Genomic DNA, 288,358 nt, shown 5'->3' on the forward strand with positions numbered 1-288,358 from the left:
TATCTAAAATTTAGGCAAGCAGTCTTTAAAAAAGTCATCTGTATTTCCTTTAGAATCTTAGATACCTGTCTTAAAAGAAATTCACTTGGTGAGTAGCTGAGAAAAATGCACAACTATTAGATAGTTAAATTAAATCAGTCCCATTCCTTTGGAAAACAAACAAACAAACAAAAAAAAATCAGAGAAGTATCTAGTAGCTCCAGATGTACTGGGTTGTTCTTGGATTACAGCTTTGAACTCAAGGTTTCAGTTCTGTCCAAGACCTGCTTTGTTTGCTTAGTACCACTGTCACTAAAAGATAGACAAGCATCTAGAAGTGCTTACAGAATTAGATGTTTGAAGGCTCCTCACCCCTTTTGAACAAAACCTAGTTGTTAGTACAGCAAGTCAGAAATCCAGGTTTCACCTAAGAGTTTTCAAAGCTCCAGCTCTGAAAGTCATGATGAAAGACTTGAGCTGCTTCATGGATCTGTTGCTCTGTACAGAAGGAAATGAGATTCCAAGAGCAAGATGGAAGCCAAGACAGAAATTAATATTGTCGATGGCTGCAACACACCATCTTCAAGTATGGGACTCAGGTCTCTAATTATTTTTAATTTGTGTTTGGTGACTGAATAACACAAATATGTAAGCAATTTAAAGAATAGGAACCAGGGCACTCTTATCTTGGTTGAGAGTTCTATGGATAGAGTTTGCATGCTTTTGATTACTTTCTCAAATCTTAAGATCCTTCCATTATACATTTGACAGCAATGTGACAGGAAGGAAGCAGAACTCATCAGCCTAATGAGAGTAATTTACAAATTAGTGATGAAAATTTCTGTTCTCTTTGAATTATTTTTTTTTATTCTCACAGCCTGCAGACTAATAGTCTTTATCCTCTTATACAACTCCAAGTATTCATTGGTTTAGAGGCAATTGATTATGATAATTGTATTAAACATTATTTGGGGGGTGTTAGGTATACTAAGAACACAGTGAAGAAACCAAAGGAAAAATTTACTGCTGGCTAACTTACAAAACTTTAAGAGTCTTAGTAGCTATGGGTTCTGAGATGCTTATCTTTTCTCAAATGGCAGCAATTTGGACATGACCTGTGACAGAAAATTAAGCAGCATAGACAAGTTTATAGGTGAAAATTATATTCCTATGTACCATAGATTAGTAGATTATAGGCTAATTTTTGTTCTTTGATTGCATCCTTACGTTTAAGTGTGTTAAGCCTGAATAAAATCTAGTGCAGGTATTTAGGTTCTTCTTCTTCACATGGTATGCCACCTGGATCTTCATATTAAGCTGAATTATCTGCCTTTTAAATTTGTGTACAGAATTCATGTGGGACATTAGTTTTTCTGTGTAAATCAACAATATACTTCAAAATATTGAAGAGTAAAATTAACTATGTAATTGCCATGCATTTAATTGACTCTTTAAAATGTCATTCATGATCCTCTGTTCCAATGTTCCAGTAAAATAAGAATATATTAGTTGTATATACAGTAACTGGTGAAATAGTCTACCTATGCTCCTCCTGATAACCTTTGTAAGACAATAGTTGACATTTGAAATTTTTTGTTTACACTGGAAATTTAAAGGTGGGAAATATCTGTAGATATGTTAGCTAGCCTAATACCAAAAAGAAAAAAAAATCATTTTTAATGAATAATATGGAAAATGGATGGACTGGAAACTGTGGGAACTGTTTAATGAAGAACCATGGATTAATTTAATTAATTTTTTTCTGTCATAATACTTGAAGAAAAATCTAGACTCCTTAAAATTTATTTACATGTTTTTTTCAAGAAATTATATTATTTTTTGAAAGCAGAACACAAAAAAGCCCACAAACATAAAGAGTAAATAATTGTTCATGGGAAAGGAAACAATAAGTTGCTATCTATAAAAACAACTAGCTTTGTGTGGTTTGATATACATAAAAAAGCCTAAAACAAGAAACATTTTTATAGCCATCTAGTCTATGGAATAAATGCATTTGTAAAATTGAGCAATCTGAATTTTTTTTCATTAAACTTCAGGGCTTAAATGGGACTTTCAGCAGTCTGGTTTTGTCATCATGCAATTTACCTGTTTTAGAAATCTTCAGTTCTAATCAACATTACGAAACTCAAAAAAGATAAAATATTAAAAGCATTAAGATGTCTTTTTGTGAAAATACAGTGTTTCTACCTAAGGGTTGCTTTTTTTTAATTTTAGGATGCAATAGGTGTATTCATTTTAGACAGCAATTGAAACTGTAAATTTAATAGTGGTATACCTTCTCAGGGTTTGGAAAATTTGTTGTCTTTCTTCTCAAGATAGTTTTCGTAGTACTTTACTGTACTGTTTTCTGTGCAACTGCTATTTCAGAGAAACATATATGTCATCATGCTGAAGAAAGAACTATTTATTTTGTCCTGTTCTTTTTTGATGGTGGCTTTGTAGACAGACTTGAAAATCAGTCACAACCAAACTTTCATCCAAGTGTTTGATCAATGCCCCATCTACTGTTTTTATAGTTTCTCTTTGGTTTTCTGCTACTGTGTCTGAGTAGGTATATACACCTGTAGTATTACCAAATGTTAACCCACCAATTCATCAAGATAATATTCCCAATATAGCATTGCACTTGAAATTTAAGGTGCAAGTATTAGATTCTTTCAGTAACCAAACTTGTTTTGCCAATAAACTAGAAAAAAAATCTGTTTCTTAGTATTTAAAATTATTTATATGTTCTCAATAAATCTCTAAAACTGGGAAATTTAACTGCAGTTTTTATTCTGGGAACTTCAGGAGTCAAGTTGGATTTTCCAGTTAACCGTGTTTTGACATCAACAAATTTCTCTGCTCTTTTCAAATTTAATACAATCTGTACAATCTCTAAGTACTGAAGCACTGCTCTTTTTATGTGTTCATAGCACAGAGAACTATCAGGAGGAACATTATCATTTTTCAGATGGCATTTGTTATTACAGTAAACAATAAAGTCCTAAACTATTCTGATTTGTGAAGCTCTTCTGTCTTTCAGCTTGCTCTAAACTTGACAATAATGGAAGCTTTTGTCTTCACTGTGCCGCATGAAGAATTCACATAACAATGATGTGACTTCCTACTGTTGGATTAACTAAATTAATTTTAAGAACTTCTATCCTCTTCTGACATATCCAGCATTTATACAAATCCCTTCATAGGAAACTGTCATTAATAGCCTACTCAGTATGAGTCACTGATATGAGTCTATATAGAAACTTACGTTATATAGACTTACATTGCATATTACCTCCAAATTGCCTGAGATTGACACTTTGGAAAAATAATCATCACAATAGACATCATATAAGAAGTAAACAAACCTATTTAATAAAATAATTTATAATGTGAAGAATATTTTTTGTAGAATTTGTCTACTTGCTTTCTAAAAGCAAATGGGAAAAGAAAAGGAAAAATGGATAAATTTTCTTTAAAACTATTCTCTGGAGTAGTTTCATATCCATCTCTATAGAAGTTCTACTTCTTGTTTTATCCTTTAATATTTTTCTATGAATAACTGTACTTTTAGGTCCCCCCTAAATTTTTAACCAAGGAACAACTTTCACTGGTATTTTGATATTTATTTCATGACTTTGAAAGGTTTTCTCAGTCTTTTCTGGAACTGTACCTTCCTTCTGAACTCTTACACTACAACTTAATCAATAAAGGTAATATAAGTGTCTCTTTTTATTATTTTCTTTCTTTGAAAACTACACCTCAGCAATCTCACCTTTTCAATGCCCAACTCAAGAAGTATCAATAATGGACACCACTAAGCAATGTCATTTTCTTTGGTAATAAGGTTGGTCAAACATGAGGGATCTTTAGTGAGTCCATGCTAACTGCTCCTGATAACCTGCTTCTCATTCATGTGGATAAAGATGTCCTTCAGAATTAATATATTCTATATAAATAGATGAGACAGTTCATGTAATATTTTTATCATTCTTCTATTTTGGAGGTGGAGAGTCTTGATAAAACATGATTTTAGACAAGAGTTAAGATCCTGTTTAGGAGAACAAAACACTTGATTTTAACTTTCAGCATGTACCTCTGCTGTTTTAGTGGGACTTAAATATTTGCCTAAGCACAATAAGAATTGTCAACTAGTTTTTTAAATTTAGTTTAAAGATGGCACCTAGAAAATCAAGATGAAAGCAGTAAAATTAACATTCAGAGCCCCACCTACAGCATTATATGTTAAATGTAGAATATATTTTATTTTTACATTGAGCTCAGAGTAAGCAGAAAAAATAGCCATAGCTTTTCTGGTCTAGTAAGCTAAAATATGAACCTAGTCACTTGTTAAATGAAACTTGATCATCTATTTGAAATTACACACATTTGTGTTTATAACAAGTAAAAAGATGTCTAAAGGAAAAGTCCAATTAAACTATGTCATCTATCTGAAAGACTAGTTTTCTCCAATTCTTTCTAGAAATAATTGATAGGAATTGTATCAAAAAATATTGTCCACATGTACTTGGAAGTTTAATTGTGTGGAAGATGAAAATGAAATTGACAGTAAATACCAATAGCGTCTTGAAATTTTTATTCTTTCTTTTTTTTTTTTCATAAGGGATTTGCAGTTAAAGAATTGAAAACAAACAATATTCACAATACAATTTCTTTTTTTATTTGATTACTTTTTGCTGAAAAATAGAAGGAGGAACTTTCACTTCCTCCTCTGAAACAAAATTCCCTGACAGATAACAAACCATTCAGTGTCTATTCACCACTAATATAAACATCATTTATTCAAGCTTCTTTTCTGAGAAATCCATAGAATCTACTACCTAGCCAAAAGTACCTGATAGTGTTGTTTAAAAGTGTCTTGTATTAAGAAACCAAACAAACAGTAGTGATAAAATACTTGGAACCTTAATGTCATGTTTTGACAAAAATGACTGCAAACCCACATATGCTTCACATATGTTGCATGATGTATACTTAAATAGGAATACAGGCAGACATGAAGCTTTATGCTGTGCCAATGGTGCTCATTATCACAGTTATACCTCTGGAATATATGACAGTTTTTGTTCACTGTATTAATGGATAAGGTTATAAATCACAGCTTACAATCACACCTATATGCTCTGTGTCTGCATGAATCTTTGGCCTGGAAGGCCATGGTGTAAGTACTAAAAATAAAATGACCTAAAATAACAGTAGATGGAAGACATATTTGCTAGAGTTTAATCTACTCTCTCAATTTTGTGCTATTTAAAATCTAGTTAATGAAAGGAATTTATTGTAAACTCACTAAAGCTGCTAAATCATATGAAATAGATAAAACAGTGACAGACAACAAACAGCAAGTAAAATGAAAAAGGACTGCCCATCAACTGCTGATGTACAGTATTAAAAATTAAGATATTATATTGTCACCCATAGAAGGAGTTTGAAATTTTTGAACCCAGAAATTCTATTACTAGCTTGGAATTGGCTGAAATGCTCTCACTCAAAGAGTTGCTCAATGGTTCAATGTCCAAGTGGAGAATCAGTGATGAGTGACATTTCTCAGGGGTCAGTATTGGGACTGACACTAATAAATATCTTTGTTGGTGACTTTGACAGTGGGATTGAGTGCATGCTCAGCAAGTTTGCAAGACAACACAAAGCTGTGTGGTGCAGTCAACATACTGGAGGGAAGGGATGACATCCAGAGGGACATTGGCAGGCTTGAAAGGTTGGCCTGTGCATATCTCAGGAAGTTAAACTAGGCAAGCAGAATTACAGACTGTGCAGAGAAAAGACTGAGAGCAGCCCTTAGCAGAAGGACTTGGGGGTGTTGGTGAATGAGAAGCTCAACATGAGCTGGCAATGTGCACTTGCAGGCTGGAACTTGGGGTAAGAGAAACTTATCCAGCAGGTCGAGGTAGGTAATTCTGCCCCTATACTCCACTCTCATGGGATACCCAACATAAGAAGGATATGAACCTCTTGGAACACGTCCAGAGGAGGCCACAAACAAGATCAGAGAGCTGGTACACCTCTTCTATGAAGACAGGCTAAGAGAGTTGGGGCTGTCCAGTGTGGAGAAGTTTCAGGGAGACCTTATAGCAGTCTTCCAGTACCTGAAGAAGACTGACAAGAAAGATGGAGAGGGACTTTACAATGATGTGTAGATGCAGGACAAGGGGTAATGGCTTCAAACTGAAAGAGGGTAGATTTAGACTAGATATTGGGAAGAAATTCTTCGCTGGAATGTGTTCAAGGTCAGGTTGGATGGGACCCTGAGCAAGCTGGTCCAGTGGAAGGTATCCCTGTCCATGACAGGGGTTTGGAACTAGATGACCTTTAAGATCCCCTCCAACTCAGATTATACTAGGATAAATCCCTGTTTGTGCCTGTTTCAGCAATTAACCCATTTGAAGAAGAATGTCTTCATTTTACCTTGCAATCGAGGCAGAAGGTGGGAGGTTTTATAATATCAGCATATTTGTAACACTGATAAATATTAACATGGCAATATTAGATAAGCACTGTGTAAAACTGAAAAAGGAGAATACATTAAAACCAAAACAAATTATATTAGACTGCTAATTCTTCAAATCAACATTGAGTCCTGGGCTAGTATTCTTATATAAGTCAGTTTTTACACTATTGTTAAATTTTTGAGGTGACTTCTATTAAATTTGAAAACTGTGGAGGAGGAAAATTAAGACTATGAAAGGAAATGGCAGCAGAATACTTCTCAAGTAAGATTACACCGTCCCTTGGTAAGAATCAGAATATTGTGTTCCAATCTCTTAATAGTAATTTTTTTTCTATTTATTGCACCACTTGAGATATCACGGAGAAGTTTAACAGAGTATATATCAGGGGTACAAAGGATGAACCAGGCTTTGAAAAAACTTTGTATCTTAGAGGAAGGCAAATTTTAAGGTACTTAAAAAATTATTACTTTAAAAAATATATTATTTTTAATAATTTTTGAAATGTTGAGATAATAAATGGTACCAACTGTAACTGATATTTAAAAATTCTAAGATGGTGGAAAAGTAGATGTAATTCAAGTCTTAGAGGAATAAATTTCAAAACAGGATGTCTTTATCTATGTGGAAGTATGAGTAGTTCAAATAAGGGATTAAATTATTAATTATTCCTACTTCATAGAAAGTAGTCTTGCCATGATGCAGATCTGCATTCCCAGCTCCAATGGACTTAGTATTATGCTTTGTTTCTTTTCCTGTATCACAGAATCAGAGAATCACAAAATGGGTCAGGTTGGAAGGGACCACAGTGAGTCAAGCTCTCCAACCTCCCTGCTCAAGCAGCATCATCCTAGAGCACATGGCACAGGATTGTGCCCAGATGGTTCTTGACCAGTAAGGGAGACTCCATGACCTCAACCAGTTCTCAATCCATCCCACTGTCCATTCATCTGAGCCACAATTCTTGACTTGGCCTGTGAGGATTTCATGAAAGAATCTCTCTCTCTTTTTTTTTTAATGATTAAATGTTTTAATGTTTGAATTAAATTTACAGCATATATGTAAGGTGATTTGACAGAGCAAAATAAATAGTGTAAAGTTAAAGTTATCATGATATTATTTTATGTTCTCCTGGGGCAAAGAAGAAATATTGAATAAGGAATGTCTCCTATGCAAAGAAGTTCTTTTGAAATTAAACAAAGCAACATTTTAAATACTTTTCTTATTCAGTGTCTCAATGTATATAAAAATCTTTCACAATAAAGCCACCTATCTTCTATTCTTTCATACAGTCCCTGCCTTTTGCCACTGTGCTTTGAGAGCAGGAGATGTACCTGCAATTACCATCTCATAGCCTCACGGGTTTTTGTGGCAATTTTTTTTCAGAATAAAGAAAATTAAATTCTAAAATTACATTTTCATCCAGACTTATTCCATTTTCATCCATTTAGCTTGTTCATATGAAATTCAAGGAATTCTAGAGTGGATGGGACAGACTGCAGTGCTAATGAACACTTCTAAATTTGCCAGCCAAGATTTTGTGACTAGAAAATTCCTCAACTCATGGATAGTCGAAATCCATTTTTAAGGGCTTTCAGCTTCGTGAGATTTATAAACACAAACACAAAAATTGAGACAATGTAAATAAACTTCACAATTAACTGGAAACATACTATAGGCTTTGCAGAGGTAAAGTACAAAGACAACCTGCTCTATCTGCAAATTCATGAAACTCTTAGAGAAGGCTTCAGATTTCAGAACTGAAGGTTCAAAACAAAATCCAGAATGTTTAAATAAGCAAATTGCATTAATAGGATTGTTGTGTTAAACGAGTTGCTTTTATCAGGAGAAAAAAAGAAATAGAACTGGGGAGCTGATTTAAATTTGTAATGATAATTCAACAAGATTAATATGTTCTTTTTTGTTTAAAAAGAAAGCACTGAGAAGCATAATTGATTAAAGTGGTTTTGATTCAGATACTGTAATATGACTAGATGCTAGAATATTTTTTTAAAGTACTATTGTCTAGAACACTTGTGTGCCAGTGTAAAATTTTTCTCACTTGATCTTTCCCATCACAGGCCCAAGAACATTTCTCAGTTTTATAGTTACAGAGATTTCCTGGTTAATGGTTCCAATAGAAGAGAGATGAGTCTAGAAGAGTTCCCCAGTGCATCTAAGGAAAATGAAGATCATAACTGTTTTGGGATGAGTGATCATATGAAAACCCTGAGGCTGTTCCGATTAGAACATTTGAAAATAGAGTAATTATTCAAGATGACTAGTTGATATTGCGTTCTTTTTCTTATTTTTCACATACAATTTTTTGTTTTTCTGTGCTTGGTTTCACTTCAAGAGTGGTATCTCAACTGAGCCATGTGTATGGGGGCAAAGGATTCAAAATCACATTATGGTCATTGGCAATGTAGTCAATAAAGTAATTGGAGAAACTCAGATCACGTGTAGTGGGCACCTTGATTGTATCCCTTCAACCTTAATATTTTCATTGTAAGGAGAATCTGCTTTGGCTAGAGTCTTTTCAATTACCATGTCTGGAAAAAGCCATTAACAGTCTAAATATCTTATATATACTCCTGAAATACACCTTTCAGTGTAGTTTTGTCAAAATCAACTCTCTGAGCTCCAAGACCATGATAGCTTGCAAAATAAATTGCAGTTTGTAGATACAGTTGGGACATTTGTTGCTCTTTATGCAACAATGTTAATGTAATTAACTTGTGGTGCCCATCATTGCAACTGTGGCACAGTTTTAATTTACCGCAATTAGATATGTTGACCAAAACATATAATCTAAACATAACTTTTTAAAGATATTTGAGACACTCTACTTTTCCTTTTACATCTCTAGTTGCTGCAAAATAGCGTGGTTTCTCTAAAAAGGTTTTATGCCATATTTACCTATTCCAGAACTCTAGTGCCAGTGTGTCCCATTACAACCTAATTAATATACATATTATCAAGGGAATAAAAGTCCCCTTGTTTTAATCTGGTTTCTGAAAAAATTAGCATCTATTATCTGAGTCAGAAGTGATTATTTTTATTAGGAACTTGAAAACAATATACAAAAATATTCTGTATCTCTTGATTTAATTTTTCCTAATGAGAATGAGACATCACATTGATCTATCACAGGTCAATCCATTAGCTACAAGGCCTATATAGCTTTATCTACCAAGTGGCATTATGTAAAGAATGTAATTTTTGTTATGTAAATTTTTGTTATGTAAAAAAAATAGCTTGAAGTTGTATATAGAGTTTTGCGGGGAAAAAAAATGCAATGGTAACATAACAAAGAATTACAGTCTTCTTACAAGGACATCTTATCACACAGTTTTCCACTAAAACCACTTCAAAATACGCCTCATTATGTAGCTCACTAATGGCATTTCAGACCCTCAAAAATGTCAGGAACTTCAACATTGAGTTCAGACGAGTTTTGAACTCAAGAGAAAGAGGTTCTTCACAGCTTGAGATCATTAATTTGCAAGGTATTTGTCAATTGCATGGTAAGCAGATGGAATGTACTTGTCAGGGCGCAACTTAAATGTGAAACAAATTAAAAACAGAGAAAATTTAAAATTATGTCACCAAGCTGGGAGGACATCCAAATACTTCTAGCCATGAGAATTAAATAGATCTGAAGCTGATATGACAAAAAAAAAAAAAAAATAGTCAATGCACAGAATGAAATCACTTTTTCTTTTTTAAATGTAGCTTCTATCTTTTTGTGAGCTTTTCCATAGAAAATTCTAGCTGATAACTTAGTTCAGGACAGGAAAAGGCCTTCAGTTATGAAAAATAACTTCAAGGTATAATCCTTTAAGAAACAATACATAGTCTAACTTTTTTTCTTACTATGATGCCTTTTTAGGCTTAATATTTTAAATCTGAATCAACAGTGCAGTTTACGGTACGCTCTCTGGACAAAGGATAAACTAGCTTTATAAAATTGATTTAAACATATGTGACTCTGAAACTACTATGAAAGCGGTTCTCCAGTCTTTTTCTGAATTGTTCTGATTTAAAATACAAGCTAGTATCATGATCCAATACTCCTATGTAAAATGAATTATAATAAAATAATTAGCATTAATCCTTTTAGTCTTCAAGCATTTTTCATCAGCATTCCATAACCCTCAGGACTGATATGTAGAAGCAGAAGTATTTATGGTAGTCACCCTTTTTTTGACATCTTCTGTTTGTAAGTTGTTGTCTCAGATAATAGTAGGAGAGGGTACCATGAAATATTGGAATACATACTATTAATGGTACATGTAAGAATTTCTCTTTTCTATTTTTTGGTGCTATCTGTAAGATTATTTATATTCTGTATATTCCTGTGTATGTAAGTACATGTATATGTGACATTGTGTCTATCTCCATGTGTTTAGGTAGGTAATTCATACAGTCCTGAGGGTCGATTAGGCTTCAGTTCTTCTGTTATTTGTCCTGCAATGTATCTTCTTTTTTTAAAAAATGAAATATATGTATATATTAGACCCAACTTCCAGGTATTTTAATCTCCTAAATTGAAATTTTTAGTCATGTGATTTAAAGAAAAAAAATCCTAATGGTAAAATAAGATTGGTCCATTCTTCTTGGTTAAATTTTGTTTTATTTTTCAAATCTGTATTACTATTCATAAATCTAAACATCTGGCTGAACTGCAACATGATGGCAATTTTTCATTTCATTATGTCATTAAGATATTACACCTGAATTTAGTCACTCATCACAAGTATAAAATGTAATTTTTATTAAAGCCAAAATCATCTTTGGGATTTAATCTTTCTTGATTGGTTGGAACTTTTACAAAGTTTATATCAGTGATGAAATTAGATCTAATTTATCCAGTTTGATGTATCTCCCCAGTCACATTTGCAAAGATGGAAATATGTTAAATGAGTTACATAGATGAAGAAAAAAGATGTCCCTTAAGAAATTCCCCTTGATGTATATAATTAAGTGTCTTGTTAGAGACAACTCTAGTGATTTACTTCTGCTAAAACAATATTTTCTCCTCATTTATTATAATTAAGGAGATTGTCATGAGGTCACTTATTTGGCTGTTCATCATTCTTTGAAGTTTTTTCTATGAACCAAACACAAAGTGGCACAATTATTCCTGTCAAAGCCAAGGCTTTCTACTTCAATATTGAATGTATTGAAATTATTCTTTTCTATTTCCATTATTTCATCAGAAAAATCACTGAGATAGTCATGTCAAGTGCTGACTAATTTAGATAGTGAACTGCAGAGGGGGGAATATCATGTGTAGCACAGAAAGCCTCAGTAACAAAAACAGGAGAAACTGTTGCACAAAACACCTCTTCCCAGGACAACCCCTTTTCTCTGGGCTACTCTCACACCTCCATCATCCTCAGCCCTCAGTCCCAGGTCCACAAAAGGGGATGGTTTTTCAGGGAGTGATTGTGGGAGGGGGACAGAGCTGAAGCTGGAGCAGGGTAGGCAGCAGTCGCTGGTCCCAGGGCAGGGGTTAAACCAGGGACACCCAGCCCCGGCCACGGTGAGGCTGAGCCACCTTTCTGAGGGGTCAGAGCCAAGACCAGAGCATCCCACTGATAAAGACAGAAGTAATTTTTACTGGACTACAAGTGATGTGTTGTTGACAACCCTGAAGACCTCAGGATACAAATTATGCGCACTTGAAGGCAGAAACTTAAACTTAGGGTTATTGTATTAGACAGACTGATTTCCTATAAAATATTTGCTTAACTTGCAATTGAAACAAACTGAAGTGCTAGCGAAAGGAAGACAAAAGGAAAGATCAATTTAGCAAACCCCTACATTTTATTGCCTGAAATTTTTAAAATATTGGGAATCCTTAATCTAGTTCCATTGTTACTAATTGAGATTGTTTTCCTGTATATATGTAATTTTCAAATGGAATAATTAATCTGAGAAAAATTGAAATATAAATAATGAACAAACGTGGAAAAACACATTGCTGAAACTGTATAATGTTTACTTTGTATGGCTAGGTCTATGTATATGTAAAGGTCTTTTTTATCCAGCATTAACTTCCTTGTTTTTGTTAAGGTGCAAAATTGGCAAAAGAAATATCAGATGTCTCCATCATGAATAAAATTTTGTCCTGTCATTGAAATTAAGGTGGCATTGGTATATGATAGCAGAAGAGCAGACTAAATTTTTTTAATATTAAATATTTGGTAATTAGGTTTTGAAACAAAAAAATCTAGTCCATTATCTACCTCCTGTTTGAGGAAGCAAAATCATCAGCAGTTTCCAATAATCCTTCTTGCTAATGTAATCAGATTTGTAAAATATTTTTTGGATAGTGGCATAACCAAATAGGTTTCACAACTGTTCAGGGATTATTTGTTAGCAGATTTTCATGATGAATCAGACCAAAGATTCATCATGCTCATCTATTGACTCTCAGAGTGTGAAAAGCTACAAATATGTAGAACAGTATTAGAAATGGGCCAGCCTTACTTCTGGGAGTTTAATTCAACCTTCAATTATCTGTAGATCAGGGAGTTTCTGAGCCAGAGGTAGTATCTGTGTGTTCACGGTCACAAAACTGATGTCTTTTCTATGAACTTCCCTGCCATCCCTGGACCCCATATAAACCACAACATTCTGTAACATTGAATTCTACAACTTATCTAGATTACTATGAGAGGATTCCTCTGCCTTTGTTTTTTGGTTCTTCAGTCTCCATAGGGTTAGGTAAGGTAGCCAATCCCTCCACTCTAGAGACTAGCTTTATTTGATGTCCCTGTTACTGATTAACATTAAAAAGTATTAAATCTGAGTTGCTCTCTGATTTGTACTAATACTAGTTAGTACCACTGATCAATCAGAGTTTGAACAACTCATTTCACTGCAGAATGGGAAATCTGAAATCGAGGGGAAATGGAGGACAAATGAACTTTTAGTTAAAGGAAATTTACGCTTGTAAACATTTATTCACTGAAAAAACCATTCCAACAGTATTGATTTGATTCTGTGAATTTTGTGTCATGAACCCAGTCTGTGCTCTGGTTGATAGAGGACTTGGAAAGATAATTTTTGTCCTGAGGTGACTGTATGATACTGTACTCCCCATCATCTGCCCTATGCCAGACATGAATCCTGTGCCTTCCTGTGTCTTTAAGCTGTTTCTCAGAAGAGGGGGGAGAGAAGCCAGGTGAACGTTTTCAGAGTGGTTTGTATGTCAAGGACATACAACCTGCATTCTCTCACTGCTGCGGCAGAGCGGAGAAAAGAACTTTTCTTGCTTTTCCCAGCTCTTGGTTCCTTTTCTCAGGAGAGAGATTGAAAGTTAAAATTCTTTGCTTTTTTCACTGGCCTGCTAGCTGAGGCAAAAACTCTTCCGGAACTGTTCAGAACACCAGAACATCAGAACATCACCGGGAGACCCTACACTGTGGCCCGGAGGGGCCACACCGAACCCCAGCTCTGGAGAGAGAGAGCAGAACCACTCCTACAAAGGACTCGAGTGTTTATCAGGTTCTTTCCACAGCGAGAGGTTTTATTATTTAGCATTATTTTTTTTCCGTGCCTGCGTGCACTCTGCTTGTTAAAAATAACTTCTTTTTCTGTTTCCTCTGAGGAATTTCTTCCCGAACCTGTGGGGGAGGGGGGATGAAACCTGCCTTCTTTGGAGGAGATGTTCCTTCCAGAGCGTTTCCCTTGTCTCAAACCTGGACAATTCTTAAAAAAGAACACCCAATTTCTAAAATATCCAGTATCCATTGTTTTAGGAGATGAGGTGAAGAAGTTATGAAATAATTATTTAGTAAAGTGTCTAATGTTACTAATTTCTTATGATCTTCTAGTGTAAACATATCAACTAATGCATTATTCTTTTTCCTTCTTGAGTCAAGAAGGAAATCCAGAAATTCTTTATAAAATAATTTGTGGAGTGGAGATGAGCCAAAAGACTATTTTTACTTCAAAGCTGTAAACTCATAATTTATCTGTGGTGGGTGTTTCCTGGTTCATAGGGAAAAAATGTTTCAAAATTTTGTGATGATTTCTGTTAAAATGCTGTATTTGGAGTTTTATTTCTAACTAAAGAGATAAAATTGGTGTTTCTTTCTGCTTCCAGTACGTCTTTTCTAAGAGACATTAGATGTTCAAGGAGATCTGAACTGTCACAAAATCAGTGTTAAAGGCTATAGATAGAGAGACAGCAGTTTGTATAGTGCTTCAAAGTAAGAAAAAAGCTATTTTGAAGTCAGTCCATTCTAGACTACTGGCTGCAATTTAGCAGTTCTTTCTAGACAGCTCTGCTGATCTGAGACCTGACCTAATACCCATAAAGGTTACTTGTAGTTTGTCAATGTAGACATTAGATGAATTCTGTTAGGATCTTTTGCTGTGGAAGAATGCCTTCAGATTTAAACTGGGCATCTCTGATAAATTGCTAAGCAAATACTGGTCACATTATATAGTAGGTGAAAAGAGAAAGATATGATCAAAGACAGCTATAAAAAAGGCTGGGTAGAAAGATAACTATAGAAAATCATGAAGGTATGCTGTAGGGCATAGGTGAATTGAGTCTATTGATTTTTATATGTTGCACTATAACTTCTGTTCACAGCTAGATGGTGTTTCCCAGTACAGAGTGAACTATTTGCTGTCACACAGTAGAGTGTAACTTCTTAGTCATTAACGTCTGTTGTATTTTGTTGAGTGAATTGGACACTAGAACCAAGATCATCATTGTTTAAGATGCACCAAAATGCTCTATGAACTTTCTTAATTAAAGGCCATTCTACCATCATCAGTAAACTGTATTGACTGAGGCTCAGAACGCAAACAGGTTTTAGAACCTGCTCTGTGAATTCACACTTTAGCAATTTAACAGAGCTTTGCTGAGGCCACTATAGTTTTAATTTAAGCTACAAGATCAAGGTGTGAAAAAGAATATAGAAAAAATTAATTATTTCCTCTTATTTAGTTGAATATTTTGATTTTGTCCACTTTTTAAAATAATTGAGATGATATAATAAACCTTACTAGTCAATTTCTGCTTTGGATTAGTCTCCAGGGTGTTTTATTTCTGCCTCAGGAAAAATTTTTTACATCCTCAAGTAACTCATTTATATATAATTAAAAGAATGTGTTGCTTTTTTTCTTCTGTTTCCTTGGTTTGGTTTGGTTTGGTTTGGTTTGGTTTGGTTTGGTTTGGTTTGGTTTTCTCCATCATATATCACATCATCTTTTGTTTCAACATTTGCTGTGGTTACATATCTTGAATGGTGCAATAGAAAAACATTACTGTCTCCTCCTTTTCCTGATGTTTGAGTAACTAAAACCATACATACTTTCCAAAGGTTTCCGAAAGCTGCCTTTTCAAAAAAGGTTCATTAGTTAATAATTTAATATACTGTTGTTATTTTTATGGTATTATATATCTTCCATGACTGATGAAATTTTTGACGTGCTAGTAAGAAACGATAAACTTCAGCAATTAGAGGTGAATCATCAGGAGATGTTGATTCTCTAGAGTACCAAAATCTATAACAGTGTGTCACCAACAATTCAGAGTAAGTGATGTCTAATGCCATACAAAATAGTCATTATTACCACCCACTGTTGCCTCTAATGTACCACAGAGGTATTTATAAAATTGTTCTCTTAATCTTATGTCATTTATATTGAAAAATACAATGACTACCACATTCAAATACATGCCTATAGTAATTAAGAAAAGACAAGAGAATAGTACCCGTGGGGGATTTACTGAAATACAAAAAAGGCTTACTTTTGTTAAAACAGGAAAAGACTAAGTGTAAGATTGTTATTTCCCAAGGAACCAGAAAGAAAAATATACTCTGCAATAGATGGAATTTCTGCTATCAATATGTGTAATTTTTTTATATGTAGAATTACATAGATACAAAATAAATCTTCAATATTATTTATTTATATAAATATTACAAGTAAATGCATAGAGATACTTTTAAATATGTATATATACATTCAGAAAACATGGTTGCTAGTGACATGGTCTGTGTCAAAAGAGATTGCTTGAGAGGCTTATGGACCAGCTATTTGTACTGCACACTAACAGATGTTGATATATTATGAAGGCTCCTGAGTATTGTGAACACACTGAAATGATAAGTTTCTGGGTAAAAGAATATGCATTTGTTTAGAAGCTTTCCGATATTTTCTTTTAAAATAAAGTTTGCCCTCTTCAGTTATATCAAAAGAAAAAAGTCCATAATGAGGACAGAGAAAGATGTTTGGACACAGAAGAGTTTTCAAAAGTAACATTTAAGCGTCTCTCTCCATTAATATTTTCACTGTCATCCCACTGCTCGTCATTTAGTTTTTTTAAGATCTCTCTCTAAAGGTGCTAAAACCTCAGGCAGGGTAATATTTTTTAAAGAATCAGGTACCAAATAGTTACTGCAGTGCCTCACCTTAGTATCAAAGCTCTTTGCCACATTTAACAACCATAATTCTGTATATTAATTTCACTTTATGCTTTAGCCCAATATCTACAGGCATGAGAACTTCCTTATCAGTCTATTCATAACTGAACACCAATATTTATTTGGAACTAAAAATACTTCAAAATATCATGAAACTGATTTTAAATTGTGAAAATTTAAAATACTTATATCCTTTTACATGAAATGTTCTAACTTGCATGTCTGCCCTTGCAGGGGTGATGTTTATGCCATATGTAAGTCCCCTGCCTGGCATTGCCTTGCCTTGCCTTCCCCTCCTTTACCTTCCTTGCCCTGCCCACCCCTGCCCTGCCCTCCAAAAGATAATTTCCTAATTAAATAAAATATCATTATGAGTCTGTTTATGTGAGAAATTTCTCACCTTAATTTTGGCATTTTCTAAATTTAATTGCTGGCTTCTTGACATTAATATTATTTTCCTGTATTCATTCATATGTTGATTATATGGGTTTATGGGTAATGCAGCTTTAATTGTTATGAATGAAGAGTTTCCAGAGCATTAAAGCCAAACAGAAGAGTACAATAATCCATTTCATATATTAGCAATAAATAAATATTAATTTTAAACTAATTTTTCAATTTAATCAAGAAGGTTTCCTTGAAAGGTCCATACAGAAGTATTTATTGCATAACATTTTAAATTCACAGCTTTTAAATGGAAAATAAATATCATTCAAATGGTTTTGTTCATATTCACGCCTATTCCCATTTCTTCATTTATATCAACACTACGAGCTTTCTCGTTTTTCATGACTTCAGTTTCTTCATGGTACAATGAATAGATGTTCCATGAAAATTGTGTTAAAATAACACAGCGATTTCCATGAATATTCATAGAGCTAATTTTTATTCTTGCTTCTTGATTGTGAGAAAACATGGGAAAGTTTGTACATGCAGAAAATAATGTAAAAAGAGGGTTTGAAGTAGGAGTTTGTGTATTTTAGCTGTAGTTCTCAGCATGTAAATTTCTATTCAGGATGAGATATTCACAAAAATAGTGCCAGTTACTTTGAAGAGGGGCAGAGTAGGGGAAGAACAAAAAGCCCATAAAAAAAATTCCTGATACATCATTCAAGTAAGATGAAAGAAGCACAGGAATATTATAACTCTATAGCAATTAGAAACTAGTATAGTAATAACATTCTTTGAAGGCTTAGGTCTTCCTTCCATGTTACATGTGCTACAGTGGCCTTCAGAAATTGGTGATGTCAGCTAAGAGGCTACAGAAAAAAACACAGAAACATGAAAAGAGAGTCATTCAAGCACTAAAATAATATCTGAAGTGAGCTCTGATCTGCATGAGGAAAAGGGATCTGCTCAGCCTTACAAACAATCTTTTAACCCCTTTCCCATTTAGAAAATTTCTATGTACAGGACAGGTCCAATTTTCATTCCCATTTGCTGGGTCACCCAGGCTGTGTCCTAGCTGCCATTCAGAATGGGACCTGGCTGCATGCTAAAATCTCACAAGTATTAACTTCTTTTGGAAGGCAAACGGAATATTCTTGCGGGGTGCTTCCATAGAATCCCTTTAGTAAATGATGGGAGGAAAAACACAGAGAGACTGTACACATTGTATAGCATACTTACCCTGCCCCTGCAGACTGTCATTTTGTGCAGGACAGAGGTAATGAAGATATTAAAGCTCCTTTGTTCCTCTGTGCAGCAAAATACCAGATACTTGTAACAGCCACTGCAAAGAAAGAATGAATAGCTTTGGCTACATTACCCATTTATAATTGTATGCATGCAAATATGTTGGTGTGTTTATGTACATACAGCTAATCTGCTTCCTGTACGGACTTTTACTGGCCATGGGTTAAAATATTTTCAATAAAACCATCTGAAAAAAAAAGGAAGTGTTCATAAGGAATTGATGAAGAAATTGAATGAAGGAAACCACTTGCCTTTAAAATATCTATGTAGATTGTAATTTCAGTGTGAAAAACCCCTCTGTGCCTCAAGATATATTAGTGATCAGTAGGCTTTGATACATACATTTTTAAGTGCTTCTGTATAATTTTGGCTGTTGCCAGACTAGTGTTCCTAGCCATTTTATCTCTATAGCAATTAAGAGCTTTTCTTAACTAGGTCATCTAATAGAAAATGGAATGATCTTTTAAGACAGATTTTTTGTTACTGTGCTGGGACAGGTATTTGCTTATGATTCTGCAGAATGACATCACACAGTCAGCATCATCCACTAGCCAATTCCTTAGCTCTATCATAATTTAATACCAGCATAATTTTCTGGCTTCTTGCACCTTGTGTATCACTGACATCACACAAATGGACTGCAAAATGTTAATGGGTCAGAATTCTTGTGCAGTTGTCTCATGTATTGAATAATGTTGTGTTTGCATCCGAGATCATCACTGTAGGCTTCCTTTAGAGCCAATGAAAGAAACAAGTTTTTTGAAAAAGAAATCATTTTAGATTGGAATTAAGCTTCTGTATTTTTTCAGATTATTTTATCATAAAACTATACTTCCACTGACTGTGCAGAGATGTATAGACTGTGTTAAGGTGACTAGACAATATATGGACACCAATATTGGATAATTTCTACGGTTAGGTGAGGTGCAACCTATCTAGATTCTCTTTATAGTCAATGAAAAGGCATGACACTTCAACTGAATGATTCATCTTTTCTCAAAGTAGGTAACCACAATGAGTGAATAGATGAATCACTGAATCACACTCTGTTTTTCTACATGGTTTTATCTCTCTGAATTCTAAAAATATTTCCTAGGTGGAAATTATTGAATTGATTTCCCATGCGGCTAAGTAATGATTAGAGTTAATTTGAGAAAAGAGTATACAAGCCCCTGTATACAAGCAGTTCTTTCTCAACTTCTCTGCTTCAATTGCATTTAATTATTTTTAATATATTTTGATTTATATGTAAAAAATATTTACCTATATAATATATTTGGGTTTTCTTCATGCACGCAGTCATAATTTTTCAAGAAGATATTAGTAAATATTTCTTAATTATGTATTAACTAATTATCTGTTACTCAATACTACACTTCAACTAGAAAAATCAGCAGTAACATTGATCAGAATTTGCACAAATGAAGCACAAATATATTTTATTATTAATAAAAATGTGTAGATATTAATATTTAACTCCAAGGGTCAGACAGGACCTTAACCTGCATTCTACTAAGGTTCATAACAACCACTTTTATTATTTATTTGTAATGTTAAATATAATTTTTGTCAAAAATAGTCAATATCAGATTTGTTAATCTTTAGCCTATCATTGCTGCATTCAAATTACTTTGTAGTCCTTCAGTCTACCTAGCCACCAGCTGAAGCGGGAGAACACATGAATATTATCTCAATCTCTACAGTTACAATCTTTGTTCATTCCTCGAGATGAATACAGCTAATCAGACATTTCCTAGAAACCACGTTTGCTATGACAGCTTGTTGTTTCTACTCAGGACTATCTGTGAAAAGTGACAAGTTAATCATAAAAAAAATAAAAGTATTTTAAAAGTTCTTTTCTCAATCCTCTTTCACCTGAAGATGAATCTCTTTGCTGATACCGAAATTCAAAAAGGCAGAAAAAACCCTCTTACCTGTAAAGAAATTCCAGTCTCACATTGAAGACTAGAACATAGACAGACTCAAAATATTAGGAAAGATAATTTTCAACAGAATCACACCACGAAGCACGGTTGAGTACAGAAAATATAACGTAGGGGCAGACAAGCTAAGACTACCTATAAATTAAATCTCTTCCTTCTTCCCCATTGCCAACCAGGGACATGCAAGGAACACCAAGAGGTTCTCTCTTTTTTCCTTCCTACTAAAACAAAGGAATAGTACCAGACACTTGTAGGAATAAGACCTGGAATAACAAGACCTGTTTCACCCCACTTCTTCAAACTTGAGACCTGATTCCCTGGCAGTATAATCAAAGGATGGTAAAGGAAAGAATTTAATCTCTTTCAAATAAAGTTATCAATGTTGCTGACAGCAAAGTTTCATTGCAATGATATTTATAAATGTTAAGTTTAAGGGATGTTTAATTATTTTCTTGTTTGATTTTTTCTTTTTCTTTTTTTTTCTGGTGAACTACATGGAAAAAACCCCCAAACACATCATTGCAAAAATGTATTCAGCTATCCTGAATAATTTCAGGGGGGAAAAAAGTGGGTTTTATTTACATGGTAATTTTTCTCTTGCTTTTAATGGCCTCCAGACTAACAAGGGAAAAATGATAGGAAGCTCTTATCTTTATTGATCCAGAATTTTGTGACTTCTTCGTAGGAAGCAAAGCCACAGCTTTTCAGGAGGGTCGCAAATGAAGGTATTGATCCCAAGGATATTTAGAGTAAACCAAGTGGTGAAATTTATGCCTTATCTTGTTTTAAGTCTTATATGTGTTTCTATAGTAGTGTTTATCATCTGCATGGCCATATGGTTTGGTCCTGAATTTTTAAATATATTTTACAGGATGGAATGCAAACAAAGCTATTCCTTAAACATCTGCTTGTACCGATTAAAAACAGGCACCATATTCTTGTAATGAAATTGTATGTTCTTTACTATATTCTCATAAATTTATTTCCATAACATCTAAAATTGTATGTAGTAGTTTTAGCATCAAAGGTATCCCAATGTAATGGACAGTCTCTTTGTCGTTATAGCCACAGAAATTTACATGTACCATCCTCTATAAACGATCACATGGAGCAACACAGTTCGCATAGTAAGTATTTCTATCCTGGTACAACAGATCCCAGAAGTTTCTATTATAATCTGATAAGCAGGATGAACATGAAAAAAATATAAATCTTTTCCTTGTTTTATGAACATTTCATTAGGATTCTATCCAAGATGATGTTTTGTGAAATGTTTAAACTCTACTAAAACACCAATATGTTTTTGACATTAGTTATTTTTAAGAATTCATTCAAATATTTCTGACTGTCTTTTCCCCTAATAGCTGCTCCTCCTCTGAGGAATAAGTCTTGTTTCATTTGAGACAGAAAACTTGCTTAGGCATGCTTTTCTTGTTCCTAACTGCAAAGAGAGGGGGGGCCTTAAACCATATTCCAAAGAATGTTGACTTACTTTTTTTCAAAGTTGTAACAATCCTGTAGAGAGTAAAAGATGGACAATTTTTTTATTGAGATCATGACAGCCAGAATTTCACCAAGAACTATAACCTTTAATCTTGGGATGTAGCACTGACAAAACCCCATGTTTTTTGTTGAAATTCTTCTGTCTAGATCCCTAATGTCAGTTGAGAATTGCATTGAGTTTGGTATTTAGAGAAAGCTGTGAGCAATAACTTGCTAAAAATTTATTAGCTCATGATGAGTATAACAGAAGTGACACAGCTACTACCTCTCAATTCAGTGTTTAATGAAAAGTTAAGCAGGAAAAATTACAAAGAAAAAGATGCCGTCCTTCATTTTCTGCAGCAGAAAGCAATGTGTATGAGTGATAATGAATGACATAAATAAACTGAACATACTTGAAAACTCTGAGATTACAACCTATTGATCTACATAATTTAATGAAAAAGTCACAAACAAAAGCTGGTTATGTGTTTTATATGAAAAATACCATAGAACATAGTTCTAGTCAAGACAATAATATGCAATTATCTCTTTTTTATTCATATTATGGAGAGAAATACAGCAGTATTGCTTAAATGATGGTGAAAACAATTTTTTTTCAATGCCACACCCAATATCTTATTTAATTTTTCGTAAGTTATTTTTCTACTTTCTTCAAATTTTTTGAACACAGTTTCTTTTCTCTTAATGACGTGGTGTCCTGACATGGTAGCACCTGCATAGCCATATAGAAATTATAGGTTCATCAAACATAATTTGTTTACAAAAGCAAGCTTGAATAGTCTAGAAGGGTCAGATAATGCAGCTATGTCCAAAGAAAAGGCACTTGAGGCTGAAATGATAAGTAATGCTGCTTCAGAGTTGCAATGAAAGTGATAAATCTGGTATAATTTGGAGCTCTTTCTGAAACCCGAATAGAAGACAGCCTAATTCAAAGTTTATCTTACAATCTTTTTCACCCCCATTTAATGCTTATTAAGGATCCTTAAGGATAAAATTAAATTGATTCCGCACTAAAATTCTATGATCCTTTACAAAATGAATGTAATGATACCATATTGTTCAGATTTTGGGCACCATTAAACAGGTAACATAATTAATGTACAAGTTACATATTTTCTAGTCTCTATTTTTAGCTGCAGGAAATGCTACTAAAACTGTATTTTGAAGAAGTGAAATATGATCCTGCAGTGTAACTACAGAAAGTTGGTGGTCATTGTCCAAATTTCCAATATCCAAATTACTGAGTCCTTTTACCACAGATATGACATAAAGCAGAGCTTACATTGTTTTGCTTAGAAGTCTAAGAATGCTGCCCGACTGACATGCCAAGAATTCATATATGTAACTACATGATAAAATCATTGTTATCACATTAAATCATGGTTTAGCATAACTAGAAAACTTTAGCCATGGTTCATGCAGCAACTGTTTGCAATTTTCTCAGCTGTATAAATGTTCATTATGAGAGCAAAGGTACCTTACTTATGGGTAGTAATACACAGATACATAGATGATGAGGTAGAACAAACTAAGTGCTTAATGCACCAGAGGTATTTTGACAGAAGAGTTACCATAGCAAAGACAATAGAACACTGAATTACAAATTAATTTGAGAGAGAGAGAAAACAACAACAAAATCCACCCATCATTAACATAAACACAGAATTCAAGAATCTGATCCAATAATTAAGCTTGAAGAAATGGACAGTGCAAAAATAAAATCATGACATAGTTCAATTAGCAAAGTGATCTCCTATGGAAACTTCAGGAAAAATGAGATTATTCTAAGGACCTATTTCTACTTTGAAATTAATGGCAAAAGTCCAGCTGAAATCACTGTGAGCACAAAAAAGCCCTAAAGAATGAAAGAAAGAGTCTGGCAATATTTCAGGACTCCATTAGTTTTAATGATTCATGCAGTGCCAAGTTTTTGGATATGTGAGACTGAAAAATAAACAGTTTCTCTTCGTAGGTATTACTATTACAGGTACAGACATTTAGGAGACATTGAAACACATTCATATGCATAGAGTAAATATTGTGATTATGCAACTTTTCCTGTTTGTAAAATAGGCTAATTAGGGTAGAAATCCACTAAAGTGGAAAAAAAATCTAAGCATAACACCAAACCAAAGTTTTGAATAAACATTCTTCTAGAATTTATTGAGAGAATGTCATATTTTTGTTTGCTTTCAGACCTGTGTCACACAGTAATTTACAAAGATATAACCTAAAGAAAAGACATTTTCCTTTCATAAATCTACAGTATCATGAGCAGGAATCTCTTCAGAAGGTTGCCAAAATTTCTTCTGACATGATGTGTGTAAAAAGAAATCTGATTGTAGAATTATGATGACTGATGTTGAGACATTGATGGGAAAGACTCCAAGCTCATTGAACTAGTGATTTCAATTGAGTGAGTTTTCCACTTTTTTTATATATTAGATAACTGTTGTATATGTATTTATATAATCATTATGTATATTGGTTAATTACTTTGTCCAAAATTAATATCCATCTGTAGGAGATAAAATATTTATCAGACAGGTAATTCATTCAATAAGTATGGCTTTTTTCTCAAGAAGATATTAATTAAACCTCCCTACAAAATATTATGATCTACTAAAGAAAGAAAGGCGAACAATATGGTCAGGGTTATTATTATTAGCCTGTTGAAATATTAATGAAAAACCACTTCTGAAAAGTTTGTCTCTAAAAATAGTATCAAAGCTTTTACTGACTTAAGTTAAATCTCTGTTGCAGAAATAATTCATATCTGCCATAAATTATATTTTCATTCTGTTATGATAACTCACATAGCCTAAAAGAAAAAATTGTGGTCCTGGAACTAGATGAATGAGCTTCCTGCTTTCTCAAAATAAAGGCTGAGTATATGACAGGATACTATTGGTTAACAGGTAGTATTGGCTAACAGCTAATATTGAGCTAGATAAATCTCTGCTCTGATTTTATGTAGAAATTCTGAGGGAGGTAATCCGTTTTTATGGATTGTATTGCTCACTAAGGAAATATTTGGTATTATTAGTTCAACTCCTTTTGAACTTTTTTTTTTTTAATATTGCAGTTGATTGATTGATTTGTCTTATCCCTTATTGCTCCATCCTGATTATAAGTTGTGCTGAAACGTAGTTTAGAGTTGGAAAGTCAGCCAAACTGGCATTTTCCTCATAATGAATTTCAATGATATCTGCCATTCATTTTAGCTAATCAATAATAATGTCATTTTAAGAGTATTACTGACTTTACATATAAATGAATATAGGGTATTTCAAACGTTAAAGAATTGCCTTTTTTTTCGATTACATTTTTTGTTAGTTTTGTGGGTTTGGATTTTTTTTTTTTTGGCTGTTTTTTTGTTGTTTTTTTTAAGGATATTTAGGACAGTTCTAGACTCTGAGTGAAATAAGTTATGACCCCAATAACATGAGAGGGTCTCAAAAGGCTGTTTTTCATTCATACATAGTAATACTACTTTAGTATTTCACACACTGATTTTGGGTGACATTTTAGCCAGTGAAACTGATATTCTGCCAAACTAAATGTTTGGCTTGATAGGTGGAAATACCTTAGCTTTGCAAATTCTGGATAAGTTAAACTGAAACCAATGACATCATGTTACACTGTAAGACAGTTCAAGCACCACATCACAATTCAGTTTTCCATGCACCAGGAAGCCAGTGCACTAGCTATAGTAAATCAATCAGCCACCTCAAGACAAGCCATTTCTTGTCATAAGTCCAAGAGTACCCAAGGATGGAGTTAAGAAGAATTCTCAAATTCCTGCTTATAATTAACTTTAGGTTCAAAACTGAAGTTGTTAGGTACTTAAAATTCTTGTTATGCTTATGGCAAGAATTGCCTTCTCTCTTAACTCCATAGTCAGAGCTGCTGTGAGACAAAATCTCAAGGAAAAGCCTTGGGCTGTATTCAAGAAGTTATATAGCTACACAGGCAAGAAATGCCTTTGCATCGAGAAGAATTTACTGTAACATCAAAGGAAAATTTTCTCAGGGCAAATTGACTAGAGGTTATGTTTTCTATTCAAACCTTTTTCTTTGAGAAAAATGGTGTTTTCTTGGGATTGGCTTTCCATGGTCTCAATCTCCACAAAATGAAGTTGGATTTCTGAGCAGATGGGAAAAGATTGTCAAGATCTGCAGTGATAGAAAGCATGACCATGAAACTTTCCAGTAACATAAATTATGTTATAGTTTATTGCATTTGGAAAGAGCTCCATAGCATTGGCATATATTATGACAACAGAAAGCACTTTAAAAAACTAAACTAAGCTAAATGAAAATAAAACAATAACATAAAATAAAGAAACTATAACTTATTTTGATGGGGAAAAAAATACTATTCCCCTGTGGAAGAACATTCATGAAGATATTTAACCACTAAAGTTGGGGCAGTACCTGTGATAACTTTTTCTAAAAAAATATATCTGCTGTTTCTTCCTTCTGTGGAGAACTACTGGTTATGTTTAGTAACTGCCCTGGGTAGCATTTCAGTTCCATTCAGATATATACCTGAAAATAGAATGGTGAGCTTAAAATAAGGTGTAAAATTAAATCCCTGACATAAAAATAATGAAAATTGCTAAAAAAAACCTTAATCTAGTAAATATCTTGTGATTTGAAGTTGTATTTCACTCTTTTAATACATCTTCATAGCTTGAGAAAAATTGTTTTTTCTGGAAAACTGCTACATGTATTGATTATACTACTTAATTTTTAACCAGCAGTACATTTTATTTCTGCTCCAACAGTCACAGTAGTGGACAGCCAGGCAAAGGCAAAAAGCTTCAGGGTTCATGACGTCAGAGAAGTCTTGCTCTGCCTGTGAAATTGGTAATACATTGTTTTCAAACATAAAAGCATGAAAAGGAGAGTTTTAGGTATTAACTAAATGGAAGGGCCTAGATATAATGTTCTATATGGAATGCAGATTATATATTAGGATATCAAAATTGGATAAATTAATTTTTTAAATACACTTTTCCCATTTCTATATCCTCTTCACCAATTATCTGAAAAACAGCTTGTAACCAGCAAGAAGTTTGGCTTTTCTTATACCCATTGTATATTTTTTTATAATACTATGTAAAGGTCAGGACAGAATAATTTTATACCAATGTTCCCTTTTCAGGAAGTACTGCTCTGTGATCTGTATTTTAGAGGTAAGCCTAGGCTGATACAATTGGCCTGATTTTTTTTTTTCCTCAAATATAGTTATGGGGTGTTTCAGTTGTAACCATGTGTGGAGATACATAGATTTATATATTCAACAAGAATTTCATCTGCTGTCACATTCTGTGAATCTCTACCTGCTATTTATTGCTTAAGTGTTTTGCAAGCATGAAAATAAGAGAAAATGAAGCTTTATATGCCTTTTCACTGCGTGTATACAGTGAAAATTCTGAATTTTTCTTCTAGAGATTTTTAAAACTGGGGGAAAAGTAAAAGAGAAAAAAGGAACAGGAAGGACTTTATACTAAATTTTCTGGGTTTGCTTTCTTTTATTTTTTAGCAGCAATGAATGTTCAGACCTGTTGCATTAATTATAATAGTTTTCTTAGAAGTTTAGCTATGTCTATATTAAAATTACCTTCAGTTGGCTCATTTATAAGAAAAATATGTATTTTATGAGTAATTTATTAAAAATGCCCCAGCTCATGAATGTTGAATATAGTCTTTTCTGTTCTGGAACTCTCCTCTCACGCTCAGCCAGCAAAGCTGACTATATCAATGAATAGGGTTGTCAACTACCAAATGGGGGGTTGGTTTTTTTTCCTCAGGACACTAAAGCCTGTTTATGTCTTTGGCTTTGGTAGCTATAGAGTCTGCAGCATTATGTATGTGGGGCATGAGTAGAATGTTAATGATTTTAAGTATTTCAGACTAAATTACATCACAAAATTACAGCGCAAGTTTCTGATAAACAGTGGTTGCACTTCCTGGTTTTAATACACATCTATTAAAGCAAAATGTGAAAGACAAAGGCATAGTCTTGCTGGTTTTAATCATATACAAACATGCACAGTAAATAAGTGACTTTGATTTCTTTGATTTGTTGCACAAAATGCAAATATATGCATAGATGGAAAGGTTAAACTGAGGGAGAGGTGAAATAAAACAAAGGAAAAAAGAAAGTAACAAGCTGCTTTTCAACCTGCAATCCCCACCCCCACGAATTTACATGCAGTTTTAATTTATTGCAGGTATTTTTCTATAAAATTTGAATGCTTCCCCAAAGAATTATAATATGCTGATGAGTTTCTAGTGATACAAATTCTGCAATACTTAATATCACGATATAATTTCAAGCAGATCTGTTTAAGGCTTCTGTTATGGATGGCAGCTTTCAATTACACTGATTGGTAGAGCACCTTGGTGAGTAGGTGACATTGTAGGTGAATTCACACTTACTCTTACTTATCCTTTCCTGTACACGTATGTCTCTTTCTGGATTTAATGATGGCCTGCTCCTTAACATTTAAAAACTCAATATTGTGTTTTTCTTTCACTGGCGCAATGAGTGTTTGACCATGCTGAAAATCTTATTATAAATGATGACAGGAGTGATGACTAAGATCCATAGAGAACTCACAACAAGGCTACATTCTTTCAGCCTTATCAATGTTAATGTTCAGAGCATAAATTAGAGGAAATAAATAAACATCTGTCAAGGGAGAGATCTATATACATTGTAAGACATTTTAACACAAGTTTTTATACAATATGTAAAACATTTCACTGTGAAAAAAATATAATAAATGTTGTTTTTTTCATCAAATTTCAACAAAGGTGCGTACAAATTGCAAAGCAAAGATAATTTATTTCTAATGACATTTAAAAAGCTATAAAGCACTTTAAACAAACCCAAGCCTGATTACCTTGTGATCTGCAGCTATTTTAGGTAGTTGATAGAAATTTATGACATATTGCCATGGCAACAATGGGCTATCTCAATACGGTATTTCTTGTGAAGAGAATAAATCCTTGTGATGCATTATAATGCTTATAATTCTTGCTCAAACTTCTACGTGTTGTGTACAAATTAAAAGCTGTCTTTTTCTTCTTTTTTACCCCCTACTTCTTATTTGTTATAATAAGTTTATTTTTTTTCTTGATACTTTAAAGGATTCTACCTGTGATAAGTTTCAATCATGCTCAATTAGTCCACTAGATGGAGCATCTAGCATTTCCAGGAAAAAGGGAAAAAAAGGTATTTAGAAAGCTAATTTTCACAAACGTGTTAAAGCCGCTGAAAGTTTAGGAGTAGAAGGAAGGAAATCATAATCTTTTTAAAATACTGTTTGCAAGGCAGTCTTTTGATTCAGCCTCATTTACCAAAATAACTCCATTTGAAGAATGATTTAAATTTAAAAAAATGAAAATAAAATAAATTTTAAAAATCCACAAACAAAAACAAAAATGGGAGGAGGGGGGCAGAAGAGGAGAAATGCTTTCAAGATTCTCTAGTAAGATTTCAGTGCTTTCCTTCATTCTTTGAGATTTCATATGTTTCAATTTATATAAGCAGCCTGCAGAAATCTCTGGAGGACAGCTTATGTTAATGCTGAAAAAGAGTAATTTCTGTGGAAAAGAAAAAGAAACTATAATTAAGCCTGTGTAGACTAGTGTGAGTGAGGAAAGGGGGGAAAAAATGAAAGATACACTTCAATGAAAGGGAAACAGCAGTGGATATTGTACTGCCATAGGAAGGCTGTGAAAATCAGGCAGGAGCTCCAAAGCGTTCTTTCACTTCAGTGAGCACTGAGAAAGTAAAGCTAAGCAGCTGTGAGTTCAGAGGTAGTAGGTCAGCAATGATCTGCTCAATCCACAGACTTGGGCAAACCAATGATGTGCATCATTTGGGAGGTTGAAATATATAGGACGTTGAGTAAGAGTTCCCTTACTGCCCCTACCTTCTTTCCCTTACCCCTGGACAAAAGGCATTTATTTTCAGCAGCTAAATAAGAATGGATTTCTTAAAAGCTGGCTTTTGGCCAGGTTAATTTATGCATACGCAAACTTATGCTTCACCAGTTTACTAAAACCCATCATTTAAGGCTGTTCAAACATGCAGCTGTTTAAATGAGGTTGGAAGCAATTTTACCACACGATGCTGATGTCAGTTAAAAGCTGAGTATTAGCAAAATGGGAAGGCATCAATGGAGTGTGTCTCCTACTGCGATCTGTGTTCTCTGTCTAATGGATCAGGGGGACAGATATGCCTACCTCATTGTCCTGTAAAGTTAAATTCAGATCTATTACCTATTACAGACATGTATGTATACGAGGGCAAGCATTTTAAGTAGAATGAGAATTGTTTTGGTTCTGGCAAACATCCAGGGTGAGTCTGAATGGAGACTTTCAAGAAAAACAGGATGCAAAACTGCCAAGTGTGAAAATGGCTACAAACGATAGTTTATGTGGGGGAAAAAAAAATCAAAAAATAAAAAGCACTCAGAAATCTAGACATACAAATCAGGCAATGTGGGTAAAGAATGCATTTCCCAGCGTGTGATCCCATGAAAACAAAATGTCATGTTGTATAAAAGCTGTGGGTAAGATCTACATCAGTTCTGGACACTAATTATCAGCTTCATGTACTGATGAAAATGTAAATTTCTTTGAGATTAAAAAAAGTGCTCAGAAATAATTGTAAACTGCTCTGAATTATGCAGATAAACGGTTATTCTAGGCAAAAGCTTGTTGATCTGCAAATGGGCCTGCTTCGCTCTGAACCATATAAGAAAATCTTCTTTTTCTGTATTGGTTTTATCTATATTTTTTGATTTTGATTTTTATTCCGCAGGTTTTAAGTACGAGCTGACAGATACAAAGGTACAGTATTTTTTTCTTTACAAAATACAAAGAAAATCTCCATGAAGGATCTGTATTTAACTGTCATTTTGGGCAAACAGCAGACTAAAAGAGAACTGAAAATATATTAAAAGATATTGAAAAAAAGCTGTTTATCGCATGCTTGAAAAAATTGCGATACAGGTTTGAAATTTGTATCATACTATTAAATTTGATAGTCTAATAAAATTATGTGGGTTATCACTGCTGTATCTGACGTGGATAAGGATTTTAATTTTTGAAGTTTCAGCTGCTATCTTTTAAGATCTTAGACATAAGATGCAAAAAGATGGAAAGCTAGAGGATTTGCAAGAGCATGTAGTGACAGGACAAGGGAAAATGGCTTCAAACTGAAAGAGAGTAGGATTAGATTAGATATTAAAAAGAAATTATTTACTGTGAGAGCAATGAGGCAGTGGAACAGTTTGCCCAGACAAGTTGTGAATGCCCGATCTCTGGAAGTGTTCAAGACCAGTTTGGATGGGGCTTTGAGCAACCTGGTCTTCTGAAAGGTGTCCCTGTCCTTGACAGGGGGGTGGAACGAGATGATCCTTAGGTCCCTTCCAATCCAAATCATTCTATGATTCTATTTTTTATCAACAGTCCTGCTGAAGCAGCATTTTTCAATTCTTGCTTTACACTGCAGCACTCCTATCTATGCGATTGTCTGAGACGTAGTTTTCTTGAAATCATTCTGTTCTCCAGCTTTCTTTGAGGAGTAAAAAAAAACCAAAAAAACTTTTGATTGTCTTTGGTTTATATTTTGTTGCTTCTCCCCCCCCCCCCCCCCCCGCCAGAAGTTTATGTTGTTCAAATTGTGTTCAGTTTTAATAAAATTTAGTGGGGATATTTGCATTACCTTCAGCTGCAACAGGGATGACACCCCCTGAATCTAACATGCTGCTGTACTAATTCAATGACAGATTAGTTTAAAAGAATGGTTAATTGAGAATAAAATTAGTCACTTTTTAGAAATACTGAAACTGAATTAACTGAGAAGAATGTAACAATTTCTGGACTTTTTAAACATGGATTGTTAACTTCCTTGGCCATAATTGCTTCTTTGGAGATAATATGCTCTCATGTAAATACATATTTAGAGGCATTTCAGAAATGAGATTATGGGCCTAGTAGACCATGGCTGCGCCAAAGGATTTACAGCACGTACCGCAATAAAGCTGACAAAAGTCATGTATAAAGTATGTACTAGTTTGAAAACAAACCAGTGGGAGGCACCAAGTCAGAATAACAATTTAATGGAAATTAAAGAAAAAGGGAAAAAACAACGGTAAAAGAAAACACTGTCAAACTGACAGAGTCAAGGTACAACCTGACACCCTGTTAGGCAGGGTGGTGGTAGCAGTCTGGTAGAAAGGTGGCTGCAGTCCTCTGAAGTAGTGATCCTGTAGTAAAACAGTCTGCTCTTCCTCAGGAAGTCCAATGGTGGCTGTGTAGCTCCTGTCCTCTGGAAATCCAGTGGGAAGCCCGGTGTCTCTGGTGTTCAGCCTCAGCTTATATCCACGATGGGATGCTTGGTTCCTCCCTCTGGGTGGAGCATCTCACAATGGGGTAATGAGTCATGAGGCCAAGTGTTGATTAGGCTCATTAACAGAAGATAGTCCGGAGGGAGTTATCTCTGAGTCATGTGGCAGAACAATGATGGGCAATTAACAGAAAGATAGTCTGGGGGGAGGAGGCAAGGAAACACTGCCCCACCTGATTTCAGCGGCTGATGGGGATGGTAATAGAATACACTGCAACCCATGACAAAGTATTATAAGCCACTCTGAATGTCTTAGCTGCTTAACTTCTTCAATACAACAATAGACAGAGAAAACACTGTGACTTTGAGAAAAATCATGTTTATATTAATCATCAAAACAGTTTGTAAGCTTTAAACTCTGTCATTGCCCCATATTCATAGGGACAGTAGCTAATTCTGAAAGCTACTTCACATCAGAAAACCTACACTGAGTGCAAATAATACAGTAGAAGCAATCTCAACAGCCTTCTCATCTCTTAGATAGGTACTCTACAAGGCTGTATTTGGAAATGTAGAAGTAAACCAAGACCAAGAGGCAGAGACAATAGGACAAGTTTGACTGCAGAGAAGAGGACTGAGCTCCCAGTTAAGATGTTGTACTGGGATTCTAGGTCAACAATAAATCCAAATATTTTCTGTGTCTCAGAACCATCTCAGAACCATATTATCGTCCAAATGTCATAGCATAACATAACACTGGTGATTTCACATTTGATTTTAAGTTATTTTTCAATGGAAATTATAGTTAAGACGTAAAATAGTATACTATCTTGATCCAGACACAGTTTACCAAATTAGAACATGGGAGTTGACTCAACTGCTTAATGGTCTTTTTTATTCATGAACATTTGTTTGCTTTAAATGTGTTTCATATGAGCATTTAGGTTTCCTTTTTTGATGACTACGATAAGTAGTTAAATCACAAAGCAAAACTATTTTTGAGAGGAAATAAAGGTAATTTAGGAGATCATCCATTCAGTGAGCACATGAAGCAGTATTATGTGACTTGTACAAAATTCACAAACTGACCTAATGAATTCTAATAATGATAGCAAAGAAATTTTAGTTTAAAAAAAAGGATAGATAAATAAAACAAAGATTCATGGTCTGACTTTGGCTGGAAATCCACATGTAAAAAATGTATGTAAGGGATGATCTATAGTTTGTTTTAGCCATTGTTTTAAACAAATTGCTTATCTAATCCTAATCATAATTATAAATATGTTTAAATTCATCATGTTTACAAAAAAATTATGACTATAATGTGGTGGATAAACATCTTTTTGAGAACTACCTGATGGAACCGGTGGTTCAGGCTTGCTGAAAGTTTGCTGCATGTTGTATGCTGCATACTTGGATGATGTCCTATACTGAAAATTGCATAGGGTTGCATAATATTCTGAAAAGTACAAGGCAGACTGGCAGATGTAGGGGGTGATCATTCACTAAAATTTTTTGGGCAGTCTGTCTGACCTTTTTTAACTATCAGTGATTCCTATGAAGATGGCATTAGACAAAACCAAGGGGTTTTTTTAATTGTAAAAAAAAAGGTATTATATAGGCTAGCCAGAAATTTTTGTGGTTTTTACTAGCAACTGAGTTCTTATAAAATCTAGAAAGAAATTAATTTAGATTTTTCTAGTAACAGGAAAACTCAACACTCCGATTCTCAAATTGTTTCATTTGAGTCAGCAAACAAATTAAAGAAGGCACGTTCTCTAAATTCCTCTTACAGGCTGTCCAATACATATGTAAATACAATTAATTAAAACTTCTGATGTATATGTGGGTTGAGTGCAAGATGAGGATTAGGGGAGCAAAGTCCCTCCCTGTATAAGAGAACATCAGGTTCATGACCACTTGAGGAAGTTGAGCATACATAAGTCTGTGGGACTCCATGAAATGCAGCCCAAAGTCCTGAAGGAATTGCCTGATGTAGTTGTCAAGCCACTCTCCACAATATTTGAAAAGTCATGACAATCAGGTAAATCCCGGGTAATACTCCTGAATGAGTAATCAGCCCTGGAGCTGCTTTAGCACAGCTACATCCATGGGATAAAGAGGTTTGGGCTGGAGAAGTGATAGGATCCTCCTCCATGGAAGATTTTTCATTTCAGCAAGTCAACTACCTATGTAATATTTTAGGACGACACTTTTTCTACATTCTCTGAGAATTATTTCTCTACATAGTCCCTTTAAAACTCAGATAAATTAACTTTCCAGGACTGAAGTGTGTCCTACATTTTTATCTTCATGAATTCTTAGACTTAAAATATTTTTATATTGCTGCCAGCTTATCCTTTAATATCTGACTTTGAATATTTTAACTATTTAAATCCTTCTCTTTACAAGTTTTTGAAAAACACCTTCAAAAATTACTTTCAGGGGCAATATATATTCAGCTATCCTGCAGTGGGGTAAGGAAGTAGACTACAAGATCTTTTGAGAACTCAGCTCTATTTCATAATTAGGTGACTTTCTTCAAAAATTGGGTCATTTTCTAGCAGTGTTTGAATTATTAAAAAAAATATTCAAAAAGTTGTAGTAATTTAAACTGAGTTTCCATTGCATGAAATGTTTAAATTTTCCAAGGAGTTTTTATTGCTAGTCTTGAAATATGACATCTTGAAATTTCTCCCCAAATGACATTTTTATGTCATTATATATTTAGTTACAAAAGTAATTTTAGAAGTGGCACTTAATTACAAAACTAGTTTGAAGCAATATTTTAACGTGTTTTTTTTCTTTGAAACTTTGAATTTAAGCACATTTTTCCTTGAATTCTCCAATTAAAAAATCACGATGTTTCTCAAAATCATCTATTTCCTATGGTAAAACATGAATTTCAACAAAAAATTCCAACAATTTTGCCTCCCCTGTTCTGCCAGGAAATCTGGTTATTGAAAGAAAGATAATGGACATCCTGATTAAGGACTGTTCAGCTCTTTCTAATTTTTCATATAATATTCTATCCTTTAGACCTAGAAATGCAAGACCACAGAATAGCATATAGTAAGACCCTAGGATCCATCATGTATACATGCCATATATGTATAAATTAATTAATGGAGGAAATGGCTCATTTGAGCTAAAAAAGGGCTTGATAATAATGCATTTTATATCTGGACAAAACTTCCACTTACTTAGAGGAAAACTAAGCTTCACCTTGAAAACTGCAAAGCACGTTTTAAATAGTGCTAGAGAAAGAAAACTAAAAAGAAAACCAAAAAGAACAAATCCAAACAAAACCAACTCACAATCAAAAAATAGAGCCACTCAAACCAAAGCCCAAGGACACGATGAGAAAACCAGGAGGAAAAAAAGAAGAGGTCATTTTGTGAGTGCTCAGCTAATGAATCCTGGTTTCCATGGATTTGATCCTTATGCCCGTGCCTAAGAGGAGTCCAAGTCTAAAGCTTTCCCTTTATCTGAAGTGTTCATGATTTCTTTCCTGTGTGGATTATATGACATTGAATAAAGGTTGTGTTTATACTGCAGCTTTTCTCTCAAGAACAGCTCAGCTGGGAGTATATCCTTTATTTGGCTGTCATCTTTCACAAAAAGTACAGAAACTTAATAACCTTTTGAAGACCAGGAGTTTGCCAAATTTAAAGGAGAATGTGATTGAAATTGTCTAGTTGTGCAGCAGCTGTTTGAGGTGCAAACAGTCAGACAACTAACTCGGCAAACACACACCAGACTGTGATTATGTAGCACCCATACAAAAACATGTTATAAAGAACCAAGTGGAAGGGCTGGTGAGATAAGGAAAGAGTGGGCTTTGACAAGCTGCAGCTAAGAATAGCTTGAATAGCTTCTTCAGTATTTGAAACAGCAAGTCCAGGGGACCAATTCTAACCAGTTTTTAAGGCTCAAATCTATGAGCTCAAGTACACATTATGTAAGTCCTACCTTCACATAAAACTACTGTCAAGGACAAGAGGAAATACTACTTTACCTTTGCAATATAAAACAGAATTTATCTACTTCTGTCAAGACAGTATTTCTTATATCCGAAGAGTGAATGGCAGCAGTGTGAGAGAATTTCTATTAAGTAATCTTTACTAAGCAATCGTTGACTAGCATGACATCTCGTGCTGCGAGTGCTTCCATCAGTAGAATAAGTGACTAAGATTATTATGAAACAAGAATAAATATCTTTATTTTTGCCCAGGCTTACTTCAGCTATTTGCAAATAAAGCTTTGATTTTATTTAGGTCTATGAAGGTTTTTTACTCTTTTGGTGGGCTAGAACCAGAAAAATTTTCACAGTTAGTTGAAAAGCCAAGCAACTACTCAAGTGGTGCATTGAAAATGTTCAGTTAACAATATTGTCACACTACTACTTCCTTCATTCATAACACCTACTGAAACAAGAGGCATTGAGATGCTAAGTTAGGTGAATAATCACCTGAATGCAAGCTGTCTATGAAGCAACTGAACTGAGGTGTTTCAGAATATTCCTGTAGCTGGCAATTTGCTATTAGTTTTGCTGTGTTGTTCAATCAAATAGTGAAAATTTCATGAAAATTCAGTTATTATTTTCTTGGGAGTAAAAAGATATTTTACAAGTATCGGATTTAAAAAAAAAGTTCACCAACAATCAGTTCAATTTAAGTTTGCAGTCTCGCTTTAGTTTGCACCATAACACAATATTTCATTTTGTGGCATTGAGAATGAACCAGTCTGCCTCTTCTATTTATCTGTTAAGCATCTGTGAAGCTATGAAAAATCATGTAAATTGTTTGCCCTGCTTCTGTTGTGTAATAAGGCAGGCACTTCCAGAAGGCAAATTATCCCTAAGGCTCTTATTAAAGAGGGGCTTCCCCCTGGGCATGAACATGTCTCTGCATTGATACTGAATAAGCCTGGATGACTAGCTTAGTCCACATGATTTTAAGGCAGCTAAAACCGTGTGGCTGAATCTCATCTCTAGAGTCTATACTTGGCATGTACATAAAGGAAAAGATGGATTTGAGGAGAAAATGTCTAGAGCCTGCAAACTCTACATATAATTAGATTAATGAGAACTCTCCAGAGACTCCATCAAAGGAGGAAATTATTTGTCTAATCCAAATCTCACAGAGAGAAAATGTAAGATTTTCAATGCCTTCATTAGAATTTATATTATGCCACAGCTTACAATGTTGTTGTTTTTTTTTTTTTTCTCATTTATATGAAAATATTTACACCAAAATGTAAAGTAAATAAATGAAAAAGGCATTACAGGTAGGATTTATCTTACCTAAATTTAGACATCAAGCAATTAGTTATCTTAGGCAAAAATAATAATGCTGGGCACTTTTTGCAGCTTAGTGAAAATAAATAGACACCTGCAAAGGACGATCCATCTCACTAAGTTTAGACAGTCATCTTGAGCCAAGAAGAATCTCTCCTGGATGTATCTATCTTTCTCCACTGAATGAAATGGAGCAGGCAGTGATTAGCTCAGAGTTCAACAATTTGCTGTTAAGAATCCAACCCAGGCAAATTGAACCCAGAATAAACTGGATAATTTTCTAAATTTATTCCTTAGCAGTTTCATCACTGGTCATTCAGTAAAATACCTATACCTAGAGCAAACTTTGTACACAAAAGGATCCTATTTCATAAGCTTCAGAAGGAAAGCAAAGAATAGTCTATAAAAGGGGAATACAGGATTTCTTTCCCTCAACTTGCTCTCAACTCTCAAGGATGGAGATTTTTCATAGGTAGGACAGTTTCCCACAGAGCAGAGTCCTTTCCTTGACATCTGCATAGCACAGATGGCATCACCTGTATTCTACTGAACAGACTTGTAGTCTGTATTTAATGAAGAGCTTTAATAAGTCAAAAAAAGCTAACATACAAACAGAAACTTGCAAAAATTCAAATTACTTATGTGAATCCAACATTTAGGATTTCACAACTGTATTTTGTTAACACAAATAATATTCATCATAATTTACAAAATTCAGATTTATAAGGCTGCACGAGTCCATCCCTATGCTCCAAAGATTTATTATATATATCAGCTATTCCAGATGCTCACTAAGTTGTAAAAGCCACCAGCGAGAAGATAAAAACTTTTTTTGCTATGTAGAATATAACCTTTTCAATTTTTTGGAATAAGGTTTTACTCATTTTATTTGAATATGTATGTTTTAGTTATTGAAAATCAGGCCATTTTTTCTTGTTCTACACCTTAACAAGTGTTTGTCATCAATTAATAGCTGCTGCTGCTGATCATCAGTTCACTGAGTAAATACCCTTACAAGGTGGAGTAGCAGGTTATCAGAGGAAATGAGCAATCAAATCCCTGCAAGAGGGATGAAAAACTATTCCACTCCAAAATATGAATACAATGGCACTCAATGCCTCCTGATGTGTAATTTCTTTGTCACTAACCTGATGCTTACTATAACTAAGCAGAGGTATGTCTAAGTTGGATTTGAACATATTTGTCTTCATAGAGAGTCGAGGTTTTAGTATTTTTTCTCATTTCTGGTGTTGCTTCTTGATGATAAGGCTGTCAAACTGCTTTTTCATTGGTTTTTTGTTCCTCCATCCCTCAGTCTCTCTTTTTAAGGTTTTAGGTGCCATGAAGAGCTAATTTCTTCAGTCAATGTCTTTACCCCATTCATTGCAGAGAGCTGGTTTTATTCCTCCCTTTTATTTTAATTCAGTTTTCATTTCTCATACTGTAATTTTCAACATTTTTTCTACTTAATGTTGATATTAAAATGCCACCATATTTGGACGTACAGTTCACTGTGCACTTCAATACTGTATGAGTAACAATGATTTCAGCTGATTAGGCCAAATTCTTTTAGCATCTCCAATGAGCTGCAATTTTTTTAGTAATTTTTATTAGGATAGGCATAAAAAAAAGTCTCTGCTTTTTTTATAAAAATCTTTTGAACTAGGAGATAACTGCATTCCTTCTAAGTCTTATCTTCAACTTTTCCTATGAATTTGATAAGCAAGGTGATAGATTTTGATGCTTTCTTCTCTGTGTATTGTAATTTGCCTCAAAGTATCTCTATCTTCCTCTTATTTTCACTAGTCAGCACAGGGAATCTTTTCTCCTAAGCAGTTGCTTATTTCTTTCTTCCTGATATGTTAAGATACAAGAAGAAAACAGGTCTCATAGCCAATAAGGCTACATAGCTGGACATCTCTTTAGGAGCCTCATCATCATTACTTTTTCACTATTGTCTAGAAAATAATTCAAATTTTTAATGATGGTTTGCCACTGGATTTCATTTGTTCTCATGTTCCTTTATCAAAACTGCATTGTCAGCATCCCACGTCACAGGCTTTTCCACAACAAACCTAGGTTTCTGAGCAGTTCTATATTTCTTAAGAAAGAGAAGGTACACTTAGTATCTTTACTTCCATACAAGCCTTCTATGTTGTGCTTTAATTTATAGATATACTATTTAATTTCAATTATGTCACTTTAAAACAATGCAAAATCTTTGAATCATGGAATAATTCAGGTTTGAACTAACTCAGGACATTTTGAATTCATCCTCCTGCTCAAAGCTGTCAGTTATGGCTCAGGCCAGGTTGCTCAGGGCTTTAACCTCTTCAGTCTTCAACAACATGAACAGAGACTGCACAACCTTTCTGGGTAACTGGCACCACTGCTGGATTGTCTACACGGTGGAAGAGTTGTTCCCTACATCCAGTCTGAAACTCTTTTTTTTTTTTTTTTTTCAGTTTATGCTCGTTTACTTCTCTTACTGCTCCAAATACTGGCAAACTCAACTCCACCTCAGAGCTACTGTTTAAACAGATCATTTCCACAAGAAGGAAATTGAATAAGTGGATCTATCACAAAACCACCTTTACATCCTCCAAGAAAATACAAACAAAGGCTGCTAACATCCAGGACAGTGTAGGAATAGTGTCACATATTATGACTATGCTTCAGAAAATGAAACATATGTGAAGGAGTGTATAGTATCTTTCCCAGTGTAGTTATCTAGCTATCTACATCTATCAGTAAAAAGGTCTAAATCTGTTAAAGAAAGGTGGGTTTTCAGGAATTATTAGACTTCAATGGAACACACAGAACATGAAGTAAACATTTATGGTGTTCTCTGTACTTTCCAGATTTGGAGTATGTTCTATAATAGAATCGTGTCACAGAAATCTATTCAAGATTGTACCACCACTTTCTGCGTGAGAGAGAAAATACCTATCTAGCAAAGGTATTTTAAAGTTTAATATATTCCAGTTTTGAACAACATCCTCAGATTCTACAATAACCAAAATCTTAAGGGTACTTTAAGGACAGAATATATAATGCAAGTGTCATTATATTAATATGTTTTGTAGGCTAGAGAATTTGATCTTTTTGAGGCTTTTTTAAAAGGCTCAAAGAGAAAATACATCTTCAAGATGTGTTTGAATAAGGACAGACAAGTAAATTTATCACATGTGCCAAAGAGACATGTGGAATGAAAAAGAAAAAAGGGAAGTCTATTGGGTGATACAGATGAATGCCCACTTACAACTGGCATCACAAAACAACATGACAGGTGAAATGAGTTTTTGAACAACTGAGCAGTATTTTTCTCACTGTTATTAATGCTTTTTCTTCTTTTTAGACAAAATTTTAGGTGTTGTTGAAAAATATCCATCAAATAAAGTATTGTTTGTTTTTGTTTGGGTTGAGTTTGTTTTGTTTTTTAGCTGCTGAATATCTCCATTAGTCACTCACTTTTAAAGTTTATTAGTGTGGTCTTGGGGCCTTGGCTTTCCTTAACTTCTTTTACTTCAGCCCTGGGTTTACCATTTAGCATCTTCTTATGACAAAATACATAATAGCTAAGTACTGATAACTGTAATTCTTCAGTCGGTTCAGTCTCAGACACTTTCATCACAATTTCATCCGAGAAGATTCCTCTCTCAAACTCTGAAACTGGTCTGCAATGTGAACTGGTACATGGTAAATGGGAATGATGGAGAGATCCACTTCAAAAGCAGGTTTTTCATAGCATTTTAATTTTAATTTTAAATCCTGCTCCAACTGAGGGAAGGGGGAAGAAAAATTACATTTCTGCATGGCACCATTTTTGCTACGTGAGTGTTCCCCTCAGCAGATACTGGTGGATTTTCCTTCTCTAAAGAGTTCAGGAATTCCTGAAACTGGGGATAAATCCTTAAGTTGCTTATCTCAGCAACAAATTTGTCCTGTATCTTCACAAAATAAAAAATTTCTCTAGGTATGAGGAAACCTTTAACTTAGGAAATAAGTAATATCATTCTTCTTTACTTATCTTGAGTCCATCTATGACTGTCCTTTATGAAAGTTGGGTACACATTTGGAGTTAATCTCCCATCAGTCCTCACAGCCTGTGTTTTGCTTCGCAAAGCTGCTCTTGTTGAGTGTGTAAACTGGTTTCTTTTTTGAATTACGCTAGACTGAAAAATGCCTTGAACATCCTCTAATTCCTCTAAATCCTCTAAAAATCCTCTGTTCCAATTGTTTATGGTCATTCAGTCCACAGGAGCACACTACAGCTAAACTTAAGTAAAAATGTTCAAAAATATAGTGTGGATGTGTTGTTCTAGGAAATAACTATTTCACTCTATGATATTGTGTCACACTGTTTGTTAATATAGACAGAATTATATCTGATTAAAGTATGATACTGTCTAATTTCAATGGTCGAAACTCACAAATGGTGATATGATTACTATTAGTGTTAAATTAAACCAATCATTTGATTTAAGTAGGGAAAGCTAGAGGTTTTTATGACATCCTTTTGTACTATATCTAAATATGTTCCATGTGGAATAAACTTCAAACAGTGAATTCTCTACTGATTTCAAGGAATTCCCAGACATATCAGGTTATAGAAATACCTGTTTGGGGTTTGTTCCTCTATATATACTTTATAGATATGTACCTCTCTACATTTAGATAGATGCACCTAATTATAAATAAATGCCCACTCAATGAAGATTTTTTTTCCCATTGCCGGCAGATGGAAGCTGGGCCAGCAGAACCAGTTGATTGGCTGGTTTTTTGATTGGTTGGTTGGTTGGATTTTTTATTTCTACTTGTATTTCTTGGTGTTTTTTCCTGAAATAAACTTTAGTAACCTAGATTGTTTTTCACTCTGTTCCACGACTGACAAACTGAGGAAAGAATGTGAGAATTGTATTATTCTTTAGTCCTGGTCTGAGAAATATTTTTCAGTTTCATAAAAGAGAAGAGAAAGCATGTAGTTTCAAAATATTTTATTACTTTTCTGATGTAGAATCAAAATGACACTTTTGGAAAATGTATTTTTGAGAAGGTTATGATAGATACTCTCTCAGCCTACCCAAAGCCCAGACAATAACCCACTGGCTAGAACATTTAACTTGGGTGTGGGAGTAACCAGTCTGCTTGTTTATGACAGATTAGGCTCCCACAGACTCCATCCCACACAGCAGGCAAGCTTCTTGCTCATCAAATTATAGCATCAGCCTCTTTTAAAATGTCAAATTCTTCTTTGGCATATCTTCCTTTCTCTACAAACAGCTAAATGGAAGACAAATTCTGCAGTATGGAGATTATGGCTGATTACCATATTCCAATACCTGTTCTATCTGATTCAAGGCAGAAATTAGATTTTAGCCTTTGTATGTCGCTTGAGTATTTTGTGACTTTTTACCCCTGAAAATGCCTTAGCCTGAAACAATGAATTGAAACATTTCAATGTAACCGTCTTACTTTATTTTTCTTACCTCTTCCTAAAAGTTGATTACTATAAGGCCCTTTGATGGGCCACTGTGATATGTATCTGACTCATCTCATTGCCTGCCAAAATGGAGTCCATGGCCATTATTCCTGCATTATTTTGTAATGTTACAGCAATGGTTAGGTAATGCATGTGAATATGCCAGTGCCATTCCCTCCAGAAAATAAAGTAGATCTGAGCTAATAAGGAAGACTGGAAGGTTTATGAAAATGGGTAAGTGATTATTCTAAACTTCATTAACTGATATGTATACCACAATGTTTTATGTCCTGGAATGTATATTAATGCATGGAAATGTGATTAAAACATATATTTTTAGTAAATTTCACTGTGTATTCTGGCAAAGGGGCATTCTATTACAAAATATGGATAAATAGGAAAGTGCATAGGAAAGAGACATTATAAGAGACACTGAACAAAAGGTCTTCAAAGGCAAAAAATCTATATTTGAAAAGATAATATTGTGAATCAATAAAAATGTATTTCTACAAAATATTGTGTTAACACTAATCAGAACACAGAACAGAAAATCAAGGAAATATTTTACAAAGGCATAAATAAACACTGTTAAATAAGCCAATAGGTAGTACATAACAGGAGAATTAAATGCATTGAGGATATAGAGAACATATGGAATGAAGACAAATTGCTCAGTCCTATAATTGTCATTTCCAGTTTCAGCACACTGATAATTGGCAAGAGAAAATTAAAAATTAACATGGAGTTATGATTAAGGAAAATAAAACTAATATTAAAGAATGCTGAAACTATATGCAATTCTTTCCAAAATACCAGTGTATATCTTTTTTATTGCTTGAAATGGCCTTGAGAGAGCTAGATGACGTGTGCTTGAAATATTGTTATGCAATGAAAAACACAGTGATAAATTGCGACCAGTCGGAGTTCAAAAAAGCAAAAGAGAAGCCATTTCTGAACTTAGTTAAATGGCAAGGGAAATAAAAAGATGAAAGAAATAACTGGTATGTTGCTTAGACTTTTGTCTCCTGACAAACACTAAGACCCATTTTCAGCCTGTTTTAGCATTGGTTTTATGTAAGTCTGAAAAACAGCAAACCAGTTGTGCTTCCCTTCTTACAGGAAATTTCTGTCTGCAGAACTCAACATGGCCCAAAGGGCTAAAGCTGCAAAGCAATGATCCCCATCATGTGAGTTGTCTTGGCCAATGTAAAAGGCTTTTTTCAGGAAAAAAATAGGGTGCTGAACATATTAAGAAAATGCAGTCGAAGATGTCTGTGATAACAATTTATATTTATTTTTTAAGTATGTCTTCATCATGCAATTTAGTTGCCTGCTATAATGGGGACTGCAAATATGTCAATTATTTTCTCTTAAAAAAACCCAAACAATAAACCCCATCAGTGTGAGGCCTCAGTTCTTCAAAACACGAGGACTTGCAGTAATTTCTTTAATATTCAATTCATGTAGGGAATAACTGCCTGTCTCTCTGTTTCAAAATCTTTTATTTACCCTGTTTTTTCCACTGACATGTTTTTAAAACAGAAAATGCCTCTTTATGAACAAAGTGTGCATGGGAAATTTTCAGAGATGAAAAATCATCATATCATTACCATCACTTTTATGCCCAGCTAGGAAAAATACACTGACATCTTCTTGGCTGCCCTCCTGGATGGTCTTGTCACTTTCATTCTTTGCTTGCAGAGAAAAAAACAAAATGAACATAAGCCTACAAGGCAGGGAGCCATACAACCATAACCCACTTTGAGCAAAGGAAACTGGAGGGAAGCCCTGTGCTGGCACTCAGGCCTCTGTCTTGGCACAAAGGCAGGAAGCCGGAGTGCTGGACCTGCCGCTCACTGCCTTGGGGATCCTGCTCAGTTGCATTCTCTCTCTGTCAGAATAAAAAGGCTCTCACTGGAGAATTCTGGCATAGACATTGTCAAACCAGTACTTCATTTCATTTTGCCCAGGCATAAAACTCTGAAAATCCCAGTTTCGATGGGAGTCTATTTTTTTGACTTTTCTTTTCTTTTGTTTGTTTCCTTGTTTTCCCCCTTCTCTGTTTGATTTTAATCTTCAGTCTGGATTAGGATTACAGGACTTTGTCTTTTTCTTTTTTTTATTCTCTTCCTAATATATTGGAGTCCTTAAAACATCCAGAGTTTTTCTATTTGTTTAATTTTATTTTGTTTCAGAAATTTCTTATTTGTGTGGGTGTATGCATAATATTAAAATATTTGTATGTGTATAATATAAATAAAATACGTGTATATATATATTTATAGAACTTGTGCATTGATGAAGGTTATTATATCCTTATACAATATCATGAAGTACTGCATAGATCTTATGGTGCAATGCTTAGTTTGGCACAGTTAGTATAACTTTTACTACTGTTTTAACTGAGGGCAAGATTGAAGGATTCTATACTAGATCTGAAGAAATAATGCTTTAGTTTGATAAATAGAAATAAAATTTAGAGAGACGAGGTTTGTTTATATTGAACAGAAACAGAATACACCACACATTACTTGACACAATTCAAACTACAAGAGTATGATGAGAAAATTTCCTCCTGAAAAAACATGGCAACTCCAAATACTCTGGGTCTTGTTCCACAGTTTCGGGAGGTTTAAATTGGACATCAGGAAGAATTTCTTCGTGGAAAGGGTTGTTAAGTATTAAAATGGGCTGCCCAGGGTGGTAGAGCCATAATCCCAGGCAGCATTCAAGAAACATCTTGACATGGCACTTAGTTCCATGGTCTAGCTGACAAGATGGTGGTTGGTCAAAGGTTGGACTCAATGATCTGAGAGGTCTTCTCCCACTTAAATGACTCTGTGACTAAGGATTAATTTCAATATTGGTATTAATAACTGCAACACTAAAAGCAAAGAAGCAGAAGACACATTTCAAAATGCAAGATGAAATGTTTAAGCCTTGCTAACATGAAACATTTATTTAGAATATGGGAAAATGGAAGAGTTTCAGATAAAAGTTTTTGCAGAGTGGAGCATAATTTCCTCTAAACTCCCAGTGATAAAATTCAGATTGACTGGAGAGGAAAGTTAGAGTCAAACTGTGTCATTGTGATGGCATGTTCATATTTAGCTGTTTACTGTACTAAATATTTATGCTCTATAGAGAAAAAGGATAGCTGTCATGATTATTTTTAGTTCCATTTTTAGTATTGTTGATTTGGGCTTTTCATGTGGGCAGTTCATTTTGATTAGGAGTAATTTTATTCACATACATTATATGAGTAATTTCAGCTTATTTTTATCTTGATAAGCTAGAAGTGCTTCCGTATTTTACATGGAGTGTTAACATCTGAGGATACTGTCCCTTTCTATAGCTCAGCAGTGGTTAAGAAATACCGATCATCATAAAAGTAATAAAAATATATTTGTTCTTACAAAATTCTGTCACATTGGAAATGATGAAACTATTATTTCTACATTTAAGAAAAAGCTGATTTTTGTGCAATTAGTCTTCAATATTTAAACTATTCAGAGAAGGTCCAGATTTGATAAGTTGTAAAGTATCATCAATAAAGTTTTACAGTATAAGAAATAGCCCTTTCATGCATTAAAGTGATGGGGAAAAAATATTTTTCTGCTTACCTTTGTTATATTGTTCATTGTTTAGTGTATTGAGAGATTAATGTGGAAGTAGGGAAACTAAGTGGGCACTACATGTTGAATACAGTCTCAGCTCTTTGTTTCCAAATTACCTCTTATATGAAATTTGTAGATGGAAGTCCGTGCTTCTTGAGATTATAACATAATTTGACAGGATCACTATGGAAAATTGTATATTACTTGAAAATAGCTAAGTGCTTGCTTGACATAAGTAGCTAGAAATGTTAGGCAGCAAGTTGAACTTTATTTGAACTATATGGCTATGTTTAAGTCAAAGAAGGATCATAGTGAAACCTGGAGTAACAATCTAGTAATAGCTAGAATAGACTAAGATGTAGCTTAAATATTCCTTAAAAAAATAATAGCTAGAGTGAGCAGCTCATAGGCTATGGTGAATAAATTGTAACAACCCTATTATAACGTACTACAGAACTGATGGAAAACCCCACTGAAAGCAACCTAAGAGAAGGTGACCATGTGATGACCCCTTGGTAATGAAAGAACAAACCAATGAAGAGTGAGAAGACCCCAGATCATAATATTGCTATTGGTCCAGACTGTTGCATGAGGGATGGAGAGTTTAGATTGTAAGAGTATAATTGCTGAGGGATTTCTTTGTTCTGGGTCCCTCTTTTGAGGCACCTAGCTTGAGCTACCGTGTAACATAATTGATCTGTGCCAATAAATCTGCCTGGTGGAGGTGAGAACCTACTGTCAAAAATCTCTATAACAGTCATAATGGTGCATATGAGCAACTACAGACATGCTGGGTACACTATGACAAGCTTTCTTACCATCTTATCATATTCCACTTACATTTGCAGTGAGGCCCAAGAAGGTATAGTGTCATTGCGAAGAGTACATGTGATTTACCATCTGTAGGCATCCTCTAAGAGTAACACTAGTATTTGAAATTTACAGCATTTTTCTAGCAATCTGGTTAGACCATGCTAAAGTGTCAAGTAATTACAAAAAAATAATTTTATTTATTTATGGTAGGTGACTCAGATCCTACATTTCAGCACTGGCTCTAGGCATTTAAGCCATCAGCGTAGAGTGGGCTTCAAGCTACTTTCCAGCCTGCCCTGGATTCTCAGAAGTCCTTGGGACTGATGTTACCTTTGCCGAGTTGAATGTGAAACACAATGCAAAATCTTACATTTTAATATACATTATACTTTTACCATTATCGCAATAACACACTAAAACAAGAAAAGTTAAAGCAAAATTTTGCAATAAAGTTGTCTTTATTCATGCATGCCATAGATACAGAGGCTGTAATAACCAGAAAGAAATAGGTAAATCTGAGCAATTGAGACTTTTTCAAACAGGACAATAAGTCATTGAAGTATTTAGTCTTTTTGGCTTTATTATTATTACAAAAACTTCAGACTTTGACAGGTGGATCCATTGTGCAAGACCATAGGGAACCAGTTTTTAGGAATTTTGTTCAAAAAAATCTTTTTTTTTTTTCTCTAGTAAGTTGAGGTACTACAAATTCCTGAGTACTACAAATGCCTGAGGGGTGGGCACCATGTCATCATCCCCATATAAAGACATTAAGAAAGTGTGTTACTGACATGGCAATGTGTGATAGGTCACTTAGTGAAAAATACCAGATCTTGATACTGGATCTTGAAGAAGTGTATAAAACCAGCTCATTTCTTTGAATAAGCATCTCGGATTCCCTGCCAGTCTGAGTCCATGCCTTAGTCATTACATCATTCTACTTTGTTCTGATTGCCTCTGATCCAGTCACTGGGAACCACTGAAAGCCTGGAATTGTTTTTTGCCCTCCTTCCAAGTATTTGTATACATTGATGAGATCCTTTCTGGGCCTTCTTATTTCCAGGATGAATAGTCTGAGCTGTCTCAGCCTTCATAGGAGAGGTGCTCCAGAATGTTAATAATCTTCGTGGTCCTTCACTAGACTGTCACCTGTGTCTTTCGTTTACTGAGGATTCAGGTACACAACATTTCAGGTTTGGCCTAATCAGTGCTAAGTAAAAGGGAAGGATCACCTCCCTTGGTGTGTTGACAATGCTCTTCCTAATGCAGTCAAGGATACAATTATGTGCCTTTCACCAAACAGCACATTGGTGGCTCATGTTCAACTTTGTGCCCACCAGCATCCCAAGATCCTTCCAGCCTTTTCAGCTGTGAGTCTCCAGCATATACTGGTACCTGGGGTTGTTCCCCAGGTGCAGGACTTTGCGATTCTCCTTTTTTGAACTTCATGATGTTCCCGTAAGCCCAATTCTCCAGTCTGTATTTCTGGTGTATATATTTTATTATACATTGGCACAAAACCCAACCAACCACCCAAAATTTGATCCTATCTTCTTGTTTCAGGTTATTCAAAGAATTAGTGTATGTGGTTCCTTTCTCATGCACTACATAGAAAGAATGAAGTGAAAGCATGTTTAAAACATATTTTTGAATCTTCAAAATATAAATTTCCAAGCTAGCATTTGTTATTGTTTCAAGATAGTCACAGTGAATATCTTAACAGTGATATATTTAATCACAGAGATTTTAAGAAAACTACATAGCTACAGTATAGGGGTCTTAAAATGGATTGTACATAAAAGTGCCTCTATTGCAGCTTCTGTGAGCCTTATTGCCACAGCAGAATTGAATTTTCAATATATTATACTGAGGTGTGGGAAAGCTACCTCAATGATAAGTAAACAAACAAACAAACACACATGACAAAATAAAATATTGTACCATTGAATGCAGTCTGGTTCTTTGTTGGAGAGACAGATATTAAATTATTTATAATAATACTGAATAGGATTGTAATAAATACAAGATAGTATAATTCATGCCAGTGATGAAGTCATAATCATATGCAGCCTCTTCCCAGCACCATGCAATTAAATTATTATTGAGGATGCTATTGCATAGTCCAGGTCTTGTGCAAGAATTGTGCTTAAAGGTGAGCAAAAGAGAAAAAGAGATGCTGTGTAAAATTTAATTTTCAAAGACTTTAGATCAAACATTCTTTACCACTTTACAGGGTAAATAGAAATTCTAAGAATACATATCATGAACAAATCTGGACCAGGTATCTTTAAAAAATCTTTAGAACTTTAATATCAATTACATATCGTATGTTTGAGCGGTGTCAGTCAAGAAGATTTTTTTCTTTAATACAGTTGATGTAATTCTAAACTTTTCAAACTTAAGTAAAATATTTGGGCTTTTCTTAAAAACATGGTGTCTGATAGCAATTTACTTCAACCACTAAAGAACAATTACCTGTCAAAGAACACACTTCCTCTAATGAAGATTTGTTATTTTTTAATATGCTCATTCTTCTGTGAGCCACTTTTATCGCTGAAATAATTTATTCAATTCTAAAAGATCCATTAATGTTCACAAACACACAGTTAAAAGACTGTTACCTTGAAAGCAGTGACATAGTTTGCAATTTTTTAGGTCTTCCTTCTGAAAACAGGTACCTTTTGCCCTTAAAATTCTGTATAGGTTTTCAGTAAATATCCACCCACTATTTATTATGATGAAAACACTCAGAATACAAAATACTAGACACAGAATTTCAGTGACGTACATAACCTACCATCCAACAAGCTGAAAACTTGTTGAGCTTGAAACCTTTTGAACTCACTCCAATCTTTATGCATTAGGAGTTGAACCCACTCTTTAATCAGAATTTATGTGAATGAGAAGTAAACAGTCAAACACAAAACTCTGAACCTTAATACTTGGCAGAACTGAATTGCAATTTATTTTTTTAAAGTTATATATGTCGACAAATTGAAGACAAAGTCAAAAAAAAAAAGGAAAATTATAAAGAACTCATAGGCTATGGAATAAGAGTACTGTGAAGAATAGTAATAACTCATTTGATTGTGTCAAAGTCTAGAAGTTGGAATTTGGAATAATTTCTAAAGGTATGGTAGAAACAGAATAGGGGCAAGGCAGGTACTGTGTCAAGCTGAACTTGGGAGCATGGAAAACGAGGCTTGCAGTGAACAAAAGCATTTAGTTGAGGCATGGTTTGGAGATTGATAAACAGCATGAAAAGTATACATATCCATGAGTGTGATCAACCATCCCTGGTCTGCAGTCATTCAACCCAGCTGCAGCCATAGATTTTTGGTCTGCATAAGGCTCATGCACTATTCACATCAGAAAATGACTAAGACAGATACCTCAAAATCTAGTACTAACTTCTTGTACCCAGCTTTCCATTGAAATAGGAAATGATAAATATGAGGGGGAAAAGGTTTTGAGAACTGAATTATGTTAATAGAAAGCTGACTTAAGTAAATACATTACGGCATAAAGTCAATCCCAATGAAATAACCCTTGGCTTCTTAAAGTGTTTGATCCTTTTTCTCTTCCATGAAGCTGAGGGCCTTTCCTTCTCTCAGATACTATGATAAATACCTTTGAAGTTTTGAAATTTCTCCATATTTTCAATTTATTTTGTTTTTTTTTTTCTCCTGGATTTCTCTTTAGCAGAAGAAAATAAATACTATGTTTCATAAGCTGTGTACAAAATGATTGCATTTACTTGGTCTTCCAGCTAGATGCTTTAAATGCTTAATCATTTTACTACATCTGTAAAGATAAATTACATGTTTAGAAATCAGGCTGCAGATGTGTTTATGTGAATGTCACATCATTCATTTTCTTTTGAAGACTATAAGTCACTGAGGCAAAGTGAAGCTGAAAACTTCTGCAGTGCACTATGAGAACTTACAGAAAACATAACAATGTCTTGTCTAGTGTAGTTAAAAAATCAATCGATAATGAAAAACTCAGCATTCCGTTTTCTGCACACAGCATATGATTCAACACAATATTATTCTAAAATTTAAGCAAATTTTGTCAGAAAATGATACAAAAATAACATTCTCTGAACAGGTAAGGAGAGTAAATGTATTCTCTTAATAAACGGAAAATTCATTATCTTTTTTTATCCTTAAACATATATTTTAAATTTTTTGTTAATTAACTGTTTTTAATACAGAGGTTGTATTTTTCTAAATTTCAGCTCCACAGGATGGTTAAGCACATTTCCATATACACATTTCCAGAAACCACACTTACAGATCTAAAATTAAGATAAACATTAGGGAAGAAAACAGTTTCAACTTCCAATCAGTTTGTTACTGGCTTACAAAGTAGTTAGTCTGTGGTCACCAGTTCCTTTTTAGTTCACAAAAAATGCAAAATACTAAATACTCAGTTTAACTGACTTTCCTTTAGAAATTAGAAATATGACTAGTTCATTTCATAGAAGGATGAAATTAGGAAAAATAAAGCCATGGGGAGCTCCAAGAGTAAAGAGTGTCGAATATAAACCTGCCTGAAAAATACCAACATTATTTTTAGGAAATAAAATCCTAAAATTGAGAGAAAGAGTCAGAGATTAATAAAAAAATTTCCTTCCTTGTGATGAATCCTGATTTAAAAACAAATCAGGAAATTGGTCTATTCTGCTATGAAATTTACACAAGAATCATTGAAGACTTTTGTGTGTCATTCCTAAGAGAATGACAGTCTGTGGCTAGGTAGAGTGTTTATTTCCATTGGATCTTTTTCCCTCAATTTTTCTGTAAATCCTAAAAAATTTTAAACTTTTTTAGGTTGACTTATCATTGGCCATGAAGATTTAGATAAAGCAGCCTTGTTGGAAAGACTATGTAACAGAATAGATACATATTTAGAGAGTTGTGATCTTCAGTTCAAATTGTCTAAATAATTGTTTTTCCTGCACAGCAATTTTGCTTCTTGAGTGGTGACACTCTTGTTTTCATATAACTTTTACAGAACAGCTGTTATAAATGCACACTGCCAAAATGCACAGACATACACTTGGATGTCAAATCAAGTCGGCCACCATGAAGGTTAGGAAACAACAACAAATAAACAGCAAGCATATATATTTTCTTATCATAACTTTATAACTTGAAAATTTTTACAGCCCTGTTCTTCACAGCATAACATAAAAATCTGCAATGACTGCACATATCATTACAGGATTTTCATGCTTTGAATTCAAGAGCTTTAAAATATATAAAGATGTTTCTGTATATCTTCAAAATGCCCCACAATAGCATTTTGTAAGTAATTTTTTTTCCAAGAAAATTCAATTAAAGTGCACAGAATAACAGGGAAGTGCAATGAGAAATATCGTTCATATTATAAAATACTGAAAGCAATTTGAAAGACCTGAATTCCAGAAAGGTTTTGGTTTTTTACTCTGGAAACATATCAATGTGAAAAATTACATTGCTGTCTTATGTTTCCATTCCTTGAGCTATGCTCTTTTTGTCTATGACAGCAGGATAAAATTGATAAAAAATAAGTTTTCACCAGTTTTGATTTTATTTTGAATTTTGGAATATAAGAGATATATTTTTACCTTCCCAATGTGTATTTTATTTTTATGGAAGCATCTGAGATATATGCTTAAAGTAATCAAACCTGCTTATGTACAGGTATTAAAAGTGCATTGAATTCTTCCGGCTAGTGAACTGATGTCAAACTTACATAAATGTCTCATTCCACAGGCCTGTGAGTGGGAAGTTAACTTTCAGCAATGTGTCTGAGATCAAGCTTGATAAGTAAAGCCATCAGTTGTTTACAAACAATTTCAGATATGGAATATTCATTGCTTGATTTGTCTTATTTCCTTCTTTTTATGTACTCTATATTTTTAATCCGTCACTACTGAGTATGAACAATTTTATCATGAAGATAGGACAGTACAACATCTAACACTTGAGGTCTTTACAGTAATATTAATTATAATACACAACATTTTAATTAAAAAAAAATTCTGAAGAAAAGGAAAAACATGCTATATACTCATGATGTATAAGACCTATAATTACATCGTTTGAGGAAAGAGGACATGGATTATTTTAAAAGTTAGATGTACTTTTGTCCTGGTTTAAGTATATTGTTCTATACTGAATAAATACTGCTACATGTTTTATTCAAAGGGCTCCCTTTTATGTATTCTTATCAAATATAGGATTAAGATAACATATCATTACTGGGGTTTGTTTCTTTGGTTTGGGTTTGACAGGATTTTTTCATCCTGAAACCCTACAGGACTTTGGGATTCACAGTATGCTTTCAATGTCATGAATGAAGGCCAAAGGCTACAGTTAGGACCTTAGTATTTAGTAGGATATAATAAGACGGCTACAACTGCTACTGCCTCTATTACTACTACCACCACCAGTTCTAACAGAGCTAATACAACACTACCATATTGCATAGCACAGAAAATGTGATTTCTGTCTTAACAAAGGAAATCCTTTTGGCTGCCCAAGGGAAGGATGGGACTGTGGTTAAAATAGTATGAAAATAAGGCCACATGGACTCCAGACCAAAAAAAGAAGGAATCATGAGCACAGGCAGGCCACTCCTCCTTTGGGGTGATGCCCAGGGTGGCTCTACCCACCCTGGCATCACCAGCCTCCTGGGATGAACCTAACTGGAGACAGCTCAAGCCTCAAGGACCATGGCAGGCAGAGGTCTTTGTTGAGGAAAGGGATAGGCACCAGCACCAGCATGTAGGTGTATTTCTACAAAAATGTGAACTGTAAATGTTTTGAAGCTGTTCTGTTTTAATGTGTAATTCGGACTATTCAACTATTAAAATATTAATTGGGCTAGCCATAATTCCTTAGCTCCCTGAGTTTGGCACATTCATTTTTTGAAGATAATAAGCTTTTGAGTCTTACAATGATATTCCCGGAGCTGCAGGTAAAGCAGGGAAGCAGAAATCACTGACACCAGCAAAATGTTAAAGCAAGCTGAAACCAGCTCAGGCCATGGCACATCCTGAGAACCTGCATGATCAGTGCAGAGCTTTCTGCCTTTTACCAGAACAACAAAAATCAGAACTGCTGAACTAAAGAAAAAACAAAATGATAGTCCCTGACCCAAAGAATTTATTGTCTAAGAAAAGAAGAAATGACAGACAAACAGGTAGATGGGAGACAAGCAGGGAAAGGGTCAAACTGTCCCATTCAGCCGGGTAGCAAGTGGTCTCAGCGCAGCATCTGTCTATCTGTTTTCTACTCAGTTTTTGGTTTTGCGTGGTTTGTCTTGTTCTCTGTATAGAGTGGGATATGGGCCACACAAGCACACATTTTGAAATGAGATTTGACAAAGAACATAGAACAAGTCCTGGTTTAGTCCCAGGTGCTGTAGGGGACAAATCAACAGCATGCTTCCTTGAAAATTTAACGGGTGAATGGGGGAGACTGGCATCACTAAAGGACTGGGGGCACAAAGTGACATCTTAAAGGTCAATGTGTTTAAATAGTAAATGTTTATGAGGGAAGATAAGTGTTGAAGGACCTTGAGAGAGGAGAGAAGCTATTTGTTGAATGTGACAGAAAACAGTGGGTCAGGAATGAAATGAGGAAGGTGACATTATCAGAACAGGTGTTATGTTTACAACAGAAGTCTGATTAAATTAAAAGTCTGAAAAATTAAACAGGCTTAACTTGCATTTTTCAAGGGATGGAATAAAGGACATAAGAAAATCTGATCCTTCATTGTTGGGGTCTCCTCCCCCGCCGTGTAGCCCTGGGAGAGGGGCCCTGAGGGCACAGACACGGGGTTTCCCTGCCCCTGCTCAGCCTCGTTCCCATTGGTTGGTTTGTGTTCCCTGTGCGGGCAGAAGGACCCTTGGTCCCGTGACTGGGACAGTTCCTGGGCAGAGCCCCGGCCATGCGGCTGGAGAAATAAACATCTCTGAAACAGCTATCAAGAATCTGTCTGTCTATATATATTTCCTTTCCACGGGACTCCTGGTTTGATATATGCGTGTTGCAGTATCCCCACTGCAACAAATGGTGGAGATTTGAGGGCAGAACGATCCCCGATCCCTAAGCGACTGATTTGTGTGAGTAAACCCTGGAAACTTTGGATTCCTCCTCTTGGTTTTGCTTTGCTATTCCATATCTAAACTATGGAGGAACTGTGGGAAGACTCTTGGCTCTCAGAGCCGCATATGGACATTTATCTTAAACTTAAAATGATTCTTGAACAACAATTTGTATATTTTAGCTTGATTCAAGCTCAAAAAGAACTGAAACACTTCCTGGCATGGTTGTTTAAGAACTTTTTCTATGTTTCTTGGGATTTAATTCTTACCAAGGGCTTTTGGAAAACCGTTTGGACACAGTTAATACTGGAGTCAAAATATATGCCGATGGAAGAATATTTTCGTGAATATTATTTAGTTACCGAGACTGTTGAGCAATGTCAGCTGTGTCTTGGCGAAGGGAAGCCTGGCGCAGGGACCGTGCGGCCCAGGCCACGTGCACCGAGCGCTCTGCGAGCAGCAGCGAGGCAGTTCCCGCGCGCGGGCGGAGCCACGCGAGCCGCAGTGTCGGCGGCGGAGCGAGGCGCGGCGGGAGCGGCGGGACCCGGCGGGACCCGCACGGCCGCGCGCAGCGCGTGGTGGAGCGGCACGCAGGCAGTGGCTGGCGGCGGTGGCGGTGGAACGGAGCCGCGCCCAGCCGAGACGCGTGCTGGAGCAGGGCGCGGGGGAGTCGTCGCTCGGGGGCCCGGCCGAGACGTGGGTGCAGCGCCCGGCATCGGCAGCGAAGCTGCGACCAGAGGAGGCGACGCACGGAGAACTGAGCGGCGCGGCCCGGCCCGGCCCGCGCAGCCCCGAACGCGACCCCGGGAAGAGCGCGCAGGCACCAGCAGCCCCGACAATTCCAACACGGGAGCGACCGAAAGAGACAGCAAAGACGCAGCGAGACAGAAAACAGCAGCCACTCGGAAAAAGGAAAAGATCATAGCAACTAAGACCTTAGGGATAGTAAAATGGTATAATGTTAAGCAAAATTATGGTTTTATAACAAGGTGTGACAACCAGCAAGACATATTCGTGCATAGAACTGCTATTAAAAAGAATAACCCTGAAAAATGCATCCCAAGCTTGGGAGATGGAGAGGTGGTGGAATTCAAAATTGTGCTAGGGAGAAAAGGGTTACAAGCATCGCAGGTCACTGGGCCTGATGGTGTTCCTGTAAAAGGCAGTATATATGCAAAAAATCTTAGTCATGTTAGACAATATCTCCATTGTAAGCCCCCCCTACAGTCTCCCTTTCCTAATCCCACCTTTCCCTTTTACCCTATGTCCTATTACCCCCAGTGTATTCCTAATCCGTTTTTTCATCCATGGTTTCCCTCACAAAACCATGCTTTTGCCAATTGTTTCCCCAAAAATCCCTTTCCAATGCCGAGTGGGGGATGAAAAGGGGGAGGGAAGAAGTTAAACCCTCTCCTGCCTCAGTTTCCCCACAAAGCATGCTCAGAGAGTCCTGTCTCCCTTCTGTCAGCCCTAAGATGTTCCACAGAATCTGATTGGACATTTAAAGACTCAGGAGGGTGGCTTGTTTTGTCTTGAAACTGTTCTTGTTATGTTTATCCAGTTGTTTTCATTCTCCTTTTATTAAAATAAAACGGGTGAGGTGTTGGGGTCCCTCCCCTGCCGTGTAGCCCTGGGAGAGGGGCCCTGAGGGCACAGACACGGGGTTTCCCTGCCCCTGCTCAGCCTCGTTCCCATTGGTTGGTTTGTGTTCCCTGCGCGGGCAGAAGGCCCCTTGGGCCCGTGACTGGGACAGTTCCTGGGCAGAGCCCCGGCCATGCGGCTGGAGAAATAAACATCTCTGAAACAGCTATCAAGAATCTGTCTGTCCATAGATATTTCCTTTCCACGGGACTCCTGGTTTGATATATGCGTGTTGCAGTATCCCCACTGCAACACTTCATGATGCCCACTTATGTTAGTTTTATCAAAAATCATGTACTGAAGAGACTGCTTTTCTATCTACTCTCATGGAGAAACAAATACCAGCTATATTTACATTATATATATATACATTTAGACAACCTGGATAGGAAAATTGACACAGAGGTTCAAATGGAATAATTAGAGTCTGGATGACAGTACTTACACTTCCCCAGAATGAGGAGAATAGAAGCGAAACATGCTTTACAAAAAGCATGGCATCTCTTGTTTAAGGAGGGAGTACAATTGTGGTTTTTGTTAAAGTTAAGTCACCGTGTCACGAGCTGCAAATTCCCTTTCCTTAGTTCTTCCTCCATTGTGTTGAACCGATGTATTCTGTAGATCAAACTCTGTACCTCAAATCAAAAGATTAAAAATGCACATTAAATTTAAAATGTACATACCTATGAAATGTTTCTTTAGCATGCTATCACTTGGTATTATAGACTATACATATAACATCTCATTTTTCCATGCGGATGACAGAAATATTTTTCTTACCTTTAACATCAAAGAAAAGAAATACGGCCTTTTTATACTAACAAGCAAAAAGTTGAAAGAAATGTCTGGTTAAGACATTTTAGCTATTTGAATATACAGAATAGAGACTATATAGAAGAATTATATATTTTAGAATTAAAATATTATTTGTACTTGTTTACTATATTATTCCACTCCAAGTCATTGCCTGAAAATTACTCTTAATGATATCAAGAATAGTTAGTATTTTTGTCTGTAATTTCCCCTTTGCCTGGTACATTATTATTTCTCACCAGTACCTAATATTTTCAGTTTTGCATGCAATATAAAAAGAATACTAAGATGGAAGGCTGGCTGTATTATTCATTGCAAACTACTTTCCTAACCAGTGATTCTGATCCTATTAATACAGTTGTTATAAACAAATTTTGCCAAATTGCTTTTTTTAAAGTGATGCCAGCTGGTAGATAGTTTGAGAATTATACTTTTTGTTATTTTTCTTAATAAACGTAAAACAAAGAACACTAAACCAGTGAACTGAAATCAGATTTTTTTCACTTGTATCACTGTAATGAAGATTAGACTATGTCCTCATTAGTCCAGTTTACCAAATACTTTCACCTGTTGAACTGTCCTTTGGACCGTTTATTAAAAATCCTGTTCCAATTAAAAAAAACAGAAAAAAATCCGGACTAGTTTTACTACCCACAGCCCCATTTTTATTGAATTGTTTTATTGGACAGAATGCTCTTTTCTACCATTATTTCGCTGTATAGCAGGACTACTGCCATCATGTAAATATTTAAAGATGAAATTTGGGGATTTTCTCCCTAATGAAGTGTTACAATTCAATTACAAGGTATGCAGACACATTGGCTACACAGCAATGGCTACATTGCCAGATACAATATTTTTATACAAATGTTTCATTTATTTCTCATCAAATTAATTGATTTATAGTTTTGGGGGGGTTATTTTTGTTTTTAAATCACCAGGTAATTATTATAACTGCCTGGGAAGACAAATTACTGAACTATTTATTTTCATATCTATATCATCTATATATCTATTTATATAGTCCTATGTTTGAAAGAAAAATAATTTTTTCTGATCCCTGTAATTAGTAAATTCCCTTATGCATCAGATGTCATTATCTGCAAGTGAAAACATTCTTCAGTATAGAAAATATAGCTTTACACCAAATAAATGCTTATGTTTTCAAAAGCAGCCCTTAAATTTGTATATCACACATCACAGATCCTTCAGTATGATTTGAAAAGTTAAAATAAATTCTCACTGAATATTAAATATGGGCATTGCTCCAGGAATCTTACTGTCTCCTACATTTGTTCCCACGTAAAGGGCCGTATGTCAACAGCTCAATCTGATTGCGGAATCCTTCCTCTTCCTTGAAGTTTTGAGTTCTGGTATCCTTACAGCATAGCTATCTATCTTCAAGTTGAAAGGAAAAATGTAACTGGAGTTTGTAAGATGGTGTCCACCTTTGGAGAATAAAGATTGTGCAAGAGTATTATGGTTTGACCTTCAATGGGTGCCAGGTGCCCATCAAGCCACTCTAGCAATCCCCCATCATCAGGACAGGGAGAAATAATACAATGAAAATCCAACGGATCAAGTTAAGAACAGGGAGATCACTTGCCAACTATTATCACAAGCAAAATAAACTTAGACAAATTTATCTAATTTATTGTAAAAATTAATGCCCCAAGCCCGTCAGAGTTAAAGAGGCATTTAGACAAAATATCATGCTTTAGCATTTGGTCAGCCATGAGTTGGTCATGCAGTTGGACAAGATGATTATTCTATTATTATATATTATTATATTAATATAATATAAATTATATTCTATATATATTATGTACATATAGAATATATATAACATATATATTCTATATATACATATATATACATTACATAATATATATATAGAATGTATATATAAATAATATATATTATATATATATTCCATATATATAATAGAAATTATTCTATTCTCCTCTACTCTAATCTATTCTATTCTTTCTATTCTGTAGAGTCTATTCTGTAGAGTCCTTCATGAAGGACTGCCCCAGTGTGGGTCTTTCATGGGATCAAAGGTCCTGCCAAGACCATGTTCCAATGTGACTTCCTTACAACCTGCAGTCTTTGAAAAGAGCTTTAAAAAAAAGACAGGGCAAGTGTAATTATTTGAAGTTGGAACATTGCAGTTAAGTGGAAGAGTTTACCTACTTCTTAACAATAGAAGGATACTAGAGAAAGTGGTGCAGATGGTCACTCTCATTGTATGCTACTGTATTAGTTACCTTTTATTTTAAGCAAATTTAGTTAGGTACCTCAAAATCATTATACTACGTACTTTCTGATGACCGGTAAGAATATGCTGTACCCTTTCCTCCAGTGTGTAAAGTGGGGGCTTTCTATTTGTTACCTGGCCAGTCATTTTCACAAAAAAAGACAAAACCCAAAAACAAACTGACAAAACCCCACCAAAAAACCAAAACAAAACCAACACCACAACAACAACAACAACAAAAACCAAAACAACAGCATCCCTCCTCTCCCCCATAACTTCTCCAAAAACTCAGAGAATGAGAGAATGAAATATCTATAAACGTTCTTCTTTCACATTTAGTTGTAAACGATCATTTGATTTAAAAGTTATTTGGAAGATCATAGAGATGTATTGATAGGTTGGACCACTGGGACTCAACAATTAACAAGGCAGCTTGTGATTTGCAGTTTTGGACTGTTCCAGTACCAAAAAGACGTTGACATACTGTAGAAACTTCAGCAGAAGTCATCAAGACAGTTGGAGGCTGGAGCACTTGCCCTGTGAGGAGAGGCTCATGGAGCAGGTCTTGTTCAGACTGGAAAAGACACAGCTTTGGGAGGGAACTGTAAACTCATCCGACAGCGCAAGATAGTGCCAAACTCCCTCAGAGGCATGTAGCAACTAGATAAAAAGCAAGAGTCACATATTGCACTGGAAATTTATAGTATTTAATTGGATTTTTCTCACTCTGACAGTAACCAGGCACTGGGAGAGCTTTCTGTAGAGGTTCTGGAATTCCATTCTCCTACACTGAACTGGAAAAGACCTTAAACATCTTGTCTGGGTTGGCACTGCTTCCATGGAAGGACTGAACTGCACAGCTTCTAAAGGTCCCTCCTTTCTAAGTTACTTGGTTTTTAATATAATCCTTTTGCCATTGCTTAAAAAGAGCAGTTAAATGTAGGGGGTTTTTAAAATTTTATTGATTTAGTTTTGCTATCTCCAGCTCTGCATTATTTGACACCTACAGAAGCACTTTCAAGTATCACTGTTGACACCACAGTTATGAAGGTAGTTGTAACTGCTTTTGTAACTGTTATGGCATTTGTGGATTTATAGAACATCTAGAAAAGTACATTATCTCTGTTTCTATGTAGGAAGATATGTGAGCTAAAATATAATGCTATTTCTTTGAAAACCAAATCTAATTTATCAGGGAAAAAAGCACAAGTTTTTCAGCAACTTTTTTCATTCTGAAGGGCTTTTCTCCACCACTTAGTTCAGCAGACATGCAATACAAAATGTGCAGGGGAAGAAGATTAAATCAGAGAGAAACTTGATCTATATTCCCAGAGGAATTTTAATATCCCTAACCTTTTAAGAGCTCCTCACCCAGAGACAGTATTCTTTCTTAAGTGATACTTGTTACAAAGTGAATTTAATGATTCAAATTTTCACTTGCATTTTCACATTGGAATTTTGAAAATTAATTTATGACTATTTTGTAAAAAAAATCCCCAAATCACTATTATTGATATCATATGTTATATTTGTGCTCTCTATTGAGAGAAAAATCAAACATGCAAAAATTATGGATAACTTTGTTTTCTCCTAAAGAAAATGCTTTAGCACTTATTTTCTTCCTTTTTTTCCACTGTTGAAGAAGTTTATTATCAGTCTTCAGTGCATTTCAGTGTACATACAGTGAAAATTTTAGTGATTAAACAAGTAATTATAGTTTTTCTAATAAAATATAAATATTTTAAAGATGAGTTAGCTGAAGATTTAGCAGCTTTAATTCAAAGTCTAAAAGAATAGTATAGCAGTTGCACCTGAAATAATGGCTTGACCAAATAGAACATCCTGTTCCTTTACATCTTTCATTTTTTCAGTGTTCCAGGATTTTTCAGGATTCTTGTTTAATGTTCTATATAATAAACATTTTGATTTAAGATTGTCAGTGGTGTGATTCTTAGAATGGTCCTCCGCAGGGCCAGGAGTTGGAGTTCTAGAATCCTTGTGGATCCCATCCAATTTGAGATATTCTATGATTGTATGAATACTCTCAGTCTTGCTTTGTTGCAAACAAGAAGAAATAGATCTGTTCCCACTGGTCAGATGTGAATATGTACTTCAGGATAAAATTGATTAAAAATTGTATTATTTCATTCTGCTGTTCTCTGCAAAGTGTTAGCTCAAATGTAAATATCTAAAGAATAAGCCCATATGTGATCAGATGACCAAATACTATGTCTGAATGAAATTTTAAATTTCAAGGAATTGAGGTAGGAGATCTTCCTTAATGGATCAGAAATTAAAAGCTTATAAACCTTATTATGCAAAATGGACTCCACCTCTGAGCCTTTACTTTGCAAATGCCTTTGTGAAGGTATGAGTTTCATAAGTTCCTTATGTGCTACCAGTGAAAATAAATAAAATAAAATAAAATAAAATAAAATAAAATAAAATAAGGTGAAAAAATTAAAAATCTTGGAAAAATTTGTCATAGCTGAAAGAAAGAATTCAAATAATCTTTTGCACCAATTGTGCCTGTGCCCACTTATTAGCTTTACCTAGTCTTGTTTTTATGGATAGACTAAGTTCTACTGTATCTTTCTCTCCTTTTTGTCTATGGTTAGATAAACAATTTAATTATGTCTTTTTCAGGTCTTCCGTCATTGTTTTTCATCTAAGTTTTTCTTTTTACCTTAGAATTTGGAGAAGAAATGCCTATCTATCTTACAGTAAACTCTAAAACTATATATATCTAGGTTTAGCTCTTTTTCTCTTCAGCATTTGATGTCAGCTTTACCCACGGCCAGGGAGCAAAATCTCTGAGTTGATGGCAATCTTGTTCACCTTAAACCCACACATCACTGTTAATTGAAAAAAAAACGAAAAAAAAAAGAAGAAACAGGAATCTGAGTCTGACTATACAGTAAATAAATTAATGTGAGTGGAGTTGTTACACAGCTGATTAATTCTTTCTTTGCATGCTTTTAGGAGTTTCTAAGTTCTTAAGTATTCTCAGATCCGATATTGACTTTTCCGGCACAATTTTCTAAATAATCATTGTTTCATTTTTATTTAACTCTCAGAACATGTTTCTATCATTTTCTTCCTTACATTCCTCTTCTGTTTGCTTATTCAGAAACATGCTCCCAGTTTTGATGTTTGGGTGTCAAGGTCCCCTCTTAACTGAGTCACTCCTTTTAAATTCATGGCATGTCACCTCTTGTATGCTATCTGTTGGTGTTTTGGTGAGATGTCTAAAGAAAGAGTTTATGCACTAAAGCAGACAATATTGGGAAAGAGTCTAATTTCTTAAATAAGAGGGAGACATCATCCATCAAGAGTAAAGTCTTACTGAACTGGGAGACTAATTGAAAATTTCTGTTAGGAAATGTGATGTGTCCTTTCCAGCAGAGATACAATTAATGCGTGAATTCTTTACTTGCTCCTAAAAAAAAATTTTAGTGCAGCACCAGTCTGTCTTTAATTTGTTTCTCAGCAATTTCCTTTCATTCAGAGAAATAGATTAAATATTTTCTATGTCACCTCTGGGTTTTGACCTGCATACATTTTAAGGGAAGCTCTTAAAATTTGGACTAGTACATCTACTGAGGTTGCTATTGGAATAGTGCCCAGGACAACTCATGACTGGCAATTCTGGGTGCTATAATAGCAGTAAGTTTTCCTTCTGTAAAATACCTTCTACCTGATACTCTCTTTGTTACATATTACTGCATTATTTAAGGCCATTGAATCCTATTTCATTAAATCCTTTAGTAGACTCTGGATTTGCTGATATGGTCAAACGAAATCTTCTGTTGAACAGTCCTCACAAATACAAATATATTTTGTTTATTGGTCTTGGGATGTTGTCCTCACAGTGTTTTTTTCTTTTGTTCTTTTTTTTTTTTTTTTTTTTTTTGTTGTTGTTGTTGTTGTTGTTGTTTTTTTTCCTCAGAGTTTTTAGAATCGAAAGGAAGAGGAGATGGGAGGTTTCTTCTGTTTCACCTTATGGTGTGACAACAGGTGAAGTCCCTTAGTGAAGGTCTTCGTGTGTAACCAGCTGTTAAGCAGTTTTAGATTGAACAAATCCCAATATTCTCTCCGACAATCTAACAGCAGCTAATAATAAATTACTCTTTCTACAGTTTGCATCACTTCATAAAAATGGCCTAGAGATTCTTCATTGTAGCCTATCCTATCAAAGGCTGAGCCTCTCTTACACAGCGTTTGTGCTAAGAGAAACTTGCCATAACTTGTAATAAGACAGTACAAATGTCAAATACCGGTCTAGGCATGATTCTGGAGAAAGTATGTGAATTTCAGCTACATCAAATGCTGCACAGAGATTCCTCTGGTTTTCATGAACTCATTCATCTATAAATACATACACCTGTTTGTTTTCAACTTATCTTCTGTTAATACTCAAGGACAATACAGGAGGTAAGTGTATAATGTGAGATAGGAAGCTTTGCTCTCCTCTTGTAGATTTTGTCTGGCATTCATACTTAGGCTTATTGAAAGAAAACCAAATTCCCTGTTCAGAATCTTAGAGCTGAGTAAGTAAGAATATTTTTCTGTCAGTACTTCTGACTCTAGCTTGCAAAGTAATCATGGAACTGTCTTTACTATCTGTGGTTTGAAATTACTTCATTTGAAATGCTAATATGCTTCAGTTTACTACTGCAGATGCAATTTCAATATAAGAAGCAATGGGGAGAGACAAAGTGTAGAAAATACTGTAGGTAACTTTGACTCTGATATGTTGAGATCTTCTAATCCATTATCCAATCTCTTTTCCATCACAGTTCAATACAATCTGGCAATAAAGGTCCAAAATATCTTTCTTTTACTGCTAGTTTTTTGTGGTATTTGGGGTTTTTATTTATTTGGAAACACTCTTTTCACCCTGAAATTTATGGAACTATTAGTGATGGTTATGTTCGTGATTAAAATTTTGATATCCATACAGACAATCCCTTGAGGAATGTCATAAACATATTTTTTCTTAAAAAAATATATCTAGATTAGATACAGGCTCAGTGTATTTCAGATTCTTTTCCACTCATCTCCTTTTTATTTAACATTATTAATTTTTTCAACATGGTGAGAACTAGACATATCTTTTAAGTAATTTGATTATTTTATGCTTGAAACAGTCTTATTCTTTACTAGTACTTTTAAACTCCTTCTTGAACTAGCATAGAGAGGTTAAATCCTTGCTTCATTAATATTTAAAGCAGACTAAATGGAAAGAAATGCTTATGAAGTCCAGACATCTTTGTCACTGATATAATAGTACAGAGAGACAATTTTCTTCATAAGAACAGGAAGATAGTTCTGTCTGTTCCGTGTTGGATCATTTATCTCTGTTACACTGATGAATACATTTTAGTGACAATGCTTTGCCTGAATAATGAAAAGCTGTATAAGATAGCCTGATGGTCAAGATGGAATACTTAAATTTTCTCCAATTACAGGAAAGCTTATTTTTAAGATTCACTGTTCAGGTAATTCATCTCATTTTTCTTTCTGTTTCTTTCTTTTTCTCTGTACATTCTGTCTCTTTCACCATGATTCTAGAGAATCCATTATCATAACATCTATAGACATGGGTTTACTATTTTGCTAAATGAGCTCTCCTCACCCTCATCAACTAGTATTTTTACCAATGTTGTCAGAAATCCTTGAAAAACTGGTATTTTGCTATAACTTTGGTATACATTATTTTGTCAGTGCTACCAAGTTTATCAGTACACTACAGAATAGAATTTGATGACTTTTTCTTTTCTTGAAGTTAACACTTCAGCAGAAGTGCTAACCATTTGATTTAATGGGATGATAAATAGATTTATATAGTCAATGAGTGTTTAATTCTAGAAGACACAATTGGGTTATCTAATTTGACTTGCTGATTAACATAAACTGTGGAATTTGATACTTTAAGGCCTGTGTTAGACGCATGATTTATGTATAACTGAAGCATTTCCAAAGAAGGACATCTATTCATAAATTAAAGGTGTCAAGATATCGGCCATAACTTGAGTTAATTCTAAATTAGCAACTCAATTAAAAACTTCCTTCTAAGTGAACTTGTCTGGATTTTACTTTGTTATGTTTTTCTCTCATGGACTTCAGACTTACAGTACTCAGATTTGTCCCACCATGAACATATTGAGTACTATGCTATTTTTCCATATACCAAATTATTTGAATTTAAAATTGAAGACATACAATTAAGCAGACCAGATAATGATACTAGGATAAAAAGTCACAAATTATCCCACCTCTCTATTTCCATTAATTTTCTGCTTGTGGGAAGTTATTTTCATATCTAAAAAAAAAAAGTTAGTTTTTAAATCCATTGTGTGCGTACTGGTACAAATGGTTTACTTTATAAGCCTTGTAGCATTTTTCTGTGTAGATTTACACAGTCTTAGCCTGCTCAGTAATGAGAGTAGAAGACTGACTTTCTTGATGTGGTAGTTCTCCTCACTTGAACTAAATTTTCCAAAATTTTAATTAAAATAATTCATCAATCTAAAGAAAAATCTGTTAATGTATATGAAGGGGACATCCATAACTGAAGAGTTGCAAATGAAAGCTGTTTGGAGACAGAGTAAGAAGATGGAAGGAAGGGTGATTTACAGATGTTTATATTCTTCCTGCAGTGTTGAAACAATAGTGCTGCTATTGGGATTGAAATGTCCAAACTGAAAGATTTCACAGATCTTAGAACAAATTGCAGTTAGCAGGAACTGCCTAACTAAATTAAATCATCCATGGAAAATCAGTGACAAAGTCTTTTCTGGAAACAAATAAAAAATACATTCATTCAACCCAAGCACCTTAAACTGAATGTACTTTGTATTGGATTATCACCATGTTTTCAGTTGTAAATTGAAGTATTTCTTCAAAATAAAATAAAACTTCTTCTGAATTTATTTTAACAAACACATAGAGACTATAAGCCTCTGTTTATTTCAACTTGTTGATGTTTTGTTGTCCCTGTATTAAAATATGTATTTAGTTCATATAGAATGTGAGTTATTAAGAGAATGACATCCTGAAAAAAGATGGACAGAATAATCTTCTATTAAAACCTGGATTTAGGAAACAAGAGCTAAACTATGGCTCTCGCTCTAGGCTACTGCAGAGTACTCATGGGGTCAACAGGATGATTCAGATCCTCAGAGAGGCATGTGCTCTGGAAAACATGACCCTAACAGTAATTTTGTGTTGAATAATTTTGTTTTCATGTAACTGGCGTTCTCTCTCACTGCTGACACTTTCTGAGGAAGGAATTTGAACATACGATTGACTGTATGCAACCTGCAGAGCAACCTTTAGCATAATTAACCAAGTAGTGACAGCTTGTGCTTGATAGGCTTTTTAGGGTATACCAGCCTCTAGGAAACTGAGCATCAGAGGCATTTTAGATAACATATCAACAAAATTCCATGTTTTCCCTGTTTAGGAAGATAAATGTGTTCCTGATACGTGTTGAATATCATTGCACAAAGATGAAATTTTCCCTTGTAGAATGGTTGCATAAATTGCTTTGAATAGTAATTTTTTCTTAAGCAGTTAATAAAAGATTCAGACACATACCTAGAAAGCTGTCATTAAAGCTTCAATGAAATTACAGATAGTTGTTCAAAATTCTCTTCTAGCTTCCTCTTTCTTTCTCATCGCTGGATATAAGCCACTTATAGCCTGAGACTTTAAAACCTGGTATTTCTCTTCTCCTTTAGCCTAATTTATTTAGACAAACCAGCTCTCCAGGAATTGTTTTTCTAACATAGATTATTTAAAAGTCTATTTCATTGGATAATATAAAGTAATCTCTACCCTTTTTCTACCAAGTAAAATAGTCCTAAATTTGAAACTCATTAAGACCTCGTATCTTTAGCTTCCTGCTGCTGTGTGTTATAATCACCGGCTTCATCTATCTCATCCTTGGAAACCATCCCCTAACTGTCTTTCAAGACATCAGCATAAACCCTCAGACTGGCTTGTATCCATTTGTGTAAGTTACCTCTTTGCAACCTCCCCCCATGAATTTTAAGTTATCTCCTTTCTTCCACCATTCCTTTTTTGGGCTGTAATCACAATCTCTAGTACAACCTTAAGTCTTTTTTTCAGCTCTAAAATCTACATAGAAGGAAACCATGGTTTTATCTAGCCCAGGCATATCCTACACATTTTTTATTTGCATAATTTGAATTACTCTTATACATGAAATAAGTGTTATTACTATCATTCAGAAGTTGTTTTTAGCAGCATTTGGACTGAAAATACTTTCAGACTGTCATCTTAGAGCTGAAAAAAGTATATTCTCAATATATTAAGGACACAATAGAAGATTGAATAGAGTTTGATTTGCAGTGATAAATTGCTTTCCTGTTTTTCTTACAGAAAATTGCTGGTGGTTTAAGCAATTTAGGGGAAAGTAAGATACGTGATGGCATAATGGTGGTTGTATACTTTTAGCTTTCAAAAGTAGTTCAAAATTTTACTCACATGTTAAAATACATACAAACCCAGTGATGTCTAAAACAAATCTTAGGAAAGTATCTAGAGCATAACTCAGGAAAGGCCAAATTGGAGGTATAAAAGCAAAACTTGGAAGTTTTATCTTGTGAACAAGTGAGCACCTTGTTCTGCTGCAAATCAATGTATATTGATTTTGATAAGGTTTGAGCATGGCATAGCTCATACATAGCACTGTACCCTCATTCCTGAGTTGGTCATGCTTTCATGCTCATTTGTATAAAGTCTACTATACTGTTTACCACTAGCTTAATTTTCTTGTTCATGTACCCTACAGCAAATAATCTTCTCATTCTGTTCCTCAGAGAGACTGATTTGAGTACAGGATATTACAGGTTTAATCCTCAAAATGCATATGTTTTCACCAGAAAGATATGGAGTGGGGTTCTTTTCTTGCTGTTGTTTTGGGGTCTTTTTCCTGGGTGCTTTTTTTTTATTGCTTTCCCATTGAACCATCTTTTGTCACCTCTGGCATCACTGACAGGCATTTTGCTTGTCAGTCTCAACAAATTAAATACACTGTCTCTGTCTGCCAATGTGCATTTACAAAAGGTCAGTATGGAAAGTGATATCAGCTCCTTAGATGTCCCTTCTAGGATTGTAATAATAAAAACAACTATCAACTTATTGATATCTTCTGCTCAATAATCATATTTTAAAATAATTTTATTATATGCCTCATCAAGATGCTGCTTCATTTCTTACTGCATAATTTTGACAGAACTGCTTGGAAAATCAATGCCTCAGAGCTGTGTTTGGATTTACTGCTGAATCCAATTACAGTGTATTATCATAAAAAGCATCAAAGTGAAATTTATTGATGGTGCTTGTTTAGTGAACGTGCAACTGCTAACTCTAAATATAAATATTTTAATGGCGTGATTCCTCACCATAACAAAAGAGCAAAGAGAAATAAACTCTGTATTCTGGCACAACAAACAACTTCCTTTCAGATATAAACAAAGACTTTAGAAGCACTGCCATTATACATACGTCTACTCTTACCTGACTACAATTACAGACAGAAGTACAAGCCTTAAAAAGGTTACATTCTTTTTTCTTTTCTTTTTTCTGTTATTGGTGTTACCTAAATCATAGACATCAATTATATGCTATTATTTATACCACTGTAAAATTACTAGTTGATATTTATGGGTTCAAGAACACTTGAAGTAATGTAATTTGCCTGTCCAACATCCCACATGAGACTGATATTTCTGCCTTAGCCATCAACCTAATTGCTACTCCAAATTAAAAAATGGCATTAAAGAATCAGTCATTTTGTACATTAAGAAATTTGGCTAGTGAATACCTTTTAATCTACTTCTGAGGTGCCTCAGCAGTTTGTTCTAGGCTATCTTTGATTCTGCGGATCTTTGCAAAATGACAAATAATCATCTCATCATAAGGTTACACAAAAAGAAATCTTGTAGAGTTTCCATGTCATCTTTAGAGGGAATGAAGAATCTTGCACACATGGGCATTAGAACAACCTGAGACTTTAGAAAATAAGAGCAAACAGGAAAAGGAAAACAAAATTAAAAGAAAATCAAATACAAAATTTAAAGTGCAGGAAATATTTCACCTCTTTTAGCACCTATATGAGGTATTTCTTTGTAGGAGTCTTATTAGTGTTTTTTCTTTTTTTTTTTTAATTTCTCATAGGAAGAAGTCCAGTATGTTATAGCATCCTTTCAAAGGAAAATTTAAAAGATACGAGTTTACTTTTAAAAACACCACAAACAATTTATTCTGATTTTTTATTGTTCATACTTCTTTCTAAAAAAAATTGATTTGATATATTATCAAATTAAAAGAGTTTAAAAAATTCTTTGATGGCTAGATTGTTTCTTTACTCAAATTTCTTTTCATTTCAAAGTTAAGTTTCTACATTTTATTTTCACTTGTTAAGACATTTTTGACTTTGCTGTTCCGTTTCTCAGCTGCTGTATTTATTACTTAGGGTCACTTTTCAAGATTCCTTGCACTTTTAGTTTCTTGAGATGGGAAATAAATTTCTACTCCAAAATCTTTTTAAATTGGCTGAAAATTTTTAAATTATATATATGCATCCATATACATCAATAAATGGAACAGTCAGAATATATCATCTAAAGCAAAAACCAGTAACTCAGGATATGATTACATGCTCTTAAAAATAGGCATGAAATTGGATTAAATTGTTTCTAGCCCTGAAATTAATTTTTTTTCCTTAAAAATCACTTTTTTCACTACCAAAATTGAGAGTTCCTCAGAGTATTGAGGTAGAGCAACCATGCCATTCAATGCTTAGGGTCATAAATCTCCTGCTGAACAGTGCAGTCCATATATAAGAATATTTTTCTGGTTTAAAGTTTCCAGTTTAAAGGTCCAAATTAGCATAAAAGTAGTAATTTTCCAAGGTTAATACATTTTACAATGTTTTTTGAATAATTTATACTAGCAATGTTTACCTATTTGTTAATTACCAAGAATTTCTGAATTCAAACATAGCTTGCCCACTGTGTGCATATGGCTGTTAAAATATGAAACTAAACCTTCCCTTATGTGCAAGAGCTTTAACTTGCTACATGTTGTTTCTCCTAGGGAAATGTATCAATTAAGGAAAAAAAGCCAAATATTGAAAATCAGGAATGAAATAGCACTTCTAAATTAATATATAACTGCTGATGGTACATTGTTACTTCTTTAGCAAAATCAGCATTCAGAGAATTTGTACATGTGACTAAAATGGCAGTGACTTGAAAAACTTCTAAATGTCTCAAACACAAATAACTGAACTCCTCAATATACTTTCTACTTTCTGTAGGAGTCTACATCCTCATCCATAACAAATAACCAAAACTTTTTGTTCAGTCATCTGTTGAGATTTAGCAAATTAAAACAATGCTCACCAAGCAGTATTTATTCCTTAAAACTGCACTACAGCACAATTGCACAGCACAAACGTTATTACTTCCTTTGCAGTGTCACACCGCAATAACCAGTCAATGCACATATCACAGAACAATAACCTTTATCCTCTCCTTAGTTCCCCAAAGTGTAATCATAAATCTCAGTCCTGATGTCAATAAACACTAATTCTTAGCAGTACTTAATGGTAGATCAGACCTGATAATTCACACAAATTCTAATAAAAAGAACCAAAGTGAAAGAGGTCCAAAGTTACACAAGTGTGGCAGCTTAAATTTTGAATAATGGACACTGAAAACACTCACCACCTTTTCAAAAGTCTCTGCTTTTATTTTCATACCAATGAAAGCAGAGGAAGCTACTTTAATTTTAAAGAACTAAGGTCCATGGCCTTTCTCTCTCTCTTTTTTCTCTCCAAAGTTCATCTATTTATAGATGGTTCTAGTGATTAGAAAAAATAATATGTGTACAGTGCAAGCTGTGATGAGTATCATTAAAGTATTCCCATGTGGAAAGAAAGACAAAAAGTGCAGCAGAAGGTTCCAAGGGCAAAATTTTATAAGAATTAATCATTGAAAGGAGAAAAGAGATCTCACATAGGAAGGGCTGGATAACAATTAAAAATGTGGTAATAAATTAAATGTTATAAATGTAGGAAGATGCATTTAGGGAATAATAATAAAAATTAAACTGTCAGCTTGGAGTGTTGTGTTCTTACACAGGTGGTTTTTGGACAATTTCAATACTCAGTAAAATAAATGAGATGAGTCTTAGGGGCATAATATTTAACCTAACTAATGCTTAAGAAAAATTTCAACAAGGTAGGAGTTATTTCTATAGACCTTGTCACTTCAAAGGTCAGCACATCTCTGCAAACACACCAAACTATTTTACTAGAAATTTTGTGAAGATGCCGTATTTCTGTACTAAGGAACTTTATCATTTTCTAAAAGATTAGAAAGACCTCAGCATAGTAACCAATGAGTAAGTTCTAATAACTGTAAGGCCCAATCATAACATGTCTGTGGAAAAGGAAAATGTGGGCCAGTGTTCTACCACTGGAAGCATTACTACAGAGAAAATTATAAAGTCATGTCAATAAGTTCAGTGAGATCTCATCTTCCAGAAGAATTGCAATTCTCCATCCGCAGAGGCTGAGTTGGAAGACATAACAATGGTAGATTTGTTATCATTTCAGTTAAATACTTTTCTCATAATGTTTACAAACTGAACATATAATAGGAAAATTTCCAATTCATGCTTATTTTGAAATTGATGGAAAACCAGAAACTAGTTTAATAATATATTTTCTATACCAGTCTATTTATATAAGAATTGCCTAGACTGGTCTAATTAAATCTAATGTATTGATAACATAAAAAATAGGGGTTTATTCCTTCATCACAAAACCCCAATGTATACTTCATAATATACTGCACTTTATACAGTCCACTAGACTGTAGTATATATACTATGTAGCGTACTCTAAACATAAAGCAAATCTATTGTAAAGGTGCACTTTCTTTTTCCATGATGTGTGCCAGAACTAAAGTCTGTGAACTGGGAGGCATGGTGGTATGACGGCCAAACTGCCTCTGCACAACCCACTTCAAGAATGGCAAGAACGTGCCCATAATGATCTTTGTGTCTGCTCTGACGTGAAGGAAAATGTTTATTAGTCAAACTGCATGTGATAGTATAGGGAAAAGGCAAAAAAAGATACTCATATTTTGCCCAATATCAGTGAAAGGACAGTGTCAGAAAGCTACTCGTTCAGATACGTCTCATCAAGAAAAACACAGAAATGCTTGCAAAAATATTTGCTGTCTTGATTTACTGCACAGATCCTGAGGTTTGTGTGTAGCTATAGAAGACCTCTTTGAAAATATACTCTTAAACATATGTACTAGTTTGAAAACAAACCAGTGGGAGGCACCAAGTCAGAATAACAATTTAATGGGGAAGTTAAAGAAAAGAAACTAAAAGAGAACACTGGTTCAAACTGACAGAGTCAAGATACAACCTGAGTCCCTGTTAGGCAGGGTGGTGGTAGCAGTCTGGTAGAATGGTGGCTGCAGTCCTCTGAAGCAGTGATCCTGTAGAAAAAAAGGGTCTGCTCTTCCTCAGAAGGTCCAGTGGTGGCTGTATAGCTCCTGTCCTCTGGAAATCCAGTGGAAAGGGTTGTCTCTGGTGTTCAGTCTCAGATTATATCCAGGATGGGATGCTTGGTTCCTCCCTCTGGGTGGAGCATCTCACAATGGGGTAATGAGTCATGAGGCCAAGTGTTGATTAGGCTCATTAACAGAAGATAATCCAGAGGGAGTTATCTCTGAGTCATGTGGCAGAACAATGATGGGCAATTAACAGGAAGATAGTCTGGGGGGAGGAGGCAAGGAAACACTGCCCCACCTGATTTCAATGGCTGAGGGGGATGGTAATAGAATACACTGCAACCCAGGACAACATATTCATTTCTATACACAGATTTTTCTGAATTGTAAAGTGTCTGTTCTTAAATGGGAACAAGAAGATATTGCTAGAAACTTGTAGTACAATCTTTTGCCACACTACTTGTTAGAATGTGACTCTTAAAACCTTTTGACTCTATCTATCCTGTCACTAACGATAGTTAAGTTCTGTATTTTTTAAAATGCAGAGACAATATAAAACAAAATATAATTTTAACTGTTATGTGTTCTAAGCAACCTCTTTATTACTTTGCATGATGCAAAGATTGAAATACAAACCATTTACTGCATTCTGTAGGCACAGTAAGGCATAGGAGACCAGAGAGGGTACAGAAACAGGAATGTCCCATATAAGGATAGGTACACCCCTTGGGTTCCGTCCATCTTTACCTCATAGAATAAAGGTGAAGAAGCATTATGAGAAACCTGTGCTCCAGGAATTTATGTCTTTAGCATTTTAGCCAAAGAACACCACCGGATGTTGACTGGAATTTTTCACTATACACCAGTCAATGGGTAGCAATTCAGGTACCCAAAAACTATGGTGACTGATTTCACAAGAGACTAAATGACAATTTTGATAAAGTCAGGGTTGCTTTAGTAATTTCCAGAACACATGATGATGTGAGCTTTAGAACCCATTTTGTCTAACTTAAAATGATCAAGGCAGACATCCCCCAAAGGCTTGTACATTAGTGCTGTTCAGGACATTGTGGTAACAAAGTCTCAGGGAGTAAATACTGAGCTTGAAACACAGATGAATCAGTTAGTGTTACCTCAGTAACAAATACATTTCCCACTCATCTTGGCTGAAGCAATTTCAGAACTGAACATGCCAATCAGAAACTCCACAGAGTAGAAATGAGCAGATGTCATATCATTCTGGCTCAAACCACCTTTTTTCGAGACAGGATAAGATGGCATATCTGAGAACTGCCTGTCAACAAAGACACCAGTTTCAAAAATGTTTTTGGATGACTTAATATTTGCTTCATTCAGTAGCTTATTAAAACTATGTCTGGCAGGGATTTTTTGCAAATCAAACACCACAGGAGTGTTTCAATGAACAATTTTTCCATCTCTGGAAGTGTTTAAGGATGAGTTGGATGCGGCTTTCAGCAACCTGCTCTAGTGGGAGATGTACCATGGCAGGGGTTTGGATCTCAGTGATCTGTAAGGTTTCTTCCAACCCAAACTTATGTGGTTCTATGATTCTATGTTTTCTAAACTTGAGTTCGGTTAAAAAAAAGTAATGGGAAAATCTACATATTCTCTGAAAGAGTCTTTTTTCTTTAATTTGATTAATCTATGAATTGAACCACTTTAATTTAGCTTGAACCATACAGGAGAACTGATGCATTGACAACAAAAAAGTTAAAAGATATTCTGAAAACAATGGCTAAGGAAGAATACTCCAATGGTACACCAAAAAAAGGACCTAAAGGGTTAACTGTTTAAGACATCATTCTCAGTTCTAAAAGCCTGGTTTACTGTAATTTAATCCCACAACACTTTGTGCATAATGCTGTATTTCTATTATTTATTTATTGATGTGGTTTTTTATTCATTAAGAAACTTAATAGATATTAAGCTTGATTGTTTCTTTTAAAGGTAAAGCTGTACATTTAAAGGAGTCCTTACTTGTTAAAAATGTATTTAAGTCTCACTTGAACATACCTTCTAACACACCTGGTTAGCAATACATTAAAATAAATAAACTGACAGTTTTATAAAGTATGCCAATAAAATATTAATTTATTTATCTAGGAATCTTACTCCAACTTTTTGCTTGTGCAGACCCAAGAGTTTTTTGGTTGCTCTTCCAATTTGTTCCTGGTTCTTTTGACATGCATATTATTAGGAAGTCTAGGTGTGTATAAATAAATAAAGGGATTTATGCGGCAATATTTATGACAGAACAAAAAACTTCCTCAGTACCTAAGCCATCAGTTAAATTCTTTTTAGATTCTGTTATCTTGATATCTGCTTGAGAAGCTTTAGAACAGAAATACATCAAATTGCTCAGGATATGCGTAGCTAGGTTAAAGACCAAAGTTCTGAGCTAACAAAGTGTCATCATTAGTTTTCAAGCCAAGGTCTGTTTATGTCTAGGCTGGTCTGTGTTTAAACAGAGGAATTACAAGCATGTTGCAAACTATTGCCGTTATTTTCAGTACTGTAAAAAGAGCTGCCAAATATTTCAGTACACTCTTGCACAGTAATTGGTATTCAACTGTCATTCTTTGCCTAATGGGGCTGAATAAAGTCTTGATGTCATTCAAATGACAGCTTTGATGGAGACAGCTATATGGGCAAAGAGTAATGTGGAATGAAACTGAAAAGAAAGGAAGCTGATGAAAGTAACAAAATTTTCAACTAACCTTTGTTTATAAAACTTTAATTTTCAATTCCATCTCAAGGCCATAGGAAGCTAATTTTCAGAATTAGCTACCTACCATTATTTTTAAGCTCCACAGATGCCATGGTTTTACACAACTTGAGTAGTCTTTCAACAGTTTTTTGAAATGATATATATTGTTATAGTTTAGGAATGATATTTCCCAGTTTAATGTTCCCACTGGAACACTCCAAACCATGTTCTGCTTGCTCACTCCTCACTCCTCCTCCCCCCCACAGAGGGCTGGGGAGGAGAAGTGGAGGCACAAAAAGTAAAGATCATGGATTGAAATAACAACAATTTACTGAAAATAGCAATGAGATGAGAAAATGAACAGTAATAGCAGAAATACTAATAATAAAGTGTACAAGAAACAAACACTTCACACGCGTGTGCTCACCCCCAACAATACCCCACTGCATGGTCACGCTACTCCACCTGAAAGAGATCCCTGACCCTGGCCTTGCAAAACTGTGTGAGTTGGTATAGAACAGCCTCTGGGTCTTAGCCATGCCCCATCCTGGCTACTGCAAAAATAGCCCTCTCCTGGCCAGAACACGTATGAATACTGGAAAGAACTAGCTAGCAGATATCCAAGGGTAAGTGGGAAGAAGAGGAATGGGAAGTACTACTTATGAGTGGGACGGAAAAGCAAAACAAATCACTGAACCAGCAGCTTAGGTTAGTATATTCCAGTTGTAAAATAAAGAGCTTTGTACAAGTTTGCCAAGTCTGGCATGTTCCTCACTCTCAAGAAGCAGAAAGTTTTGAAATCCATCATTGTGACTGTGACTCAAGTCCTAGATTCTGAGCAGGGCTTACAGCTCTAATGGGATGAGACTGACTATGGGAACTGCTTCCTTGAATATGTTTACATCGCACCTTCCTATTTCTTTGATTAAATGAATGAAAAAGCCTGAAAGGAGAGTATACACACTGCAAGCTAACTATGAAGCATGTAGAAATGACTGAAGAGGAACAACAAGTATGCATGTTAAACCTTTTATCAAGTGAAATATATTTTCTACTTAAATGTCAATTTTTCATATTACTTTTTGTTCTTTACAACCATGGCAGGTAGATCAAAAGACGATAATGCTGTGATAAAATCCATATTTATTTATTTATTAATTTACATTACACTAAGTCAAACACTTGTAAAATAGCTTAGATGTCTTGGATGCTTTACCTTCATATGTTCATTGTCGTAAAGCCACTATGTTGAAACACATTGGTGAATAGAGAAGTATTTGGAAACCAAAAGGATACACGTGGACAGATCATCATGAATATGAAACTTTGTGCCCATCATGGTTTAACCCCAGCCATCAACTAAGCACCATACAACCACTTGCTGATTCCCTCACTAAAGTGATGGGGGAGAGAATCAGAAGGGCAAAAAGTGAGAAAACTCATGGGTTGAGACAAAGACAGTTTAATAGGGAAAGAAAAAGCCACATTTACAAGCAAAACAAGGACTTAATTCATTGTCTCCAGTCGACAGACAGGTGTTCAGTCATCACCAGCAAAGCAGGGCTCTACCACACATAACAGTCTTGGAAAGAAAAACATCACTCTATGCATACCTCCTTCCTTCTTCTTTCCCCAGCTTTATATACTGAACATGATACCATATAATGTGGAATTAGGGGTGAATAATATGCTGGTTTTGGCTGGAGTAGAGTTAATTTTCTTCCCAGTAGCTGCTATGGGCTGTGTTTTGGATTTGTGCTGAAAACAGGATTGACAATATAGAGATGTTTTTGTTATTGCTGAGCAGAGCTTACATGGAGCCAAGGCCTTTTCTGCTTCTCCTACAGCCATGCTGGCAAGGAGTCTGGGAGTGCACAAGGAGTTGGGAGGGAACACAGCCACAACAGCTGACCCCAAGTGGCTAAAGGGATATCCCAAAACACATGGTGTCATGCGTACTGTGTAAAACTGGAGGAAGCAGGAAAGGGAAGACATTTGGAATGAGGGCTTTGTCTTCCAAAAAACTGTTATGTGTGATGAAACCCTGTTTTCCTGAACACCTGTCTGCCCATGGGAAGCAGTGAATGAATTCCTTGCTTTGTTTTTTTTGCGTGCACAGCTTTTGCTTTACCTATTAAAATGTCTTTATCTCAACCCACCAGTTTTCTCATTTTTACTCTTCCAATTCTCTCCCCATCCTGCTGATGGGGGAATGAGTGAGCAGTTCCATGGTGCTTATTTACCAGCTGAGATTAAATCATGACAGTGCCTAAATAAAAAGCTAGGATTTGTTCTATTTTTATTTTGTATTACTATTTTATCCTTTATGTATACTGCCTGCATAGATGTCCTCTGAGAATATATAAAGGCATGCACAACCACACAGTAACAGATGCCCTATGTATTAAATCACCACTGCCTAATTTGACAAGAAGTTACAAGCCAAAATAACAAAATCTGCAAGCAGAATGAAGAACATTAAGTGATATATTAGTCCAAATTTGTGTGTCCAGTAACTCAAATCGTTTTGGCCACATTGACAGTGAGATTCAAAACTAGCAATATACAGAGAAGGTGGAGGGGGAGCAGAGACGAACACGAGGGCTTCACCAGAGCCTGCCCATCCATATTTTTGTTCTTTTTTGGTTTAATTGCTTCCTTAAATTTTACCTGGCTCCCCACAACATTGCTCTTACTGATAAAGAATTAATGAAAGAAGCGTAATCCCTGACTGAGGACACGTTAATACAATACAATTTTCCTAGGGCTGCAGTCCAATTAATTATATTCTAATATAATCCTAATCTTGCAATCATTTACTGTGATAGTCATGTAAAATCAAGTTCTCTACAAGATCAGGGCCATAAATTTTAAAACCACATTAATACACTTAAAAGATAGGAAATCTGTTTTATTTTATTCTGTGCTTTGTGCAATGAAACAAAACCATTTCCTAGAGAGAAAGATTGTTTTTATGTGAGTATCATCAAATTGATAATTTGTCTTTTCCTATAGTCTCACCAACCTTGCCTTTCTGAATTACGTTTTTTGGACAATTTTTACTGTGAACAAAAACATTTTACAAGTATGGGTGGGGCAACCCTGGATGTACATACAAACTGGGGAATGAGATGCTGGAAAGCAGTGCCTCAGAAAGGAACCAGGGGATCCTGGTTTAAGGAAGGTTGAACATGTGTCAGGAGTGCCCTGGCAGCCAGGAGAGCCAACCCTGTCCTGGGGGGCATCAGGGACAGCATCGCCAGCCAGGCAATTGTCCTGCTCTGCTCTGCACTGGGGTGGCCTCACCTCAAGTCCTAAGGACAGTTTTGGGTGCCAGAATATAAGAAAGATATTAAACTATTAGAGATCATCCAAACAAGGGCAAAATGATGGTAATGGGCCTTGAGGGGAAGCCATATGAGGAGCATTTGAGGTTGCTTGGTCTGTTCAACCTGAAAAAGAAGGGAGATATTGCAGTCTACAACTTCCTTGTGAGGGGAAGAGGAGGGGCAGACACTGATCTCTTCTTTCTGGTGACCAGTGACAGGACCCGAGGGAATGGCCTGAAGCTGTGTCAGGGGAGGTTTAAGTTGGATATCAGGAAAAGTTTCTTCACCCAGAGGGTGGTTGGACACTGGAACAGGCTCCCCAGGGAGCTGGAAACAGCACCAAGTCTGACAGGGTTCATGAAGCATTTGGACAATGCTCTCAGGCACATGGTGTGACTCTTGGGGGTGGACTTGTGCAGGGCAGGGAGTTGGACTTGAGTATCCTTGTGGGTTCCTTCCAACTCAGAATATCCTGTGACATACCATTTTAAAGACCAAAACAATTGCTTATAGACTAATACACAAAATAGATAATGAGGATCAACAGGTTAAGCATTATTCACTGCTCATGGTAGGACACCTAATAGGTCTCTGCTGTTCACTCCCTCACCAAGAAGATGAATACGGGATGACCACTGTTACTTATAGAACTGTACTGCTCCTTTTACTTTGCCAAGTTGCTATTTTTCACTTCCTTGTTTTTTCCCTTGGAGTTTTTACCCTTTCATATCAGTGTTTTCCCTCCTGAATCCTTGATCTACTAACTACGCAGTCTCAACAGTCTTCTCTCTGTCTGAAATTTTACCTTTCTTACCTTGAATGGCTTACGGCTTATGCACTACTTTGTGATGGCTCCTTCCTACTGCTTAGCAGTTTTCTCAGAAATCTAAGCCAAGGTTGCACAGCTGTTCTCTATCAAAACCAGGCTTTGTATCACAGCCAACTGAACCCCTGGGAGGAGGGTTATATACAGGTTACACCTATACTGGTTTATTTGACTGGGTCAGGGACCATCACAAGGTACTGGAAGACAAAAAACTGTGTCATTAAATTGCTGCCACCTTTAGCAGTTTAGTCAGGGACAACTAGTGTCTGGACTTGCTTTGAGGGGTAGCATTGCACAGTAACTCTTAACACCACATAGCTTTGACATGGCTTTCCAGTAGTGGGGTGTGAGAGAGTTTAATAATGCAAGCTCCAACACCAAAGAGAAAATACAAGCATGTATAATTTATTTGCCACAAGTGTAACCAGGTGGCCAGGAAGGCCAATGGCATCCTGGCCTGCATCAGGAATAATGTGGCCAGCAGGACCAGAGAAGTCATTCTTCCCCTTTACTCAGCAGTGGTGAGGCTGACACTTGAATGCTGTGTCCAGTTCTGGGCCCTTCAATTTAGGAAGGACATTGAGATGCTCGAATGCATCCAGAGGAGGGCAACAAGGCTGGTGAAGCGTCTGTAACACAAGTCCTATCAAGAGCGGCTGAGGGAGAGGGAGTTGTTTAGCCTGAAAAAAGGAGACTCAGGGGAGACCTTATCCCTCTCTACAATTGCCTGAATGGAGGCTGTAGCCAGGTGGGGGTCAGCCTCTTCTCCCAGGTAGCCAGCAACAGGACAAGTGGATACAGTCTTAAGCTGCACCAGGGGAAGTTTAGACTAGACATTAGAAAAAAATTCTTTACAGGAAGAATAGTTGGGCATTGGAATGGGGTGCCCAGGGAAGTGGTGGAGTCACTGCCCCAGAGAAGTTTAAAACAAGACTGGATGTGGCACTCAATGGCATGGTTTAGTTGATAAGGTGGTGTTAGGTCATAGGTTGGACTTGATGATCTCCAAGGTCTTCCAACCTAGCTGATTCTGTGATTTTGTGATTCTGTGATTCTTTGATTCTGTGATTAATGCAGATTTAGCCTATCATATCACCAATCTGGCATCAGCAACAATGTGAAAGAGGAGAGGGGCATACAAACTAAAATCAGAATTAATATATTATCCAGTATGTCAGGTAGAGTAAATATATTTCTATTATAGTGAGACACTTTCAGGAGATTTGGGGAATGAGAATACTTGTCCAAAATAACCAATCTCACTACAAATCAATAGCAAAATCCACAAAGCTGTGAGAAAAAAGTCAGTTTGCCAAATGAGGACAAGATTATTTTAAATCATGTATGATTTTTTCCCCTAAACAAATATGCATGAACATGAATGCATGCATGCATGAAACTATGTTTCAGTGAAGGTTGCTAACACATTCCTCCCAAAATAACTCCAAAGAATTAACATAATGAATGTGTAAATTGAAGCAGAAACATGTTACGTTTTTGCTGCCCTACAAGCTGAAAGCAGCTTGGCTGATTTGCTTTGAACTTTCAAAATATTCTCCTTTTGTAGTTTCAAAAGAGGCGAAAGAATTTTCAGGACAGATAGTATAGCTTTAAAAAATAACAGAGGTGCTGAAAAGTAGGCCAACAAGTGGAATATGGTTGAATCTTTAACTAGTCCCATTCTTTCAAGTTCTGCAGATTCATTCAATAGTCTGCAGAAACATGCAAACTTTAAGTTTCTATGTAGGTTTGCTTAGCATTGACACAAAGCAAAATTGAAATATTCCTTTTGATTTGCAATGTATTTTACACAGCTCCTCTCCAGCCACCAGAATATTCTGCACTGTTAACATTGAAAGAGTTGGGGGAAAAAAGGAAAAGGAAAAGTCAAAGAGAAAAAAAAAACAACTTGGTTTGTAACTATTCCATGTTTACTCAAAGGGAAACCAGGTAATGTATATCGCAGTGCAGTTTACAGAGAAGGGAACAGAAGTAAATTAAAGCCAAAGAGAGAAACTCCATATGCCACAGATTGTTGAACACCTGTTTTTCCCTAACACCCTGGAATCTAATAGGAGGGCAATGTTAGACTTGTGGTAGGGGAGCTCATGATGTTAAAACCACAAACTGTATCTCATAAAAATTTTGTTTGTAAGGCTAGAACTGGCACATCCTGTTATGAGACAAAAGAGCAGAAATGTTGAAGTTTCACAGCTCTATAATGCCTGGTTGCTTATTATTTTTATTAGTCTTATTGAAGTTATTGGTCTTATTGTTGTTATTGCTGTTTTACGGATTTTCTTTTTTTGGTTCCAGGCAGTTTTTCCACTGGTTTCTTTATTGTGCTTTTGTACATAGCAATCAATGATCTTGTTTCCTTATCTAGCCCTACAGGAGACCTATGTTCTCTCACTCCATCTGCCATCAGCCTCTCAGGTAATAAATGAGAGAGATGATAAGCACTCTGCTTGCCTCCCTCAGGTGCTCTGACTCACCCTCCTGGAAGTGCTTTTTGCTTGAGGGATCCTGGCTGCTAGTACTTTCCTCCTATTTTCTCCCTCCTGCACCAATGAATAGCCAAAAGCAGACCATGGGACCATAACTGCTAGCCATCTGTTTTCTCTGCAAACTAGAAAAAGCATCAAAAAATTTGAAATAATTCAGTCTCATTGTGAATTGATTAATTAAAAGTGCTATACTCAATGAGCAAAGAAAGAGAAGCAGGAGAGAATTAGAGAACAAGAGATAGCTATTATTTACCACTGAAGTTTTCCAGCCATAAAGGAATCAGAAAGCAGAAATAAAAATTAAGGATTTCAAGTCAATTCTCTCTGAGTTTTACAAAGGCATGCTCTCTGATCACAGATATTTTAACATTATTTTGCACGCATATATGCATGCATCTTTTAAAAGGTACAAAAAGCACTTATGAGAGGTACTAGCAGAGGATTTTATTTTTTTGTCATGGACACATCACAGAGAGTTTTGCAATGTCATGAACAATACAAAGAGAATTAGAAAGTGAGTATTTTTCTCACAAGGTGTCAATGAAATACACATTGATGGCTGACCTTCATGGGGGCAATGCATGCTTTTTGCCTAATACCTCAGCCTCATCTGAGCCATTCATTCAGCTCTATAAGTAGATAAAATTGACTAAAGAACCTACTCTGCATTTAAAGCCAATTTCAAAATATTAAAATTATCTGTCTGTGAAAAAATTGAAAAAATGGACCAAACAGTATAATTTCTAGGCCAACTTTAAAACTATGGTAGTATTTTGGATCAGAATTATTAACAGAGAATTTAAATGGAAATTTCAAGCATATTTTCTTAAAAAATGCAGTGGCTGTAGATATGTTTTCTAATTTAAAAAATTTTCTCAAGGCAGAAAGCTGAACAAACGTGTGTGACTGTTGAAACACAGACTTAGGAGGAAAACTATCTTAATCTTCAATACCATGCTGTAGACACTTTTCTTTTATGCAAAGAGAACAAAATCAAATGCTCCAAAGAAGAATGAAGGACTTTTTTGTTTTCAACAGAAGTAATTTTTATTCTAACTTTTAGGACACTCCCACAAGTACATGTGAGCAGGTATTTACAAGGGTTTCAACTGATTTGTCAGTGTCTTGGAGGGAAATAAAAGTACTTCAGAGAACAACCTTAGTCTTTCACCACCCCTGCCCCCACATAGCTAACTTCTTGCTTGCCAGTAACCCAGAAAGTAGCTGGAAGCTGCAGTAGGAAAGAGTAGAAGGGGGTGAAACTTTTTGAATAGGAATTGTGATGTTGGTGCTTGCCAGCTGATGAAAGAAGTCTTTCTTTAGTAAAAAAAAAAAAAAAATAAAAAAAAAAAAAATATATATAATTTAAAACTCATTTCTTCTTTATAATATTTTAAAGGAAGACAATTCCTTGAATCATTTATTGCTAGCTCTACTGTTAGCAATGTCTGCTTGCTCTTGTTCAGTTTATACAAAGTCAAAAGCTAGTCTGAGAAAATGATGGAGCATTTTGACAAATGTTATCAATAATGCAGAATATACAATTATTGACGGGGATTAATAAAAAAAGGGCTTTGAATTATTTACAGAAACCTAGGCAATCAAATTATTTATCAATACAGCATTTCTAAATCTGTAATTTTTTTCACTTTTTTCATGCTGTGCTAAGAAAAAAAAAGAGCTTGTTAGATGCCAAGAAAAAAAAAGAGCTTGTTCAGTTGCTCATAGATTTTGAACCCTTTCAGTTATGTCTGCAACAGAAAAAAAAGTAAAATTTATCGGTAATTCATTCTTTTTTGATCATCATCTTTCTTTTCTGGCATTAACTCCAAAACACAGAAATAGTGTTAAAATAAACTTGAAAAAAACAAATTGAAAAAATTGTAAGAACTGTAAATGTTTCAGTATTATAGGATAAGATTTCAAGTAAGAATTACAAAAAAACCCCAAATTTCATCAAAAGTGTCAAAAAGGAAGAAATCTCACGCAATCAGATAATGAGATGTGTTAGAAAGTAAAATAGATAGTGACTTCAAATGATGGAAATTATATCAGTGACATTAGTGGACTAAATGTCTTGGTCAAAACATTTTCAATGAAAAAATGAAGTTTCTGAGTAAAATTGTTTAAATATGATGTCAAATTATTATGGTTATCATCAGGAAAACCCGTCATTGAAAATTTGCTTCAGTTTTAGTTAAGCAAAACAAATATTTTTGTTAGTACTTCCCCCTTTCCAATCTTTTGCCATGTTGAGCAAATTGCATGTTTGGGCTTAAAAGTAAATTTGGTGTTTATTTCAGCAAAGAATCTGGATTCTTTCTTTTTTTTTTTTTTTCCTTCCAACCTAAAATTGTTATTCCTTATTTACTGTAAATAAATATTATCCTACTGTCTCCAGATGCCCACATAAGAAAAGCTGCTGCTCAGAATGATAAAATCACAAACAGGTATCTGGAAAATTTTCAAAGATCCTTTGGTTCTCAGCACATCTCAGGCCAAAGAAAGCTCATAAGTATGATATGGTTGTGTCTTTCAAAAGAATCTGCCCAGGTCTTTGGGAGGCAGGACTAAGGGAGAGTGACTAACAGCTACTAATAGAACATTACAGCAGGCTATTGTTGGATGAGCATTAACCTCCAAAGTTCTTGTTATTTCATTGGGAAAAAAAGGTGTTGATTTGTACCTTTGGCTGTCAGAGCAGCAACAGCCCAGTAATAACTTATTAGTCAGAGTGTGAGTCCCTCTTTGAGGTAATTCTGATGACATGAGGAAAAAAGGCCAGAATACTGTGTCTTTCATCAGCAGGAAAAAAGCTGAAATACCTTTTCCAATTTCTGTTTTCATTGATTATACGAAGTTTAAACCAAGTATGTTCAAAAATGCCTTATACTCTGGAAGAAAACAACGCTGGTTTTGTTCATGGGTCAGCACATGATTGTGTGATAATACTTGAAATAAGAAGGAATTTATCTCCCATTCTTTCGAGGAAATATTGAAATAAAGTCGTCTGGTTTTGTTAAAAATTACAAGAGGGACATAGAAAACATTCTACAGTAGAATGACCAGTTAAGCTGAACATGTTTGCTTGTTTTAATATAGTGGTCTGAAAATAAGCATGGCTGCTGTGTAACTAAATTGATTTTGTAATATTCCACACTTCAAAAGTTTAATTTCTCTTTATTCTCTTCTGCATTTTACAAATTGCAAGTAATGCTTTTGGGGCACTATAAATAGTTCCTCCAACATTTGAAGCTTATCAGTTTTGAATCATTTTTACTACCCAATGAATTTACCCATGTGCATAGATGTATATACACACATACAACACCTTTCAACATAGTGTTATAATAATGGAGGAGACAATAAACTGAAAAGAAAAAAAAATTGCACAATTAGTATAATGATCTAAAATATTTGTGCAGCAACCAATACAATTGGTACAAAGACAAAACCTTGAAAAAACTGCATGTTGCAAAGAATGTATCTGTGTGTTGAAATGAGAGAGTTTACCACTAATTTATCAAGTATTTAATTTAGTCATAGATTGGTCAAATAAAAAAGACTAAGATCATAAGAAATTATTAGGACATCCAGTCTGACCAATGTATCACAAGTCATTATGTTTTCCTTTTTTAATTTTATATCAAGACCAGCAATTTTTCTGAAATGTATTTTTTAATGAGTAGCTTGCTTGCATCTGAACTAATCAAGATATTATAAATATCTTCTTATTTTCATAATTTAATTTTTCTCATTTGTGCAGTTTAAGCCTTCAACCATCTTGTTTCCTTCATTCTAGTAGAACATTATCCTTTTATTCTTTATTGTTTTCTCTGTTTATGAAATGTTACATCAAAAGTCAGTGTCTTGATAAAAAAATGTAGACCTATATGAGTAAAAAATATCAGAGCATGAATCTGACCACAAGCATCCAGAAAAAGAGGTGTCTGGGAGATTTTAGCTTTACCCATTCTGTTGCTATTAACATAGTCTCTGGAAGGCTTTCAACTGAGCACAACTAATATTCTCTGATACAATGCCTGAGTAGAGTCTGAGGATTTAAGGCATCAACAGGGGGAACAATTCTAGTGCTCAGTCTGTATGGAGCTACCCTATTTCTGAGGAGACAGTGTAATTGTATGATTCATGCCTTGCCGAGTGATATGGATTATAAATAACCTCCTTGAAATGCACTTCTGTGGGTGTGAAATCAGTTTTTAAAAATGGGAAGGAAATATTATAATTGCGTTTAAAACATCTAGGAAAGTGAATTGGAAATGTTTTTTTCAAAATAAAAGAAACACATTTTTCACCTTAGTTGCACTCAGCATATAATGAGATATTGTGTGGTTAATTTCTCCTCCATATGAAATATGATTTATAAGGATATGTGCAAACTATAGCACTTAAGTCTTGCTGACAGCCCAGCAGGACACCGCTGTTTAGAAACCAAGAAACAATATTAATAGTAAAGAATTCCGGAGAGAGAATGCTTTTGAATGAAGTCATGTTTAATGAGTGTATGACAAAAAGGGGCTCCAGATGTAGCACACAGAAGAATTACACAGAAATTCAAGGAAGCAAGTGTCAAAAAAAAAAAAAAAAAAAAGGCATGACTACATGAAAATAAATTCTGGCAAAGAATGAAAGGGAGTATTTTTAGCCGCATAAATGCTAGCTCCAAACACAGGGCTAAATCTAAAAAGATTCCTACATCCACTCAATCTTGTTTTAAGCATTAGGATTAACTGTAGAAAATGAAAAAGTGTGGTAATAGAACTTAATGAAAATTCAGGAGCTCTCATCTCTCAGGGAATCTTCCCTAACCACACAGTGATGCTACACAAAAACACTTGGAAAAGCTGAGGCAGTGAAAACGGACATAAAATTAAATTTACTGAGTTTCAAAGACTGAAGGTTATGGCACAGCTCAGTGGGGGTTTGTTTCCTGTATATGGTTGATAACAGAAGCCAGTTCAATTCTGCTTCAGCTACCTACTGTTTGTTAGCTGGAAGAAGTCCCTGAATTGTTGCCCCCCAAAAATTTCCATTTCAGAAGGAGAGTCCTCAGTTTTTAAGTTATTAGAGGTAAGTCTCTGATGGGGGATAGGAGGATGGAAAGACACTGTTCCTCTGTCATAAAAACAGAAACAATCTCCTTTATTTCTTTCTCAAACTATGCAGGATATTGGGGATAAATATGTATGTAAACACTACAGAGAAAGTTCTCATCTCTCAGGGAGTCTTCCCTAGCCATACAATGATGCTACACAAAAACACATGGGAAACCTGAGGCAGTGAAACGGACATAAAACTCTCAAGCTATGCAGGATATTTGGGATAAATATGTATGTGAACACTCTAGAGAAAGTTCTCAGAGAATGAATCCTGTAAAGCCAGCCACCTATGTGCTTGTTTTGATACAAACAAGTTTCTAGGAACAGGGAAGCTCATCAGAATCATAAAATCACAGAAAAGTATGGGTTGGAAGACACCTTTGGTGAGGTTTCAACCTCTGACAGGGATATCTTCCACTTAGACCACTATGATCAAAGTCCCATCCAACCTGACCTTGAACACTTCCAGGGATGGGGCATGCACAACTTCTCTGGGCAACCTGTTACAGTGCCTCACCATCCCCATCGTAACAATTTCTTATATCTAATCTAAACCTATTCTCTTTCTGTTTAAAACCGTTGCCCCTTGTCCTATCACTGCAGGCTTTAGTTAAACCTCTGTCTTTCCTACAAGCCCTCTTTAAGTATTGATATGCCACAGAAAGGTCTTCAATGAATGCTCCCTAAAAGTGGATTACACCCCCGAGTGCTTAACTTTTACTACTACCATGCAAAGTAGTTTGTTTCACCATCTTGATACGGCTTTTTCCTTGATAATGGCATTTTTTTTTTTTTTAATCTCGAGCTCATGTTAATCCAAGAAACATTTGAAGAATAAAATGAGGAAAAAAATGTGGCCACTGAAGGAAAAATGGTGTCTTTGGTACTGACTATAATATTTTCACATACAACTCTACACTTCTAAAATATAAACATAATGGAAAATTTCAGATGTCCTAAAAGGGCATATTTTTATGCTTTAATTTCAAGTCAAATGTTTTGCAAAGTCTGATGAGTATTTCACCTCTTTAATGTCAAGCCAGGGATGGGAGATAAAGTAAATTTAAAGGGTGCAGGCTTGCTAGGCTGAATGACCTTATCCTGTCCAAAAATCTTAAATTTCCGTATAAAATTGATCTTTTGTTTATAGAATTTCAGCAAAAAACACACTGGAAGACCTCCCAAAATTTCAGCATAGGTGGCATTTCCATGAAAACAGCTGGCAGGTTTGGCAGTTAAATGACATCTGATGTAAACAGAAAAAAATGTAGATCCCTACTACAAAAATTATTATTCTTCAGTTTGAGTCTGTGAGACCTGTCCAGCTGTAAGTTTCCTCTTATTGAACTTGTTGACAGGATTGACAGCAAAAGAAATATAGGTGTAGAAACTTTGAACAAAAAATAAAACAGAAAATAAAATTTAATTCACATCAAAACCATAAACATATGTATGTACAAACATATATGTATGTTTATATGTATGCATACACTTACATATGTGTTAAAGAAAATATCTTTCAGATATGTCTTTGGTAATGTACCTCATCATTAGCTATTGGAATGTGGCAGATTTCCATTAAGATCTAAATATTTTTTGCTCAATATTCCACTAAATTCTAAAAATATATCAACTCCTACTGTTTATTATCTATCCAGATTGTATGTAGCTAACTCACTTGAAATAAACATGCATATATATAAATCTATATAAATAAAATCCAACCCAAAATGTAACCCCCCCCCCCCCATAACTCTTAGATGTTTAGGATTTTTAAAATGCATATTTTTTAAATGATTGATCCACCTTGCATGTTGTTTTTTAACAAAGAAATCTCTAAAATAATAAGGACATATGCTGTTAACGACTTTGGACACTCAGTTCTTTATAAATTGTTCTTATAAATGTTTAGAAAGAAAAAATATCACAGATTGCCGAACACTTTTTACCATATTGTTTTCTTTTACAGATTTCTTTGGTTAAAAATTAGGTCAATAGTCAATCTGCTAACAATTTTACAGCATGTTTTGAAATATCAAAGATCCTTTGGATTAATTTCTTCTATTAAATTTTTTTAAATATTTACAAAATGTTTTCTATTTTCCCTAAGAAAAGCAGCAGTCAGTTTTGAGGCTTGATATGTTTAAGATACATAGAAGCAATGTGACTTTGAACTTTATTACGGTGATTGGGAAGAGCAGAATATGAACTATGACACTCAGTCTGGCATTTCTATTTCCAGCCCTGTGAATTGCAATGATCTGAAAGTTATTATTGGGTCATATTTTGGCCAAACTCTTCCAGGACCATATTTTAAAGTATCTTCATAAATGTTTTAGATTATCAAGAGAGCTAGGAGATGGAATTTTTGATATTGTGAAAAAATAGGTGTAATACATGGAGTTTGATGACAATGTTACATTTCAGATTATATATCTGCACAAGTTTTCTATATCCCTATAGCTATAAATGATCTCTCTGTAAAAGTAGAAACTTAATTCAATTTGCAAATATAATAATTCATTTATTATCCTATAATTTCAGACCTAACCTAGTGTCATTTACAGGAATACATTTTTATTTCATTGCCCCCTGAAAAGTTGAATTAATATTGTCCTTAGCTGATATTCTTATGAAAATGATACAATTTCTTTTTAGCAAAATCTGCCCTTCAAAAGAAAAATTGAGTCCTAAAAAACTGTAAAAACTTCAGCTTCCTGAGTTTTATATAATAGCATTTTGTCCTCTGACTTGTACTTTTTATAGTAACTAATTAACAGGCAGATATCCTCTAAAAACTAAAGTTTCAAAATGCAATTTTCTATTACTGGTGGATAACAAACGAAAATGAAGCATGGTCACACTCCAAAACCTAGAGACAAATAAGCAGCACATACTTTATTTTGAGAGAATGACCTCGCTTAAAGACCTTATTTGTTCCCTTTCATGCATTGTTTTTTTCTTATGTGAGATCATAGACACCATTTCATGTAATGGAATATCAGCATTATTCTTCCTTGTAGTCAATGTTTCTTCCTTTCCACACTTCTTAAATACTTTGTGTATTTGTACACCCATCTCCTTCTTTCTGCGTCTTCCATGTGGGATGTCAGTAATGAAGTGTGTAAGTAGGAATAGACAAAAAAGTAAAGTTCAGAAGATTTCTTGGGTATGAGTTTCAAATGGTCAGTAATGCCAGTCCTTAGAAAGCCAGACTCCAGCCTTTTCTACTGAGACCTGTGTTACAGGTAACTTGTCTGACTGTTGTCTGTGATGCCGTGAAGATTTTTTGCCTTTTCTTTTATATCCCTGTTATACCTTTTTACAACTTCTGTATTCTTAGTGCTCTTTGCCTACATTCTTGGACTCATTTGTTCAGCTAGGAGACTAAACATTTTAGAAGCTTCGTGGGTAGGGGTTAGTGGGCACCAGACCCCAAGGTCCTCTCCAGAACACGTTCTGTAAACTAAAATAGAACCATCCAGGAGAAGGCTCCTTGGAGAGGAGGGGGCTCACTCGAGCCTCTCAGTGGGGAATTTTTGATAGATATGCTAATTAGTAAGACCTATAATGTTTTACCAGATCTTTTGTGGGGTGTGCATTGTGGTGTGCATTGAGGTGCATTCAACCTGGACATAGTGAACCTAAGGATCCTTAAAATAAATACCAAGGAGGTAAAATCCCTTTTTCCCTTTTAACCGTGTTTGACTCTTGATTTTAAGACCAGGAAAAGGCATCATCTGGACATGGCACGTGGTAGCAAACAGAAAACAAATGTTGAAAACTCGATGGAAGATATTACAACTATTGAAAGGTCACATATATTCTCTCCCACATAGTTCTTACCCACAAAATTCGTAAATATATATCAACGAAAATTGGTGTTCCTCAGGGATTTGTGTAACAATGGAACCACTGTTATTTAATAACTTCATTAATGACATATATGAAGTGATCAAGTGCACCCTCAGCAAATTTGCAATGACTCCAAGCTGAGTGGTGCATTTGGCACAACCAAAGGATGGGACACTATCCAGAGGGACTTGGACAAGCTCCAGAAGTGGGCACATGGGAATCTCATAAGGTTTAACACCACCAAGTGCAAGGTGCTGCACCTGGATCAGAGAAACCCTGGTATCAATAAAGGCTCGGGGATGAGCAGATCCAAAGCAGCCCTGCCAAGAAGAACTTGCGGGTGCTGGTGGATGAGAGGCTGAACATGACCTGGCAATGTGCCCTTGCACCCCAGAAAGCCAAGCTTATCCTGGGCTGCATCCAAAGCAGCGGGGCCAGCAGGACAAGGGAGGGGATTCTGCCTCTCTACTCTGCCTTTGTGAGACCCCACCTTCACTGCTGCATCCAGTTCTAGGGTCCCAGCACATAGATCTGTATTATCAAATCCAGAGAAGGGCCAGCAAGATGGTTGAAGGTATGGAGCGCCTCTCCTATGATGAAAGGCTGATTGGAAAAAAGAAGACTTTGGGGTGACAAAATTGCAGCATTTCAGTACTATAAGACAACCTACAAAATAGATGGAGAGGGACTTTTTACAAGAGCATGTAGTGACAGGACACAGGACAGGGGGAATGGCTACAAACTGAAAGAGAGTAGGTTTAGATTAGATACTAAGAAAAAATTCTTTACTGTGAGGGTAGTGAGGAATTGGAACAGGTTGCCCAGAGAAGTTGTGGATGTCCCATCCTTGGAAGTATTCAAGACTGGATTGGATGGAGCTCTGAGAAAGCTGATCTAGTGGGAGGTGTCTCTGCCCATGGTGGGGGGTTGGAACTAGATGGTCTTTAAGATCCCCTTCAACCCAGGCAATTCTATGATTCAATTATTCTATTATTAGTTCCTATGGAGAATTTTTTAAAAGAAAAATCCTTCTTTCTAGTCAATATTACTCAAAATAAAGATGATACGTTACTTTTAGCATAATGAAGTGATTCTTTTGAAGAATGCCAAGAGGTTTTTAATAATAACACTAATGGAGGAAGTTGATTTGATTTCGTTCTTATTAAATCAGACTACTAGTCTCAGACTGAAATCTTTTAAGTACAATTTTCTAAAGCTATACGAAATTCTCTGTATACATTAGCAGAACTGCAAATAGAATATATTTCCATTCATCTGTTTTTGCAACTAATCCACCCTGTCCCAGTAGTCCTTTCTGAAAAAAGATTAAGAACAGCTGTATGATGGTGAGGTTACACAGAATTAAGGTAAGGAAAAATGGAAAGACCCAAAAAAACAGTAAGGAGAACCTTGGCTCTGACCCTATTCCTTCAGTGACAGAGAAAAATCCTGTAGGATTCCTGTGGGACCCTGTAACAATCCAGAATGGTTTCTTCTTTTATTCAGGTGGCCATCTATGAGCAGAGTACTTACTATGCCTGGAAAGCATATTTTACATGGCCTGAAAATCAGTGTCTGGTCACATTTTCCCATTGATACAGGCTCCTTTGTTAATTATACTTTTTGATTTTCTCCCTGTGGAAGTGAAATAAACTTAAATATTTCTTTTGTATCAAACATAGAAAACTGAACTATGGAACTGAAATCAAAGTAAGAAGAAACTACTCACTGGGTATAAAATATTTCATTTTTAAGAAAGTATCTGTTAGACTACTTGGCCAAGACTAAATTAAGAAATGCATTTCTTAATCATGTTCACTAAGCCCTATAAACAATGATAGAGAATGCTTAGCCAGGAACTAGTGGGATATATATTACATTTAATAGGCTAAAAATTTTCCACTTAAAAATTATAGAATCCTTGACATTAAGGAAAGCTTTGCAGCAGGTCATATATATCAGTGTTCTGTGGGTCTTTGTAAAGCTACTTCAGAGAAAATAATAAGGACCCCTTTTATACAGGTCTAAATTCCTTGGAGGTAAGAAAACCAACATCTGAAGATAGAAGGATTCGTTCTGGTCTCCATCCTGCCTATTCTTCTTGGAGTGATATGTTAAGTAATGCTTCACTTCCCCCAAACACTCTGTTGCTATGTTATTGAATTATAATAGCTAAAAACTTATTTTTCAAGCCTGAGTGCAAAATAAATCTTAACAATTTTCGTATTTTATGGAAAGAAAAGTCAAAATGAATGAGTAGTGGATATGTGATTGTAGAAGGAAAAAAATCACCTTTACATAGACTAGGTTAGTTGAGACTGTAAAGAATGAGAGATGAGCTAGTAAAATGGGGATATGGATGTTTGAGAATGCACACAACATTGTAGTTTTGTTTTCATTTTTCTATTAGAAACAAAGATATTATGAAACACTATTTATGTGATTTGGAATTTATTGAGCAATTTAGTTGAGATTTTAACTATATTTTCCTTCATTCAAATTTATTCCTAAATTTTAATCATTAATTTACATAGCAGGGCTTGAATTTCATTGAAACATAGCCAATGCCAAAATTGCTTTCATTGTTTTGTGTTGAGTCTTTCCTCTCTCACTGAATGCTACAGTGTTTATGGAATTTTTGCCTCATATTCCTACATAGAGACATTTTTTTCTGTTTCTGGGTTTTATAACTTTATTTTCTTGATATTAATATTTTACTGTGCATTCGGTTTTGCTGTTCAGCGTTTTTTTTTCTGAGTAGCTCTGTCTTCCTAAATATTTTTATGAAGAACTGTTCAACAATTTCAAACTACTTGTAGAAGAATTTTTTTATGTGTGTGAATGTTTTCTGAGGGGGCTAGTTTTTTCAAGCTTAACATTAAAATAAGGTTTTATATTAAAAGTAACTTCTCTGTAAACTCTCATAACACAAGATGATTTTTTTTCCCCTCAGATTTTATTTTTCTTTGAAATTATGCTGCTTTAATTTTTTTTTCTCTCAGATTCTCTAATGGTCTGCCTTTTGTAGCCACTCATTAGACCTACTTTTATCTGATTTGTACTGCAATATATCACTGTATTACTAGACTCCAAGAATTTCTGTAATGAATCTTTCTCGAGTTCAATACCTGAACATGTAACATGGAAACATAGTGACAGAGGATGAAGAAAAGGCTGAAGTACTTACTGTGTTCTTTGCCTCAGTCTTTAACAATAAGGGCAGTTGTTCTCCAGGTGTTGATCCCACTGAGTTAGAAGAGAGGGACATGGAGCAGAATAAAACCCCCATAATCCAAGGGAAAATGGTCAGTGACAGGCAGTTTGCCAAAGACACCAAGTTGGGTGGGAATGTTGATCTTCTGGAGGGCAGGAAGGCTCTGCAGAGGGGTCTGGACAGGCTGGATTGATAGGCCAAGGCCAACAACATGAGGTTCAACAAGACCAAGGTCCTGCACTTGGGTTGCAACAATGTCCTGGAGCACTACAGGCTGGGAACAGAGAGGCTGGAAAGCTGCCTGGTGGAAAAGGACCTGGGGGTACTGGTCAACAGCCGCTGAACATGAACCAGTGTGTGCCAGTGTTGTCAAGAAGGCCAGTGGCTCCTGGCCTGTATCAACAACAGTGTGGCCAGCAGGACTGGGGAAGTTTTAGTCCTTCCGTACTTGGCACTGGTGAGGCTGCGCCTCAAATCCTGTGTTCACTTCTGGGCCCCTCAATACTTGAAAGTCATTGAGGTGCTGGAGTGTGTTCAGAGAAAGGCAACAAAGCTGGTGAAGGGTCTAGAGGGTAAGTTCTATGAGGAATGGCTGAGGAATCTGGAGTTATTTAGCCTGGAGAAGAGGCATCTCAGAGAAAACCTTATCACTATCTCTCTACAGATAACCTGAAAGGAGGTTGCAGCAAGCTGGGGGTCAGTCTCATCTCCCAAGTAACAAGCAACAGGACAAGAGGTAATGGCTTCAATGGCTTTGTACCAGAGCTTTGGATATTAGGAAAAATTTCATCACTGAAAGGGCTGTCAAACACTGGAACAGGCTGCCCAGGGAAGTGGTTGAGTCACCTCCCTAAAGGTATTTAAAAGACATGTAGACATGGCCTTTAGAGTTGTGGTTTATTGGTGGACTTGATGTTGCTGGGTTAATGGTTGAACTTAATGATCTTAAAGATCTTTTCTGACCTAAATGATTCTATAATTTTGAACATTTGTTAGTACGATAGCTATGAATATTATTAGCCTGGAGTAAGTAATGAGAAAATGATAAAATCTTCTAGCTTAATGTTATGTGCTATGAAAAGTAACTAGAAAGAGAAGGAGAAGTATATTTACTTCTGTGTAAAGATTAAAAGAACTAAGTTTAAGAGGTAGATGATGACAAAGTAGGTTATGACATTCTACAAATATTTGAAGGCTGTTATGATGTATAGAGACTGACTATTTAGTGGAATAGTGAAATAACCAATAAAAAAGAAAAGAACCTTTGTATTTAATATCAGGGAACACTTGGCAGTAGGGAGTTCGTGATGTCTTATGGACACCTTTACAGGTAGATTTTGAACAGAGTTAGAAAATATCCAGTAGGTAAAAATCCGAATGGCTAATTTATAAATATTTTCTGTCTCTCTTTTGTAATCCCCTTTAATTTTTATTTGATTAATAAGGTAAAGTCTGGAACATCCTTCTAAAGTCAATGGTTGGGATCATATATGCCAATACTTGAAAGTACTTGGGTACATGTTAGAAGGTTCTGGTATTATGTCTGATGCTAATGCAGCTGTGTTAATTGAATCCTCATCATCCTTTCCTGCTTTTCTCTGTGCATCCCAAAAGAATTCTGTAAGCTGTCAGCCAGATATGTGTAGGGATATGAAAGATAACCAAGAGCTGAAGCGGTTCAAATTCCAAAGGAATGCTCATGCGAATCAGTAATTGTTTAGTTCTCATCTGGGTAGTAAAACATTGTATTTAGAAAGACCAACATAACATGTGTGACACAGACAAATCTGGGTCTTTGGCACATCTGGAGTGAAAAGCGCCACTAAGTAATTGTCTGTGATGTACTAATCCCTTATTTATTTTATTCCTATTGTTTATTGACATATCTCATCTCTCCTGGATACAATGACAAAAGGGTCCATTGCAGCAATAAGAAGAGCCTTATACAGAGAAAAAGTATTTTCTCAAATACAAATTGCAGCTTAGGGAAGAAATGGAAAATTGAAAGGGAGTTAGGAGATCTTCTCCAATATCAGAAAACTGTTGGAACCCTGGGTTTAGAAAATTTAGGTTTATGGGATATATGTAACAATATGGAGGATTTTGGGTGTGGATTTGTTCTTTTCTCCTTCCTTCTTCACAAATGTGGGTGTTCTGGTATTGGGTCAAAAAACCCTCAGTGTGGATCAGGAATAGTTAGTTATTGGATTATAAGTAAAAACAAATTAGTTGACATTCCATAATTGGGTAATTTGGACCTTAAAAGGCCTTGGAAGTTAGAACTCATGGCCATTTTCACCTTGTTAACTTAGAGGCACCCTGTGTGCAGCTGTATCATAGATAAGATATAATAAACATCTAAGTCTGAAGACAAACTCTGGGTCTCCTGTATTTTAATTCGAACTCTGAGTAAAAGAGCTCTCGAAACAGAGGCAAAGCAGAAAAGAAACGATAAAAGAGAAAATTAATAACTGGTAATCCTGTGTGAGGACTCAGAGTTTGGAAAGGGAGAAAATTAATAGAAAACTATGATATACAAGAACCAGAACTTTTGCCTTAACTGGAGAAAACATAGGTTTGTTTCATTGCGTTAATTTCTAATTCAGTTTTCTGCTTCCTCAATATAAAAAAATAAAAGCTAACCAGATCCTGAAGAATGCTATAACAACGTATTCTAACAAATTCCTTCTCTACTCTATAGCTTCTAAAACTCTGATTTCTTCTATTTAAATCTAGTCTATGCTATCTTGTTGATTTAAATTTTTGTGTTCACAGGAGTTTTGGGGTTTTTTTGTTTTGTTTAAAAAAAAGTTATAACATTTTTAAAATTCAGCATTCTTTGAGCACAAAGTTGTACTGGGTGAACTTCAGAGATCCCTTCCAATATTTTATATGATGCATTTTGTGAAAAAAGCTGTCAGGAGGCTAGAGATGGTTGTTTTCACATCAAAACTCAAGGAGGTGTTTTGGGGGCCCAGACACTGTCAGAGCTCAGAGATAAGGCCAGGATAATGGGTTCTGAAGGTAGAGAAGAACCAGACAGATATGGTGTGTGTAGAAAACAGTGGTTTATCAACATGGAGAGTGTTATTCTGAGGTGTCTTTAAATAGTAGGTGATGAACATCAGGGTCATTATATATATACAAGGTTGAGGACTGGCCCTCCAACTTTTCCAGAGTGATAGAAAAGGTTAGTTATGATCCTTTTTGTGTGAGAGCTCAGACAGAAGCTTTGGCACATCTTGAAACAGTGGCCAGTACTTATCAGCTCTGTATGCAAATTCAGACAGTTGTTAGAAAACTGCATCCATTGTGGGAAGCCTGCTAAGATGAAATTGGAAATGATCCATGCACCACTTGGTAGGGTCTTTGTGTGTAGTTTCAATTCTAGGACACAAGTGTTATCACCATTTTTTCTGTTTTTGGGTCAAATGTTTATGAATGTCCAAATTTATTTATTGTTCTTATATGAGTTTAAAGCAGGCAGTTTTGTTTTGGTTTGGTTTGTTGATTTGTTGTGGGTTTCTTTTTCTTTTTTTTAAATTAAATATGCTAGGAGAATAAGAGCATTCTATCTCAGAGATTTGAATTTCTAGTGACTTGGACTTCCACGTTCAGATTTCTTGATTTCTTTTAAGAGTTAAAAATTAGATCCAAACAAAAGGACACTATGGCACATCCCATTTTACCAGTTTGTTTTGTTCCTAATGCATGTGGAAACAATACTTTTATTACTAAAAAATCACAACACAAATTGTTCTTATTACCTGCAACAAACTCTCAAACTTCTCTGTCGCACGATGAATACAGAATCATGCAGAAACACATTAGCACAAGAATTCAGGATGGTGTTAGGTTAGCTAGCCTTATTCTTTAACTTTAGGTGTGGATATTTAGCCAAACACAAAATCATATCCATTTAATTCTGTTGTGTCTTGTTCTGTGTGAACCAGTGTTGCTACAGTTCATTTATATTCCTTGTGATGTATGGCATGTTATGGAAATAGCTGTAGGAGTTAAGAATACTAAATACCCTGTTTTGTAGGGTAAAATTCCTGCAGTGTTGAAGGTCTGACTGACATGTAATAGTGACTAGATGCTGTTTCTACTACATTAATCAATTACCAATTAAAGAATAAATCTCTCACTGCCTCTGATCAGGAATTCACCCTGGACCTGATATATAATGCTAACTAAAGGTCTTCCACAGAAGTTACTCCTTGACAAAGTTTCTTCCCCTCACCCCAAACCATCTACCCCCTTATTACAACAGAATTTTCTGAAGGAAAATCGTTACAGTACATTTCATAGGACTAGAAAGTAAAAAAGAAAGTTTCTGGTAAAATCTTCTCTGAAGAATTCATTCCTGTATGTTGTTGAAAACTGTTAAGGAAACCATGTAAAAAGAATTTAGGGTTCAGGGAGAAAAGCAGGACAGTAGTAATGAGAATATTTTCCAGCTGCCATGCAGAAAGAGATACTGAACTATATAAAGATGAAGAAGTTAGCAAACATTTCTCACTATTGATGTTTTTATTGCTCATTTAAGCTTGCTTACAAAATCCTACGAACTTTCAGTTTTTCCATGCTTTTTCTATGTTCTCAATCCCTGTGTGCTTCTTAAAAAACTTTAAAATATATGCAAATTTTATTAGATATATTATGAAGAAAAAGCATTGAATACTTCTGATGCAATCTTTTGTGAGAGCACACAGTCATCCCTGGATGTTCCTTTCAATCAAAACAGAAGGCAAGCAAAACATTTTTGTGTCCTGATTCTTTCTTTTCATGTCTTTCAAGAATTCACAAATCTGTCTCATTAGCTTGTGCCTTGGTTTCCAACTATGATCTTAAAACAGTTTTTAAAGGAAGGTAAACTTTACACTTAACAGTTTTGAAGCAACATATTCTGTGTAAACACAACTTACATACAGTTTTTTACTAAGAATAATAATAAGGGCTAAGTCGGCTTTCCATTAAATTATGTGGGGATAATATGAGTGAAGTTAACAAGAATTAGATCAGGTTGCCTACTACTCACTGCAGGCAACCCTCTGACAGTTTAGTGGAAGATATTTCATGAACTTCAAGACCTTGTGGTTCCAAGGACTGCATTACCTTTCCCCTTTTAGTTACAATATTTTTTATTCACCATATTCTTAGATCTGATACAAATAATGGAGTCTGAATATTTGGAACTACCCAATTAGCTCTGATATATAACTGATGAATCTTGCTTCTTGTTCTTAAGTTCTACATTATTTTATTTTCATATAATTAATTCATTTCACCTATGCATCCATCTTGAGCTAAATTTCTCATATCTGTTCTGAACACAGACTTCAGTGACAATTCTGTAACCTTTATGATATCCAATCCCATTAATTTCTAACCTTAGTTTGTCTTATTTAAGTCTTTTCCTTCATAATATAATGAACTCACATATAAACTCTACATAGAGTTACAAAGACAATTTATTTGCTGAGTCTAGTGTCATTAACTATATTAACATATTTTATTCTGGGAAGCAGTCAGCACATACTTACAGAGTTCCTGATGTCATATGAAGAGCTTTTAATGACAATTCCAAACAAGACCCTTCATAGAAGTGTATGCCGACATTTGGCTTGTATCCCAGCAAACTAAAAGTCAGAGTACTGAGGGGTGAAATACAGAGCTGGATATATCAACTACTTTTATATTTGTGTTCCCATTGTGAGTGGCTGTTTGTTTTATCTTAACACAAAGATAGTATTCTTTGAAAGGAGATAGGTCATTTGCTTGCCAGTAAAAAAATCTATTTTATTTTCTTAGGCTAAACCTACTTAACAGTTATTGTTGCCAAATATAAAGAGAAGACAAATATAAAGTACTCTATTTTTTTAACAACTATTAATATTTGAGGAAAATAGCAACACTCAAATGTGTCAATAACAGTTTCTTGCCAGAGTTACCCAAGAACCATTGAAATGCCTAACTTAAATGGGCTGTTTTGGGGTACAAATCATGTACAATACACTTCAGCCTAACTTTGGAAGTTAAAACATTTCTCCACTTAGTCAATGTAATTTTGGTAGAAATAGTTTCCTAGATAACCCTGTCTGGGCTTGGTTTTTCATATTTTCTGGTGACAATGAATTTTCTGGTGACAATGAATTCTCTATTCTATAATCAATTTCATTAAATGTATATGCATATATATATATACATATATATGCACACACACATACATGCTAGAGTAGAGGGATTTATTATGCATTATTGTTTCTTGGGAATTACATCAAGTTTGCAAATAGAAAATATGATAAAGAAAGCATGTTTCTTCTAAAGGCTGGGATAATCACATGGGAGGAGATTCTGCCACCTGTTTCCAGATCTGCCTAGATATTTTATAATACATAGTCATGGGAGACGAATCAGAGAGCAGGACTGATTTAAACTTGTTTTCTGGATATTACAAACTTGGATGATTAAATTAAACACTAAGTATTTTCTAGGGGTAGTGGCGAAAAGGACCTTCATTAAAATTTAATCTGAAGATAATTGTGTGTATTGGGTTTGTGTAGAAATTTTTTAGTAGCAGCAGGAAGCTACAGGGAGGGGTGGCTTTTGTGAGAAGCTGGTAGAAACTTCCCCTACATCTGATAGAGCCAATGCCAGCTGGCTTCAAGATTGATTTGACACTGGCCAAGGCTGAGTCCATCAGGGACAGTGGTGGTGCCTCTGGGACAATACCGTTAGGAAGAGGGAAAAAAACCCACAATAATTAGGCTACTGTAGTTGAAAAGAGGAGTGAGGATACATGAGCGCAACAGGAGAGAAAAAAAAAAGGTTGCTATTTAATGTCTGTTGGTTGAAGTAATGGTGGCAGCCTTGATCAGGGGAGGGGGTGGGGGAAGCCCATGAAACACAAAGTTCAATGGGTTAATATATGTTCCGGTTCTTGTGGGAACACCCACATACTTCCCCTGAGGATGAGAGTTTTACACAGTGTTATGCAACACTGTGGATCACACACAATTCTTTGGTGGAAGGCCCCAGAAATTTGTCTGGTTTATGACACCTTCTAGGACATGACCATTGTCATGACGGAGTAGTTGAACCAGTTATGGCCCATCACAAGGGATGAACACCTTCAGGTTGACATGTGAATGTCCTGTTACTTTCCCTGGGGAAGGGGGGAGTTTTGCACCTGAGCCAATTGCGTAAGGGAGGACATTGTCATAGTAAAAAACATTACTCCGCCCCTGCAGGATCTGCTTCTTATCAGCCTTCTCATCCATCTGACTCAAAACCCAGCTTGTTACTAAACAAAATTTAGTTTATTGTGGTCATCCTCTGGTGGTGGGTGTGCAGCCCTTCTGCACCTGGGCTGTTCTTATGCAGATAAAAGGTCATACACCTATCATACACCATCATACACCTAAAAACTCTCCTCCCCTGCTTTGGTTGGAGGGTGCAAACCTGGCCTCAGCAAAGCACCTGCTGCTTTTGCAAATGGCGGATTGTTTGAGACATTAACCTTTCATATTTCAGTCTCTCACACGTGGTGAGGCAGCTGAGCCCCTGCAGCTCATGGAGGTCCATGCTGGAGCAGAGATCCACCTGCAGCCCACGGATGACCCCATACCAGAGCAGACAGATGCCTGAAGGAGGCTGTGACTCTGTGAGAAAGCTGCACTGGAACAGGCTCTTGGCAGGACCTGTGGACCTGAGGAGAGCAGAGCCCACACTGAAGCAGGTTTGCTGGAAGGACCTGTGACCCCACAGGGGGCCCATGCTGGAGCAATCTCTTCCTGAAGGACTGAACCCTGTGGAAAGCACCCATGCTGGAGCAGTTTGTGAAGAACTGCAGCCCATGGGAAAAACCCACATTGGAGAAGTTCATGGAGGATTATCTCCCGTGAAAGAGACCCTACAGGGGGGCAGGGGAAGAGTGTGAGGAGCCCTCCCTCTAAGGAGGAGGGAGTGGCAGAGATGACATATGAAGAACAGATGCCAACCCCTGTCCCTCTGCACTGCTGGGTGGGTAGTAGGTAGAGAAAACTTGTGAGTGAATTTAAGGCCAAGAACTAGGCAGGAGTGGGGGGAAGGTGTTTTAATTCTTAATTTTATTTTGCATTATTCTACTCTAGTTTGATAATAAATTCAATCAATATTTTTCCCATTTTTCCTGTGACAGTACCTGGTGAGTGATCTCTCCCTGCTGTTATCCAAAAGGGAAATATTACCTGTTATGTGCACTTGATTAAGAATTGTAGTCCTAAGATTGATGCAACCACTTCTTTCAGTTGGCCACTTAATGATTGGCAAGGGTGGTCTATATAAGTTGGCAATTTAAAAAATCTTTGCTAGGTCAAGGATGTACATTTAATGCTATTTTACTAGGACGAAGAATGAGATTTCATGTCTGTGCATTTTATTGTTACAAAACCTGAGCTGGGCCTATGTTGAAGGGGTATTTTGGTATTCAAACTTAGAGGAATACTGTGCTCATTTCTTCAATTTTTGATTTTTTTTTTTTTTTTTTTAATGCCAGTTGCCTAACTAAATAATTAAATGAAGACAACTGAAGACATTATGGTCTCAAGAGAAAGGAATTTCATAAGAAGATGTGCCGTCTTCCTTATTTCCTCTCTTCTGGATGGCAAGAAAACTACCAAACCCAGTGTTAAACTGAATTTTCATAAAGGTGAGGATCCCCTTTCTATGATCTCTAAGCAATGAATCATATGTCTACTGCTTTACTTCTATTTTTGGTTAGGTGGTGAATCATAAAATTTTATTCTGCTACCTTTCATAACTGTGTTGAAGCTGTTCCTTCCTTCCCGGACTTTCAGTCAAGATGGTGCGTGTTCTACTAATACCAATAATCATTTAATTTAATTCTACTGAGTTACTGCTCCTTCCTTAGATTTCAGACAAGCTGTTTGTCATGGTTTGACACTGGCCAAATGTCAGGCACCCACGAAAGCCATTCACTCACCCTCCCCTGTTACAGCTGGGCAGAGGAGAGAAAGGGTTAATGAGCTGAGATAAGGACACCATGAGAAAACACTTAAAGGGCAAAACAGGCTTAACTTAGAAGTACGAAGTGAATTTATTGCTAATAAATGCAGAGGAGGATAATGAGGAGGAAAATAAGCTCTTAAAAACAGCTTTTCTTCCCCCAACCGCTCCCTCCTTCCCACTGACAGCGCAGGGAGACAGGGCACGGGGGTTTTGGTCAGTTCATCACCCAAGGTTTTCTTCCCCTGAGCAAGAAGAGAAGCTGTTTGCCTGCGAGACCATGGGGTCCCTCCCACAGGAGACAGTTCTCTGTAAACTTCTCCAGCCTCACTCCAATCTCATGAGCAGCAGTCCTCCCAAAACTGCTGTGCCGTGGCTCTCTCTTTCCACAGGGTGCAGTCCTCCAAGGACAGGCTGCTCCAGCCTGGAAGCAGGGGCCCCCTCTCTCTACCAGGTCTCCTACTGGAACACAGCCTCCTCCAGGCATCCACCCACTCTGGCATGGGCACCTCTACCATGGGCTGTGGATGGATCTCTGCATCCCCCATGGACCCATGGGCTGCAGGAGCACAGCTGCTTCACCACCGTCTGCACCACAGCCTGCAGAGGCATCTCGGCTCCGGTGCCTGGAACACCTCCTCCCCATCCTTCTTCACTGACTGTCTCCATGTTGCTTCCCTCATGTGTTCTCACATCTTCCTCTTCTCTAGATGGAATTAAACAGCGCCATGATTTTTGTTTTGATTTCCTCTTAAATATGTTATCACAGAGGGGTTACCATGGTCTCTAATTGGCCCAGAGGCATGTTCATCTTCAGAGCCATCATGGGTTTGCTCGGCTGGACATGGTGGAAGCTTCTAGAAGCTTCTCACAGAAGCCACTTCTGTGGCCCCTCCATTACCAAAAACCAGGCCATGCAAAACCAACACAATGTTCTAGATTCCTTTTCCTTGTATTAGAAGCAGAATTTTAGTTTATTAAGAATTTTCAAAACATCATTGTCTCTTTTCACACTTGGAACATTGAGAATAACATTTTTTCATTAATTCTGAGATTAATTCTGTTACAAATTCATGCAGCTCTATTTTGTAGATTATGTAGACATTTTAAAACATTTTTACAGATATTATAAACATTTTAGAAATGCTAACATTTTGAATATGAATATACTGTTTAATGTTTTGCAAGTAGCAGAACCAGAGATCAAAAAACAGGCTTGTGAGTACAACTGAAGCGTAAGAATCTCAAAATTATTATTCTTCAGTGGGATTCCTGTGTTGGAATATTGATCTATGAGATGTAAAAGTGATTATTACAAAATTAGTCCATGCTCTTGCAACTATTCTCTGAATGTTGCGCTCAGCAAAACTGATGCTGATTGTGTGCACAATGTCAGGCAACAAGCTCTCCATGAGCCAGCAGTGCCCTTGTGGCCAAGAAGGACAATGGGATCCTGAGCTGCATTAGAAAGAGCATTGCCAGCAGGTTGAGGGAGGCGATCCTGCCCCTCTACTCAGCACTGGTAAGGCCACATCTGGAGTGCTGTGTCCAGTTCTGGGCTCCTCAGTACAAAGCAACACAGAGCTCCTGGAACGGGTCCACTGGAGGGCAACAAAGATGATTAAGGAATTGGAGCATCTCTCTTACAAGGATAGGCTAAGGTAGCTGGGCCTGTTCTGCCTTGAGAAGAGGCAACTGAGAGGGGACCTCGTCAATTTGTATGAGTATCTATTGGGAGGGTGTCAGAAGGCCCTTCTTGATGGTGCTAAGCAGTAGGACAAGAGGCAATGGGCAGAAACTGATGCACAGGAAGTTCCACCTGAAGATGAAGAAGAACATATTTACTGTGTAAAGATGAGCACTGGAACAGATTTCCCAGAGACGTTGTGGAGTCTCCCTCACTGGAGATACTCAAGAACCATCTGTACACAGTCCTGTTCCGTGTGCTTTAGTATGATCCTGTTTGAGAAGCAAGGTTGGACCAGATTACCCACTGTTGTCCCTTCCAACTTTACTCGTTATGTAATTCTGAAACCTGAACATCTAGCTCTACATCAAGCAATCAGAATTAATCTTTATTCCTTCAAACTGTCAGGAATATGTCTATATTCATTCCTCACCGCAAAGGTTTTCATGGCTCAATAGGTTAGGCTTTACTTTCTTTTTAGCTAGAAACATTGGGTGATGACTTGATTTGACATAGGGCTATCCCTTAAACCAGAAATAAAAAGCCATGTGACTGAACTGTAATAAATCAAGAAAAAAAAAGTATGTTTCTTCTTGTTTTTCTACCAAGCAGATAGGTTTAAGGCAAATCTCAGGGGTGTTATTGAAGAAGTTAATCAAATAGATTTAAAGATTTGGATTTTAAACAGCTTCATCAAGTTCTGTTTCTTTAGTATTTTTATATATGTCTGCTTTTAAAGATATCCTACTGTACAGCAACACAAACCTTAATACATATGCAAGTGTGTTGAAGTGTGTGTAGGTGTATGAATATGCACAATATCCGTTGATTTCACAGTAAGTGCCAACTGCAAATGCCTTACGGCTTTTTGTACTAGATTTTGCCTTTCCATTTTTATTTAATTTTTTAGAAATATGGTTTCCTTCTCTTGCCTTTTCCTCCAGGCTATTGTTTACCCCAATGGAAAAATTCCTTATAACCAGGATTTGTATCTTAAACATAAATACTGACAACTTGCCTATAGCTATATTGCCTATAGAAGCAATTACAGAATGACTGGATTGCACATGAGCAGACCAGAATCAACTTTTTACTGCAAATGTCTTCTAAATAGAAATACATTACCATTAGAAAATGTTGGTTTTGGCTGCAAAGTTAAAGGCAGAGCATCAACAAATCTAAAATGCTTTCAGCCTTGAGGGAAGAAAATATTCCATTTCATGAAATAAGTGTGGAAGTATAAAAAAGCAGCTCATAAAAATCACTGACTAACCATGTCTCTTTTCCCATATCTAGCAACCTCCCCCACTCTCCCCTTCCCTCCAAACAGAAACAATTATTTCCATCTATTTTTTCTACTTTGAGAAAGCATTTTCTTAACCCATTGTATTTTTTTCCTCAAAAACTGTTTGGTACTGTGCTAGTTTTCATAAAATTGCTTAAAACAAAATCTTGTTTCTACTGTACCTTTTTACACTCCTTTTGTGCCAAAGCTTTCCCTTATGCCTTTGTAAGAAAAAAACCCAGTAAGATGACTTACTTTCATCATACTACAAGCGTAGCAATGATTAATATTATAGAGAAAATGCTTCAAAGGACAAGTCTTTTCTTGAAGATACTGCAAAGTCAGATCTCTCATCATTCCAAGGATTCCCACCTCTGCCCCACTGACTTAGAAGATGCTATTTGGGCTGGTGAAAAGTTATAACTAAGGAAATAAAATTTTTAAAATTATTAGATTTTATTACATATGTACATCTAGTAATACTTCTGTTTAAGATAGATAAATTATCCTTGTATTTATAGATGCATGTATTATTTTTAATCTCTATTTTATTTTAAATTAACTTTATATGACTACCAAAATAGACAACCTTGCTTATACACAACCTGAATAATTTAAATTCACTACTGTGCAGAAATTGTTTTTATATGTATAAAATTGTTGTAGGAGTGGACCTTTGAACTAGATTGAACTGGCAAACATGCTTTTTCTATTTAAGTAATTTCTATTTAAGTAATTTCTCTATTAAGTAGCTTGATTTCTCCTACTAACACCTGTATATGTTCAAATATGTGCATCTGTTTCTGGTTAGATGAAAAAGTAGAGAGAAAAAGAGAATTTATAAATTACTTTGGGGAGGAAACTGCAACAGAAAAACATCAGATTCAACCATCTGTTTGATCGATACCTGAGTGGCAAGGAAATTAATTTATTAATAATAAAGCCAGCAAGTGCTTGGTAGTTGAGATTTTATTTTTCGCCATTACTTTAGATAAATTCCCTAAATCAAGTAGATCAAGCATAAAGCTATAATTAAAATATTTTTGATAATAACAACCCATGTAGATTAGATTAGATCTTGTCAGTCAGCTCTAAACAGAAGTCGCATGCCTGCATTATAAAGAACCTTCCTGTGAGTCCAAGAATTCAGCTTTCCAAAACAAAATGAGAAACAAAACCCTTTTAAAGAAAGATGAAATCCTAAAGGATTTCCTGCTTTTTTAATAATTTCTGACTTCTTAAACATTTATACCCTTCAGTTCAGATCTGTGTCTCTAATTTATAATTAATATGTATAACAGATCTAAAAAAACATCCCAAAACAAATGAAGCACCTTGGGCTTTTTTTTTTTTTTCTGTATTTCACTGAGTCCGTTTTCAATGACTCAGAGAGAGAAGTCAGTGTTCTTTAAGTTTCCCTCTGTTAATGCCACTTTTGACTTTAAATTAATTATTTAAATATAGAGAGCTTAATTTATGGTTACTTTGGATACTACTCAAAGCTCCCTGAAAAGATTGTTTGCACAATATTTAAAATCTTCATTAATTCCCAATGAATTAAAAACTTTGTTTCATTACAGAAAGTATAAGATCAAGACAGAGATCAAATTGTCACTTTAAACAATCCTGGATTTGACCAAGCTTGTTGGTGATATCAACTAAAAGTTAAAGAAAAGTGAATTTCCCAATCTAAATAATATGGACTTCAAACTTTAAAACAACAGCATATGCAACAATCTGCTACCACAGATAGAACTTAAAATCCTATCCCTTTCATAGTTAATTGACATTCTTATACAGCATTCAATGCAGCAGAATGCCATCTTTCTGCTGGCTTCTTGATATCCTCTCAAATAATAAAACCACAAGTGATTGGTATCAATACTCTGAGCATCACAGCATTTCAGCATTTGGCATCAGCGAAAAAATTTTTTCCCTGTGTTAAATATATTATTAGTATAATACTTCCTAGAGCAACCCTGCCTGGAAATGAGCGTGGGACTGAAAGAAAAGCAACCACTGATGTATCAAAAAAACTGTCCACTAATAAATATGACACCTGGAGGTGTGTTTTAATTACTTTTATTTGACTAATTAGAATTAATGGTTCAAAGCAGTTACCTCATTACATTTTACTCAGAAATTTTGAGAGGCCCACAACACAGAGCTGGTTCCCTGAATACATCCCACTGACACCCCAAAATGCTGCTGTCTTAAAAATTTCCTTTTCCCTCTACTGCAGCATTTATAAACACATGGGGTTTCTAGAAATTATGTTTAACTGCCCTCAACAGTGTGTTGGAAGGTAGGATGCTGTCATACTCAGATGATAGATAAGGGCTTGTATCTCTTTGGACATTAGAGAAAATTAATCTTTGGCCTGAACTATCTTCAATTTAGCTAAATTAGTCTTTTCCTGACTTAGTTACAACTACTGAGGTATTTCTTAAAGGGGACATCATATCTACCTTGTGTTTGATGGGAAAGTTTAAATACAAACAAGACCATGGACTGTCTAATGTTGTAAAAACTGAAGTCTTCCAAGCATATAAGGATACAAAGTTTTGGAAAAAGTAAATGACATCTATTTATCTCAGGAGCTTTCAGGAATAGGTGGCAACTTTGCTGTGGCTGTGAGGAGCTACAGTTTGACTTTAGTTATCAAAGTTGAGTCATTCTTTTGTGGTTAAAGCTGTGGTTGCAATGGTTTGTTAACTGACCAATATTTAAATAAAATACCAGAAATATCAGCTTTATAAGAACTATACTTATTTTAATATCTGATTTGTAGCCTTTCATAGATCTGCTATCCAAAACAAAGACTTTATGCAGCTTACAACATTTTTTTAAAGTCCATTGGAACATGTAGTCATGCCGAAATCAAGATGTATTTCCCCATGTTTTGTCTTCAAAAAAAAAAGATTATATCAAGTTTCTCACAATAAAAAGAATGTCACGTATTTTCCAGGAAAACAGAAGAGTGTCTCAAGCCTAAGATAATTTTTTTTTTTTTTAACATACAGTACTTTACAAATGACCAGTCAGTTATTTTTCAGTCACTACCCAAAAAAACCAAATTATCATATCTTACTTGCCATTGTACCTTGAGGAAAGGCAAGATTTGATTTCAGATCTCAGAGATGCTACTGGAAAAGAAAATACCAATAATCCATCCTCAGCCTTAAGTGTTAATTTTGAGAGAGTAATTTTTACCACTCTCTCAATAATGAGTGGGTTTGGCCTAGAGGCACCTTAAACTGATCATAATTTAACATGAACTTTGGATTTGGGCACATTATCATCTATGATTTCTTTACTAAAATTTGCTGTAGACAGGATATAAAGGAAAAAAGAAAGATTTAATGTCGTTGAATAAAAAGCAGGCTGCATTAGTCTTTGACATTGTATTCCAAAGTCTTACTCAGTGCTCAGAATGTGGAACTTGCAACAAACAGTGAGTTCCACAACTCTGATATAAACTAGTAGCATTCATAAATTTATATATGATCATCTATGTACTAAACAGATTTATGGTTTTTCCCAAGTAGTACAAACATAAATTTTCATATAGACTTGATGCATATATACAAGACTTTTTCTTTAGTGATAAACTGCATGGGCAAATTAAAAAAGGCTTACATTTTCAGTTTATTTGTTGTTACTTAATCATTTACGTATGCTCCTGTGTGAGTAAATTCTATTTCATTACCTGTGTCAGATAAATGTTGACTACATTTCTTTTAAATAAAAAAGTGTTGTGAATCTCAGATAATAATAATAGAATAATGATAATATTTAGAAATTAGCTTTAAACTACAGTTTTTGATAACAGCATTTAAGTAAATAAGCATATATTTGGTAACAAAAAGAATAATTTTAAAGGGAGATGTTCACCCAGAGAACCCAAACAGATAAATGATTTTTCATGTTTATAAGCTGAAAGCAGAATTCGAGTTTGCTGTGAAATAATCTATCAGTACTTGTATTAAATTGCAAAATTCCCATCTCTGAAAATTATTGTAGATCTATTTTCTGGGGAAAAAAAAAGGCATTAGAGGAAAATAAATTGCACTGAATAAAATATTAAAGCCCGAATTAATCCCTAGTTCAGGTTCACTGCCTGTGGAAGGAGTGTGCAGTGTTACTGACTGCATCAGAGCAACTCTTATCTCAGTAACAAAATGGATTGCAAACATTTTCCATTTCAGTGTTTTAATGCAAATTATTGACCAGTCTTGCTTCTCTTGTGGCCTAAAATGCTCATACAGGAAACTTCTTTTTTGCTACCCATGCTGATTTTTTCTGAAACTGCTGAAATTTTTCTACATAAAAGTTGACCAAAAATTTTCTGACAGACCAGAAGCTTCTTATTCTCATCCTGAACAACAGGAAGACAGAAGGCAAGTTTGGTTTTTGAAAGGGCTGAATGATTTTTGATCGATGCCCCAGTGATTCTCAATGGATTTTGGCTCTTAAGTCTTTAGAGGATGTGAGTATTGTGCAGAGATGTTAGCTTGCATTGACCTCAATTGAACCAACTCTGGGACTGGAAGGAGCATAGCTCTGTTAAGCTTAACTCATGAATGAAGCAGAGAAAAAGGTTTGCTGATGTGAGTGAAGCATGATGATGACATACCCTGTGGCTCATGTGTCTGAGAGAGCAGAGTGACTGCAAACAGTTAACATCGCTCCTGCAGCATTACTAGGTGAGTTTAGTTTATCTTGTGCAAGCTCCATAAACATTTTAAAGAGCCAGTCAGGGAGAACTTGACACCTTTGTGAATACTCAGATCCTATCTATATGTGGTTACATTTAATTCATAAAAAGTACTCTAAGGAGACCTCGAAGGCAAGGAAGAATATCATGCTATCAAGAAAACTACTTTCTGGATGAAGATTTTAGACTGACCATTGATTTACCTTCAGATTTAGCAGGCAGTGGCAGGGTGAGCAGGTCACCGGGTAAGGGGTAGTGGTAGCCTCTTTATTATTCATGTATTTCCCAGTTATAAATAATTTCACAGATCCTCATGTCAAATATTCCTTTGGCCCTGGCAAGTATCTCCTTAGAGGACTAAAAATGGCAACAGTGGCTCCCTTGTCGTCACGAGAAGATACCAAGCTAGAAGAACTCTAACCTCACATACATTCCAAATGTTCTACACATTGCTCATCAGATTATCAATATTTATGCATTTACTGAGTTTTATTTTCTGAAAATATATTGGCAAACTTGAACATATTTGAATATGACACAGCAAAAATGGTTCAGTGCAGATTTACATGTGTGATACATGAGATCATACAGAATGTACAGCTTTAGTGAATATTTCTAAATATATATAATTTTGAGCAACATTTCTTTCTCTTCTTCATATTATTGTTGGATATTTTATAAAGAAATTTTTGGGTTTGCTCTTTCATTTCAACAGTAGAATATGGAATTTTGAAAAAAAGAGAAGTCTTCCTTAATTAAATCTTTCTGTATTTTTAATTTACAATAAATTAAATTAATGTTCCACAACTTGAGTCTGTTTTGTCCATGATGGTAATTGGTAAGTCCTGACCTCATGGTCAAACGCAGGGGCCTGGTTGCAACCTATGGGTCTGGAGCTGAGCAGTGGCTGATCACCATCTTCAGAGTACTCCATTGTTAAAAAAAACACACATGCAGTTTTTATTTCTACACAATGTTTAAGATGTTAGGAAGAATTTCTTCACTGAAAGGGTTTTCAAACATTGAAAGAGACTGCCCAGGGAAGTGTTTGAGTCATCCTGCCTGGATGTACCTAAAAGATGTGCAGCCATGACATTTAATGACATGGTTTATTGGTGGACTTGGCAATGCAGGGCTAATGGTTGGGCTCAATGACCTTAAGAGGTTTTTTCCAACCTAAATGATTCTATGACTCCATGATTTAAGAATTTTTAAAAAACTAGTCCATCCTAAGTTCTAAAGCAAGACAAGGAAAGCATGCATATTTGCCTTTTTTGGTTTTTTAAAAGAAAGAATTTTGTACATTTTTTTCTGAGACAAAGCATCTCAAATTGTAGATGAAAAAAATAGCCCAAAAAATAGTTCTGAAAGATAAACAAATTAATGACATTAGAAGACACCGTAAACAACAATCTAAAATTCAGAGCTACAGCTCTTTAATGTGCTACATACTATTTGAGAAATTATGTAATATTAATTTAATTAATTTGCTATGCTGCTTGTACAAAAAGCTGCCAGCTATTTTATAAAACTTGTAAGAGTATAGCTCACTCCTGTGATTTTTCTAATTGAATACCATCATACTGCAATTGTACATGAGTAATTATATGCATCACTAATCCCCATCTTGCTCTCAGTAAGTCTGTTCATATGAATAATGTTTACACATTTTCCTTCTAAATAGGAAACCAGACAATAAAAAAAATGCAGTGAAATAAATTTTTAATAATTAAAAAAACAAAATAAAAGCCTCTATAAAGAGCAGAAAACCCCCAACCAAAACCCTACTCCAGGATTTGAGTCCATATTTTTAAATTGTTATTTTTCCATTCTTGAATATTTTACCTTTCATCTTTCCTACATGTATTTATTAGCTACCTTTTATGAAGCCTTGAAACTGAAAATGCTTTGAAATATGAATAAAGATTTTGAGAAATAGATTATCAACAAGAATAAAACATGAATTTTTATATGAAGAATTGGCAGTGTTACTGTGGTTTGTGGTTTTATTTACAGAAAAATTTTTATGAAGGTCTACTTGGAATAAATTTAAAAATCACCTGATAAAAGAAATAATTGTAAAATTCTTTAAGAATAATCCCACCTATGGTGTACTAACAAGCACTTTATTTTTCCCCTAAATTATAATTTTAACAAAATTAAAATAGTAGGCATTTTTCTGTTCAGGAGTTATATATTAGAGCTGTGTGATAGGTCATGTCTCTGTTAAAAGATTTAATAACTGCATTTGACATAACACAAATTTTAAGATGTTCAGTCTCAAGGATAAATGAAAATATTGTTTTTCAATACTAAAAATTACAATAAACTATTTCACATTATGTAACTAAAGGAAGATTTGAAGGAAAGATAATCCCACTCTTAAAAAAACAAACAAACAAAAAAACCCCTAACATAAGACTCACAAATTATGGAAAAAAAACCAGTTATTTTTTACATAAATCACCAAACTTGTATTTTTAACAACAAGAAACCCTGGAAAAATTGGTTCTTGATTTTTCATTTTATTTTGCATATTATTATTTTTAAGATTGTTGCAAAGATTCACTTTTTTCACCTCAAGTACGTAGTTAGAAAGAACATTAATATATTTTGCAACATGTACATTTCAGTAAAATCCATGTTGGTGTCTTTTTATCAGCTTGTCCTTTGGTCAAAATCAGTTGATGTGATCAGACTGTAATTATAATCAACTCATACTCCATAGTGTAACTTTGTAATCCTTCCCCATAACTGCAATATTTGAGCAGCATTGAAGTGATTAAAATGAAGATATGAAACAAAGACATTAATGAAATTACGCTATTATACAATTTGACAAAATTTTTTCTTTCAGTAATATACAAAAAATGCTGTCTCAAAAGGTCCTTGAGTTACTATCTCAAAATCTACTGGAGATGTTCAGTCTTGACATACTTTTCTCAGACTTATTTAACATGAGGGGAAAGAACATAATTTTTCTCTTCCTTATACCTTTCAGTCTTTCAGATTTCAGTTTCACAAAGCCGCTAAAGTGCTGTGGTCTTTTCACTGAGCAAAAGTGAAGTATGTCAGTTTTCCCAAAAACTTCTAAGTGGCTTGATTTTGTCATATTAGGTAGCCCAAAGTTATATCAAAACACAAAGAAATGTGTACAGATCAGTATTACTTAATGTGTACCCTAGAAAAAGCTTTAGTTGACAAAACAAAACCACAGAATTATAAGAATTTTCTTGCATTTGGTGTTGCCCTACTATGCCCTACTGTGCAGGTTGCAAGCCAACTTAATGACTGTACTGGCAATAACTGAAGAAATTTCTTTCCTTCTTAAATGTTTTAACTTTTCAAACCATTTCCACTCATATCCTTGCAATAATTATTTATCGTGTGCCGTGTCTGTAATTTTTTTATAATAAGTGTTGCCCTCAGAGATTTAAAGGAAGAAGTTTGAGTTTTTCATGACAGTGGCAGTTCAGTGTTTGGCTTGCATTACTGGGCCTTACATACTTGGCAATGTAAGTTCTTGGTTTGTGCCAGATAACATTAATTAGTGGGACAAATCATAGAACAGAACAGAATACACAAATCTTACCCATATTGATTAATGCCACATAGAGAATGCTTCACAGATATACACAACGTATATTGAAGGGCAAAATAAATTCTTTTACTAGAGGGACTGATATTTTGTGGAAAAACTCTTGAGCCCAGAATTTTTCCTCAGGTTTGAAAGCACTATTTTCCTAAAAAGGCATGCATCCATCTCATTGGAAAATATTGATTCATGTATAAAATTCCCACTGAAACAATATAGCTAAACAACATTAAACTTGAAAATGTTGGAAAATTTCAGAATTAAAGTGACGGTCACTTCATTCCAACCACATTTTTTTCTCATCTTTTGATAGCCATGCATTGATTAAGAAAGGGAGACAAAAAGTCCTATGTGTTGCAGATGTATTGTATTTGCAGGCAATGAATGCTAGTTATAACTACCCTTTTGAAACAGGAGGAGCTTAGGCTTCAGTTGCTTTGTGTCTCCTTATATCCTTAATTTAAACTTATTCCTTTTTTAATTGCCATATTATTGAGAAATATTCTTCAGTAATGAGGGGTGGATCTCAGATCTATTTTTGAGGACACAGAGAGCACTAAGCCACAGGAGGATATGTGGATTATAAAGCATCAGACCTTGTAATTAAATATTTATATTTCCAAAAGAAATAAACATGAACTGAAATTTCAGTCATTCTTTGTTCTGTCACTTAGCAACTTGTGAATGTTTAACTGGACCAGAATCAGACTTACTGGCTCATTTTTGACCTTTATTACTTTTAGCAGTTCCTTTTTCCTATTTTCCCATCATACAAAGATATTAAGGATGTTTTGGTCATAGCTTTCACTTCCTTGCTTCAAAGGTCAGTAGAAAGATTAATGAAAATGCAGCCAAGACAGCTCTGTTCTGGTACCAGTGCCACTGAAAAAAAAATCACTATTCAGATTACACAGCCCTTGACTGAGGTTTAGTTTCAGAAGACAGGATCTGTGAAACCTGTAGTTACCAATTCTTTAGTCTTATATCTAAATACTTTTTCAAAAGATTAAGAAAAAATAAACAGATTAACAACAAAAAAATCGTACTCTAGCAGTTTCTCAGCAGGGAAATCTGATTTAGTGTGCATTTCAGCGTCAACTGCTTTTACTTCGACAAAGGTAGGAGTAAGGATAAGCAGGTCCTTTCAATGGAAGCTGTCAGTCTTGATGTGGTGGTATAAGCTTTGCTTATTTAACAGATAAACAGTTGGGTCAGAAGTTTTGTTAGTGGGAACTTGAATTCATAGTCATGTTCTTCAAACAAATATTTCAGACAAACAGCTTATTCTATATTTTATAATAAAAAAAAAAAAGTGAAACTATTACATCTTTTGTTGAAGACCCCAGAGCTGGATGCAGCACTCCAGGGGGGTCTCACAAGATTGGAGTAGAGGAGCAGAATCACCTCCCTCGGTGAGGAGCGGTTGAGAGAATTGGGACTGTTCAGCCTGGAAAAGAGAAAACTTTGGGGTGACCTAATTGCAGTCTTCCACTACCTGAAGGGAACTTATAGGAAAGATGGGGTAAGAATATTTTCAAGAGCACATAATAATAGGACATTTTTTCTTTTATTTGCATCTCTCATTCACAGATACTAACTATCAGAAAGAGAAGTTGAAATTCTTTGTACAAATATGTGTATAACCTTTCACAGTTCTTTAACATTTGTAATTATGAGATTAATGTTCACCATCCACAGACTTTTGCAACTGAATAATGTAGTCACTAATATATTTTGCCTTTCAGAAGTACAAAAACTAGGACTACTATCAAGGTGTGAAAATTTCTCAAATAAACTTTAAAAAATGATAGAAAAACCCAATGCCTACTGTTTTCTAATAGAAGAACTATAGGGGGGACTTCTATGGCATTATCGGATTCTGCATGTGGCCCTTCAGTGTTAAAAGGAAGGTAATGATATCTTTAACTGCCTGTCAGTTTGTCACTATTCATCAGTAAGGTAAGATGAAATAAGCTTTCTGTTATGTCTTTATGTTATTGCTAAAATGAAAATACAAAAGCAAAATTATTTTGCCAAGGGATGTTCTATTTGCAAAAAGTGCAAAATGCTTGGGTATTCTGGAAGTATTCAGTATTGAAGCCAACTGCATTCCATTAGTGACATCATAAGTGTATCTTTCCTAATGCCCAGGTGAAATTTCCTGAGATTCTTATGCAAAAGATCTTGAAACTAGCTAAATAGAGCTGCTCCAACATCTTTCTTTGATGCTGACTGCACAGTCTATTTACTCATTCTGTGCTTATCTTTCATTTGCAGTCTAATTGAAAGAAATTGGATTATGTGGCTCTTTCTTTTCAGAAGGTGGTTGCTCTGAGCACATGCTTCAAGACACTGACATTTTCCTGTATTTTGCTTACTATGGGAATCATCTCCTAAGTTAAAATACCTCATTATAATTATGCTCTGAGACAAAGTTTGTCAGAAGAGGCAGCAGCTGACAAGTTGGTAGAATTGAAAATAAGTTTTCAGAAACAGCCTTTGTTTAGGTCTTGAACAGAAACAGCACTCTCACAATCTAGCAACATGTCGAGAAGAACTTTTCTGGGTTTAGCTTGATCCTGCTCCTCAATTACAAAATTTGAGTAAAAAGCTAAGTAGCAGCTGCAGACCAGGGACCATTTTAGAATGGGAAAAATTACAACGTTATTAGTTTCTGTATGACAGGACAGATTATCTGTCCTGAGGAAGAAACGAGATATGTGGAAAGTCTAAAATTATGAAACAAGCATTTCTAATTACTTGATTTTCTTTTTCTTGTTTAAAATTCAACTCAGCTATGAATTCCAGCTACCAGGACATTAAGAAGGTGTTTCACTGAACTTCAATTAAGATCAGTACTGAGAAGTCAAACCTCTGATTTGTAGTGAAAGGTATTGTCCCATTGATAACTAGGCATTGATATCCTTTACTACCTTTTTTTTTATTCCCAGTTCATTTAGATATGTAGTAGTTATATACTTCAATCTTCAACAAAATTATTCAATATACTATGTTCCATTTTCTTTCTTCATGCATATTGATTCTGAAAATGATTTTAGTAAGGCCAGAGATTGTTTGAGTGTTAGGAGAAAGCCTTGTTCCAAGACAGGATCTCCTTTCATGAATATTATCTCTGATATCAATGTGAAGAAATAAATTTCAGCATGCAGAATGCAACAACTTAAGTCTAGAAAAATCATCATTTTGTTTTGCACTTCTGTCAGTTTATAGGGGGAATATAATTTATTTTCAGACCTTACAATAGAGAGAGACCTCCTATGAACAAAACTACTTTTTAGACTTGTGAAAGAAACTCAAAAATATTTCTAATATATAGATAGAGTCTTAGATACATGTACCTTTCATTTGAGGATAATGCCAAACAAAATAGCACTTTTAAGGGTGTTTTATTAGTAGGTGAAGCCAAGTTCCTGGTCCTTGATAGCAATGTAGTAATTTTGCTACTTACAAAATGGATCCAATAGCAACTTTACATAAATAAGTAGAACAGTCCTTGCCAATTAGCTGTGACACCTTTTGAGAAAAACACTTTAACAATTTTGCAATTGTAATGTTCATGTTAAGCCACATCTCATGACATTATTTGCTAATCTTACTTGTGTTTTTCAAGTTTTAAAAGATTTAAATAAATTAACACAATTCCTTTGGCCTCTTGAAATAAACGTTACTTCAGATAAAAATTAAGCCAAAAACATTGATTGCCATAACACCCTACTTCTTCAAGCAAATTGGAGGGGTTTAGTTTTGGTTTTGAAGAATATGTAAAAATTTAAATCAAAATATATACAAAAATAGTAAGTCAAGGAATTTAATTAAAATAAAAACCAGAGGAAGACTACAGCTGTATGTTGTAGGTTTTTTTAATTAAAGATATAATATAATTAAAGGAGTTTTTGTTCATGAAAACTGGGGGGCATACTTTTCCAGTATATCACAATGCTCATGAAGGCAATAATTTCATTAAAAAAAAAAAATCCAGTTTCAGTTTCCAGTTCAGATTTCTAGAAACCACTTCTCTTCTGAAAGATGTCTAAGTGTCAGTACATACACAATCACTTTTTAATTTTTTTCCTCTCACTGTTTGCAAACATCCAAACATGATCAGAAAGAAAAGAAACACTTAATCTTTTGTAATAAATTCTACAAACAATTTCAATTTAAGTATTTACATTAATGAATTTATTTAATGATTTAGAGAAGAGCATTTTCATTTATGTATAGTGACATTAGTGCAGTTTCGTTTAATCAATTTTGCTTTCCCCATTGACTGATTGTATTTCAGCAAGATAAAATGAACGCCTGTGTTCCTGAAAAGAGTAAATAAAGAAATTACACTGATGTTTTAGTTTAGATCAAGACTATAATTTTCAAGTGAGTCTCCTAATTATTCTCACTCGTCACACACACACATTCATATCACAGAGTGGCTTCAGAGTGTCAGCTGTTTCCATTCTGGATGAAAATGAGGCCAAACACAGAAAAGAAACACTTCTAGTACTCCGTAACTGCTAAAATTGCTTCAGTCCAGGGCTCCAGTCCAGCACTAGTAGGAGCAATGCCTCATATAGTGTGGACACTGCATCTTCAGTATTTCAGACCAGTGCTGGTCTTCAGATGCAAACAAGAAATACTGAAGATGCAGTGTCCTTACTGGTGTAAGTAAGATGCACTCCTTACTGGTGTACATACTCTAAATACTTCAGGTAGGAAGCTGTCTTGGGGTGACTTGATGTTGTATTCCCTATCACTGCACTATGCCCAGGAACTAGTATATATACCTTTCTATGCTTTTAAACCGAGTCTGAGAGGAGAGAGAAGAAAAAAACCCCTGAAGGACACAGACAGAGATAACACACTCTCATTCTCTGCATTTTTTTTGGCTTCTGCGTTCGGCGGCTGGGAAAGCGGGAGCAGAGAAAGCACTCTGCTTGCTTGTTCAGCCATTTTTCGTTTTTTTTTTTCCTCCAGAGAGTTGAACTTTGATTTTCCTGTAATTTCGGATTTTTTCCCTTTTTCTGCTGGACTGCTTCACTATCAGAACACATCGGGAGGAATTTCCACCGAGCACAGAGGGCCTGACCCTGGGCCAAGCCCCAGCTCCAAGGAGGAGGGAGACCAGAGGGAGACCAAAGGGATGACTCTAACATTTTCCCAGGTTTTTCTCCACAGCAAGCGATTTTATTATTTAGCATTATCATCCTTTTCCCATGTGTCTGTTAAATAAATAGTTTTTATCTCTTTCACTTTCCTTTGAGGAAAAAGTTTCTTTTTTCCTGAACCTTGTGGGGGAGGGGTGGTTGTAACCTGCCTTCTCTCAGAGGATATATTTCTAAATTTGGCCAAACCGGCACAGAAGCTGACAGGGAAAAAACAGAATGTCCACTCAAAGTGTTATTAGTTCAAATGGAAATAAATTTAAAGTCCTTTCCATACTTTCTATTAAGACTTAACATTTCAATGCAAGCAAAATAAAAGGAATATTTCTGGGGGCTTTTAAAAGGATGTGGTACTCCTATATTCTGTCATCTGACCTTGAATGTATTTGGAATCATACTTTTCAAAGACATGTTTGCTTATTCTGTCCTGCAGCAGAAGCAGGCTTTACTTTTAGTCTGCCTTTTTATCAAGAAATTCAAGTTCCTATGACTCTTTCATGGCAGAATCATGTGGTTCAACAACACCGGAAAATTACTTAATTTTTCTTAGGTGTTACTATTTTTTTTTCTTCATAGGTTACTAATTTACCTAGTACCTTTCATGGATTGCATTCTGTTTGAAATACAAAACAATAAACAGAGTTCAAGATCAGTTTGAACTGTAAAAAAACCCCAAGCAATATCGTCCAAAAGTACATCATGTAGGGCGAAGAGAAGCAAAGAAAAACTATATGTATTCTATTCATATCTAGGCTTAAATTGTTCAAATTTTTGTAAGTTCCAGGCATCCTAGTTATTGATATTTCCCTAGGTAAAGAAAAGAGAAACAGATTATACTTCAGTAATATATTTTCCCTGTTGGTTTGCTTGAGATTCATATCCATCTCTTGTTATCAGCCTGAGCAGTATTTTTTCCTTCTGAAGAAGCCTGTAGTGGTTTTAGCATTACTCTCTTGTAGGCTTGCTCAGAAGTGGGACTTCCAAATAAAGAGATTCTCTTATTTTATAAATCTCTTCATCTGTAAGTATTATTATTGGTCTCTTTGTTTGTCTTCTATTTAATTAAATCACATCCTTTTACTTAATAATCAGGTAACTTGTAGTTGATGTGTGTATTGAAACAGAATGCCTCCTCCCCCCTGTTCTCATACAGTGTCTTTCCTTACACTGGGGCTGAATAGCAATTTCAATAATTGGAAAAGTGTTCTACTGTTAGATAACAGGAGGGACACATGAGAAAGTCCTTAAACTGCTACTGTGAAGGATATAAAGCACATATAAATATTCTAACCTGCACAGGAATAACAGAAATCAGCAGGTAAAGGATAGCCAGGGGAACAGGTTGCAGACTAAGCAGTAATATATCCCTGTTTGTGGCCCTTGGGAAATGTTCTAGCAACAGAGTGGCAATATAGATACAACTAAGGTCTATTGTTTTATTATTGGTCTCTGTTTTGTTCAGCTTCATATACTCTTCCCCTTCCAGAGCAGCAGCACTTAGTGTTCTAGTTCAGTAACACATTTCAGCAGTTGCCCACATATAAATATTTGAGTTACCTCCTGGAGACACCTTGCTTAAGAAATGTGGTGAATTAGGACCTGAATGATTGCACATGCAAATTGTAATTGGTATCAACAGCACTGATAGGAATCTGTCTAGGTAGCCATCTGGTTCGTCTATGCCTGAGAACTCCTTCTGACTATTATACACATTTTATAAATGCAGACAAGGATAGGATAACAAAATTTTAAGTAAGAACATTAATTCCAGAATTATTGTGTCCTAAATTTGTATTCTGAAAAATACCTAAATCAGTACAACTCTTAATATAAAGGTAAGTTACAAATACTTCCTGGGCTTCAACAAGTGACAGTACATTAAAATAAGCTATAACATGTATCAGATGAAATGTTATTGCCACAAAGCAAAGGGTCTAAACTCAAAGGCTTTTGAAAGGGTTTCAAAGACTTAGTTGAATCAGAAAAGATTTGTAGAGGAACATGTGAACTGGCAGAGAAAATGCTTGCAATTAAGCAATTTTGGAAGAAAGCACCTGAAAAACTAATCTCAACTCCTATAAATTACGTATTTTGTGTTATTACCTTGCTGAGATGAAGAATGTCTGGACGGTACATTGAGGTTGGAGGTATGAAACAATTTACAAACACATGCTGCCTTCAAATTATAGCACTCTTCAAAGTAATTATTTGCACCTTGTCTCTGTCAGTACTGATTACGCTAAATACGTTATTAAAAGACTGTATTTTCTGGGAAGGAGAAGAACATGGCTCAGTGGATAAGACTTTCATCTCTAGAAACAGACGTTCATTGAGAGAACATTTGGAAATTAATATTAACTTTTTGGACTTGATTTCAAATATTACTATAGTGTAAAATCCCTACACAGTTTAAATGATTGGCTAGCAGGTTTTTGCAATGACTATGAGGTTATGATGTAATAAGAAGTACAGAAATAGATGGCACACAGATTAACTATATATCTCCAAGAGATTAAGAAATGGAAACAGCATTCACAGAACTAGTGACCTGTAAAGTCCATTTTTAAGCATGCCATTTTATTTTCTGTGCAATTATTTGTCCCTAATTTAACATCTGACATGAACACTCAGCCCTTTTCCCTATTAACTGACTAAATTTAACCTAAGTTATTTCACAGAATTCCGTAAAGTTAAAATTTAACCTCTAGGAAATTAGAAACTATTTATTCAAAATGTCCATCAGGAGAGTAGTAATTAGGCATATTTTAGATTTCAAAAAGAAGAATAACATTCTCCAATTGTCTTCATCTAACCACTTATTTTCAACATGAAAAAAAGCCAGTTTTGAAGACCATTATTTTGGTCATAGGGATCAATAGTCTACTGAGCTTGTAAACAACCTGAATGAATGAAAATTTGGGACCAATCTTTTGCATTACATGTAGGAAGTACCTCATATTACATATAGTTAGTATACCACAAAAAAAAAAGGATGAACATATTGTTTCCTATAAATAATATTCTTCCAATATTCAGAAAAGTAATCTGCACCCTTAGAAATATGCTATTTTTAAAAAGGGGCATTGATGTGAATTCAGGCCTCACTCCTCTAGAAAAGTGCTCATTTTTTATTAATTTTAGTGATACTAAAAGTACAAACATTGATACTGCTAAGTAGGCACTTATACTCTGTGGTGCATTAGGTTATCTGAATGCTAGGTACGTAGTCTGTCCCTGTGCATAAACCCAAGTCCGTGTTGATACCTGAATGGAACCCACCCACCTGTGTCCCTCTAAAGAAGGTTCTTGGTTTGTCCTGGGTTGCAGTGTATTCTATTACCATCTTCATGAGCTGTTGAAACCAGCAGTGGGGCAGTGTTTCCTGGCCTCCTCCCCTCGGACTATCTCTCTGTTAATGGCCCATCAATGCCATGCCTCATGACTCAGAGATAACTCCCTCCGGACTATCTTCTGCTTGATGGGCCCATAAATGCCTGGCCTCATGACTCATCATCCCATTGTGAGATGCTCAACCCAGAGGGAGAACCAAGCATTCCATCCTGGATATAATCTGAGATTCCGAACAACACAGGCCCCCTTTCCACTGGATTTCCAGAGGACAGGAGCTACATAGCCACCACTGGACCTTCTGAGGAAGAGCAGACCCCTTCTACAGGATCACTGCTTCAACAGAACCACATCCACCACTTCAGGAGGACTGCAGCCACCATTTTATTGGACTGCTACAGCCACCCTGACTAACAGGGTGTCAGGTTGTATCCTGACTCTGTCAGTTTGAACCAGTGTTTTCTGCCTTTATTTTCTTTTTTGATATCCCTATTAAATTGTTATTCTGACTTGGTGCCTCCCACTGGTTTGTTTTCAAACTAGTACATGGTTATACCAGAAAACTTCAAGTTTTAGTTTTAGACTGGCAAGAAGATCCACCTTAAAATGTAGACACTAACATAAAATTCAGAGATTCTTGAAATTCCTATGTGTGCATCTTTGTTGGGGTTCGTCACCCTGCCATGTAGCCCTGGGCAGGAGGCACGGGGTTTCCCTAGCCCCTGGTCAGCCTCGTTCCCCATTGGTTGTTTTGTGTTCCCCTGCACGGGCAAGGACCCTCGGGTCCCATGACTGCAAGAGTTCCTCGGCAGATCTTCAGCAATTTGGCTGGAGAAATAAACATCTCTGAAGCATCTATCAAGAATCAGTCCATATATATTTATTTTCCATGGGACTCCTTGTTTGATACATCGTGTTACAGAATCCCCACTGTAACACATCTTAACTCATGTGAAAGATATATTTAATATTATATGGAACATGATCTTTTGTCTTCAAAGGTCTGCACTTTGGGAGAGGCAGAGGTTATAAATATGCTTCAACCACTGCTTTTTCTGGGCTTCCCATTCAATTAAACGACGTTAGTTCCAAGATATTTTTCTAACTACTTCAGAGAGAATAATTCCTTGAAGTTGTTCCGTAAGACTGTACAACTGCAGCTCAGGAATACCCTAGGAACAAAGTTGATTGGACAAACTCCAAGGAACAGCAGAAACAGACCATCATTTGAGAGTGAAATCTTTACCAGAAACAGACTGTTCGATACTTCTAAAAACAAAATGCCGCACAATGTGATAGAGCTCATCTGTTTGCTGATTTTAAAATGTATACTTCTATATTAATTAGAAGCTGAAATCCAAATTATTTATTCAACTTCTTGGTAATTTATTATTTGAATCAGCAATTATTTTAAGCGACATTTTACACAGAATTTTCACTTTTATTCTGTTCTTCTGTGCTAATTAAAGAAAAGGATAAAACAATTGCTGACCAGTTATTAAAAGCAAACATGAAGATGAAGACAAAAGGATGCATCATCCTTTTGGAAGATGGACTAATTATATTTTGCTATGGTTTTCTCAATTCACATTATTTCTTGTTAGCCGTCAGGAGTACAAAAGTATTGGCAAGTTCGAACTTAATGATAAATACATATTTACAGCTGAACACTTGTTAAATGAAACACCATTTCTTAGAAATTTCTAAACACATATTTAATATTTATTATTCATCAATATTTGGTAAGTAATTCAATTTTCTTAATAAATATGATTCATATTACACAACAGGAACCAACACGCATGTGATAGAATAAAACAAACCTGTCTTGAAGTTGTTGCCTAATGGTAATTAACAAGCAATTTATTAAACTCTTCTTTCATGTGCGTTTTCTTCTGATGAAGAAAATGGATTGCAGTGAACAGCATGGGAAATTACCTGATTCTGAGTTGATTAACAATTTAATCACAGATATATATTGGCTGGTGTCATTTAAGACAGGTAATGGTCAAAGTGACCTCCCTCTAACCCTTATGTCTTCTTGATTATAAATACCAAATCTCTCCCAACACTTGGGCATCTGACTATGACAGAAACAAATACTGTAGGTGCATGTACTTGATCAAAACTGAAATCTCACCTAGAGACATGTCAATTGCTTCAAATTGATTAAAGCTGATATGTGGCACCTCCTCAAGAGATCTTTACGCTACCTTATTTTTTCTTGACTAAAACTGGAGAGTGAAACAAAATTTTTCAGTTTAGTTGCATATTCACATCTATTCTCCTAGAATAACATTTTGTAGCATTTCCAAATGTTGCCAAAATATAATAAAATTTTCATTCTGCACACATAAAGCCCAATCTTCCTAATGTTTCTTTATAAAAGCTTCCGGTTTTCAACACTTTCTGTGAAGAATGCACATTTTCTTCCCTATTTTGATTACTAGTATTAAGAGACTAATTCTTCACAGTTATTTCTTCATTGCTATTGTCAGAATCTTCAAAAGTCTCTGTATCAATCAACTGCAGCTGAAAAAACCCCCATTATTATTTTAAAGCCCCACTGACACGACTAGCCTACCTACGTGACTTACCACCAGGAATGACTATCATAGTGTTTATCTCATAAAAACTAAGTGCTTAAGCATCTCACTTTGGTAGAATGTAGGATTGATTTCATCCACACTAGGTGTAATTCAAAATCTCTTTGATAAGTTGTTGCACATGTGATAAGAAATCTAAAAGGCAATAAACACACAATATTACATATTAATTAAGAAGATATGTATTAATGTCTATGTTAGCTGTATTTAGCTGTGATGAGTTTTCTGGTATGATAGAAGTCAAGAGACAATGTGTGACAAAAATATAAGATGAAAATATCATGCAGTATAAAAAGTCTCTTTACGTTGACATACTTGAATCTGATGGTAGCCAGTGACCCTAAAGGAAGATTATATGCACACCACAAGTGCATAGTAGTGTTCTTTTTTGGTTTTTTTCTTATTTGCTCTTTCCATTTTTAGAAATTTGGGGGTTAGGGATTTTTTTTTGGACTCACAAGGTGTAATTTTAATGTTTAACACCTTTCAGTAAACTTGTACTTCCTAAAATTGTCTGGTAACTTTTTGAATTCAAGATTGCTTTGGGCAACCATGTTCTGCAACAGTGTTTTATATTATTGAGTTATACAGAGTATTCCATTTGATTTATTTAAATTTGTTAACAATTTTTAAAAGTAGTTCTATCTTTTCATTTAAATTTGTTTGACTTTTTGCCTGCTCTTTTTATCACTGAGCTAGTAATTTCAGTTACATCTCCTTAGAAATTCTAAGATCTCTTTCTGGAAAAGTAAGAGATAATTTCAAGGGCATCATTTTGTACAGATTTTTTAGGGTTGCTTGCTTACATGTGAATCATTTTACAGCTATTTGTACTGAATTTTATCTGCCAGCTTACTGCCCATCATGAGACACTCCTGTACCCTTTCACAACCTTTTTTTTCACTGTTCTGTAATACCTTGCATACATGTTAAAATCTGTCACCTCATTAATTTTGCCATTTTCTAAACAACTTACGAATATGTTGAATGTCAGCTCTGTTAGCAGATCCTATATTTTCTAAATTTCTTATAATGCACTTGCAGGCTTTATGGCAGGCAAGAAGGGTGTTTGTTAAGCAGTTCATTTAGAACACCAATTTATCTGCAGCAAGAACAAAACAAATAATTCCTCATTCCAGGAAATTCATGTATCATGAGTTGAGTTAAAATGGCGCCAGTACATACCTTGCTTACATAATGAAAGTGCAGTTCAGTGTCTAAATTATCTATTTTGAAAGCTCCAAAAATAATCCCATAAAGGTATCAAATACCTTAACTTAAAAAGTATACTATGGTAAATATGTATCAATAAATTACAAAAAGGATTGCTTAATGTCAAATTGTAGAATGCTTTTATAGTCAGTGGAATATGATAAGTTGCTATTTTTATTTGCCATCTATCCTCTCCTAGACATAGATCTTAAAATAAAGTGAACCTCCTCCTGGATTGGCTAGTTCTGATTAGTTATATTGAGAATACATATTCTTCAACTTGGAAAAGTATGTAGCTTGCAGATGGTTGAAGGTAGAATTCTGTTATTTTTATTTCAGTTAAAATTAATGCTAAAGTCTTCTTACTCAATGAATTGCCTACCAATGTTACAAAGAACATATACCTACAAATCAGAGTATAAGAACTCTTTTGGTCTACAAGGCATAAAAATCTTATGGGCACAATACAAGCAGAGTAAGGTTTTGTACAAACCCAAATGGATGGAACTAGTCTAGATGAATGGATGCACATGGATGGAGCAGAATGGAGCAGAACAATTCTCACATAAATGTGTTTTAATATTTCTCATGGTGACTTTGTACCATTAACTTCCACTAATAGGCAGTTTAGAGAATCAGTTGCAACTCCCTTGGATGTGAAACATATGGGAAATATAGAAAAGGAAAATTACTTTCAAAATTTATAGTACAAGGAACATGAAATAGAAAGATTAACTGTAGAAAAGGTGATTGTACCTAAACAATATTTGCACTGTCTTTGTTTTGCATGTCTGTAGAATAATGATGTGACATTTGCACAGAATAGAAAGTAAAAAAGTTTTAATATTTACAACTGTCTTGCTTTTCCTCTTATGCTAATATCTGTGACAGATAAAGCCTTAGATCTATAAACACTACAATTTTGATATTTGATATTCATGTACAAAATCAAATCTTTGATATCCTGACCACATGACTTTAACAGTCATGACTACAGATAGAATTTTTAAAAATAAACTACACTGACAATTGTGTTTGGTGTTGTTAATTATTAATTATTTAACTAATCCTGATTATGGTCTGTGGATATTGTGAAAAATTGGCACTTGTGATGTCTTTTCTGCAAACAAGAAGAGTTAATGTGCCTCCTTTCTTGGAAAGGATCCAGAATGGAATAGTTAATTAAGCAACCCTCTTGCCATATAACTTTGAGGAAAATTAGTGGAAATATTAATCTGAAGTGCATGACTTCTGGATGTATATTTTCTTCTGTTTGTCTTCTATATGGAATGAGGATTATTTTTACTGCATGTATGTCCATAGAAGACAGGCATGGCATCAGGTTATGTGAGTAAAGATTTGTCTCCACACATCCTAAAAAGAGCCCACTGGCAAACAGGAGCACCCCGATACTCCAGCCAGAAACGTGAGTCCCCTCTCTGAGCTGCCAGAGCTGTCCCAGGGGCCTCTCAGGCCCAGGGGCAGAGAATACCCTGCACCAGAAGTTAGCAAGGGATGTTCCCTGTGGCATCTCACAAAGTAAGGGAAGACACTGTCCTCTGGTGTAGAATATCATGGGAAGGGTATTCTGGAAATGGAGATAGGGATAGATACTGTCTATTCTGCATGCACATTTTTGTGGGCAGGTCTAGAAACTAGACTGCTACTTGGGACTGTGGGGCATAGGGTCCCTTGTGTCTGGGTAAGAGCAGCTGGAGAGAAACTGGAATGCATGCATACTGTGGGGGTAGATGCCAGTGGGTATCAAGGTGGCCTATCTGGCAAGTAAGAGTCTTGGAAGCCAGGTATCAAAGTCAGACTGAAATTCTTGGCTACTGGAATGACTAGCACTAGCTAACCAGCTAACTAGCAGTCAACTGGATTTGCATGTGTCCATCTGGGCATTAGTCAGTTGGAGCCCAGAGAATGTAGAAGTTATTTACTGAACAGACTAAATGTATAAGACCAGCTGCAGGACAGACCCATATTATACATATATGTACACCTATTTTCCATTAATGGACATTCATCCCAAGCAGCCAAAAAAATGAACAAGGTCAGGCCATTACAGCTGTTTGCATTTGTCTAAATACTGTGTGCTCTGTGTTGATCTGTGTGGCCAGACACGTGTCTAAGTATTGTGAGTACATGTGCATATGTGTCTTCTAGGGCTGCATGCTCAGCTTCATTACTCATTAATAACACCATCTCAGGACATGGGGCAGCTGAAGGCTTGTGTGTATTGAGCTACTGCACTCTTCAACTGCTAGCAGTAAACATGACAGAAAAAAAAAATTGATAAATTTTATTAACTGTATGCACTATTTAAATTTTAAATAAATGCATATGAAATAGTAATAGATTCTGACTACAGTTTCTGTTCCAATACTCTGCTCTGTACAGTCTGTTGCTTTGGCTGTGCATCAGTGAGTGTTACATATTGTCCTTCCCCCTATCTGGCCGTGGCCTTCTGCAGGGTAATTTGTGTTATTGCAGAAGTAAATTATGCAACTTGAAGCACACCATTAACACTGTACAAGGTTTTCCAGATGTCCAGATATCAAATGGTTACTGTATAGTCTGTGGACATTACAAGCCAAATGTTATTAATTGGCTGTAAAGAAGACAGAGATGAAGAGACTGTGACCAGGTTCTCTGAAAATATTTGTTCTTCCTTGTGAGAATATAAGTCCATCCTGTCTATCACAGATGTAAATGCACTTAAAACTGACTAAATTTATAGTTTCCTCAAGCAAAGGTCTGATTAATTCATGTTTCTAACACAGATGGAAGATGTACACTTATTAGATGGAACTGAGATGCTTGCCTGGTAACAGCAAGAGTCTGTATTTGGCATATAGCAATGGTTTTTTCTGTTTCAGCTACTTATATTCATGTATTACAGAAGGTAAAAATAATGCTTGTGAGCATAAGATGAAGCTGGAACTTGCAGAGAACAAGGAAGAGAAACCAAATACCAGTCTCCCTCAAAGTGCAAAATGGAAAACATCAGGTTAGCAACAGAGAAACAGTAGCCAAAGAGCAGATATGTGAATAGATGTGGTAACAAATGTCAGTAAGAGATGGCAGGTGTATCGTTATTTGTCTTTTAGACAATAAAAAAATGCAAATATTGCCCAGATGGTATGATTAGAAATTATGAGAATGAAAAATCCTCATATTAAACGCTAGCATTAGGAACTAAAAAAACAGGAGGGGGCTTTGACTTCCAAAATAGTTATACATAAAACACTGTGCTGTCTAACAAGGTGATTCAACCCACCTGAGATCCGAGCCGTTCTTTAGAGATGTCTATCAATGTGCATTAACAATGCAAGCATTGTAACATGATTATGTTCTGATCTGGAAGCCTCATTTTGATGCCATATTTCGATGAGATGCACCCTGAACTCTTCACTCAATTCTTCTCTAGAGGGAGCTGATGACAAAGCCCTTACTGCCTTTTCTGGTGACAGAGCTATTACTGTTTACATCCTAGGATCTTCAGATATATCCTACTCATTTTCTGCAGTCTGCACTTGTAGTGCTGTAATTAAGATGTCATCTTTGAAATATATGAAACCTCACCTATTCTGTGGAACACAGCATACACACCCTGTCTTGTCCTTTACTACTTTACGCTTTCTGTTGAAAATGCTAAATGGAATAAGGTGTTTTGGATTATTTGGTTATTTTTCACATGCTAATTGCAGAGAACACAGTAAAATTAAGTGTTGTATAAAGCCCCCTGTCTTTTGGACAATAAATCATTAAATGTGACATATCACAGTAACATGGAAAAATCAAGGTTAAAAAAAAAAAGAAACAAATAAAAAGTAACTTATTTTTTAAATAAATCAGTGAGGGAAAAAGTTATATTTTTACATTCTTTTAAGTATCGGGCCCACTGAATGCATTGCTCATATGAAACAGAACTATTTATGAATATTGCCTGGGAACAGATTTTCAAAGTGTCACATGCCAATTAACACAGTACATGTGAACAGAAGCATAATGAATTTGAGAAGATAATATTCCCACATGCAGAAAATGTCAACAAGAACATAATTGGCAGCTATAGCATATGGTATATTGAGCTCAAAAACTTGTTTATACCATCTTGAATCTCCCACTAATAAAATTTCTCTTTATTAACAAAATATAAAGGAATATATCTGAAGTGGCATTCAGAAGTGTCACTTCCTTTTTGAGATTCAGGCATGAAAATTGATTGATGTGCTTTCTAATGTCAAGATTGTTGTTATATAATCCAGTGGGGTTTGTACAGCATTTATGGTACAGAATTTAACATATTCACCGAGGTTGTGTAAAACTGCTTGCTAGCTAAAAGAATGTTGACCAAGCCATTTTTGTGTGTCTGTGCACGTGAGTGCATATTTCCGAACTTTTATTATCTGAAATCAGAAAAGTCAGTATTTTCAAAAACAAATATGCAGGTCTGATTTCATAACTCTTGTGGACTCTGCTCTAGTCATAGTTTGTTCACACTAAATGTAAATGACCAAAAGAACATTTCTTCAGTGTTCTAGGCAGGATGTTTACACTAGCAAAGCAGGTTCTTGAGTCAAACTTATTTTCTTTTATTTATATCTGACTGGCAAGATTATAGATCTTGTGCAAATAAAGTATCAGTGTTACAGTGGATGATCTCTCTTTTGCCTTCCTGATGCTTTCTAAATGTTTCATGCAAGGAGAAGGTCAGCATAATAAGAGTGACTTAAAACCCCCAAATATATGCATGAAGAAAATAAGTAGTCATTAGATGGACATGAGATCTGAACTATAAATCAGACTGGTAATAATTTCTTCTGCATTTCTGACTCTTCCATAAATTCTTAGGATATATAAGCTTAAATTCAAGTAGCTTCATTAACTATAATAATTTTCAGATTTTACATAGCTGAAATGAAAAAAAAAAAAGCTTTAAAAAAATCCTGTAATGTTTCCCTCAAAATTTCCCTGAAAGTTTCATCAAACCCTTCTCTTTCATTTCCTGTTGTATATCTTCCAACATACCTATTAATAGTATTAGTGACATGTAACTATTGGTTGTTATTAAAACCTTGCAAACATCACTGTAAACCACTTGGTTTCTTTCTATAGTTTCCTCCTCTTTATAGTATTAGACAAGTTGCATTTGCATATAATCCAAGAATTGCTTTCCATTGAAGTGAATCCAGGCTAGGCTCAGATGCCCCTTATAAGGATTTAAACACCACTGAAACAGAGGTATCCTGCCTCTTAAATTTGTTATGAAGAGGCTGACAGTGCTAGAAGATAATGTAGATTTATTTGTCTACCTCTAATGCTTAACTATGGTGCCTTTTTCTGAGTTGGAAAGGGATGTCCAAAAAGCAATCAGATCTTAGACGTTCTTGAATTTTCCTCTAGAAATGTTTTGAACATTGATAAAAACAGTAATTTACCAGTGAAATTAAATACTGATTATATTTGGGAGGTCTTAAGCTTTTTTAAACTTCTTAGCTACATGATCCTAGATATTAGAGAACCTCTTTTTTTTTTTTTTTTTATTGTGAACACAAAGGAAATAAAAAAAATACAAACTTTCTTTTAGGTCTAAAACCACTTTTAAAAGTACTGTAAACAAATTTGATGGCAATCACAATGATTTTGCAAGGATGGTTATAAAGGAAATACAGTAGAATCATACATCCAGCTGAAATAGGAGAACTGTAGAAAATTTGAATTTTCCCTTTTAAATTCATGATGAGGATGACACTGAGGTAAAGAGTATCTGAATTTTTTAAATGCAACAACACTTACACCTACCAGTTTTAAGGTCATCTGATATTTCTCATGATTTCCTAACCATGTTTCATTGAGAATATTTAAGACCTGTTTAAGAAAAGAGTATACTGAATTACTGTCATTTTTTCCAATAGCTTTTCCCATTGTTTTTAGCAGTCTTGCATCCATATAGTAGCTTCAACACAGTCTAGTTTATAAAGACTATCTAGAAAATATTTGAAAATATGTTAAACCTGAAATTACTGTTTTCAATAATGGCTTTGGTCTCATATGAGCCAAGTTCTTTGGCAGCACTCATCTGATGCTTAGCTGCACCAGGATGCACAAATGCCTACTTTTCTCTTTATATTCCCCACTAGAATGGGGACAACGTATATAGTATATAGTTGTAAAGTTTGCATTACAGGTTGGGTGTTCTTTAGGTAAAGGAAGGACAGTGACATCCTTTGAACCAATAAATGGATGCTTAAAGAATTCAGGCTACAGATAATTAAAATCTGTATTTTTCCTGAACAAAATACTTGACAGCCTTAGTGAGTTTTGGTGAGATTATTCTCTGGTGAGACTTCACATTTAAAAGATCAAAGATAACTGGGCCAGGAAAAAGATCACATAGAGAGTGAAACTCCACAAAGAATATGGCAGGCACTACTGTGGTATTTAATTGTTTCATTCTCTGTTTTCAATGGCATAGGAAATAAAATCCCTAAATTCCTATCCCAGAGGGATGTCTCAGGTAAGGTTTTTTGTTTTCTTTCCTTCAATATATCACAATATATCACAGCAGATCATCTTCATGTTTATCACACATGAAAAGAATAAAAACCTCACTTTTTAATCAAGCAATTATTACTCAACTTTGAATGCATTGGTAGCAATAAAGTAATTCTGACTTTACACATAAACAATGAGTTTTGGATGATAAAATCATGTGATAAAACAAATTATTAACATATGTTAGAGTTGCTCTTCAAGGGTTTTCATATTTTCAGCTTCCTATGGTTCTTTCAAAGTGGTGTCATTTTTCTTTTTTCTTTTTTTTTTTCCTACCAAATAAATACTTTTTACTGATTTAAAAAGTAGAAATTTCTCCTAGCTTTTTTAATTTTTACTTAGTTTTTGTTTTTTTTTTTTTAATTTTGTTTGGTTGGTTTGGTGTCTGTTGGGTTTTTTTCCAAACTTGCAAGCACTAGCAGAATGATTTCTGTAGTTGTTCTGGAGATTTAACTAAGTCACTTTTTTACTATTCTTGCTTGATCTTGTTGTCCTTGAAGTGCTTATGTGATGGCTGGGTTCAAGTCTTGGTTTCTATTTAGTGTCCTCCCTTAATAATCATTTGTAATGCATTTTGTATGAACAGACCCTCCCAGAATTTCTGAGTGGCAATGCTCCCTTTCATTCTTCTGAGGGCTTTGGCATTCTGCAGGAAGGTGGACTCTCCCTGTTGTGCTTAGCAGTATGCAATAGACCAGATTATACTGTACGCTGAGTATTAATAAATGTTCTTAGAGTTGCATAAATGATAAAACCAGAATCTATCATATATACTGCTTGTATAGTCATATCCATTACACAGCCATATGTCTACAAACAGGTAAGTACCTTTTCCAAATAGGAAGATATGTAAGATAATGAGAAGAACTACTTGAAAATAAAGCTTCAGACCAGGCTGTCATTTAGTACTCTGTCAGAGGAGATATGGGTTTAAATCTCCCTAAAGAAAACTGGATATGAACCCAGAAATTTCATATCAGGTCAATTTTTTAAACAGTGACCAAATAGGAGAGGGGTTTTGACAGGAAGTCTTGACCTTTTCCAAAAGATCTGCCTATCCAATTTTGCAATAAGTACAAAAATTTTAAAAGACAATTATAATTCCATAAAGATTATGATCTCTTGACATGAGGGAGGTCCTTCCTTGCATCTGAAGAGGAAAGCATCTTAGCCTTGGAAAATGGTAGGTGCAAAAATAATCTGTGACTCAGCATATGCAAAGGATTAGCATAAAGAGCTTTCTGCCTATCCTTGTGAAGACTTTTCTGGAATTCTTAATTATCCCCAGGTTGCTAATTTAGGGTTAATCTGGTACAGTTTTACTTTAGCCTTACAAGTCTATAATGAAATACTAAAGCTATTTTTGACTGTTCAAATCAGGACAAACAATATAGAACTACTCAACATGTTCTAGTTATTTTTAAAGCTTATGGTTCTTGTTAATAACTGGCAAACATATCCTCAAAAATACTTATTGTAACTTTAAAAAAATCACTCCATTTAATTTCAAGAAGGATCTCAAGGACAATTTAGTCTTGATTCTACTTTAAGATGTTACCTTTACATGGATTAACACTATATGCTTACTGTACTGTTTGTCAAGTTGATTTTTCATGAAAAAGCTTCACATTGTCTAATTTATCATTTACTATTTGATAGGATTTTTTTTTCCATGGTGAGTCTTCGGTTGCCTGTGAGATCTTTCTTCTTAGGGAGGTAGTTTTCTTATACAAATGCCATGTAATTTTCTAGAGAATTGTCCATGTTGTCAAGACAGTTGTTTGCACTGCAAATATTTTGCTTCTGGCTATATTATTGCTTCATTTTGTTTGTAAAATTTAAACAAAACACAAAAGCAAAATACATGGTGTCAAAATAAACACAAAAGAAAAAGATGGGTTTGGGGGATGTTAATAGGTTTTTTTTCTCTCTTAGATGTTTATCTCTGTGTTTTAGAATACAATTGAACTTCATATTAAAATAAAAAATAAAATATCACTGGAACTAGAGAGTAACTCTCATTGCTGACATCTTTTGCCTTGGTCTCATCATGTACTGGCAAGATCCAGACCCTTAGCCTCTACTGGAGACTGAAAGTATATATACCAAGCCTCAAAGTTTGAACCAGAATTTGCTTATCATTCTTAGTTTCTATGATGTGGTAGAATTAACAAGCACCTATTAACGTAATACCAGGTTCTGATAATATAAGTCCAACATTAAATATACTTGAGTACTATACTATATACTTGAGTCCCTGTTTAGTTCCGATTTAAAACAAAGAATGAGAAAGAATTATGCAAGAAAAATCTCTGCTTCAGAAAAATGTCTCATTTGCAGAAAAAAAAAAGAAAGAAGAAAGTGACATTAATAATTTTAACTCTAGTTATATAAATGTGTTATAATGAAATGGTCAATGAATTTCAAATTTTAATGTTTCTGAGTGGATAGTATTTCACTTTTGAGAAGTGAAAGTAATTTCAATGCATTTTCATCAATATGTTCTCAACATGGTTTTACTGGCAAAAAGAATTATCTAACTGATCAGTTGCACTAAATATCTGAATGCTTTTAGTGAATGTTTGAGCACGTGTCCTTTTTTTCATCAAGTAAATTGTAAATTTCCTTCCTACTTAAGGATTAAAGTAAGAAGTAAAATTACCCCCTTTTAAATTACATTTGCCAATGTCCCTTTTTAGTCTAGTGACCAGTAATACTCAGAGACTTTTTTTAGCCCCTCTCCTCTTTTTTTCTTGTGCTTAGATGTTTAACAAATACATAAAGTGACATCTCTGGGTCCATTAAAGATAATCAAAACTTCTCATTTTGCAAGACATTGTTACAATTCACTATTAAGAAAGTAGAGTAAAAGTTGCAGCACAGATCCATTACACTATCACAGCAATTACTTTCTGCTGTTACAGATAATATCTAGACCAGTGTACAAGAAGAGGGAAAAAAACGTAATGCATGTTACAAAGGACCATCCATCACTTGATGGGCATAGTCATGATGAGATAGAAGGTGCAATTTAACCAGTGTCAATGGAGCAGTTCTTTATATCCCCTAAGGAATACTCATTGTACATATCCCTTTCAAATATTTATGTCTTCCTACTGTCCATTACTCTGAGGAAAAATTAATTTGGCCTAGCCATGTAAAGCATTGCTGTCTGCAATCTCTTGATGAAAAATAATCTAGACAATATGCAAAAATATGAAGCTAGTCTAAATCTGAGCAATACCACAAAAGCCCTGTCAAAAGTTATTTTTGTGTACTATGGGCTAGATAAATTCATCATTAGGAGTATAAATAAGGTCAAGGATGATCTTATTTTAATACTAGGCCAAGATGTTGAATAATTTTTTTCTCAAGAAAAAAAGCCCAAACAAAAATCAAACCATTTGGACTCAGTTTGTTGATATGCCTTGTACACATGTGTAATCTATCTAAGTCTTAGTGAGACTTTAAAGGATCATTTGTTCTGATAGCAATTGGCTTAAATGATATTATCTGGCTACAGAATTTGCAAACATATGGGCATGGGCATTTGAAAAAATGTTCCCATCAGTAACATTGAAACCCTCAAGAAAACTACATTAAAGAAAAACAATGAGCAATTAGTAGATTAATGTAATTCTTGTCACAGTGCTGTTGTTTTATAAGAGACTTAGGAAGAGCAAAGTCTAAAACTGTCCGAAGAAGAAATAGGAACCCCAGGCATGGTATGAAGATCACAAGAAAAGTCAAAAGACTTAGCAAATGCATATAAAATGGGCCAATGTCCCATTCCCAAAATAAAGTTATTGATGAAAGTTTCTCTAACTGACAAAAAGAGCAGCCCACTGTGAATAACTTCCCCATGAGTATTTAATAGTCATACAACCAGAATCTTCACACAACCTGGATAAATCATAGTTACTTCAAGAACTAGTGGAAAATAAAGTTGTGAGATATTAGCAGTTAAAATGGGGCTCAGGGGGAAAAGTAAAATCAAGAAAATAATTCTCATCATTGCACTGAGACCAGTACAGCCAATACATCTTCCCAATGACCAGAAGTAGTGACTTTATAGGAAAGTAAAGACTTATACTTGTGATATGTCTCCATGACTTTAAAAAATATTAGCTTTATAAAATGAAGTTCAAGTATCTTTCTGATTCAGGTGGCCCCAGGAACATGCTCTTTTAAAAGTCAATATTATGGATATTAATCACATATGACTGATCACCCAGATGCACTTTTTCTTTTCATATTTTTCTTTGCACTTTCAAAAAGTGCTTGTTATGTATTTCATTGAAATGATTTTTAAAAAAATATATATATATATTAAAGTTTGGTTTTCTATACTTCTATCAAATTAAACGTAGAAAAGTATGTATTCTTGATAAATAAGCAAATATAGATATTTGAAAGAAATATTAACCTTGTATTGTTCTTTTGCACACTCTATATACAGTAATTAAAACATAGGCAAGAACTTTGTAGAAAAAAAGTGTTGATCAGTCATTATCATTAACAGTTATTGACAGAATAGTATTTGTTAGCAATAACAACAAGCACAGAATAACCAGAGATTATCTTTACACTGATTTTTAAGTGTAAATTTTTCGTTTTGTAAAATAGAGAGGACATCTAGATATGATCTCTTGGACTGGATATGAAATTTTACTGTATTTTAATAATGCAGATAAATGGAAGTTGGAAATATATGATAAGCGAAATATGATATTGTATATCTGTCTCATTCTTATATACTTCACATATATTTATTTATGAATGTGTTCAGAAATAGAATACCAGGCTAAAGGGACCTTTAGTCTTATTGACACTACTTTTATATGCCCATATTAAGTCCATAATATGTATTACTGCATAATAAAAACATGGTAGAAATAATTTAGGCTCAAATTTGTCACCTTTGAATTACTGTCACACATATTTCTATGAATTTCTATATAAAGGAAAATTTTTGATCATCTTAAAAAGAAAAGGAGAATGTATTGCTTCCCTACTGTTTTTTGATAGATTCATGCTATCAGCTTTGTTTTCATTCTATTATTTTCATGGGTGCATGTGTATGGGCACCTATTTGTATATATGTCTACCTTAAAGAAACCAAACCAACCCACTCCTATGTCTTAATTTAAAGCATCGAAAAATTTCTGACATCTTTGTAAGATAGTAATTTATTTTTTTATATGAACTTTATGAATACATGTATTGCTCTAAAAAATTATCAAAACTTATAAAACAAAAATTACTTATTTCATCACTTTGGTCACTTAGTATGTGTTAAAATATGTACTACTGTGCAATATTTTCATCTAAAAAGCATCTTCACCAGCCGAATAAAAATAAATAAAACTGTGAAATAAGCATAAACATAAACATATATATGCTAAAAATTAAGATACACACTCTTTAATATTTGTAGTGACTTGTCAGTATAAAACTAAAAAGTGTGTATCATAAGGGTGTTGGGGAAAAAAATATGATGTGATCTTCTAAAGTGTTCAATAACGTTGCTGCCTGCCCCTGAGGTGCAGCCTGGCCCCCACGACTGCCCAGACATGTCTGGACTTGTTTAAACCATGTGCTCTGATCCCTCTTTGTTCCAAGTGCGGGTAAAACTGAAAGTACCTCGGACTCCACCGGAACAGTCCGATTGGCTGATTATCCCGGGTCCACCCCCAGCTCTCCCCTTTCCCTTCCCCCGAATAAAAGATGAGCCGAGCCGGCTCTGCCCTCTCTTGCCTTGGCTCTCCTTCTGTTAACAACTGCTGCGGTCTCTTTCTCGGGATGAGAGGAATAAAACAAACAGGATTGAAGCACAAGCTCGAGCTGTATTTCTACCTCTTTGCTTCTGCTACTGACATTGGCTTTACAGCTATCACTTGCTGCGTTTTGGAGCCACTGAGTCGCTGGATTGCCCGTGCGGTCTCTCTAGGCAGCTCGGGGCTTTCTAAGGCGGATAACGGTGAGCTAAGCGACTGAGCAAGCTGTGAGCATTCGTCACAATAACATGGAGTGGGGTCATTTACAAAATTTGTATTTATCTGCACTTTTTGCCTTCTATAATTTAGTTTTTGTGAAAAAAGAAATTCACCCAAAATATTTAATTCACTCCTGAAAAATTCTGAGCACTGTCATAATAAAATTAAGACAGTTTTGATGACAACGAGGATGAGAAATCATTCCATACATAAACCCCAATTGATTAACATACATATTGTGTATTTCACCAAGTCAAATAACATTTTAAATCTTTTACCTTTTCTACTGTTTTTGAACACTTGCTCTGATGTTAAATTTTGAAGAGTTGCCACCAGTATTGTAAAAGATTAACATGGCTGGAATGTTTGACATATAAAAATGTCAGCACTTATTAGTGATAAACATCATCTTCTCTCCTCTCTTGATGGATTATATGTTCTTTCATTAATGTAAAGAAAGGATGAAAGGGACAAGTTATGTTCTGGAGTTTTCTGTTAAAATGTTGCTGGCATTTGACAGGACTTTTTTATACTTTTCTAAAAGAAAAGGTGTCATTGGTAATTGATTCTGTTGGGAAACTTATGATAAAAATCACATATACTCCCACAGCTTAGAGGACTGTCAAATTGTAACTCCATCAGTTTTCTTTTAGACATGCCAGACAGAAGTGTTAACAAGAAAATGCTAAATAACTTAAAACTTTGAAACTGGTATTTAGGGAAAGGAAGATTGTAAATGTAAGGACTGATTATACCAATAAGCCTGAAATGGACATGTTGTATTTTCAAGATCTTAAGAACTCACAACAATCAAGAAACTTAATATCATGGACCTAAAGTGGAATCACAACTCTGTTTTGGATGAAACAGTTATATTTGTGACTGTATAAAACTTGCAGCCTTATTATTATCTTATTTCTTACTCTTTCTGTCCCATATTATTCTTGTTTGTCCTGGGAAGACATTACAAGTGCAATTTTGGTGAAAGAGACCTAGCTTAACTATATTCCAGATGAAACATCTCAGCCAACTTCATAAAGTTAAAGCTTGTACAATCTGAATTGCAAAATTAAGCATAACTAAAAATATCTAATTCTTTATGCAGTTTTGGCAGCTGTTCCACACTCTGGTACAAAGTAGGTCATCTACAATTTTTTTAGTGTAATGGATATTCTCTTGTACAATAGCATCATTTACCTCTCCATTTACTATAATTGAGGACAGTTTAATTTGAATTAAATTTAGTTTTATGGCTGAAGCACCATGATAACAGAAAAGTCAAGGTGAACACGGTCTTCTTTTTTGTTTACTTGATTACAGTGCATTCCTATGCACTTCTTACTAGAGAAGTACTATCTACAGCACCTACCAAAGGCAATATTAATAAAGTGGAAGCCATTGGAATTATTTCCTACTGAAGATCAGAGACCTAAAGGAATATTTTATCACAATGAGGTATTTCTCTGACAGAGTGTCACTGCTGCTCAAATGGCTAAAGGAGACAATTATAAAGAACAAATAAAAATCACAGGTCCATATATTAGCAGATAGAATAAAGAAGGGAGACTGTTACTTATGCAAATCAATCTGCACTAAGCATAGAACCAATATCTATATCATTAAATACCCGTATTAATCAGAAAAATGTTATTCTGATTGACAATTTTCTGCCTGTGAGGTGACTTCTTTCTTTTTTCCCCTCCCTCATTGCTATCAGACCACATGCCATATCTACATTTTTCCCTCTCTTTGCTTTTAAGGAAACTTAAGACGAAATCGGCCACTGCAGACTCCCTGTGAGGAAGCTTCAAGTTCCCTGATTCAGGATGAGATGACACATCAGAGTACCAAGCAAAGGACTGGAAGCCAAGTTTTGTGACTCTGCCATGGGAAGCAGTAGGATGGCTGAGAATTCCATCTGGTTTTAACGGTCTTTACTTGTTCAAAAAGCTTTATGTCTCTATCCCTTCTGGCTGATTTATCTTGTTTTAAAATTGTCCTTCTTTAAGTTTCTCCAGGCCTTGATTTTCCAGTATCATTTCATCAATATGCTTTGCAGTTCTACCTTTTTATGTCCTCATTTTCAGTATTTTTGTTTCTCAGCATTTATTGGTGCTTGATCCTTCACTGATGTTGCTACAAGCTCTGTTTTTTCCTTGCACCATATTTCCAGTTTCATTTTTTCTGTGTGATATAACCTTTCACTACCTTTTCTGATGTTTCCACATATAAGGTCTTTGTTTCATCTCTTCTTTTCTTTTGCAAACTGCCATTAGAGCAGGTACCATGAAGCAGTTACCTTGAGTGTTTCTGATGCAACCTAGTGAAAACTAAACACTGTGTATAGTGAGAATTTGTTCAGGGATTGTTTTTTCTGTATTATTACCAGCAGAGTCCAGCTTCTTCTTTCTTCTCTTTCTACATTTAAAATAAAGTTCTGAAGTGCTAGCTTTTAAAACTTATTTTCCGAAGTGTCTTCACTGGGAGAAAGTCCCCTAGCATCTTGAAGAAGTGATTTGTCAGATACCCTTTAGCAAAACAATTTTACTGCAGATATATGCTCACTGGAGGTCTCCTCATGGTACAGTGGAGGGACTGATGAGCTGTGAGATCCTCAATACAAGACCATAGCTGAAGGTCACACTGCCAGGAGAATTACTGTTTGTGTAAGGAAACTGAAATATTTTGTGAACTAAAGAACTAGTTCACAACAGACATTTTTTCACATTCACTTTATTTACCTCACACACTTTATTTAATTCACACACTAGAGGGACAAATTTGGCTATACACACCAATAAATTTGTCCATGGAAACCAAACCTGTTTAAGGTTTTCCTTTGGTTTTAGGGGGTTTTAATGCAATCTTTGTGACAGACAGATATGAGGATTAAGCTTCTAAAATAAGACAACTTGTTACATGTAACATGGTAGGGAGTACAAAGCACAATAAAATATATTAACTGGGAAGAAAAAATATTAAACTTTTTAGTTCCTCTTAGCCATGCCTGGCTTCAGTCCTCTAAGTTCTCCACATACAGAAAATTCTGTTGTGTTGAAACATCAAAAGTTATAATCACAAAGGCTATTTGTCATTGCTCCTTCTCTTGCCTATAAAATCAAGAATTGCGACAAATAAGCACTTCTTTGTCAGATCACTGCAGGGTGACTATAATGTGTACAACATTTAATTTACTTATTTTTAGTGAGTTGATTTCTTTTTTTATGACTTCATGCGTGCAGATTCTCTCCTGAGTGATCATGGTCAGCATAATACAAGAACCAGCTCCAGCAAGGCCTATTCTAGATTTTATGAAAGAGCTTTAAAATCTAACAGAATTAGATAGGGATACTTCTTTTCTTTAAATGAAAGCACTACTTTGCAGGTGCTCAGCAGTAGGCACTGTCAGCCCAGGAATGCTAGAACTAAATAGTCTTTCATTGTTGAAAACAGATTTCCACAAAAAAGGAAGATGATGGAGAGCATATCAGCTCTTCGTCAGAAAGGTCAATGCAAATAAGTTCCTTTAGAACTCCTTTACCATTGTCTCTTTAGTATGGGACTCCAGGATGCCAAGAGATCTTCACTTTACTCTTTTCAATTTGCTAATCAGGATGCAGCCTGGACACTTGAATGTTTCATCCAGTAGAAGGGCTAATAGCAAGATGTAACCCATTAGCAGCATTTTAAGCTGAAATATTAAAAAAAACCCCAAAAAACAACAAAAACAAAAAAAAAAAACCCCACCAAAACAAAATCTCAGAAAACTGTTCTATCTTATTTGCGCTCATTAAAGCATGCTCCTTCATAATATGTGTCTCTGTCTCTACTGAGACACAGGTTATAGACCCAGGAGCTAATGAGATCATAATGAGACTATAAAATTGCAGCATAAGGAAAGTACAGATCTAAAGCAAGGATTGTTACAACTTGGAAATCATAGTAACTATACAGAGACCTTCAGACTTCTGTTGTAAAGAGATGGTAAATATGCTAAATACCAGTGTTACCTTAAAATATGTATTTTTGAATGTTTGTAAAATTCTCTACTATTAATATTAATCCTTGTATGCACTCTAAGCTTTTATTTGTCTTCACATCTTTCTACTTTCTCCTGCTTGTCACACTTTAATGTCATTTCCTCTCTCTCTGTTATTCCTCTGGCCTCTTTTTGTCTCTTTTTTTCTTTTGGCTTTTCTTTTTCTCTCCCTGGAGAGACTCCCAGATGACATTAGAAATGTAGGTTGGACTTCTGATGTAATTCTTAGAGAAAGAAAAAGAGATTACAACCTTAGTGTTCAAGGCTATATAGGAAATCCTCTTACATGTCTCTGTAGCAATGCTTTTTTATGAGCCTGAGATGACTGAATATGTATTTGCAGATAGGGAAAAAAATGAAAACTTTAGAAATGTATACGTTTAGAGTGTCCGAAAAATTAGACAGAGTTGCTTGTCTCACTACAGAGTGTTGTAACTGCTGGACTCTGCCTAGCAGGCTGCTGCTCCCTGAGAGCTCAGTGAGGGTTTCCTAGGGCCGTGTGATCAGTCGCATCCCGGAGTCCATTTCAGACAGCCCCTCGATCTGGCTCCGGCAGCCAGCAGCGTTACAATGCAGTGGTGGTAAAGAAGGTAGAGAAGGGTCTCTCATGAGGGTTTGAGATGCCTTTAATCACATCTTGTCCCCACACTATTCAGAGGTAGAGAGACCATGTGGTCTGGGTGTGGGGTGGTTTTGTCAGGGGCCATGGGGCGGTCCCTGGGTGGGGTTGGGGTACAGGAGCAAAAAGGGAGAAACTGAGGGCGTGGCCAAGGCCAGGGCAGGGAACAGGGGGAACGTGTGAAATAGGAAAAGCAGTGGATTAACAAATCCCCACAATAGAGTTGTGCTAGCCATCCAGTGAGAAAAAAATTCAGAAGTGTCACTAAAATAAATTAATACACGGAGTTTGGGATTTCAGATGCATTTTTTTCATCAGCTCTTCCTTGTTTAGGCAATGCTGTGTGCTATGAATCCCATAATGAGATCCTTCAAACCCTGCAGTTACTATAGGGAACATAGGTGCTTGACTCAGTTTCATGATTCTGCTGCACAGCCTGAAGCAATGAAATTTAGAGCAGTCAGGTTCCTTGTCTATTGGACATACTTCGGAATAGACACAGGTATTCTTCAGCATCTGAGTTGTATAAGTTGTTTTGTCAGGTCAGGTTCAAATCTTATTTTTAAATGATACAATATATATTTTTAGTACAGTATATCTGTACTATGCTGTGTACATAGAAACAGCAGTCCCATATATGTTAACATGATTCTTCCAAAGATCTCCGATGTAGGCTGTTATTCTTTTCTAATGGTTGTAATTAGGCATCATTCATATGGTTGTTGCATGGTTATAAAGTTTCAAAACCTATTGAAAATCATCCTCTGAACTACACAGTGCAAAACATTTTTTTCCATTCCCTTTTTAAATTGACTAACCCATCTGTATAACAACAGGATCTTTGTTTCTAACAGTTCACCTGCTAGACATAAGATGTTATTTTGTTGTAGAAAGCAATCAGGTAAGTCTGGCATGATTTGCCTTTGGTAAATTCATGTTGGCTTTTTTCAAGCACATTCTACATTTGATTCGCAGGGTGTTTAAAATGGGAAAGCTTTACATCTCAGGCATGCATGTGACTAGGAAGAGGTTTGGGGTTTTTTTAATGTTGTTTGATTCAAACACTTACAGTTTTGCCTAAAATTTATTGTATTCACTTCCATGCTATTTCAAACTATGTCTTTTATACCTAATTCTCTTGTCTATTCAGTCAGGTCAAGGCAGCAGGTAGCTCTCCTTGTAATCAAGTACTGTCCTTGTAAATCCATAAACTGCATTTCCCATTTCCCTCTCAGTAGTGAATTTTGATGCACAGGCACAGTTATAGTTTGTTCCAGTACACTGTCTGCTCTGAGCAATCAAGCTACAGAACATTTTACCTACACCTATCAACCTCTGTAATGTGCACCACAAAACACATATAGCAATGACAAAGTCAACAGGCTTTTATAAAAACCTGTTCCTAATTACCACAGGCATTTTTATTATTTATTTCTTTTATTGGAGATCCTTATAATCCTAAGTGTATATGCAAAATCCCATGTGATAGGACAAGGATTTTTTTCATTTGTTCTCTCAATGATACAGTTGGGAGTATGGTCACACAAAAATTGTCTGTAGAAGCTATGAAGCTGTTCTTTTTTCAGGAGGCCTTCACAAGAGTCACTTGTAAATCATTCCTTAGTAAGTTAAACAAAAATAAAAATGGAGAGGAATACACAAGAATCTGCTTTTTTTTTTTTTTACCTCACTGAATTTTTTGTAATAAATAATATTGTTTCTGAAGTGAATGTTATAGAAAGTTACAGACAATGTATTTTAAAATGCTCTGTAGTAGACAATATTTTTATGTAATGAAACAGGATAAAATTATTTAACTGTCTGGGAAAGAAAAAAGACAAAGTATCATCAATCTTTTGTCATTGATGCTTTTGTCTAATACAAATAATGTTTGTGGTGCAAGAGCTTGCTTCATCATAGTTTGAGTAGATGACTACACTGGCATATTGATTGACAAATTAGTCACCAAGGCTCACTTATTTCCTTGTTCTGTTCTGGTATTAGGGGAAGAGTTCCAAATGCCAATCAAAAATTTCTCTTAAGCACTACAGAAGATGTTGGTAGTTATTATAAACAAGATTTTTGTATGAAGTATTAGAGAGTTCCTCATTGTATTCACAAACTGCTGAAACTTATTGAGATACTTGTACTGATAAGCTGTAGGGTCTCATTTCTGGTGACCAGATTTCTTTCATATGAAACAAATATTTGATCAAACCAGCAGGAAACAACATGAGTATTGCATGGGTATTGCTTTGTGCACTTATGTAAGTAGTTTCCAAGAGAAAGATGAACAGAAAATGAGTTATGGCTGTACATGCAGTACCTGGATTTCTTCAGCTTTCTTAATTTATGGTTTAAACAATATAGGTTGAGGAAATTTGACGTAGCAAATCCAAAAAATTACCTGGAGCAGGGAGGAAGAACTAACTATATTTCTTTCTATACATAAGGAAATTAGAGATATTTTAACTTTTTCCCTTAATATAAATTTAAAACAACGTCTTTGTAACTGGGGAACTGGGAGTAGAGAACAGGAAAGGAAGAAGTGGGCTTATTAAAAGTGAATATGAACAAGTTTGAAAACCAGTGCACTAGAAATTAACTCAATTTTTCCATTGGAAAGAAAAGAATATCTATCTACATTTAGCTGGGCAAATAATCTTTAAAGCGTTGATTTGTTCAATTTGTCAATCAATTTTTAAATTCATATTTTAACACTAATAAGCTGAACACTTGTTTTAGTACATAACAGAAGCCATTTTAATAAAGTAGTAATCAAGTAAAATTTCTTTTCTTTTTTTTAATTGCAAAACTATTTTCAGGAAATGGACATTCAAAGTTTGACATTATTTTGCTTGATAGTACAGTGATTGAAGAACCAACTTCCATTGGGCCAGTCAATGCAGGATGAAAACCTGAGGAAACTTTCTGTGATTTTATGGGTTCTGGTTCACTTGTATATGGAACACTTCTCTAGTACCATATAATACCTTGATGTAAACTCAGACTCTCAAACTCAAAGATTTAAGATTTTTATAGAGGAGGAAAGTAATTCATGAATCTTTTAAATCAGTCTTTCACATGAATGTTGTTGAAAGTATTATGTGTAGACTTTCACAACTCTTTGGATATCATATGATTATGAAGATGAAGAGTTAAATGCATTTGTATTCAAGGTTTCAGATTTGAAAAAAAACCAACTCAGCTGACATTAGTTATTGTTGAAGCAGAGAAAGAGAAATTTTTTTTTAGAGACAGCTATAGGTTTTAAAAACTTGCATTAGCACTTAACCTCTAGTGGTAAATTGATAACTAATTATCATATAGGCTTCAATGCAGCTTAATGAAATTATGCTCCTTTCTGTGACCTTTCTCATCTACATGCATACATTAAAAAAAATTTTCTTAAGTTATTTTTTCTAAGCAAATCAACTTTAGCAGGTTTTCTGAAAAATAAATGCTGTCTTTTTCATCCTGATTTGAAGTACTTTGAAATGTCTGTTCATTTATGTAATATTGCTGTAACTAAGCAATCAGTTATGCTACTCCTGTTACACCTCTTGTGCAAAGCAAATGGGAGTAATCATTTTTTTTCATTGATATGAAATGTTTCTTAAACTAACAAACACCTTCTCTTCAAATGTCTTTTTCCCAAAGAAGCCTTGACTTGTCTTCACAAAAGCATTGCTAGGTATTTTGGGTTTTTACTTGCCTGTCAATCCCAACAATATTGACAAATACAAGACATTATCTGATGCCCAATTCTTATAAAGGAAAAAAGAATAGGATTTAGTGTTTTCATAAAACAATTACTTTACAGCAGTTTCAACTTTAAGGTAAGCAATCAATGCAATTTAAAGAAACTTCCCTGCTAACAGGGTTATAAACCAGTCCAAAAAGTGCTATAAAACATACTGAAAGCTGTTTTAATTGAATACTTCAAGTTCTGACTTTAGAGGGCCTGTGAGACCAAGTGTTCCTGGTGGCCACCTGGCTGGAAAATCCCATTTTATGTAGGGATTGTTTTGACAGCAGCCAAGCATGAAGATGAAAAAGTAGCAGCTGCTGATTTAGTTTCTCTTGGCATCTTCCAGGAGTGGATCTAAGGCTCCCTGAGCATGTTCAGTAAGTTATGACACCTTAAATAACTATAAGTTGTGAAGTCCAGAAGGAGGTTATGACCAGACTGCAGGACTTATTATTTTAATGACTCTAATAAAATGTTTTCGAGGAACATGTAAATCCCAGCCAGCTTTATAGTGAAAAGACAAGCTTTTGCAACACTTGAACTTTAGAGGAGAAAGGGATTTAGTTCAATTTAGTTTGTTGAAATTCAATGTATAATGTTCCAGAGTAGCAAGTGAAAAATACACTATTTTCTTTTACAATGTGGAAACCTTTGGGTGATTTGAAAATGTTGTACTCTGCTTTCTGCAACTCACTCAAAAGTTCTGGGAGTGAATGTGTGAAGCAATGTTTCAATGGAGAATAAAAATAATAATTTTGAATTGTTGCATAGAACACAGAGCTGAACATTATGAAGGAGACCAGCTCTGCTTGTTCTTCTTCCAGGGGTTTCTGTATCATCTGCTAATTTTTATCAGAATATCTTTTTGATACAAGCTATAAAGTGATGTCATAGAACTTTTATTATTTGGTGTTTTACTTTTATTGTGATACATGTTATATGAAAGTTATGCATTGACAATATTTTTACATGTTAGGTTTCTAAACACTGAAAAATTTCACAATGTTATAATCTTGGAACAGTCTGTAAAAGTGGGTGACATCAAGGTGTGGGCTCAAGCTAATACTGGAAATGTTGTTCGGCTAAGAACACAAAAAGGTCTAGCACAACCTAAAAAAATTTCTTCATTTTGTCAGCAATTTCATGTTGTGGCGATCTATGTGGTGCCGGTGTCCAAGTGTTCAGATTCATCCAGACCAAGTCATCCATGCTTAGAAATGTAATTTTTATTGTCAATATAAATATGTCAGCATAGTATTGGGATATTTGTTGCAATTATTCCATACTACCTACATACTGCACATGTTTCCAATAATATTAATAATGTTATTAGAAATACCAATTAATTAATATGCAAAAGGTGAATATTGAAAATGGTTAACCATTGTTAAGAACCCAGAAGAAAATCTATAAAAATAATAAACTCAGTTCTCCAGTTAGTGGTATGGTTTTCAAAATGCTCTTCCACCAAAACCAAAAAATCAAAATTGGTTTTGCAGATAAAATTATCTAAATTCCATTTCATTTTCATGAAATTGTCCCTAGAATAATACCACATCTGCACTTTCTAAATAAGCCAGCAGTTCACTGACCTTAAAGTTCAAATGGAAATTCCAATGTGCTTTGTAAAAGACAGTATTTGTAGTATCTAATCTTCCTTGTAGTGGTCCATTGCAATGTTCCATCATTTTTATCTATATGCCATACAGATAAAAAGCCAAAAACTAGATGTATTCTAACTTATTTCAAAAGATTTGATGTTGAATGTAGAGCAGATTTTTTTTTTTCCTGAGCATGATGTTTTACTTAAAATGAAAGTTTCTGTTTCTGCTATCTGTGGAATTGCCTACTGCATGGTCTGTGTTACCTGAATAGTATGTGTAAAAAATGATATTGAAAATGAAATTGCAAACATACTAGAAACTAATGGATTTTCCACAAGAAGTAGAGCTGGGCTTCTAAAGCATAGGCAAAAAAAAAATTCTGCATACGCAAAAAAGAGCATATAGAAGTAAACCAATATTGCAGTTCAGTTGGGCACCAGCAGGCTTTATTAAGCGGAGGAATGGTGGGTGAATCTCAGATGACACTAACTAGATTGTGCTCTGACCTGGAATATACAGTACTTGAAATTTCATGGCTCTGTCCCAGACTATTAGTAATGGCAGCTTGTATGCAGCAAACTCAGCATGTAGCAAATGATAGATAAGCTAAAATCTGGGCACCTGTCCATAACTGAATTGTAAATACAATCCTCTTTCTGCCTTTGGGAAAGTAGTGTCTGTCTTACACGTTTTAGCATGCAATTAGGAGATTACTTTTAATTAATATTCCCCCTGGTTTACTGCATTCCATCTCTTTGTTGATAAATTGACAATAAAATTTCAGAATTTATAATATTCTAAATATTTAATGTATTTACTCTGAATAGAATTTATTTTGAAATGTTTGAAAACGCCATTCACAGCTCACACTGATTTGAAAATCATGTTCTTTAACTTCAGAAGTATGTCATGAAGTTCTACTTTAACGAGATTTTGCATAATATTTATTTTAATAGTTGATCTAATAAGTGGAAAATTGAAGGTCAATTTCGTAACTTCAGTGGAGTCTAGTTCATTCTGAGATTTGCTTTGCTGGGTACTTCCTTGTTGTTTGTGGGTTTATTCTCATCTGAGAAAAAAGAATCTGTTTCTGAATTTGCAAATAGAAATGTTTGTCTTTAATTTGCATGTAATTTTTTTTCTCCATATATCAAATTTGACTTTTATATTCTGTTTTCATCTTTGGCTTCCTTTGTGATTGCATAATGTTAACATTGTAGGCATGCAGAGAAAATAGATCTGATTAGATATAGCTTAGATTAAAATTTTTCTTTCATACTTGAAACATACTCAAGTTATGTATAATTTAACCAATTCCACACTTGCATTATGCCTTTTTCAAATTTCACAATATTGTGAAAAAGACATCACTAAGGTAGTACTAACATTTTCTTCATTGATTAGAATTTGTCATGATCAGAATTTTCATCTGCATACAGTATATGCCAACAATCTCATAACCTTTAAATCCAGGTATTTGCAATCTAAATTTAATTCTGTTACAGTAAAGCTGAAACATTCTCTTCCTTTCCTGAAAAAAATGCAGCTTAAGATCAACTTCAGACTAGATTCACCAAATCTGTACTTTGAGCGTGACTTTTTATTCCAGTTACAGTTATTGTACGAAAATTAATGCCAGTGTAATAAAGATTTTCAACAGCAACCCTTGCTGAACGTAAAATCACCTTCTTCACTTCTAATTAAATTCTGCAGTATTTTGTCCCAATGATAAGTGTAACATTTAAATAAGATATGTACAAGTGACATGCTGTTCAAAGTGCAAGAGTCATAATGTAACTCTTGAGAATAAAGAAGGAATGATAGGAATCAGTAGCAACATTGCAAAACCAAAGCTTATGCTCTTGGAAATCTCAGCTGAAACCATTCTATGAATATTCCAAGTTAAAATTATGACTTATATGCAGTTAGAATGTATTAATTTTTAAGATTTCTGGAATAGCACTGACAGGAAAAAAAACCCCTTGTATTCAGTGAGGTGAGAAATCTTGATGAGTTCCTGCAGAGATGTGGAAAAACCAAGGACCAAAAACCCATCAGCCAACAAGGCTTTTTCAGCTAGAAAGAACTCCATTTTAAAGCAATGAAGATGAGAAAAGCTTCATGTGCTGAAGAAAAGGAACTAATTATTCTACTTGACTGCAAAAGAAATTACACATTAAAGACAAAGCTGCAGTACATAGTCTTGGTATAACAGCAAGGCAGATAAATATATTTGGCTCATGTGGAAGGATAAAAACAGTTGAAGGGATAACATAGGATCTGAGTAATTGCTGTAGAAACAAGAAAAACCCTTAACTTAGCGAAGGTGATACAATTTTAAACGGGAGTGATTTGGATATACTCCTTTTCCAGGTGTTTAACAAGTTCAGATAGTGAACTGTGCAAAATATTTCAATTTTTATAGATTGAATGTTATGGGAAAAGCCTTTGCATTTATTTTAAAGCAGACAGCACCTTTACTGTGATTGTCAGAAACCTGCTTTCTAGATAGCATATAACTTCAGGGAGGAGTTAAGCAAAAGATTGATCAAAGACAGACACAGCAAGAATTCTGAAGAAAAGACAACAGTATTAGAAGCCCAAGTGAGCACTGCAAACAAAATAAAATATTACTCATTTTATCATTTGTGCAGAATTATCTAGTATCTGTTTTCTGTGTTTTCATCAGAGAAAACTGTTCTTCAGTCCTTTGTGTGAAATATTGTGTCCAAATCTACTTAAAACTGTGCTGTGTTTAACAGAATGTCAGATGTGATGATTGCAACAGTTCTTTTGACATTATTATTAATGAAAATACATTGAAGGAACCGAAATTATTATTACAAAGACTGAACATTTATTCCCTGAGAAAAAAAACAAAAGCCATCCAAAAAAAGCAAATATGCATTTAATCTAAAATAAAACTAATAAAAAATCCTTTTACATCAAACTAATGCAGGTATGTAGATAGCTATCACTGAACCATTTTTGTCCTTGGTGTGATAAAGGCCTCTTCCTGCTTCTTCCTTAATGACATTATCCTGTCAGTGGGTTCACTACTCTGCAGTGATATACATAATGTATTTTAATACATTATCATTAATATAATCCTAATACAGTAATCAATAATACAGTAATATAACACCACACTATCCAGACCTCTCTTGTGGATAAATCATGAATAGTGCTGAAAAAAGTAAACTCTTCTTGTTTGCTAATCCTCTTCTTACAACAGTAATCTTTTGGAGTCAGATTCAGATCATATATATTTTACCTGCCCCCCCCCAAAAAAAAAAAAAAAAAAGAACTTAAATGTAAGAATTAAAACCAAAAATTCCTTATTAATTTTAGTTTTTGCAAATGCATATTAAAAATTTAAGCTCTTCTCTGTTTAGCAGCTCTGTAGAATAGTTTTTCTAGTTTGAAGAGTCACTCTGATTCTCCATACAGAAGAAACTACTCTCTGTTTTCCAGAAAGCAGGCAAGTGATAATCTTAGTCTTGACTAACTTCCTCACTTCACTGTGTTACCTCCTCTCCACAGCCAGTTTTAGTCCTCTTACAGCATTTCACACTATTGTTTATCTTTAATGCAGATGGCTGAGGTTTTTTTCTCAAACCACTTTGAAAAAAACTCCTAATTTTCTCTTTTGTTTTTGTCACAAAACCATCACAGTTTTCCCATCAAAAAACTGCACAAATCTGAGTGCCATTTATATAATCCAAAAGGTAGGGCTTTTTATAATTATCCTGTGTGCAGGCATAAGTCTTAGAATGTCTTCCCTTCAGTCTGTATACTATTGAATGTCTCAATATTTCCCTCTTTAAATGAATATTATCTTCTTGTTCTGTGCTACCTAGAGTAGGAAACCGATTTCATCCAACATTTAATGTTTGTCTAAAGATAGAAGAAATTTAATGAATGTAAAAGACTGAAATTGTTGTTTCCTTTCAGCCTTACACTGTGTTGAAATCTTTAATATCTTCCTCCTTCTGCCAGATAACTTGAGTCTCTAAACCATTTTTTCTTAATGAAGGATTTACATATCCATTAATATGTTCTTTAGTTAAATCATTATTTTCTCTGTGTCCCATTAATTGCTAGTATTGTTCTGGCACCATTTTTTCTATTATCACATTAATTTATGCATCCATGCCCATACAAATACTACATTTTATTTCAGGCTGCTAGTTTATTAATTTTAAGTAAAAATGCTGGGTGTGGTGCTGTGAATTACTCCTCTGAACCAATGATCTTAGATATTCTTTTTTCTGTTTGCTACACTCTCATGACATTTGGTAGTGCATAACCATCACCACCCCTGGGCCATCACACCATGATCTCAGGAATGCTTTCTAGCCCTCGGCCTTGATTACTGGCAGTTCAGCCCCCTTGAGTTTATCAGAAACACTGACTGCTCCCCAAACTTCGGCTTTTGCTGATATTTTCCTGGTGATTCTTTAAGAGACCTAAAGCACTTGCGACATGGCACTTGCAAATTCTTGAAAAAAATCCCACAATCTACTGCAGTTCTCACTACCTTTGCTTCTGGGCATGATGTTGTCTTGGGTTGCATCATTTCCTTCACCATACAGTTACATGTGCTTTTTGTTGGTTGGATAATTGTAACTTGAATTTCTGCATACTGCCTTGCCTCAAAACTGTTTACTGTTTCTGTTCTGAATTTGAAGTAACATTCTCAGTGTCAGAATACAGTCCATATTTCACAAGCTGTGAAAGCAAATGAGTAGTCTCTTACGTTTAAAACAAATGAGCTGGCTTTTGCAAGTTTGAACAGGCTTATTCACCCTGTGTTTATCAAAAAGTAGTTTAGTCATAAATGCTTTGGTTTTATCTTTCTTTTCACTATGTACTTAAAAGCGTCCTGTACATGTCCTACTTCAGAATAAGTGAAGTTTTCTTCATCTGTATTTTAGTTTTCTTTTCCTGACTTGCTGAAAGCTGCTGCAAATATCAAATATTTTGGAACGAGTTTGTAAGCTCTGCACTTTTTAACCTTTTGTAAAAACTTGCTTAAATAATATTCAACCTTCTTAAATATTTTTTTAAGCAGTTCCTTAAGAGATGGATGTCATTTCTTTCTCTCTCATGCAAATAGTGTATTTTTAGTTCCCATGTTTTACTGCTGATCTGTCTTGTGGTCAGAAGTGACTCAAAGAGTCTGTTCTGGAATGGTGTATTGGCAGACTAGCATAGTTTAAGACAAATTTCAATATGATACAAAAGTTAGCTCTAAGTGGCTCTCACTGTAGTCTCTTAAACATTCAAATGATTCCCCACCATTTCACAACAATTTGCTAATGAAAATTTATCATTTAGACTTCCATGCCTGTCCACTCTCTTAAATAGTGATCTTTCAGCTTGTACAATGTATTCACCTAACTACATTTCTGTATACTCCAAAAGGAAAGCTTTTGCCATCTAACTATTTTTAGATATAATTTATTTTTAAACTTTACAAATGTCTTTTTAATATCTTTTCTAAATAAGTAATAAAAATAATGTTTTTATGCTTTGCATATATGATTGATTTAGTAAGCATAGAATTTTTTGTCAAAATCAGAGGGGTGAAGTGGGAGCATTTGACACAGTATTCCATGGGACAAGAGAGAGGATACTCTATTCCCTACACTGGTTCCAGCTAATAACTTCAATTACTGCAATTAATTTTCAGTAATAATACAACTCTCACATCTAAAATGCAGTGTATGAGATATATGGAAATAACTTGATCTCCTCAAAATACTATGTAAATATACTTTATATTATCTTTAATATATTTGTTGCTTAGTGAGACTGTATTAGGTTTAATTTACCTCTGCTTGTATTCCTCAAACTCCAAGGAAAGCAAAAAATCATGCCAATTCTCCTAAGTAAATATTTTTTTAATATACTTTAGAGGGTCTATGTTGTTACCAAAAATTGCTGCTAACAGAAATCACTCCCTTCCTGAGACTGAAAGCCTCTGTAAAAGTATAATTGCAACAATTCTATCAGTTTATCTTTGTTGGACAAGTAATCAAGGATGGCAGACTGCGGCAGTTCAAAATCAGCCCATTACAGCCATTCAGCAACACCTCACTGACTGGCCAAAATAATAGAAAATGGAATGGTACAGCTGATAAGTGATTATATGTAAAAACAGAAATAGTGAGGAAAACAGATTTGGGAAGTGATTTTAATTTTTTTTAGGGAAATAGAAATTATTCCTGGATTAATATTAAAGATTTTATATGGTTTTAAACTGGCAAACTGAATCATAAAACCCAAGAAAAAGCAGGTTGCATTTGATATAGTTTTGCTTCACAGGTTGCCACTTATATATTAAATAATTTCAAAACTGAAAATTTGAGTAAAAACATTAGGAAAAAAGACTTATGCTTTTCCTTGTGACTATAAAAATGTAAGAAAAATGTTTGAATTCACTTTACAAAAACAGACTATGATTGGTTTTCCAAAATATTTGTATACATATATGTGTTACAACACAGTGCAGAACAATGACCAAGTTTAGGGAGTCCTCACAGAATCCCGAAATAGTTGACGTTAGAAGGGACCTCTGGAGGTCATTTGGTCCAACTCCCCAGCTCAAGGAGGGATACCTAGAGCTGGTTGGCAAGGTCTGTGTACAGATGGCTTTTGAATGTCTCCAAGGATGGAAACTCCACACCCTCTCTTTGCAACCTGTGCCAGTGCTCAGTCACCCTCACAGTAAAAAATTGTGACATCCAGACAGGGTGACCTCTATTTCAGTTTGTGCCCGTTGGCTCTGCTACTGTCACTGAGAAGATCCAGACTCTGTGCATGCTCTGTGTACTCTCAGGTATTTATATACATTGATAAGATCTCCCCTGAGTCTTCTCTTTCCTGTGATAAACAGTCCCGGCTTTTTTTTCTTAACCTTGGTGGCTCTTCATTGGAATCTCTCCAGTATGTCCATACCTCTCTTGTACAAGGGAGGCCCAGAACACAACACACCACTCCAGCTGTAGCTGAGTAGAGGAGGATTACCTCTGTCAACCTGCTGGCAATACTTCTTATAATGAAGGCCAGGTGTACACCAGTACCCCCAGGTCTTCTTTCGCAAAGTTCCTTCCTAGCTGGCTAGCGTCCAGCATATATTGACACCTTAGGTTTTTCCTCCCCAGGTTCAGAACTTTGCAATTCCCCTTGTTGACCTTCATGAGATCCGTTTCAGCCCATTTCCCCAGTGAATCCAGACCCCTTTGGATGGCTGCATGACCCTCTGCTGTATCACTCAATCCAGAAACAGATATGACTAGGACAACAAAATAGATTCCAGAATATTATCTGACACTTTATTCTGTTCATTTGGAAATCCATATGGTCTTGTATAAAATGAATGAATTGGAAGAAAGAAGAAAGAAATGGAAATAGAAAAGAGGCAGAGATCATAAAGAATGGTGCTGTATGAAGCAAACACATTGCATAAATAAGGTTTTTTATTAGATATGAAAAAAGCAGTGCAAAAAAATAGGTATTCTCAAAATGTTGAAAGAAAAATTCCTTTGAGACAAGTCTGAAGAAAAAAAAGAAGACTGAGAGCAGAAGCTAGGGTTCTTAGTGCTAACAATGATGAAGACTAAAATAATAAATGGATTAAAGTGTTACAATTACAATACTGGCTGGAAGGTAGACAAGGGGTCAGATGAACTATTGAAGGACAAGAATGAGATGTTAATGACAAATGAGGCTCATATTGCCAAGAGGCTGAATGAATCCTTTGCTGGTGTAGGTAGGCATGAAAGAATTTGAAGGTCATATTCCACAGCCAGGGATAAATTTTCCTGGTGAAGCAAGTGAAATGCTAAAAGGCTTTATGGTCACAATGAAGCAGGGAGTTAGGAAATTAGACCTATTAAAACTGACATAGTACCAGGACAGGACAAATTACATCCTGAACATCTTCATGAAACTCTGTAACAAGCAGCAGAAACATTTCTGGATTGGGTATTTGTCTGAATAGGAGAAAGGAAAAGACCAAGCAATTCACCATAAGCAACTAAAATAATTTATCATTTAAGTAAAGGATCTATATGTTACATATGCACTACCAATCCAAGCTAAACATTAATTATTCTAATGTTCTGGAAACACTGATAGGAGAAATATTTTATCATAAGAAATTGTAACTTACAGAAATTGCTAAGTACAACAATAAATATGTGGAATCACAAAGGCATGAACTATTATCTCTGGATGTTGTTTTAATCAGTGTTGTTTTGAGGGACTGGGGAATGAATGGCTAAATTATTTGTCCAATATAGCAAAATAGGTATTTATGCTTTGGCCTGTGCAGTGAAAAGGCTACTTTAATCAGTCTAGTTATAAGTGGCTACTGGATAGTCAGTTGCAGAAATCAAAGGTAGCCAGACATACTGACCAATTACTTTGTTACGTACAATCAAATTCATAGCTGGATTCTGGGTTGAATTGATCTTGTTAAGGTCCTGAAACACACAGTTTATAAAGACATTTGATTTAATAGGGTACGTGTGTGGTCTTTTGTGTGTGTGTGCATATATGTACATGTACTGTGTGTATAATATGTGTAACTTAATTTGCATTTATTCTTTTAAATTTCATACTTATATTCTTGATAAATTGCTATATTTTATGTTTTCCTAATGACATGTATATTTATTTAATGATTAATATAAATGCTAAGCAAGTTTTCAGCAGTAGAGCCCCACTAGAACTCTCCCACCATGACATCATGAAGTTGACAGAATCAGTGGTATGATATATGCTCTGGAAAATATTAGGTACATAAAAGAAGGACACTTGTGATAAACTATTCAGATGTACTTGTCAATAGGCACACTTTATGGCAGAAGAACAGTTTACAGATCTAGAAGTCAGCATTTCATGACTATCATGAAGTATCCTGCAGGGTGATGAAGCAGATTCCAAACATTTTTGAAAAAATAGCAAGACACAGGAAGGCAGGAATGCAGGCAGGCAGGAAGGAAGGAGGGAAGGAAGAGGTAATTCAAATTCAGATGTAATTTTAAGATGTTGGTCAAATACGAAAGCCAGAAATTTCGATATAGGTTAGGATTTGGACTGACTTTTATGTTACGGAGGTGACATGGATTGATTGTGGGGGAAGATTTATGTCTACATAAAATAGCATGTGAAAAAACATAGCATATTTATTTAAAGATATTTTAGGTAGAGAACGTTGAGATTATGATTTTCTTAATTATGGATGTGCCAAAAGTTACATTAAAAAACAGTCTGTAGGATGTAGCACTAAGAATGCTAATGAACAACGAACAGACAACAGGTCCAAAAAGACCTCCAGCCACTTATAAGGGAAATAGGGAGCAATGCAATCAGGAAAAAAATCTAGAGAAAAATCAGTGAAGGCTCCTTTGTAGATTTCTGAAATTTAATTCCATTTCTGGAGATTATTTGCAGCCCAGATAATTAAGGTGAAACATCTCAGTTTATAAGTCAGTTCCATCTATTGAACAGCTATAACGTCAAACCATTTCTGGAGATTTCAGGCCAGTACAATGTGGTCATCTTAATAATAAATTCTTAATAATAAATATCTAATTATTAAACATCTCATTCAGTTGATAAAAGATTCTTCAGCTGTAAAAAGTGAAGACTAGTTTAAAGGTGAAGCAAAGATCAGGCTCAGCTTAGAATCTGAAAGCCAGATGGAGTCTTAGCCTTTGGCTAGTGTAGACAGAGTAGAGCAGAAATGAGAAATAGATGGGTGCTTAAAATCTAACCTGCCTGAGAGAAAGAGACTAACCTTTAAAAAGAGCTCATTCCCATTTTCTTCACATAAAACAGCCTGGAGATGCATGTTATATGTCCCTGGTAACTTTTTCATTTTATACTCAATTAGCTAGAAGTGCTTGCTTTCTTTCAAATTGAAAAACCAAAACTATTACTTTTACAGAAAAAGTAAAATTTCTAATATAAAAACAAAAGCACAAAACCACCGTATGACGCATAGGTTGCAATTTGTGTCTCCCTATGTTGTGTAAAAATGAGTAATTGACTGTTTGTTAATTGCATTGTGTGCTGAGAATGTTCTTGATATATTTTTGTACAGTTATGTTTCTTAGTTCTTTTTATTTACTAGTACAGCTATAATGTTAATTGTTAATAATTATTAAGTTCAAGCCAATAACACATATTCATAGTAAAACTCACAATAAAGTTGAGGAGATTTTTAAATGCTGCAACCTCTTTTTTTAAAAAGAAGTTTCATTATCAAACAAATTTATATAATTCAATTAACTATTAAAATATATTTTCTCTTATAACATATTTATATTGAAAGAAAATCAAACCTGTATTTTTCACAATATTTAAGTAGGGGTTTTTGCATAATTATTCATCCTATTGACTAAAGTTTGAAGAGTCTTATTTTGAAATTACTACTATTAACAGAAAAATATTACTAAAAGCAAATTTATATGCATTGTGACGGTGCATTGAAAAAAGAGGTAAAATGAAAGAAGATACTGCTTCAACCTGAAATAGTGGGGTTTCATTTTAAGAAATATAGACCCATTCTTTGAAAGCCTCAGTTAAAGCTAATTAGACAGAAACAGAAGCACAAAATCTTTTCCTCTTTGTGCCATTATATTATTTTCTTCTTCTCAGTGTAAAACTTGAAATACTCTGGAAACTACCTTTTTTAATCATAGAAGCCTTGAGTTGTAACTCAACTGAATTTTCATTAAAGTAAAGGTTTTGGATTAGTGACCAGTTGAATTACACCAGATATCTGACAGGAATTTAATTTCCAAACATGTGCATAATGTGTTAGGTTGAAAATTAAAGACTTCTAATAAAATTGAATTGTTAATTTACTTAAAGAGTTTCTGAATGAACTCATTTGTGCTTAAAGTCATACCTGTTTGTATTTAAAGACCTGTTCAACTTTACAGAGCATCCTGTAGCTACAATATGGAGAGCTCTAAATTACCTATAAAATTAGTTCATGAAAAAACACAAGTATGTAGAATTTTAATGACAATATTTAAACAAAACCATGGCATATGTCTTTAAAATTTATTTTCCTGTGGCTTTTTCTTACAGTAGCAGAAGTCAGAAAAATCTGAATGTAGTGAAGATTAAAGATAAAATAATTACTGTATTTCTTCAGGAAGTTCACAGGGCTTTTTCCTGGTTTTATTTTTAACTCCTGGTGTGTCCTGTGAAAACTTGGATCAGTTCTCATGTATCCAGATAAGCTAATTTACCCTTCATAAAAATACCATTCTCAAATAGTTAAAAATACTTGCTCCAGGAAGTAGCAATGCAAGAACTTTTTGAACCACATATATTAATCAGCTAGATAAAAGTGTAGATTTAATTTCATTGCACTAAAATATCTTTCTGCTCTGCTCGATTTTCAGGTTTTATTCTTGTCCCCTTTGATTCTCTGTATTGTCTAATATATTTTCTGAGAATTTCCTTATTTGAAGCTCATTTTTCTTCCAGACCCTGTTTGGAATAGTGTTCTTGTTATAAACAGATTCACAATTACAATACAACTCTTGTTGTAATTCTGTCTTTTTTTAGTGTGATGAATCTATTTTTGTTGTGATTACCTTGTCATTCTTCTAAAGTCTGATTACTTTAATTCTAAGTGGAAAAATATTCATAGTGACATATCAGGATGATACATTGCTTGTTATGTACGACTCTAAAACATATTCTTTGACCCCTTATGTTCTGGGGGAAGAAAAAAATCCTTCATAACCCTAATGGATTTAGAAAGAATGGAGGGTTAAATATTGTGGTAAAGTCTGTTTCTTAAATTGCATGTACAGTCTCCTACATATATATATATATCTTGCAAAGAGGTGCTTACAGCTTCCTCTATGACTTGACAGAACCTATCAACTGGCTAGTTTGAATATTGACAACTTTTTAAGCCACTTAAAGAGCTTGACACGCCTCTGTGGTCCACATTTAAGAATGAACAAACCCCAGGAAAGCTCTCTCTTGCTTCCGGCCTTGGGACAGGTAACTGCGTGGGGCCGGGCCAGGCCTTGCTCAGCCCAGCCGGGTTGGCTGTGGCGTGGCCCTGTTCCATCCGCAGCCCTCCCCCACAGCCCTGCTCTGTGCAGGCAGCCCCTGGTGCGGCCGGGGCTCGTCTGAGACCGCTGCCCCGCTGCCCGGCAAAGATCATGTGACCAACAGCGATAAGTGAATTCCAGCTGCAGGGCCTGGGTGAGATTAACCCTTTTAGTGCTGTAAGTTTCCTCCAGAACAGGTGAAGTCTGCAGACATCAATTCTCTCCTGAGTTAACACCATAAAGACACCAAAGTCAGTAAAGAAGGAAGAGCTGAAACCCTGAGGGAGGAGACAGAGGAGATGCTTAGAAGCTGAAATTCTGTTGTAAAGCTATGGTGGTGATGGACTATGATACATCAGAGTACCCGTTGTAATTTCATGGAAGCATGGGGGGTGGAGTGTTCAAACTGCACTTGTGAGCAAAAGTACCTGTGCTGAAATAAGCAAATGCTGAAGCAGCTGTAATTTGATGAGAAGTTTGAACAGGGAGAGATGGAAGTGATGAGGACTCTTGCTCCAAATTGGAAGGAGAAGACCTCTGTTCCTAGAGATGAAAGTGATGAGGACCCTTTGCTCCCAGGGGAAGGGGAGGGCCTCTACTCCTAGAGATGAAGATGCTCCCAGAGAGGGGTGAAGAGAACCTTTCTTACTGAACAGCTCATCCTTAGAATGGTACCCCAGTAGCTCAAGATTGGACCCTCAAAAGCAGTTGTGGGAAAAGCTGTAAGTCGGGGGAAGGGACTCACATGCGAGTCTCACATGCGGCTGTCTCGTTGTGATACTGAAGCCATGAGAGAACTTCTTGTGGAGAAGTCTCCATAGCATGAGCAAGAGAGACTCCTCTCCCTAAATGAACTGAACAAGGTTATCATAGAAGTGGTAAACTGACTGACAATCTCAAGGGTTGTCTTTTTACATTGTCAGTGGGAGAAGGGGGAAAGGTGGGGGAGGAGAAGTGTTCTGAAGGTGTGGTCTGATTTTTTTTTTCTTTCTTTTAGGTCTGTTCATAAACTTCTTTATATTCTTTTAAGTTTGTGCCTGCTTTGCTTTATCCTAATTCTTATCTCACAGAAGGTAAATAAGTAAGTAATGAGTATTTTGGACCAAAACCACTACATTCTAATTGGTGTTTCCGCCTGGTTTATCAAGTGAACCCGCTACAACATCCTTCTTTGTCATGCTTACCCGAGAAAAGGTCCTACAGATGTTGCAGGAACAAAAAGGAAAAATGTAAGCCTTTAAGAAAGGAAGTCTCTTTCAGTAGAATCTAAAAAATGCCCACCAATGAATTGCACAGAAATAGCAGACACTTACAGTACACTTTTAAAAGTAGATATAATTTATGATTTGAAATAGTGGCTCGTGCTGGAAGGCAGGAATTCAATCAATCACAGATTTCTTTTCCAAAATACAGATTTTCTCAGGTTTCTGCTTTCTCAGCACAGGTCTTAGCCTTCTCTAAAATTGTGCAGTCCTCTCTACAATGGCAGCAATCTTGTCCTCTTCTGTCTAGGGACAATTTTGGAAGGTCTGGCCCTGTTCAGTCTGTAGCTTTGTGGCAATTCAGAATATGGCAGACTTAGCTCTTTGGCAAAGTTTGTTTCATTTTCTTATTTGTGCTACTTTAGAAGAGGACCCTCCTGCTTTGTGATTAATGATGGAGGAAGCAAAAAAACAGTGGATGTTTCGAAGCACTGGAACAGAAACAGTAGAAAGAAAAGATGTTACCTGACACTGGGCCCAGGATGTGCTGCAGTTTTTCAGTCCTTAGTGTGCATAAATCCATCAGGTAATGGAGCCCTTTCTGTCAAGCATTTTGTTCTTGGATATTCACATCAGCTGTGATATTAATTTCACTTCCAGCAGAAAAGGAAATACAAAAGTGCAGTTCAGGTGAAATCAACATATTTTAGTTGGTCTTGTATTAAAACTAGGAGATTTAGGCTGCTTTAGAGAAAGGTCAAAATTATTTGAAGAAACAACACATGTGCAATCTTTGGAGATATGAATCATTGAAGAAACTTAGACTCCACTAGATAGTGTTTTAAAAGTGAAGCAGGTGTGAACAAAAATCTATAAAGATTTAAATATATGTAATTAAAGAGTTAGTGAAAAAACAGAGCAGAAACCCAGAATCATTTATTTGAAACATCCCACTGTGTGAAATGTCAACTGAGTTGTTCAAAGTTCCATCTATACCTTGTATATCTTTGATGTATGCTAAGGATTAAAGCAATAGAGAAGGAAAAATAAACTTTATCAAGGGTTTATGTAGTGGGTTGATCCTGGCTGGATGCCAGGCACCCACCAAAGCTTCTCCATCCCTCCGCTCTACAGCTGGACATGGAGAGAAAATATAGCAAAAGTTCATGGGTTCATGTGAGAGATCACTCACTGAATACCATTACCATGGAAAAAAACAGACTTGAATTGGGAAAATTAAGTAAATCAAAATCAAAGCAGGATAATGAGAAGTGAAACAAATCTTAAAAACCCATTACTCCCACCTGTCCTTCTTCCTGGCTTCTACCTCCCCGCCAGCAGCACAGGGAGACTGGGAATGGGGTTATGGTCAGTTCATGACAGGTTGCCTCTTCTGCTGCTTCCTCCTTCCTTCATTCCAGGTCTTACTAGTAGTGGCAAGTGTATAATTTTTAACATATGTACTATGACTGAGTTAATGTCAGATTGTGACATCTGTTTTTTAAAAGGACTAAAATAGCTGGAGACATTCAATGACAATATTTTATGTTTTTTTCCTTTAATACACGTGAAAAATAGTTTTTTTAAGTTAAATTAAATGAACATCCAAATATCAATACATACAAATATGCTGTATCTTGTCACAAAGGAAATTCCACAAAAGTGAAATGCTGCAACATAAAAGAAAGAGCTAAATTTCCATCACTGCTTAAGAAAATGTTCTTCTACTTAATGGCACTAAGCAAGTTCTCTTTTTGAAGGAAGTTTATAGTAATGCATATACACATTTAAAAAATTCTCTATATTGCAGGGGGAAAAATAAAAACTGAGAAAAGTAAGCCTAAGTGGACTGTGCTGATGTTATTTTTTCTGTTATATGTTCAAGGTGTTTTCTGCCCTTCTTTAACACTGTTCTGCATTTATGGATATAGTTCCTATTATCTACATTTACTGACAGAAAGTCCAGAGTACTTTTATTTTTCAGTCATTATAATAACATGGGAAAGAAATAAACTGAAAGAATGGGAAAGAAAAGGAATGTATGTTAAAATATTTGAGTGCAATCTTTTATGAAGAGATGTGAATGTTCACTAGTTCAAACACAATATTCATGCCTTGCACCATCAGAGTTATAAGGAATTAAGCATTCAGAGGAAAAGAAAGTTTTCTTTCGCAAGGCTGTTTGGGGTTTTTTAATTTATTTTCTGAAGTGTCAGTGCACTGAAACAACTCAGTAAATCAAAATATTTGTTGTGTACGACTCTAAAACATATTTTTTGACCCCTTATGCACTGGGGAAGAAAAAAATCCCTCATAACGCTAATGGATTTAGAAAGAATGGAGGGCTAAATATTGTGGTAAAGTCTGTTCCTTAAATTGCATGTACAGTTGATTTATACATGAGATAGAGCAACTTTACAGAAGAAGCTATATGATTCAAGTGGTCTGTGTGACCAGCAGCCTCCCTGACTGTATGTAGAATGAGTGTATCTGTCTCTTTGTATCTCTGAAGCAATCCCTCTTGTCTCCATCTTTCAAACAGCATTATAAGATAACCTTTTTATTGATTGACATTACTGCTAGTGATGAAGTTATAGGCTTGTTGAGAGTTCCACTGACTGGTCAAGTATTCATTTGAAAAGGGTCCACAATTCTCATTAGTATGTCAACTATTTGTGTTGTTCTGTAAGACTGTGGTCGATTGATTGAAAGAAGATCAATAAAGGTCTGTGGACTTGCAAAGAGTTTGCAAGGAAGTAAACAAATTGTATAGAACTGCTATGATATAAAAACAATCCCTGAGTGATAGCATAAACCTCTTTCTAGGCATAGCTCATCAAGATAAAGGAATTAGTGTGATATAGATACCAAATTTTTAGAGCAAAGTAACTTGTTACTGTACAGTGCAATCAACAGATGTATGTATTTTAAACTTGCTCTTTTTCTGTACTTTTTATATTCACTAATGCTCAGCAGAAATCTTAAAGTAAAGGATAGCAGTTAAAGATATTTGTTAGAATTCTTCCCTCTTATACCACAAAAGAGCATTCCCTATTATTTTACTCATTTGAAGTACTTGTCCTGGAAGCAGTATAAAACATTTCACTGGAAACAGAGTTTTTTAGGGCTGTAAATTAATTTAATGCCATTTTTACCCTAAAATCTTAGAGAGAACAAAGGCACAGAGAGACAAAGCCATGAGACGGGAATCTGATCCTCCTCAGTTCATTTAATGAAACTGGATCAGAAAGATACAATGTCTACTTAAGCATTTTGCTTTAAGCCTCATTGGGGAGAAACAAACAACCAAAACAAACAGGCCGATCTGAATCCAGAATCTTACCTTGATCCACCTATCTAGAAGAGGAAGGAGAATCTCAGCTGGGAGATTGGTTGACTTAGTGATTCACACTTTAAGCTAACAAACTTGAGGGATGGGGTCCAAAGCTGTAACACGTGTACTGACAAGCAACAGGGTGGATTTCACCTACCAAAGTAAAGAGGAATGTCTCCCAATCCTCCAAAAGGCTGCACCAAAAGGGTGAGGCAGTCAGCAATATGCAGCTGATGTGTCTCTATACCAGTGGGTAGCAAACAGGAGTAGCTGGAAGCCATGGTGCATCTGGAAAGGATGATAGTTCCGTTCACTGTCACGGAAATTTGGTGGGATGAATCATACTTGCATGCTCTGATCCTGCTGGGGAACAGCAAGGCCCTGACATCTGAAAAAGCAGCACAGCAAGCTGTAAAGAGTCCAGAAGACTCTTGGGGTGTATTGAGGATAATTTCTTAATTCATGTGTCGCAGCCTGACTAGAAAATAAATGTCGTTAGGCCTGTGCTTGCCAACTCAGAAAAACTAATTACAGAGGTTAAGATTGGTGGCAGTCTGGCCTGCAGTGATCATGCCCTGACCATGAAAATGGTCAGAGGGCTGGAACCGGTCTCCTAAGAAAACTCAAAGAAGTTGAGGTTTGTCAGCCTGGAGGGGAGAAGGGTTTGGGAATACCTTATTGCAGCCTTTCAGTGTATAAAGGGTGCTTAAAAAGAAGACGAAGAGAGAGACTTTTTACCAAGCCTTGTAGTGACAGAAAAGGGGCAAGAGTATTAAACTGAAAGAGGCTGGATATAAGGAAGAAATGTTTTACAATGAGGGTGGTGAGACATTGGAACACATGGCTCAGAAAAGTTCTGGATGTTCCATCATGTTGTTCATCCCACTGAGTTTCTGTGACAGGATCACAGCTTTCCAGTTACACAGTAGCTTCCTGCTTTTTGTGTTGGCAGCAGTCATGTAAGTTTAAAAAACTAACTAATGTAACCATATATAAATGTAACCATATATACACAGCTATGGGATAAGAAATTAACATTTTCCCTGATCCAGTGTACTCTATCAAAGTTAAGTCTGAATGGAGACAATTTGATATCTCCAAACTTCATATGACCCTCTAGCTAGAGACTATCCTGCACTGAGATATTCCATTCTTGCCTTTCTTTCTGGTGAAGAAAATAATTCAAATTATTTTGGGATGGAAAGAGAAGCAGTAGATTATATGATTTAACCTAATAAGTTATATCCTGGTTGTCGCAATGACTGCCACTGACCACTGCCCAGGCTAGCTCCTGCAGTATGCGACAGGAGTGGGGAGCAGCTGGAGGCCCTCGGCTTTAAAGCTGCTCCTCAGGAGTTCAGCTCTGCCCAGGGGAGCTGAAGCTCCAGGCACAGTGCCTGTCAGCAGTCCCGACGAGGAAGAGGATAAAAAATAGCAAGGAGGCTTTCCACACGGGATAATCCAAGTTAATTGGAAGCAACTCCCAGGAGACAAGCCTCGAGCAGCTCCAGGGAACCTCTTATAAAGGGAGGTGTTACAATGGGGATGGCTTAACTGGGGACCAATAGAAATCTCTAAGGGAGGGATATGGACGAGGATAGACATTTCCTTGGGCCAATAGCCTCAAGGGGAGGAGGGAAAGGGATCACATGCCCCAATGGGGCATCGAGGTTTAGGGGATTTCCAAAGGGGGAGGTATCTAGAGGGGTAGGGTCTCGGGGGATTGATGGGGTAAATTGGGAGGCTTCAGATGATGGACACTGGACCTTCCGGAACAACAGGAGGGGTTTGGGTGATTGATAGGGAAAGAGCTAGAACAAGGGGAGGAGAACAACCATGTATGGAGCACCGGGGCAGCGGTTTGGGTCTGGGGCAAACCAACTGGGAATAGGAGTGGGGAAGGTAGGGATGAACCATTGGGGTACAGAAAACTTATATAAAAATACAATAAAGGTATCGCATCACCACACCTGGTCTTGTATCCAAGTCACCTTCATAGAGTCATAAAATCATAGAACACTTTGTGCTGGAAGGGACTTTCAAGATCACTTGGTTCCAAATCCCCTGCCATGGCCAGGGACATCTTCCACTAGAACAGGTTGCTCAAAGCTGTATCCAGCCTGGCCTTGAACATTTCCAAGGATGGGGCACAAACAGCTTCTCTGGGCAACAATTTGTATTTGTTACATAAAAACAGGACTCACAACACAAGGAAAATTATGCTGGACTTCCCTCGACAACTGTTTGAGTTATACATTTTCTAGAATTCTTGTTTCCTTTTTCTGGTCTAATTTATTTGATTTTCTCTTACTTTGTCATTTTCCATTTAAAAACAATTGAGTGAAGATTGTGTGATTGATACCTGTGATATCATATCAAATATCTTGGTGGTTAGGACATTTTCTAGGAAAGAAACGGTTTACAAAAAGAGTATGCGCACAGTTATGTCTAAATATTAAAAATGTTTTCTGGGAACATTACGAGGAAACAATCACCCTGAAAATGCTACAAGGAAATTAATAAAAGTAACTGCAAACAAGGTAAATTTTTGTGGTTTTTAACTAAAAATAAAAAAATGTATTTTACAGTGTCTCCAAACTGTCCTCATCACTCTGAAAACATTACTTTTGCTGAAAATCCTTTCTGTATTTCATTTTTCTGTCATAACGTCTAATATTTTAAAAAATTGTGAAGATGTATTGTCTGTGTTAATGTATGGTGCATTTTCCAAAATACAAAGTAGATTATTGTACCATATAGCTGCATTGAAGGATTCAGATTAGAACCAGATAAAATGAACTTGCTTGAACAAGCTAGTAATTACACTGAATCATGTAATGTGTCTCTAGAGCTGCTCTATTCTAGTTTGCTTAAAGACCAGCTGACTCTGAAAGCATACTGTTTACAAGCCATTCTGTTCCCATATTACATATTTTTCAATATTTATCTTCCATTGTTCTCTACTACTAGGAGCATTTGCATGAAAACAGGATCTTTGTTTTTTGGGAGTCCATCTGCTACTGCTGCTTATTCTCAGCCTGAAGTTATAATCCAGTATTTGAGACATCATCCTTACATTTAGAGGCACCAGATGAATTGTCATTATAAACAAACTGTAAAAACACCCTCAGATTCTGTCTTCAGATGTGGTTTAAAAGGAGAAAGTCGAGAACTCTCAACCACGAAACCTTTTTACTTACAAGTGCACATAATGATGTACAGCTAGGAAATCAGCAAGAGGAATCAGCAACTTCTTTAAAAGGTATTAAAGGTACTCCAGGGAGTTAGGGAATTAGATTGCAGAAAGTGGGTTTTGCTATGGTAACGCCACCTACACCTCTTAAGTTCTCTAGTGTCCTCAAAATCTATGCTGATTTTACTTAATTACATGAATTTCTTACTCAGAAAAATTCTCACTTACCAATTAAGATACCAGCAGAGACATTGTCATGGCTTTGAGGGGACCAGAGAATTTGCAATCCAGAAAAGGTCCTCTCAAAATAAATAATATTTTTACAGTTGGCTTTGACAGATTTATATTTGGATTCAGAGTGTTTCTGATTGTGGCTAATGAACTGGAAATGTCATTCCAGATGCTGATAGAAACATTTGAATAAAACACTTTTTTTTTTAATATTTGGAAAAAAAGAAAAAGAAAAGAAGATAAAATTATTGTAAGTAGTTATTTAAACTCTCTCTACTTGACACCAAGGGCTGGTATTTGCTGAGGACAATTTGCTACTACCACAGCTTACCTGTCTCTTATCAATTCCCACAGAAATATAGATGATTAACTTAGGGAACTTCACTTTTTGTTAAATGATATCTGGGGAGAGAAATCACATCTCAAGTAATAGTTACAAAATGCAGCCTGGGAAATAGAACTGTTTTTCACTATTTTCATGATGCCAGTAAAAGAGCTGTGTGTACATATATTATGGGCCAAGAGGTTACAGCTGTACATCCATAAGTCTAGAGAACATGCAAGTTTGTGGGTAAATACATAAATAATGTTAGGCAGAAGGCTAGCACACTGGTGATTTCTTTGTCATGGCTGCTTTCCATGTACTTATGTCAAAGAGGAACTGAACATTCAAAACCCTAAAATATTTAGTCTGAAATTATTTAAATTTTATTAAGATGGCAGGGTGTCTCAAACAGTAGCAATTTGATTGCCTCCTGTCTATGTCCTTTGGTTTTCATTCTCCAGTTAGATTAAATTTTCAGATGGATTAAGAGAATGAAACACAGCCCATAATTATTGCAATTTACTACTTGTCCACATTCATCACAGCAAATATAGTCCAGCTAGCAAATGTGCAGGGAAAAGCAACCTGGGAGATAGTATGAGGTTTTAAATTTACAAACCATACTAGGTATTCAGAAAGCATTTCTAAAACTATATTCTGTGACTTAGAACAAATTACAATTCTTCTGAGATTTTCTATCAATCATGGCTCACTTTATCAACCTAAAATTTAAGTCTGCATTCAGGTAGCATGTCTTTGTTTCTTAACCATGTACAGTTTCACTGCTGTTGAACAGTCTGAATTAGGATTGCAATTCATCCTCCTTTCTTCATCTCTTGTAACTTGGTCTGCCTTACTTCTCAGCAATGAGATATTACTTGCAATTTGGGGATGCGATTCCAAGTGATTTTCCTGCTAGCATTTAAGAGGACAACATGGAAGGAACTACTGAAATGTATGAAAACCTGAGAGAAGCCCTGGTGTATTGTAGAGAAGTTATGAGGACTTTCTGTAATTAAATGACTGCATGAAATATTTGATATGTACTTATTTGAAGAAATTTCCAATAGCCTTTGTCACATATCAAAAGCCTTTCTTTATCAAACTTAAATTATACCATCTACAATATATGGTCTGGCAGTGCCCTGTAATTCCACTTATAAAAGAAACATTTCTAGGCTTAAAGATAAGAATTTTACACCAGTCCTTAATGTAAATGTCAGAGATGGATTTCTATTGGTGTTCCAACTACTTAAATATGTATTAGTATATATCCTTGAAAACAGAGAAAGAGCAGCTCCTTCAATTCTCTGTTACTACTTATGTGTGTGTTTCAGCTCCCCTCAAAAAACTTCCTTAGGACATTGCTTTTTTTTTCAGATTTTATTTTTCTTCAGGCACATGAACTAATAGACTTTCTCTTTAATTTCAGGTTTAGAACTGACAGCTTCATCAAATAGATTTTCTAAGAGAGATTAATGATTTTCATGAATCCACAGTGGACACCTGAACTGCTTTATTAGTTCTCTTTTTCTTTATCTAATAACTAATGGATATTTTCTTTCACATGCTAATTAAAAATTGTTTTTTATCCACTGTGTTACCAGTTTTTGAGCATTCCGAGTTTTGATCTTATATTAAAGATCAGTTTCTTTGGGTCTTTTATAAGGTCCTAGTCAATTAATACTTTGCCTTCTAGATCAAGTTCCTTATGGTCCAGTATTAAACACACACTTACTATAAAAAGACAATAGTTTCCTTCTTACAGGTAAGCTGCAAACAGGTTCAATTATTAACTCTGGGTTTGGGCTTGTAAGTTTTAGGCTTTCAGTTCATTTACAGCATTTTTGCAGCAGTAACTTGACACAAAGAGTTTATAAGAAGTCTTGAATGTTTGTTGGTGAGGATGTTTTAGATTCTCAGGAAATTTCTCTGCTTCCTGGATTTCAAACAATGCATTTCAAAGTATCTAACAAAATAATACCTAATGTAATTTACTTTCTGATTTATTTTTGTATAATACAAGTATGAATTTAATAGAATTCTATACTTACATGTGTTGACATAATCAGAATTTATATTTTGCAAAATAAATAATATGGAATGATGTATGCTTTAACAGAAAAGTATATTTAATAGATTTTATCAAATGTTACATTTTAATTAAATGATTTTTAAAATTTTTCATTAAATAGATGTTGTAATGAGAAACATGCTCCATGAGTTTTTATAAACAATTTTCTATAAATAATTTTCCTCCAAACTATTCCATGACACACTTTCCCTGACCCTATTTCTGTGCACCTGCTTCTGTATTCTCCCAATACAAAAATGAGAGCACTTTTGGTTCTACCAATATTTGTCAATCATATGATCCATTTAAGCTTCTGTAGTACTGTGCCAGGGTTATCTCACACCAAACACCAGAGTTCACATTTCTTTCCTAAAACTCTAAATTTCTCATACTCTTCAAATATATTGGAGGCAGAACAAAAAAGATGTTTGTGTGATCAAAGCGAAACAATTTAAATTTAAGCAAGATTTAACTGAGCTACTTATGCTTCAAATATGTTTGCTGGATATCAGTACTTGCTGGCACTGTGGACAGGAAGGTGATAATTTAGCACACATCTGGCATTGCCCTTTTATTTAAAACGTTAGACATTGTACGATATATTGTCATCACATGACCTATCCATCTTTGCTATATTTTACCTTAATGCATGTGAATGTAGTCTTCTAGTAAAGAGACTGTGATTGCCCTCAGTTGTGCAAAGCATTGAGTCCTTTGAATGTAAGAAAGTGCAATCATACTTCTCTAAAATAATCGAATATTGACATTTTCTATAACATTAAATTTATAAAATTTATTTGAAGAATAGAGGATATGGAGAAAACTAGTTGCTCTTTTTTTGCATATTTAGGTTCAGGATTTAAAAGAAACATATTTGAAACAGAACTTGGTTATGAATTGCACACAGACCTGTTAATGCAGTGCTGCAGGAGTAGGAAGACTTGTTTGCTTAAATTTTTGTAGCTTCTCTGAATTTTAACCTGTTGTTATACACATTTTCTATAGCTGTTTGTCAACAGCTGTTTGGCTTTTTAAATAAAGCTTAAACCCAAGGTTGTGAGACTCAGTCATGCTGAATAACACCTTACAGCATAGTTCAGTCCTACTGAAGTATACCTAAACAAATTAACTGTGTAAAAAAGCAACAGAACCTAGTCTTATATGAGCTGTCAGTTTTAATAATTATTTTTTCCCTTCAATCATTAATGCTAGTAGAGATCAGTTCCTCAAAAAAAGAAACGAACAAAGGAATGTGGGTAATCAGCAACTTTCTTAGATAACCGTATACTGTATTTTATTATCTCATGTATGCATTTTTTCCTTTGCATATTTTCTACATATATGTACATATGGAGGGGATGGACCTTTTGAAATAACTGTTTACACAATAAACAATATCAGGGGAATATAGTAGATATCTATTCTCTTAGGTTCTTAATTTTGCATATTAGCTGAGTAATGACTATCCAATAATCATTTCAGGTTCTCATTCACATGATTATAGCTCGAACTGTCTGAAAAAAAATCCCATACAGATGTTGACAGTGAACGTAAATTATTTTTCACCTACCTTGCTCAGAGTTACAAAATCAAACTCTACAAGAAATGAATAAACAAATTATTTCCTTATCTTCTTAAGTAGTTCCCTCAGTAGTTCCCTTAGTTCCCTAGTTTCATTATTTTCTGTAATTTTTGATGACTGGGGGGGCTGCCCCCCATAATTATTATATCCCATGTTTTTTTATCCATTGTCTTTTCATCTCTATGTCTTCATCTGTTGTATTTAGGACATTGGAGATGGAGAAAATATTTTTTCTGTCTTCATATGATGGATACAAACCCCAATCACACTTCAGACTTGTCCATCTAACAGACCTGCTGCCCCTAATATTTGCTCAACAGACCACTATAGCTCTGGCTGTAGCTGGAAGACAGTGCTTCAGCATGATTAACATTTTAGCTCATAGACAGACACTTGGCCTTATTGTCTAGAAGGAATATGCACCATCTCTGTCTCTAAGCACGTCTGTCTCTATATGTACAGAGTGCATTCTGAGGCCAGTCTCTTGCTGAGCTAATTGCTAAGAAGATGGTCATTAAGTGCATGGGTCCTGAAGTAAAGCACTTAAAGCCCATTCTTAAGTCAACTCATCCTCCTGTAGCTTGATCAAGACTTTGTGAACCGTTTTCTGTCTGCTGAGTAGTCTCTTAATGCGTGTTTAGCATTCACAATGTTGTTGAATCTGTTTTACCACAATTTATCTTACACTGCCTTGAATGGACAAGAAAAGTTGTCTGACTCCCTATTTTGAAGAAAATTACTGCTTGAGGATATATCTCAAATTAGATCTCATCTCACAACCCAGCTAATGCAACCAGAAAGCCTCTTCCTTTTGAGTATTTGCTGGCACAAGAATTTTGTCCCTGCAAACAGTCAGTCCATGGTCACTTGCCTGAAAGTTAGTTATTCATTTACTTGTATTTGTGCAAATGTGGAAAGAGATGCTGAACATATACAACTTACTTGGATTCTGGTGTAACATAGTAAAATGTGCGCAACCTTTTTTTTGTTGTTTTTTATGAAAAAATTGAGTTTAAAAAATCCAAGAAGTGATCATGATGTTTTAACACTTGAAGGAAATTTCAACCCCAGTTTGGATTCCATTGTGTTAGGTGCCTTATTGCACTTGCTTATAATCCTTATGTCCTTAAGTTTAAAAGAGCCCTCACAATTTTCAGATGTGACTGACCAGGCAACACATATATTTATGTATATATACATATCTATATATCATATAGTATTAAAGGATACTACTGATCATGCAATTTTTTTATTTTTCTTCTATAGATGTCAAAACCAGTTTGCCTGAATTTCATGAAGATCAAACTGGTCAAAGCTAATAAAGAGTCTAATAGTAGCTCTGACTTGGGTCATGTTTTCTAAAGAATCAGCTCCCCTTTAGGACTCAAATTATTTGGCCAGATTGCCAAAAAGATTGCATTAGAAAAGTGGATCTAAGTGCTATGGTTGGAGCTACTGAGTTTTACTCTTCTTTTTTTTTTTGCCTTTAGAAGAAAATATATTATTTTAAAATAAATATTTCCAGTTAGAGAGGAAGAGTACTTAAGAATCTGGCCTTGAGTTCTTCTCAAAATCTAGCTGTAATTGTGAAGCTGAAACAACCCTCTCAAATCATAGCTACTCAAAATGTCGGGAATATTCTGAATATGACTGAGTTTTATAACTTTGTCAGTCAAGCCTATCACTAAATAAAATGTCAGATGTTGAGTTTGTCTATTTATTGCCAATAAAGTTTGAATTTTGACTTTGACAATGTGCCTGAGAAATTATAATTTTCCATCTTCCTGCTAACTCTTCCAAGCAGTCTTGCAAAGTATAGTCATGGTTTGCACTTGGAATAAAGAAATTTTCTCCATTTAAAATGAGGTGATATTTCTGAATATTACAGAAATAAAAAAGAACAATGAACAACTTTCCACAGTACTATGTATAATGGCAGGAACAAAAGGATGAAGATAAAAACATTTTTTAAAAAGGACTCAAGTTAGCAAAAATAGATGTAATTGTAATCTTTACCATTTTAAAGGTTATTGTTTAAATTCTCAGGAGTTTCATGCAAATATTTGAATATACTTTTCTCTTTTCAAAGCTCTTCAATATTTCAAATTAAATGCGAGCTCATGCTGGAGTGCAAAGGTATTGTGGTCTGGGATCTCATTTAACATATAGGAAAGGTATATCTGTCTATTTCTTTAGTTCCCTGCACCATACATGTCTGAAAATTATATTCTTCAGCAAAGATGATTAAAACAATGGACATGATTATTCATTATATCTCATTATTCGTATACACAATAGCATGATTAGACTCTTCATATATACAGATGATACATCTCCTTATAGGATACTAACTTACAGAGACATTCTCATGATAACAGAAAGCATAAACCTCATTACATTATATTACAGATAACTTTATTTTGTCACATTTCTCCTGTCTCAATATTAAACATGATTAATTCTTCCTTTAAGGTATTCTGACCTCTTTTTTTTTGACTGTTCTCTCGAAATTCTTTAATCTTTTGATATTGTGGTAGCCATTATCAATTTTAGTTACAAAACTTGGAGATTTTTTGTAGTGTATGAAATTATGCTTCAATGGCAGAATAATATAGCTATGGAATATATAGTGATTTGTCAGTGCATCCAAACTTAATGCTTCTGTCTTTCAACAATACTGAGATTTTCATGCATATGACACATAGCTACTTAAAAATCTAAATGTTACCTAGGTAATAACATTGAAATTATTTAATATAGTGTGAACCCTACTATAAAATTCCCTTTTTTTGACACCTCCCCTTCCAATAATATCTCCTCATAATGCCCATGGGTTTTTATCTTCGTTAAAATATTCCTACCTTTGACTCCACTCTGTTTTTACTTCTGAGTAGGTGTAATTATCAAAGGGTGCCAGACTTTATTTTCATTCCTTGTGCTTTTCAAAAAGTGTAGGCTATGTGAGGTACTAAATATATATACATATATATGATCTGAGTGTGTTGCAGGCAATATTTCCCTGATTTGGTTATACCGTTTTCCAAAAACTATCATATGCCATACCCGTAGAAAGATTAAATTTCTTTTATTTAATCTCTGAGTCTTTTATATTATCCTCCAAACTTTGAGACTGGCATCCTCTCTGGCCAGCTATGAACAACAACATGATAGCTTATATAAATCTAGTCCTGGATGCTGATACTGTGAATAGGGGAAATATCAGGTTGAAGAGAGGAGCAAATATGGATGATGAAAATAAAACATTTCTGCCAAACTCTGACATTTTCATGGTAAAAAATTGGAATTTTCTACATACAAACTGCAAGCGTAGATCTGGATGCTGGGAAAGGGGGAAAAGACACCATCTGTGGGGTGAGAAGTAATTATGGAATGGGACAGAATGAACACAAAGTAGTGTAATCCTGCAAAGGAGAACAGTCCATGGAGCCTGTGCAAGGAGTTCCTCTGAAACCTCTGCTGGGATAGGTGAGCTCTGGCCTATTTATGTATTTGGCTGGTGGCTGATACCTTTCAGGAGAGGCATTTAATTTCAGAATGCAGACTTCTCATTGTGGTTGTGATTTTAAACTTACTGGGTAATGGAGCATATTACCATTTACCATATGATGAGATGGCTTTGTCTGTCAGCCAGGGAGCTGCTTAATGTTATATATGGGTCAAATGAGCCAAAAAAAGAGAGAAGGGAAAAAAATTCAAGAACCTTGAGCCCTCTAGCAAAAGGGGAAACTTCCCCTATGGCAAGCAGCCACAAAATTTTTTTAAAGATCCACTTTCTCCTGAAAATGATTAAGCAGTACTAAATCACGTAAGATAAAGGAATTGCAAGGTCAAGGGGGATTTCTGCAGAATCAGCCATTGCAGCGATCACAGATATTGTCCTTTTGGCAGAAATAATTCTCTAATATTTGCAAATACATTTAGTTCCATGTAAAAATAGCAATTCTCCCAACATATCAGAACACTAAAGCCTTTCCTTGTGAATATTTGCACACAATAAATGAGGAAGCACTATAAAAGCCAAATCAATTAGATGTTCAGAATTTGACTAGTTGTTCCCAAAGATAGTCTTACTGAATTTATCCCTTGCAAGGTGTAACGCTATTTGCAAAGCTTACATGACATCTAGCTATGTTAAAGTAGAGAAATATATAAGCTAAAAATAAAGAAATTTATTGAACTAATCTTATGCCTCAATTTGATTTAGTGAAAGTGTTTATTTTTCAGCAACTTTGACCAGAAAAGCAAAATAATAAGTTCAGGTTCAGTCCTTGAAGAAAGCTCTACAATAACCGTAACATGTACTATACAGATAAAATAGCATTTTTCCTCACTGTTCATAACATTGGTCTTCTAAATGATAATTGTTAAAATCCTAGAAACCTTTTATTGAGATAATGTAGAGCAGAATTCATCTTTGAAGGGCTTGGATATCTCAAAAACTCCTCAAACTTAAAAGGATTCTGAGTGGTGAATTTAAATGTACACCATCTTTCTGTCACTTAAATTAGTTGACAATGATTTTACCCTAACTATATAAACCATTATTGTGGTAAACATATGGAAACAATGATGTTTGATTACAAAAAAGAAGAAAAAAGGGGAAGACCTTTTCAATCAGTCACATGATCAGCCTACTCTTAATCAGTAGTCTTAGCCTTGTGTAGTGACAACTTTCCCCCACAGAAGCTATATACTCCTAGATGAGTGCAGTATATATGGAAATTATCCCTTAGAATCTGGTTAGTACCTTCCTATAAGTAAATCTGAGAACCACGGAGCTGAAATTCATGCCTGGTGTTTCTATAGCTAAACTGGCAGACCTATATTTAAGATTCATTTGATCCTTATCTATTACATTCTTTTGTATATACTGCTTTTAAAAGAAGATGCATGGTTATATGCAATGTCTGCAACAAGAAGCTGACTCAGGTCTGTTTGTGTCTGTTAAAAGATGTCTTCTTATATTATCACATTTTATTTTTATGGTAGGACCTGCATAATCCTATAATTTTGTCCCATGTACAGTTTTGTTGCAGGTGCAAAGTAGACTCTACACCCATCTCAAAGATCTAAAAATAACTGTAGACTGGAAAGAGGTCCTGGAGAAATCTGAAACAAAGACGAAATAGGAAAAAAGTAAATGGCTCTTTCTCTTTCCCCCTGGATGTTTACAAAAAAAAAAAAGACAGCAGCTGCCATTTTCATCACCCAGATATTATTTAATCAGATCAATATAGAACTGTTCTGGAGTTCACAGTAATCATAATGCTGTAAATTCCCCCATCTTAATATTTAATCTTAAGGTTTTCTTATTAAAGCCAAATTATGCCTCAAGAGAGAAATTTCTATAATGTGCCTATGGATGATGGTGAATTTTCAATATCAAAGATGAACCAGAAGTTTAGGCCTTCCAATTAACCCCACTGCCCCAAAATCCATATTTGTAAGTGCCCTGTGGTGTTAAATTTTCTCTTGTCAGTCTCCTATTTTCTTGACAGCTGCTGTGATTTGTTTTCAGTGGGAGTATGTTAGCATTTAATCAGTAATTTGGTGTCATCTGAGGATTTTCTGAAAGGAAAAATATCTTTACTTTTATACTGCACTAGCCATAATGGAAAAAAAGTGCTCAAGAAAATGTCCAAATTCTACTTCACAAGTGATGGCGTTCTGTATTGCTTCCATAGTGTAAGGTGCTTTTCTGTGCTGTCAAGTGTACAGGCTGACTTTGGATGGGTTTTTTTTCATTTGTTGGGTTTGTTGGGGTTTTTTTCCTCCCTTGCTTACGTTCTATCCTTGAAAAATCAGGAATCCCACATCTTCATGTGCTCTTTTTGTTAGAGAAATATGTTCAGATGAGATGACTAAAAGCAGTTCCGGCACACAAACCTGTAATTTGTGCAGCAACATAATATGGAAAATTTCCTCTGTTCAGCAAAGTCAGGAGGTAGTTGGTGTTAAATGCTCACTTTCTCTTACTCTCTCTTAAGTGTATGGTAATAGAGATGGTAAGGACAGAGTTATAGTTCATATTACCATCCTTTGTAACATCTCACTTGGGTTCTCTGAAGAGTAGAGGTAACCACAAAGGGACCAGGATGATGGTTTCGTATGCTAGTGGCTCACTGGGTGTTCGATTGGACGGCCTCATCTGCCTTGGCTCCCCAGAAGAACCCATAACTCAGTGATCATAATATGTAAAATAAACAATAATAGTGATAATTAAAACAAAACAGCCCCACAAAGACAACTTGAGACAGTCACAAAAAACTAGAAAACTGTAAAACCTTTCTTCAAGCATTTGTCTTATTGTTTGTTGAGAAATGTAAATTTATGTATCTGTGAAAGGGCTTATTGAAGACTCTACACAACCATATAAAAAACTGTAATTGTATGAATGGTTCAGTTATTTGGAATCCTGGATTAATAGTAGAGAAATAATTAGTTCTGGTCATAGATTAGAAAGGAAAGCATAAAAATGAAATAAATTCTTTTTAATTTAATAAATGTTGTCAAATTAAGAAAGTTGCCCAATATGACAAAATACAAATTCAAGGGATATTATCATACACCTGAGATATTCTACTCCTGTTTAATGTTATACAAGCCATCTTCATTATCCTCTCATACAACATCAGAACAAATGTGCATCGGTTAAGGTCAATTTTATTTGTCATTCTTGAGTCTAACCATACCTTTTCGCTTTTCTTATATTGAAAAAAATGATTCATTACAGAATATATGGAAAATACTTATTAAGATTTATTTTATTTTTTATTGCCCTTGCAATATTTGCTTTTTTTTTGCTGTGTTTATAAACCCTCAAATCTTCTTTAGTTTGGAACTTGACATCTACCAATAAAAGGACAAAATGAAATACAAGCTACCAAGGAATCAGGTTTATGTTAGCTTGTGTTTTCTGAAAAATCCCACAACAACAAATATTCAAGGCACCACTGAATTTCCAGGCTGTGTAATTCACCATTCACTTAGGAGCTGGACTTGATTATCCTTGTGGGTCCTTTCCAATTCAGAATATTCTGTGAAATCTGTGAATAATTCAATTGTAATCAATCTGAAGTGAAAGGCAGACAAAGTGATCTATATGTATGCTGGAAGATACAGTCTCTTGAAGGAAAGAATGTACACAGAAATGAACATTCTGATTGCAGACAAAAAAATGTATGTTAATATAGGCTTGTAAACACCTCAAAACCTAAATACTTTTCATTTTTGGGACTAATTGCTTCAACTGTAGTCTACAGTAAACATGAAAACATTTTAGTATGCCCCAGACAAGTATTGACATGATATGGATGCTCATATACTATGGTGTGGGCTAGTTTAAAATGTGCTTTTTAGGAAAAAAAAAAGGCGTCAGATTTATAAATTACTTTTATAGTCAATATAGAGAGGTTGGCATTTGTAAATAGCCAGATAAAATCATTTGCTTCTTAAGAGATTTATCTGGATTGAAGCTGCCAACATTAGAAACAACTATAAAACCTCTATGCTTCTCACTTTATAACTGGCTTAATGTTGAATTTTTTATCACAAGGTTCACAGAGGTATTTGTTTGGTGGGTTTTTTTCCTAAGTGTTTGGCATTTACCTTCATACCTAGGACTGCTGGAAGTAATTCATTGTGTGTTGACTGTAGTGTTGACTTCATTAGTGTTTCAAAGACCAAGACAGATAATAATGTACCTGACTAATTATGCCTGCAAATTATCATGAAAATGTAAACTGCTTCCCAAAACCCAGCTCAAAATAAAACAGGGAGTATAGTATTTTCATAACTGCATGTCAGTATTGTATGTGTTTGTTCTGTTGCTAGTTCACAATGGTCAAAAAGACCTCTATGAGAATCAGGATATGCAAGGCAGAACTTAAACACTGTCACAGTGTCTCAAACACTGAAGTTACTCAAAACAAAGCGCTGAATGAAGAAAGAGAAATGAGCATTCTACTAGAAACTGCAGAACAGGTTAAGTGTTAGAAACAGGAGGAATTAAAATTCTGATGCCTCATTCTCTTCTAGGTAGAGCATAATGAGAACAGAAAATAGCACAACATTAATCCATCCTTGTGACAAACCTTGCAAGGTAAAGGGCATTGGGTACAAACTGATCTGTCCTTGTTACTGTCTTCTTGTAATGCCACAATCCTCTGTAGTTACTCAAGTACAAAGTCATACAAAGTATTAGTTTTCAAATCAAATTGTACTCTTGGCAGTGGATCCAGTTAACTGAAACTGCAGTTTCTATTTCACTTAAAATAGGTAAATAATGAGATACAATGTGCTGAGAATTCAGTCAATAGTAATGGATAGCTCATACACGTAAAGGACTGACTTTAACCCTTGGGTATCTTTTGATTTTGGCGTTGATTTTTCCACAGAGGTTATGTGCATGTCACATTTATCTGGAAGCTTTGGCTTAATTAGATGCTTTTGTATTTGAGTATGAAGAAACCCTGAATGACACTATTTATGCTAATTCAGAAGTGTGGGATGTAGTGAACATTTAAAAATAGACTACGTGACTATGTATCATAGGATTGGAGTTTCAAGGTTATTTCAATACACAAAAAGATTTTTTCTGCTTAAACACCATTGCAAGAGAGGCCACACTAATCAGGTGAAGGCATGTCTCTGAAGTATCCCAGATGATTAGATCTACTGAGGGCTACTTCCTTCCTACCACAGTTTCTAATGTCTTTGTGATATTATAAAAAAGGTTAAATATTTGTCTTTAACTTTTTGACTCTTTTGAAACAAATGAAATACCATTTTTCAAATTTACCTTATTTTTGAAAAGTCAAGATTACTAAGAAATATTAATCAAGATTTTAATTTTCACCTTCTCAATGAATGAGGAGGAAAAAAACCATACTTTGTGAAAAAATATTTTCAGAGAAGTTTAGCATAGCAGTCCAACAGTGTTGTGGTATTGACTGGCCCAGAAAAGAGAAATATACTAGTAAAAATGAAATCCCAGATATACCTCAAGAATTTCTTGATTCACTCGTGCCAAAAGTGGCAAACGTGGTTTTTAATTTGAAATGTGTTATAAACATTTTTTTTTTTCAAAAAAGATATTTTTCCTCCCCATGTAATAGATCTCTGGCACTGAGATACACCACACCAATGGGCAGATTTTTGAAAAAAGCCTCTTGATTTCACAAAGTGATTCAAATGTAGATCACAGAATCACAGAATCACCAGGTTGGAAGAGACCTCTAAGATCATCGAGTCCAACCCATGCCCTAACACCTCAACTAAACCATGGCACCAAGTGTCACATCCAATCATTTTTTAAACACTTCCAGGGATGGTGATTCCACCACCTCCCCGGGCAGACAATTCCAGTACTTCACCACTCTTTCTGTGAAAACTTTTTCCTAATATCCAACCTATATTTCCCTTGGTGCAGCTTAACACTGTGTCCTCTCATCCTGTCAGTTGCTGCCTGAGATTAAATATGGTAAACTAGATAAAATGCGTGAAAGAGAAGAATGAAGAAGAAAACCAGAAAACAGTATGAGGTATTTCAAACAGTTATAGAGTGTACTATAATACAAATTACAAATGTATCAAGTAGAGATTGATTCTCAGAAACTAATGAGATAGTTGACATAGGTTTTAGTCGATAAAGCATGAAAAGAAGTGTTAAAGAATTTAAACCACTCTCCATTGTGTAAGGATAGCAACTAGTTATCTTTATTTAGTGCTTAAGTACCTGGGTATTATTATTTGGAAAGATCATGGATTTGGTTGATGAAGGTAATTATGCTAATCTGAATTCTTTTACTCCATGAGACATTTAGTTTGAAATAAAATGTAAAGCTTTACTATCTGAAAATTTAAAGGTTTATGCAAAAATGGGAAGGCCAGTTCTTGCTGCCTACATTTGTGTTACTGAATCTAAAAGCATTTTCCTGCTTTCGCTTCAGGTATATGGCTTGGTTCTATCAAGGTAATTGAAGGTGTATCCCCCACCCCATTGCACACTACAGTCCCGTGCCCCATGCCCTCATCAATGGAAATGACAATGTACAGGTGTTATTTTTGAAAATTGGATCCCTCGATTGATACTGGTTATATGTCTAATAAGTAAACCATTTTAATGATTCTGTAATTGTTCAGAGAAAGACCTTTTATCACGAATGCTAGAACTTTCATCATGTTTGGGTAAGGTACCTCTTTGATTGCACCAAATATTCTTTTTAGAAGACTCTCCTTGCCACATTCATGAATTTCCTATGGTCCACAGGACTGGAGTATTTGAGCTAAACCTACATATTTTAAGATCCATGTATTTAAAGTCCACCTATTTTTGGTTCTTTTATGCTTTGCCTTCTTTCATAAAGTGGTGGTCGATTAATTGGAAAGTATGCAGAGCTAGAGAATTTTAATGACTCCCTGATAAATCACATAACTTGTTTTTTTCAAATTTTGCTATCCTATTTCAAAAAAGACTCCATCTGACTTGGCCATTTTTTCTTCAGGTCTGGATTTTGTCCCTGAAATTTGTAATTCCCTTGCAGCTAAGCTTCAAATGCACTCTTGACCTGAAATATAAATAAAATTGTCTGTACTTTTCCAGACACATTAATCCTACTATTGTAATTATGTGTATGTGAATTGTTAGGGAGGAACTCACAGCCTCATGGACAAAGTGTTTGTTAAAAGGCAAAACTAATTTATCGGGATCTTGGCAAATGATAACACTCACATGGGAAATCAAGCCTCTTGAACAGCATGATCAAATGTTGTCTGATGGCAATGGGGGTCTCCACTGCAATAATCACTGCAGTGGCATCTTCAGCAGGGTTGGATAAAATTCCAGCTGCTCCATGATTCTGACTACTCCAGCATATGAATAACCCACTGCTATCAATTACCCTAACTACATATAAAACATCTCTCAAATATCTCAACTATGTACAAAATTCTGTTCTGCATGACCTTTTTTGTATGTCTATGAGGAGTTCTCTATTGGCTCTTAACAAATATTTGTTCTATGTACAGTTTGATCAGTTCTGCAGCAGGAACTGCCTGGGATAATTCTCATGGGAGATTAATCAGCATATTTAAGGACGAAATTATTTTTGAGCAGTCTTGGGGATCCAGACAGGTCCCAGCTTACTGGAAGCTGACAAATGTCCCAATTTTCAAGAAGCAAAAGAAGGAGGACCCCAGAAACTACAGGCCTATCAGTCTCACTTCAGCGCCTGGTAAAAGGTCAGTGTGTTTTTTCTGTGAAGTACAGAAAAAACACCTGGAGAACAACACAGTCATTGGTACCAGGCAGCACAGCTTCATGAGGGGAAAGTCCCGCTTGTTGAACATGATTTCCTTCTATGACAGGGTAACCCACTTAGCTGATCTAGGAAAGCCAGTAGACTTTGCACTTCAGCAAAGCTTTTGATACTGTCTCTCACAGTATCCTGGACAAAATGTCTAGCACACAGCTGGATAACCGTGTTACGCAATATGTCAATATCGCCTCAAGTGCTGGGGGCAGCTTTGGACACCACAATAAAAAATAGACATTAAACTATTAAAGAGCATCTAAAGGAGGGGATAGTGAAAGGCCTTGAGGGGAAGTTGTATGAAGAGTGGCTGAGGTCGTTTGGTCTGTTCAACCTGGAGGAGGCTGAGGTGAGACCTCATTGCAGTTACATCTTCCTCATGAGGGAAAGAGGAGGGGCAGACACTGATCTCTTCTCTGTGGTAACCAGTGACAGGACCCAAGGGAATGGCCTGAAGTTGTGTCAGGGGAGGTTTAGGCTGGATATTAGAAAAAGGTTCTTCACCCAGAGGGTGGCTGGGCACTGGAACAGGCTCCCCAGGGAAGTGATTACAGCACTGAGACTGTCTGAGTTCAAGAAGTGTTTGGACAATGCTCTCAAACACATGGTGGGACTCTTGGGGTGGCCTGCACAGGGCCAGGAGTTGAATTTGATGATCCTGATGGGTCCCTTCCAAAACAGCATGTTCTTTGATTCTATTCTATTAGGACAACACAAGCAGGACCTGCCTGGGAGGATTGCTAGAACTGTCCAGACCTGGAGAGTTTCTGTAAAATGAAGAAGCTGCCTGATGATGAAGGTGGTTAGTGGTGCAGTCAGTCAACTGGTTAAAAAGTTCTTTGTCTTCAGTAAGTTATCTCATGTATGCAGATGGCTGTCTGGGGAGTTCCTGAGACACCCAGGAATTAATATCACCACCCTGATGTCCATCCACATCACAGCTTTAGTTAAAGGGCAGGCTGGAATTTCAGCTTGTAGCTCACTAATAACTAAGATTCTTATCATTTGCCACATAATAGATCAGTGAAATGCTTTGGTATATATAAGGTTAAAAAATAAATATAAATCCAAGGAAAATATGATTGAAGTAAGAGTAGACCATGATTATGCTGGGGTTTTTTATTCTGTAGAAGAGTAGGATTTCCTTATCACTTGCAAGCAGGGTTGGTATATATATGTAAGTGCAGAAAATCTCAAAACATGCATGCAGATTTGAACAGTACTTCCAGTTCTTTCTATCTTGTATTATAAAACCACACTCCCAGAAAATCTGTTGTGTAGGCTAACATTTTTCTTCACCCTTGTCATGATGGATTTTTTTTGTTGTTGTTCATGCTTTTTTGGCATCTGAGTGCAAAATATGGCATACATGTGCTGCTAAAGACAGTATTTGGGGGGATGGAAATGGACAACTAAGCATTTCTTAGTACTAAAAGTAAGAAACTTTTTCCTTTTTGACTGTCTGTTCTACTGAGATTTACTTTTGCTGACAAACTTTTACATTAATTTCCCCTGTAGCAGATAAAAGAACAAGGCTACAGGAGGATTGTATTATTGCATTTATTTATAACATTCTTATGCATACAATATAGTGAGCATTTAACAAAAACTTTTTTGAGATCTAATAAAACTGAGGCCTGTTATATTAGTTCAGTCAAATTTGTTGATTTTCCCCCCCTTCCTTTATTTGCTTTGTTTCTGGCTTCTGGCTTCTATTTATTTCCTTGCCATAATCCTTGTCTGCTTAGAGATTCATGTGGATAAAATAAAAACCTTCTTTGCTGTCATAGGTTTATTCTCATTCCATCTTGACAAGAACTGTAGAAAATCCAGCTAGAAGGCAAGGGTTTTTAAGCATACAATGCCTCTTTTCTTTATCTACATACCACCAGCTATGTAAATTAAAAAAAAAAAAAGACCAAAACCAACAACAACAACAACAACAAAACCCCAACAAAACACCTTAAATAATTTCCTACCTTCTCAGAGCATTGCTTCCTAGGGAAATGGCACTTTCACTGCCCTTTTATACAACTTTCATGATTAATTGTGTGCAATCTTTTTATTCTCTGTCCAATACCTTTCCTTTCTGGTTTTCTTGGTTATAATTTCCATCACATAGAAAATTTTCTTCTTGTTGTCCTTAGTCCATTTCAACTTTATGTCTCTTTTCCAAATTTCCAAAATTTTATCAAGTATTTCCTTTTTTCATTTACATGATAATTTTATAAATATTTTAGGGATGTACTTGCAGTTTATAGCTCTCTGCAGCTGATTGTTTCCCCTGGGCCTGTTCACCTCATGGCATCTCTGTAATGTCATTCTCTTAATTATATTTTAGCATGCAAAAACAATGGAAGATAAAGTCTCCTCAGATGTTAGACAAAACCTGCCACGGATCTTACTAAAATTTCCTGCCAATAATGATTTTTCTGATAAGTCTCATAATTACTAAGACAATAGCTTGTTTTGTAACGTGTAGAAAATTATAACAGTCTGATTAAGATACTGACAGTGTTCAATGCTGCTTGCGTTCATTATGGAGGCTGGACAAGCCACCTGAGTGACTGATGAGTAAGTCCATTATCAGGAGACTTCATGCTTTTTTCAAGGGCAAAATTATATGTCGCTCAAAGATGATTCTTTTCAGGGTGAAATTCCATGCACTTTCATACCTATGAGTCCCACACACCAGAGCAGCTCAGTTACAATTTCCTTATTTGGGAAAACGCTTAATCTCATCGCCAGCGAGTGATGTTTGTTGTTCTAGAGAAGCACAAGGTTCATAGCTCCACTGATTCTTTTATGTCCACCTCAGAGCACCCAAACAGTTGGGTTCAGCCTACTCATTTCTACATTAAGTACCAAATGTCTTGGAAAGTTTGCATTGCAGAAGGCAGAGAACTGACAGAGTGGTCGTTTTTGTAATTAATCCCTATGGAAACAAATGTTGTGATTTGAAATTGTGACGAGTTTAAGAAATAAGTGGACCTTAAAAAGGAAAAGTTTTGTTATTAATAAAATTTAAGCATGCCACGATACGTAATGCAATTGGCATGAGTTAATTTATAGTAAATATGAAGAGATACTTCTTCAATAAATGGAGTTCCACGCTTTGATATATAACAGAAAGAAGATTGTACCTGACTGGCCTAATCAAGAAGCTATATAATCATAGAATCAAAGAATAGTTTGGGTGGGAAGGGACCTTAATGACCATCTATTCAAATTCTCCCACCCCCTGCCATGGACAGGGACACCTTTCACTAGATCAGGTTGCTCAAGGACCCATGCAGCTTGGCCTTGAACACTGTCACAGATGGGGCATCCACAACTTCTCTGGGCAAACTTTTCTAGCGCCTCAGTGCCCTCTGAATAAAGAATTTCTGCTTAAAATCTAATTTAAATCTCTACTCTTTCAGTTTAAAATGGTTACCATTTGATCTGTCACTGTTTGCCCATTTGACAAGTCACTCTCCCTCTTTTTTTTTAAGCCTGCTTTAAGTACTTGAAGGCTGCAATAAGGTTTCCCCAGTGCCTTCTCATCTCCAGGCTGAACAACCCCATCTCGCTCAGCCTGTCTGTGTAGGAGAGGTGCTCCAGCCCTCAAATAATCTTTGTGGCCCTCCTCTGGACCCACTCTAACAGGTCCATGTCTTTCCTATGCTGAGGACTCCAGATCTGGACACAGTACTTTAGGTGGAGTCTCACACTGTCTGTGATTAGGACAGCTGAGTTCAAATTTGATCTGTTAAAAACCTCAATTTATATGATCTCCATCTGGAGAAGCATAAGGAGTGTTTCTGGTCATTTTCACTACAAGAAAAAAAAAAAAGGAATGCTTTCTGTTTGACAGTTTGTAATACGAAGAGAGTTTGCCAACCGAGGAAGGATGTTCACTTGTATGATTCTTGTGTTAAAGCACACCTGAGAATATGTTGTGGTTTAACCCCAGCCAACAAGCAAGTCACAGACAGCATCTCTCTCACTCCTCCACCAGAAGCTCTAGGGAGACAATTAGAAGAGTAAAAACTGGAAAACTTGTGAGTTGAGATGAAAACAGTTTACACAGGAAAAGCAAAATCCACACATACAAGCAAAGCAAAACAAGGAATTAATTCACTGCATCTCATGGGCAGGCAAGTGTTCAGCCCTCCCCAGGAGAGCTGGGGCCCATCGTGCATAAATGGTTCTATGGGAAGACAGATGCTATCACTCCAAACGTTCCCCACTTCCTCCTTCTTTCCCTCACTTTAATGCTGAGCGTGATGTCATATGGTCTGGAATATCCTTTGGTCACTTGAGTCAGCTGCCCTGGCTGTGTCTCCTCCCAATTTCCCATGTAGCCCCAACTTCCTCGCCAGTGTGGCAGTACAAAAAGCAGAAAAAGCCTTGGCTCTGTATAAGCCCTGCTCAGCAAATAGCAAAAACATTTCTGTTTATTATCATCACTGTATTCAGCACAAATCCAACCAAAACACAGCCACTGGGAAGAAAATTAACTCTATTCCAGCCAAAACCAGCACAAGAATATCTGAATCTGCAGCTGAGGCATTTCACAGCCTAAAATATCTTGTATTAAAGGACTTCCTTCATGAACAAAGAGGAGAATTAGCTGCTTTCAAAGAGATTGAGGCAAATCAACACTTTCAGAGCAACCAAGAGGGCAGGTTTTTCATTACTTCCCATCAAAGTTAGGAAGGGTAGTGAACCCATGTAAGAAGACATTTTCCAGATAGAACAGCACCTTCTTGAAACAAACCTAGGGGAGACTGATATTGTTCTTTAATGATAACTACATCCTAAGTTACCATTAATGGTGGTTAAAGGTCTAGGTTTAGGTTTCTGAATCAAGCCCTTAGGTGACCAATGACCAGGGCTTGAGCCACTTGTAATTCAAAGCTCAGCTCTTTGCAGAATGGCTGTATGACATTCACCCAGTTTTATCACAAACATGGTTGCTGATCTGTGACAGACTATGGAAGGCACAGCCAGGCAAGATAAGTAGAGTGAAAACAGAGAAAAAGAAATGTTGAGATGATAATAGCAACAAAAGGATCTAGAAGAGAAACACCAACGCAGTAGAATGCATAAAAAGCCTAAGCAAAAGAAAGACCAAGGAGACAGGAGATCTCAACTTGACAATATCAGGGGTTATGCTATTCCAAGAAAGCCAATTCTTCCCCAGATGACTGATGAGACCCAAGTTAGTTCTAGGTTAGATTAGGGAGAATATTATTGCTAAGCCCTTATTTTGCAAGTCCTAGTTCTCAGCTGTATCTGTCAGACAGTAAATACTTTCTGGATGCTCATGGGAATATGCATCTTGCTCTCAAGGTCCCTTTGTGCAGAGCAAAATATGTCTGGAGAAATTGTGGTTCAGTAGGGGAAGGTTGGACTGGGATACTACTTCAGAATGAGTTGAATCACCCTCCAGAGGTTAACTTTCAGGCAGAAAATATAGGAGTTAGGTACCTCTGATCTTTAGAGCTGTCTTTAGCACTGCTGTGAACAGATAAAACAATCAACGCAGCCAGCCAGTCAATGTGGGGTCTTTTGTACTCTCATATCCACATCTTCTAGTCTGGTAGATGTGCTTTGCTACACAGTTCATATCCTTGTGAGAGAGATTTTTACTCTGCTCACCTGCTCAGGGAAGCATTGCTTTATTACTTGTTAGATCACATTGTCAATTTATTTTCTTTTCAGAGGTCGTGAGTAGATTTATACTTTTTAGGGGTTTTTTTTTGCAAAGGAAAGATTAAATTCTTATTTTACTGTGTAGCACCAGAAAGACAGAACTAAACGGGCAATACAGTGCTTATACTCTTATGCTGGTACTTTCCTGATTAACTTGACATGGGTCTGAATGGTTTTAAGCCTCCTATTGCTTAAAACAGCACAAAATCTGGATTTGTTCAATCTCACTTTAGTCTTCAAACAGATATTTGTGTCTATACTTGTTGGAGACAAGGAGGCTCTCCACAGGATGATTCAGAACTTATCTCATTTAAATTTCTCTCTCGAGGTGTCATTCTGTTAAGTACAGAAATAGCTTATGCCATTTTTGTGCCTAGGTTAGACTCCTCAGGAAGATGCCAGAAGCTAAGTGGAATGAATTTAGATTAAATTTTCTGACAAAGAGTTTATGTTCAAAGACTAAAAAAAAAGTCCTTCCAATGATATACATTATATCTGAATGCTCCTAACTTACTGAGGAGAATAAACATTAGACTTCCTTTCAAGTTTATTCCCTAATTTCCAGGAGCATATGGCCTGTTAACTCACCTAGCTGCAATTGCATTCAACACTAATTCTGTGCCTGTGTTGCCCTGTCAACCAACAGACTGGTACTGTGTTGCTTGAGAGTTACTCGCTGATGCGCTATCAGTGCTCAGATGACATCGTGTATAATTTTGCTCACTTCTGCTATGAGTTACAAAGTTATTCAGGGCTTTGGTTTTGATTCTCCTCCCCTAAGGTCTGAACAGCTGACACTCTCAGCCATCTAATTCCATGAGTGCAATCAGAACCCAAAATTCCTGAAATAATGGCATATTTCTTTTGACTTATAAGATATGTGCTTTTACTGGTATTATTGCAACACATCCTCACAGTTCTACAGTTAAAGCCAAAGTGTCAGAATGCAACACACCTCCAGAGAGCAATAATTTGTAAAACAAAGCAAAAAAAGTAAAATTTTAAAAATTGAAGTCCTTCCAGCTACAGTTTCTGTATGTGCCTAAAGATCTATTGGTCTAGAAATTATATAATTCTTTGCCAAAATTGGGGCAGAAATTCTACTTTATTCAGATCTAGGACACAGAACTCACACTGTGTAGTAGCCACAAGAACTAGATGAATTATTGATGAGTAAAAGCAGGATATTAATTCACAGAGGAGTAAGATATTTTTGTTTTTAACTTCTTCTCATGTTGGTGATAAAATATCCTATATCATTTGGTATGAGCCTCATTAAATATATGCATCCTATGCTTTCATAACTATTTAATGTTTTCCAGCCTCTATTTCAGCTTTAAATACTGGCAGTGAAATCAAGACACATGAATTATTAAGAGCAAAGATTTTGCTAAAATGACAAAGCATTCAGTCCATCTGTCTCACATTTTTAAGTCCTTCTATTCACATGTTTTCCAAAATTACAAAAGTAATTAATACAGAGATTTCAAATACATTATACATTTTTTTTCTTCCTTTTTATATATATATATGTATATACATATATACATACTTTTTTTTTTTTTTAATGTGGGCTCTTGTCTGGCAAGAACAAAAGCAAAAAAAGACACCCAAAACCACAGGGAATAAGCTTTTTGCAGATTGTTTCTCTAAACCACAGGAGATTAAGGTCCTGCTGAGAGTTGATACTCATATTTCCCAGTTAGCCATATAATTCCTTAGTTGCCAGACTATAAAAAACTCTGATTTCTTTTTTTTTTTTTTCTTTCCAAACTTCCTCCTAGATTTGCATTAGAAAATGAAGAAAAGAATGGTAAGGCAAGAAAAAACCCAAACAACAAAAGTCTGATTTTTCAGCCTAGTAAAATATAATTTTTCCTAAAATGGTAAATTTCTGGATTTTGTTTCAGTGCTGTTTACTCACTACATTTTGTTAACCTTAAATGGAAGTTCAGAAACCATTAAGTATGCGTGTTCTAACACATACTTTGTGGAACTGAAATTTTGTCTAAAATCAGACTTATTTAGTATCTAAAGATAATCTGCTGTCACTTTAGAGCTGTTAAAATAAATCAAGTCCAGGTAGGCTAGCTGGGGAAATGGACTTGGATTTCCTTGCCATTGAGAATATTTCAGTCAAAATAATCAAACAATTACCATTTTCAAAAAGCAATAAAGAATTATCATGGGATCACAGAATCAAAAAATATTCAGGCCAGGAGGGACCTCTTGTAGTTTAGTCCAAAATCCTGCTCAAAGCAGGACTAATTCAGTCAGGCTGTGTGGGACTATTTCTGCAAGGCTTGAATACCTCCAGGGTTTGTCACTCACTGCACTCCTCTCTGGTAACTTGCTCCAAGGCTTGGCCATCTGCACAGATAAAAAAATCCCAATATTCAATCAGAATTTCCCGTGTTCCAACTACTGTCCTTTGCTCTCATCCAATCACTGGGCACTTCCATGAGGTTGTTCCATGTCCTCTGTATCCTCAGATCAGGTAGCTGCAGACAGCAATATGGTCTCCCTGAGCCTTCTTTTCTCCAGGTTGCGTTAACCCAGTCCTCTCAGCTTTCCCTTGTCTATCATGTGCTGCATCCCCATGACAGACATGGTGGCCTGTGCAGGACAACCTCCAGGATGTCCATGTCTTTTTGTAAGGGGTAGCCCAGATTCTGTGAAAAAACAAAACCCTGCAGTAGTGGTCTCACTGGTGTTGAATTGAGGACAAGGATCATTTCCCTAAGTCTGCTGGCTGCAGTCCTGCTTCTGTAGCCCAGTAGCCAATTGGCCTCTGCTGCAACGATGCACTGCTATCTCATCATCTGCTTACAGTCTACCAGCTTCTGCAAAGATGCTTTCCAGCTGGTTAACCCCCAGTATGTACTAGTATTTGGGTTTACTCCTCTCCAGGTGCAGACTTTTGCATTTGCTTTTATTGGACTCCCTGATGTTCCTGCTAGCCCATTTCTCCCACCTATCCAGATCCCTCTCAGTAACAGTCCTGCCCTCTACATCCTCTTCACACTCTGGGGCTGTTCTCAAATTTGCTGAGAGCACACTCTGTCCCACCATCTAGGTTGTTATAAAGATATTAAGAGGCATTTGTTCTATTACTGATTCCTGAAAGGCACCACAACATCAGCACTCACCAGATCAGTATCTGCTCTTTCCAGCATTAACCACCAGTTTTTGAGTCCAGCATTTCAGTCAATTTTCTATGCACCTTACTCTCTACCTGTCCACACCATATCCCAAAATTTCAGTACTAAGGAGACTATGAGGGACTGTGTCAAAGACCTTCCTAATGTCAAAGTGTGAAGCAATAATCACTTTGTCACAGAAAGCAGTTAGGTTGCCCAGGTATGAGTTACCCTTGGTAAATGCATACTAGCTGCTTCCAGTTACCTAAACTGCCTATTGTGTCTTGAGAAATAGCTTCTGATTGGATTTGCCCCATAACAGATGAGGTGAGACCTTTACTTGGATCCTTCTCCTAGAAGATGGATGTGATGTTTGCCTTTTTCCAGTCATCAGAAACCTTTCCCAATTTCCATCTACTTCTGAAAATTATAAGGTTGGTCCCTCAGCAACATCAGCCAGCTCCTCTGGTAGCCTTGGATACATTGCATTTGGACATATAGGCTTGTCTATGTCTAATTGTCTAATATTTAAAAACTAGAAATGAAAAGTCTATGTTGCTGATCTTTCCACATACAATTTTTAGTCCTCCCAAGTCAAGAAGGAAGTTCTATCTAAACGGGAATTTCTTACCTGTCAAAATATTGACAATGACAGAAAATATATTTTTCAGTTCAGCTTTAAACCATTCCCAAGCCTTTAAAGAGCTCAGCTTTTATGTCATTCCTTCCTCTATATTTTTTTTCTTATGACATTCCCAAGTATATCAACTGCTCAGCACATTTTTCAGGCTTTGCAGTGTATTGATTTGAAAACTCTGGTTTTAAATCTTTTTCTTTCAGTCATTCATATAAATTACCACATGCTTTCACTAGGTCTGAGATTAATTGAACATATTTTCTAAACTTTTATATGCAAAACAAATAAACAATAAACTCTATAATAAACTCCTATTTGAAGCAGTAACAGGATGTATTGGAATAATATTTATATTGCATGAACAGCCATCAAAAATGAGAGAGATGTCTTTTTAACTCATGTCATTTTCATCAAAAACATTCCAAGCAAGTGACTTAATTCTATTATTCCAGTTTTGTGATCAAATTTGGTTTATTCAGTCAGGGGAAAATAAAGCTGTTTGTATTACTGATTTATTTTGCACAAACCACTTTAATTAAAGTGGCATAATCAGTGGAAAGTAAAGAGCTATTAGACTGCATGCAATGAAAGGAAGAGTCAACCATATTCTGCTCTATAATCAGATGTTTGGAAAGGACATAAATTTTGGCTTTCAGTTATCAAACAAAAGTTTGGAATTAAGTGTGAAGGAGGAGAGAAAAAACAGCTTATTTACAGTTGATTGCATTGTTTTTTTTCTATGGAAAGATAGCTGTGTATCATTACCTAGTTGATAGAAAAGCAAGGATTAGCAGTGTGGAGACACATGTATGTATTTAACATGATTAAATTCCCATATGTTTCTTCTGTAGCCCAGTAAATATTCTGTCTGCCCGTAGAGGGGATGGCCCTGCTGTGTGTTAACCTGGAAGTTTGGGTTGGGGGCTCAGTGTTGCCATGGGCCTGGTCAGGGTGTTGCTGATTTAACCCCGTGCTGGGCCAGTGGCTGCTGCCTCCCCTGCTCCAGCATCAGCTCTGGAGTGGCCCCACTGGGGAAGGGGTGACACCCCCCTGCCTGTCACTGCCTGACAATGCATAGCCCTTTGTGTGCATGAGGCTGGAAGAGCTTCAGCTGGCAGACCAGAAGAAGGTTGCCAAATGGATGAGAAAATTTATAAAGATAAACCTAAAAATAACCAAGGCCAGAGGCAAAGGTTCCACCCACCATCATGCTCCCACTGAAGAAGGCAGGATGCTGGCAGCTCCACGTGCCACCCTCACCTCTTTTTCTGACAACTGATATTGTCAACAGAATCACACAGAATCACAGAATTAACTATGTTGCAAAAGACCTTCGAGATCATTGAGTCCAACAGCCTTAAATCCTAAAGGATTCCAGTCTCATAGTATTGCTGTAACTGAACTACAAAAAAGTCTGTATTTTCATTGAGTTGTTAAGATTACAATTAGGTTAATAAATTATTTGTTCCACATATATACACTGTGCTCTATTTTTGCATATAACAAGATTTGGAGCATAAAATGTCATACCTAGTCACACAGAAGGAAGTGTTTTTCAGCAGTATCATTTGCCACTATATTTCATACAGTTCATCATCCCATGAGCAGTCTTTAAATTCCTATTTCACAATTCATTCCTTGTTCTTTTTTGAGACTAAGTGGGAGTGGTCTGCCTGCAGAATAGAGGTAAAATCCTGAGATACGTTTATATGAATATCTACATGAATACATCCTGAGTTGGTTCTGGTTTTTTCTGCACCAGAAGTGAAGACTTCTGCATATGAAGTGAAATGAAGACAAGTTATTCAGAATGGTCAAACCATGTCTCTTTTCCCCTACTTTTGGCCTGTTTACATTAAGACTTTAGAAACAATGTACTGACATAATTAAAAGTGAAATTAATGAATCTTAAAAACTCCTGAGGATTTCCTATTTCCTTTAGAAGTAGTCTTTTGGTTTTCTTTTCAGAGATTCTACTTAGAGTCATTGGGGAATATTTAGCTGTAAAACAGATGTTACACAGCTCACACAAAACATTGAGATGTGGGTTTTATTAGATTTATTATTAGGCACTCAATAGACCACATATAGGCTACTGTTTCCAATAAAATTGGAAATATTCTATTTTCCCCAATACAAGCAAGATATTGATACACTTAAGTGACTTTAACAGAGGCCAGCAGTGTGCTTGTGCATGGGAGCACTTGACCTGTGAGGGAATACTGAGGGAGCTGACCTTGTTCAGTCTGGCAAAGAAAAGACTTTAGCGGTATGTTAGAGGAGCACCGGATGTATATGCGACAAGGTAGATGGGCTGTTAATAGCACTACAAAGCAGAAAGACAAGAGAAGAGTTTTAAAATGAAACAGAAGCTATTTAGACTGGGTATGCAGAAAACCTTTTTTCCCCACGAGCATGGTCCAGCAGTGGAGGAAGTTGCCCAGAGATATTGTGCAGCATCCATCTCTGGATTTTTTCTACATTCAATTGGATAAAGCCTTGAGCTGCCTGTTTTGACTCCATGGCTGACCCTCTTTGGAGCAGGAGGTTGGGCTAGAGACCTCCTGAATTCCCTCCTCACTTGAATTATTCTGTGCTTCTAAGGTCAGAATGTTTACCCCGACCTGGAAAGTTCTCACAATTCTGTAAGTGCAGACAGAGTCAGGTTTCATGGCTATATATCATTGTAGTTTTATAACATGTCATATTTATGGTATTTCTTTATTGACTCTAGGAAATTAAATAAAAATAATTAAATATAAAGAAAAGTGACACAAACCCCATTTCAATGAAGACTAATCCTTTTTCCTCCAGTATTAATAGGAGCATATGTACAATAATAAATACAAGATGATTCATATATAAGTCCTTCTTTTAGACAGAGAGACAATAAACCACCAGATGATAGACAGGCAGTTGAAAATGAATCATTGGAACCACGGATTGATCAGGAAATATTATTAGTTAAATCTGAAAATCAGTATCTTTTTATATATTGCTAGGTACATAAACTGCCATTAATGATAGTATATTATAGTTGAAGAATAAAGAGTACCTAGCTATTGACAACTGTAATATCATTATATTTGCTTTTTAAACAGCTAGTGTGATATTGAATTATTGCATGTCTCTTAAAATCCTTTATGGTGATTTCTGTATAGACACACACATCAATTCCTCATTTCTTCATTGTCACCAGAATTTCTGTCATTGTACTGTTTTAATCCTGGCTATACTTAGGTATGCATCTGTGAAAAGAAAATTGATCACTATAGAGAATATGAATTAAATTATCTTTTCAAATAAATATCAAACAGAAGTTTAAGTTTGATCTGAACTTTTAGAGAATTCTGCCGAAGCTCAAACATTAATATTCAGTACAATTGAAGCAAAACAATATATGGAAAGATCATTTGTCACTGACTGAAAAAAAAGAGTATTCTTTAAATGTTTTACTTGCATTCATTCTTAGACTAAACCATATTCTTATCCTCTCTCTTTTTTGCTTATTTTCTTTTCCAGCTGCATGTGTTTGATAGATATAAAGAAATTGTGTATTTATAACAAAAGAGTGCTATTTCAGTCTTATTTGGTGATATGTAATTTCAAAATGTCTGTATTTCTCTGCCATTTCTCTTATTAACATGCTTTTTTTTCCCCTACAAAGTAACAAAATATTTTCACATGTGTTTTCCTTTTCAACAATTTTCTTTATATTCTACAGTATTTCTAGTCTTTAATTGGTAAATCAACAGCAGTCATTCAGTAAGGAGGATGTTTTGTGATATAAGATCTCATTGGAATTTATTTTTATCTTCCTAAGCAGAATTTTAAATTACAAAATAAATGTATGCTTAAGGCATTTGAACATCACTCATATTCGTATTTTTCAAGTGTGCTCAAATTAGGTGCACTTAAAGAAAATTTCTTTGTATGGGGCATGTTGGATTTGCCAAAATCTATGTGCTGCATCTGTACCCTGTAAAACAACTACCAGAAAACTGTGATTAATGTGGATGGATAACTGTAGGGTCCCAGAGCTTGCTCAACAAGGGTCTTAAAAAGATTTGAGATCCTTTTATGTACCCAGCAAGATATTCCTTAAGAGGTCAAAACAACAAAAACTTTACTGGCAAACTTCAGAAAATTAGGGAACTTTAGCAAAAGTTTAAAGCAACATTCAATCAAAAGAAAGCATTTCACAAAGCATTAACTTAAACTCCAATTCATCCAATTTTATGTTACTCAAACTTTGAGAAAAAGGAGAGAAGGGTTTTAGAAAACAACTCATATAGCTACCATTTATGGCTCCAGTAGTGTTCCAGCTGATTTAAAATCCAAGGTGAGGTAGCATCAAGACCTGTGTGTGCCTCGTTCTCTGGCTTAAAGTACCCTTCAGCTTTTCTAGGCCCTTCGCCCAGGTGGGACTTCTGGTCATCTGGCCACTTAGGACCTGGGTTAGAGGCTCCAGGGTCACGGTGTGAAGCATTGCCTCCCATATGCCGGGGCTTGACCCCGCTGTGGGGCTGGGATACAGGCCCTGGGGGTGTGGGGTGTATGGAGCAGGGCATCGCTTCTCCAGGGCAAGACTTGACTTGACCTCTTCCCCACACATGAGCCTGAAGTGTTTTGAGCCAGGATCCTCCTCCAGTCTCTCACAGTAACCTAACTCTAAAGTTCAAGCTATATGATTTCCATACAAACAAGTAAATTACAAGTGGATACAATGCCAAAGAACTCATGGTTCTAGTACTTGAAATATATATATAGTGGAAAATAACTTTTTTTAGTTTGTGGTAATAATGTTTTCTAAGGAAGAATTGCCTACCTGAAACGTAATGATGTTACAAAACATAAAACATTAATTCTATTGTGTTGTCAGCAACAGCTTGTATTCATCTGCAAGTGTTCTGAATTGTGCCAATAATTCTGTGGTTGAATAATTTCAGTTATGGAAAGTCAAACAAGATTCAAATATTGCTGCAATGATGTTTTTAGATGTTGAATAACACCCAAATGAGAAAAGAAAGAGGAAAAAGTACTTGTTAGTTAATGGTTTCAAAGACATAGTTTCAGAGCAATACTTTTGCTTATTATCAAAGTAGAGTAAGAATTCTGCAGATTCTAGACATGAAGATGTTTAAAGCATAGAGTAGCAATTACGGATCTTTTCCATGTAACCGTTTGCATCAAGCATTGATATAACTTTACTCCCTTCAGTCTACACCAGGGATGCCATTAGTTTTTTTGTCTACATGTTGTAGTAATATTTCAGACTGCTGTAGCATTTTTCTTTATATTAAAAAATAATAAATCCACCCTACACACTGCTCAGAGTCCTTCACATAAGGAAAGGTGTTCTATCTTGCAAGTGTAGCCTATTTTTTGTTTGCTTTCTGTTTTCTTCTGTGTTTGTATGGAGTAGATATAACATCTAAAAACACAAATTGTTTGTGCCTCAGGTAATTCAGGTAATTGTGTATCAAACATCCAGTTTCCAAATTATCACTCTTCCGAGATTATAGACATGTTCTTATACATCTTTGCATGTTTGTTTTTAGATTACTCCACCAAAATGCTTTCCTGATAACTATAATATAGTTAATATTCCTGCAATGTAGTTAATTTTTTTTCATTAAGCTATGCCTAGTTACATAAGGATAATCTTCAGTATTTGTAGGAAAAAATGTACAGATCTGATTTTACTATATTCTTCAAATTATTCGCAAATTATTTGCAAAATCAAAAATTATGTAGAAAGATGATATAGAATCAAATGATCAGAGGATTATTCTGGTTAGAAGAAAAATTATTCAGGTTATTCAAAGCAGGACTATTGTGGTCCAGTTGTGCAGGGCTGTGTCCAGTCAAGACTTGAATTACCTCCAGGGTTTGACACTTGCTCCACTCTCTGTCCAGTTCTTTCAGCTTCCCCTTGTCTGTCATGTGCGCCAACCCTAGGACAGTCATGGTGTCCTGTGCTGGACAACTTCCACGATGTCCACGTCTTTTTGTAAGGAGCAGCCCAGGTTCTGTGCAAACACAACACTGCAGTCGTGGTCTCACTGGTGTTGAAGTGAGGACAAGGTTCACTTTTTCTGATCTGTTTGCAGAACTCTTCCCAGTGCAGCATGCCATACACCAGTACACATTGGTGGCTTATGGTCACCCTGGTGTCTATCAGGACCTCTAGGTTCTGTTCTACAAAGCTGACTTCCAGATGGTCACCTGTATATGGGTTTAATCCTTGTCAGCTGCATTTTTTTTGCATTTGCTTTTGTTAGACTTCCTGAAGTTTCTGTCAGTCCATTTCAGCAAGTCTGGTGCCTCTCAGTAGCTGTCCTGCCCTCCAACGCACCAATGACGCCCTCCATTGAACCCATTTCATGGTGCTGTCTGAAAACTTACTGAGTGCACAACTTATCCTGATATCCAGGTCATTGTTTATTTTTCCTATTTCTTCATCACTAGTCTTTTCTCCTCTGGGTTTTTGGTGGTGTTTCCAGACATAATAAAAATTGAGCAAAATGACCCAAAATTTTCCTTTAATAGAACTTCTGCGATTTTGTTGTCATTGACATTTAAAGCTCTACCATTTTCCTCTGGTAAAAGACTAATGAATATTTTAAGACTGGATATTCTTTTATATTTATTAAATTCTGCTTTTGTTGTTTCACTGGCTCTGGCTGGGATGGTGTTATTTTTTTCCTATTAGGCCATATACTGCTGGTTTTGGATTTGTGACTATGAGTGTTGATAGCACACCAGTGTTTTGACTGTTTCTGAATAGTATTTGCACAGTGTCAAGGTTTTCTGTTTCTCACATGGCCTCCCCAGTGACAAGGCTGGAGTCAATAAGAAGCTGGGAGGCGACACAGACAGGAGAAGTGATCTGAGTTGACCAAAGGGATATTCCATGACATATATCATGTTCGGCAATAAAAGCGCAGGTGAGTTTTTTGGGAGACTTTAGCAATTTCTAGGAGACTGGCTGGGTGTCAATCTTTTGTGGAGGGTTTTGCGTGATTGCCCTTGCATCACTTGGGTGTTTTATTTTGTTTTTCTTTCTCTTAACTTATGAAACCATCCTAAAAGAGTTTTCTCTCCTTTGCTCTTCCTATTCTCTCCTCCATCCTGGTGGGATGAGGGAGTAAACCAGCAGTTGTGTGGAGCTTAGCTGCTGGCCAGCGTCCAGTCACTACTTCTGGTCTTTAACTATACTGTGGAAGTATTTCAGTTATGTTGGTTTCCCTTGAGTATAGATCTTGACTTTTTTGTTTGTTTGTTTTTGCTACTTTTTTATCAATTTCTCTTTTTGGCATATTACATCAGTCTATCATAAATATATCATTTTCATGTCAGTATAGACACAATTATAATATATCAATGCTTCATCATTCCAGTCATTTTGATTTTAGTTTCAAATTTTAGTTAGGCTGAACTGATGTTTATAAAAGGGCTTTGTTTAATTTTTTCTTGTTTAACACCTAGGTCAACAAATAATTAAATCGTTTCGTCTATAATGTGTGTCCTAATTAATTTTAATACCTTGATTTTTTGTCAAATTCCTTTACTCTTGTTTTTCATTTCTCTTTGGTCGAATCGGCTCATCTGCCCTGAAGATTTGCTCTGCCTTTATGTAGGAGTCCATCTGAAGTGGGCCATTTTTCTCGAGAAGTTGGAACACTCAGGGGGAAGGGGGAAAAACAATCCAACCAAAAAAATACATATGAAAGCAAAACACACACACCACCACCCCTTTTTTATCTCTCTTATCCAACTCAAACAATATTCATGATAACATGAAAAAAGAAAACAACAACAAAGCAGACACAAGTTCTGTTGTAATCTAAAAACAAGAAAATGCTTTTTAAAGATTTCAGTTCCATTACTTCTGTGATTATAGGACTTTAGGACACTTATTGCATACATAAAACCCTAAAAACAACTCACACTGACAGCACTGTAGATGTCTTAAATCTTACAATTTACTGGAATGCCAATAGCAATCTGAGAATATTGAGGCACTAGAAAATCCAATTATTTAAAAAAACATAGTGTAATGCAATGAAAACTCAAACCGTGTGTGTGTGTTTTTGTCAAACAGAAGAAATAAATTTTAAATATCAAAATCTGTGGTTTTGTATCCATGTTTTAAGCTCTTTGTAAAATGTCCATTTGTCTTACATCGTGTCAGTAATGGATATGTCTCATAAAACTAAATTAATATGTCAATGATCATAATCAAAGGGTTGTTGAATTCTTTGGGAAATTCTGAATTAATTTAATGCTTCATAAAACATGCCTGTAATAGGCATGTAGGACTGTCCCTCAAGTTTTAAAAAAAATAATACGTAACTGATTAAAAAGTCAGTATTTCTTTTTCTGTTGCTCAGATATCAATGTAGTACTCAGAACGTGCTTTAAAAATTAATCATACACTTCTACCGTGACTTTTTTTCTTGTGCTGATTTAAGTTCTCAGTCTAAAAGAGACTTCAATCTTTGGTTTTAAACAATTCCAAGGCTCAGAATTTTATTAGCTGTTTTTGGTTTGTTTTCTTGTTTGTTCTCAAAAAAGCCCCATCATAAACAACTTCAATCTTCGGGGTTTTTAAAAAAAGAAAAAAAGAAAAAGTCAAAGAAATGTTTTGAACTGTTTTACAGCAGAACATTCAGAACAGGTTATTGTACTGCTTCCAGCTGAGCCAGAATACCCAGTCTTGTTCTACCTAGTGAAAATAAAACAATGCATAAAGATTTCCCCAGTGTACTGCACAAATGTGCCTAACCTGTGTGGACAGTATCACATCCTCAGAAAACTTCCTAACGATTCCCTCCACAGCTAGACTGGAAACTTAAGCTTCTTTAATATTACAGTTTCATTATTCTTATTTTCTATAATTTAACAACTTTTCTTATTATACTTAATGGAAAAGTCATGCAATATTGAGCAGTAACTGCTGTTAATTTCCTGCTGTATATAATTTGCATTTTTTGTTGCTAGTGGAGAGTAATTAACATGCTCTAATTATCATACTGATTGTCTTCTTTAGCTTATGAGAATATAGTCATCTCAAACCTCGCTGATCTTACAATAGTACATTTTATTGCCCTCAGTAATTGTATACAGGGATATGCAAAGCTTAGTTTTTTACTGAAAAAATTGTGTGATCTAACTGTAACAAGTTCCCTAAATGTAAATGTTTCAATTTGTAACAGAGTAATGTAAGTTTTTATAGTGTCTATCAAATAAATAGAGCCCTGTTTCTAGAGTAGTGCAATGCCATCTTTTTAATAACAGAATTGTGGTTGTATTACGATTATCACACACAAAAAAAGTTTTCTTGTGTTCCATTCAGATTGTGTTTTACTCTGTCTGTGGAGAGTTAACACAGAAAACACATTCAACTTGGAATATGCTTACAAGCAATAGTGAGTGGTTTTTCTTCTTGCAAGGGTGCTCTTTAGGAGAATAGACATTTATCTGTAGGAAAAACGTTTTCCTTAATCTAAAATTTCTACCTAATTAAACTCCTTAGTAAATTTTATGTCTGTCTAAAACTACCTTATAGAATAGTACTGCAGATAGGAATATCTAAGTGAAATCAAATTATCTGTTGGAATGCTGTATACAAGAACACTGAGGCTTTTGGGTTTTAAAAAGAGAAGGAACATAAAATACGGTGAATTACAACAGTACCTGCAAATAGATTGCATTGTTTTCACAAGATCAAGTCAAACAACTGGTGAAATTCAAATGGGAGATTTTGTATGAGCCTATTCTGCATTTATTTAAGCATAATCATTTAGTCTAGGAGACACAGAATTCAGCAGTCTGCATTGTGTCTAAAGACTTCCTGGGAATCAGAATTTCATTTGAAACACATTCTTCCAGGGGATCAGTAACTACCGTGAAGATTTATGACTACTTTGTAAATGTTTTCCATCAATTCTGAAATTAATATTGTCTCTCTGATAGTGCTATATTTGGATTTTTTTTTCTCCTTCTCAAAACTATCCACAGTATTTACAATTTTTAGAATGCCTTTATGAATCTGCAGATGTATATGGACAGGAAATGCTGGTGTAGGAGTGAGATAAGATGTGTGCTTTTTTTATTTGTGTGTGGTTAAGTCTCTTTTGTATTAGAGATCACTTTTTCAGTGCAGTCTCAGGGCAGCTGTACTCAGAAGTAACTAAAATAATGTTTGTGAGTGATACTAAAAACGGATAGCTGTTAACAGAGAAACAAAGTAAAGCAATCCCAAACTTCCAAAGCAGAAAGTTTCTGAGTTTTCTATACTCAAGGTATAAAATAATACAGCTTAGGAAAAAGCCCCAGAGTGCTCTTAACAGCACAAGAAACTGAAATAATTTGCAGCAAAATCAGAGGAAACATATACCCTATTGCATCAGTGACAGAAGTTGGATTGACATCACATACATCTAGAAAATATCTGACCATGAGCATGAAAATAACTGTCCTATTTTTTTTTTAAATTTTAATTTATTGTAGCATTACATATAGGGATCAAACGCTATTCAACCATATTGCACTGGATTCTATCAAAATAAGTAGAAAGGCATGGTACTTACTAATGGGTCAAATGCACAATGAAGAACTAACTAGACTAGCTAATTTACTGAGAACCTAATCAATTCAATAAATGGAAAATTCGGGATCAGATAATGACTCGAAAACAGTAGTGCTTATTAACACTTAGAATTCTGGAAGCAAGGCATAATCTTTGCTTAATTTATTTTCTTTTTTTTTCCCCTTTTTTCCTTTTTATTTCCTTCCTCATGTCCTTACAATCCTGCTTTCTCCTACAATATTATAATTGGGCTTAAGAAAGAAACAGTGATTCATTCAATTTAGGCATGGACTACTCCATGGACTCTGTCAAAGGGCTCAACATGGTCTTTCTAGATTTGATGACTCATAGAAGATTTATTTTTTTATATTTTCCTTTTGGATTCTAAATACCCATTAGTAAAGCAAAGAGTAGGTACAATGCTCTTTGGGCAAATAGAAAAGAGGTGACATCCAAAAATAACCCCAGATATTAATTCTGAGAAAAACAGGATTTTTAAAATTCTGAGCTGAAAGCAATACATTTGGGCTTTTATTCTGAATCAAAATGTTTAGTTAATAGCTGGCATATCAAAGCAGAAAATCACTCACTCCAAGTAGGTTTATTAGTCAGTGTACTATGTTGTCACTCACTCATTTCATTGAGGTTAACATTTTTAAATGATATTACAAAATAAGAATGTACTTGTTAAATAATAAAATATGTTATTTATTCCTATATTTTGCAAATGTTATTTGTTTTACTAGAGGCAAAGTCGCTTATAGTTGACATAAATTAGGATTGGTGTGTATGTTGCAAAGAGTTTATTCTCAAGAGTTGCATGTTTTCTTCTTTAATCTTGACTAAGTCAGTTAAAAAATGGCTGGATGGCCAGGCCCAGAGGGTGGTGGTGAATGGAGTTAAATCCATGGGAGGCCAGTCAAAGTGGTGTTCTCCAGGGCTTAGTATTGAGAACAGGCTTGTTTAATATCTTTATTGATAATCTGTATAAAGGGATTTAGTGCACTCTCAGTCAGTTTGCAGATGATACTAAGATGGGTAGGCATGTTGATATGCTGGAAGTCAGGAAGGCTCTACAGAGGCATCTGGACAGGCTGGATTGTTGAGCCAAGGCCCATTGTATGAGCTTTAACAATACTAAGTGCTGGGTCCAGCACTTGAGTCACAACTCCCTGCAGTGTTACAAGCTGAGGGCAGAGTAGCTGGAAAAGGGCCCAGCAGGAAAGGACCTGAGGGTGCTGGGCAACAGCAGCTGAACATGAACCAGAGTGTGCCCAGGCAGCCAAGAAGCCCAGTGGCATCCACGCCTGTATCAGCAATAGTGTGGCCAGCAGGACCAGGACAGGGATTGTCCCTCTGTACTCAGCACTGGTGAGGCCACACCTCAAATCCTGTGTCCAGTTCCAGGCCCCTCACCAAGAAAGAAATTGAGGGGCTGGATCATGTCCAGAGATGGACAACAGAGCTGGTGAGGGGTCTGGAGCACAAGACCTATGAAGACCAGCTGAGGAAGCTGACGTTTAGCCTCGAGAAAAGAAGGCTCAAGAGTATCAGTGTCTACAACTGCCTGAAAGGAGGGTGTAGCAAGGTGGGAATCAGCCTCTTCTACCAGGCAGCTGGACATAGCCTCAAGCTGTGCCAGGGAAGGTTCAGGCTGGACATCAGGAGGAATTTCTTGGAAAGGGTTGTTAAACATTGGAATGGACTGTCCAGGGTGGTCGTGGAGTCAGCATCCCTGGAAGTGTTCAAGAAACTACTGGATGTGGCATGTAGTGCCATTGTCTAGTTGACAAGGTGATGAGCAGTCAAAGATTGGACTTGATGGTCCCAGAGGTCTTTTCCAACCTAAATGATTCTGTGACTCTGTAAAACATCTTTGATTCTAGACCTTCTGAGCCCTGACAACAGAGAGGACATCTGGGACTCTTACAGAGCTGGTTTTTTCCCCGTCATCTTAAACAATCAAAAACAGACAAATGCTCCCCCCCCAAACTTATACATTGCCTAAAAAATAGAGTTGAAGATGTTCTTCATGAACATCTTTAACATTAGTTGTAAGATTTACTTCCCTTGAATTTATATGTTTGAAAGCTTATCATTTAAGGTGAATTAGTTAGTGTAAGTTAACTGTACAGTTAATACAGAAGTTTGACTGTTATCTCAGTTATCTCAGAAGTTTGACTATTCTAGAAATTGACCTCATCTCCTATCTTGTAACTGGTTTGGAGTTTTTTTAAAGGTAATTAATGAAATTTCCATTTACTTCATGATTTATTTTTAAGTCATTGCTCTTCATGCTTTATTCACTTGTTTGATTTACCAAAATATGAATATCGATCTAATATCGATATCCAACTGAGATGGACAAAAACTCTCTAACAGTTTAGAGTTAGAAAGTGTATGTTTTATTTGGCGCCATGCACTGCATGGGATAGCTCCCTAAGACACAGGGCCCCGATCCAAGCAAACACACAGCTTTTTATTTCCAAAAATTATGAATATCCAAAATACAAATGCATATTCATAACATTAACACCTCCCATTCTCCGCTTCGTATGGAAATGAGTTTAAATGTCATTAAGCATGCGTAGTGTGTGTTCTGAATTGAGTCGGTGGTCTTGAATTGGGTCAGTGGTCTTAAAAGGATGAAGTAACTCATCTTCCTCATTTTGACCTTTTTGCTTCTCTGAACTTTAACAATCCTAATTACTTTAGTGACCTGTAAGTTTCTTCTTGCATGACTTTTGGACGGGTTCCCACAAAGGGAGGAAATTGGCAATTGTCCTTGTTCCCTCCACCAACTTATCAATGTTTCTATTCCTCGTTCTAAGCACAGCTAAGCAAACATACAAATGACAGATCATTAGTTATTTAGTAATCAGTTACTAACATCTTAAAACCCATTTCAGGTCCAGCTCTCTTAACTATTTTAATTAACTCTAGCTGGGCCTGAATTCCTTCCTATTCTAACTAATTTCAACATAGCTAGCCTATAACTAAAATATTTATGTTTCTTCTAAACCTATGTTTCATGTTAACCTCAGTAACTTTGTGTCTCAGTGCTTCCACTTCTGAATTCCATCACCATACTAGCAAATTAGTTACTGAATACTGAATAGGTAATAACCAGTGTAGCCAATGCGAGCTACAGAAACAGAGGTAGAAGGCCTGTACTAACTTCCTGCATGCTCATTCTGATTCTGATTCCAGTGGAGGCTAGAACTTTTCCATAGGTCTCAAGAACTATAGCTGCATAAAATTATTTCTCATGTGAATAGAGAAAGGCACTGATTTCGCTTTTATTATCTGTCAGGGTCCAGGGAGAGCAATATGGAGCAGAAGTTCCCGTGTTAGTAGGTCAGAGGCCCTGAATTATCTGCATAGGTTGTCCTTCATCCTCTACTGCCTTGTGACCTACTTAATGACTTGTCAAGGACTAATTTAATTACATAAACTTAGCCAGCTATCAGTTGCGTCCAGTGTCTCTCATTTCTATTGCCCTCCAAATGTGTTGCCAATAATACTATAATTGCTATTTCTAGTGTATAAAGAAAATTTCAGCATACTGAATTTTGTACAAAAAATCTGTCTCAATAGCATAGGATGTTCTACAGTTAATATCTTTTAAGATTATGAAAAAGGTCCCTGGTATAGACTACGGGCCAAATTAATTTCCTAGAGGACTACAGATTAAACATAAATCATGGTTTTGAATGTGAGAGGTCATGTTATTCAACCACAAAGCTACAGTTCAAAATGTGACTTTAAGACTTCTACCACTTCTTTCCACTCTAAATTATTCATCAATATAATAATATTTTACTATCATAAGTTTTCAAACCCTTTAAATTTAGAAAATAAAGTTTGTGGGCTTATGTAAATAAAAGCAATTTCAAAGGGTAATAGAATAAACCTAGCATACCCAGAGCACAAGAGAGAATAAAATATTAATTTTTAGGTTGAGTACGAATTCTCTTAATCCAAGTATTTTTGAAAGTTAATAAAACTTCAGAATTATTTGCACGGATTTCACAGAATCAGAGAATAGATGATGTTCAAGGAACCTAGGGAGATGTCCAACCACCTCCTGAAGCAAGGTCAGCTGGAGCAAGTTGCTCAGGGCTGAGTCCAGTCAAGTTCTAAATTTCTCGACGGATGCAAATGCCACGACCACTCTGGACAGCACAATCTGTTCCACTGTTTCAGTACCTTCACTGTAAAAAAAAACCCCAACAATAAAAACCAAACTATTTGCCATACAGGAAATGTGTTCAAGAGACATCTAGATCTGGCACTGGGTGATGTGGTTTAGCGGTTATGTGGCTATAGTAGCTGGATGATCTTAAGGGTCTTTTCCAGCCTTGATGATTCTATCAAATGGATTTCCCATGGGAATTCATCTTTTTGGCCTGGAGAAAAGGAGGCCCAAGGGGTACCTTATTGCTCTGTACAAATGAAAGGAGGTTGCAGCAAGGTAGGAGTTGATCTCTTCTCCCAGGCAAATAGTGACAGGGTAAGAGGAAATGGCCAAAAGCTGTGCCAGGAGTTCAGTTTGGACATGAGGAAGACTTTCTTCACTGAAAGAGTGGTTAAACATTCAAGTTGGCTGCCTAGGGAAGTGGTAGATTTGCCATGCCTGAAAATGTTCAAGAAATGACTGGATGAGGCACTTAGTGCCATTGTCTAGTTGACAAGGTGGTGTTCAGTCAAAGGCTGGATTTGATGATCTTGGAGGTCTTTTCTAACTTTAATGAATCTATGATTCTGTATTTCAGACTCTGCCCATTGCTTCTTGCCCTTTTACTGAACACCTCCATGAAGAGTCTGGCTTCCTATTGTATATTTCTCACCACATGTCAGGTATTTGTATATACTGATTTAAACTGCACGTACATATATACACACATATACTAAGGCACACATTTTTATAATATTAGCAAACAAAACAATTTGTTTAGTGCCTGTGGACTGTTTTAACGTTTTATTTCCTACGAGTTACTGGACAAAGTTTGAGTATTTCTAACATTAATTAACTTCATAGAATAGCAAGACAGAAAATATAGTAGAGATATACAGATCAAATAGACTGGTTTGGGGCTTTTTTATTGCTTGCTGTACTTGATAATCCTAAAGGTCTTTTCTAATCTAAATGGTTCTATGATTCTATGATTATTCTTCCTAAAGAATGTGTTTCCTTAAGAGGCTGAGGGGAAAAAAGCTATGTTTTTCAAAATTGTTATTATAGATTAAACAGAACAAATAGAAATGGTTGCTTTGAATATAAAACTATTTCTTCCAAGTAAGAAAGCAGTGATGCAATCATTAATGATTTTAAACTTCTGTTAAGCTGAAGGAAGATAATTTTAATAGATATTACAACAGAACTTTACCAATGCAGGTTAGTAAGAAAGAAATTATTTGGAAAAAATGAAAACATAGGTAAGTAAACTTAAATCAGTATGTCCAACGTAAGATATGCCCAGAGTTTTTGAAAACATTAGGTAATCAACTCACTGTAAAAATGTCCATCATTTACAAAAAAAATGAACATTTAACATATATACCTAGTGCTATTAATGCTGCTGTGGAAGCTTCTAAGTGACCTTCCAACAATGATGAAACCAATGTCCAATTACTATTGATGACCATAGGATGAAAATTTCACCTCTAACTCTTCTAACTACTAAATGAGTTATAAATAGTACTCTTATTAAGTGAGCAACCCAATATTCAATTAACGGTTAATGATGCATAGGAAAATAGTTTCAAACACTCTAAAATGGACTTGAGATGATTTTCAAATTTAACATGAGACTTCTGCATACTGAATTGTGACTAATGCCTAGTGATAATACTTTTATACTTTTTCATCATGTACTCTATTATATACAAAATGAACTCTGGAAAGAATCAGTTAAGTAACTCCTTGGATCAACCCAGAATCCCCTGAAATTAAAATAAAGAAGTGGTCCAAGTGTTTTGATTTCTTATGGAGTTTTCTACTATCTTAGAATTGCAAGTCTCTTAACACTTTTTATTGCATTTTTTCCTAATTAATTCCATTCCTGAAGCCTACTCTGATTATTTAAAAAACAATTTTTATGACGACTATTTGAGTGTATATTTAATGGAATATTATTTTGAGGTGGAAAATCACAAAGAAATCATAAAATTATAAGAAAGGAAGTTGAAAGGTCATTTGTTCCCTTCCTAATCCATGTCTCAATCTAATAAATCTCATTCCTGAGAGATATTCTCTAGGATTTTGCAAAGTAGTCAGTGATGGACACATCACAACTTCTTTAAGCAATTTCGATGTTTCACTATTAAGAGGATCACACAAAATCCATTGAGTGTTTTTATAAAGGTTTTTTTCTAATTTCTTACTGAGGTGAAATCTGATAAAAATTAAACCCATTATTCTTCATCTTCCTTATTACAAACATAACTTTTTTTATAGTACATTTTGCATATTTGAATGTTTAATGTGTCTTCTCCCAGTCTTGTCTTCCATAAACTAGGTTAATCTTTTCTTCTGGATCTTTTTTTATTCTTGATGCTCTTAGGCTGGTTTGCATCTTCCATAATATTTGTGCTCAGTTCTTCCACAAGAGGATCCAGTTGAGACATTGCTAGTACTAGCAAGGGTGGAAAAGTGAATTCACATAATATGGAAGATTATTTCTGTTTATTCATACTGATGTAGTGACTGTCTTTTTTTGGAATGTGACTATATTGCTCAAGTTCAGCTTAGGATCTGAAATAATAACCCTAAGAATCTTCTTGATAGAACTGTTGTCTAGTTGTTTCCCTTTTCTTATAAATGTTATAAAGAATTTTAAATTTGTTAATTATACTGATTTTTTTTTTTTTTTCACGCCATCCTACAGTTTCTGGGCACTATTTTAATTTTTAATCCTTCTACTTATTGGTATATTTAGCAATAATATTTTCTATGTGATCATAGAAGTCCTATGAAATATTCAGTAGTCTTATAGGCAGGACACACCTTAAAAGAAGATTTCCTGTGAGATGGTATGAAAAGTTCACTTTCATCCCTCTATTTCTTCTGCATGTATACTTCAGTATCATAGAGCTTGTTAATGCCTTTTTCCCTTACATTATGGCTGTATCACTCAGCAACACAAAGCTGACCAGTGTGGTTGATGCAATGGAAAGAAGGGATGCCATTCAGAGAGACACGGACAAGGTTGAGAAGTGATCACAAGAGAATCTCATTAAGTTTGTCTAAGGGCAAGGTGCTGCACCTGTGTCCAGCCAATCCCATACATGAGTGGGAGATGAACTCATCGAGAAGGACTTGCTGGTTCTGGTAATGGAAACCTCGGCATGAGCAACAGAAGTGATTGAAGCACAAGAAAGATGTAGACATGTTAGAATGGATCCAGAGCAGGCCACAAAGGTGATCTGAGGGCTAGAGCACCTCCCTTATGAAGACAGGCTGAGAGAGCTTAAATTGTTCAGCACAGAGAAGACTCGACTCTGTGGAAATCTTATTGCATCCTTCCAGTATTTAAAGGGGGCTTATAAAAAAGAGAAAGTTTTCACATGGGCAGATAGTGATAGGCAAGAGGGAATGGTTTTAAACTAAAAGCGGAGAGCTGTATATTAGATGTTAGGAAACAGTTCTTTACTGTGAGGGTGGTGAGGCACTGGGACAGGTTACCCAGAGAAGTGGAAGCCACATCCCTGGAAGTGTTCAAGGTCAGGTTGGATGAGGCTCTGAGCAACACGATCTAGTGGAAGGTGTCCCTGCCCATGGCAGGGTGTTTGGAACTAGATGATCCTATGATCTCAGCTATGAAGCATGTTATCCTTTCCCCTACCATTCCTCCATCTGCTGTAATATGTGAATTTTATGTCTAATTTTAGAATGCTAATGGCTCAACAGTGCATGTGTTTCTGTAGGTAGTAAAAATGATAGAATAATTTCAGTCACAGTACAAACAATTAGTACAAATTAATACATACCAATATATAGTTTTAACAAGCATTAACGCTTTATGAGTTGAATAAAAAGTCATCCTTATTAGAAAATAGATCTATCCCTGAGCATAATTTATGATTGTCCAATTAGGCTATAGATTAAGGATAATTGCTATAGAAGATCTTTAAGATTCTAAATCCATTAATCTAATGTTTCATATTTAATGAAATTGTCAGCAATTTTTGGTTAAAAATGTAAGATCATTTAAGAGTATGTGAGTCATCACTTCCCTGCTACTGATTTGGTATATAAATATTCCTTTCCCTTCATCAGCAAGCCTGCAATTTTCTTTTTAAATTTTACCCAGCATGCTGTCATGAAATTCTTAGTTAGGAAAAAATCAAGTTAAAATCAGTGTAATAAGTATCAGTAGGAAAAATGCATTATTATTTTATTCCTAAAACTTCTGAGTTTATTATCAAAGGGTAAACATTTTACAATGGCATTATAATGCTTAATTTGGCAGAACACTTTAAGTGCTAAATCTAGGACTGGGAATTAATTTTTAAAAATCATTTTGGGAATATCACTCTATGTAAAAATCTTTTCATTTCCTTTAAAAAGTAAATGAATGCATCTGTGCCCAATAACGTGATGGTCTTAGGTTAATACGTTCTAAAAAGGGGAAATACATAACCTTTGGTATTATTTGGCAAAGACCTACAAAATTTGCTGATATACACCATTCCCTGTTGCCCTGATTCATGGCCCCTGCTCTGGAGTCATTAGCAATGAGTTTAGAAGCATTTACTGGATTACTCGCAGAAACATATTCAAATTATTTTTTTCATGCTAACATACAATAAGGGCAGGATTCTTTGATTTCCTTTCTCATGTCTGTTGTATTCTGACAATATAGCATACAATGTAGTATGTCTATGGTTGTTAGACCTAAGGTGCCAATAACCTATGTTTTCAGATTTTCCTGTTTCTGTTCTTCAGATATCCCTCATTTTATGCATATTACAGGTTTAATCAGAAAAGCACTTTGGAGAACAGCTCACACTCAGATATTAGTTATGGCCTTATGTGCATGGCAATTGATGTTGGGAAATATTTCACAAAAATGTGAAATTATTGTGGTGCTGTTTCCACTCAAAACAGTCCAGAGCCGCATGTTTTCCCACATTGCATAAGACCAGAGCAGTGCAGCTGCACAACCTCTGAAACTGGGCATACAAAAGAACCTTGATCTAAAAGGCAAAAGACAGTAGTCAGCTCACATTTATTGGAAGTTTAAAGGAACTTCTATTTCCAGAATATCAAAACACACAAATAATTGGCTAGCTAAACTATTCTGATGTAAATACTAGACCTGAGGCTTTCATCTAAAGTTGCAGAGCACAGGGCAGTGACTACATAAAAATAGAATAAATCGGCCACTCTTTGTAGACACAATTAGTGAAGGGATAACAAAACTCCAGGTGTAAGTGACAGAGATGTTCTATTCATGGCTGTAATTCTCACCTTTCTGAAATGGCAAAGGTTTCTCCAAGCACTATCTTTGCAGACAGACCAAGGACAAAATTATCCATTCAGGTTTGGAACGTGTATGCATGCCTCACTGCCTATTTTCATTGAACTCTGTAATTCTGAGTGCACAGTGATCTCCCCTGGGCAGAGGAAAAGGAGGTAAAAGAACAGGAAGCAATCGATGTTCTTGACATCTCCCCATACCTTTGCATGCCATGTGGCTGCATGTTGCCTTTTTACTCTAGCAAGTTGAAGAAAGCACCCAGCAAGCCACCACAGCTCATTTGCAGGGCTGAGGAGTTCATCTGATCTCTGCTCCCCGAGATGTTAAGGGAGGGCAGCACTTGGGGAGAACAGCATTTAGCCACCAAAGGATGAAGATAATATAAATTAATTCAACAAATTTGTGTTTGTCTGTCTTATGACAGGCTTTGAGTTAGTCTTTTTTTCAAGTTTATGGATGAGTAAAGTTGTTACTGAAAGTCAGATTTTCAGAACTGAATTTCTTAGGTTCCCCTAAAATGCCACTGACTTAAATAGGTGGCTTATCTTTTACAAACCTGGGAACACTAAGAGATTTGTCTAGAATCAAATTTCAAGCTGACTACAATCAACTATTTTGAAAATCTTGGTTTAAAGTTCTGTACAATGCAGAATCACTCTTTATGTGAGTTAACTGAGGATCTGATATCACAGCACTACAGTTGCAGAAGTCTTAACCATGGATTTTCATGGAATGTGGCTCATTTTCTAGCAGCCAATGGCAGACAGTGAAATAGGTCAGATAGGTCTGTCTAATGATTGCCATCTGCATAATCAGCAATCTATTAAGATTAATGAGGCTCTCATACAATATTCTGTACTTCATCTAGCCCACATTAAAATCATATCAATCAGAAAAGCTTATATATCTTCTTTCTTATTTTAAAATATGAAGTTCAATCCTTACCTATCTAACTAATAAGTCAAATAATTATAATGATATGCAGATCAGGGGAGTTTGTTTTGATCATAGATTATTATGGGTTGAAAAAGAATTGCATAAAGAGAAATTAAATTCTGCAAAAGCAATTCTAATTTACTTTACATATGCCAAAATTCCCATCCAGTATTTCTGAATATCACCTTACACATTTTGCATTCCCTTTTACTGTACAAAATTGTTACATTATATGTCTGTGGATTGTATGCACTGTAAGAAATCCTTTCACCTTACATGAAACAGAATACCTTTTTACTCTATTAGTTTTATTTTTGTGTGATTTCCAAAGAAAGCTTTGAACTATAAGTGTAAAGTACTGGCTTCCCTGGCATCACAGGAGTTTTTCTCCATTTTGCTTCTACTCTGACATTTTTCTGCCTTAGTAAGCCTTCAAGCAGGGAGGCTTTGTGAGACAGGAGCATCTCTTTCATGCTGTTGCTCACTCTTCAAATCTTTTCCTAGAATGCCTTCTGTGCGTGTCCTAAAGAAGTGGCCATCCTCTCCCAAATCCTCATCCTCCCCCAAAACTTCCATACTCTCCTCACCAAAAAGGCATTTTTCCTAATTAGAAGTTTTCCCCCTGAATCATAGGATAATATAATTATTTAGGTTGAAAAAGATCTTTAAGATCATCAAGTCCAAACATAAATAAGTATTCCTGGACTCTGAGCCAATAAAATATTGACAGGTCTTTGTAATTTTATTTCAATGGGCATCTTTATTAACTCTAAGCTTATATCACAAGTAATAATTTGTTCGGCCAAAACTCTGCACAAATTCAGTATTATTGGAGATAAAAAATAGAGTAAAATTATTTACTTCCATTCCTTGGACTCCTTTACCCATTTTTTTTCACCTGTACTGATCTGTTACTATGAAACATATTTCAGGAAGCTACACCATAATTTTCTTTTTTATGTGTGCAGGGTTTGTGATCTTGGAGGTTGAGTTTCTTCAAGATAAGATTCAGTACAGGTATTGCAGAGCTTGCACAATTTTATATTTTACACTCATACCTGTCGCTGACACAAACCGTAATTCAAATGCATAGTCAAGTCCGTCCATAAACAATAAATAAAGGGTATGAAAAATAAACCCACTACAGTGACCAGATATCTTTTAGTCTAATGAAAAGAAAAAGAGATTATAAAAAAGGCAGAAAACCTGGTAAAGCTATCTAGTGGGGTCATTCTGTACTTACAGAAAAGCAAGTGACACAATTTGTTTAGTGATACTTTATATTCAATGAAGCTATCTTCAAAGGCTTTACCCAGGTCCCTAAAATACCCTCTGCTATTTTTAGCTTTTATTCACCATGCTGATAAGCTTTAAGCTTCTCTAGCATAAATTAAGGTCTTCTTTACTTTGTAGGACACCTGACTCTGAATGGCACAATATGCTTCCAGCCCACCTACTTCAGTTATTCCAGATAAAGAAAATACTGCATATTATAGTTTCAGGGAATTTGTGGGCCATATGTAAAGAGTGAAATTCTGTCCTGACTTATTTTTCCAGGAGAAGCTGTGTAACTGGAACAGAGGCAGCAAATTCTGATCTCAAAGGCAATCTTTAAGCCACCTCTCTCTCCTAATCTTCAACATCGATTTACCTTAGGCAACCTGGGAAATGTCTCTCAGTTATATTTTTAATATTTCTGTATATTCTATATATTCTTGGGTGTAAAAGCCAAATTATCTACAGAATTCTGTATATGTCCCCATGTGTCTTTGACATATTTCTTTTGCTGCTTGGCCATTGTCATTGTCCCTATACCAAGGTTAGCAGAGCATTAATGTAATACAACAGTCTGAATAGCCTATCCCAGAGTAATTACCTTACATTTTTCAGCCCATTTGTACCAGTATATGTCATGGTGGTAATAGACCACTAACTATATTATTCTGATGTTGCTTGTCCGTTCAGTCTGCATGTGTGAAACAGTGAAAATCTGCTGGAATTGAAAATACCATTCAGAATGGTGTAATGGTACACCGGGATGTGTAAGATGTCAATGAAAGATGACACAAGAAAAACACCAAATAGATTTCTCTTTCTTTATCTTCAATTGATCAGTGAACCCTAGTTTTGAATTTCTAAGGGAATTCTATATGTCAGACATCTTTAACACCTGAATTTCCTTTGTGGTAAGATTAAAAACAGATGTAAGAGATTTTTAAAGTCATCCAGCAAGTGAGCAATATCAAACTTTAAAAATTGCACTATGCTCTCTTTAACAATAAAGCTACATAAGGTGAAATAAAAAAAAAAAAAATCTATAAAACCATTTAAAATTTATCGAAACTTATCTTTTCTTAGAAAATGTATTTTCTTGTTTTGTTGGTTGTTTTTTTTTCCATTTTAGGGGGAGATGGGGTGAGCTGCTTTTTTATATTTTGTATTTTAGAATTCCAAAAGAGAGTTTGAACTTGCTAAAGTTATTGTTGTTCAATTATAGAAAATAATCTATAAGGTTTTCAACACCTTCCAAAAGAGGGCTTGTTCAGAAAACTAGCAGAGTTACCACATGACTTTGCCTTCACCTGACTGGGGAGACTTGTTCTTGACCTCCTCTGTTGAATACTTCTTTTGGGCTGCCCAACAAGAGAAATAATACCAGTAAACTAAAGGAAGTCTGTCAAAGGGCAACCAGAATGTACAGGACCAAGAGCACTTGTCTTGTGGGGAGAACCTGTGGAAGAGAGCCTTCTGGGAGGACCTGACAGGAGCTCCTGATGCTCACAGAGATGTTGAAGAGATTAACCAAGGTGTTCATGGCAGCACATGCACATTTCTAACATGCCATGAACCTGAGTGGTATATTTAGCCCAAAACAGCATGTCAGGCTGGCATACACAGCCAAGTCAGTATGTGTAAAGGTGCTTTTAATGATAATACGAGGAAAATAATAATATCTTCTGAAATGTCAATTTGAAAACCTGTTATTAAATTTCTTGGCCAAGTCCAGTCCAGTTATTACTGCAAACACATGGCAAAACCTGTATGTATGCATAAATATGATTATATGATTAATGTTCCAAAAGCATGCTGCTATTTTTATGCCTGTTCATGCTGATCAAAGACATTTAATTTTCTCCCAAGGACTAGTTACTATTTAGCTTCCTGAATGATTTTCTTCCTTGTTTTGCCTTTTCTTTTTTCCCCCTGTTATGGGTTAGCATAGCTACGGAAGTGATTCTTTTGCAAAGAGATGCTTACAGCTTCCTCTATGACCTGACAGAACCTATCAACTGGCTAGTTTGAATATTGAAAATTTTTTAAGCCACTTAAAAAAGTTTTACACACCTCTGTGGTCCACATTTAAGAATGAACAAACCCCAGGAAAGCTCTCTCTTGCTTCCAGCCTTGGGACAGGTAACTGGGCTGGGTCCGTGTGGCCCAGTGGGGCCGGGCCGGGCTGGGACACAGCCGTCCTGGAGCTGTGTGGCCCTGTTCCACCCACGGCCCCCTCACAGCCCTGTTATGTGCAGATGGCATGGCCCGGCTCTACGTACCCCCCCAGTGCGGCCAAAGATTGAGCTGAAGCTGCCCCACTGCCTGGCAAAGATCATGTGACCAACAGCGATAAGCGAATTCCAGCTGCAAAACCCTTTTAGTGCTGTAAGTTTCCTCCAGAACAGGTGAAGCCTGCAGACACTAAGTAAAGAAGGAAGAGCTGAAACCCTGAGAGAGGAGACAGAGGAGACGCTTAGAAGCTGAAATTCTGTTGTAAAGCTATGGTGGTGATGGACTATGATACATCAGAGTACCCATTGTAATTTCATGGAAGCATGGGGGGTGGAGCGTTCAAACTGTACTTGTGAGCAAAAGTACCTGTGCTGAAATAAGCAAATGCCGAAGCAGCTGTAACTTGATGAGAAGTTTGAACAGGGAGAGATGGAAGTGATGAGGACTCTTGCTCCAAATCGGAAGAAGACCTCTGTTCCTAGAAATGCTCCCAGAGATAGTCCTACAGATGAAGATGATGAGGACCCGTTAGCTCTCAGGGAAGGGGGAGGGCCTCTACTCCTAGAGATGAAGATGCTCCCAGAGAGGGGTGAAGAGAACCTTTGTTTTTGAACAGCTCATCCTTAAAATGGTACCCCAGTAGCTCAAGATTGGACCCTCAAAAGCAGTTGTGGGAAAAGCTGTAAGTTGGGGGAAGGGACTCTCACATGTGAGCAGAGAACCAACCCGGGTGGCTGTCTTGTTGTGATACTGAAGCCATGAGAAAACTTCTTGTGGAGAAGTCTCCATAGCATGAGCAAGAGAGACTCCTCTCCCTAAATGAACTGAACAAGGTTATCATAGAAGTGGTAAACTGACTGAACATCTCAAGGGTTGTCTTTTTACATTGTCAGTGGGAGAAGGAAGAAAGGTGGGAGGGAGGAAAAGTGTTCTGAAGGTGTGGTCTGATTTTTTTTTTCTTTCTTTTAGGTCTGTTCATAAACTTCTTTATATTCCTTTAAGTTTTGTGCCTGCTTTGCTTTCTCCTAATTCCTATCTCACAGAAGGTAAATAAGTAAGTAATGAGTATTTTGGACCAAAACCGCTAAACTCTAATTGGTGTTTCCACCCGGTTTACGAACTGAACCCACTACACCCCCAATTTATTTTATTTTAGCTAGTGTCAATTATTAATTAGTGTTAATTTTATTTTATTTTATTTTAGCTAGTGTCAATTAATTTAGCTAGTGAGAATTAATACTCAGCTCTATTAGCTAAATGAGTTAAAGTTAAATAGGCTTAGGTTTCTTGTCTACTATGAAAATTATTTAGACAGAAGCAGCTACTAGCTTATTCAAACTCAGAAGTTACTAGTTTGGAAAAAGAAGTAAGATACAAAATTCCTCCAGACGTGCTTTTCATTATATGTGAATATTATCTCTAAAAGGTAAAAGACAGTCTGAAGTAGATGTCACTTAAAACCTCCATGACACAAAGCCTAGCAAGCAGTCAAATATTCAAACAGGTGCCATGAAAGGATTGACAATTTTAATTGCAAGCTTTATGACCTTGACAAAAGAAAAAACCAAGAAAAAACTAAAATCAACATCACAACCTTATGCTTTTCCTTTTCCATTAAGAAGGAAGTGAAGAAATATACTCTGAGAAATTCAGTCCTTTCAACTTTTTTGTTTACTATGGACTGCTTCCTACAGATGCTTTTGAAGAGACATTTTATCACCACATTATTGTATATTGTAGGGGGAAAATTATAATTAGCTACTTAACATCTTTGGCAGATGTGTATGAGAACATTTTAAATGACTATATAAAATTTTCAGCATTAAAACCATATTCTGTCTCCAATATAATTTGTTTCATTTTTCTGTTTAATGAAGTGTAAAACACTGATAAATTGTGGAATTCTTTGTAAAGAATGTTCATATTATTTGTATAATACAGTTGGTGAACTAACTGTTTCTAAAAGCAAATGAGTTGATGGGATGGAAATGTAATTTGCAGCTTAAAGATCAAAAAGCAAAGCAGTAACATGACACCATTGATACTTAATTAAATTAGAGTGCATTTTACTTAAAGCGGCAACTTCAGTGCTTCAGCATCAGTAACCCACTTAGCAAGCCCAGTACAATGGATATATACTGAGGCACTTAAAAAATGGAGATGGCAAGCACATTTCCACAGGGAATTATGGGTGCACACACAGAGCTCCACTGCCATTAACAGAGTCTAGGACTCAAAAGGAGAAACAAAGACAAATGGCAAAGTCAGTTAAAGGATTGTGACTTGGCTGCTTCAAATTGATCACTGTTTTTACAGAGATAAATACAGTACATGAAGAAGAAAGCAGATCATCTGGACTTTGGGAGACAAATTATAAGGGTTAAGTGTGACTAGCATTATAGGAAATAAAAAGTGAACTGGTGAAACTACATGAATTCTAGTTGATTTTAATGAACAGTTGTCTCTTCATGTACTTTCCCATATTATGAAACTTGAAATTGTTTCATGTAAGCTTACAGATTTCATTAGCAACATACAACAGCAATTTAGGATTTGTTACTAAAAAGGTCCCCACTCAGTGCAACAAAATAAATTTAATATAGGAGACAGTATTTTTTTTCTCCATGTGCTAGAGATGGGACAGGAGCTACAGAAAATACCTAGCATGAAGTGCAAATAAATAGAAATTTATATTAAAATGGACCTTCTCGTTGATACGAAGCATTCTTGACAGCTGAAACAACAGAAAGATGCTTATTGTAGCCATCAGGGGAAGAGGAGAATGAGTGATGAATATGAAAACAGGAAGACAACGTGGGTTCCTTGAAAACAGTTAAGTCACATAGCATGTAGAAGAAAAATAAGAGTATGTAACAATTTAATATTCATTTCTCAAATGAATGGGAATTTTATTTTTTAACAAAAGCAATAAAATTCTTCCAGTTATCCTAGATATCTAATTTAATAAATAAGCTATTTTGAAAAAAGAAATGATGTTGTTCTCAAAGCATCATGGGAGGTGTATTACTAAGAATTTTCTAAAACTGAGTAGTCATTCAGGCAAGATGATAGCAACCTGACTATTGTGAACAGACCAATAACTTTCTAAATAAACATTTTTGCTGTAACTGCACTTTCATGACTTTTACTGCCTTTTTTTGGAGTTTCTGGAAAAATAAAGCTCCTGATCCCATGCGTAGGCCTTGATGTTGCACTGCTTTTACAAGCCTGGTAAAAGTTTAACTGCTTTGAGTGGTTATAATGTTAATTCTCTGAGGTAATGTTTCATCTTGCCTGCTTAGGAGGAAAAAACTTTAATTCAGGGGATAATGTTTCCAGCGATGGCCTGCAGACTACATCTGTGATGCAGTGTTCAAGATGCAGTTTGTAAGCCTTTGAGAGTGGCTGCTGAAAAGCATGCAGTCTCTCAAGCATGTAACTAAATATGAGGAGACCATTTCCTTTTAAAGCTCTTCCTACCTCAGAAATTATTATGGCAACATACACTGTGTTAATGTTACTTAGCCACCACATATCCACTATTTGCACTCCCAAGGGTGAATTAGAATCAAATGTATTTAAATTAGAGAAAGAAACATTATCAATTTAGAAATGCATTTTCTCCCAGGCTTTATTAGAGAAAGATGCGAAGATACTCCTTATGCCTTTAAAAATGCTGTTAGTATTAACAACATGACTAGATAAAAGAGTCATAAAAATGTAATGACAGTCTCATTTCCAATATATAGAACAAACAAGCTTAGTTACTAAGGACAAAATATATGGCCCAGAGGAAAGCTGTTTGGAAATGGTACAGTAATTTAATAATTGTAAAAGGGCTGAACATTGATTCCTTGAGAGTTCATGCTTTGTGTGTTGCTGCACAGATGATAGCAACAGATTCCTTCATTCACAGCCAGTAAATGAAAAGGCCCATCTATCAGCTCATGTGTATTTAACTAAGAGGTTTATCCTACTTTGTCCTTTTCTCTCTGTTGCTGTCAAGACTGATGCTTCATAACAGAGGAAGATGCTACTGTGGCTTCAGGGCAAATGATTACAGAATGTCTTTTAACCACTTTGATCAAAATTTATAAAATAACATGAATAAAATTGAATCTGCCTTAATGCAGCCTATCATTATTTTCTTCAGTGAGACAAAAAATTCACTCAAAGGCTACTTTGGAGTCATACTGTCTGTTTCAAGACACTCCCTATTCTTACTGAAAACCATTCTCTGGAATGCCATGTGAGTAAAGAGATAATGTGTCCATTTTTATTAATACAAAATCATTAATTTGAACAAGAAATATTTTAATTTTTTTGTATTTTATTAATATTTTGCCTTCCATCTATTTTCATACTTTATCCTGTATACTTCTTAATGACATGGATTATATATATTATATTTAATGTAGTCTTTAAGTCTCTATGGTGAAAACTGCTTGTTTTTGTGAGAGATGAAGCATATCATTTGTCACAGAAAGTTCAGAAACAAAATAGTGGTAATAATAGTATTCAAATACCAACAGTCTGAATACTTACACTAAATAAGACAAAAAAATTACATTTCTATTTCTCTTTTTTTTTCATTTGCTGCAGAAAAAGGAGACCATCTGCTAAAGAAGTGATGGCAAAGTGACATTAGGAACTTCCTGAAGTATAGCAATGTTAGAGCATCAATCTGCTTTATGCTAATGTGCAGGACACATTTCACATAAGCTTACCTTAGTTTTGTCTTAAAGTGCATTCACTTTACACTCAGTTCCTGCTGTCTCTTAACCACTCCTGTATCCTTCTTGTCCCTCTTAGAATTACAAGCGGCCATAGTAGCAGGGCTGGAAGGAGATAGATTAAATAGGAATAAGAAGTAAAAAAGAAGTAAATGGACATCTGCAGTGTTTTGAGAATGTAAGTTCTAACTAATGAAAGTAGTGTTATAATTACAGAATTATTTGAATAAACATAACACACCTAAGTGTCCATTTATGCCTAGATTTATTCAGAGAATTTGCATTTTACTCTGCGTACCAGTCTCTGCAGTGTATTTCCAACTTCTGTGAATGCTTTTGTCTAGCAAATAACATTCATAGGCTTAGAATTATATAAATGAGATCACTAATATGATGAAAATAATTTCCATACTAGTAAATCTTTTTGATTAGGAGACTAAGTGAAGAATGAAAATTACTTATCTACATGAAAGATGATACCTATCTCTCCTTTTTATTTAACAGATTAAAAATCCTCACCTGGTTTAAAAAGCTCTATCTCTTAGTATGGATGCTTCCAGGAACTGCTAATGGTCTATAGAGATTTTTTTGCAGAACATTAGCTCTATCCATTGACCTCTTCATTAGCAGACATGAAGTTACTTGGAATTCCACTTCCTGCTGGGAAGTTATCCACATTACAATGTTCATGTCTGTGGCAGTCTTATCAGCCAGATCAGATACTAAATGGACCATAAAATATACTAACATATCTTAAATGGGTCTTTTGCAGAAAAAGAGAAATGAAAAGAAGTAGCCAAGGCACTTTCAAGATTAGTAAATATGACAATATGAAGACTTGCCCATCCTGTAGTGTTCCAAGCCTTTACTACACATAAACATTTTGGAAATAATTCTACTATTAAAAACTTTTACCAACAATAAGGAATATAGGCTCTTGGTAACTAATTAAATAAAACCTTTCTATTTAAAACTAAGAAAATGACCTGGCCTCAATCATTTAGGTTTAAAAAATGTTAATGGGTTTGTATTGGGTTTGCATGGCTTGGTTTTTGGTAGCACAGGGGCCACAGAGGTGGCTTCTGTGAGAAGCTGCTAGAAACTTCCACCATGTCCAGCAGAGCCAATCCTTGATGACTCCAAAGATGGACCTGCCACTGGCCAAGGTTGGGCCAATCAGAAATGGTGGTAATGCCTCTGTGATAATATATTTAAGAAAAAATCAAAACAAAGGTTGTGGTGCAGTTTTAATTCCAGCCAGAGAAGAGTGGGATAAGAACATTTGAGGAGAACAACATGGAGACTCCACCAAGGTCAGTGGAGAAGGAGTGGGAGGAGGTGTTGCAGGTGCCAGAGCTGAGATTCCTCTGCAGGCCGTGGTGCAGACCATGGTGAAGTAGGTTGTCCCCCTGCAGCCCATGGGTCCATGGGGGATGCAGAGATCCACCTGCAGCCTGTGAGGGAGGTGCCTGTGCCAGAGCAGGTGGATGCCTGGAGGAGGCTGTGAGTCCATGGATGAGCCGGTGGAGAGAGGGGGCCCCTGCTTCCAGGCTGGAGCAGCCTGTCCTTGGAGGACAGCACCCCATGGAAGAAGTTTGAGAGGTAATGTTGCCCAAGGGATGGACTCAGGCTGCAGTGATTTTGTGGGGGCTGTTGCCCATGAGATGGACTCACACTGCAGAAGTTCAGGGAGAACTGTCTCCCACGGGAGGGACCCCACGATGCAGGAGGGAAAGGACTCCTGTCCGTGAGCAGTGGGAGAAGCCTTGGGTGATGAACTGACCAAAACTACCATTCCCTGTCTCCTTGTGCTGCTGGGAAGGAGGGAGTGGTGAGGGGAAGATGGTTTTAAGGACTTAGTTTATTTCTCCTTATCCTGATCTGATTTTGTCAGTAATAAATTTACTTTATATCTCTAAGTTGAGCCTGTTTTGCCCTTTATGGTATTTAGTGAGAAATCTTTCCTGGTCCTTATCTCAACTTATGAACCCTTTGTTAAATTTTCTCTCCTCTACCCAGCTGCAGAGAGGAGTGAGTGAGTGGCTTTCATGGGTGTCTGGCATCTGGCCAGCATCACCCCATGACTACGTTTCATAAAAGTATGATTTTGGACTGAAGTATCTTGCCATGCTGAGACTCTAGTCAAATGTTGTGGTCAGTGTGTTTAAGAAATGTTTTTATTCCTTAATTTTTACTTTGTCTATTATTTATGTTCTTAGGGGTATTTTTCTGTGGGTTTGTTTTTTTTTGAGGTTGACATTACCTATTTCTGGAGGGTTTTTTTTTTTTGTTTTTTACATAATCTTTATCAGATACCATTTTAGAAAGGAGTATTGATATTCACTCATATAATTTATAGAAATGCATCAGAATTTCAAAACATGACAGAGAAATAACCATTAAAACCAAAAAGGGAAAGTTAGGAATTTTTTATGAATTTAATTACTTTCTACAAGGCTAATTACTTCCAAATAAGGAAAATTTCACATAACACTTCATAATTAATGGAGCACACAAAGTAGCAGTTATTGTTAAAAGCACTCGTCACACCTTGGAAGCAGAGAAACGATAATGTTCAATTATTGAAGTTCTACAAGAAAAATATCCTGCAGTTTTTTCTTGTTTGCATGCCTACACAAGACCCAGCTGATGATTTAAATGACAAGAAAGAAGCCCTCTGGCCTAGAATGCTAGTAGTTAACTAAATATTTTTGACAGAACCTCAAAGATAAATAGAGCTCTGAAGTAGTAAAATTTTTCACTGAACACATCAGAATGGCAGCTTTCCTTATAATTTCTTGCATGGTCTCCAATCTTGATTTCAGAAAGATAGATACATTGAAACAACCCCTGTCAGTATCTGAATACGGTAAGGAGTTTTAGGCTTCCAAGAGAACTTTCAAGGACATCAGTTTTCACTTTCTAGGGTCTGAAATGACAGCTGTACAAATGGGGTTACGGCAACCTTATATATATATTTTACAGATGTCCATCTTTCACTAGCTCTTGACTGAGAAGGAATGAGCTGTGATTCATTACCTGTAATAGAAATTTTACTATTGAAGCTAGGCCAAAAGAATGGCTTATAATCCAGACATTAAAATAATAAAGATGCAAAAAGGTTGTTCAAAAAATTAGCATAATTTGTTACTAATTTTCATTAGATGGTTTTTATCTACAAGTAGCTAACATCATCTCATGCTTTATGAAAAGCTTTAGAATCAGGTAAGAAAAGAAACCTTATTTTAAATTATTCAGATGTCTCTTAGACTGCCAGTTTTTCTAGTCTCTCCTTATATTCATGTAGCAAAATATAGTCATGGCATTGCTTGGTTCTCTTAGATACAGTTATGATAATGAAAATCCTCCTGTAGACTTAGAAATTAAGAGTATAATATGTTCTCCAAAGCCTGCAATCTCTGTATTTTTCTCTTTTTTCTTTGATGATTCTTTTGTAGTATACTTTAGTATACTTTTAGTATAATTTTTGTAGTATATTTTAATTGACATATCGTATATGCAGAGTCCTAATATTAAATCTGAGAATTGATTTGTTGGAGAAACAAAGCTACTGAAATTCATGAGAATATTCAGTACAGATAAAGCTGCCAGAGCATTCATTTGAAAGGAATACTACAGTTAATGGCAGTGAAAATTTACCAATAACTATCAGTTGTATAAGGTGTTAAAAATACACTCTTTTTATGGTAGTTGCTACAAAAGTCATATAGTTGTTCTCACAGATAATGCTGCTAAAAGTGACAATAAAAAATATTAACAAAAGAGAAAAAAAAGGTGCACGCTGGATCACATGATGGCAAATTCATCTTCACAGATGTAGAGAAGTGTCAATGTCTCAAAGTAACCTGCCAAAGTCAGTTTCAGTTTTGCTTGCCTAATGTACAAGTTTGATTCAGACATCCTCCGTTTAAGGTCAAGTGTCTGGGTTAAGCTGCACAGTGGACCATAAATAGCCTGTGTTGCTTCATTCACTTACCATATGCATAAATGGATCCCCTACAGTGACATGTCATTATGATCCAATTATTAAGAGATGCCTCTCCCTGAATTAAGGTGCAAACGAGACCATATGCCAAAGTACATAGTATGGATTTTATTTAACAGTAAATGTGAGGTAGAGACAGATAGAAAGAAATAGGAAAGAGAGTGGGAGGGAGAAAAGAGCATGAGGAGAGACAGATTAAGCAGAACTCTATCACCACCCCATGGATACAGAGGGCATCCTGATGGTCCTTCTGGTCTTCTCAGTGGTGGGGGATCCTCAAGTCTTTCCTCTTGGGTATCACCCTTATACAGTCCAAGTTCCGGAAATAGACGGGGCACAGATGCTTTTCCCACAACTTGGGATTGCACATGTATAAGCTGTTGCTTCCTTTTCCACAGTCTGCCACAGTGGGAATTCTTGTTCAGAGGCATTAACCTGGGTGGTACCCAGATCTGCCTTGCCAGACCTGGAACTAATGGCTTCCTGTGGCAAATTCCTCCCTTCTGATCTTATCTCAAGTTCCTACTGTGGTGGTTCATCTTACGAGTTCCTTCTGTGGCCTTGACAGCGTTTAAGGCAATTGTGATGCTTGAGTCTCTTACATATGTGCAGTAGGGGTGAAACATAGATATAGAAGAAACATAAAGAATTTAGTTATAGGCTATAGTGTTGGAATGGGTGGAATAGGAAAGAATTTGGGCCCAGTGAGAGTTAATTAAAATAATTAGGAGAGCTGGACCTGAAATAGGGTTTTAGATGTTAGTAACTGATTACCAAATAACTGATGATCTGTCATTTGCATGTTTGCTTAGCTGTGCTTAGAATGAGGAGTAGAAACATTGATAAGTTGGTGGAGGGAACAAGGACAATTGCCAATTTCCTCCCTTTGTGGGAACCCGTCCAAAAGTCATGCAAGAAGAAACTTACAGGTCACTAAAGTAATTAGGATTGTTAAAGTTCAGAGAAGCAAAAAGGTCAAAATGAGGAAGATGAGTTACTTCATCCTTTTAAGACCACTGACCCAATTCAAGACCACCGACTCAATTCAGAACACGCACTACGCATGCTTAATGACACTTAAGCTCATTTCCATATGAAGTGGAGAATGGGAGGTGTTAATGTTATGAATATGCATTTGTATTTTGGATATTCATAATTTTTGGAAATAAAAGGTATCATATTTGCTTGGATCGGGGCCCTGCATCTTAGGGAGCTATCCCACGCAGAGCCTGGCGCCAAATAAAACATGCACTTTCTAAACTGTTATAGAGTTTTTGTCCGTCTCAGTTGGATATCGATATTAGATCGATATTCATATTTTGGTAAATCAGGGGATGGACGGATCTGTTTGGCTTTGGATGCCAGTCTTAGCAAGAGCACAGAGAGAAGGTATTACAGCCTCTCCAGCATTTAGCATCATTCTTTAGGAAAGAACAGATTGTTTTGAGAGAGGCAAATTAAAGACACAAGAGAAAAAAGTCACAATTTGCTTAAAAGCTCATATACATTCTCCTCATTCTGTGCTCAGCTCTAATGCTGCCCTGGGTAGAGAATGTCCCTGTTGTGAGGGGAGGTAAGTTTGAACATTACAGTCCCTCTAGTCTGGAAATTTAGGAGTGCAAGAATTACATTGATTCAGAGACCAATCAAATCTTAAATAGTGAATTGCAAATAATATACCAGTGAATGAATATTCTGCTAAAATTCATAAAAAATCCCAAAGCTCAAATATACTTGCAGTAACTAGTGGAGCAGTCCTGAGAAACAAAAGTATACAAATATCCATCTGTTCAGAATAAAGGGCTACAGTCAGCAAGTACAAGACTTGTGATGAATGCTTCAATCAGCTAAGAATAATAATGTAGCTTCAAATGCCTCATAAGCTTTCCTGCAGACTTCTCTCTCAACAAGCTGTAGGCTCTCACGTGATCTGAGATTCCTGAGATGAAGCTGGCTTTATTTGTGTACATGTGTCTGAATGTAACTGAGTAATTACACAACTGTAGGCACAAAAGACAGTTGAAATTAGCCAAAGAAGTTTTTAAAATATATGGATGTATTTAAGGAATTGGATAATACAAATGGTAATCCACTGCAAATCAAATTTACCTGACTTCTATTTGACACCAGAGTAGCTATAATGAAGAATTTATGTACAGGGTCTTTGAGGGAAGATTAAATAATTAAAAAATAAAGATATCCAAACTGGTGTTCTAAATATCGCCTTCAAAGATTGAACATAACTGCAAAGCACTTTTAAAGCCATACAAAATTCAAAGGTATTGTGAACAAAAAAAAGATATACAAAGTAGTCCATTTAAAAAAAGATTTTTCTAACTGACCCATAGGAGTAGATTGTTACAGAGTAACATCTCATCACTTTTATCCCTTAGGTAAAATAGAAATAGTGTAATAATAATTAATATTCTTTTGAAGTACTTTTGGTAAGTCCTGTTTTCACTCCCTTATATAACTGCCTGGTGGCTGTCAGTCTGTGTGAAGCTATTATTACTTCAATACGTTACTGGCTTGACATGTGCTTTAAAACTACTGTGAACAGACACAAAGCAGAAAAGAAGGCACATGTAAATAGCAAGATTCACTTGTAATCGTATTTCATGGGGACAATCGTTACTCCTCTATGTGATAACTAAGCTGCTTTGTGACTTTTCAAAACAATGGCTCTTGCACTGTTTTGAGTTATTTTAAGCAAGTGTTGAGAATATTCTTGCACTAAGAACCACAAGTATTCACTTTCAGATTCACATGCAGCTGTGTTAAAGAGAGTGTAGATATTTATACATATATATAGATTTATTGAATATTCCTTCAAAAGTTTTGGTAGACTTGACCCCAGAACTTTCCTTTTACGTTTATATTAGTATTTTTGATTTATGTTTAAAAAAAATAGCAGGATTGAGGAATCTCAGGCTTCTTTTTCAAATGTTTTTTTCTCCCCAGTGGGAAGTGATAATTTAGGATGAAAATCGTCTAATTTTCTTTGGTTAAATTAGACATCTGATGTGATTTAGACCTCTGGGATTACAGAACTGGTTAAGTGGTCTGATAAGTCTTCAGGGTCTCTCCCTGTGAAATGGTTACAAAACGCACCTGCAGAGAGAGATTTATTCTTGATGTCCCAGACCCTGGTGCAGATAGAGTGAATCATCACGGCAGGCAACTGTTCTCTTCAGACTGGGGAGAGAATGAGAGACATAACTGTGGCATGACATTTATCTATTAGAAGGCCAGAGGCACATGAAGTAAGTACCACCCTGATCCTGGATCCCTTTGATGATGTCACTGCTGAGTTGCTTCCCTCCAGATGATTGTGCCCACAGTTTATTTGCAGGCTTTTTTTAGTTTTCTTTTTCTTTTTTTCTTTCCTGCTTATGAAATGAAAATTCAAAGGCAGCTGTGCTAAAGACAAAGGACCACAGTGATATGGAAAGCTATTCTTTCCATCTACATAAAAATCTACATGGCATTGTATTCTTAAAGCCAATGGAGTAAAAGACAGGATATTTTAGGAAATTCTCTAACTTTTCCCCTTCATTACTGCTTTGTTAAGGTGATATTTTCCAGGAATGAAATAGGAAACACCTCTCTACATAGGTACTGTAGGAGCAATTATTTGTCACATTGCTTTAAATAATAGCTATTCAAACGGACAATTTTATTTGCTAGCTAAGAATTATGTGTGAGTCAAAGACCTTATGCCCATTGCAAAAATTATATTTGACAACACCATGAAACATGACCACTTCCAGGAGAGGCTTTGTATAATTTCTTCATATAATTTTCCTTCTCTAATTTATTATTAACTTGATATTACATTTTTTTAGAACGTAAGTAGTCATTTAGACATAGGAGTTTAAATATAAGTATTTTTTCTTAGTTTTATGACATGTTATTGTTTTCTAGACTTACTGCATTTATTCCACTTATTATACAATCAAATTCTAAGTAAAATACTTAGAAGGTGTTAATAATACATAGCTCCTAATTGAAAGAGACAAAAATTTATGTCCACAGCGGTTATCTAAAGTTTTAGGACATTTATGTCAAGTTATCTCAACGTCAGCAGTGTATTTTCACATATTCAGAATTTCTATTGCCTTTGTTCACTCTACATTCTAAATGAACTGAAAGTGGATAGCAAACAAGCACAAACATGGAAGTTGTAATATAATTTGAAACTAAAGTGTGCAGGAAAGAATCTACCAGTAAATCTAACAAAATATAAATCACGTGACTACAATTTTAATTTTGCTCATATTTTGTAGATCTAGTTTAAAACAAAATAAAGTGAACCTGCACTGCTTCCAGGGTTTAAGAAAGAAGAAAAGATAAACGAAAGCAAACATATATATGGCAGCTCAAATTAACTGCATAGTTAAAAGGCTGAAGTCTGAATGATTCATTAGTGGCAAGAACATAATGAAATTATTACTGGAATTTATACATACCAAGACAGAAACGTTACATCTCTCATGATGAAAAAGAAATATTAATTTCAAAATTATTTCTATTTCTATTTTTATTTTTATATATTTATTTATATTTATATTTATATTTATATTTGAGAAACCTGTATGTAAGGACAATACTGTGTCCCTAGAGATGAAACAACATTCAACAGAGGTAGTACCTGATTTCAAGGTTGCAGCTGCATAAAGATATATATGGCTATTTTGCACACAACTGGAATCTGTAGCATGTGGTCACAATAATTATTTACAGCCAGAAGATTTTTGTTAAAAAATTAACTTTTTTTTCCAAGATTTTTTTTAATACTTTAACCTGTCTTTTCGCAGGTTTTCAGAGAGATTAACATAGCCCTCAGACTATCTCATTTACTTTATCCTCAAATTCTGTTTAAAGCAAATATGTAGACCCTCTCCATGGAAGAAAAAACTCCAAAAAACCAGCAACCCAAAACAATGACAAAAAAACCAAATGAAAGCAAAACAGGAAACCAAACCAAATCAAAACAAAGAAACCCAAACAACCCAAGAACAGAATCTTCACGTTTGGACAAGATTTTAGATAATATTTAGAAAATGTTCTAATATGCTTTTACACAATGAATGTTGAAGCCTATATTCACCATGGTAGCTCAAGGTCCTTCCTTTAAAACCAGAGGCAGAGAAGAATAACTTCTGAGGAAGATTTAAAATTATTTGAATACCTCTCTGGAGGTAACATAGACCCACTTCCTCTTATCTCCTCTCAGCTTGTTCTTTTCCAGCTTCTCATAGCTATCACTACAGCACTGGAAATTAATTTTTTCCTCTTTTTCAGAGATTTGAGATGATTTCTGATGAGACAAAACTCTTAGCTCAAGCAAGAACTAAGTATGACAAATCTGTCTCATACATTCCAATTAATCTGATAAATATATCTACAGTACCTGTCCTTTAATCCTTTCCCTGGTTTTTTTGCCTCTCACTGCCCATAAATTGTGATTTAAGCAATTCAAAACATCATATATGTATTTGTCTTGGACATATTCTAAAAATCAGATTAAAATGTGTGCTATTAAATAGGAAATTTATCAATACAAAAATTTGTGTTTATCTATGTACACTGAAAAATGAAATTATAAAGAATAGGATTTTGAGCAGATATAATTCTATAGCCACTTTTATAGGTGGAATGTGGATTATTTATAATCCCACAAAATTAAATGGTCATCATTGGCTAGACTCAGAACACTCAAAATAAAAAAACAGACAATATACCCTGAAGCTAAACTCTGAACAAGAAATACACACCAAAATGCCAATAGTTTTTGTATAATTTTTCTATAATTTTGAAATAATTAATATCTAATTCTTTGCAGCATGATTTTTCTGTTAAAGCAGTTCTGTTTTGTGCTAGATCCTTTAGTAAGATGAAGACTCTTACTACAGCAGCTGGATTGCAGTCTCCAAAGGCCAATTTCTACATGTCTTGTCACTGTGGATTTATTATCTGCAGAAGTGTTTGGAAGGCCCATAATTATGCCAATCCCCACTTGACATTTTAGACCCTTCTGCCACTATCTCAAGCCATGCTAAGTTTCAGCATCACAGTGCATGATCAAAATACTGTTAGACAGCTATCAAGGAGCATCATGAGGATTAGAGATGTGCAATACCCAGCCATAAATGACTATTACAGCTCTTACATCTTGTGCTTTGGACCATAGGCCTGAAAACAGATCTACTGAATCTGGGTGATAAAAGCTCAAATTCAGAGCTCACATTTTTCTTGCTTTCTAGTTTTCTTTCTGTTCATAAACCAAGGTATAATTTTTCTGCTTATTAACAGATAAACATTCCATTATAGCAATTAATTTGTTTTATATTTTTGCTGGAATGCTTCACTTAAGTGTTCAACAAAAACAGTCCAACTGATACAATTTTAATTCCACATGGAGAAACAGTATTTTTATATTTTGCCAAGACTAATTACTACTGTATGTAATATATGAGCTACAATAAATATAAGCAAATACCTATAGGCATGAATTCTGATCTTTATATATGTATTTTATTGGTATCAATCTTGAGACAGACATGGTAAAAGTACTGAGAATGATGCGTTCAGTATATCTACATACAGGTGAGTAATTTCACTAGAAGTTACTTGTTTGGATATATAAATCCCAAACACTCAAAATCTTTGCAGATTATCAACTTCCAGCAGCAAAACCTGAAGAGAATGGAATTATTGTTATATTCTAATCCTGAAACTGTCACTTAAGAAAAGCTGGTTTTGTTAGAGTTGCTTGAGACATGAACTACTGAGAAAGCTTAACTTTCAAAGTTCCCTTTTTATTTCCCCTTACAATAGAAACACAAATGCTGATCAGAAATATTTTTAGACTTTTTTACTCTAGAAAATAAATTTATAAAAACTAAGCAATATTCACATTGAAACCCCTGAACCTTTTAAATAATTGGTTCTGGCAAATGAAATACTTTAATTATTCCTGCTATATATTTCCACTAAAAATTAGGGAAAACAATGCCCAACTGCTAAGAGAAATGGAAAATATTGACAACTGCAGTATTAAAAAAAAAAAAAAAAAAAGAAAAAATCCTGACATATATCTGCTGAATGCATTTCAACCAGCTGCAGTGGTTTTTTTAAATTTTTTTCCTGAACAGGATGGATCATATTCTCAGAGTTGTCCAGCTCACAGGTGAATCAACAACAGTCTTCCCAGCTTTGATAGGAGATGGATCAGACCCAATGGGAAGAGTTATTGATACAGTTCTGGATGCTTACAACCCAGCAGAACAAAATCTAATGCAGGAAATATGACTCAACACAATGAGAAAGATGCAAGTTCAGCCATATCCTTTGTGTTTTCTCCCCTATGACCTACCAGTGGTTCTTTGTGCACTGTTAGCTTCACAGCATGTCAAATTAGGCAAAGTCAAGTTCTCAACTTTACCACCTTTTTTTTCTTCAGTTTTCCTGTCCATAAGTGGAGTGAAGGTGAAGTTTCTGGGACGTTTGGGATAATGCACTTGAAACAGCTTCATTTTTTTCTGCCTTTCTCTAACATAAATAACAAGTATCAGATACACTTTGTAATGAACATAAAGAAATGTTGGAGGGAAGAACGAGAAAACTTGTCTTTTATATGTTAGTTCAGCGTAGTTTTCCTGCTTTGTCACTGTCTTTAATTTCCCCTCTAGCTCTATAAAAACTTCTAGCTGTCTCTTAAATTCATTTATAGTATGTGCTTCAGTGAGCTTACCTGACAACTTATTCCTCACGTTTATTACTTTTAGAATGAAATAGTTGTGCTTGAATACTGCTGCCATTTCCACTTAAAGGGATATTGTCTACTTATCAGGTTTTGTTTTGGTTTAAATTGACTAATTTTTAAAATAGACTTTTTTACTGACATATCCCTCTTTAAACTTTATACCCAGATCTTGGTATCTGTAATTGTATCTCTGCTCCACCAGTGATGTATAGTACAGTCCTATGGACAGGTTAGAGAGATCCAACTACCTCTCCTGAGTCAGTGCAGTAGGTGCTCCTACAGTAACAGTCTTGTAGGTCTTCCTCTAATTGTGCCTTGTCTTTCAAAGAGAAAGTCAAAGAGACAACTGCACTTTTGCCGTGGTTCTGTGAGTGTGACTGCGTATCAGTGGAACAGCAGTGTTGTCCAGTCACCCAACTATCTAAAAGAAACTGACATACTGACCCCGTAAGTCTTTCAGCACTGGAAATGTTTGTGAGTATTTGCAACACTCATTGAATTTCTTCCCTGTCACCCTTTCCTAAAGTAATAACTGCAATTGTGGATTTTTTAATAAAAATAATCCATATTCAGGGCTTAAAATGTCAAAAACTGTGGCAAAACAGTCTTAGAAATTTCTGTAAGAACTGCTAGCTACATTTTTCCCTAAGCATCTTTGAGAAAACAGGAAGTTATTTGTTAGTTTATTTATTCATGCTGAAAACACCAATGAAAAAACCTTCTTGGCTGAATGCCAGATGGGAATACTCATGCTGTCAAAAAGAAGTTCTCAATTAGTCAGGTGCATTTTCAAATTACGTAATCCAATGTATATATTTTTACAATGCTGACAGGAAGATGGGGATGCACATAGGAAAAATCTTCTTTTTAATATTTTAAATTATTTTTAATTTATTAAAAATAAATGGAAGATCTCCAGTGTATCTTCCTCATCAAAATCTATAATTTGGAATAGCCAATTGCATGACGTACAACCAGCCAACATAAGAGAAAGGTGTGAAAGTGAATCATTGTGGGAGTGTGTTTTGTTTGGTTCAGTCCGGGTCTCCCCTTTGGGTTTTGTGTTACTGTACCATCCCAGTTTATACCCTCCTGGTTTCGTGTTCATAACCCTGCTTTCTCTATTTGTCTCCTCCCAGACCCCTGCCAATCTCTCCGGCACCCCTCCCAAGCTTCTAGAAAGTTCTGGCAGGAGCGTCAAGTGATTGGTCTTGGGGAGAGGATCCCTCCCTTCCTTTCCCAAGATAGGTTCCCTTGTGTGTCCCTCATCCCGCAGACCCGTCCTTCTCCTTCCCTGATTTGATGCCGTTGTCATCCCTCCCCTGTCGCCACCCCCCCATAAAACCCCTGGCAGGCGCGTTCAGGGTTGCTCATTGCTGGACACCCCCGGGGGGCGAGGTCCCCTGTTTGGAGACACAATAAACCTTCCGGATTTCATCCACAATTGAGCCTGCCTCCTTCTTCCACCACCTGCCTCTATTGCCACAGTCCTGTGGAAGGACCCACGAGCCAGACCTCTGGTCTCCCGGATTCCGGAGGCTGGCCCCCGCAGCCTCCTGTGTCCAGAGCTGACCGGGCAAAGTGGGAACTGCTCCAAAAAGGATGCAGAGGCAAATCATTACTAGATAATAATTTCATCAAAAAGTATTCCCTTCTAGGTTCACAAGGATGGCTGATATGGTCAAATGCAATAATAATTTTAAGGGTTTTTAGGAGGTCTACAACATAAATGGATATCTGCTCTTAGTAGAGGGCATCATGCTTATGATTCTCTTTAATGTTACCTGGTTCTTGATCAGAAAACGTGGTGATCAGCCTCCCACTTCCAGAGTTACTATTCCATGTTTTCATTTAGTGCAGGTAAGGTAATAATATGGGAATAGCTTAACCTTGTTAAAATAAATGGGTTTCTCATTTAAGAAGTGGTTTATTTCTGGCATTCTAGTAAGGTGCATGAGATTAACTTTTTGGTACATATTCCAGATTCTTTCCTTTTTGGAAATAATATTTTCTATTCCAACTTAGGTCACCACATAAAAGAGAAACTGGGTTGGTGAACGGATACACTGCTGCTGATACATACAGGTACACTAAAAGACTCAAAAGGTCAGAAGAGGTATTAAATTCTTCCTAATATCTTTTTATCTTCATTTTTGTCTTTTCAAGCTGGAGCTGGTATGGATGGTTAATAATCTATTCATAATAAAGGGTAAGGGAAGAGAACAAATCTGTGGTATAACTGTTGAAAATACATCCAAAACATTCTTTATAGTCTACATAGTTCACAGACAGAAAGAGAAGCTCTTCCAAAAATACACTGTATTTACATGTTCTGCATTTCCCCAAAGGAACTATTTCTTTCCATTGACTTCATCTCCTCTCTTAGTCTGAAGTAGCTGGGATGAACAGAGTGAATCTGTCCGCCAGAGCTCCTGCACAACATTCTTCTTGGTTGCTACAGAGAACTAACAGCTTTCAACAGGAACTAGCTTTGAAGTTTATTCTGTGGTATTTAAATTCAAGAAGTAAATAGTTTAACAAAATATGTAATTTGGTTTTTTTTAAAGATTATTATTAAAAAATAACCCTTTTTACAAGGCAACTGTCAATTCTCAACATACTACTGCAAAATTCTAGAGCTCCTTTTTCTCATTATATTTATATGATTCCAACCTTTTTGAAAGATGAGAAAACAATTTACAGCTTAGACAACTGTAAGGAGAACAGTCTTTCACCATTGGGAAATGCATCTTTTAAAACTGCTTTCTGGGGAAAGTGGGAAGAAGTAAATTTCTCAAATTATTAAATGAGATTTATCCATTCATCCCAGTTAATGAGCTCTGGGCTGGATCCTAAATTTGGCTGACATTATACTGCACAAGGAGCCATGTTTCCCTCTACTGATGAGGGTTAAGCATGTTATAATCTTAAAATGGATGTCCTCAGGCACCATCTCTGCACTGTGGGTTTCATCATCTTTTAGATGTTGTTGCCATGGAAAACTTTTATATTGCTCTAAGGACTCTTTAAAATACTCCTATGCTGTGTGTCATTCTGTCTTTGAACATATGGAGGGAAAACAACACTCTCTTGGTTAATTATGAAATTTATCCAAATTTTAGTGTCTAGTATGAAACTCAAATGCACAGTTTTCACACAATAATAGGATATTTAGTTTTGGAATTAACACTTTTGGTAAAAAAGCAAGTATTACTGCTGGATCTCAGGTTGGAATGTTTTCAATATGGCCATTCCATATATGTTATTACCTGATAAAACATGTGATACTAGTTCAATTTATTTTACATATCTGTGTGTTAACCATGAATATAGCATTTTTACATGTTTATAAAACATAATTATTTTGATTTCCTGTTTTCCATCTAGCTGTGTCATACACTTATGAGTTTTCTTTTTCTTTCTTTGGGTTTTTTGTTTCTTTATTTTTTTATATCTCAGATAGCTCATGAATTGGCAATGTCATACAACTAAGGAGATTCAGTTAGGCTGTAACAAAAATGAACCCTGATTATTTTTTCCTTTTCTGCTACCTTTTTTCTGAAGAAAAAGAGAAGCATTAATGGTTTATTTAAGTCTGTTATGTTGGCTTTTTACTATTTACACAGTTTTATGAGGCAATTGTGATCTAAAAATAATTGTACGAAGAACTGTGAAATCACTTTTTTATTTAACTGTCAATACAAAAGAGCATTTTCCCCCAGAATTAACAGTATTAAATCCAGTAAGTATAATCTTTCCTCACTGAGTTTTCCTCAATGTTTTGAGGACCTATAAAAGAAAAATACAGCATCATTTTATTTCAGCTTATGGATCTACCAAGAGAACTTAGCAGTGATGAGCAACATACTTTTGATCATAAATACTCTGTGATTCTTGTTTTTAATCATCTTTATTTTCAATTGTTGTATCAGCCTCAGTGCTGACATTACTGATTTGCAGGGCTCTTAGGACTCAATTCAGCAAAGTGCTTGAGAAGTGCTCATTTTAAACAGGGGAATAGATCAATCAAGTTACTTATATCTTTAGAATTTAAGTACAATAAAGTGCTTTTATGAATTCCCATTCAAAAGGAAGAGTTAGGATCAAAGGTTTCTTCACATCCTTCATAATTCACCTGCATAGATGGTGTATTTGTAACTGATTGTCAAACTTTTATTACCTTTTTCTCTCCACATAAGACTGAAGATGTAAAAGATATACAGTTTGAAAAGCAGGATTTTTAAAAAATGTATAGTTTTAAAAGATACCTATTTTGGCAACCAAAACATGCAAGATTATATCATCAGAAATATCAATTCAGAAGAAAATTCAGAATGCTTCCTTGAATATTTAAATAAATAGGACTTGATTGTATTCTGCAAAATATTGTCTTCTAATAGCAATATACAGAGTGAAGACAGAACTGGGAAGCTGAGGCAACAGAAAAAAAAGTCTTGCATTTTGCTTATTTGTTATCGTTTGAGGTTGATTCCCTATCAGCATTTCTGTAGTAATATGTTTTCCATATAAATAAATGAAAATTCAGAAACGGCTAAGAAGCTTTTACAAGATTAGTTTTGATCCTGACAGTTTCTAACAATGCAGCCACATCTCATTCAGGAAATTGCAGCTACCACAAGCATTGAGCATCCAATCATTCTGAGAACTATCTTTTGAGATAAATAGGGAAACATCCTGGTGGGGCAATACTATGATCCTTACAACCACAACCAAATTGTTCATATTTGATGAATAATGGAAGAAAATTAATCTCCAAACACAGTGCAGGTATTATTAAAAGAGAAAAAACCAAAATTAATTTTACCACTGCCATGGTTTCTAATGTTTCTAAAATTTCAAATCTGAACTTCCTGTGGCAAAATAGATCGCTATTGTTCCATCCATCTGTCTTGGGGTGACTGTATGATACTGTATTCCCTATCATCTGCTCTATGCCCAGACATGAATCCTGTGCCTTCCTGTACCTTTAGGAGAGAGGGGGGAGAGCTGGTGGAATTCCTTTGGTGCTGTGTTCAAAACACAGATGAGCTTGCTGGCTTCTCCTGCCCGGCTGCTCCGCTTCTGCAGCAGGGAAGAGAGTTACATTCCTTTTGCTTTTTAGCTCGTTTCTTGTTCGTTAGCTAAAGTACGGAGCCCTGGGACTTTGGCTTCTTCTTCTTCTTCTCTTCTGGAACTGTTCAGAACACCAGAACAGCAGAACTTCACTGGGAGGCCTTTCCACCATGGCCTGGAGGGGCCCAGGCCAAACCCCAGCTCCAGAGAGGAGAAAGCCAGACTCACAAAGGACTCTGAAATCTACCCAGGTTCTCTCCACAGCTAGAGGTTTTATTATCTAACATTATTCTTTTCCCGTGCCTGCGTGCATTGTGTTTTTAAATAAATAGGTTTTTTCCCCTTTCATTTTCCTCTCAGGAAAATTCCTTCCGAACCTGGTGGGGGAAGGCTGGCTGTAACCTGTGTTCTATCAGAGGACATTCATTTTGGACGTTCCTCTGAATTTGTCTCAAACTGGGACGCCATCATTTAAAGAGAGGATGGCAGATACCTTGTACATTGATTGCATTTCCCAATCCACTCATCAACCGACATGTTGAAACAACATGAGGAAGGATACATTGCCATGAAGTTGTGAGCTTCCGGTATCATTCAATTTTTGCTGGTTTTTGTTACTTAACCATACTGCAGAGAATCTCTGGAGAAAGTGTAAAACATTTTTGTGTTTGCAGCATGCCTTTCAAAAAATCCAAACAATCAACCCCATGCTATTTTACTGTTAGATAGAAGGTTTTAGAAGTTGATAATCTGAAGCCTAAAGTCATTCCAAAATTATATAATACTGCTATATTGTTTATAATAATGAGCTGCAAACATTGCTATTAAAGTACGTGTACCAGGTTCACTTATTAATCTGTTAATCTGTAAATCAACAAAAAGTACACAATTTAATGGAGGGAAACACTACACTTCTAGTAAAAGGGAAATCATTGAATCACTTATAACTGGATAGACAATTTTTATTTTTACAATTGTGACTTATGCTATTCCAAAGATGTGAGGAAATCCTTATTTTGTTTATAGAGGTACAGATCATCTAACTTGAATTCATGTGAGGGAAATACAGTTTTACCTTTATTATTATTATTACTATTATTATTTCTATTACTATTATTATTTTCACAAGAAGAGGGAGAAGGTTTAATTTACAAGGACTTCCTAGAGAAATCCAGAGAGAGAATCAAACATAATTTTTCCAAAAGAGCCAGTTATCTTTACATAATTAAACTCAAATTCAACACATGCAGACACACAGTTGGACAAGATAATTGCTGTCATTAGGTTCCAACTGGATCTACTCTATTCTAGAGAGATAAAGTTCCTGAAAAGGCCACTTCAAGAAAATATTTACAGTAACTTAACTGTTTAAAAAAAAACCAGGTTTTTTCAGGCTGACTTTTCTTATGTAGAAACTTAAAAATCCTTTCTTCTTGAGTATGAATAACAGCTTGAATTTGCAGTTTTCCTAATTTTCCATAAATTTAAGGATTATTTCAACTTGACAATACAGTATTTGCCATCTCTAGATACACCAAATATGTGGAATGAAAAACTGGGCCTCTTCATTGTGGGAATTTATCTAAACAGAAGAATTTAATGCTTGAACAAATATTGAACACAATATCTTCAGTACAAAGGAGAAAAAAGAGTAGTTTGCCATGAATGTGGTTAAATAAAAAAATTCTGCAGCACGCAGCAAGACAGAGAGGAGCATACCTGCATCTGAGAGGTCCTCAGAAGATTTGTTATAGGGCTAAGCCTAAATTAATAAAGAGAAAAAAATCAAGCTACACACATTGAAAAACCCAAACTCATGCACATCTTTTCCCTTATAAACTATAGCTTTCAAATTTACTTAATGAAGGACTTTCATCATTTAGTCAGCCATACAATGCACAAGAACTTTGCTACAAGATGAATGCCAAATAACTAAATTTGCTCCTGTAGGTTGAATGAAGTGCCTGCAGGAAATAATATTTCAATAAGTTATGCTTACACATAACCTATGATATTATAAATTAGTACATGAATATCTTGATAGCTAGTGAATTTGATCCATGAATGAAGTTCTGACATTCAACTTTCCACACAACTATTGCACAATTCTTTAGCCTTACATGAGGAGACTGATCAAAAGATTCCACTATGTTTGCTCGGAATTGAGCAATGATTTCATTCAGATACTGTCTCACCTGCTTGTTTTCTTTTCATGTTGATCACAAAAACGTCCTAATATTATATTTCCTCAGCTTTTATTGCAGCAGAGAGCAAGAGAATTTGCATTTGTTTAGCCTTACTCAGGTGGTTTTATGAAAATATTAAATGTCATGAAATTTATTTTCATCAGGTTAATTTGGAATGCTTTTATTTTAAAGGTTACTAATATTCAGAATTTTTCTTGTACCATTTATTTAATCAAAGAATCATAGAATGGTCTGAATTGGAAGGGAATTTAAAGATCATCTAGTTCTAATCACCCCTGCCGTGGACAGGGACACTTTTCACCAGACCGGGTTGTTCCATCCGACCTGGTCTTAAGCACTTCCAGAGATGGAGCATCCACAACTTTTCTGGACAACCTGTTCCAGTGCCTCACTACCTCCACAGTAAAGAGGAGATTATAATATTAGATAAAGAGGAGATTAAATCTCTTTCAGTTTGAATCCATTCTCCCTAGTCCTGTCACTGCATGCTCTTGTAAAAAGTCCCTCTCCACCTTCCTTGTAGGCTCCCTTCAGGTACTGGAAGGCTGCAACTGGGTGATTCCAAAGCCTTTTCTTCTTCAGGCTGAAAACCCCCAGTTCTTCCAGCCTTTCCTCATAGGAGAAGTGCTCCATCTGTCTACAGAATCACAGAATAGTCTGAGGTGCAAGGGACCCAGAAGGATCCTCAAGTCCAACTCTTACATGAATGGCCCATACAGGGCAAGCAACCTTGGCATTATTAGCACCATGCTCTAACCAACTGAGCTAATCTAATCCACTTGGTGGCCCTCCTCTGGTCTTGCTCCTGTCAATATTCTTCCCCTGATGGGAACTCCAGAGCTGGACATAGCGCTCCAGATGGGGCCTCACCAGAGCAAAGCAGAGAGGCAGAGTCACCTCCCTCATCCTGCTGGCCACGCTACTTTTGATGCACCCCAGGAGTGCACATTGCCGAGTCACATCCAGCCTTTCATCCACCAGCACCCCCAAATCCTTCTCGGCAGGATCCTGCTCTTGATCTGTTCATCCACCAGCCTGTATTGATATCTGATGTTGCCCTGGTCCAGGTGCAGCACCTTGCACTTGGTCTTGTTAAGGCACATGACAATTCTCAAGCTTGTCCAGGTCCCTCTAGCTGGCATCCTGTCCTTCAGGTGTGTCCACCACACCACTCAGCTTGGAGTCATCTGTAAATGTACTGAGGGTGCACTCAATGCCTTCACCGATGTTATTAATGCAGATATTAAATAACACCGGTCCCATTATGGACCTCAAGGGACATCACATGTCGCAGTTGTCTATTGGGATTCTGACCCATTTACCCTCTGGATAAAACTGTCCAGCCACTTTCTTATCCATCTAACAATCCACTCATGTTATTTATTCATTTCTTTGCAGAAGCTTCAGTGCAAAATTTTCACACTTGTTCTGACCTGGTTTTTATTATTCCCATATTTCCAGAAAAATACACATTTTGCATAAATCTAAATGTATTTGTTCAAGTCTCTGTGAGTCAGACGTTTACTCATTACCCAGCTCAAACAAAGTGTACTGAATACTATCAGAATAATGTGATAAGTTTTATTCTTTTTTAATGTAATATTTGATGAATAGGTTTGCCAGTGTTCAACCCGATCTCATGTGACTTGTTAAAAAATTAAGAGTGTTGAATTTTCAGTTACACATCTAAGGAGGAAATGTTTTCTTGTAACATCACTGCACTTTAGGTTGCAAGTGTAATCTGAAATATTTGAATTGCTCAGTAATGAAGCAGACTAAATAAAGAAAGAAATAAAATATTTACTTACAAATTCAGGAAAGTTTCTGAGATTGTCCGCACTCCAATGTCTGCTCTTACATCTGTTGTCCTCATCTATTCCAGTGTATCAGCTTGGTATTTGGAGACCACAACAACATGATTAAACTTCTTTCATTATGATGAACTTGAATTCAAGTAAGGAAGTGCAGGAAATCTCTAGCAGAGTGCAACTCCCTTCATGAGTAAATGGCCATGTGAAGGATCTAAGATCTGATAGGCCTGCATCGTCTCTACTGAACTTCTCTCTTCCCTTTTCTCTGTCCCCCATCAACTGCCCTGAAGAAAATCTCTTCTCCCTAACAGCCACATGGAAAAAAGAGCATGGCTGGAGTTTCTTCATTAACATAACCAGGGTAGTAACTCTGAGCAGCCACTCTCCTCCAGACCAGGCAATACCCTCTCACACTTATGACCCAAGACACTTCTCTGCAGGTGTACGCAAGTTATTTCTGGTTCTAGAGGAAATGGCAGTACTGTACTTGGTTTTATATGCTGATGCTAATTCAGACATGCCTTTATTGGGCTGAATTAGATTATATAAAAACATCCCTAATTTTAGATCCAAAGTGTTACAGAGTCTATTGGTTTACTGACACCTGAGCTTGGAAAAGTTATGCAGCTCAAAGAACATTGACAAAAACCAGCCTTTTCATCAATGAGCCACTTTTGCTTAGACAATGGCCTTGTTGGATTTTTCGGGCCAGATGACGAAATACTGAAACATCATAAGAAGCCTATATTCCTGGACTTTCCATTAAAACATAACCAGGGGGGAAAGAAAGAAAAAAAGATGGGAAAAAAGAGATGGTGAAAATAACTTTTGACATTAGAAATAGCCTATCTTCTACCTGTTCTTCACGAGTGTCTGCTTTCATGCTTTAGAATTTCAGTAGGAAAGGAAAAAAAAATATTCATGAAAATCACTTCTTTGATCTGTGTGTGAAAGAAAAGTTCTCATCCCACTTAATGCTGAGGATGGCTGAGAATTTAACCCTTTAATTTCTAGGAGAAAGTCTGGTATACTTTAAGAAGTGAGAAACTAATACTTGAGACTTAGTTGAGTCTCAACACTTCACCTTTTAAGGTCAAAGGATAGTGCTTAACATTTAATCACGCACAGCCACTGGCTGCTGCTCTGTAAGGTATCACAGTGATATTTTAAAAAACCCCTTATTTGCTTATTTTTATGGAAGCATAACATGAATGAGATTTTAGGACTAATGATTTACAGATGTAAGTTGGAAAAAAATCCCAAACCACAAATAATAATTTTGAAGCTCAATAAAACTAACTGGAAATGCTGGACACAGCTGTCTATCATGTAAAGGCCTTGATGTAGATCCTGGCATTAGAAAGTTTTTCAGTAGTATTTCAGTACTTCACTAAACAGAAAATAATAAAACATTATTAGATCTGTTCTCACATTGCCAGTATTAATGGAGCACCAATAAATCCTCTTTTTGAAATCTTCAGATCAGTGTATCCTCAAGTTATACCTGACTTTGAAATACTTCAACTTCTTTTTACAGTCAACAGTATCTTCCAGACCTGAGCTAAAATTAGAGAGCAGAGGAGGACAGGAACAGGCATGATTTCCTGGTCCAAGGTTTCCCTGATTCCAGTTACTGTCTATTTAGGGAAAATGAAGGTAGACAGGTGTACAGGGTGAAGGTGCCCTGGTGCTAACCTCAGTGGGGGCTGCAGGGAGTCTCTGTGAGGAGAGGCTGGGGCTGTCCCATGTAGAACACAGATGGTTCCACCTGGCTCCAATCCACCCATCACAGGGCACAGCTGAGGTGGGGATACCTCAGGGGAAAATGTATTTAAGGAGGAAAAAAAATAAAAACACCACCAAAAAAAATGGAGTTGTGAGAGAGAAGAATGAGAACCTGTGACAGCAGCTGCTTTGCAGACACCAAGGTCATTGAAGAAGGAGGGGGAGGAGGTGCTTCACGAGATGGAGCAGAGTTTGCCCTGCAACCTCTGGAGAAGACAGTGGTGGAGCAGTGTAACCCCCTGTAGCCCATGGAAGTCTATGTGGAGCAGATATCCACCGGCAGCTATGGAGGTCCTCTCATTGAAGCAGATGCCCTGAAGGAAGCATGAAAAGGGGCCCACATTGGAGCAGGAGAAAGCTGTGAGAGGAGAAGTGACAGAGAGCAGCTGTTATGGACTAATCCCAACTCCCCATTCCATCTCCCTGCACAACTCAGGGCAGAGGAAGTAAAGGAGTCAAGAATGAAGAACTGAATTTGAGGCTGGGATGTTTCTCACCATCCCACTGTTGGCAACAGATTATTTTAATCTTCCCATAGTCAAGTCTGTTTTGCTCATGATGGCAATTGGTGAGTGATCTTCCTGTCATTATCTTGACCCATAAAGATTTTCCATCTTTTTTTTCCCCCCTGTTCTGTTGAGAAGGGGGAGTGAGAGAGTGGCTATGTGACAGTCAGGCAGCTATCTCAACTCACCTTGAGAAATGGATTAGCATATCTGAGTTTACAAAAATGTTCTTGGTATTATCTCAGAAGTCTTCCTTACATAACTGTCCATATTTCCACTCAAAATAGCTAACAACTTTTGGCAAGGCATTTATTTTTTCTCTAAAAAAAAAGAAAAAAATTTTGAAAAACCTCTATTTATCTCATAAAAATATTATTTATTTCTAATATATTATCCTAGGTAGTAGTTATTCCTGCACTCTCTTCTTTTATGTAATATTGAATGTAAATTTTGGCAAGGTGTTCAACAATGTCTTCTTCCATAATGTGAACACTCCTTCTGTTTTTTTAGTCTCATCTTTTAGACCCTTCTACCTTTAATTGTGTTATGAAATTTTAATCAGACTAATGGACAATGTCATATGACTGTAGTTTAGCAAGACTATAGTGCTTGTGCAAGACATTAAAGATAGGGGGCCAGCATCCTCTCCTCTTTGTGTTATAACTTCAGAGGACGGAAAAAATTCCAACTATAGTATCATGACAGAAATAATGAAGTCTTAGCATGTTTTGGCTGATGTGCTGCTACTTGTGTGAATCAAGCAGTGAGAAGGATTGATTGTGATACTTTCACATGTTAAGCAAGTACTTAGACAGTGTTGCTGGGCATGCAGGTGTCTGTGATTGCAGTAAGTCCATCTTTGTCCTGAACTGTACATGTGAAGGTGAAATTTTTGAACAGAATTTTTGATAAGAGTTGAAAGAAAAATACAATGTCGTGAAACACTGATGGGAAATCCAGACAAAGAAGAATAAACTTGATTTCAGAAGGTAGTTAGTTATGTAAGGATGCAGGCAAGCATCCAGTGACATTTTTACTATGCCACTGGCCTTTCATTAGCCTTACTGCTCTTGAAAGAAAGGCTATGAGTTACTGAAAATCCTACTTATGTGCATATCTAGGAAACTAAGTATTTAAGTCTGGGTCAGATGGTGTAATTGCAAAAACAGCATGATCTCTAGTTGCACATCATTAGTAAATAGACTGCACAGTAGTAAATTAAATCAGAGTTGGGTGTCTTTAGACTTATCTGTGTGCATATCAAAGAAGCTACAATGTGTATGTGAAGAGCAGTGCACTTCTTAATCAGGCTTCGTGATGGTAAATAACGGCAAAAAAAAAAACCCCAACACTTCCTTCAAACCACACCTCTATATTGTCTCTACAATGTTTATTCATTCTTGTGGAAGAACAAAAAGGAGGTGAAAAGAAGTGTTAAAAGCTGCAATCTGTTCATTCATTAGTGCAAAATATTTTGATTTCCTGTTAAAACACATTTTTCAATATGTTGAAATGTGTCCAGTTTTGAATCTAGGAATTCAGTATTGTAGTTTTAATCACTCATTAATGGAGCAAATTATAAGGCTTAGGAAAATGAGTAACAGGGTTAAAAGAAGAAAAAGCAAAAAGTGAAAGTGTTTTGAATGCAGCTCTATAATCTGTTAAAGACACATATTCGTGTTTTAAGTTTTTGACAATTCACTAATCACAAATTTTGTCTATACTTATAGGAGACATAAGAAAAAATAAAAAGGGAGAGCAACAGAAAGACACAGAAAGCTACCAAAATTTTCAAATTATCCTATGTGGAACTTTATCTTAAATACCTGTAAGAGCTTATTTTTTGCTTATTTCAAGTTATATATCAGTTTGTTAGTTTACAACAATGGAAAGTTTATAAACTAAATCAATTGTTACTATCAGTAAAGATCTTTTTCTGCAAACCAAAAGCTTCACTTTCAGCAAGAACGTAAAGTCATTCAAAGAAGTATTTTTAACAGGTATCTCATTATTTATATAACAAAGAAGCTTCATTAGTATTGAATGCATTTTGATTATTCAACAATCTGTAGCAACTACTAGATATCTGTTAAAAAAGAAGCTGTCAAAGACATATAAAATCAGATGTGGTTCATGGCTACAATCACCTTTTACCTAATGCCCTGAAAGTTCAATGTATACTCACCTCATTTTCCTCTTAGTTTATGACTTCTTTAACAGGTAGTGCACACAAGAATCCAATGCCTTCCATAGAAACTGGTTCTCAGCAGAACTGAGAACAATTAAAACACTCTTACTACAATGCTCGATAATTAGAGATTTAAAACTATCATGGATGAATTCAGTTCAACATAGTGTTTAGTTTTTGTGACTCCACTGCAGAAAAAGATAGTTCAACCTCTCTATTACAATTAAAAGTTGCCAAAAATAGGGTTCTGTCCACAGTATGCCATCTTTTTTCTGGAGATATTTATAATTCTTGTTTTGCCTAAGGACTTTATTGAGATCAGTATATATTCACCATCAATGCACTGCTTGTATTTTGTGAGTTTTTTTCTAACCAGTTCATGCTGCAAGGGAATGAAACCATTAATGCATTTTCATTTTTTTTTTTCCCCAGCAAGAAACCTTAGATTTTCAACTGCATTTTATTTGGTAGCAGAAGATTAAAAAAGTGATGAACAGTAGGTTTTCCATGGCATTCAGTGTCATAGCTGAAATGACTTTGTTAGGCTAGCAGCCTGTATTGGTAATATTCTTTTTCATGAGCCATGTTTTGACAGATAATATTCCACAATACAGTAAAAAACTGCAACCCCTGTCAAATTTAGATTTACTTCTTACACTAAGAACTCATGGTTTTTATACAAGTAGAACACATAGGAATTTCTAGCATCATCTTTTTTATGTGTTACTTTGTTTTTTTCATTATGTTTGACATAGTGAGACAGATGATTGCTATTGATGGCCAGCCATATTCTTAGGAGAGTAAAACTTCAGTGAAATATAAAATATGCAACAAGTTCATAGAAACTTGAAATGAACCTGGCTGTGTTGATAGATTATCCTAGAGATAATTTACTATCTCCAATCAAGTGCAGAATATACATAATATACCTGCAGGAAGCTTTCAGAACAATGAAGATTCTTCTTCACTTTAACAGACTTTAACTGAAAAAAACCCTCACATGATTCAAAACATTTGAGATGACTAGTTAAAGATGATTTCATGACTCAAAAATTGCTTCATAGTTTGAATAAAATTTTGCTTTATACCGACATGCATATTTTTCTGTCTTTTTCTGTGTGATGTACTAACAATTTTAATGTAATTTAGAATTAGGATCTAAAATTAAGTAAAGGTTTGTACTCAGTATGTGTATGACCTTTAATTGTACATATCAGTTACTTCCTATGAAGGCAGCTGTGGTAGTTTGAAAACAAACCAGTGGGAGGCACCAAGTCAGAATAACAATTTAATGGGGAAAATTAAACAAAAGGAAAAAGAAAAAGACTAAAAGAAAACACTGGTTCAAACTGACAGAGTCAAAATACAGCCTGACACCCTGTTAGGCAGGGTGGTGGTAGCAGTCTGGTAGAATGGTGGCTGCAGTCCTCTGAAGCAGTGATCCTGTAGAAGAAAACGTCTGCTCTTCCTCAGAAGGCCCAGTGGTGGCTGTGTAGCTCCTGTCCCCTGGAAATCCAGTGGAAAAGGGTTGTCACTGGTGTTCAGTCTCAGATTATATCCAGGATGGGATGCTTGGTTCCTCCCTCTGGGTGGAGCATCTCACAATGGGGTAATGAGTCATGAGGCCAAGTGTTGATTAGGCTCATTAACAGAAGATAGTCCAGAGGGAGTTATCTCTGAGTCATGTGGCAGAACAATGATGGGCCATTAACGGAAAGATAGTCTGGGGGGAGGAGGCAAGGAAACACTGCCCCAGCTGATTTCAACAGCTCATGAGGATGGTAATAGAATACACTGCAACCCAGGACAGGCAGCAAAGTACTTTATTTGGTCAAAAAAGCGCAAACAGTATTCTGAAGGAAAGCTATTCAAAGAGAACTCAACAAATTAGAGAAATGGATAGAAAGAAAAAACATGAAGATCAGGAAAAGGAAATGATAAGTCTTGCAACTAGGATAGAATAAGGCGGCAAAAGGAGAAGGTGGGAATTGAAAAGAGCAGAAAGAAGCTTCGCAGCAAAGGACTTTGTTTCTTGATGGGCATGACATTGACCGTGAGTCATGAGTGCACCCATGTAGGGATGAAGATAAAACATGTGTGGTCTGCACAAATAAAAACTAAGCTGACAGATAGAATGATGGAGTTACTCAAATCTGTCCAGTGTGTATGAGACCAAATCTACAGTTCTGTGTCTAGTTTGGGGCTTTGACGCGCCAGAGATATTTTAGAAGGCTGGAGAAAGTTCCAAGGATTGCTGCCAAGATGAGTGACAGGCTGGAGCTCAGAGGAATGAGGTGAGATTGTGAAGCTACAGAACAGAGTTTGTTCAGCCTGAAGAAGATGATGATCAGGAAGGAAGAAATTTCCATGTTTAATTACCATAGAATCATTGAATAGTCTAGGTTGGGAGGGACCTTAAACACTGTCTAGTTCCAATCCCCCTGCTGTGGGTAGGCACATCTTCCATTAGACAAGATTGCTCAGAACTCCGTCCAGCATGACCTTAAACACTTCCAGGGATGGAACATCCACAACTTCTCTGGGCAACCTGTACCAGTGCCTCATTAACCCCAGAGTAAAGAATTTTTTCCTAATCTCTTGAACTAGTTTGAAAACAAACCAGTGGGAGGCACCAAGTCAGAATAACAATTTAATAGGGAAATTAAAAAAAAAAAGGCAGAAAACACTGGTTCAAACTGACAGAGTCAGGATACAACCTGACACCCTGTTAGTCAGGGTGGCGGTAGCAGTCCAATAAAATGGTGGCTGCAGTCTTCCTGAAGTGGTGGATGTGGTTCTGTTGAAGCAGTGATCCTGTAGAAGGGGTCAGCTCTTCCTCAGAAGGTCCAGTGGTGGCTGTGTAGCTCCTGTCCTTTGGAAATCCAGTGGAAAGGGGGCCTGTGTTGTTCGGAATCTCAGATTATATCCAGGATGGAATGCTTGGTTCTCCCTCTGGGTTGAGCATCTCACAATGGGATGATGAGTCATGAGGCCAGGCGTTGATTAACAGAACATTATCGTCTGGAGGGAGTTATCTCTGAGTCATGAGGCATGGCATTGATGGGCCATTAACAGAGAGATAGTCTGGGGGGAGGAGGCAAGGAAACACTGCCCCACCTGATCTCAACAGCTCATGAGGATGGTAATAGAATACACTGCAACTCAGGACATCTCCAAACTAAACCTGCCCCCTTTCCATTTGAATCCATTCTCCCTAGTCCTGTCACTGCATGCTCTCATAAAAAGTCCCTCTCCATCTTCCTTGTAGGCCCCCTTCAGGTACTGGAAGGCTGCAACTGAGTGACCCCAAAACCTTCTCTTCTTTAGGCTCAAAAATCTCAATTCTTCCAGCCTTTCCTCATAGGAGAAGTGCTCCATCCCTCTAATCATCTTTGTGGCGCTCCTTTGGACTCACTACAATAGGCTCATGTCCTTCTTGTGTTGGGATCCCCAGAGCTGGATGCAGTACTCAAGGTGGGGTCTAACCAGAGCATGGCTGGGTGTGGAGAAAACAGACTCAGGTTTTTTTTAAAGGTGAACAGTGTGAGGAGTAGTGACAGTGGAGAGGAGTTTCAGCAAGAAAAAAATCTAATTAGAGCTGAAGAAAAACATTTTCACCAGGGATGTGAGCAAGCACGGGAACAGTTTGCAGAGAGATGCAGTGAATTTTCTGTCTCCAGAGATATATGAAACCAAACTGGCCTTGAACAAAATGGCATTACTTCAAATTTAATCTTGGTTTATACAAGACATTGCACTAGGTTACTTCCAACTTCTAACTTGCATCCTTCTATGAGTCTGCGATATCTAGACATTGCTATCAAGGTTTGGTAAAGGAAAAGGTCTTTGCTGAAACATTTATTCACTGGTATTTTACACAGGCTCTTCTAGCATCTTTAAAATGGAGTTGGAGGTCTATATACCTGTGCATGAGGATGCATACACAATGAAGTGATGTATTTTATGGACAATATGTACACTGAAGCAACATGAAACTAAAACTATTTATTCCATTAAAACTGGAATAAATATTGCAGTCATATCATAAGTTGGAAAATATTTTTATTTTATCATATTATCTGTGCTCAGTATTCTATTAAATCCAGACTGTATTCAAGCATCTGACCTCCATCTATCTTTAAACACTTACAGAAGGAAGGAAAATAATCAATTTACAGTAGATGTTTTACCTCTTAAAGCATCAGTGGTGGTCACAGATTTCTGGAGTTCAGGACTCCCTAATGCATAAGATAGGGGGCACTGCTCACAGGTGACCAGGAATGTTTTGGGTTTTTTGTTTGTTATGCACCTAACAACAACATGAAGAACTGCATGTAAAAACAACAACACAGTTTTTTAGTGCTACTACTGGAAGTGATCCAGAAAAATATCTTCAGTTTTGAAATGTTATTCCTGCTTAATTTAAATATTTATGATCTGGGGAAGATAAGTAGTAGACGAAATTATTTGAAGGCATGTTCTTACACTCAAAGTCATGTTATGGGCCATAGTCCCATTAATAATGCAGTTAAATTGTGGGGGTTGTTTTTTAAAGTCTTCTTAGTATCTATGCATTTTCTCTAATGTTATGATTATCTTTGCAACGTCCCTCTGGGTCCTAAGGTTGATGCTTCAGCCCTTCTCAAGAAGTGTGGGAGACAGGGGGTCAACACTTACTTGTCAGCATGTGCAGGTGTCTGCCAAGAGAAGTGTGACATTGATGTTTTCTTTCTCCTCAGGCTTGGGCTCTGGCTGGTGCTATATTTATAGGTTTTCCTGTCACATTCCACTTCTCTTGCACTGCCAGCTGCAGCCTGGCAGTGGCCCCTATCATCCCAAAGGGACTCCAGGCACACAAAGAGGTATGGTTTTTCAGACAGTGACTACAGTGAAGAGGGGTGTCACTTCTCTGTTAACCTCAGAGCTGAAGCTGGAGCAGGGGAAGAAGAAGTAACTGCCCCTGGTGCAGGGATTAAAACAGTGACACCAAGCTCAGTCTGGGCAATTTTCTACTCCTGTGCTTGCTGAGAGGATGTATGAAGTTGATATGTGTTGGATACTGTAAGAATTACATGCTTGGCTTTAATACCATGCAAAAATATGACCTGAAAGATGAAATAGAGAATTTCTTATATCAGTGAGCTAGGCAAATTAGTAAGAAGTCTGGAATACAGGATTACAAATACACAGTGCTGTTGACAAGTTAAAGGAGTACTTTGAAATAAACTACAAAAGAGGGAAGTACAAAATACTTCATCTGGGTAGGAATACTAATCTGTGTATATATTAAAAATGGTAAACAGTGGGCTAAATCAAATTTCACTGCAGAATGTGACTGAAGAATTGCAGTGGATCACAAAATATATTATCCCCAAGAATAAGGTGTGAAATAGTCTCAGGTGTCTGTCTGTTCTATCTCTGATTCATTACAAAGAGTATTTTGTGTCATCCTTGACGAGTGTTTGTCTAGTTTATTCTCAAGGACTTTGAGTAGTAAAGGCTGCCTAAGGTCTCCGGGGAATCTACTCTTATGCTTTATTCTCTTGCTTTTTATGGCAGTTTATCTAATACTGAACTTTTTTTTTTACTGCAGTATAATCTCATTTTTCCTTTTCCATTGTGTGCATAGAAAACATGTTTTTCTTATTTTGCAACCTGTTATGAACATATAGACAAAACATACCTTTCCTCTTTAGGTATGAGGCCTACAGCCATGAGATATGTGGTGAAGGGATTACAGGTGTTATAGGCTGCTGATAGGGATAATAGGTAATCAAGCAAAGGATGACCCTTATTGCTACAATCAGCCCTGTGGTAGGGGGAGTGATACTGAGGTGCCAGATGCATGACCCACAGTCTTTGTGATCTCGCTTTTTAGTTATAAAGAGAGATATTAACTCAAAAGCCCTCATTTACATATAAAGCGGCTGCCTTTCCCTCTTCCCTTCCCCCTCTTTATGAGGGCTGCAACAGGTTATTTGACTACAGTCTTACCTCCACTTCTCCCAAAAGTATAATTTTGTCATTTGAAATACTTCATGGAAGAATACAGGGACACCTCTTTGGTAAGATTTGCACCTCTGGCTGCATTGAATGATACCCAAGTGAAATTAAGCTTGAGTGCTGGTAAAATTAGCCTGACTGAATTACCACATTTATGAATGGCAATTCTGAGTTTGTATCTCCGTAGTTTCAACAAACCACGAATCTGTGATTGTAAAAGTTCTTGTTGAACATGTGCAGTCTTACAATACCAAACTGGCTTACAATCAGAAATTAAGCCCAGCTACACCTGATACTTCAAGAGTCAGAGACAGTTAATAATAAGCCCAGGGAGTTACAAGGAAAGTGAAGTGGGTTCTGGAACAGGCTCTTGCCTTATCAGTGAATTGAAAAACAAGCCTCACAGCCTCAAAGATGGGGAACAATGTATTGTTTTGCTTAGTTTGTTTAGGTCTACAGTTTTACAGCAGAGCTTGGGAAGGATTTGCCACTGGTAGTGGACAGAGCTCAAGGACATTTGGCAGAGATGAGAAATTAACAAAACCAGCTCAGCAACTGTACTGAAATCAGTCCCAACTAGGTAAAAGGTGATTCCAGCAGGAGGAGATTGCAACACACAACCCACCAACTCAAGAAATCATCCAGCTCAAAAGAGAAGGAAGACTGAATATGTGGACTAGTTAGTATGAGAAGTAAGAGAATCATTTAACCAATAGAAGCTTGAATACCAATTAAGAAGAGAACTAGGTAACTTGTAGTAAATGAACCATAATTCTTTTGTTTATTAAAATGCATATATAGTGTAATTTTTTTGAGAATCAGGGTGCTGGCTTTGTGGATTTACTACCTACCACCTATCTTCACACAATATGAAATAAACAAAGACCTTGGCTCTGTGTGTGAGATTGGCTTATTGTACACTGGGTGACAAATCCCGTTTTTAGGGACAACACACCCAGCCCCTCTGATATCTGAGGTGTAGCTAGAAAGCAAGGGTGTTTATATCCTTCCAAATTTCTATACTCTAGACTTGAAAGTCTTTTATGCAAGCTAGCAAATAAGTTTTTTTGGTCTTTCTGGGCAACTAAGAATGTTGTATGAAGCTGTCTAACAATTTGAGCTGCTTCAGATAATCATTACCAAAGCAATCTTGATCTTGAGATCACTGGTTTCTGTGAGGAAGCTAGGGGCTAATAAAATCAGCATTAGTCAAGTTATGCTATAACTTGACTATTGGTACATCCGAGGTTGGATCTACAATGTACTCCTATAGAGACTTTTCCAACACCCTTCTGCAAGCTCCCATGCTGGAATCCTGTCCGTGGCTTTGCAAGGTAAATGGTACATATCTTTACTGTAGAAAGGTATGATATGTACCTGACTGGAGGCAAAATGGTGTTCCAATAGAGTGTTGTATAATTCTGGGCATAGCCAAAAAACCCAAATTGCTCTGTCAGCTGATCAGGTCACAGATCTGATCACTGCAACTCAATAACCTCTAATGTTAAATTAATACCACCATCCATAGCTTTCTTTGAGATAGTTCAACTTTTCTCCATCCAGGAAATTTCCAGCCACAATTTTATGGCTGGCATGGGGCCAAGTACAGTTCCCAATAGGCAATCTGGATATAACATCCTTGCTATGAAACCTCAAGGAATTAAATAGTGTGGATATTTAGAGTACTGCTTGTTTACTTCAGGGTCATGGAATAAGCTCTGGTTCTTATTTGACTATTTAAAATGCAATTCTGCCTTTTTTACCCTGCCCACATCTGGGCACCACACTTCAAAACATATGTTGGATTAGTTAGAGCAGAAAATTGTGTTCTAGAAAATGTGTCCTAAACAAAATCCTGAAAGACCTAGTATTATTTGACAGTAAGTATAAAAGATTTCAGAAGCATACAGTAATAGCATTCTATGAAAGATCATGGCAAAGAAGCAAATAAATAATTACACTCTACGCGATGAACAAGACAAGAAATAACAGGCCTATTTTGCAGCAAAGATGAAGCCTGAGTGCATAAATAAAGGCCTCGTGATGGGGAGAGAGCTAAGCACCCAGGTGAGTCACTTAGGCAGTCTATTGAAGTAGCATAGCTAAAGATTTTTAGATATACATTAGAAAAAAAAATATTTTGTTTAATTTAAGTAGAATTAAAAAACATCCTGGGTTGGAGGAGACTCATTAAGGATCATCAAGTCCAGTTGCTGACTGCACATAGGGCAACAAAAAAGTTTAACTATGTATATAAGAACATTGTCTTAACACTTGTTGAACATGGAGAGGTCATAACCACAGATCTGGATTAGTGAAACAAACAAAGCAAAAGAGAGGGAAAAGAGACGGAGAGGGAGCAATCTGCTTCATTTTATAGTTAACCTGGTGCATGCCTCTTATGTCAACAAGATTTTTTGAGTCCTTTCATTCACACACATGCAGCCAGCCCTTTTGAGCTGTTCTCCAGGAAGTGAGCCTGAAGTGGGGCATGGCCGAGCATGAGTCTCCAGGTGGAACAGGAAGTTGGCTCAAAACAACATTGCTCCACCTTTGTGGGACCCTCTCTTCTACGTCTGCAACAAAACATGGTTACACTTGGTCCTCTACAGACACCAACCTCTGAGCTGAGCCTATGCATTGCATGAGAGATTATTGGTTGAATGGAACTAAAATAGTGCTGGGGATCTCTCTCAGCTCAGCTACAGGGATCATGCTAACAATTCAGAGCTATGTTGTTCCAATACTCCACCTTGTGCTCTGGGTCTGACAGTATCCTTAGTGCAGATTTTAGCCTGCATGGGATGATCAGGTTATATCTGTATGATAAACCAGTCTTACAACAGAATTTAAAAGACAAAAACAAAGGGATTTGCTAGATAATAGCTGGGAAAATATTTAACAAATGTATAGAACCAAGAGAGAAGGCATGGAGGACTGACAAACCTATAATTAATGTTGCTGAACTGGAACAGGGAGAGACATGGTAATCCAGCATGTTATGTAAGGTTTGATTCAGGATAGAACTTGAAAACCCAGAAGAGAAACTTAAAGTAAATGTAAGTCAAAGATTAATTTGGGGAAATTTTCAAGTAATTTTGAGAGAAAAATATTTCTTAGATTGTTATGTAGGTGGCAGTCTAGGCTAGTGGTTCTTAAAATTGTAGAGTAGCTTGTTTTTATGTGGGTCTACATTAAAAAAAATGCTTTAAATTGTTCCTCCATGCCTCTTTTTTTTTTTCTTTTTTTTTTCCAGAATGGAGAACAGCCTGTCACTATCTGTCACTAAACTAAAAAAAAAAGGGAAAGTGGATTTTTCCCAGCTTCCTGAAAATCTAAATATACACCCCCATTTTAAGGCAATGACTAATCCTGAGGCAAGCAAGGCACTCTTAACCTATTTAAGGTTTTTGTCTGAAAACCAGGGATTTTAACGAAAATTCTTCAATTAAAAATAAAGTGGAGTTTTAACATTCAGAACAAATATATACATCTGACTTTCTTTATCTAAAAGGTTTTTATCGACTTGGTGAAGTCACTGAAGCTACTTATAAATGATGTATGAAATGAAAGCTCACTGTCCAAAGCACAGAGAGAACACAGACAACATTTTTCAATCACTGCTTCCATAAGATTTATAATTTACTATACTGTTAGGGGTTTAGTTTTTATTTGTTTATTTTTTATCTCTTTGGAAAAGGAGCCACAAAATAACACAGAAAAGTCAGGAAAAAATATACAAGGAAAACTAATTTGTAAAGACAGCTTGAATTTGGGTTCTTACATACTTTTCCATTTTTTTTCTGAGGAGCTAGAACTGTTTAAAACCTTTTCTAATGTTTCTTTTACTAAGATAAGTTACACCCAATCATACATATACTCCTTCCATAGTCTCTAAGAATAATGCCTAATCAGTTAAATCCTATAAAAATGTTACAAAATGGAAGCTCTACAATGTAATATGTAATAACATTTTAAACTCATTTTAACAACAAAATACATGATTTTAAATACAGTCAGAGGTTTTGACTTGGGGGTAACAGAAGTCCACCCTTTCTGATCAAGATTAATGTGCAATTCCCATTTTTAATACCATAAAGAACATGGGTAAATTAATTTCTAAAAAAGTTCATATTGCACAAGTCTTTACATATGTTGCTGAAGTATGTCCATAATCCAGATTCAGAGAACATTACCCATATCACTGAAATATATACAGCAATACTTGAAGGTGACAGTACTTGATACAGTTTTTCATGTTTTCTTGTTACTGATTGCATAAGTCATGGTTTAACCCTAGCAAGGAGCTAAGCTCCACACAGCCGTTCACTCGCACACCAGCAGGACTGGGAAGAGAATCAGAAGGGTAAAAGCTGGAAAACTCGTGGGTTGAGACAAAGACAGTTTATTTACTAGGGAAAGCAAAAGCTGTGCACACAAGCAAAGCAAAACCAGGAATTAATTCAGTGCTTCCCAGGGGCAAGCAGGTGTTCATCCATCCCCAGGAGCCCATCAAGTGTAACGGTAACTTGGGAAGACAAACACCATCCACTCCAAACATCCCCTCTTTCTCCTTCTAACACCCCCTTTATATACTGAGCATGATGACATATCATCTGGAATATCCCTTTGATCAGTTTGGGTCACCTTTCCTGGCTTTGTCCCCTCCCAACCTCCCATGCAGCGTCAACTTCCTCACCAGCGTGGCTGTACAAGAAACAGAGAAGGCCTTGGCTCTGTGTAAGCTCTGCTCAGCAATAACAACAACATCTCTATATTATCAGTTTTGTGTTCAGCACAAGCCCAAAACACAGTTCCATGCCAGCCACAGGGAAAAAAAATTACCAGCCTAAGCCTAGTACACTATACTATTTTGGGTATTTGTACATACTGATGAAAAGACTGTGTATTCAGATAACATAAGGCTACACTGCTGTTACTAAAATAGTAACAGCCACATACCCTTTGCAAGACTGAAATGTTTACACAAAAGTCTGTCAGAGGTCAATTAAGACCTCTATTTTCTTTCTTATCTGCAGATTATTTCCAATATCTGCTTCAGTATAATAAAATAAAATAATAAGTATTTATGAAGTTGATGCCTAAAAATGTATTATTATATGCAAATATTTAAGATAAAAATTCAAAACACTTGTGGCATTTATTTTGTGTAGAAGACAAATCCTGTTATACTGTATTGTTGGATTTTCTCAGCTAAACAAGAACAAACCCAAAGTAAATTCTCCCAACCTCAGTTTATAGCAGGTATTCGCCTGTTATGTGGCATTTGTTGCAGCTGAGTCAAGTCCTAGCAAGAGTTAAGCTAAGTATCTCTCCCATGTATCTTAAATTCCAACACTGGATTATTTAACATTGGATTCTCTTTTATTCATTTACTTTTCCTTCCTAACAAAAGAGTTGAGAATATTCAGGAAGCAGAAATAAGTGTTTCCTTCCAGGTCTCTTTTGAATGCATTACTTAACAACCATGTTATGATTGATTTGTCAAGTGTAAGAGATTAATTCTTATTTACAGTGTAAATTAGTTTCTCATCTCAGGATAATTACGCTTAATAAAAAATATATATATGAAATCCTCACATTATCTTTAGTGGTTTAGACATCATGTTAACATACCAAACAGGAACTTGAAGAAGAGAATAAAACACATATAAAACTCCTGAATCTGTATCTTATAGTCTACCAACATAGTCAATATTTAATTCCTAAATGTGAAGATGTATTTTGAAAAACAAAACCAAAAAATTTAGCTGTAGAAAGCTTTCTAGAAATGTGTCTTCCTCTCCACTACACAAGGAAAGCTATATGTGAATTTCAGAATCTCGCTTAGGTGTCTAAATAGAAGCAGAATGGATATAGATCTTTCTTGAATTTTTGGATGATAAGTGATTTTAAGCACTATGCTGTCTTTTACAATGTATTAAGGTAGGCTCTTTCTGGAGACAAGGCTTTTTTTTAGATTTGGTTGTTCTGTGTTGTATCTGTATCTTTTTCCTTGTAAGCATTATATTTGGCAGACAGCTCTTTTAAGGAATACAAGTCTTGCCCATCTCATTTAGTGCTTATAATGCTTCTAGAATAATAAGAAAACAAATATTAAGCAATGATATGTGTGATAAAACTGAAAATGAAAGTGAACAGAAATCCAAGTCGTCCATATTTCTCCATCATCAAACTGAAAAGGAACGTATCTTGGTGCTGAAACTGGTGAAAAGACAAGATAATAAAACACTCGATGTCCATGGTTTAAGTACAGAATTACAAACATGAACTTGGATAAGAAAATCAGTAACATTTTTCACATATGTGGAATCAGGAATGTCGGGCCCCTTATTAGCAAGAAAACAGAGAAATTGAAAAAACAAGAGTTGCAAGAGTAGCCTGTTTCACCAATTTGGATATGACATTTAGAAAAGCCATAGTGTTTGAATGGAAATCAGTAAAGAATAACAAACAGGCATGTAAAGCAAACTAACAAGAGGATATTTTTCTTCTTTTAAGCCTGGATTTTAACAGGCTTTGTGTTCATCAGTGGTGCTCATCATGCATGAGTGGAGAGAAAAACACAATGAACTACCAGGAAAGGGAGAGACTAACAAAGGTTTTAAACAAATATTATGAAAGCCAGAAGGCAACAACCAGCCTCCACAGCTGCCTACCTGCCAAAAAAGTGCAAATAATTGGGATGCTCCTATCTAAATTGAGTGCGTGGTTCAGTTGTTGAATGTTCCTTTATTAGCTGTTAGGAAATTATATCACTAAACAACCAAAGAATTTGCTACACAACAGCTGAGCATTCTGTAAAAAGTGCAAATGTAATTGAGTGTTTTACATAACAAAAGTACTTCTGAAAGGGATAAAATGTACTCAGTAATTATTTTTTTGTTTATGATACTTGTGTTGCATTCCAGTGCTTGATTAACAAATGCAAAATAAAATACTTCCAGAGCAGCCCTTATGGAACTAAAATAATATACCAAAAGAGGAAAAGAAAAAATAAACAAGGGGTACAGGGTAATATTGGTCATTCTATTTTTATTTTAAAATATGAACCTTCTAAGAAAGAAAGATTTCCTTGTTAAACATCAGGAGGGCAATACAAAGACAAAACACAGTTCTTCAAGGTTCAAAGTAAAAGCTATTCATTTATTCCAGGAATTAAATTTGTCAGAGCAATGAATGACAGCCATTGTCTGGCACATCTCCCTCTTTTATTCCTTCAAACCATTAAGTGAAAATCTGGCATGAATCAAATCAAGGATCTTCAACATGGAAAGAATCAAACCAAAGGATTCATTTGATTTTCAGGCTGATTAATTTCAGAAGCTCTGTGGATTTGGGTCTGAGGAAGTGAGCACTACACTGTTTAATACTGGCAGAGAACACATTTCTATAAATTCCCAAGACACACAATCATAGCTTTACCAAATTTTGATTATGTTTTAATTTGAATAGACTGTTTGAATGAACAACTTCATAATGTTTATGGAATATGCAAGGGTACAGAAGGGAAGAGCATGTGGTTAACGCAACCGGGGGCTTGTCACCAGAAGCCCCAGCATGCCCTCGGGCAGAGGGGACACAGCGTTGGCCTCCACAGCGTCCTCGCTGGACGGCTCAGTGGAATCAGCGTGAGATGGGTGCGTGCACTGGCTCCTCCTCAGAGGAAACACGTCGGGCAGCCGATGATCAGGCTCGCGTTAGCCCGGAGGCAAAGAAGGTGGGAGGGGCTTCTGGTGTGAGTTCCAACAAGTTCATTTGCAGGAGGGACCAGGAACCAGCAAAAAGCGCCGAGGAGACGCGGGCTAGCCCCCTTTATGGGGGGATGGAGCAAGGCAGGGAAAGGGAAAACAACCAATGGGGTACAAGCAGAGGGGAGGATACAATTTTTCAGAACAAATGGGGAAAACAGGGAGGCAGGAGTCATAACAGGGAACCAATTAATAACTACAAAAGGGAGAACTTTCTGGAACAGGGGTAATTTAGGATTGGGAGCCACCCAGGGGGAGGTAACCTAGACTGCAGTGATCTCTTCTGGTGACTGACATTTGATGGTTTCAGCCTGAGAGCAGGCTGAGCCACCCCAACATGTGGTCAGCCATCCTTTGTGTTACTGGACTCATGGCTATTAAGCTATGTGAAGAGTGTTGCTTTTTGTTAGCCGCTCAATCATACCATGTTTAATTATTTTAAGAAATAGCAGACTCTGAGAAATAAATTGTAGACTCAAAAATAGGTATTACCATGTACTATTCTCAACGTTCATATGTATGTATATATTTTTAAAATTTATTTACATGTGCTTGAATATAGGCATACATTCCCTAAAAAAATTAGAGGTTCTAATATTTGTTAAAATTTATCTAGGAAGAATGATACAGATTTTGGTCACTTTAAACTACTTTAGCGATGGGAATGTTAAAATGGAATGATTAACGTATTTTCTTCTAAACTTATCTACCTTTTAATGGGGAGGTACAGCTGAGTACCAACACATTTACTATCTTGAATGGACCACTACTAAGCATAATGTATCCTCTGTTTACTATAATTACTGACATTCCCATTGATCACAAAGATACATTATTTTTCTGATGACTGATCTCCATATATCAGCATTCAGTACTAATAACACATCGTCAGTAAGTCAGTATCAACTCGGAACAGAAGAGAAATTGAATTGTAATTCCTTTATCATAAACTTACAAATGAATAATTCTTTCTGCTTATTGCCTCTTCTAGTTTCTGTCACTCCACAATAAATTATCTAGTAACTCTTTTACAACTCACAAAGTTTACTAGCAAAATATAAATGGGCTATATTTGCAGTGGTTTTTTCTCCACATTAATTTCCATGGTTAGAGTCAGTATTTTATTAGCCACCTGTACAAAAACTGGAGAAAAAAATTTGAGAAAAAAAATTTCAGGAAACTATGTTAGATGTGGCGGTGCAGGTGGCTCCAGCCACTCTGTCTCCTGAGGAGAACTCAGACAACCACCTGCGGCGGTCAGCAACCCAAGCTTAGCATGTAACTTCTGTCATGGTGAGAACCCATGATTCCCTTGTTCTGCCTTTTGCATGTTTTCCCCTGATTGGTTAATGTTTTCCCTGTCCTGTTTTATGTATGAAGTTATGAATATTCTTTTCCCTTCTTTAATATTTATCAGTTCTAGAAAGTTCTTTCTTCCTTGATGCCCCATTGGATCCTTCCCTAAGTCCCGCCTATGTGTTGTTCCCATTGGTTTCCTTCCTGTCAACTCCACCTGCTTGTCTCTATCCCATTGGCTGAGATCCCTTTCCTCGTGTATTGTGTACCCAGTATAAGATCCCTGGACCCTCCCACCAATTGGTCTCTTCGTCCCTGTCTTTTCACGGGAATAAGTCCCCTCTCTCTTTCTTCTTTGCCTTCGCCTGCGTGCCTGCTTAACAGCGACAGGAAGATCCAGCCCCTTTTGGGTGAGGAGCTCTGCCCCTTTTTCATTGTGTGATGGGCACTGAGTGCCGCCTTCCAGAGGGGTTTCAGCGTTGACCTCCGGCCTTCTTTGTGTCGGCACGTGAGGGGTAAAACCCCCTTCTGCCATCTCCCAGTGGCTGCAAAACCCCTCAGTTAGATTAGTACTTTCTGAAGTGTTTATAAATCAGGCTGAGGATATTGGGACTAAATTATTTCTAATGAATAAAACTGCATTAACTTACAAGGTTGGAAGACAGTCCATGCAAAAATAAAGGTCAGAATTTATGGAAAAGGAAAAGAAAGAACTCAAAATTCTACTGCATTGTGTATGTAGGGCTTATTCCAATAGTCTTGATATTAGAAGGATCTCCGATATTTCTAAGGTGCAAGTTTTTTAGATGAACTAGTCTTCTGTACCTTTCCTGACATTTTCTGATAGATAGTGACTTGATGCTGAGTGAAACTGTAAAATTAGTCTGCTTAAAATTGTCATCCCTACTCCTAGCTAATTTCACTTAACTATTTTATTTTTCTCCTCCCTACATGTGCTTAGTAACTATGTCATCTAATACTTTACCAGTTAAATTAATATGAAACTTGGACAGCAGTGATTATGCTTCACAGATTTAAACAGTAAATATTCCTATTTGGAAACTTGGAATTATTATATCCACAGTTTTACATTGCAAATATTGGATCAATCCAACTTCTTTTGATATCAGTGGTTGTCTATATACCCCGTTTAAACAGAGTTGGATCAGGTTCAGAATCAGTGACAAATTCTTGTGCATCAGACTAAAGGAGAACGTGCAATAGATTTTTCTTCTCTAATCTTTAAACAGTGAAGGCTAATCAAAATAACAAAATGCCAGCTGTATTTCACCATGCACAGTTTTCAAGCATGAGCTGTATTTTGCTTGTTTTTTCACCTAGAAGGATCAGTAATGAATCATCTTGGAAGAAAATTGTCAAGTATGGAAAGATATATAAAGTTTAAGATCAATAGTTGTTCAGTACACATTGTATGGGAGAGGAGTGAATATACAACAATAGCAAAATATATCTATTGCAGGTGATGAATATAATGTTCTTTAATATGGTTCCAATAACATAAAACATTAATGAGAGTCTTTAAACCCAGGTAACATTTTTGACAAGGATCTATCAGCCAAATTAGTGGTTTATACATTTGAAGATGGGAAGAAAATCTACTCACGTGCATTACTTTATTTCCATATCCTTATATGCTCTCAAATACAGTTTCATACCCATCACACAATATTTGCACTAGGATATATTACAGTGGTACAACTACATACGTCTGTCGTGAAATGGTGCACACTCAGTGTATTCAGGTATGAAGGTATCCAGTCCAATTCTGTCTTCACTGTATTTTCTATGAAAGGATTGCAGAAATGCAGGGAAGTGGTATGAACATGACAAACACAAATTCCTTATTATGAAAAAAAATCAAAAAAAGGTCAGTTTGAAATGAAAATATATGTATTCAAATGTATATTGCAGACTTTTTATAGTCATTTATGAAGTTTTTCAAGAGACAAGCTAAACAAAACATGCAAAGAATACATTTCTCCTTAATTCTCTTCTTAAAGGCAATCTGCCAGTCTGCTGGAAGGCTCACTTTTCACATCTGTGTAGTGATTTTGATTATGTGAAACCAGTATTTCTTCCATCTGTGAGTGACAGTTTATGACTTTAAAGATATATGCTTTTTCCATTAAAAGAATATATTTTGTTTCCAGAACTAAAAATATTTTCTCTCTTAAGCAGTACTTAAGTTGATGTGAAAGTGTTCTGCTTCCCTTCCTAAGCGGCAAAAATGAGAAGTTAAATCAGAAAATTTAATCAGCTGGAGAAAATACGGAAACTTAAACTTTCAAGTTTTAATTACACATGGTTCAATGGGAAAAAATGCAAGGTCATGAGCTCTAGAAACTGTTTATTTTTCCATGGAGCGTGAGACACATACATGAAATATTCTTCAATTCACTTTTCATTCTAAAATCTGATGTGGCTACCTAGAGCTAATCAATGATTATTTGTTCATGAAAGCTATCAGTCATAATCCTAAACAGTATAAACTATGGTGTGTAAAAGTGTATTTGCAAAGACCTGTGCTTTACAACATGTATTGTAATGGTCTCAGGCTTTGTGAGAAACTGGAAGGACTGCTGGCTTGAAACATTTCAGGTGCATCTGTGGGGAAAGGGGCAGGTCAAGTCTTGCCCTGGCAAGGCGATGTCCTGCTCCACACACCCCACACCCCCAGGGCCTGTATCCCAGCCCCGCAGTGGGGCCAAACCCTGGCATATGGGAGGCAATGCTCCACACTATGACCCTGGAGCCCCTAACCCAGGTCTTGAGTGACCAGAAGTCTCACCTGGGGAAAGGGCCTAGGAAAGCCAAAGTGTACTTAAGCCAAAGCATCATGTGAGCACGTCTTTATCCTACTTTCCCTTGGATTTAAATCAGCTAAAACACCGTTGGAAACAGAAGTGGTAGCTACCTTTGTTCTTTTTTATATCTCTTAGCTCCTTCTTCTTCTTCTTCTTCTAACTCCTTCTTCTTGAAGTTTGATTAATTTAAATTGTATGGGTTGGAGTTTGCTAAATTGAATGGACTTAGAATTTGCCAAGTTAATGCTTTGTGAAATACTTTATGTTGATTGAATGTTGCCTTAAACTTTTGCCAAAGTTCCCTGATTTTCTGAAGGTTGCCAGTAAAGTTTTTGTTGCTTTGACCTTTTGAGAGTATCTTGCCAGTGTTTCTCTTGTGTTCAGGGTACATAAAAAAACCCAAACCATAAGCCTCTTTAAGGGACTTTACCAAATGAGTTCTGGGGCCTTACAAGCTTCCACTATGTAAACTGCAAGTGTGGGCTCCTGCTGTCATTTGTTTGCAGTCTAATCTTAGTCTGAACCTAAAATTATGTCCTAAAATTGAAAGCAGCTTTCAGACATATATGTAACCCACCTGTTTCGGTTGATACTATAAAATCCTTGCAATCCCTTTTTTTTTTTTTGAGCTGAAGAACTTTAAACTTTCTCGGATCTGTAGTAGCTTGCTTCCTCATTTTGGGTATCTGAATTTATGGTCCAAAATTCAGTAAGATGAGTTTTGCCTTTCTTTTTACCACTAGGAGAAAATTTAATTCTTCCTACACTCTTAATATAGGTTCTTTTAGAAACAATGACAAACAATGTCAAGCAACATGCTTTGCCACTGATTTGTTACAAAAATGTAATTTTCCATGTTTACCTAACAGTCAGGTTTCTGTACAGTCTTTTTATTACAGGTGGCTCAGGTAGTAGGGAGTTACATCATGATGCTTTGCTCAGTGTATAATTTAAAACCAAGCTTCCTAAGTAATCTGAATATTACCATGAATCTTAACAGTTTTTACCGGTCTTGCAGCACACTTCTTGTTTAGTCTCTCCTGCTGTCCTATGCACACACCACAAGTAACTAAAGCCAAGTTAGTATGCAGAATAGTTTATAGTTTCATTGTTGTGGGCTTAAATTTAATTTTGCTTACATAAGAATTAAAAATACTATTCTTTGAAAGTTCCAGTACTAAGAATTAATACATAACTAGAATACATGCTTGTTATTGTGCTTTATAGAATAAAATTTCTCATTTTATAACCAAAACCATTAGAATTGTATTTCAAGTTGACTGAATGTAGGTGTAAAGGGGGTAAAGCATATTTTATTTCAGAGTCTATTCTTTGGATTCACTGTTAGAAAATTAAATACAAAGATATACATAGAAATACATCTATAAGACATATATGGAAATATACGCATAATATTGGTTGTTTTTTAGAAAACTATTTTTCATAGTACTGTGGTATGCAGAAAAAAGACATTTTGTCTATAAACTCTGTCTAAAGACTTTTTGGGAACTTTTTTGTCTCTGTGTATCTTAAGGTAGAAGTGATTAGCCTATATTAGAAGGTATTTCACATATTGTAGAAAATTATTCAATAATGAACAGTTACTTCAAGTTTAGACATCCATGCCATGGGCCTCTTACTTTGAAAATCTTTCTTATTTTCTTATTTTAAATATTTTATTATTTAAAATACACAGCATAGTCTCAAAGCCATTACAGTCATTTGCTGAAGTTGAGTAAGCAACAGCCGGCTGGGTCAGGGATGACAGACGAGATAGGCATCTCTCATACACAATACTTGCCTGAATACCTACATCATTATTATAAATATTATATATACCAAGAGATCCTGCATCACACATAGAAAAAATACTTGAGTATAATTGACTCAGAGTCAGGCTCTGCAAGGTCATGTTGACCACTTGCTGGTGCGTTTAAATTCCAATTGAGGCAAGAAAAATACAGGTTGGTGTACCATCTGGGAAAGACAGGTGACCCCTTCTCTGAGGGGTGGAGACATAAAAAGAAGGAAGGCTGCAGCATAATATGGTCACATTTTATACCTGTCTCAGAGAACGAGAAGCTGTTCGCAAGAAACAGTCATTTTGATATATTTCGTATGTCTTTTTCAGGTAGGAAATTCAGTTTGTCAGATGACAGCTGCTTTACCAGCTTATATAGTTGCATTCACCCTCCTTAAATGCTCAGTAAGGAGTTGGAGGTTTGTCAGTTAAATATATGACATTGTTATGACTCTTGATGACATGTGTGATGACACAACTTACCTAGAGTGCTAAAAGTCATCTCTCTGCCAACAATGTGAAGTGACACAGTGCTCATCCAGTGCCAGTTTTGACTCTTCTGTAATTGATATATTTGCAACAGTTGTACCAGTGATACAATTTTGCACCTTTTATACAGTTTTCATCCAGGTCATGTGACAGCTCTGAGAGGCTCCATATTTATCCTGCAAGAAAAAAGACAAAGAGGAATTACTCCACTTCGAATCCACCTTAAAAATGCCAATCTCATCTGTCCTGTACTTAGTTAAATAGTATTCTCAGATACAACAGGGGCAGACTTTACCTTCAATGCCAATGTTTTAACATTTAAGTCCTAGAAGAAAAACCTCAGCTGAGGTCTGAAAGTGTCTGTAAATACTGAGTTTATTGTGTCTGTTCACATCCCAGAGACAGTTTTGAGAATGCAAAAAGTGTTCTGTTTTGAAAATGGCACCCTAAATATTAAGGGAAAACAGTAAACCAAAGTATGAACATACTTCCCTTAAAACAATCTGATATGCTTACAGCCATGAGAAATGAAAATATCTTTTTTGGTTTAATGCTATCTGATATATACAGCCTTGTTCACTGTCACTAAAGTAATTGGAAAGCTTCAGCTGATTCCCATAGGAGGTGAAAGTAACTTTCGTGCAAAAATGGAAAAATGATTATAGGAATTAGCTTCCTCGGAAAAGGAAAGTTGTTCCTGGAATATATCTGTATGTTTGCTGCTTTAGGAAGTACATTATTTGCTACCTTTGACTGTCCTTTGATGCAAAGTGCGATGGTAAATGTCCAAAAATATACATGAGCATTGTAATACTCAGCATTTCGTTATGCTTGTCTCTGCAAGGATATAATTTGTAATCTTTATTCTCAGCTGAAAAGAGAGAGGTGCCTAAGCATGGAACTCACTTTAGGCAAAATACTAAGTAGAAGGGAAAGTGCTCCCACAAATCTGACTTCCACCCAAACTTCACAGAATCACAAGATATGCTGAGTTGGAAGGGACCCACAAGGATTATTTGAGTGCAACTCCTGGCTCTGCATTGGACCTTTAGCTTCTAATTAGGCATTAAAGGAAAGAGTTGCAGAATCTATTTCTGTATAAGAGGTAGATGGCAAATGAATTCCCAAGGAAAAGTGGAAACGTAAGCTTCGGTAATTCTTAAAATAACATTTTTTCTTTTAAAGGAAAATCATCGTATCTTTTTGCTGTCTAAGCTGAGCCATTACATAAGTTCAAGATTCATAGGAACTGAAACAAGAACCACAGCTCAAAAACACTGGGCGGTGCATTCAGCTGCAAATCAAGTGTGACTTCTGCTGCCTGAGTTTTTTTAGTTTTCTGTGTTAGGTATGAAATAACTTAAATTTCTCATAGACAGTTTGAACTTACACTGGGTACTATTTATTATTACATGTAATGGGTTGGGGGGTTTTTTGCCTATAATTTATTAATAACAAATCACTTTAAAAAGTACTATTCAAATTTTGTTAGCCACTGATTATTACTTTTTTTTTTAAGCTCTTTCAAAACTGATAGATTCATTCAAATTGCTAAAAACAGTAAAAAATATTTTGTCTTTAATGCAATACTTTCTGTACTAAGTTTGAGCTATAGTTTGGGAAAAGTGCATATTATAAAGGTAACAAAGAGCAAAACATGGAAATTACAAATGAAATATTGTGATGAATGCCATTAGATTATATAACATGCAGAATTAAGAAGCCCTTCAAGAAATTGGTGCTTTCTGCTCTTTCTGCTTCAACTTCTAACGCGACCTGGGGCTCGTTGACACGAGCCTCGGCGTGCCCTTGGGCAGAGGGGATGCAGTGTTAGCCTCCACAGGGTCCTCGCTGGACGACTTCGGAGTGGGAAAAGGCGCAAGGTGGACGTGTGTGCTGGCTCCTCTTCGGAGGAGACACATCAGGTGGCCGTTGGATTTGGCTCGCGTCAGCCCAGAGACAAAAAATGCGAGAAGGGCCTCTGGTGTGGGTTCCAGTGAGTTTATTAGCAGGAGGGTCCAGGGACCAGAAGGGCCCCGACGGGAATTGTGCACAGCTTTTTATGGGGGAGTGGAACAAGGTGGGGAAAAGGGAAGTAACCAATGGGGTACAGTCAAAGGGGAGGATACAATATGACTAGAACCAATGGGGAAAACAGGGAGGCGGGAGTCACAACAGGGAACAACCAATGAACAACCAAACAGCAAAGAACTTCCTAGAACAAGGGAGGTAACTCGAACCCAGGAACCACCCAGGGGGAGGTGGCCTAGACTGCAGTGACATCCTCTGATCCGCTCTCTGACCCACTGTCTTGGGCAGGGAAATTCACCCAGTGGATGGCCCTGGTTTGAGTGGGCTGAGCCACCCCAACCAATTTCCTTTGCTCGGATTTTGGGGAAGATGAAGATTGCCAAAGACATTAGCAACCCTGTTGCTTTCATAGACTGACATTGACTCATGTTTTGCTATTGAGTTTTAATTTGAATTTGCTTAAAAATCAAAGTAAGAGAAAGGTTAAATGCAAGTTTAGTAGGTGCACTGAAAGAAGCATTTGCATTTTGATACCAGAAAGGTTTTGAAACATTTGCAAATATTGTAACTTTTTTCTGATATGAATATTCATCAAATGTAAAAGACTACAGTGTGCCACACATCTGACATACGTTTACATTTCTTAAACTAAATGTAATAATAGATATAAATATAATGTCTAGTGTAGTTTAATTTCAATGGTGCCTTTAGCAACACTTGGCAACAGCTACATGGAGACAGAAAAAATATGGAAACTTCTTTCTGAGTGATTAAACAGCTTTCCTTTATGAGAACACAACAATGTATTCTGAGTATAGATCAATCTACTCAGAGGTAAAGTGGTTTCTTGAAATATAAAAGGAAATAAACCCCTATTTTACTATTGCACTGTTTGTATTTATGCAAGGCAAAGCAAATGCAAAAGATAAAATGAGGGAGAGTAATTTTGACAATTAAATAATTTCTGTTAATAGTAAGTATCAATAATGATGAAATTATTATCCAGATATGAGAACTGTTGGTTTGAAGAAAAGATATGCCTCAGATATACCAGAAAGGGGTGCCTAATGTACTAAAGCACAGGGACCTTGTATAATTTAAGAAAGAGGATTAATTTGGTAATAAGTCAAGAGTGAAGTAATTTGTTTTTTAGAATTATTTTCTGGTAGATGCATTTTGTATCCCAAGATCTGCTAAAACAGCAGCTTAGTAAACTCTGATTTGATTTTCTTTTCATTTTTTCCTCAAATTAGACGTATAAGATCACATGTTTCACCTATTGTTTATATTATTTATCAAATGGATAAGTATGCCATGACTTTTCAGGTTTTTTTCTGTGTAGACTGTATCCCTGAATTTGCAAGTTAATCCATGCAAATTGTTCCTAAGCTTGTTTACTTTTAAAATTGCAAGGTGATTCAACCATATATAGTACTTGACTTTAGTTTTTACTGTGCTCCAAATATATTTCTGAATAGATGGATATAACTTCATTTGCACGTCCATGAAAACAATATCAAAAACTTTAATAAATTATGAAAGTGCCTTTCATTTTCAACTTTAATGATACTTGCATATTATGTTTGCAAAGCAGAGCACTCCAAAGTTAGAATAGGTTAGAATGAAGTAAGCTGTGGAATCTTGTCTTCCTGTGCATAAGCAGTATAATACAGTTTTTAATTAGATGCTAGTGTACTGTTCTGTCCATGAGACCCCTGCATCTCTCAGTACACAGGATTAATAGTATTCAGTAAATAGATAGCTATTCAATATTTTGTTTCCTTGTTATAATTCACTGTGCAGCCTTAGGCCCCTATTCAAGTGCCACTAGGGAGACAGAATTACTAATCTCCTCATGTTTTATTTGATGGAAATTATCATTATAGCATTTAATGCTTTACAAATAGTAATTAATTTGCTTTCACAGAACTCCTGTGAAGTGAGAGGGTATTATTCCTGTTTAAAAGGTGGGGAACTGAGGCAAAGAGATATGAATGACTGAAGGTTAAGAACATTTTGAGATTTCTGAGATCTGTTTCCTTGGAAGAATGTTGAATTTTGTAAATTTCATTTATTCAAAATATAAATCTCATTTATTTCAGATGCAATGTGAGGTGTGCATTGATGCAAAAGTGGGCTCTAGGGCTAGGGATCGACTCATGAAACACAGATGCCTACATTGCAGAAAAAAATAGTTGAATCAGATACCCTTGACTCCTTTATAGTCAGTGGAGAGACTTTTAAGGTTTAGCTCATAAAAATCTTTAAATAGATAAGTCAAATGCTACAAATGCCTATTTTTCTCTCTCTTGTAATCTCTCCTAGTTCAAGAGTCAGTGTACTCATCATCATAACTTAGCTCCTCATCTTACTGCTCATTCTTATTAACACTCTTAAGTCTAAGACCTTGTATTATGGTTGTGTATTACGACCTTGTACAGTTTCTTCTTTTTGTCTAAGGTACAGAGAGAAGCAAAGCTGACAGACCACATACCTTCCGTACTGTCAGATTCTCATTTTGTACAGCAGTTGTCAGTATTCAACACTAGTAAGTAGGAAAGTAATTTACAATGATAACTGGGAGCAAAATTTCTGTGGGTGGAATAAGTGATGTAGTTCCCTAAAAGGATTTAGTGAATTTTGCTGCTAAGATTGAAAAATAAAGATTATATCTGGGCTAACACATGCTTTCTCATAACTTAAACAAAGGAGGTAGCTTTCCATGGTAAGAAACACCTCCTTGATTGCATGGTTCTTCATGTGTAAGCGAGGTCTGTACAGAAGATGCAAAAAACTTATTCAAAGTAATCTAAAACCAATTCCCTAAATTCAACATAGATTTTATTTCAACAAAATCTATAGCTCTGTAAGATCACAGATTATTTTAGTTTGCCTACTTCTAGGAATTTAATATCTTATTTTGTGTGGTTTATATTAATTTAAGTAGATTGCAGTGTTTAGTTCCATTAGCCTCTTTTTTCAAATATCAGCTATTTGAAACTGAGAGTGTGGTCTTAAATGTCACAGAACCTAGCTACAAAATCTACAAATCACTGTTTGAAACTCACTGCTACATTTACCGCATGGTTTGTTTTGTGCCTGTCTACCATCACTTGCCAATTGACAGAGTTAATGGAACAATCAAGAATTACCTTTCTTATATTGAACAGCAGTTTTTGGGGCAACCATGAATGATAGATGTGATATATTCCAGACCAATGCATTCCATTCTTTCTTTTTACTTTACAGCTGTGAGAAAACACCTCTCATATGATAAAAATTGGAACACATCTGCTGAAGGCTGAGCGATAGAGGTCCCTTGATGTTTAAATGTGCAAAGTGTATCATCACTAATGCAGAGAATATGGGGTCTTACTATGAAGCAAATAGTGTGAATGGTGAATAAGGTTACAGCAAATGGAAATGTTTTCCCTTGTTCTGATTTTTTTATCCCTTCACAATACACATGTATCTCTATTACTGGGTTCCAATTTTTATGCTAACACAAATACTGGAAAATGAAAACTTAATAAAGCATAGAACCTTCAGAAATTTAGTGGCTTACATAGATACAGATATATGACTGTTCGTTCAAATGCTTTATTGAAATAAATATTTAACTCTTCAAAGCAGGCTGAGATTTAAATTCAAATAGTTACATTAGAAAATAGATTAATAAAGTCATAAATAATGTAGGTGCATTCACTTAAAAAAAAGGCAAAAACCAAAAGCAAAACCAAACAAAACCCCAAGAAACCCCTCCAAAATATCATATGGAAGTGTAAAAAAATTCACCATAAAGAAATAAAAAATTACTTTACACATTGCAGTGTTTAGATTTATCCTCTAAACTGGGGATAAATATAACTAAGACTGCCCCCTACAGAAATATTTTCTTCCAATTAATTCCTTTATGCTTCAGTGTTTATTGACCTATTCTGCCCTCAGTTAAGTAGAAGACCAAAAAAAGTGTGCACTTAAGAACACAAAGTACACAGAGAAGCAACTCACCTTGCTGTAGCAGAAATTGATATGTACGTGCTCATAAAAAGCTGTTGAAAGATCACCAGAAATTCAGAGGATGTCTCCAACATGAGGCAGAATGGTTTTGCTGCTAGAGCTGAAGAATACACAGACTTTAGAGAATGTCAAGCTTGTTTTGCTTTGATGGTCTAGGTCCTTATATTCATATATGAATAACAAAATTAATTTGGGAGACTAAGTGGATTTCTTGTCCATTTATGCTTGAGCTGGAAGAGAGTGATTAACTGACGGCAACTTACTTGTATTTAGAACTCCCATGTTTGTTGAAGCAGAATTTGATATTAATAAAATATTTTAATACTAATACCAATTCTCAAACATGAAATTATGTCTACTATGTTTTTATATGATCACAACCAATAAAGCCAAACATTATCATAGTTTTATTTGATGAAAGGAATCTATAATTTTCTCTAATGATATTTTTAATTCTATTAACATGTGCTAAAGTATTTTATTGTTCAAAGACAAAAACAAACAACCCTCAAATCAGTAACACCTAACAGATGAACACATTGGTGGATATTGGAAATAGTGTTCTGATGTGTCTAATCAGTTACTGAAGGGCAAAACAATAAAGGAGTAATTATAGTCTGCAACTGTTGTATCAGAATTTAGAGCACATCATTTTTGGACTATAGTGCTCTACAGATATGAATGACCAGAAAAATAGTAGTGAGCATGAGGAGAGTGGAAATTTTAAAGAATCATTTGAAGTGCTTTCACATGAATATGAATATGACATATTGCATGGCAAAATCTTACAAGCTTACCCCAAATATTGAGAGGCATGGAAGAAATATTTGCTCTATCCGTAATAGAAAATCAAATTCACAACTGCAGTTGAGCATGTGTAAGACATCTCCTCCTATTGCATCAAGAAATATTTGAACCTGTTAATATATGATTATTATTAACAGGTTGTTATAATTATGCCTGTATTAACGTGCAAAAAAGACCATGCACTGAAGGCAGTAATAGGGATTTTATTTAAACATGAAATCTGAGGTAGATAGAAAGAAATAGGAAGGGGCTGAGGAGAGAGAGATCAACATATCAAACAGAAGATAGTCACCAGTCATGGATCTAGCGGCATCCCTTTGGTCTTTCCTCACCCTGGGCTTCTCATTGCTGGAGGTTCTGAGGTCATTCAAAGCTTTACACTGTTCATACTTTTTAACAAACAAGGTAAGAGATGCTCATTGGCTACACAGTTCTCTTATTTTATTGCTTAGATGATTCCCTCACTTCTAACGCTAATTAGATCATATGCTTAGTCTTTCTCCTCTTTGCATTTGGTGGGATTCTTGATTTGGTGGGACATGAGTTGGTGGTCATGATCTCCCCTCTCCAGAATTACTTTTTACCCAGTCAGAGATTATTTCAGCACAGTTGCTGAGTTGGCTTTCTTTGTGGCCCTTAAATTCTGCATACTTTGTGTCCATTATCAGTGATAAATTCTTCTCCCTCAGCTTTGTTAACCTCACCCAAGGTCTGAGATAAGATGATAGTACTGCCTTTATCTTACTTCAAGTTCCTGCTCTGGTGGCTTAACCACAGTTCCAGGTATCCATGGAGGCATCTTCAAGGGGGCTTCAGTGGTTGCTGGTGGTCACAGGTGCCATCTATCACATAACTTGGGGTGACCTTTGTTTGGCTGATGATAGGTGTATGAGCAGTTGCTTCTTTACAGCGTTTGCCACAGTGGGAATTTTTATCTGGATGCATTGCCCAGTATGTGCTAACTAGATCTTTTGTCTGCCAGGCCTGGACTTAGTGCCATCTTGTCTGTCCATTCTGTGCTTATCTCATGGGAAAGTCCTATGTCCTTAACAGCTTTTGAGACAGGCAGCTGTGCTCTTTAAGTCCTTAGAGAATCATACTATTTTCAGATGACTATGTAGAAATATCTTCTGAAAAGATAATTTATAGTACATACGTAGATCTGTTGATCATCAGAGATTATGTTTAAGATAGCAGCAACAACAGAAGTTTCTCAATGTAGTGAGAATATTTAACAACAATTTACATTAGAGCTGTTTGGCTAAATCCGTTAAATAGGTTTAAATAGATCAATCTTACTAATTCAGACTATATGCTCTGCATGCTTTAATATTAATTTGGGTACATGACAGTAGTCATTCATGGTTGGATGGTTTATGCACTGCGTGACTTACATAGGAACCAATGACAGCAACCAGGAATAAAAGGCATGGTAGGCATCATCTCACTACTAGTCCTATCTTGAAGACAGAATGGTAAAATGAACAGGCAGAAAATATGGTGCCTTAAATCCCAGTCCTTTCCTTCAAACCATTCAGAAGTTTAAGGTAGCAACTTAATGACTCCTTTTTTGTAAGCATGAAAACAAAGGCTCTATAAAGGTTCATGACAGACATTTCTGAGTATAACATAGATTTTGGTGTTGCAGTTTTGGTAGTATATGTACACTGAATCTGAGCACTTAACTTGTCCCGGACTTACTAGTTCTGAATCTTAACTGACAATCAGATATGGCTTGAATAGGGTTGCTTTGTAACTTAGATTTTCAATGCTGCCGTGAAACTCTGACTTAACAGAAAAAAATTACCCTTTAACAGTAAAATTAAAACAACATAACCTTCTCATTGTGGTAATAATGATAGAGCACAGTCTCATGTGGGGAGATTAATGTTACATACTTTTACCTGTATATTAGTACATCCACACCAGATTTTGTATTGATTGTGGCTCATTTGATTTCACAGTATTGTTTCTCTATGCATATATCCCCAGTATTATAGTTTAAAACATCCATTATAATCCTTGTCTCTATTTGTCTACAATTTGGCTGTCATGAGCATGACAAAGACTGTGGATACAGGCTGTGAGAAACAAAAAGAAAAGGCTTCTTTCAAACTGCTAGGCAGGGTTAGGCACAAAGGATGGATTTCTTCATGGTGTTCATGAATTCCTAATTCAGCAACTGAATTCAAATAAACAGTGTGGTTCAACAATAAAAAAACTATTAATACATCTCATTCAAAAAGAAGTTTCAGACTGTTATTTAGACATATTAATTACCTTTGGTTAATTGGCAATCCAAAGCTGAACTTCAATGACACAGTGCTGATTTACTTCCTTTGTGCATCTGGTTTGTAACACGGCAATTTACACAACACTGCATATATGAAGAGCCTGTGTCCTGAAGATTTTATGCTGGAAAGATACAGCAAAGGAATAGGCATCACAGGAAAAACAAACTAACCAACCAACCAAACAAAAGCACACCAAACAATAACAGCAACTTAACCACGCAAAAAGTGTTTTTTCTTCAGGAGTTTCTTCCTGTATGAGGCGAAAATCAATAATTTAGCTGCACTCTCAATTAAGATAGTGTATTTAAACAATTCTTGTCTGTTAGAGATTTACTGAACTTCTTACCATCAAGATGATATTCTTAAGGCAGTGATAGACATGATATGTTGTCATATAACAGGGACAGATTTCCTTGAACCCTTTATATTTGATCAATCTATCAGTGCCCCAGGATAGACAAGACCCTTGGGCTCTGCCAGTCTGTCAGAGCCCTGTTATAGGGAACCCACTTGTTGCCTAAAATCAAAAGAGAAAAACCCTTGCACCAGTGTTAAAATAGTAAAGTAAAAAGCAGACCTTTATTTGGAAACTTCCAGGTGTCCCAATGGTGATGGGCACACGGTCATTGGATTTCTACAATTTTATAAGATTAATTAATTAGGATATCTGACAGGTACATACAGTAGGAGATTCAGCTGCCCCGGTAACCCACCCCTGGGTCAGCCCCTTGGAATTGGTCCAAGGGCTTCTTTGCCCCCCTTCTTTTTATGTCTTCTTGTAGGTCCCCTACTTGGAAATAAGACTAAACAGTATTTCAGGAATGTGTTAGAAGGTTAGCTTATTACTCTAAAATCTAAGAGACAAGGTAGGAAAGATACCAGGAGCTATATAATTAGTATACAGAGCTATGAATATATGAAAAACACATAAAAAGCAAAAATCTTTAGGCATCGCACTGAACAGCCCACTGTATCAGAGGGTGGTCTGACTAAACTATTCAGGGCCACACAGTGACAGCATCCGCATTCTTGGTATGTTTTCTGCTGCTGGATGCTGCCAGTGTCCTTGAAGGACTCACACTAGCAGTTTATGGGACAACACACTTTATTAACAAGCACACAGATGTTAGAAAACATTAGTGACAAGGTTCAGGGATTGTCGTTGATAGTAATTGACTGCAAAGGTGAATCTGAAGCATTATACAGACAAGCTCTAATCACCAATTAAAGCTAGCTCGAGGTCATCATTTAGCACACATAAAGTATGGTTCTTACCCAGTAGGCATCCCTGTGAAAGAAAAGACAGGTTTAGCCCATTGACCAATCCTAGAAGTTACAATGAAGTCTTATTTGTCCCACTTAAACTACATTTATGTTACTTTCTTTGAGAAAGGAGAAATGATAAAGTTACAGTTGGTGTTATTTAATGTTTGGGTGGAGTTGAAGTGACTTTAGTCATTAGCATATGTAGTGCATAAAAAGGAATATGTATTTTTGAGTTAATGGAGCAAAGTTAAGCTTTCTGTTATCATCTGATCATTCTTTTGATATAGTTCCTATTGGTTGTATGGTTCTTGATGGAGCATAACCACAACACTGCTGCTGTTCCTCTAGCTTTATTTCATATCTGCATTGGTTTCCACAGAGGACCACTGTAAGCACCTTTGTGCCTCTCAAATCTTTGTTTCCTGTCTCTCTTAGATCAATACACCAAGCTCCCTCAGTGTTCCTGCTCCTACAGTGTGCAGTTTGTGTCTGTGTACTATGGCCAATGTTTACAATCCTTCTTGCTGAACTTTGTTTTTAGGTCCCACACATGCACTAAATTTTTGCCACGACCTTGATGTATTTAAACATCTCTGGTTTTTATTAATATAAAGTTCTTCATAGGGATTGCTAAATTTTATTATTAGTTTTCTCACTGAAGGTAGGGACTTTGACCAAAGAACTGTTGGAAAAGAATGTAAATTAGGCAATACTTTAAAGCTTCCCACCAAGAAGGTGCAGAAGTGTTGGTCCTTTTCAAATTCTATTCCTCCACAGGGAGCACTCTAATGATTATTCACTGCCTTTCCTTTCTATTTTTCCAGCCCAATTGAGTTGAAAACCATTGTGTAACACTAACATAGTTAGAATTCTCTGCAGGAAGAAATGACCCTTGATATTTGTTCAGAATTTGGGTTTTTTTCTTGATTTATTTTTATCTTTAAATCTCAAGTGCATAATTTTTTTTCTAGAAAAGAGCCTTGGTTGTTCAATATTCTTTCAAATGTCTTCTTATAGAGCATTTTCCATGTTTAAAAAAGCTGACCACACTAAGGAAATCAACACATTTTCCTACCTTTTACATAAAATTTTCTTCAAAAAGCTGATAAAACTGGTACAGGTAGCATGCAAAAATCCTAAGTTGGAAAATATTAATCTGTAGAAATCTTTGTTGTTCTAATATTCAAGTAAGTACTAATTACTGCTTCAGGGGAATCTTTGCTCTGGCACTTTGAACAGCTTATTCCCCTCTTTCACGGACCTTGGAGTCAGCATAGCTTTTGTTCTCGCATATTCTCACTCCTCTGTCTCACAACTCCAGCATTTTTTCACCTTCTTACCAATGAGATGCCACAAGCATCACTGATGGCTCACCTTCAACCAGTGACAGGTCCTTTGAGATGGCTGGAACTGTCTGTGCCCGACACTAGGGCAGCTCTTGGTGTCTTTTCACAAGCCCCACCTCTGCTACCACAACCCTGCTGTGTAAACCAAATGCATTAAATCTAAAACAAAATGTAACCACAAAAACAAAAAAAAAGCCACAAAACCACCTCCTACAAACCAAGCCAGTAGAAGCTGGAAAAAAATAAAATTAAAGGAAATTTGGAATCAGATTTATAAGAAAATACTTTGTTCCCTACTTGCTGAAAAGAGCACAGAACTGTTTTAATGTGAGTCAGTCTTGCTTTCTGACTCACAATTTTCTGAATCACTATCAAAGGTTCAGAACCATCAACCAAAATAAAACAAAGTACAAGCCCTTGAGATGTTTTGTTGGTCTAAATATGTTTGCTTACAGATTCAAAGTGGAACCAAATTATACATGGCTGACTTGCAACAGATGAGGATCTGACAGATAGGTTCTGAAGAACTGTGTAAAATCAGGTGTTTCACCAGTTCTGCAAATAAAACAAACCAAAACCGTAAGGTTAAATCTGTGGTAAATTATGGAATTCAAATTTATTTGTTTTGTATACCTTCATCTGCTTGAGATTCATAGTCATTGGTCCCTTTTTGAAGGTAATTCCAAACATGCCTCAAGGCGGAGTCAGTTAAACTTCTACCTGACAGATAGAAAGCTACCACTTCTTATGAAGATTCCCTATGAATCCTTAGACTAGTATAAAACCTTATTCTCTGTGAAGGAAGGAGAACAAAAGAATACAGCTACTGGGCAGTGTCCTCAGATGACACAAGAGTGCTCTGGACTTAAGTAATTTCTTGTGATTAAGTCATCCTTCTGCTAAAGTGTGCTTTGCTGCATATTCCTTGAGAAGGTCACCTTTAGGACTTAGATGTCTAGAAAAGGACACCACTTAATTCGTATTTCCTAGCTCCTAAACATGTCCATTAATTCTTTTATAACAGAAGATCTTTACAACCTCCTGATTGCATCCTTCAACTCAAAAAAAAAAGCAATAAAAAAGGTAGCAGCTCCTTCTTCTCAGGAGGGCTTGTCCTAGCCTATATGTACTAGGATAGTGCTAAGAACAGCTGCCAAGCTGCACCTTTCCGAGAAGCTAGGTTTCCCTGCTATTTAACTCTTAGCCTTTCTTTAGTTCTAGTCAAGGTCTAACAAAAACACATGCAGAACGTTCAGACCAGATGTTCTGGGTCTGTACCTATTCCATAAGAGGGGCTGCAGACAGGGCTCTGGCAAAGAGATAGCCACCTATTTAGGGTGGCTCAGAACGGCTGAGGAAGAATGATTGTCACTGCAGCACAGTTGCTTTCTTCTGACCATGTCAAATTTAGGCAATAACTTTTCAAGAAAGTGTCTTCCTCTTAGTTCCCTGAATCATGCAAAGTTCATGGAATTGCATTGCCTACACATACAGTGCATTAATAGTAGTGGAACCATGGTCAACAAGCAGCATATGTGGCAGAAGCTCACTCTATTCTACAATGAGCCCATTTTATCTTTTACAGAACTGTAGAAAGAATTAGAGAGAGCAAACTAGACATATGGGATTTGGGCTGGAGAGATTTTTTTATTATTATTATTTTACTATTTGATATAATGTCCAAAGATACTTTAGACATTTAGTTCAGATCAAAGTAGGCATGAAATCCTGTGGATGAAGATTGACTGAGGCAATGCAGAGAATAATCAGGAACAACATTTCAAGATGAAATGAAGTGTCATATACTGCCCCAGGGGTCAGAATCATCTCTTGTCCTATTAGACATCTTCATTAACAACCTGAAAGTAAGGGTAAAGAGCATATTAATGAAACTTGCAGTTGAAAGTGCAGTGAGCATTCGTGAGAAAGAATACAAATGCAGCTAGAAAGTACAGAAGTATTTGAAGAAAAAAAACTTGAAAAACAGTTTAATTAGAAAAAAACCTAAAATAAGTATTATGTAGGAAGATAACACATGGATGATAATGTTAAAACAGCAATAATTGAAAACAAATAGTCAGTATGATTAAAAATGGTCAGAACATTTCCAATGAGGGTTTTTTTTTAGATCTGTCAAATTATTTATGCTATGAATATCCATGGAAAAAGTGCTTTTCTACATCTCATTGCGTACTAAATCATTCAGAATTACTAAAATACCTTATTTTGAACTTCAACATGCATAAAAAAATATAATCTTTTTGTGTAAAAATGTTAGTTAATTATAGGTGACTTGTCATTTAGAAAGATAAAATTGCAACATTTGGAAAATGTCAAAATGAAATATTTTAACTGACTTTAATATAGAGGATTACTGGTTCATAATTTTTTTTTTTTAACTACTTCTTAAAAAAACCAGAACATTTAATTTTTGAAAAATTTCTGGCAGTATTGACAGTTCTCTTCCAGCTCTAAATGTGATATTTCAGGGGAAAAAATAATTCAAGGTCAATGGAGGTTTTTGTATCATATGCCAAAACATTAAGTAATCAATCATGAAAGTATTAGTCACTGTTTATCAGGTCTGTTAAGACTGTGTCTGGAATGCTTTATATGTTTCTCAATATCTTGGTACCTGATTGGGAACGGAAAAGGAACAAGCTGAATGGAGATCAGAGAAGAGCAACTAACGTGATTAGATTGCTTGAGAAATTAATTTAAGAAGAAAGGTCACAAACACCTAAATATTCACTACTTGACTAACAACATGTAAAGCTATGCAGCACGTTAAAAAAATGATAAATAGAAACACTTATTTATACAATGCTTATTCAACCTATGGCAACCTGTATTGCAAGGAGATGTAACTGATGATAGATGCCTGAAAGAGAAAAAGAAAAAAGACTAGAAAAAAGTCTAATCTTTCTTGAACAATATTTATGCCAATAGCCACAGAAGGCATATTAAAAGTAAAATATAAGAAAAACTACAGAACTTATTTACATCTTCTCAAAAAAAAAAAATTCTGTAGATGGAAAAACACCACTTTTTTTGTAGTTTATCTCATAAAGTCTCACTCCAAAGAATAAAATTTCTCTATCTTGTCCTGGCTAAAGGCAGGAAAAATGTATTGGACTAGATGAGTCCTAGATAGAAAGTGTCTCTTTTTCTTGTACAACCAAAGAGGAGCGACACTATGATAGAGTATTAATAGACACTGTAATGAATGTAGTGATTGGGGAAGATGTTTTCTGTAAATGCCTAACAGGAATCCCTTAGGCTCAGTCTTAAAAGGTCTTAATGAGATATAAATGGTGTACCAGTGTGGAGGGGTGCAAGAGTCTTAACTTCTATTTACTTCATCACTTTCTTTCAGTTATACAGAACCATTTTATTCCTCATAACATTAACAACCAGAAGGCTTCTTTTGAAGGTAAGTCTAAAATCCTGATCAGTCTCTTCCTCAAAACACAGCTACCTTTCAGTGATGAAAGGTACTACTTCTACTACTACTTACTACTTCTTCATGGCTACACTGACCTAGAACAAACCTGGTGAACTGGGAAACTTCTCTTACTGTTTCTTATTTACCTACTAGTTATTGACAACTAAGTATGTTTGTTTCTTTGTGGGTTTTTTGGGTTATGTTATTTGGTTTTGGTTTTGGCGTTTCTGTGTGTTTGGTTGGGTTTGGGTTTTTTTGGTTTTGTTTTTTTTTCTTGCCCCCTCCCTTCCCCCCCAGTCACCATCTTGGACTTTGAAAAGTTCGGTTCCATCCAAGTCCATTCTGTTATTTCAGTTCATTTTAAGATTTCTCTTCTTGTTCCCAGGAAATGAAATTGTTCCTCCATGTGTAGTTGCACTGATTCTTAAACACTTAGAAAACAGTCCAAAAGAAAGAAATGTTAGACATAAAATGCCAAAATTAAGTTTATGTTTACAGTTGGTTTTGGGTTTTTTCCCCAGAAAACTGTTCTTTTCTTTAACTTCCTGCTTCTCATACTTCTGTCTGGTATTATCTAAACAGAAGTATTTCCAGAGATACAGTGTACTATATATTCAGTGTGAAATGAATTCCAAGTTTGAGATATGCACCCTGCACAGATGCTTTTCATTTGCAAAATTAATTGGTCACATTGGAAACATACTGGATTCAGGCTAAGAGGCATTGGTGGGATTTTGGCCTGAAGGAACTGGAAAATATCAGATATATTTATCGATGCTTGAATGTTAGTAAATACAAACACAAGGACTGTGTTTAGAATTGTTGGTTCACAAATGTTAAACAATTGTTTACATTTTCCTCCTACTATACATGGAGTATATGTAACACATATGGAGAAAGGAACCCACTTCAATAAATAGTTCCAGTGAAAAGGGATTGAAGAGAAAATCTGTTTAGTAATGTAAGGGGCTGCTTGGAAGATAAGCTAATATATATGCCTTCTTGAAAACAATTATAAAGGAATATTTGCTGTCTTTAAGCTATTATTGGCTTAGATTTCTGGTGCTGTAGAGTACTTCACCTACTTGATTAGCTGACTGGTAATATTCATCTTAGTGCAATATAATTATTTCTTCTCTCTTTCCACCTACAGATTATTCACAATTTCAAATTCCTTTTTTAACTGACTGTCCTGGTTTCAGCTTGGTTAGAGTTAGTTGTCTTCTTAGTAGCTGGTACAGTGCTGTGTGTTGGATTTAATATGGGGACAATGTTAATAAAACCCTGATGTTTTAATCCTAAACCAAGGACTTTCTAGTGTCTCATGCTCTGCCAGTGAGCAGGTGCACAAGTAGTTGGGAGGAAGCACAGCTAGAACAGTTGACCCAAAGTGGCCCGAGCAATATTCCACATCACAGAACATCATGGTCAGTGCATAAACTGGACAGAGTTAGATGGAAGGGGGTAATCGTTATTTGGGCATGAGCTGTGCATCAGTATTTGGATGGTGAGCAGTTGTATAGTGCATCATTTGCAGTACATTCATTTTATATTGCTAGATCTTGAGACTGCAAGAAGTTAATGACTGCCTCTAATGTGATAGGGGCACACGGAAGATATTTTTGGTTTGAAGCCCAAAATTTTGCTGTAAGTCTCTCCATCTCTTGAAAATACTATTTTAGTTAATTCCCTCAGTCTCTCTTCGTCTCTTGCAAAGCCTATTTCAATTAATTATTTCAGCTTTCCTTTTTCTCTCAGATTTTATTTATTATGTCATTATGCTCTTAGACTGATGCATTACATCATGTAATACAAAATAAGTATAATTGAGTTACCTTAGGGATAGTAGTAGCAATGCCATAGTTGAAGTTGAATTGGCTGTTATACTATAAATATTTGAAGCGTGATTAATATCTTGGCAATTTCTAGTCTCATTTGGAAAAAAGTTGAAATGCAAGCTGAAAATACATCTGTAAATCTACATAAAGGGAAAATACTCTGTATTTATCACCTTTTCTAAAACCTATCTAGGGAAAAATTTTCCTCTCAGTGCAGACAGAGAAATTCCCAACCAAGTTCTTGTTCATCTTTTTTATTTCCTGAATTCTTTGAAGCTTTGGAATGCTCACTTTTTCTTGGGTTATGTCTTAGGACAGATAAGATCTCATGATCATGATGTTCTGTAACAAGAGATGGAATTTTTTAATGAAACCTTAAACAGTTTACCTCTGTAAAAAAGGGAAAAATAAGATTTGCTTCACTGTACACAAGGCAATAGACTTGTGTAAAATGCCTTAAAAACTAGAATATTTACAAACTACCCTTTAGGATGTTAAGAAAATGCTAAATTCTCACAAATAAATCTGCCTCTCTATTGTATAAAAGGAGCTTAAAACAACAAAGTTCCAAATCTCTAAAAGACGGTAGATAAATCCAGACCACAATGCCACATAAATATCAGAGAGACTAAACACCTCAAAAGAAATATGGGCCAAAGAAAACTTGAGTGAGACCAACAGCTAATCTCACTTGAGCCCAGAAAGACTTTGAATTACTGTGGTGAACTTTTCTTCCATTTCCTCCTCCCTTCTTATTCCTCCTTTTAAACATTATGTAGATTAATTTAGAGAGGGAAACAGTATAACTACAGCTTAAAATATGACACATAGTATTTTCTAAAGGTGGGAT

The sequence above is a fragment of the Corvus hawaiiensis genome, chromosome 3, assembly GCF_020740725.1.
Source record: "Corvus hawaiiensis isolate bCorHaw1 chromosome 3, bCorHaw1.pri.cur, whole genome shotgun sequence".
NCBI lineage: Eukaryota > Metazoa > Chordata > Aves > Passeriformes > Corvidae > Corvus > Corvus hawaiiensis.